General features: G+C 48.5%; 3 protein-coding genes across 26 annotated transcripts in view; all 3 read right to left on the reverse strand.

Annotated features, from left to right (window-relative positions):
- Positions 1-5,085: 5,085 nt before the first annotated feature.
- Positions 5,086-25,129, reverse strand: PGD (phosphogluconate dehydrogenase). Of its 2 annotated transcripts, none has more exons than XM_002716147.6 (13): positions 25,019-25,129; positions 24,654-24,729; positions 24,189-24,368; positions 20,775-20,840; positions 20,036-20,154; positions 17,531-17,600; positions 12,502-12,636; positions 11,051-11,240; positions 7,154-7,284; positions 6,877-7,010; positions 5,909-6,008; positions 5,637-5,759; positions 5,086-5,541 (listed from the first exon to the last, which is right to left on the reverse strand). In XM_002716147.6, exons 1-13 carry the CDS (start codon positions 25,024-25,026, stop codon positions 5,422-5,424), a joined length of 1,452 nt encoding a protein of 483 aa, XP_002716193.6. In that variant the 5' UTR covers positions 25,027-25,129; the 3' UTR covers positions 5,086-5,421. The 2 variants fall into 2 exon arrangements, with proteins under 2 accessions (XP_002716193.6, XP_089157612.1); XM_089301486.1 differs by having other exon boundaries at positions 17,428-17,600.
- Positions 25,130-45,385: 20,256 nt separating this feature from the next.
- Positions 45,386-220,142, reverse strand: KIF1B (kinesin family member 1B). 22 transcript variants are annotated; one of them, XM_070079304.2, is made up of 49 exons: positions 219,775-220,120; positions 200,190-200,372; positions 177,197-177,273; positions 175,879-176,058; positions 173,628-173,693; positions 167,452-167,630; positions 166,749-166,860; positions 161,516-161,593; positions 160,744-160,809; positions 159,308-159,325; positions 154,746-154,821; positions 153,607-153,685; positions 151,783-151,925; positions 150,526-150,576; positions 147,636-147,769; positions 133,971-134,050; positions 132,830-132,905; positions 129,157-129,236; positions 128,555-128,661; positions 127,701-127,784; positions 127,294-127,474; positions 126,103-126,175; positions 104,784-104,877; positions 102,625-102,773; positions 101,524-101,702; positions 100,754-100,891; positions 98,328-98,576; positions 92,646-92,764; positions 91,758-91,843; positions 91,282-91,411; positions 90,959-91,121; positions 88,972-89,062; positions 87,210-87,328; positions 85,608-85,663; positions 81,749-81,857; positions 79,802-79,868; positions 78,667-78,751; positions 72,654-72,759; positions 65,182-65,296; positions 64,416-64,549; positions 63,557-63,618; positions 60,538-60,683; positions 60,144-60,383; positions 54,763-54,834; positions 52,561-52,682; positions 51,192-51,341; positions 50,339-50,531; positions 50,039-50,157; positions 45,386-49,392 (listed from the first exon to the last, which is right to left on the reverse strand). In XM_070079304.2, the coding sequence occupies exons 2-49, from the start codon at positions 200,293-200,295 to the stop codon at positions 49,350-49,352; spliced, it is 5,382 nt and encodes a 1,793-aa protein (XP_069935405.2). In that variant the 5' UTR covers positions 200,296-200,372; positions 219,775-220,120; the 3' UTR covers positions 45,386-49,349. The 22 variants fall into 22 exon arrangements, with proteins under 22 accessions (XP_069935405.2, XP_089157613.1, XP_089157614.1 ...); XM_089301487.1 differs by having other exon boundaries at positions 147,636-147,847; XM_089301488.1 differs by having other exon boundaries at positions 147,636-147,847; positions 219,864-220,002.
- A 26,315-nt stretch (positions 220,143-246,457) lies between these two features.
- UBE4B (ubiquitination factor E4B) overlaps positions 246,458-287,291 on the reverse strand; it is a 129,141-nt gene continuing 88,307 nt past the window's right edge. For both annotated transcript variants that reach the window (XM_017346595.4, XM_008265943.5), the window contains 18 exons: positions 286,523-286,606; positions 283,625-283,681; positions 283,057-283,173; positions 282,863-282,961; positions 281,532-281,645; positions 279,953-280,151; positions 277,101-277,239; positions 272,708-272,807; positions 271,436-271,563; positions 270,556-270,654; positions 268,466-268,701; positions 257,682-257,808; positions 256,033-256,177; positions 253,068-253,202; positions 250,936-251,127; positions 248,685-248,859; positions 248,230-248,376; positions 246,458-247,549 (listed from right to left, as the gene is read on the reverse strand). In XM_017346595.4, coding sequence (XP_017202084.1) covers positions 247,488-247,549; positions 248,230-248,376; positions 248,685-248,859; positions 250,936-251,127; positions 253,068-253,202; positions 256,033-256,177; positions 257,682-257,808; positions 268,466-268,701; positions 270,556-270,654; positions 271,436-271,563; positions 272,708-272,807; positions 277,101-277,239; positions 279,953-280,151; positions 281,532-281,645; positions 282,863-282,961; positions 283,057-283,173; positions 283,625-283,681; positions 286,523-286,606 — 2,355 coding nt within the window. In that variant the 3' untranslated portion in view covers positions 246,458-247,487. The remainder of the gene's footprint in view (positions 247,550-248,229; positions 248,377-248,684; positions 248,860-250,935; positions 251,128-253,067; positions 253,203-256,032; positions 256,178-257,681; positions 257,809-268,465; positions 268,702-270,555; positions 270,655-271,435; positions 271,564-272,707; positions 272,808-277,100; positions 277,240-279,952; positions 280,152-281,531; positions 281,646-282,862; positions 282,962-283,056; positions 283,174-283,624; positions 283,682-286,522; positions 286,607-287,291) is intronic.

The raw sequence follows: 287,291 nt of genomic DNA on the forward strand, positions 1-287,291 counted from the left end.
CTTCTGATCCAGCTCTCTGCTATGGCCTGGGAAAGCAGTAGAAGATGGTCTAAGACTTTGGACCCCTGCACCCACTTGGGAGACCCAAAAGCTCCTGGCTTCAGTCTGGCTCAGCCCTCACTGTTGCAGCCATTTGGGGAATGAATCTGGATGGTGGATGTGTGTGTGTCTGTCTGTCTGTCTCTCTCTGACATTGTGTCTTTCCAAAAAATAAAAAGAAAATGGAGGGGCCAGCGCTGTGGCACAGTGGGTTAAAGCCCTGGCCTGCAGCACTGGCATCCCATATGGGCACCAGTTCGAGACCCAGCTTCTTCACTTCTGATCCAGCTCTCTGCTGTGGCCTGGGAGAGCAGTAGAGGATGGCCCAAGTCCCTGGGCCCCTGCACCCACGTGGGAGACGGGGAAGAAGCTCCTGGCTCCTGGCTTTGGATCGGCTCAGCTCCGGCCATTGCGGCCATTTGGGGAGTGAACCAGAGGATGGAAGACCTCTCACTCTCCCTCCATCTCCATCTCTCTGTCTCTCTCTCCCCTCCTTCCTCCCAACTCTCTCTGTAAGTCTTTCAAATAAATAAAATAAATATTAAGAAAGAAAGAAAGAAAGAAAGAAAGAAAGAAAGAAAGAAAGAAAGAAAGAAAGAGGAAGGAAGGAAGGAAGGAAGGAAGGAAGGAAGGAAGGAAGGAAGGAAGGAAGGAAGGAAGGAAGGAAGGAAGGAAGGAAGGAAGGAAGGAAGGAAGGAAGGAAGGAAGGAAGGAAGGAAGGAAGGAAGGAAGGAAGGAAGGAAGGAAGGAAGGAAGGAAGGAAGAAGAGAAAATGAATGTTCCTGGCTGCAACTACCTGGACTCAGTGCAGAGGCAGAGCTGTAAGATGGCCACTAGGTGGCAGCACTGCCCCACGCCAGGGAACAAGGTTCCCAGGCACACTTCGCACCTGCAGCGCTTCCCAGGCGCTCATTTTATGTCCCACCTGCCCTAAGAGGTAGACACTGTCAGCCTCGCGTTTCTGAGGAAGCACGGCCTCCAAGTAGAGAGAACTGCGTGGGGGAAGCCCCTGCAAGGGGTACGGCCCAGATGTGGTTCTGGGCAACTGGCTTTGAGGCCACGCTCTCACCCCTCTGCCTTCACCACAGGTAAGACGAGGACTTGTGCCGAATCCCCGAATCCTTTTCAGTTGCCTGCAATGGGGTGTCATGGATATTTTTGGTCAGCAGAACACATCACTTTCTCCTTAAAGTTGCACTGTGAAATGCCAATTCAAAAGTCAGCCTCTTATACATGTTCTTTAAGTGTGTGAGGTCAGCACCTTCAACCTCTCCCAGCACCGGACCAACGGCACATGGAGAGGCACACGTGGCAGGTGTACAGCAGATACACGGAGGATGGGTGGAGGCATGCAGATCCTGGGCGACGTGTGTGCGACACGATGGCCTCAGGATCCTTACGTGGACTCTAGCCTCAGATCACTGTTCAGCAGCCGAGTGACCTTGGGTAAGCCACTTGCCAGGGGCTTCATCCGTGTTAATGAGCTAACATATACAGCACCCAGAACAGTACCTGACACACTCTGCTACATTTTTAAAATATTATTTACTTGAGTGGTAGAGTTACAGACAGGGAGAAGGAGGGACAGACAGATCTTCCATCCTCTGGTTCACTCCCCAAATGGCCGCAGTGGCCGGAGCTGGGCTGATCTGAAGCCAGGAGCCAGGAGCTTCTTCTGGGCCTCCCAGGTGGGGTGAATGTAGGGGCCCAAGCACTTAGGTCATCTTATGCTTTCCCAAGCTATAGCAGAGAGCTGGATCAGAAATGGAGCAGCCAGGATTTGAACTGGTGCCCATATGGGATGCCAGCACTGCAGGTGCTTAGCCCACTAGGCCACAGGCTGGCCCCACTTGCTACATTCTTATACAAGGATACTTCAAAAGGTTCATGGAAAAGTGGAATTAAAATATCAGATTACTTTGGTGTTTTCCTCAAATACCTGCCAACAGCCAGGGCTGGGCTGGGCCACAGCCAGGAACCTGGAACTCAATCCAGGTCATCCACATGGGTGATGGGGACTCCAGTACTTGGGTCATTATCTGCTGTCTCCCACAATGCACATCAGCAGGGGGCTGGACACAAACCAGGCACCCCAACCTGGGGAGCAGGTGCCCAGGCGGCAGCTTAGCCCACTGCCCCAGGACACCCAGCCTTCTTTTTTCTTTCTAAAATTTATTTTCTTAGAGACCAGTGCTGTGGTGTAGCAGGTAAAGCCTCTGCTTGGGATGCTGGCATCCCATATGGGCGCCTGTGCGAGTCCCAGCTGCTCCAATTCTGATCCAGCTCCCTGCTAATACACCCGGGAAAGCAGCCTGAGATGACCCAAGTCCTTGGGCCCCTGCGCCACATGGGAGACCAGGAAGCAGCTTCTGGCTCCTGGCTTTGGATCCGTCCAGCTCCAGCCATTGCAGCCATCTAGGGAACGAACCAGTGGATGGGAGATCTCTCTGTCTCTGTCTCTCTCTAACTCTGCCTTTCAGATCAATAAATAAATCTTTAAAAAACTGATTTATTGCCGGCGCCGTGGCTCACTAGGCTAATCCTCCGCCTTGCGGCGCCGGCACCCCAGGTTCTAGTCCCGGTCGGGGCGCCGGATTCTGTCCTGGTTGCCCCTCTTCCAGGCCAGCTCTCTACTGTGGCCCAGGAGTGCAGTGGAGGATGGCCCAAGTCCTTGGGCCCTGCACCCCATGGGAGACCAGGAGAAGTACCTGGCTCCTGCCATCGGATCAGCGCAGTGCGCTGGCCGCAGCGCGCCGGCTGCGGTGGCCATTGGAGGGTGAACCAACGGCAAAGGAAGACCTTTCTCTCTGTCTCTCTCTCTCACTGTCCACTCTGCCTGTCAAAAAAAATAAATAAAACAAAACAAAACAAAACAAAACAAAACAAAAAAACTGATTTATCAGGGAGACAGAGAGCTTCTGTTGGCTGGTTCATTCCCCAGGTGCCAACCGTCCCTGGGGCTGCGCCAAGCCAAAGCTGGGAGCTGGGAATGCAGTCCAGATTGTCCACGTGGGTGGCAGGAGCCCAGCTCCCTGAGCCACCCCCTGCTGTGTGGGGGTCTGGAGCCCGGGCTCGGCGTGAACCCCGTATTCTGACTCGGAATGTGGGCACCTCAACTGCTGCCTGAATGCCCAGGCCTGATCCGTGTCCTCATCTCTTTAATCCCGAAGCAGACGGAAGTGGCTGAAGTCACCGCAGGCCTGCGGTTCCTGCCGAGGGGAGCCCTGACTGTCCCCGGGAGCTAGACGTGGTGGGGCCTCTGCTTCCAGCTCCTTCCACGCCCAGAGCTGTCTGGCAAGGCTGCGGCATAGCCAGAGTCCTCGGGGAAACATAAAATGCAGGGAGAAGAAAAGCCTTCCTGTCAAGGACTTGGGCTCCCGCTCCCCGTGTCCGTCCACGCAGGGGGCTTCCTGCCGCCGGACTTCACGGGTGCCGAGGGTTGCAAGCACTTGTCCCAGTGGACACAGCTAGGTAAACAGCGGGAGCGGGACTTGACCTCAGCTCGGCCGCCCGTTGCACGCGAGCCCCAGCACGTCACCGTGGTGCACCGACCACAGCGCGGACATCCCGACAGCCTGCTGGAAATGCAGCCCACCCCGACCTGCCCACCGAATCTGCACCTCTTCCTCGAATCCCAGGAAGGGGCGGGGTCTGGGTGGCAGTTTGAAGCGCCAGTCAGACCTCACCCTACACAGGGACCGTGCGGCGCCCCGGGGCCCACGGGAGCCTCGGCGGCTGCGGGTGCGAGGTGAATTCACCTGTGGACCAGGAGGCGGCTCTGGTGCCTCCGGAGGGCTCGCCCTGAGCAGGAGCCGCTGCCTCCTACGCGAGTGATCTCCCCCAGGACAGCCTCTTGGAGACAGGATCCCATGGACGACTGCCCCCATCTGAGAGAACGGAGCAGCGCCACACAGCTGGTCAGAGGGGCTGGGCGGAGCGGCTGGCTGATTCCCTGCTGAGGGTCAGGGTCATAGACGCAGGGCAAGCCAGCCAGGCCCTCGTCCTGCTGCGTCAGCGTCCCTCTCCCTCTCGTCTCCTCTCAGAATGCTCCCCTTCCTGCCGCCTCAGAGCAAGGTCAACAGCCCACCTGTGAGAAAGGCCCTTTCAGGGCCCGGCGCTGTGGCATAGACGGTTAGACCACTGTCTACAGTGCCAGCATCCCGTTTGGGCACCGGTTCGAGTCCCGGCTGCTCCACTTCCAATACAGCTCCCTGCTAAATGCACTTGGGAAAACATTGGAAGATGGCCCAAGTGCTTGGGCCCCTGCACCCACCTGGGAGACCCAGAAGAAGCTTCTGGCTCCTGGCTTCAGCCTAACCCAGCCCCAGCCTTTGTAGCCACTTGGGGTGAACCAGTGGATGGAAGATCTCTGTTTTCTCTCTGTATTTCTGCCTTTCAAATAAATCAATCTTTATAAAAGGAAGGCCTTTCATAACCTTCAAGAATCCCACACACAAGCAGCTTCTCAGGTTTGCTGGTGGGGTGGGAGGGAGCCACAGGGGCCGGTCCCACCCGAGTCAGCTATGCCCGCCCCACACCCTGCAGACAGAGGCCTGGGGTCATAGGAGCACCAGCTGCAAAAACATGGAGGCTGTTTGCTCTCACCAGGAGTAGGCCACCCTCCCAGCTTCCTGGAGCATTCTAGAAAAATCAGAGTGAAGCCCAGGACCCAGGCCACATGAGGCCACAGTGGCACTAGCGCTGGCGGCCTGCTCCGGCCTCAGTACAAGCGGCCGAGTGAGGCCTGGGCGAGGAGCGGGCTGAGGTTGCTAAGGCGCCCACAGCAAACTGAGACCAACAGACAGGGACGGGCGTGGGCGAGGAAACAAGTCAGCCCGGCCAGGCCCAGGATTCACTGTCACCCTCGAGGGACCACTCCACAGCCAAGGTCCACGGCAGGAGGTGAGACGTGAACGGTGAGAGCCCTTGAATGCCGCCTGCTCCAGCCTTGCCAACAAACTGACTCACAAACCCATCGCCAGGTCTTTGTGGCAGTGGGGCCAGGGCTCCGTGGAGCCAAGGTGACCAGGAGTCGCAGAAAAGGCATAAACGTAGAGAAGCTTTTATTGGGTGTGGGAAAGGGGGGAATCAGCGTGACCCCGAGTTCCACCTGATCGACCCCACGTCCCCTCCCCTCTGTGTACTCAGAGCTGCAGCGTTCTCAGGACAGACGCATGGCCTTGCTGATCCGTGGGGCCGGGCCCCTGGCCGCTGCTGTCCCGCACACGGTCAAAGGCAAGGGTGGAGGGCAGGTGGCTCTCCCGGAGCCGCCTCCAAGTAAGTGGACTGTTTCAGGAGCCTCTCGCAACGTCGGACTTGCAAAGACCTGAGCAGAAGTGGGACAGGGGGCCGAGGAAGGAGTGTGTGTGGCACACGGGCCGCTTAGGCATTGTACGAGGAGGAGGACACGCTGCCGCCGTGGCCTGTCCAGTTAGTGTGGATGAACCGTCCTGGTTCGGCTAAGAGTTCGTACGTGTGAGCCCCGAAGTAATCCCGCTGAGCCTGGGAAACAGGAAGTGGAGCAGCTGAGGCCACCGCCCAGCCGCAGGCCCCCTGGCTCCCAGCAGGGGCCGTCCGGCACGGCTCCGCACGCTCACCTGGATAAGGTTGGCCGGCAGCAGCTCGTGTCTGTATCCGTCATAGAAGGCCAGCGCGGTGCTGAAGCAGGGCATGGGGATGCCCGCCTGGACCCCGGTGCTCACTGCCCGCCGCCAGGAGGCCTGGGCAGGGAGGGCAAAGCCGGCCGTGAGCGGTCCGCTCTGCCTGAGACACGCTACCCGCTTCCACGCACACCCACGCCCCCAGGTGACAGGGGCCCCGGGGCAGAACCCACCCAGAAGGCCGCCGCCCCCAGCCACGGGCCACGCACCTGGCAGGTCTCGACAGCTGACTTGAAGAAGTCGTCCAGCAGCAGATTCTGAAGTTCTGGGTTCCGATCAAATGCGTCTTTTATCTTTCCCAGGAATACACTGAAATGATCAAGAGGAAAGAAGGCAGTGAAATCTTTTTTTTTTTTTTAAGATTGAAGCCAGAAGCCAGGGGCTTCATCCAAGACTCCCGCTTGGGTGGCAGGGGTCCAAACCCTTGGGCCATCTTCCACAGCTTTCCCAGGCCATTGGCAGGGAACTGGGTGACAAGTGGAGCCGCCGGGACAAGAGCCAGTGCCTACACGGGATGCTGGTGCTGCAAGTGGCAGCTTTATTTGCTAGGTCACAATGCTGCCCCCCTCCCCCCTTTTTTGTTTTAAAGATTTACTTATTTATTCAAAAGGCAGAGCCAGAGAAACCTTTCATCCGCTGGTTCACTGCCTGTATGGCCACAACAGTGAGGTCTGGGCCAGGCTGATGTTAGGAGCCAGAAACTCTACCCAGGTCTCCCGGAGGGTGGCAGAGGCCCAAGCACCTGGGTTCTCACTCACTGCCTCCCCAGGCGCGCGGCGGCCGGAAGCTGGGTCACAGCAGCAGAGCAGGGCTCCGGCACGGGATGCCGGTGCCAACCACCTGCCCCTCCTCCTGTACACTTTAATAATCAGTCAGTTGTAGGTGACGCAGGGTACCTAACACCATGTAAATGCTATAAGCAGTGGTTAAACTGCACTACTTAGGGCTTAATAAAAGCAAAACTGCATGTCCAGCACAGATACATTTTTTTTCCCCAAATAATTTCAACCGGTTGATGAGATCCACAGATGTGACGGGCGGCTGGGCAGGCCAGGTGCGCTGTGGAGCCCTCCACTGCCCTGTGGCCGGTGCTCTGAGGGAGGGCCACCGCGTCACTTCTGGGCAGCCCCGGAGCCAGTGACCTGAGCCCCCGTGCCCCGGGGCTGCCCCCACTCACCTGCGGATGATGCAGCCGCCCCGCCACATCAGGGCGATGCCGCCGTAGTTGAGGGTCCAGCCGAACTCAGTGGCCGCCTGTCGCAGCAGCATGAAGCCTTGGGCGTAAGAGATGATCTTGGAAGCATAGAGTGCCTAGGGAGTGACGGGGAGACAGCAGAGTGGCTGCCCCCACCTGCCGCCTGCCCCATGTGGCAGGGGGGCTCCCCAGAGGGACAGAGGGACAGGGAGAGGTGGCCGGGCTCAGGCCCCCGCCACCGCCTCCTCCCAGGCCCCACCTTACGAATGTCCTCCAGGAACGACCTCTTGTCGCCTTGGAACGCAGCCTTCGGGGGCCCCCGCAGCAGCTTGCTGGCTTGAACCCTCTCGTCCTTCAGAGATGACAGGCAGCGCGCGAAGACGGCCTCTCCTGCGGGCAGCCATTGAGGGCAGGGGGAAGACGGGGCCATGGCGGGGGCCAGGCCAGGGAGCCCAGTCCATGACCGCTCAGGCCACAGAATTCCACCCGACCGGAAAAATCGCCTGGGAACAGCTCTGAACAGCTCCGCTGATGACGAACCTCTGGACCAGTCCTCCACTGGACTCTGGAGTCCAGAGGGAAAACAGAGCTAAAAGCGCTAGGATCCAGAATTACTCAGACTGGGCCATGAATAAAATTTCAATTCCAACTTGGAGGACTTCAGTCGGAGATGTCCACCCAGGACAGGGAAGCACCGTGTGCCCGCCCCGCCCCAGCACCTGCCACATCTCGCGGTTCTCGGTGTGCCCCTGGTCCAGGATCACAGCTCTACTTCATCTGAATAAGTCATTCCAACCTGGCACCTTAATTTAAAGCACTTCACATCTTCAAAAAAAGAGTCCCCGTAAAAGACTGCTTGTTTGACTCAGAACTAGAATAACTTCCTCTCAAGCCACGTCCTCCTGCAGACAAAATGAAGTGGGGTCTCTGGGGAGCGACGTCTCGAGGGAAGGGTGCAGCACACGCACGGCTGCCTGGGCCCAGGCGTCGCCCTCTCGCCCACGGGGGCACCCACAGGGACTGAGCAGGCGCACAAGGATGCTTTCAGAGACAGCTGCGGCCGAGGTGGGCGGGGGGAGCAGAGAGGCCTCCCTGCCCCGGGGTCCCTGCCGGCCTGGCAGAAGGGGAGAGAGGGCTCTGCAGTGCAGGAGAGGAGGCCTCCTCCTGACCTGACTCACAGACTGCATCAGGCAGGGACGGCCCCGCTCCCGGCCTCCCTCTGTGTACTCAGCGTGGGACTAACAAACCCTGCCCTCCTCACTGCGCCTCCCACGGCACGTTCTTGACCAGGGAGCGGCAACGGGGATCAGGAGATCAGGGTGGGGAAGGCGCCGGTGTGGGGACAGCAGCGGGAAAGTGTTTTCTCAGGGGGAGCCACACCGCCAGCCATGCCACCAGTCAGCCACACCGCCAGCCACACCGCCAGCCACGCCACCAGTCAGCCACACCACCAGCCATGCCACCAGTCAGCCACACCACCAGTCACGCCACCAGTCAGCCACACCACCAGCCACACTGCCAGCCACGCCACCAGTCACGCCACCAGCCACGCCACCAGTCAGCCACACCGGCCCTGCCTTTGGCTCTGGGCCTGAGCTCCATCTCTTCATTTTAAAGGGCCAGCTTCTGGTTTTGTTCATCAGCTCTTACTAATTTTTTCTATTTATTTCTGGTTTTTATTACTTCCCTTCATTGTTCTGAGTTTGACACTTAGCTCACTGACATAAGATAAAAACATGGTTGGGGCCAGCACTGTGGTGTAGCAGGTAAAGCCGTCGCCTGCAGTGCCGGCATCCCATATGGGCACTGGTTCGAGACCTGGCTGCTCCACTTTTGATCCAGCTCTCTGCTATGGCCTGGGAAAGCAGTGGAGGATGGCCCAAGTCCTTGGGCCCCTGTGCCCACGTGGGAGACCCAGAAGAGGCTCCTGGCTTTGGATTGGCACAGCTCTGGCCATTGCAGCCATCTGTGGAGTGAACCAGTGTATGGAAGACCTTTCTCTCTGTCTCTCTGCCTCTTTGTAACTCTGCCTTTCAAATAAATAAATATTAAAAAAAAAAAAAAGATAAAAGCATGGCTGGGAAGGTGACAAAGCAACTTCAGGAGAGTGGGTATCTTGTTTTTAAAGTTATTTGAAAGAGTGACTGAGAAAGAGAGGGAGAGAGAGAATGAATCATCCATCCACTGGTTCATTTCCCAAATGCTCACAACAGCTAGGGCTGAGTTAGGAGACCTCATCCTGGTCTCCCACGTGGGTGGCAGGCACCCAAGCACTTGAGCTTCTGCTGCCTCCCCGGTGCCTTGGAGGGAGCTGGAGGGGAAGCAGGGGGCACGCATCCAGGCGCTGACGCAGCACGCAGGCATCTGTTTAATCTCTGCACCACAACGCCACCTTCTTTTTACCTTATTTAGTATTTTAATTAAGTTTAATTAAGTTAAAAGGCAGACAGATTTTCCATCCACTGGTTTACTCCCCAAACACTTGAAATAGCCAGGGCTGGGTAGCTGGAGCCAGGAGCCCAGAACTCAGTCCAGGTCTCCCCTGTGGGTGCCAGGGCCCCACGGACTTGACCCATCACCTGCTGCCTCTCAGAATATGCCTCAGCAGGAACCGAAGACTGGGAGTGGGGCGAGGGCTTGTGGGACGTGAATGTGATCAGCACTGCACTGCGGGAACCAGTGGGGCCGTGGCTGGCCCAGGCACTCTGGTAGGGCATGCGGGTGTCCTGAGCGGCAGCATTCCGCCACGTGTGTCCGTGTGGCTTCCTTCTAAAAGAGCACACGGAAGGAACGCAGGGAAAGACCACTCAAGGACTTCAAATGTACAGCGAATCAGAAAAAACTTACAGGATGAAAAACTCTGAAGACACCAAGAAGTTCTGGTACATGAGCATATGTTATTCTGTGAAGTTTTCTACCAAAAATTCCATTACGGTTTCCGCCCCATTAAAAAGATCCTAAGTCAAGGAGTACAGTTAAGTCACTAATGCTAAAATAGTCCAAAGGTAAAACTGGAAAGGACAGTAACTTCCAAATTTACCTCCAAGCTCCCACGAATGAGAGAAGCATTATAAAGAGATTCAAGGGGTGGGCACGGTGGCTGCCTCTCACGAGATGTAGTCCATACAGGAGTGCCTGGGACCAAGTCCCACCTCCGCTTGTAATTCAGCTTCTTGCTAACTCACCTGGAGGCAGCAAATGACAGCCAAGCACTCGGGTTTCTGCCACCCATGTGGTAGACCCGGACGAAGTTCCTGACTCCTGGCTTTAGCCTGGTCTAGTCCCCACTGTTGTGGCCATTTGGGGAGTGAACCAGAGGACAGAAGGTCTCTCTTCTCTGTCTCTTCCTCTTTCTCTGTCACTCTGCCTTTCAAATAATAAAAGTAAAACATGTGGGGGGACAGCATCGTGGCACAGGGGTAAAGCTGTGGCCTGCAATGCCGGTGTCCCACATTACAGCCCTGACTGTTCCACTTCCAATCTAGGTTCCTGCTAATTTGCCTGGGAAGGTGGCAGAAGGTGACCCCAGTACTTGTACCCCTGCCACTCAAGGGGGACATCTGGATGCAGCTCCTGGCTCCTGGCTCCAGCTCGGCCACTGGGGAGTGAACCAGCAGATGGAAGGTGGATCTCTCTCCCCTGTCTCCTCCTCTCTCTGTCACTCTGCCTTTAATAGATATTTGAAAGCAGAGTCAGCCTCTCTCACGCTGTGTTTCTTCATACGCAAAAGGGCAAAAGCATCTGAAAGCTGTCCAGGGCTGCACACTCTCCAGGAGACCAGGCGAGGGGCAGGTAATTGGTGCAGTGGGTAAATGGCCACTTGGGGACCCATATCCCATGTCAGAGCACTGGATCCAGTCCCAGCTGCTCCACGTCTGCTCCAGCTCCCTGCTAATGCACCTGGAAAACAGCAGATCACAGCTCAAATATGAGTCCCTGCCTCTCACAAAGGGAGACTTGGATGTAGTTCCTGGCTCCTGGCTCCTGGCTCCAGGCTGGCCGAGCCCCAGCTGCTGTGGCCGTTTGGGGAGAGTCAGAGGATGGAAGACACCTCTCTCTCTGCATTTCAAGTCAATCAATCAATCTTTAAACAACAGCAGGCGAGATCAGTATTCAGACAGACACCCGGGTCAGGCCGCGGGGACGTGGCACGTACCAATGAGGGTGACCGGAACGCCGTATTCCAGGGCCGAGATGGCCGTCCACTTCCCGGTGCCCTTCTGCCCCGCGCTGTCCCTGATCTTTGGCAGCAGCTGCTTGCCGTCAGCATCTTTGAACTTGAGGATGTTGGCTGTGATTTCAATCAGGAAAGAGTCCAGCTCAGTCTTATTCCACTCTTCAAAGGCCTACATGCGGGATGGGAGAGAGGAGGCTGTGCAAGGGCTGCTCCCTGCCCCTCCCCCCGATTCCTCTTGGCCTTGGTTCACCCGCCCGGCATTCCTGGTGCTGTAGGCCTGACTCACCACACTCGGCCCGAGGAGGCTGGTGGACTCCCGCTCCCCCAGACTGGTTCTGTGCTAACCGAGTCGCAGCTGTGTTTGCTGTTGACCCGGTTATGCCGATCTGCTCAGCACCAGAACCACCCCTTCCCAAGTCTCGGGCCCCTCACTTCTCCTGGGGCTACCCTGTCACCTCCCCGGACCTGCCGTGCTCACCTGCTCTGTGACCCACCTCTCACCCCCTCTCACCCCCGTCGGCCTCTCTTCATGGTCACTAGCACCAGCTACTCTTCTATTAGATATTGAATGGTGAGGGGCTGCCTCCCCGGGTCTGGGGGCAGGGGCTCTGTCGTCTTCCCTGCTCTATCCCCGGCACCTACAACTGGGACTCACACATAGGGAGGCCCTCACTTAGGTTTGTTGAGTGAATACATTAAATGTCAGAAAACCAACTAAACATGAACACAGAAAAGCAAAACTCTGCTTCCATGACAACTAAGTCCAGCGTCCTGGGAAACCAAGCAGGGCAAGCCAGGGACAGTGCAGGCCACCAGACGAGGGTGACGCAGGCTAACACAGGGAAGAACCTGCGAGAAGCCTGCACGGCGTGCGCCGACGGCTCTTTCAGTGGCGCTCCACTCGCAGTAACTACGGTGGTATCTGGACACTCTGCGTGGCAGGGAGGACGCCTGGACTGCTGGTCAGCAGCACCACACTGTGGTAATGGCCTTGGCTCTGCAGGACGCTGAGTGAATGAACGCGTGGCCCTTCCTCTGCTTGCAGGGAGCAGACACGTCTGCCTGGAGACGCTGAAGCACTCGGCACTGAATCCTGCACTGACTTGGAAAGGAACCCAGAAAGAAGGTGAAACTGACAGACGGAGCCCGGGACAGCGCAGTGACTGGCAGCCTGCAGGTGGAGTGCGCACGGTGCCCACCGTGCCTTCCGCTGTCCTGTGTGTGCAAATTCTCACAGCTGATCCAGAGTGAGCAGGCAGTGCCACCTCCTGCACGGGACGGCAGCGTTCACTGAGCTAGAGTCCACGCAGTGCCGCAGTCCTGTAACGGCAGCTCCCCGAGCGGCCGGGGCCCGGGGAGCCTCCAGCCTCGTGACCACCTCCTGTACCTCACAGCCTGCTGCGGAGCGCCTCCCCCCGGCGGGGACTCACCTGCGCCATGTCGTCGTGACCCATGCCCAGCACGTCCTTCATCAGGTGGTAGGCCTCACAGATGAGCTGCATGTCTCCGTACTCTATGCCGTTGTGCACCATCTTCACGAAGTGCCCGGCCCCCTCCTCGCCCACCTGGCAGGCACAGGCACCGCGAGGCCGTCAGAGGGGCGCCCGGGCTCGACGCCCCTCCCCACACGAGACGCCACAAACACCCAGTCAACAGGTGTCTCTGAGACAAGTCATGCAGCAATCCAATGCAAGCCCAGTCCCACGCTGTTTAAATAATTCCAGCACATTCCTCCAAAGACTTTTTTCAAAATCCCCAAATTCCCCAGAAGGACCTACAGTTCGTTCATTCTTTCAAAGATTTACTTATTTATTTGAAAGGCAATGTTACAGAAAGAGAGAGAGAGATAGAGGAAGACAGAGAGAGATCCTCTAAGCACTGGTTCACTCCCCAAATGGCTGCAACAGCTGGAGCTGGGCCAGGCCAAAGCCAGGAGCCAGGAGCTTCCTCCGGGTCTCCCATGTGGGTGCAGGGGCCCAAGCACTTGGGCCATCTTCCACTGCTTTCCCAGGACATAGCAGAGAGCTGGGTTGCAAATGGAGTAGCCAGGTCTTGAACCAGCATCCATGTGGGATGCTGGCACTGCACATGGTGGCTTAATCTGCTGAGACGTAGTGCTGGCCCCAGGGCCTAATAGTCCTTTAGCCTCCCTCTACTTTCACTCTGTTGCTGAACCAGTCCCCTACGCTCCAGCCCTCACCCATGAACAGTCTTCTTTGTCCTGAAATTGCCACTTTTCTACAAACTGGAGGTTAAAATAAAAATGGTTAATTAAGTCACATACATTTTTTTCCAAAACACAACTGTATTGCGGTTGGTTCTGTGGTTACTGTGGGCCAAGGAAAAGGACCCGAGAGCCAACATCTAGCCCTCACTCAACCCAGGAAGCCAGAGACGGGTGCCCCCCAGGTCCCCTCACGGACCAGGTCCTGGCACTGCTCTGGCAAGATGTAAACACCTGCATTGCAGGTACTGGGTTAAGGGTGAGACTTTTCATGGTGGATCTTCATGGCTGCAGGTGTTACTCTGATCAGCATGTTCTGTCTCTACAGACAAGATACCCGAGATGCCAAATTAGTGGAAAGCTGTTGAGTGGCAAGGAGTCAGAAGGAAGGGCGTGGCACGTGTGCACCCATCACACACACCCATCTCTGTGACTGCGACGCACCTGTCCTGCAGACCGGGTGCTGGTGGCCTGGGCAGCCTCTGTGCGGATCAGCCCACCGCATGTCAGGGACCGCCCTGTTGGTTCCAGCCGCTGGCCTACCTCTGCTCTTACCGCCCTGCTCATGCAGTCCTGTGACTAATGACATCCTCACCTCTGCCTTCCGGCTACTCCGACAGTGGACTAAGGTGCACCTGCATTTAGATTTTCTCAGTGACCTGAGATGAAGTCTTGAGGCTGCACGAAACCAACACCTAAGCTGATTAAGACACCCAAGGGAGGGCCGGCGCCATGGCTCACTTGGTTAATCCTCTGCCTGCAGCACTGGCATCCCATATGGGCGCCAGGTTCTAGTCCTGGTTGCCCCTCTTCCAGTCCAGCTCTCTGCTGTGGCCCAGAAGGGCACTGGAAGATGGCCCAAGTGCTTGGGCCCCTGCACCCGCATGGGAGACTGGGAAGAAGCACCTGGTTCCTGGCTTCGGATTGGCATAGCACCGGCCATGGCAGCCATTTGGGGAGTGAACCAACGGAAGGAAGACCTTTCTCTCTCTCTCTCTCAGAAAGAAATCAACCTCAACATCTGGCACGCCAACATGACTGAGAAAGAGACAGCGTGTCGGAATTGGCGAGGTCCCCCCTGGATTTCGGCAGATTAGGCCCCTCGATGTTTTGTGCGCTGTTCGGTTCTGTGAGAGTGAGCACAGAACCCCCTCCTACGCCCCTTTCCTTGTCCTTGTCCTCGGTCTAAGTGACCCCAGGTTAGGCACACACCCCCCAGAAGCATAACACCGCTTCTCGGCTCCTCCTTTTACTTTCGATTCACGCAGCGAATTCACATAAGGGACTGATCATCCCAGAATTCGGAACCAAGTCATCTTTCCTCCCTCGAGAGAGGTGACGCTCCAGAGACACCGTGTGGGCATACGGCCTTGACCTAACGAATCAAGGAAGTCCCCCACTAAGCACAGGACATACGTACGATCTGACACACCACTGTCTGTCTGTCTAACGAAGGGAACCCCTGCAGAATGCCATCAACACCTGAGGTGCTAGGAATTTGCATTGCTACAGCAGCAGTGCTGTGCGTGTCTTTCCTTTGGCTAGAGTTGGCGTGGTGCGCCGCCCTTAAACACTCAAACATGGGAAAGATACCCCCTCTCAGAATCCCATGCAGATGACCAAACATAGTGAATCTGAGAGTGATAAGAGCCTAACACTCCAGGTCCCTGTCTCACAGACAACAGTTGATGACTTAGGGAGAGACAGCTCTGATAGTGAAAAGGACAATGTAGCAAACAAGGTAGCAAACAACGTAGCAAACAATGTAGCAAACAACGTAGCAATGCCTGGTCAGCCACCCCCACATACCCCAGGCATGAACTTAGAGGACCTCAAAGCAGTAACTCATGCGAGGTCATCCCATCTGCACCCAGTGAGGATCCCACATTTGTGGCAGTACTCAGGCACCCCAGGCTCTCAGGGCAGCTGCTAGACCCCATCCCACCTACATGTTTGCCATTAATATAGGAATGGACACAAAATTCAGGCCCTGGATTCCTACGCCCTTAGAAAGGCTGCTGCTAACCAAGGGCCGAGGATATGCTTGTGTCTTTCCAGAGAATGCGGGACAGCCCATTTGGGTACAGCCAGAAACATCAAGCCTGCAACTGACAGCCAACCAGAACCAGCTGAACAAGACAGAGTCCACCTTATTAGCAGACACACCTGCCCTATCGTCCTACCCTGAGAAACTGCCCATAGGCACATCTGCTACTGCTTTATACCCCACTAGCTCTGGTCAGCCACTCCAATGGCCCACAGCCTGTGTGCGGTCACGCCATTCCTGATTAACACTGTTCCTCATTCCCACCCCCATCTGAGAAAGCACTCCTGTGGTCTCTCGTTTTGAGCGCTGGTTAGTCAATGACGGGTAAGATCCCCTGTGGGACAACCTAAGAAAGGCACAGTCGCGTACGGAGACCACATGGAAACGGGGTCAACAATGGTATGGCCAAGAATCATGCCTCCTGTTGCTCAAAATACACGAAAAGGGGGAAATGTGGTGAAATGAGAAGGTGAGAAGGTCATGCCAAGATGGCCGCTGACAACAGAAACTGTCTGGCAACAGGCTGTGATTGGATGGTTTCAGAAACCACATGATAACAGAGCCTGACTGGCAACTGGCTGTGATTGGATGGCTTTGGAAACTGCCTGGCAACAGGTTGTGATTGGTTAGGGCATAGACCGCCCCTTGACCGGATTGGCTGCCTTGGCTATATAAGCAGCTGTAGCAACTGAAATAAACGAGTCTTCCAGCTGCTCGCCTCTGGCCCGCTTTCACCCGACTCCCGGGGGCTGTGTGGTGACTCCGCGCCTCTTGCCCCCACCATGCTCCTCTCAGAAATGAATCCTCTCAGAAGAAATCAACCTCAACAACTGTCTATAACTACCTGTCCAAAAAAAAAAAAAAAAAAAAGACACCCAAGGGCAAGGGCTGCTCCTCCTTCATCACTTCGTCCCGCGTGTGTGCAAAAAGAGCCCCTTAGCGCTGCACTCGCCGGGCAGTGATCTGATGCCGAGGAGGCGAAGTCCCTTCCCAAGCCTTCAGACTGACCCCTGAGCTCACGGCTCCAGCCTGGCCGCCCCCAGCAGACTCTCGCTGAGCTCAGCGGCGCCCCCTGGCGAGAAGGGGACGATCCGCACCTAGCACCCCTCCCACCTGCCTCGCGTGCAAGTGAACAGCAACATTAGCGTCCAAATTGCTGATAGAAAATTAAAGGGGAGGAGGGGCGCAAGCAAGACATCCCAGAGGTCAGCAGGTCCGATCCTCATGTCCACGAGGGGGAAGTGGCTTGCTGATGTCTCCCAGGTTTACCAGCCGTCTCCCACCTGGCGCATGAGGGCTGAGCTACAACACGGGAGAGAATTCTTTCTGCGGCAGCACAAAAAGCAGGAAGGGGAGGCACTGAATTGGCCGTGCTGCCTTCACATTCGGGGAGGGCCTGCGGCTTCCTGGGTTCAAGCACGGAGCACCTACATCCCAAGCCACGGGAGAGGATTTCTCCAGACTCGTGCGCCAAGGCGACAGCCGCTCAGTCCTCTTCCTCCCACGCAGGCTGCACACTCCACTTCTGATTGTGACACTGTCTCGGGCTATGTGGTAAGATCGTTACGAAACACCTTAGGTCCCTGGGCCTTCCTGTTTCTTTCGGAGGGTTTGAGGAAGGCTGCCTTAGTGTCGACCTCTCGGCTGTGCAGAGCACAGGTGCTCGGGGCACGACGGGGTCTGTCCCCCACAGGTTCCTGCGTTGGAAGCGTGGGCCCCATGTTTACTTTGGGAGCTGAGGCAGCCTTTGAAAGCCTGCTGGGAGGCCCCTGCTCACTGGCTGCTTGCCGTCGAAGGACTAAGGCAGTTCACGGGACCCAGAGTGAGTCCTCATGAGGGCGAGGGGCACCTGGCTTCCCCCTTGCTGTGTGATCCTTCCCTCAGCCACCGTGGGGTCATCCACCAGGAGGTCCTATCAGGGCCGTGGCCTTGAAGCCCCGGAACTGTGAGCTAACTAAACCTCTTTTCCGCATGAAGTTACCCAGCTCGGGTATTATGTTATAGTCAGGAAAAGCAGGAACGTGAACGTGACAGGCATGCGTTTCAGACAGCAGCGATGCTAGCAGCATAAGACCAGGACCTTACCTCACAGAGCCAGCCACCGACCCAGGTGGCCTCTGTTCTGTGCACTCCGTCACTCGCACACCCCCATACTGCACCCGGCCTTAAAGGGAGCCCCAGAACTTGCCCAGTCACAGCAGGGTTCTCCAGTTCCGACTTTCGCAGCGATGCTTTGGAAGATGGTCTTGATGTGCGGCCTGCGGGAGGGAGTGGTGAGGTCAGAGCGCTGGGCTGAGACGGCCGTCACCCACTCCAGACCGCCTCCCCCCCCCCCCCCGGCTCTGTCTAGGGGAGGAGGGTGTGCCGCACCGAGGGATGAACGTGCCCCTGCCCCACGCTGGCTGACACGACCCGGGAAAGGCCGGGCGGAAGCGGCACCCACCCACCAGAAGCCCCTTCCCTTGCAGCACCAGGAGCGGCTGTGACTGCCGACGGCGAGCACCGGGAGCTGTTTAGAGACCCTCTGACCCTCTGTTCTCGCGTCGGATGGCAGGCGGTAGCAGGTGCAGCACAATTCCGAGAGGGCAGGCGGGCGACTTGCTGCAGAGATCCGTTACCTCAGAGCAAGAGCAGCTCCTCCAGGAAGCTGTGCGCACCCCGAGCTTTCCTGACTGTCCTGCTCATGGTCTTAGATGTATCTTACTTGTTTGAATAGCAGAGTGATAGAAAGAGAGGCAGAGAGAGAGAGAGAGAGAGAGAGATCCTCCATCCGCTGATTCACTCCCCAGATGGCTGCAACGGCCGGGCTGGGCCAGGAGCCTAGAACTCCACCAGGGTCTGGCACGTGGGTGTAGGCCATCTTCAGTTGCTTTTCCAGGTGTATTAGCAAGGAGCCAAGACCGGAAGCAGAGTAGCCAGGACTCCACCCGGTGCTCTGATACGGGTGCTGGTGTCACAGGCAGTGACTGAACCAGCTGTGCCCCGACGCCTGCCCCGACTCCCTAGTGAACACCGTGCACACGCGGCTGCCAAGTTAACTTTCACAACAGCTCTGAGTGCTCAGCACGCAGTCAGGACGCCGTCGGGGGCCCTGCCACCCACGTCAGAGTGCCTCAGTTTCAGTCCTGGCTCCACTTCGGATCCAGCTCCCTGCCTACGTAAACCCACAGAGGCCGCAGTGGATGGCTCAAGTACTTGGGTCCCTGCCACCCATGTGGGAGGCCTCTGTTAAGTTCCTGGTTCCTGGTTCCGGCCTGGCCCAGCCCTGGTTGCTGGGGACATTGAGGAAGTAAAGTGAAATGGCCAGCACTTAACCACTGGGACACGGGCGTCACAAGCGGCAGCTGAACCCACTGCCCACGATGCCCCTGCCCCCCAGGATAAGCATTTTTAATCCTGCGAGAAGCAGGATTCTTCTTGTACACTTTACACGCTTAAGAGAATCCCCAGGCTTCTCAGCAGAGAGGTAATTTAGGGAGAATTTAAAAATAAACCCGTCACCCTTCAGGGTCAGGCTTGGTCACTCGGGCGCTTTATTCCTGACGTAATTCTAGAACAAGTGGCAATCAGACTCACTCAGGAAAGAACGCCCCCTCTCCACGTCTCCCTCAAAAGGTTCCTCCCTTTGGCTCACTGCGTCCCTTTGCTCCACCTCTCTCCCCATCCGGCTTTCTCCTCTGCCCGCCCCCCACCCCCGCCCCGCGGAGCCGGCGAGGAATCCATCGGCGGGCAGACACCGCGACCCGCGGAGGTGCCTACAGCCCTGACTCACGTCAGCAGCGCACGTGCCCTCCCGTGGCCGACCCCGCCTCTGCCGCACGTACCCTCCCGTGGCCGACCCTGCCTCTGAGCAGAGCACAGCAGGTGACCCAAAGTTTGTTTTCCCAAGAGAAGGGCAAATTCTCTGCCTCGATCTCAGGCCGGATTTTCCATTACTCACAACTGTTAGTTATCTGTGGGCCACACACCAGCGGGGAAGAGGCAAACCTTACTCCTAAGTGCGGTCAGTGCACGGGCATGGTCCCAGCTGCTTCCTCCCAGCCTACTTAGAACCCCCAGTGCCAGTCTCGCAGAGGGTGAGGGAGGAAGAGACAGAGAAGAGTAGGCACGCATGAGGGCCCTTCAAACGGCTCCTGGAAACGCGGACTATGAAAAAGCTGTGCGTGGAGTTCCATTTTTTACACCAAAATAAATTGAACTTTCTTAAATTCCATTTTTCTGTGAACTATTTTTCTTTAACGTTTATATTTGAGAGGCAGAGAGAGAGAGAGAGAGAGACATTTCCCACCTGCTGGTTCACCCCCCAAACCCCTGCAACGGCCAGGCTGGGCCGGGTGACGCTGGGAGCTGGAAACACAGCTCAGGTCTCCCACGTGAGAGGCAGAGACCCAGTCACTTGAGCCATCGCCACTGCTGCCCAGGGTCCGCACCGTCCCGAGGCGGCGTCAGGTGCAGAGCCGGGTACTGGCCCAGGCACTCGGATGTGGGCTCTGGGCACCCAGCTGCTGGGCCAAACGCTGCCGCTCCAGACTTCCGGAAGAACCCTCGTGTATTCTGTCACAGCAACCAAAGGTCTGGAGGACGAAGTCCCTCCAGCATCTCCCAGCACTGGCGCCCAGGGCGACGTGGGGGTCCCTGGCTCACTCCTCCAGGCAGGCCCCCTGCACTGAGACAGGGGGGCGCCCAGACTCACCAAGCCTCTTTGTTCCCTCCTGGCATGAGTGACGGCCCGTACCGGGCCCCTTCCTCTCCACCGCTCACTCCGCTCCCCACAAACAAGATCCCCTTGGCCTTGAGGTCTCGACATCGTCTCTAAAGGAAAGAAAAAGAATTCTATGAAGGGCCCACAAAGTAAGTTTCCCCCCGGGAGAGAAAGGTGAGACAGGGACGGAGATCCACCTGGAAGATGTCTCGGGGGTCTGGGAGCAGCCGTCACCCCAGGCCGTGAATCCCCCCCCGCCCCCCGTGTGGGAGTTGATAAAGAGCGACAAGAAGCCCCGGATGCTTGAGACAGCAACCCTGTTGCTGAAGGCGATAACAAAGTCACACTCGCGCTCTCGTTCGGCTGGCGGCGGCCTTGTGCGACACTGTTCACCGGCGGTTGGTTCAGCGCAGTAGGACGGACTGGGGTCAGCACTCTCCCGGCATCCGAGACCCTCAGAGCTGCGGTTCCCAGCCCCCGCCCGTTGACACGCCGTGGATCAGTGGGCAGTGGGCAGGGAAAAGCACTGCCGGTCGGGCTCCCGGCCGCCTGCTCCAAGCAGCAGCCTCTCTTCTGAGTCAGGCGTGCGACTGAGACCCTCATCCGCCGTGCATCCCAGCAGTCCCCGCCGCTTCCTCGAGACGGCCCCACAGGACGGCGCCTCTGTCACAGGTGGAATCTGCTGCCTTTTTCTGGAGCGTTCTCAGAGCCTGGACTGAAGAGCACTTACCGTGGTGTCCCTATATTCCGAGTTTCCCCCATCAATGATGATGTCACCAGCGTCCAGCAGTGGAACCTGTAACCAGACGTCAGCATTAAGTGGGCCAAAGACAGGGAACAAGAGCCCTGGCCGACCGACACAGGCAAGAACGTGCCCAGAGTAAACACAGCCTAGCAAAGCGTGGGTCATTCGCCTCGGATCCAACAGGATGTGGCTCCCCAAACTCATGTTTGAACCCCAACAGTTAACAGTTAATGGATTCGTGGATGACATTGGAGGCTTGATCCAATTCTGGCGTCTGAAGGTGGAGACTTGGGAGTGACTGGTTTGGACCGGGTTGCTAGGGGGAGCCCCGAGATCGCCTTGCCCATCCCTCTCTGCTTCCCTGTCCGCCCTGAGACCGGCCACCAGAGCCAGACCACGGGGCAGCCTGGCCTCAGCCGGTGACTTCCCAGACTGCAAGTGGAGCCCCTTCTTCCCCGAGCGCCCGAGTTAAAGTCGTGCCAGGCTGACCAATCACTTGCTCTGCCGCCACCATCCCTCTTCAGTGATCCCGCCCACCAAATCCAGAACTGTCCACAAACGGCGCCACCCCCTGAACTACTCCAAGTACTTTAAAAATGACTTACTGGAGAGTCAGAGAGGGACAGAGCGACAGCGGCTGGCTCTCTCAGTGCCAACAACAGCTGGGGCTGGGCCAGGCCAAAGCCAGGAGCCAGAAACTCTATCCAGGTCCCCACAGGGTGGCAGGGACCAAATACTTGAGCCATCACCTGCCCTCTCCCAGGGTGCACAGTAGCAGGAAGCTGGAACCGGGAGTTGAGCCAGGGCTCAGGTATTCTGATACAGGATACAGCGTCCCAACTCATCCTGACCAATAGGCCAAATGCCCAACAGTGAGTAATCTCAGATTTTTATAAGGATTTTTCAAAAAATTAACAGGAAATGCATATTGTAAAAAAACTAGGCAGGGGCCGGCGCCGCGGCTCAATAGGCTAATCCTCCACCTAGCGGCGCCAGCACACCGGGTTCTAGTCCTGGTCGGGGCGCCAGATTCTGTCCCGGTTGCCCCTCTTCCAGGCCAGCTCTCTGCTGTGGCCAGGGAGTGCAGTGCAGGATGGCCCAAGTGCTTGGGCCCTGCACCCCATGGGAGACCAGGAGAAGCACCTGGCTCCTGCCTTTGGGTCAGCGCGGTGCGCAGGCAGCAGCGCGCCGGCCACGGCGGCCATTGGAGGGTGAACCAACGGAAAAGGAAGACCTTTCTCTCTCTCTCTCTCTCTCTCACTGTCCACTCTGTCCAAAAAAAAAAAAAAAAAAAAAAACAAAAAAAAAAAAAACTAGGCAGGGCTTCCAGAGTTTTTGCACTAAAATAAACTTACCTTTTAATTCTACTTTCCATGAACTTTCTGAAGTGCTTTAGTGAAACAAACAACTTGGAAAGCTTATACTTCCATAGTGTGCCTCCCGCCTAGTGAATAGCCCCAGGGCTAGGACCAGCTCCCAGGATCTAAAACACTTGCTATAGAGGCTCTTTCTGGAACACAGCAGGCCACACGATGTCATGTGTGAATGAATGATCTCATCGTCACGGTTTGGAAGTGGTAGGAAGAGGCTGGGGATGGCCTTGTGGCAGAGTGGGTAAAGCCACCACACCGGCATCCCCTGTGGGCGCTGCTTCTAGTCCCGGCTGCTTCACTTCTGATCCAGCTCCCTGCTAATGGCCTGGGAAAGCAGGGGAAGATGACCCAAGTGCTGGGGCCCCTGCATCTACATGGGTGACCAGGACGAAGCTCCTGGCTCCTGGCTTTGGCCTGGCTCAGCCCTGGCCACTGCCATCATCTGGGGAGTGAACCAGTGAATGGGAGACCCCCCCCCCCCACCTCTCTAACTCTGCCTTCCAAATAAATGAAAAAATCTTTAAGAAAAATGTAAAAAAGGAAGAGGCTGACCCCCTAAAGAGAACTTCCCCTGGCACACCCCTCGGCGGGCTCTGTTACGATTGCTCCACTTCCCCCGGAAGGCTCCCAGTCAGCGTGACAACGTTCTCTGTGCTGGAGGAGAACCTGCCTCTCTCAGCCCACTCGGTCTGAAGCTAATCGCAGCAGCTTGGTTCACAAGATCCTTTCTACTTTAAAAAACAGTAGCACAATTACAAATTCTCCTCGCTGGGGAGACAGCCCAGTGTTAACGCCTGTCCTCACTGCATTTCTTACCAAACATTTCTTCCAAACAGGGAGTCTCTTGTTTTTCAGAGTTATGACTCTAGAATAGTTGTTACGGTATCTAAATAAACCCCTTCCACAGGCTCCCCTTCATTCGTGTGCACGTCTGTGCTTCCATGTAAGTACACTTCCCAGGGCCAGCAAACTGTCTGGAACAAAAATAGGTGCCCAGCATGTAGTTCCCAGAATTCCCTAGGGGGACCTGGTGGTGCCGCTACCAAGTTACGCGGCCTTTTGAGAACCACCGCTGTGTACGAATACGAGAACATGCAATCTATTCGTCCATTTAGACCCGGAGGTTTACTAGTGAACAGCACTAAAAACCCATCAGTGTTGCACACTCAACTCTGAAAGACCCTTTTGAACATCAGGGACAGAGAGCCCATGAAGACTGCCGCTGTTCTGAGTCTTTCATGTCTGTGTGTCTATTTATCTGGGGGCAGAGAGCTCCCACCTGCTGGTTCACTGCTCGCACGTCTGTGACGGCCCAGGCTGTGCCAGGCCAAAGCTAGGAGTCTAGACCTCAATCCAGGGGCTGGCGCTGTGGCGAGTGGGTAAAGCCAGCACCTGCAGTGCCGGCGTCCCATATGGGCGCCAGTTCAAGTCCTGGGTGTTCCACTTCCGATCCAGCTCTGCTATGGCCTGGGAAAGCAGTGGAAGATGGCCTGAGTCCTTGGGCCCCTGCACCTGCTAGGGAGACCCGGAAGAAGCTCCTGGCTTCAGATCAGCCCAGCTCCAGCTGCAGCAGCCATCTGGGGAGAGAACCAGCAGATGGAGGACCCCACCCCACCCCGCCTCGGTCTCTCTGTAACTCTGCCTTTCAAATAATAAGTAAATAAATCTTAAAAAAGACCTTAATCCAGGTCGGCTGCCTCCCGCGGTGCACCTCAGCAGGAAGCCAGAATCCAGAGCGAGGCCGCAGACGCAGGCCCTGTGCCACGGGATGCAGGGTCCCAGGCGGTGTCTCAACCACGGCACCCAGTGCCCACTGCTGCTCTCCCCTTTCTACTGAGATGTGTCTTAGTGTCGTGAGAACTGCATGGATAACTAGGACCCCTCCAGGATACACTGTTACTTAATTGGTTCCGGCCCAGTAAGCAATCATTGTGTGGGAACTGGGCAGGCCACATCTAAACACTGAAGGACAAAGTGGGAAGGAAGCAGCATCAGGCAGCCAGCCGGGCAGCTGCGCGGGCCTCACCAGTTTCTCGATGAAGTCGTCCACGGCCTGGCCGGCCTTGACCAGCAACACGATCCGCCGCGGCTGCTTCAGCCTGGACACCATCTCCTCCAAGGACCGGGCGCCCACCACCTTGGTTCCCTTCGCCTCGTTGGCCAAGAAGTCATCCACCTTGGAGACCGTCCTATTGAAAGCACAGACCTAGGGGGGCGGAAGGCCTGGTGAGGCGATGAACGCCCCCCAGCGCGGGCTGCGGCCGGTCAGCCCCTGCTGGGACGCAGCCCCCACCCTGGCCTCCGTGGCGGCGACTGCACCCCGCCCCCGGGTCTCCAGGGCAGTAAGCAGAGCTCTGTCCAGGGCCGCGGGCACCTGGGGTCTCGGGCAGGGCCCCCCGGGGTCGGCCCTGACACCCCCCCCCCCCACTCCAAGGAGGCGGGAGCCGCGGGGTCCCGCAAGGGCGCAGGGCCAGCCCCGCCCGCCACTCACCACGAAGCCGTGGTCATTCATGTTCAGGATCAAGTTCTGACCCATGACCGCCAGGCCAATCAGCGCGATGTCGGCTCTGAGAGGAAGAACGAGAAGCCCGCGTCAGCCTCCGCGAGCCGCCCGCACGCGCCGGGACTGCCCCGGGTCCGGCCCGCAGCCGGACCTGGCCAGGCCCTCGGCCCGCGTCCCCGCCCGGGCCCAGGCCGCCGGAGGCCAGGGGCGGGGACGCCGGGATGCGGAGGCTGCGGGGCTGGCTCGCGACGCGGGCTTCCTCAGGCGACCCCCGGGGCTGGGGAGCCCGGCAGATCCTGGCCCCGGGAAGTTCCGCGCAGGCAAGGCCCGCTCCCCGCGGGCGTGCCACTCACTGGGCCATGGCGGCGGCTGCGCGGCGGGCTGAGGAGATCCGAGGAGCAGAGAAGCGCCGAGAGGTCGGGGCTCCGGGGCTCGGACGGCTCAGTCGGGCTCCTGCTGGCCTCCCGGGCGGCAGCCGCTTACAGCCCTGCTTTCCGGCGCCGACCAATCGGCGGGTAGGGGGCGGAGCTGTGCCGCCACGCCATTGGCTGTCTCCGGCGCCTGTTAGACCACCTGAGGGCAAGTGGGCCCGCCCACTCCCGGGGGCCGGATCAGTGGAGCGCCGAGCAGATCGATGGTACCGAGGGTTCGTGGGTTCCGAGCGCTGGGCCGGGGTCGGTCGCACGGGGCTTGTCGTCGGGCCCCAGGCTCTGCTCCTTGCGGATGCGCGCAGCCACAACGGCGGTAACCCACTCGGTCGGCCCGTTAGGCTTGACTGCCGCGCACTGGGGCGCCCCCGGCGAGGGCCAGGGTCTGGCCTGTTGGTCCTGCCCCGAGGGCGCATGGGGCGGGACGTGGGCCCCCAGTGTCTGCGGCAGACGCGCCGAGCGAGGGAGCTATTGCATTTTCGTTTACGGTTCGTCAGAGGCTCGCTCCCCGCCTGGCTGAAGCTTCCTCTGGGTCTCCCACGTGGGTGGCGATGACTCCGGGGGCTTGGCCATCGCCTGCTGCCCTCCAGGAGGGAGCTGGCGTCCAGGCCGGGCCCTGACCCACTGCACCCCGCAATGAAATGCCCACCTGGGGGCTCCCAGGATTCCGCGGGTCATGGGGACAACCCACAAGACCCCTGCTCCCCAGCTGCCACCGCTGCGTTGAGCCAGGGGCTTGGACTCCTGTCCTTAGTTTTAGTTGTTAACATGGGTCAGTGCTGATGGGTCTCGCATACGGAAAAGGAAAAAGCTCTTTGGGGCCTCAATATATTTATTTGTTAACGTTTATTTTATTTGAAAGGCAGAGAGTCTCCATCTGCTGGTTCACTCCCCAAATGCTGGCCAATAGCCAAGGCGGGGCCAGGCGGAAGCCAGGAACCCAGAACTCAACCTGGGTCTCCCACGTGGGTGGAGGGACCCAGCCATTAGAGCTGTCACCGGCCGCTGTCCAGGGTGCACTACAGCAGGAAGCTGCAACCGGAAACACAGCCGTTTCTTGAACCCAGGCGCTGCACGAGGGATGCGGGCACCCGGTCCAGTGGCTTCAGCCCAGGCCAGGCACCCACCCCCTCAATCATTTTTCTAGGAGCGTGAAGGCGATGGACCTGAGACTTTCAGAAACACTGACTGAGCCCAACTCAGACTTTTTTTTTTTTTTTTTAAAGTAAATGCAGCCTGGATACATTTTTAAAAAGATTTATTTATTTGGGCAGGTGCCGCGGCTCAATAGGCTAATCCTCCACCTGTGGCGCTGGCACCCCCGGGTTCTAGTCCCGGTCGGGGCGCCGGATTCTGTCCCGGTTGCTCCTCTTCCATGCCAGCTCTCTGCTGTGGCCAGGGAGTGCAGTGGAGGATGGCCCAAGTCCTTGGGCCCTGCACCCCATGGGAGACCAGGAGAAGCACCTGGCTCCTGCCTTCGGATCAGCACGGTGCGCCGGTCGCAGCAGCCATTGGGGGGTGAACCAACGGAAAAAGAAGACCTTTCTCTCTGTCTCTCTCTCTCACTGTCCACTCTGCCTGTCAAAAAAAAAAAAAAAAAAAAAGATTTATTTATTTGAAAGAGAGAGAGGTCCTCCGACAATGGCCGGAGTTGTGCCAATCCAAAGCCAGGAGCCAGGAGCTTCTTCCGGGTCTCCCATGCAGGTGCAGGGGCCCAAGGACTTGGGCCATCCTCCACTACTATCCCAGGCCATAGCAGAGAGCTGGACTGGAAGAGGAGCAGCTGGGACTAGAACCGGCACCAATATGGGATGCCAGCACTTCAGGCCAGGGCTTTAACCTGCTGTGCCACAGCACCAGCCCCACATTTTTTAATTTTATTAAACTGACATGTCTTTTTTTTTTTTTTTTTTTTTTTTAAGATTATTTATTTGAAAGGTAGAGTTACAGAGAGGCAGAAGGAGAGACAGAGAGGTATTCTACCTGCTGGTTCACTCCCCAAATGACCATAATGTCGAGAGCTGCACTGATCCAAAGCTAGGAGCCAGGAGCTTCTTCCAGGTCTCCCATGCAGGTGCAGGGGCCCAAGGACTTGGGCCGTTTTCTGCTGCTTTCCCAGGCCATAGCAGAGAGCTGGATCGGAAGTGGAGCAGCCAGGTCTCGAACTGCTGCCCCTATGGGATGCCGGCACTGCAGGCGGCAGCTTTACCACAGCGCTGGGCCCCCAACTCATACTTGAGAGATGAGGATCCTGGGGTGTGGCGAGACCTGCTGAGTCCCGTGGTGACAGAACCAACTCCAGAAGTGCCTCTCAGGAGATGCGATGTCCTCCGGGTCCCTCTCAGTCTGGGCTGGGAGACCGGGGGCTTCTCACGGGATCTGAGCTCTTCTTGGAGTCTGCTTGGTGATGGGCAGGAGGGTTTGGGCGTCACCCTGCCCCCAGCTCGCTGTGCTTCTGGGGGCAGTTATTGAGTCAGTTTCCACTTCTGTAAAACAGAAATGATGAATTTCACAGCGTAGCTCTCAGGTTAAATAAAACAAAGGAAACTAGCGGCAGGTACCAGTGTCTGTCCCTGGGCTCAGCTCAGTCTCCCGGGCACCCCGCTGTGGCCAGCTGAGGGCTTGGACCTGACGGATACTGACGACACCGCAGAAGGAAGGGCCCTCTGCCCCCCTTCTGCCCCCCTTTTCTCCTCCAAAGTGAGTTAAAGTAACCAGAATTCCCCCTCCCCTAGATGGGTCATAAAATGTAGAGCCAGGCTGTGGGCATTTGGCCTCGTGGTGAAGACCCTGTGATGCCTGCATCCCACATCAGTGGCCTGGGTTGAGTCCTTGCTCAGCTCCTGATTCGAATTTCCTGCTAATGGGCGCCCTGGGAGGTAGCAGGTGATGGTGACTCACGTGCGTGGTTCCTGCGACCCACATGGGAGACCCAGACTGAGCTCTTGGCCCAGCCCCAGCTGCTGCAGACATCGGGGAAATGGACCAGTGGCTGAATGATCGCTCACTCTCTGTCCCTGCCCTTCCAAAAGATAGAATCGCCTTCCCGGAGGGGAGCTATAAACCCTAGAACTGTAACTGACTTGCCCCCACCGTTCTCTGTAGGAACTGACCAGGAAGGAATTCTTTGGCCTACCCTATTTGGTAGAGGGCTCAAAGACCCTCATTCCTGAGAGGCCAGGAGGCATGTGAACAGACCGGCCCCACAGGCTCCCCCCTCCACGGCCGCCCAGCCCTCCCCCAACCGGAGCCACACACACAGTTCTCCCTGGGTCTTCCTGAGGACCCTCAGGAGAAACTTGGATGAAATAACTTTGCAAAATGCTTTTCTCTTGTTTCCTCCAAGTGGGGAGTGCTGGGGTTCGGGCCTTTCTGCTGCTACCTCTTGTAGCACTCAGTGAGGAGAGACAGAAATTGTTTTGGAAAAATAAAACCGAACCAGAAGATTTCCCCTGGGGAGAAGGAGGTGAGAGAGGCAGGGGTGCCCCTGGGTGGCTCCCATAGACTCGTCCAGCAGTGGTAACGCTGGCCCAGCGCTCAAAGGGTTTGCTATGGAAAAATTCCCATTTGACAACACACCCGTGCCTGGGGCATCGTCCACCTCCAGGCCCTTTCCCACAGTCCTGACCTGACCTCTCGTCTGCGTTCCTTTGCATCATGGGAATATCCTGGTACAACTAGTTTTGAAATTTTTTAAAAAATATTTATTTATCTGGTGGGGTGTGTGTGTGTGGAGGAGGGAGGGAGAGAGAGAGAGAGAGAGAGAGAGAGAGAGAGAGAGAGAGAATCGCCCTTCTATCTGCTGGTTCATTCCCCAAATGCCCACCACTGCTGGGGCTGGGTCAGGCCAAAGCGAGGAGCCAGGAGCTCCATCTGGGCCTCCCACAGGGGTGCAGGGACCAATTCCCTGGGCCAGGACCTGCTGCTTTCCCAGGTGCGTGAGCAGGAGGCTGGATGTCGCAGGCCACTGCACCACAATGCTCGTGTTTCCAGAGCATCCCAGGGCAGTGTCTGGAACGTGGGCCGCAGTGTGAGCGTGGATCCGTGGATCTGCGGGTCGCCCCATGAGACAGGGCCAGGAAGATTCCTGTCTCTGCTGGATCCCCAGCCCTGGTGACAGACAAGCTCCGCGAGGCAGACACGCCTCCCTGCCCTGGCCGCACACATTCCAGACAGCAGGAATGCCTGGCTGGTGCCAGAAGCAGCCCTGGGTGAGGGTTCGCTTGCTCTTCGCTCACTGGATCCTCCCAGCCCAGGGTCCTGGCTCCCGGCAGGCGTCTCCGCTTATCCACACGGAGTGCCCGTCTCCCGCCTGTGTCCCTGGCAAGCTGCTTCTGCCTCCTTCGCCAGCACGAGACCTCGGAGCCTGAGCCCGGCCGCTGTGTGTGCCTTGCTCACGAGTGTGTCTCTGGCACTTTCCACGTACCACACACCCGACAAGCACTTGGTGTTGCTGGTGAGTGCCGGCTTTATGGGGGTGTCTAAGGGGGGAGCTGTTCACTGTGGTCCTTCTCGAACAGTCTTGCCCATGCCCATCCTCTGGCAGCTATGAACCTGAAATTGAAGGGAAGACTGTACTGGCACCCTGCTTCAGGATGACCTGCCACAGCTTCAGAACAGTCATTTAAAATATAGAGCCGGCGCCGTGGCTCAATAGGCTAATCCTCCACCTTGCGGCGCCGGCACACCGGGTTCTAGTCCCGGTTGGGGCGCCGGATTCTGTCCCGGTTGCCCCTCTTCCAGGCCAGCTCTCTGCTATGGCCAGGGAGTGCAGTGGAGGATGGCCCAGGTGCTTGGGCCCTGCACCCCATGGGAGACCAGGAAAAGCACCTGGCTCCTGGCTCCTGCCAGGATCAGCGCGGTGCGCCGGCTGCAGCGGCGGCCATTGGAGGGTGAACCAACGGCAAAGGAAGACCTTTCTCTCTCTGTCTCTCTCTCTCACTGTCCACTCTGCCTGTCAAAAAAAAAAAAAAATATGTATATATACACACACACACACACACACATACTGATTTATGGAGATATAATTCATATGGGGCCAGCACTGGGGCATAGTGAGATTTCTCTCCTTCTCTGTTGCTCTCCTTTCAAGTAGGTGAAAAGAAACATTTTTAAAAAGATTTATTTATTTGAAAGGCAGAGTTAGAGACAGAGAAAGAGATCTTCCATCGGCTGGTTCACTCCCTCAAATGGCTGCAATGGCCATGGCTGGGCCAGGGCGAAGCCAGGAGCCAGGAGTTCCTTCCAGGTTCCCACGTGAGTGCAGGGGACCAAGCACTTGGGCCATTTTTTTGCAGCTTTCCCAGGCACATTAGCAGGGAGCTGAATTATAAGTGGAGCAGCCGGGAATAGAACTGGCATATGGGAGGCTGGGGCTGCAGACCGTGCCTTAACCCCCTGTACCACAGCACTGCCTCAAGAAACACTTTTTTAAGTTATTTATTTTAAATAGAAGTTCTGTATCCCATATACAATTTGCAAATATTTTCTCCCAGGTTGTGACTTGTCTTTATTTTCTGAATGTCTTAATGAAGAGCACAGGTTTGTCATTTGGAGTCCAATTTATGTTTTTGGTGACACATCTAGAAAATCTTTGTTTAGGCCGGGGCTGCGGCTCACTTGGCTAATCCTCCGCCTAGCGGTGCCGGCACACCAGGTTCTAGTCCCGGTCGGGGCGCCGGATTCTGTCCTGGTTGCCCCTCTTCCAGTCCAGCTCTCTGCTGTGGCCTGGGAGTGCAGTGGAGGATGGCCCAGGTGCTTGGGCCCTGCACCCGCATGGGAGACCAGGAGGAAGTACCTGGCTCCTGGCTTCGGATCAGTGCGGCACAGGCCGTAGTGGGCATTAGGGGGGTGAACCAACAGAAGGAAGACCTTTCCCTCTGTCTCTGTCTCTGTTTCTCTCTCTCTCTAACTCTGCCTGTCACAAAAATAAATAAATAAATTAATTAAATAAATAAATAAATAAATAAAAAATAGGCCGGCGCCGTGGCTCAAGAGGCTAATCCTCCACCTAGCGGCGCCGGCACACCGGGTTCTAGTCCCGGTCGGGGCGCTGGATTCTGTCCCGGTTGCCCCTCTTCCAGGCCAGCTGTCTGCTATGGCCAGGGAGTGCAGTGGAGGATGGCCCAAGTGCTTGGGTCCTGCACCCCATGGGAGACCAGGAGAAGCACCTGGCTCCTGCCTTCAGATCAGCGTGGTGCGCCGGCTGCAGCGTGCCGGCCATGGCGGCCATTGGAGGGTGAACCAACGGCAAAAGGAAGACCTTTCTCTCTGTCTCTCTCTCTCTCACTATCCACTCTGCCTGTCAAAAAATAAATAAATAAATAAATAAAAAATAAATAAAATAAAAATTTAAAAAAGAAAATCTTTGTTTAACCTGAAATTATGAAGATGTTTTGCTATGTTTTCTTCTAGGTATGTTTTAGATCTTAACATGTACATCTGTGATCATCTTGAGTGAATTTTTTTTTTGACAGCAGAGTGGACAGTGAGAGAGAGAGACAGAGAGAAAGGTCTTCCTTTTGCTGTTGGTTCACCCTCCAATGGCCGCTGCGTCCGCGCATCACACTGATCCAAAGGCAGGAGCCAGGTACTTCTCCTGGTCTCCCATGGGGTGCAGGGCCCAAGCACCTGGGCCATCCTCCACTGCACTCCCGGACATAGCAGAGAGCTGGCCTGGAAGAGGGGCAACTGGGACAGAATCCGGCGCCCCGACTGGGACTAGAACCTGGTGTGCCGGCGCTGCTAGGTGGAGGATTAGCCTATTGAGCCATGGTGCCAGCCTTGAGTGAATTTTTGTACAAGTTAAAGGCCTAAGTTCATAGTTTTGTATGTAGAGATCCAATTGTTCAAGCAACATCTGTTGAAAAGGCCCCACTGCATTGCCTTGACACCACTGTCAAAAATCATGACCTCCACACAGCGGACTCCTAGAATGACAATCACTTTAAGTAGCACTAGGACCTCAGAATCAGCTCTTGAGGCATTCTGGTCTGGCTGAAAAGCCCACAAGAGCATTTCAGGCATGGAAAGCCAGGACACAGGTAAAAAATGTCCTACATGAAGGATCATGGTGGGAGAGACCCCAGTGGAAAGAAGCGGTCATCAAAGAAGGATGCACTTCTCTCTGAAGCGGGGAGAGAGCTAATTTGCTTATGGCCTTGTCCAAATACTGACAGAGTTTGTGGATCCAAAAGTCTTCCATAGCCTAGGCAGCTCGTATCAAGAGCCTTGGGTGATCACTGACGTCATACGTTAGTGTTAATTGTAAAATTAACAACAGGGGTCACTGTGCACTTACTCCCCATGCAAGACCTCTGTCCTCAAAGAGTTGGATTATGAGAGTTAACTGTAAAACTAGTGCTCAAAGATTTATCTCGTTTTGGTGTATTTAGTGGAGGATATTCTCATGTCTCATAAGTTTTAGTTATGCCTAAGAATCCAACTCTATTGCTGTTTTCTTAGGTGCTTCCTTAATTAATGATAAAACTCATTCTCAAGGACTTACTTTCTTTTAATGTATTAAGTGGAAGATATTCTTACATCTCATAGTTAATGTCTAAGTGCTCAAAAATATGTATCATTCTTGGGTGCTTCTTTAAAGTTAATTAAGTTTCTTTTTAAAAAAGTAAAATTAACTTTTAGATGTAATGACTTTCAACAGCCCTTGTCTCACTGTTGAGGAACATTTTTTTGTGCGAATTGTTGAACTCTTTACTTAATATAGAGTTGGTCTTCTATGTATAAAGTTAACTGAAAATGGATCTTATTGGAGAATGAGACTGGGAATGGGAGAGGGAGGAGGAGGAGGGGTGGGAGTGTGGGTGGAAGGGCAGGTATAGTGGGGAAAGTTTGTATTCTTTAAATAAAACATTTCTTTGCGGGAAAAATTCAGATGACCACAAATGGGACTATTTCTGGATTTTCAAAAAAATTTTATTTAGGAGCCAGCACTGTGGCATAGCAGGTAAGCTGCTGCCTGTGATGCCAGCATCTCATATGGGCACCAGTTTGTGTCCCAGCTGCTCCACTTCTGATCCAGCTCCCTGCTGATGTGCATCCTGGGAAAGCAGCATGTGATGGCCCAAGTCCTCCGGTTCCTGCCACCCATATAGGAGAACTGGAACGAAGCTCTGGGCTCCTGGCTTCAGCCTAGGTCAGCCCTGCCTGTTGCGGCCATCTGGAGAATGAGCCAGCATACAGAAGATCTCACTCTCTGTGTCTCTCTCCTTAACTCTTTCAAGTAAAATAAAATTAAAAGTTTTATTTATTTATTTGAAAGAATGACAGAGGGAGAGACAGAATTTCCATCTGCTGGTTCCCTGGATGCCCACAACAGCCAGGGTGGGCCAGGTCAGAGCCAGGTGTCAGGAATTCCATCTGGGTGTCCCACATGGATGGCAGGAACCCAAGGACTTGGCCATCACATGCTGCCCACCATATGCATTGGCAGGGAGCTGGATGGAAAGTGGAGGCAGAATTCAGCCCCAAGGATGCAGGTGTCCGAAGCAGGGGCTTAACCTGCCATGCCGCAATGCGCCCCCACGTTTCCGGTTTTCTATGCTATTCCATTTATCTTCGGCCAGTAGTACACTGTCTTGATTGCTGATGCTTTGTAGTAAGTTGTGAAATCAGGTAAGGTCACGTTTTCTAAAATTCTTCTTCCCCAAAACTATTTTGACTATTTTAGGTCTTCTTCCATTTCCATATAAATTTCAGGAACAGGTTTTTTCAATTTCCACAAAAAAGCCTCCTGTAATTTTATAGGAAGCGCGTTGAAGTTGGAGCGCAAGGTGGGCAGAGCTGTCATCAGTGTCACTGAGCCTCCCAAGTCCAGCACACGTTACAGAGTCTGGTTTCCCCCTTCAGTGTATACGCTTTGCCCTTCTTTCATTAAACGTATTCCAAATATTTTGTTCGAGTTATTTTCTTTGTGCTTATCTAGGGACTGCAATGTATATTTTTACCTATTATATGTATTTCAGCTTAGTACTGACAATTCTGATAAAATGTGGTAACTACTACACTGTGACCCCATCTTGTCAGTGCTCCTTTGTGCTATTACTGTCACATGTACCTTTATGGACTGTAAGCCTGTGTTTACAGAATTATTATTTTATTTGACAGACTTAGACAGTGAGAGAGACAGAGAGAGAAAGGTCTTCCTTCCATTGGTTCACCTCCCAAATGGCCGCTACGGCTAGAGCTATGCTGATCCCAAGCCAGGAGCCAGGCGCTTCTTCTCGGTCTCCCATGCAGGTACAAGGGCCCAAACACCTGGGCCATCCTCTACTGCCCTCCCGAGCCACAGCAGAGAGCTAGGCTGGAAGAGGAGCAACCGGGACTAGAACCTGGCACCCACATGGGATGCCGGCGCCGCAGGTGGAGGATTAACCAAGTGAGCCACGGTGCTGGCCCAAGAATTATTTTTTTAATGCAATCCCCCTTTTCTTTCTTTTGTTTGTTTATTTGAAAGGCATAGTTACAGAGAGGCAGAGAGAGAAAGAGAGGTCTCCTATCCACTGCTTCACTCCCAAGATGGCTGCAATGGCTGGAGCTGGGCTGATGAGAAGCCAGGAGCCAGGAGCTTCTTCCAGGTCTCCCACGCAGGTGCAGGGGCCCAAGAACTTGGGCTATCTTCTACTGCTTTCCCAGGCCATTAGTAGGGAGCTGGATTGGAAGTGGAGCAGCCGGGTCTTGAACCAGTGTCCATATGGGATACTGGTGCTGCAGGCGGAGGCTTCATCTACTACACCATAGCACTGGCCCCCCAGTTTTTATTAACTTATTTGAGAGAGCGCCCCTGCACTGGTTTACTCCCCAGATGCCTGGGTGGCCAGGGCTGAAGCCAGGAGCTCCCATGTGGGTGCAAAAAGTCAATTACTTCAGCCATCACCACTTCTTTCCAGGGTCTACAGTGGCAGGAAGCTGGTGTCCTGAGCTGCAGTGGGTGTCGAACTCAGGCAATTCAATATGAGATGTGGCCACCTGAACCTGCATCTTGACTGCTAAGTCAACTCCTGAGACAACATCTTTAAAAAAAAAATTAAGAGAAAAAAAAACCCAAGGGTGACGTTGTGACACGGAGGGTTGAGCTACTGTTGGCGTGCATCCCAAGCTCCTCCACTTCCTGCTAATGGCCTGGAAAAGCAGTGCAAGATGGCCCAAGTGCTTGGGCCCCTGCACCCACACAGGAAACTCTGATGGGAAGTCCAAGCTCCTGGTGGCCTGGCCAGGTCCTGGCTGTTGCAGGCATTTGGGGAGAGAACCAAGGGGTGGATGCTGCCCCTCTCTCTCTTCCTGTCACTCTGCCTTTCAAATAAATACGTCATTTTTAAAAACAAAATATAGTAAGTTTTATATTTAATTATGCATTTATTATTCATCCCAGTGCTGTTCATTCCTTCTGGTAAGTTTAAGATATTGTCTGGTGTCATTTTGAGCTTGAAGGGACTTCCTTTAGTGTTTCTTTTAGGACAGCTCTGCTAGGAAGAAGTTTTTAGGAAAACAAAAATTCTGGGAATGCCTCTATTTCACCTTCCTTTTTTTTTTTTTGCAGGATCGTTTGCTGGACAGAAAACTCTGAGGTGATAGGTCTTTCCTTTCAGCAATCTGAATAACTCATTTCTATGGCTTTGGCCTTCAGCCCCAATCCCCCCCCCTTTTTTTTTTGTTTTGAAGCTGAAAGGCAGAGAGGGAGGGAAAGATCTCAGCGGCACTGCTGCACTCCCCTGATGCCCACAGCAGCTAGAACCAGCCCAGGCCACCAAAGCCAGGAGCCCAGAACTCCATCCAGGTCTCCCACACGGGTGTCAGGGAGCCACGTACTTGAGGCGTCAGCTGCTCCCTCCCAGGAAGCCGGAGTCAGGAGCCTGAGCTGAGTTCTGGACCCAGGCACTCGATGTGGGACACCTCAGCTGCTGCCCTCCCCAGCAGGCCGACCGCGGGCCTGCTCTGCTGTGGCAAAGCTGACGTTCCCAGCCACCCAGTGGCAGAACTGAACTGTGACCCAAGTCCATGGGGCCAAGCCCAGGGCTCTTTCGTAATGAGATTAGCAGGACATAAGCATGCACACCCAGCCTGTGTTTTCCCAGTGAAGCTGGCGTGTCTGTACACGAGTGGTGTCTAAGGTGATTTTAAATGGAAAGCTGAATTGAAATGAACTTTCAAAGACCAGTTTTGGGGCTCCAACAGGTAAAACTTTACACAACGGCTCCCTAAGAGAATCTGGGTGACCTTTCAACTTCCTTGCAACTGCTTCCTCGTTCTGTGGGCTCAGTTACAAAGGAAGCTGCCATCTGCAGAAGGAACAAATTGATTGCTCTGGCCTGAGATTTAGCAAGAGAGAAATTATGCTGAGTCAATGTGACTACACATCTGTATCTGGATTTACCCTAGTTAGTACTGTATAGGCACTGCTTTATGCAAACATGGTTCGATATCTAATCAAATAGCCCTTTTCCCCCTCTTTAATGCTACACCCTGCACACTTTCCATTTCTGTTAAGGCACTAACAAGCAGGAAAATACGGCTTCCCGCAAGTGCCGGGAGGCGGCGGCCAAGTGGCCTTAGGAGGGCAAGGCTGGGACACGGGCCAGGCCCCACCAGGGTGGAGAAATGGTGCTGGAGCCGAAGTTTCACACTGAGCTTGTTTTTATAAAAATTCTCCAATGTGTGCCTTCCGATATGTAAGAAAGACGACCCACTCTACTAAGCATCTTAAGGCTTTGCGGCTTAACCCCCCAGATCCTCACTCAAAGCAGGAGCGTGAACCGCACAGAAGCCTCTCCCAGGGCGGAGCCCCGTCTGACTCCGGTCCAGGGTGTGCAGAGGGGTGGGTCTGCACAGCTCAGCTCTGCGGCTGGCTGAGGGCAGTTCCTGGAGCTGAACCCAAATGGCTGGAACACGTGCTACAGAGAAAGAGCAATTATGAAAAAAAAAAAAAAAAACACACACACACAACAACAACAAAAACCCTGACACCATATATTCGACAGCCAGTGGAGCGGGCATGTGAAGTATGAAGAGATGGCCCGTGCAGGCATGAGGAGTTTCTATGGGAGTGGGGAATACCTGAGCAAAAGTAGAATGACCAGAAAAATCTGACGCAGAATTAACATGCAAACGTGCACGGTGGCACGGGGCACCTGACTTCCCATGCCATTAACTTTGGAGAACATGACAGAGTGTGACCCAGACGGGGTCCAGTTACGGGGAACAGCTGGCTTTGTGAGGACGGATTCAGGGATGATCATCCCAAAGCAGATGTGCTGTGACGTAACGAGGAGAGCTCACATAAGGTTTCAGACTGGGCCGGGCCAGCGCCATGGCTCACTCTTGACGAATCCTCTGCCTGCGGCACCGGCACCCTGGTTCTAGTCCTGGTTGGGGTGCGGGTTCTAGTCCTGGTTGCCCCTCTTCCAGTCCAGATTTCTGCTGTGGCCTGGGAGGACAGTGGAGGATGGCCCAAGTGCTTGGGTCCCTGCACCCGCATGGGAGACCGGGAGGAAGTACCCGGCTCCTCGATTCAGCCCTGGCCATAGCGGCTATTAGGGGAGTGAACCAACGGAAGGAAGACCTTTCTCTCTCTCTCTCTCTGTCTATAACTGTCTCTAACTCTGCCTGGCAAAAAAAAAAAAAAAAAAAAAAAAAAAGAGTGTGCTGGTTCCTAATCCTTGGGCCCACTCTGGCAGCCCCACCCACTCTTCCCCTTTGCCAGGTCTTCCCCTCTGGTTCATTCACTCTAATTCACACACAAACACGATGTTTCATTTCCTTTCTTTAAAATAAAACCCTTTTGGGGGCCGGCACCGTGGCGCAGTGCCAGCACTGGTTCTGGTCCCAGCTGTCCCTCTTCCAGTCCAGCTCTCTGCTGTGGCCTGGGAAAGCAGTAAAAGATGGCTCAAGTCCTTGGGCCCCTGCACCCACGTGGGAGACTAGGAAGAAGCGCCTGGCTCCTGGCTTCAGATCGGCGCAGCTCCGGCTGTTGCGGCCATTTGGGGAGTGAACCAGTGGAAGGAAGACCTACCTTCCTACCTTCCTACCTACCTACCTACCTACCTTCCTTCCTTCCTTTCTCTCTCTCTCTAACTCTCTCAAATAAAATAAATCTTTTAAAATAAGATAAAATAAAACCCTTTTGGGGCCTACGTTGTGGTGCAGTGACACCAACATGCTTTATGAGTGCTGCTGGTTCAAGCCTTGGCTGCTCTGCTTCTGATCCAGCTCCCTGCTAGTGCGCCTGGGAAAGCAGCAGCAGATGGCCCCAGTGCTTGGGCCCTGCACCCACCTGGGAGACCTGGATGGAGCTCTTGTCTCCTGGCTTCAGACTGGTCCAGCCCTGGCCATGGGAGAGTAAAGCAGCAGATCGAAGATCTCTCTCTAAGTCTGCCTTTCAAATAAAGAAGTTAAATCTTTTAAATAAATAAGCCCTTCAACCCCTTTCTTTGACTCCCGTATCCCCTTCCAGGTACCCCGTTTCTCTTCTTTCACAATAAAAGCTCTCAAAGAATGGTCTGTCCTCACTCTTCCCACTTCCTGTCTTCCCATTTCCTCTTGAGTTGACTCCAAACAGGCTTTCTTTGGCAGCACTCACAAAAACACTCTGCTCGCTAATGACCTTGCTAGGGCAGAGGTACCCCTGATGCCTCTGTCCGTGGGAAGCATGTTCTGTTTCCAGAACCTTCCTGCGACTTCGGGAGGAACCTGTAGGCAAGGATAGTCCGGTCCCTTCCACCTTGTCTCCCAGAACCTCGGCTGCCTTCAGGGAACACACACTCTGCTGAGTTCCTCTAGCCTTTTGCTATTCAAAGACTGGTCCCACCGCAGAGGCACTGACATCACTGGGAAGCTTACCAGACGTGCAAAGTCTTGGGCCCCAGACCAGTTCTGTCAGTGTCTGTGCTGCAGTGTGACCGCCTGAGTCTGGTGCAGAAGTGGGTGGGCGTTTAAGCCTAGTGCTTGACACCTGTGTCCTGTATCAGAGCACCCGGGTTCTGCACCTGGCTCTGCCTCGACTCCAGCTTCCTGCTAATGCAGACCCCAGGAAACTCAAGGGATTGAGTTCTTGCTGGTGACTTTGGCATGGCCCGGCCCTGGCCATTGTGGGCATTTAGGGCGTGGACTCAACAGATGGGAACTATTTGTCAAATAAAAAACATTCCGTGTGAGAAGTGCCCCATGAGGTTCAGTATTAGAAAATCCATTTCCTGCAGATGAACCCGCATCCTTTAGTAGCAGTTTTACCAGCGATAAAGGTGATTGTTTTGGTCTCCCATTCGCTTTATTCTGGGTTCTCAACTGGCTCTGACATTAGGCAACAGTACTAGTATTCACTGGCTCCCTGCTGCTTCCTATTGCCAAAACCTGTGGTCACTGCCTAGTCCATGGGCTGTGCTGAACACAGCGATCACGTCCTCCGTCTCTAAGACTCTTCCTCAACTTGGCTGCCAAGTGTCACTCTCCCCACGGGCCACTCCTCTTCCTCTTTGCTGAGCAGACCTTGCTATCCTGACTGCTCCGTGGTGGCACCCCGAAGACAGCACCTCACTCCCCAGGCCTGCTCACCCATCTCGAGCCTTCTTCACCTTACTGGAGGACCTTCCTTGTCTTCCTGCTGACCACTCCAGCCCCAGCTACTCCCCTTCGACTCTGGTTTGCCCAGCTGTTTTGCTGACTACACACTCAGCTGGAAATGTTGGCATCTCAGTCAACATGACCAAAGTCAAATTTTGGCTCAGCCCTAGTTTAGCTGGTCTTCCACCATCTTCTTCCCTCAGCAAACTGCAGCATCGTCCTGTCACTCACACACGTCCTCAGTTACTTTCTCCTTGTCCTCCGACTCCACGTGCTGTCTCTCAGCACTGTGCTAGTTTGTTTTTGTTTTTTTTTTTCTTTTTTTGACCGGCAGAGTGGACAGTGAGAGACAGAGAGAAAGGTCTTCCTTTGCTGTTGGTTCACCCTCCAATGGCCGCCGCGTCCGGCGTGCTGCGTCCGGCGCACCGCACTGATCCAAAGGCAGGAGCCAGGTGCTTCTCCTGGTCTCCCATGGGGTGCAGGGCCCAAGCACTTGGGCCATCCTCCACTGCCTTCCCGGGCCACAGCAGAGAGCTGGCCTGGAAGAGGGGCAACCAGGACAGAATCCGGCACCCCGACCAGGTTCCCGGTGTGCCGGCGCCGCAGGCGGAAGATTAGCCAAGTGAGCCGCGGCGCCAGCCCCCAAACTACCCCCAACCCTTTTTTTTTTTTGGACAGGCAAAGTGGACAGTGAGAGAGAGAAAGGTCTTCCTTTTGCCGTTGGTTCACCCACCAATGGCTGCCGCGGCCGGCGTGCTGCATCCGGCACACCGCACTGATCCGAAGGCAGGAGCCAGGTACTTATCCTGGTCTCCCATGGGTGCAGGGCCCAAGCACTTGGGCCATCCTCCACTGCACTCCCGGGCCACAGCAGAGAGCTGGCCTGGAAGAGGGGCAATGGGACAGAATCCGGTGCCCCGACCGGGACTAGAACCTGGTGTGCCGGCGCCACAGGCAGAGGATTAGCCTAGTGAGCCATGGCACCGGCCAGTGTTAGTTCTAACTTCAAAACATATCCTGGGGCTGGTGTTGTGGCACAGCAGGAAAAGTTGCCGCCTGCAGTGCTGGCATCCCTGTTGGTGTCCAGGCCGCTCTACTTCCAATTTAGCTCCCTGCTAGTGCACCTGGGAAAGCTGTGGAGGATGGTCCTAGTGCTTGGGCCCCTGTACCCATGCAGGAGACCTGGATGAGGTTTCTGGCTCCTGGCTTTAGCGTGGCCCAGCCCTGGCCATTGTGACATTTAGGGAGTGAATTAGCAGATGGATGATCTCTCTGCCTCTCTGTAACTCTTCTTTTCAAATAAACCTTTAAACAATTTCTATATATGTATATGTATGCACACACACACACACACACATATATATATCTCCATATCCTGAATCTGGCTATATCTCCCAGCCTATACTATCCCTGCCTTAGACTAAGCACCATCATTTCTCCTAGGGGCTTCTATTTTGTCTCCCTTCTTCACTCCTATCCCCCACCACCTCCCTAGTTGTTTCCTACTCAGAAATCAGAATTTTTTAAAATTTATTTTGAGAGGCAAAGAGATGAGAGAGACAGACAGAGAGCTACCATCCACTGGCTCATTCCCTAACTACCTCTAACAACCAGGGCTGGGCCAGGCAGAAGCTGGAAGCTGGGACCTCAGTCCAGATCTCCCACATGGCAGGCAGGACCCCAAATACCTGAGCCATGACCTGCTGCCTCCCAGGGTTTACAACAGGAAACTGAGACCGGGAGTGCGGCTGGGCCTCCCTCCCCGGCGTTCTGACATGGAAGGTGGGGTTCCCGACTGAAGCCTTCATCACTAGGCCCAAGGCAGGGCTTCCTCTGTTTGCTGCAGAATCATCAGCACCCAAGAAGCACAAAGTGCACGGGGTGGAGATGGCAGGTGAAAGGAGGCTGACATCGGCCTGGGGGGTCGCGCCTCCCCAGGTACCCAGCACACAGGCCCCTGTCCTGCTCTGCTCACAACAGGAGCTGGCAAACGAAGCTGGCACACTGAGCTCTTCAAATTCTATCACTACCCCTAAAACAAGACACTACACACGGTATCACAGGCTTCGAGGGAGACACGACACATCTTCCAGCTAAAATGGCCACTACCATACTCGGGAGGAAAGCACTTTCAAAGAAACAACATCAGCCCAGCTTTCTTGAGCATAAAAAAAAATCTCTGTTTTGACACAAACACAGTCCAAAGATAAAAGCTACCACAGCAAAAAAAAAAAAAAAAAAAAAAAAAAAAAAAAAAAAAAAAAAAAAGAAATCAATGAGTATCTCCACACATGCCGAATAATCAACACACCAATTCAAGAAACGAGAATGAGGAAGACAACATGACACCCCCAAACTGCCCAACACAACACAATACTAGATTGTGAAGATGAGACTGAAGAAACACCAGAAATGGAATTCAAAAAATTGATCATAGGATTCCTTAGAAGTAATCAGAAGCAAGTGCATGAACTAATTAAATCTGTATGTGACATGAAAGAAAATTTCCCCCACGAAATTGAGATCTTAAAGAGAAAGCAAAATGACATCTTGGAAATGAAGAATTCAATGGAACAAATAAAAAAATGCAACAGAAAGTCTTAACAACAGAATTGGTGAAGCAGAAGAAAGAATATCTGACTTAGAAGACAAACTGCAGGAGATTGCAGTCAGACAAAAAACAAGAATAAATTAGGGCCGGCGCCGCGGCTCACTAGGCTAATCCTCCGCCTAGCGGCGCCGGCACACCGGGTTCTAGTCCTGGTCGGGGCGCCGGATTCTGTCCCGGTTGCCCCTCTTCCAGGCCAGCCCTCTGCTGTGGCCAGGGAGTGCAGTGGAGGATGGCCCAGGTGCTTGGGCCCTGCACCCCATGGGAGACCAGGAAAAGCACCTGGCTCCTGGCTCCTGCCATCGGATCAGCGCGGTGCGCCGGCCGCGGCGGCCATTGGAGGGTAAACCAACGGCAAAGGAAGACCTTTCTCTCTGTCTCTCTCTCTCACTGTCCACTCTGCCTGTAAAAAAAAAAAAAAAAAAGAATAAATTAGAAAACTAAAAAACACTGTTGGGAATCTACAGGATACTATCAAATGAGCCAACATATGGGTTCTAGGAGCTCCTGAAAGTGTGGAAAGAGAGAAAGGATTAGAAGGCCTTTTTAGTGAAATAATAACAGAAAAAGTTCACTAATTTGGAGAAAGAAAGGGACATCCAAGTAAAGAAAGCACATAGAACTCCTTACAGACATGACCAGAAAAGATTTTCACCACGACACATTGTAATCAAACTCTCCACAGAAAAACATAAAGATTCTAAAATGTGCATGAGAGAAATGTCAGATTACTTTCAGAGGATCTCCAATTAGACTCACAGCTGACTTCTCATCAGAAACCCTACAGGCTAGGAGAGAATGGTGTGACATATTCCAAGTCTTTTTTTTTTTTTTTTCCAAAGAATTATTTTATTTGAAAGACAGTTACAGAGAGAGGCAGATCCAGAGAGCAAAAGGTCTTCCATCCACTGGTTCACTGCCCAAATGACCACAATGTCCAGAGCTGAGCTGATCTTAAGCCAGGAACCAGGAGCTTCTTCCAGGTCTCCCACTTGAGTGCAGGGGTCCAAGGAGTTGGGCCATCTTCTACTGCTTTCCCAGGCCACAGCAGAGAGCTGGATCGGAAGTGGAGCAGCCGGGACTTGAACAGGTGCCTATATGGGATGCTGGTGCTGCAGGCTGGGGTATTAACCCGCTGTGCCACAGAGCCGGCACTTCCAAGTCTTAAGAGACAAAAACTGTCAACTCAGAATACTGTACCCTGCAAAGCTCTCATTATGGATGAAGGTGAAATAAAGACCTTTCATAACAAACAGACATTGAAAGAATTTGTCACCACCTGTCTAGGCTTACAACAAATGCTTAAGGATATGCTGCACACAGAAACACAGAAACATGGTCATCACTAAAAAAGAAGGTAAAGGAAGAAAATCTCTCGGTAAAAGTTCAAAGGAAATTCAAAGTAAAAAATAGGAATATTTTTGGAAAAATGGCAGGGCAAAGTCATTACTTATCAATAGTCACCTTGAATGTAAATGGCCTCAACTCTCCATTTAAAAGACACAGACTGGCTGAGTGGATTAAAAAACAAAACCCATCTATTTGCTGCCTACAAGAAACACATCTCACCAACAAAGATGCATGCAGACTGAAAGTGAAAGGATAGAAAGATATTCCATGCTAACAGAAACCAAAAAAGAGCTGGTATAGCCATCCTAATGTCAGACAAATTAGACTTTATCACTAAAATTGTTAAAAGATACAAAGAAGGATACTATGTAATGATTAAGGGATTCAAAAGGAAGATGTGACTATTATAAATGCATATACATCTAATTACAGGGCACCTGGCTATTTAAAAGAAATGTTAAGGAATCTTAGGGAGACACAAACTCCAATACAATAGTAATGGGAGACTTCAATATCCCACTTTCAGCAATGGACCTATCAACCAGACAGAAAATCAGCAAGCAAACCACAGAGTTAATTGACACTACAGACCAAATGGACCTAACAGGTATCTACAGAACTTTTCATGTACGGTTGCAGAATATACATTCTTCTCACCAGTGTGGAACTTTCTCTGGGACTGACCACATGCTAGGCCATAAAGCAAGTCTCAGCAAATTCAAAAAAACTGAAATCATACCACGCATCTTCTCGGACCACAATGGAATGAAGATGGAAATCAGCAACTCAGGAATCTCTAGAGCATATGCAAACATGGAGACTGAACATCACGCTCCGGAATGAGCAGTGGGTCACAGAAAAAATCTAAAGAAAAATTTAAAAATTTCTGGAAACAAATGAACATCACAGTACAACATATCACAACTTATGGGATACAGCAAAAGCAGTATTAAGAGGAAAGTTTATAGCAATTGGTGCTTACATCAAGAAATTGGAAAGGCACCAAATAAATGAGCTATCAGTGCATCTCAAGGATCTAGAAAAACAACAGCAAACCAAACCTAAAACTAGTAGGAGAAAAGAAAGAACTAAAACTAGGGAAATTAAAACAGAAAGCAGAGAAACAAAGCAGTTGCATCTTCTGATCCCTGAGCTGGTCAGAGTATGGGAGACCTGAATTCCTGTGGGGAAACGTGGCCCAGGCCACACTGAGACAAGCGCCAGGGTCGCAGTGTGAGTCCAGAGATGGGTTCAGGGCTGCTGGGGCACGAACGCTGGCTGAGCACAATCATTACCACTCACACATTGTGGTCACTGATTTTCAATGCGGTGCCAAAACAATGGAATGGGAGCAAAGAACAGTTTTTTCAACAGAGGGTGTTGGGATACCTGGGTATCTCCATGAGCAGTAACAGACTTGGTCTTCTACCTCACACAGGACATAAAAAATTTATTCAAAATGGATAGAAGACCTAAATGTAAAATATAAAGTCCTCCAACTCTTAGAAGGAAGCATTGATGTACCTCCACGACCTTGTATGAGACAAAGGTTTCTTAGCTCCAATATCAGACACATAAATAACCAACAAATAAATAGGTTGAATTTCATTTAAAAAATCTGTTTTGAATATCCTAACAATAACAATGTGTAGGTCACAACATCATGACTTTGGAAAAGAAAGCACTATCTTTGCAAATCAAGAAAAAATGTGTAATCATTTTGCAGAGGGTGTAGGAATAAATGCACACGAAGAGCCTTCTGATGCACTGGTTGTACCTTTATTATTTTTACCTCGTTCACTAACAGTTCTGTGGTGCAAGGTTACCATACACAGTTAGATAATGTCTGCATTGCACAGCTAGGCTATACAGCAAAAGAACCCGAATTAGTACAAATACAAGAACTATATTTACATTCTGTATACTCAAGCTCCAAACATCAGATAGTATTTACAAAATAAAACATGAAAATGAAAATCCAAAATTAATAATGTACATTGTTGCTAATGTGCTCAACTCCTTCACTGGGGGAGATCGGTTTGTAAAGTCTTGGTTCAAAAAGGCCACTTATGCTTCACGGGCTTGTGGGAGTGCACAAGGATGGTGACGAGAGACTTGCATCTCGACAGACAAGGACGTTAGAGCCACAGAGTCTAAGACGATGCGTACACACGAGAAGGCTGGTGGATTCCTCAGGGGAGCTGATGCCAGAATACACGGCATGAAAACAATGAACTCAAGACATGAGAAACCACACACAACAGCCAGGGTCTGGCGAGAGACCAGCCTCAGCTCGGACTTCCCATCTGAGTGCCTTTTGTCTGTGCGTTAACATGAATTTTGTATTAGCTCTAATTTCTTCCTTTAAATGGGGGCTTGCTTAAGATTTCAGTGTGCTCAAACTGTAACTTCATAAATGGCCTTTTGAACAGTGGCAGCAGCTGATCTCTCGGCCGATGCGTCAGTTTGCTGAGGAAGCACGGTGAACGCGTGCGTGCTCTACCCAGGCCACTGCGGCCCTCTCGCCCAGGAGAATGCTTTGGCCATGTGGCACGGATGCAGGGCACACACGTTAGAGCCTCTGCGAGCAGCGGCCGGCTAGTCTGTTCTCAGGAGCAGGTTAACAATCACATTTTAGAAAGGAAACCCAGAGGAAAACTGAAAGACCCAAGTCCAACCCACAGATGAAGCAGACCCGTCCCAGGGAGCCCGAGAGGCGCAGCGGGGAGCGCCGTGGCCCAGTTTGCAGTGCCCAAGCTGCATCCACCCGCACGTCCTCACACACGTTAGTAGCTCTGGAAGTCTTTGCTTTGAAACATGCGCCAGAAGTCCTCTTGTTTTTAGATCCCCAGATCAGAATGATTTAATTTGTCCCTTTATTTGATACAAGCCAAAAACACACAAAAAACGAGTAGCCGCAGAAGTTTTAGTTGCTGGAGGGAGTATATCCAGTAACGGGTTTGCAGGTGGGAGAAAGCAGCTTCCCTTGCCTTCGCCTCATCTGACGTGGGCCGGGGTTCAGGGGCCCTCGGCCGCCCGGCAGCAGCGCTGGCCTGCGCTCCCTGTGCAGGGCTTGCCGGCCCGCAGGCACCTGAGAGCTGACTGACTCCCAGGCAGGGGCAGACGCAGGCCAGGCGGAGCTCCAGTGTGGGCACTGCTTGTGAGGCCTCGGTTCACTCTGGCAGGGAAAGGCGGGGGCAGTGGGAGGAGGAGATGTTTTCATTAGCATTCATTTCTATGTGATTTGTCTAAGTTTTCTTTCAGGCATTTTTTGCTTGTATAAAGGAGTGCTTTTTAAAAACTAAAAATCCCCTAACAGGCGGTTTCCGTAAGCTTAGGCTCTTGGCCTTTTTGTCACTGTGGCCTCCTCAGCAGTTCCTGCCACACAGCCTGTCCCAGAGCAGCACCGTGGTGGTGGCCTTTTCCGGAACCTGCTTCAGCTGCAACTTGGAAATGTGCCTCTAGAGAAGTGGGGTCCAAGAGGGCAGTCTGCCCAGCAGCCACAGCAGGGTCCTCACACGGTGCGTGCACATCTGCCTGGGGTCCCTAGTCTTTCCCTCGGGCACACTGCAACTAGACGGTACAGTCTGGCTGTTCTAGCATCTAAAGCTTCCAAAGCAAAGACTTTTCAAACCAATGTGGAGTTAGAAGAAAAAACCAAAGTCAGCGTCATGCATGTCAAGCCCTCAGTACCCCACCCCCCGCTGTGGCTCCTCTGTCCAACTTCTTAGCAGCAGCAACAGCAGTGATCAATTCTAACAGTGACCTTCCAATCCCATTTTCATTTCCCTGAAATCAGATTTAATTCCAGCCAGGAAGCTGTCTCTAAGCATGAACAGATCCTGCTGGATTTGAGGAATACACCAGAAGGGCTTACTACATCCATTCGACAGTGAAGAAACTTCCAACTACATTAAAAACTCAACATACACTTAGAAAAATAACATTACCGTTAGTGACTCATGTTTAAGGAGAGGAGAGAACTGTCTAAAAAGCCACCTCTGAATCACCGACACCTTCCAGAGGAGGGCGCTGCCTGGGCCTCTGACCTTTGGGCCTTCAGCGCTGGGACGCACTGTTCTCCTTTTTGAGAAGCAATTTCAAGGAGTGCAGCTGCAGCCTGTTCTTCAGAGATGAGCCCACCCAGCGAGTCGGAAGCAGGGGTCTGGTGATGGTGAGGCTCCAGCACGCTCTGGGCAGCACGATGCAGAAAGCAACCCAGCTGCCCACAGCCCTGAGACACCATCAGTGCTCCCAAGCGGGGGTGAGCAGATTCTTTCCTGGATGCTGGGGCGATGGTGAAGCTACTGGCACAGGGAAGTCAAGGGCGGCACAGAACCACTCCAGGTAACTGGCAAAGCAGCTGAGTGATGTGCGGCTTTCCCCATGCCCGCCTGTAACAGTACTGACAGCAAAGAAAAGAATTACGCTCTACGGTGGTCTCCCGCAGCTGGCCGGCCTGGGCTGTCGGGCAGGGGAGACTGTCAGGGGTGCGCTTCCTCCCTCCTGCATGGGTGATGCTTCTACACAGGCAGGGAGGGGGAGACAGGCAGGGTACAGGCAACAGCGTGGCAGGTGTACCTGCTTTTGTTTGCAGTCAGGATGGGGGGATAGTTTTAATCCAGGGATCCAGAAAGCAGAATTTGCCAAGACTGCATACTCACGAGTGCAGGGTGAGAAGCACCAAGGAAAACCGCCGTGGGTTGAGGCGGCTTCCCGGTGCACACTGAAAGCTACAGTTCTTTGATTCAGGGAAGCAACAACAAACTCAAAGCCGCCACCCAGCATGATCATAGTTGTAAGGTCAACAAGGACCATCAAGCAAGACTCCCCCTTGTGGGACACTTGTGTATTACAGCGCACTAGTTCTAAACCACACCAGCACCAGCACGACAGCCAAGGGCAGCATGGGAAGCTGCCTGAGAGAAACGCAAGGGGCAGGGACCCTGCTGTGAGAGCACAGGCTTCCCACTGGCCGCTGCCCTCACGACCACTGTGAGACACGTGGGCCTCTGACAACCTCGTCCCTCTCAAGGGGTCACAGCAGCCCCGGTCCCAGGTCTACAGAGGTTTCCCTTCTCTCTCCCACCGCATGAAAACCACACAGCTACGCTCTGAAGAAGCCCGATTTTGACCCAGAGGATGCAGCTGTCCCCTTTCCAAGATCACCACAGCCTTGTCCCTGAATGGAAGTGCAGGAATCGGCCACGGCAAAGAGACAGCGGGAGAACATTACGTTCTTGTCCTCTCAGGCCCTAAAAAGGCCAGACGTCTCCTTCCTGAGTCTCTAAGCCACCCAAGAAAAGGAAAGTGACATCACATTCAGAAAAGACAACACCAAAGTGGTATGCTGCCTTGAGACACAAAGGTATCCAGACAGCGGTACAGACATCAGAGCGGCTGTGAGGGGACCCAGCACACAAGAGGACGCCAGAATACACCAGATAATAACAGGGAAAGTCATCGGGTCCCCTCTGGGGCATCGTGTGTGTGTGTTAATCTTTTTCCTTTTGTTAGGCCACATGCTACTAACAAGATTCTCAGCACAGAGAAAAAAAGAGTACTGGGCAATGGTGATGGGGACGGGAGAGCCAGGGAAAGTGCTGATGAGGAGGGAAGCAGTGAAGCCACAGACCACACACAGGAGAACCATCAAGTCACAAACAGAATGGGAGGTAACACTTTCTTTATCGCCCGAGGTGAGAGAGGGCTCTCAGCAGTCACTCAGTATTTCGGCTGGCTCGGGCATCTGCGAGACAGCTTGGACCTAGAGGACAAATGAGGGGCAGCATTAGCAAGCCGGTGCAGGTGTTCCTCTCCTCACAGCTCCCTCCCTTGCACGGCAGGCCCAGGTCTCCAGGCGCAATGGCTCGGGGAGTAAGTCTTACTCACTCTGGCAACCCTGCCCTAACAAGGCCCTTGAAGCACAGGGTGAATGGTGGGAGCCCATTTAGGCTCTCCCAATCTTCCCTCTACTCAGACCCCTTGAGCCCATCTGCAGGCCTATGAAGAGGATAGATGGAGGGGGAGATTCACCCATGCAACGCAGCTGGAGTCTCCCTAGGCTCAGGACAGATGTCGGTGTGTGCTGCCAGAGGATGAGCCTCCTTCCCGATGTCCCCCTCACACACCCCGTGAGCCACGAAGACACTCCTCGTGGCCAGGACAGCCCTGGGGTCTGACAGGCTGACTCCCCGGAGCCAGGTGAGGCCAGACCCGTCTTCGGGAGGCACTTCAGGCTCTGAGATTCCAGAAAGCAGGGGCTCATTAGCACCCTACCACTGCACTTCCTTCCGCTTCCGTCTCTCCTCCCTCTACTTTCAAACTATTTACAACACTTTGTTTCCTATTTGTGCTGATAGCCCCGGAGCCAAAGCCAAGCAGAGAAACAAAACACAAAGACAATTTCTTACCTTATTGTGCCAGCAAGAAGTGGGTTGAAGGCATATAACCAGTCATTCATGTCTTTGTCATTGAGCGCCTGCAGAAGGACCCCACGGTGCTTTGTGCACACAGCAAAGGTGTTGGGTGTCTGAAAGAAACACAGGCAGACAAGCAAGTTACTGCAGGGACAATCCCGCCACATTCACAGGACGCACCGCACTTCACACTGATATTCAAGGTCATCCGACAGAAAGGAGAGTCCACACCACAGTTGGGACTCAGGGAAGGGTTTGTGTGGCAGTGAAAGGCTGGGACTGGGAAGGACTGACCTTCACCATGGCCTGCTGGTCCTCACTGTACTCCACCTGCGCTGTGGACAGGTTAATGATGCCACGCTCCACTGGGTCTTTATCACTGTTATAGATGAAGACGTAAGGGCGACGGACCACGACAAAATGCTTGGCCCAGTTGCTGGACAGTGGCTCTTTGAAGTGCAGGTATCCTTTCTTCGAGACAACAGAGCTGAAAAGAACAGTATAAAAGAAGCTAGCTTCTCACAAAAAGGCAATAATCATGTGCCAAGGCCCCAGGTTCAACAAAACAGGCAAATGATCTACTTGGCCTGGAACCTCATCTGCCAAAGTAGTGCAGCCAAAGAGCAGCAAGTGCCAGAACCTGCTGCCCAGGAGAAGCAGGAGGAGGAGGCACAACGGAGCAGGCGCCAGGGCCAGCCTGTGCCTCAGGTTCAGTGCACACTGGACTGTGGCAGGTGTTGTGGCAGGGCAGTCCCAAACTAGAGTGCCAGCTCAAGTCCTGGCTTCTCCACTTCTGACACAGTTTCCTGCTAACGTGCTCAGGAGACAGTGGATGATGACACAAAGACATGTGTCCCTGCCACCAGTGTGGGAGTCCTGGATGGAGGTCCCATGGCAGCTGGCTCCAGCCTGGACCAGCCCTAGCTGTTGCAGGCATTTGGGAAGGGAGCCAGCAGTTGCAGGATCTCTCTCTCCCCATCACTCTGCCTTTCAAATAAATAAATAAATGAATACTTGAAAAAAGAAAAACCCAATAATTTTTTAAAAAGTGCATTAGACTACATACAAAACAGATTTTAGAAGAGCTCAAAGTGAGTTATTCATGTTGATTCTTTATACCTGCATTCCTGGTCAACACAGTACTCACCCTGGTCTGATTTCTTCAATATCTGGAACAAGATTGAGAAATTCATTTTTTCCTGCTCGGGCCAAATAGGGCGTTTCCACCACGGGGATAATCTGAAACTGCTCAAACTCGGGGCATGGACTAGAGGCCCGTGAATTGGCTTCTGGGGTCCTTGAAAGGAGAGAAGTTAGGGAGAAAGAGGTCGTGAGAGTTTCAGGTAAGGCCTTGGCGTGCCGTTTCTCCAGCAGGAACCATGCCTCGTCCTGAACACCAGCTGTAAGCTGAGTGCCCGGCAGAGAGGACAAGCTGGTGGCACAGAGTTCATTCTGAATCCCACTGGTCCTCCTTCAAGAGTTGTAAGGGAGCCAACCACCGATGAGCACTGAGTCAGTCCCTCTTCCTGTTCCAAAGCTCTCTGAACCTTGGTGTAGGCAACAGGGACTCTCCTGCCTTCTGGGTTTTGGTGGTTCTCTAAGTGTGGTCCCTGGCAGCAGCTCCACCTGGGAAACTTCTAAAAACTCTCAGATTCCAAGCCAGACTGCAGGAATCAGCAGCTCTGGGCGAGTTCATCCATCTGTGCCTGGCCCTGGGGCTCTGAATGGCTGCACAGAGCAGAGCTGCGCCACCAACCCGGCCCAGTCCTCAGGACTATGACATGAACAACAAACTCCTATGCATTGTAAGGTATCTTTGTGGAGCAGCTTTGCTTAATTAACTATCTCCCTGATTCTAAAAGGCCTGTTTCTTCCTACTTTAGTATCTCTTGAATTGGGCCGTATCTTGGAATCAATGGCATGTTGAATTCAGTTGGTTGTCTTTCCCAGTAGCACGTAAAATAACCTCTTACAGTTGCTACCTCTGAAATGCGATGTGATAACCTGGTGTGTTATTGCCTGTAGCCACATTCAACCGCATCAGTGTTGGTACAGAAGACAGACAGGTGGGTGACACCCAGGTCATTCTGACAGATGTGTACAATGAATGGAGATGGGCGAGAGTTTGAGGGTGCATTGACAGGAGGTGACTATGACAGTGAATCATGGAACCTGGGCTAAATTTTATTGATTTTTTTACTTATATATTTTGTTGTGGCATCAAACCAATTTTTCCATAGTTTCAAAATGTTTTTCCCAGGATGGGATTTCTTATGTCCCATAATATGACTGGGGAGACAAGCGAGCGTAGGATCAGGAGGACAGAAAGAGTAGAACAGGATTACAAGGAGAAGTTACTAAGCAATGACTGCTGTCGGGAGCCTCTCCAGCCACTGGGCGTCCTGTATGAATGCCGCCTGGGAAGTGCTGCCCTGCGTCGAGAGCTGCGGAGGTGAGGAGGGCAGCACTTCCCTCGGAGCTCAGGTCGGCTTCCTGGGAGGAACATGAGTACTTACTTCTGATCCAAGGAGTTGCTCCTAGCGTCCACCAGGGAGGGGCAGGTGGAAGAAGGAGTGAGGGTAGCGCTGCTGAAACTGGACACGGAGGGGTCCCTTCCGATCGGAGAGATGTCCGACAACTGGAAGCAAACACCAGCATCAGTGGGCCTGAGCTGCAGCAAGCTGCCTCTGCACTGGGACCTTTTGCGACCAGCGCCCCACTTCCCCACTCTCCTGCTGCAGAGCGTGCAAGAAAACAAGCCTATGTATCCAACGAAGAAATAAAATAAAAATGGAAGAAAACCTCTAGATATATATTTTTTTGTTAAAGATTTATTTATTTGAAAGGCAGAATTACAGAGAAAGAGAAGGAGAGATCGAGAGATCTTCCATCTGCTGGTTCACTCTCCAGATGGCCACAACAGCCAGGGCTGGGCCAGGCCGAAGCCAGGAGCCTGGAGCTTCTTCCAGGTCTCTTATGTGAGTGTGCAGGGGCCCAAGCACTTAGGCCATTTCCACTGATTTCCCAGGTGCATCATCAGCGAGTTGGATCAGAGATGGAACAGCTAGGACTCAGACAGACACCCATATGGGATGCCAGTGCTGCAGGCCACGGCTCTAACCTGCTGTGCCACAGCACTGGCCCCAGTCTCTAGATATTTTATAGCCTGAGTGTCACATCAGGAATCCAGATATGAGAGGCAAGGCTAACTCTTCGTGTTGCCACTGCCCTGCCTCCCGCTCTGCACGAGTTAAATCATCTCACATATACGTCTGAGCACCTTCCAGAGGGCAGCCATGAGTGTCTTAAGAAGATGGCCTAGGCCCTGCCCACTCGGAGAAGGCAGAAAACAAACCCCTCAACCAGCATTGACAGGGGTTGGGCAGTGAGGGTGTGGGAAGTTTCAGGAGCCATCAGCCTTCTTTCTGGGGGGAATGGACAGCCACTCCAAGGACACAATATGGAGCAGAAAAATCAAAGTCAAAAGGGAACCAATATGAGGGAGGGAGGGAGGAAGGGAGAGAGAGAGAGAGAAAGGGAGAAACCCAAATGAACAAAAAAGGGAGCCAATCATGACAGAATCTGGGAGAAGGCTATTCCAAGGGCCAGCATTTTGGGGTGGTAGGTAAAGCCACCACCTGTGGCGCCAGCATCTAATGGGTGCCAGTTTGAGACCTGGCTGCTCCACTTCCAATTCAGCTCCCTGTTAATGTGCCTGGAAAAGTAGCAGAGGGTGGCCCAAGCGCTTGGACTCCTACACCCATGTGGGAGATCTGGAAGAAGCTCGATTCCTGGCTTCAGCCTGGCCCAATCCCGGCCATTGTAACCATCTGGGGAGTGAACTGGCAGATGGAAGCTTGCTCTTTCTCTGTCTCTTCCTCTTTCTGTTGTAACTGAATTTCAGGTAAATAATTACATCTTAAAAAAAAAAAAAAAAAGGAAGACTACTCCAGGGGCAGGTTTTGGGGCAGCCTGAATTTCATATTGGAATGCTGGTTCAAGTCCTGGCTGCTAGGCTTCCAATCCAGCTCTCTGCTAATGTGCCTGGAAAGCAGTGGAAGATGGCCCAATTATCTGTGTCTCTGCCACCCACATGGCAGACCAGGATGGAGCTCCTGGCTCCTGGCTTTGGCTTGTGCCAGCCCTGGTCATTGCAGCCACGTCAAGGGGTGAACCAGTGGATGGGAGATCTCTCTCCCCCACGCCCCACCCTCCTTCTGCCTTTCAAATAAATAGATAAACATCTTAAAGAAAAAAATGTGAAAAAAAGAAGGCAACTCCAGGCAAAGGAACCGTCATCTGAGGCAAGGATGGGTGGCCAAGGAACAGCGAAAAACGTCAAGCTGAGAGAGCGAATGAGACTACAGTTCCCTGAAGAGCTCACTGGGCTCATCACTGGAGGCAACAAAACGTTTTGCCACCAAGAACCTCAGGACTTCCTCGAGCCCTGCCACACAGAACCACACCACCTTCCTGCAGAGTGCTCTCCTCCAAGGGACTCAGGGAAAGCCGAAGCACTTCCCATCACTCACTCAGTCTTCTGACTCTGAAAAATCCCAACAAATATCACGGGTGCATCCATCAATTCTCAAACGCAACGCAATGCCCATCTCACGCCACCTAAAAGCAGCATCACCTTGGGACCGAAGTCTGAGCTGCTGCGGAGAAACCCATCACCCATGCATGGGCTAAAATGACAGCTATGTCGAAATGCTTACCTTACAGTCACTGATGCTGCCATGCACCTGGGTGAATTCTCGGTTGAACGTGTGGGTGAGAAGTCGCAGGCACTGGAGGAGAGAGAAGCGTAAGTCACACACAGAATCACACAGAGCCTGGGATGGGGGCAGAAAGGAGCTGACACGCTCAAAACCCACAGTGGAGCACACACGTTGCCCAGAAACCACTAGGAATCCAGCAAAGGGAGTCTTGTACACGTCAAGAGAGGAAGCAGGGGCCAGTGCTGCGGTGCAGCGGGTAAGGCTGCTCCTGCGATGCCAGCAGCCCAAATGGGCACCGGTTCATGTCACGGGTGCTCCACTTCCAATCCAGCTTCCTGCCAACTGCCTGGGAAAGCAGCAGCAGATGGCCCAAGTGTTTGGGCCTCTGCCCACGTGGGAGACCTGGAAGAAGCTCCTGGCTCCAGGCTTTGGCCTGGCCCTGCACTGAAGAGTCAACCAGCAGATGGAAGATGTCTCTCTGTCTCTCTCTCTGTGCCTCTTTCAAATTAAATAAAGACAATAAATGCTAAATGACTTCTTTTAAAGATTTATTTATTTTGAAAGTCAAGGACGGCGCCGCGGCTCACTAGGCTAATCCTCCGCCTAGCGGCGCCGGCACACCGGGTTCTAGTCCCGGTTGGGGCGCCGGATTCTGTCCCGGTTGCCCCTCTTCCAGGCCAGCTCTCTGCTGTGGCCAGGGAGTGCAGTGGAGGATGGCCCAAGTGCTTGGGCCCTGCACCCCATGGGAGACCAGGAGAAGCACCTGGCTCCTGGCTCCTGCCATCGGATCAGCGCGGTGCGCCGGCCGCAGCGCGCCGGCCGCGGCGGCCATTGGAGGGTGAACCAACGGCAAAGGAAGCCCTTTCTCTGTCTCTCTCTCACACTGTCCACTCTGCCTGTCAAAAAAAAAAAAAAAAAAAAAAAAGAAAGTCAAAGAGAAGGAGACAGAAAAAGAAGTTTTTGTTTTTAAAGATTTATTTTATTTCAAAGGCAGATATATATATATATATATATATATATAGAGAGAGAGAGAGAGAGAGAGAGAGAGAGAGAGAGAGAAGTAAAGAGAGAAAGAAAGAGAGAGAGAATCTTTACTTGTTGGTTCACTCCCCAAGTGGCCGCACTGGCTGGGACTGGGCCAGACTGAAGCCAGGAGCCAGGAGCTTCTTCTGGATCTCCAATGTGGGTGCAGGTGTGGGGAGCAACCGAGACTAGACTAAATTACTGGAACTGCTAAGATTAATTCTATGCATCTGATCTCCCATCATATGGCGCTGAGAGAGTAAACAACTTCTACACAGCTGCCTCACCAATTCAACTAATAAGCTGCAGGAGCTGATCCTGCTCCTGATTGGAGGAAAGCAGCGTGCTCGGTGTGTGGGCAGCAGAGTTGGGATTGGTGGAAGAGGACTATAAAGGAGGAGAGAGACAACATGCACCAGGAACATCTGAGGAACCCCTGAGAGACCCCTGAGAGACCCCTGAGAGCTGGCCGGCAGTGTGCCGCTCCTCCATGGAAGTGGGGAAAGCGGTGGGGGTGCTGCCCCTCTGCGGAGGCGGGGGGGGGGGGGAGTGGCAGCAAACCCGGGAAGGGCCGGGCAAAGAGAACAGCGCAGGGTCCGGTGTCGTTCCTCTGTGAGTGGGGGAGCAACATGCAGGGACCTGAGAACTTGGGCCATCTTCCAGGCACATCAGCAGGGAGCTGGATCAGAAGTGGAGCAGCCAGGACTTCAATGGGTACCCATATGGGATGCTGGCACTGCAGGTGGTGGCTTGACAAAGTGCCAGGCCCCAAGAGGTGTTTTTTTTTTTTAAGATTTATTTACTGGGGCCATAGCTGTGGCATAGCAGGTAAAGCTGCTCTCTGCAGTGCCAGCATCCCATTTGGGGGCTGGATCAAGTCCTGGCTGCTCCACTTCTGATCCAGCTCTCTGCTACGGCCTGGGAAAGCAACAGAAGATGGCCCAAATCCTTGGGCCCCTCCACCCACGTGGGAGGCCTGGAAGAAGCTCCAGGCTTCTGGCTTAGGATCACCCCAGCTCTGGCTGTTGCAGCCGTTTTGGGAGTGAACCAGCGCATGGAAGATCTCTCTCTCCCCCCTGCCTCTTTGCCTTTTCCTCTGTAACTCTGCCTTTCAAAAAAAAAAAAAAAAAGAAAGAAAGAAACACAAATAATTTATTTTACTTGAAGGTCACAGTTACATAAAAGAGAGAGGGAGAGACAGATCTTCCTACTGCTGGTTCACTCCCCAGATGGCTGTTATGACCAGGACTGGGCCAGCTGGAAGCCAGGAACCAGGAGCTTCTTCCAGGTCTCCCATGTGAGTGGCAGGGACCATTAGAAGGAGCTGGATAGGAAGTGGAGTAGCTTGGACACGAACCAGTCCTATATGTGAAGCTGGCATCGCAGGTGGCGGTTTTACTTGCTTTGCCACAATGTTGGCTCCAATTAAATGGATTTAAAAAGCCATTCTCAAGACTACAATAGTGAATAATTCCAAGCACCAGCATACAGAAGTGCTTAAGAGTGCCAAAGCATCTCTTTCAATTCACTCTGTACTAAAAACCAAGGGAGCCGGCGCCGCGGCTCACTAGGCTAATCCTCCCCCTTGTGGCGCCGGCACCCCGGGTTCTAGTCCCGGTCGGGGCACCAGATTCTGTCCCGGTTGCCCCTCTTCCAGGCCAGCTCTCTGCTATGGCCTGGGAGTGCAGTGGAGGATGGCCCAAGTGCTTGGGCCCTGCACCCCATGGGAGACCAGGAGAAGCACCTGGCTCCTGGCTTCGGATCAGTGTGATGTGCTGGCCATAGTGCGCTGGCCGCGGCGGCTACTGGAGGGTGAACCAACGGCAAAGGAAGACCTTTCTCTCTGTCTCTCTCTCACTGTCCACTCTGCCTGTCCCAAACAACAACAACAACAACAACAACAAGGGAGACTTCTGGATGGATATATTTTCTAAACTAAACCAGATCGTCATTGAATTATTCCAACAGAATAGGAGAGCCAGTGTAGTGACGCAGCGTTAAACTGCATTTTGTGACTCCACCAACCTGATCAGTCTGAGCCTTGGCTGCTTTGCTTCCAGTCCAGCTCCCAGGGAAGGCAGCTGGGAGGCAGCAGATGATGGCTCAATTAATGGGCAGTGCCACCCATGTGAGAAACCCTGATGGAGTTCTGGGCTCTTGGCTTCAGCCTGGCCCAGCCATGGCTACAGTGGGTATCTGGGAAGTGAACCACCAGACGGAAGATCTATTTCTGTCACTCTTTCAAATAAACACATTGTGTTCTGGTGACGAGCTGGAGCTGTGGTGCAGCTCTTTCTGCAGCCTGTGATGCTGGCATCCCATGCTAGAACACCGGTTCAAGCCCCAGCTGCTCTGATCCCCTGCTACCCACGCAAGGGGTCCAGATGGAGTTCCAGCTCCCGGTTGTGGCCTGGTTCAGTCCTGCTGCTACGGGCACTTCAAGAGGGAATCAGCTGATGGAAGATCCCTTTCTTTGTCTCTCCTTCTGTCTTTGTCATTCTGACTTTAGAATAAATCTTGAAAAACAAACAAAACAGGGTAGGCATTTGGTGTAGCAGTTACGACGCGTGCGTGCCATAATGGAGTACCTGGGCTCAAGTCCTGGCTCCAGGCTCCATTTCCAATTCCTGCTTCCTGGCAGCAGCAGGTGATGGCTCAAGTACATCATCCCTGCCACCCATGCGGGAGACCCAGATTGAATTCCAAGCTCCTGACTTTAGTGGCCTGGCCTGCTCTAGCTGTTGTGGGCATTTGGGGAGTGAACCAGTAGTGGGAGCTCTTTGTCTCTTTCAAGTAAATAAAAACTAGAAAACAAACATAAACCTCTCTTCATTTTTCCTTTTTAGCCAGTCGCCTGGGAATTACCTGGGATTCATCCTCAACAAGCCTGTGCCTTCCTCTGCCAGATCCCCTTTCTTCTTTGTCCTGTGTTAAAGTCGTTTACCCAGGCCAGCACTGTGGTGTAGGTTAAACCACCACCTGCAGTGCCAGCATCCCACATGGGCGCCCGCTGGGTCCTGGCAGCCCCACTTCCAATCCAGCTCCCTGCTAATGTACCTGGGAAAGCAGCAGAGGATGGCCCGAGTCCTTGGGCTCCCATACTCATGTGGGAGACCTGGATGAAGCTCCTGGCTCTGGCCTGGCCCAGCCCTGGCCATTGTGGACATTTGGGGAATGAACCAGTTGGTGAAGACCTCTCTCTGTGTGTGTCTCTCTCTCTCCCTCCTTCCTTCTCCTTTCCTATCTCTGCCTTTCAAATAAATAAGTAGACCTTAACAACACCAAGCCTTACCATTTCTCATGGGAGTACTGCCCTGAAAACATCTCCCTTCTCCAGCACATCCCTTTACCACAAATCCATCCTCTTGCTACTAGAGAAACCTTTCTTTCTCATTTATGTATTTGAGAGGCAGAGTTACAAAGACAGAAAGGAAGAGACAGAGAGAAAAGTCTTTCATCTGCTGGTTCACTTTTCAAAATGGCCACAACGGCTGGAGCTGAGCTGATCCAAAGCCAGGAGCCAGAAGCTTCTTTTGGGTCTCCCATGTGGGTGCAGGGGCCCAAGACTTGGGGGCTGGATTGGAAGAGGAGCAGCCAGGACACAAACTGGCATCCATATGGGGTGCCAGTGCCACAGGTAGAGGCTTAGCCTATTATGCACAGCACCGGCCCATTTTCCTTTAAAAAGACTTATTTATAAGGCAGAGTTACAGAGGGAGTGGGAGAAAGACAGGGAGACAGGGAGACAGGGAGACAGGGAGACAGGGAGACAGGGAGAGAGAGAGAGAGAGGGAGAGGGAGGGAGGAGGGAGAGGGAGGGAGGAGGGAGAGGGAGGGAGGGAGGAAGGGAGAGGGGGACAGGGAGAGGGGGAGAGGGAGAGGGAGAGAGGGAGGGAGAGGGGGACGGGGAGAGGGGGAGAGGGAGAGGGAGGGAGGGAGATAGGGAGAGAGATACGCCTTCCATCTGCTGGATCACTCCCCAGATGGCTGCAGCAGCTGGAGCTGGTGTGATCTGGAGCCAGAGGCCAGGAGCTTCTTCCAGGTCTCCCATGTGGGTAGAAGGACCCAAGCACTTGGGCTATTTTCCACTGCTTTTCCAGGCCATAGCAGAGAGATGGATCAGAAGTGGAGCAGCCGGGACTTGAACCAGCGCCGATATGGGAATGCCAGCAGAGCAGGTGGCAGCTTTACCCTCTACGCCACAGCATTGGCCCCCGTCTTCCTAATTGCTATATTTACAGTATTATCACAGGCTTGAAACGGAGGCATCATAGACAGGCATTGAAAAGGCAGCATCAGAGAGCTCAATAAGCCATGCTGTGCAGTGGGAGACGTTGGGCAGGAGGGGCTCCCACCTTGGTAGCCAGCTCTTTCTCTCGATCCACCAGGCTCTCGATGTCCGCCGAGTCATAGCCACTGCTCTCACTGGGTGTGACGGCGCTTTCAAAGGTGGTGGTTGAGATCTGAGAGGAGATGCTGGTGGAGGTGCTCAGAGTGCCGCTGCTGAGGCTGGGGGACAGTGAGTCGCTCAGGGATTTGGGGATGCTGTCACCAAGTCTCTCCCGCAGCAGCAGGAAGTGCCGGGTTTTCTCCACCTGAGAGGATCAATATCATCACCTCAGCAAACACAAAGCTCATTAAGATCTCAAAAGCAAAACTGTAGCCTCCGTCAGTACGGAGAGTGGAAAGCCCGAGTGCGGGAGCGGGCGGCCGAGGCAGGTGATGGACCCCGTTCTGGCCTCCCAGTACCTCGTGCAGCAGCTCCAGCTTTTCCAGCTCCCACTGGTGCTCCAGGATGAGGCTGTCCCCACGGGGCCGCCAGCCGGCCAAGTTCTCCTCGCCCCGCACGTAGGCCACTGACGTGTCCAGCACCTTCCTTCTCCTCCTCTGCATGCCTGAGAGAAAAAAAACATTCTTTTCTCAGAGAGGAACTCAGTTCTAATGCTGGGTTACAGTGAATTCTTAATTCTTATGAAACACAGTAAACTAAGTGAATCTGGCCTCAACCACATGGGATTCTGTTTATTAAGGTAATGACTTTCCCCCAAAGCAGCCCTCTGAATTTGATTAAAAATTGAGTTTTAAATAGTCTATACATTATGATTCCAAATACATTCATATGAAAAAAGTGGGAAGGGACCCAACACACACACACACACACACACTAACAGAGTAGCTCAGAGGTTGCTAGGTGTCAGATGGTTGAGCTACCATCACTCTACCATTTTTTTTTTCTTTCTTTGAAGTCCTTCTGCACTTGGGCCTAACCCTAATTATTTGCTACTTGGTCTGGACTTCTTTTTCTTTTTTCTTTCCAAAGTCCCCCTTCAGGGAGCGATTGAAGGTCCTGGGTTGCCCTTTTTTTTTTTTTTTTTTTTTTTTTTTGACAGGCAGAGGGGACAGTGTGAGAGAGAGAGAGAGAGAGAGAGAAAGGTCTTCCATTGCCATTGGTTCACCCTCCAATGGCCGCCGCGGCCAGCGCACCGCGCTGATCTGAAGGCATGAGCCAGGTGCTTTGGTCTCCCATGGGGTGCAGGGCCCAAGCACTTGGACCATCCTCCACTGCACTCCCTGGCCACAGCAGAGAGCTGGCCTGGAAGAGGGGCAACCGGGACAGAACCGGCCCCCCGACCGGGACTAGAACCCGGTGTGCCGGTGCTGCAAGGTGGAGGATTAGCCTAGTGAGCCGCGGCGCCGGCCCGTTTTGTTATTTTTTAAGATTTATTTGAAAGACAGAGACAGAGATGATTCATCCATTTGCTGGTTTACTCTTCAAATGACTCAATGGCCAGGCCAAGGCCAGAGTCTGGAACTCCACCTGGGTCTCCCACATGCATGGTAGGAGCTCATGCACTTGAACCATCCTCTGCTGCTTCCCCAGGCACATTACCAAGGAGCTGGATCAGAAGTGAGCAGCTGGGACTTGAACCCAAGCTCATATGGGATGCCAGTGTTGCAGGAGGAGGCTTAATGCACTGGTTTTACATAGGAAATACATGAATTTATGCTGACTTAAAAATTCTTCAAGGGGCCTGGCACTGTGGCATAGTGGGTAAAGACACCACTTGCAGTATCAGCATCCCATATGGGCAGTGGTTCAAGTTCCAGTTGCTCCACTCCTGACCCAGCTCCCTGCTAGTGCACCTGGGAAACCAGCCAAAGATGGCCCAAGTCCTTGGGCTCCTGCACCCACGTGGGGGACCCAGAGGAAGCTCCTGGCTCCTGGCTTTGGATCAGCCCAACTCTGACTGATTTGGGAAATGGTTCACGTCATCTGGGGAATGAATCAGCAGATGGAAGACCTCTCTCTCCTGCCTCTGCCTCTCTGTAACTCTATCTTTCAAATAAATAAATAAATCTTTTTTTTTTTTTTGAAAGTCAGAGTTACAGAGAGAGAAGGAGAGGCAGAGAGAGAGAGAGAGAGGTCTTCTGTCCGATGGTTCACTTCCCAGTTGGCCACAACAGCCGGAGCTGCACCGATCCAAAGAAAGGAGCCTCTTCCAGGTCTCCCACGCAGGGGCAGGGGCCCAAGGACTTGCGCCATCTTCTATGGCTTTCCCAGGCCATTAGCAGGGAACTGGATCAGAAGTGGAGCAGCCGGGTCTTGAACCAGTGCCCATACGGGATGCCAGAGCTTCAGGCCAGGACATTAACCTGCTGCGCCACAGTGCCGGCCCCTAAATAAATAAATCTTTTTTTTTTTTTTGACAGGCAGAGTGGACAGTGAGAGAGGTCTTCCTTTTGCCGTTGGTTCACCCTCCAATGGCCGCCGCGGCCGGCGCACCGCGCTGATCCAATGGCAGGAGCCAGGTGCTTCTCCTAGTCTCCCATGGGGTGCAGGGCCCAAGCACTTGGGCCATCCTCCACTGCACTCCCTGGCCACAGCAGAGTGCTGGCCTGGAAGAGGGGCAACCGGGACTAGAACCCGGTGTGCCGGCACCGCAAGGCGGAGGATTAGCCTGTTGAGCCGCGGGGCCGGCTCAAACTCTTTAAAGAATCCTGACTTCTGTTCACGTTCCTGTTGACAAACATAAAATAAACTGTTTCTCCAGCCCACCCATTTGGAGGAACAGCAGTGGTCCAAAGGGATCTTAAAAGAAAGAACCAACCTGACTTGCTGATGAATTTCTAGAGTACAAGATTCAAATTCTAGTTTGGAAGCATCTGTGCAGTTTATTGCCAAAGTCATTCTAATTGACTTGTGTATAATATTTCACAGTCCAGTAACGTTTTGCTTTTTTTCCTTATGGTTTTTATAAGCATATTCTTCTTAAAAAATTTGTTTATTTGGGGGATCCGTGTTGTGGTGTAGTAGGTTAAGCCACTCCCTGCAGCGCCAGCATCCCATATGGGTGCCAGTTCAAGTCCTGGCTGCTCCACTTCTGATCCAGCTCCCTGCTAATGGCCTGGGAAAGCAGTGGAAGATGCCCCAAGTGCTAGGGCCCCTGCCACACATGTGGAGACCCAGTTCAAGTTCCTGGGTCCTGGCTTCAGCCTGGCCCAGCCCAGGTCATTGTGGCCATTGCAGGAGTGAACCAGTGGATAAAAGATTTCTCTCTCTCTCTCTTTCTGTCTTTTGCTCTCTTTCTATAACTCTGCCTTTCAAAGAAATAAATCTTAAAAAAAAAAAACCCGACTTGTAAAATATACATAGTTCCTAAAAGATCTGAAATCTATCCTACATGAGTAGACTCTCTGATCTTTTATGTGATATACTTCAAACATATGCAGAGGTAAATACCTACCTTCTCATTCTACAAGAACTTACCTGGACTACCTGTGTCTGCTATTTTACATAAGCTGAGTTCATAAATTCCAGTGACTCGATTGCTGTTGAAAATAAAACAACTGCTCAATTTCTCACAGAATAAAAATAGACAATCTCAATTCTCTCTACTAAAAATACTGTCTCCTCTGTAGGGACTGCAACTCACCATCAAAGATAATTGCAGACATTTCTTATTAGTCACTGTTCTTAGCCTATTCTAAACTTAAGTAGCTTTTTTTTTTCCTACAAGGAGCCTATTTTCATCTCAATCTTTGACCACTGTTATTTCAACAGGATGAATAAAATAGAAGACAAACTAGAAAATTTATAACACAAATGTAAAAATGAAAGACAAAACAAATTTGCTTTTTCTTACCATAAAGAGAGAGGAGACGAGGGGAAGAGCCTGACCAGAATGAAATGACAACAAACTCTGGGGATTCCAAGTAGGAAGAGGGACTGGGCCTTCCTTCAGTTGTATCACTAATGTTTACTTTTAACGCTCTGTGGCAGTGCACAAGTATTCACTGTAATATGCTTGATATACTTTATACATCTTAAATATGCAGAATAAATCTTAGAAAGAAATTCCAATAGTGACCTGTTGCAAACAGTAATGACGCCATTAAAAGCACACTACGTCCCTGCAGAACTGTTTGGAAGCGTTCACATGTGATATCCTTCATTCCCTCCTCATCCACCTACCACACTGCAGGAATGCCAGCGTGAGTCACTGCATTCCCGTGTCAGTGACCAAGATGGCTTCACGGTGAAACAGCAAGCTGGGGATATCCAAGGACAGCTGATTCTGTTGTATGGAGCAAACTAACTGAAAGCTAAACTTGTCTCAAAAACTTACGAGTCTGGTGACTTTGAGTAGCCACTGCCAAAGAGGCTGCGCAGCGAGCGTGGCGGTGAGATCCTGGCATCTCGCGAGTAGAAGACCATGCACACGTCCTTGGTGATGACAGCCGGCTGGATGCAATGATCCAACTGGAAGCAGACAGGTGTGGGTGCCGACTTAATGCAGAGAAGACCTGGGGCCGGAGCCTGTGCCCCAGTGTACTGGGAAAGCTCGTCCCAGGAGTGGAATTTCAGCTCCACCAATTATTTCAACATCAACTCAATGGATACCACGTGCAGGGTTAGGCCATATTCCTTAGAGATGCATTTATTTTCTCTGAGGCAAGCGCTATTATCACCCCTGCATGACAGATGAGCAAACTAAGCACACAGAGCTTGTCCAGAGAGGTGCAGGCAGTGAGCGTTAGTAGAGATCTGACCCCAGGCTGCCTGCAGGGGCTGGGCTGTTAACCACCCTAAGTTCTGTCCACAACTTCAGAAACAAGGGGTGAAGATTTCTTAAAATCACACATTCTTTGAAGAATGGTGATTAGGCTACTAATTCGGAAGCTTCAGTGAAAGTCAAGTGACTGAAAAAACAGAGAACGGAACAGAACCTAATAGAATCTGAACAATAAGTAAAGTATAACAAAATAAAACAATGTAAGGATGTCGTGGCAGAGAGGGGAATCAAAGTGAAATCTTTGTGACTAGGTCCTCTGTCACCTGCCCACTGCTCAGGGCTGGCTGCTCACAGCACCTGAAGTTCCCAGTGTCCTCACCTCCAGGTAGGCCGACAAGGTCATGTAGATCTTCTCTCCATAGGGGGTCACTCGATTCAAAAGAAGGGAGTTATGCAAGGAGCTGTCCCACACAGCTTCAAAACGGTAAAAGGTCCTATGGTCAGAAAGACATGAGAGAGTCATCCAAAAGAAGCTCAATTTACCAAAGTCCAAGCACTGCCACTAAGTCACCCTAAAGAACCCCACCAACCACTGGCGCTGCAATTTACCACAACCTAAAACCAGAAGGGACCACTGTCTCCTGGGAGAAGGAGGAAGGTCTCCATCCTCTTGCTCCACCATTAAACTGCATTTAGATGAACTATTTTTTTTTATTATTTTTGACAAGCTTCTCTCTATCTATAAACATAAAAACAGTGATCTCCAGCGAAGGGACTAAGAAGAAAAGGTAAGTGAGTACAGACATAAGCCCTAAGAAGAAAGAATACGACGATGTCAGTCAACAATGAGAGCAAGAAGCAAACGGTAACTTCTAAGCTTCAGCCTTTCGATCACCGGACACCTGGACATCACCACCCAGTTCTGCCTCAGAAACGTCAGATCGCAGGGAGATCAACGGTGGCGACAGCAGCAGAACTGAAGCACACAGAGCCGCGATTCAGATAAGGAACACGATTAAGACGACACTCCTAGTTGATGTTTCAGGAAAAAAGAATGAATTTTTAATACCAGAATCTGACAACTATCATTTGATAATCACCAAGAATAGCTTTTTGAAAGCCAATCTTATATTTAAATCACCACCAGAAGCTTATTTTAATAGAGACAAACTCATTGTTTTGAATTGTTCTGATCATTTTGTTCTGGTTTTGCCACTGGCAAAGACCTCAGACCCGAACTGACACTAAACACCCAACTCGGCAGTGTCATCTGAAACACTGCGGTGAGTTCAACAGTGGTGTTACAGATTACCTCGGAACGCTACCCACATCTCCCTTCGCAGATCCCCAAGCCGCTAGTCAGGGAAGATGCTCGTCTACGCCATCACCACCTGCCAGCTGCAGACGGACAGTCTACGCCATCACCACCTGCCAGGTGCAGACGGACAGTCTACGCCATCACCACCTGCCAGCTGCAGACAGTCTACTCCATCACCACCTGCCAGCTGCAGACAGTCTACGCCATCACTACCTGCCAAATACAGACAGACAGTCTACGCCATCACCACCTGCCAGCTGCAGATGGACAGGATCAGATCACCTGGGAAGAGCTCCCTGCACAACACACTCTTCCTAACACCTTCCCAAACAGAGACCTCACCAGTGATGCCTTCTCTAGCATTCCCATGGCAGAGAGCTGGCAGATCCTCTCTCTCAACACATTCCCATGCTGCTTCCTCATTTCAGAAAGTGAACTCCTTGACCACACCTCACCTTCAAGTGCCAGTGTGTAGGTCTGATCATTTCATTACTTTCTCAAATGGCTAGCTCTGAGGCAGTGAGTGTGAGTCAAGAAAGTTCCCCACAAAGATATCCAAGGAATGCAGGGAGAACTGCATCTTCTAGGAAGCTACAAATGAAATCATACCCACATGAGAAAACTCCAGGCACAAAGAAGTGTGTTAGGTACAGACTGAGGTCTTGCTCCAGGTACAGCTTATGTTTACGGGGGGTGTGCGTGGGAGGAGGGTTAGGGGTAGGTAGGGGTAGGAGGGGTATAACAATGGGAAACTAAAGCAATCAAAGCATAAACAAAAGGCATAAAGCATTCTGATAAATCAGAATCTTTATGTGCAAAACAGCAAACAAAATACCTAGGAATATCCTTATCAAGAAAGAGCCTGTAAAAACATAGAAAAGGCTTTTGTTAGTACAATAGAAAAGAAAAAAGAAAAAAAAGGGAAGAGGGATGAGGGGAAGAGAGAGAAGAGAAAAAATACTTAAAAGAGACAAATTTGCTAATAAGCCACATGAATTCAAATGGACACTGAACAAAAGGAGAACTCCATGGGACACAACTTGATAGAGGGCTCACAATGACATGGGATCCCTCTCCCGAGACTTTTAGTTAAAGAAAATGCTGGCCGAGAAGGCAGTGTGGACGGGCCAGCGTTATGGTGTAGGGCTAAGCCACTGTCCGTGATGCCAGATTCCATATGGATACTGGTTCAGGTCCTGGCTGCTCCGCTTCTGATCTAGCTCCCTGCTAGTGCAACCAGGAAAGCAGCAGAAACTGGACCACATAATCTGGCCCTTGGACCCACACAGAGATCTAAGGGAGCTCCTGCCTCCTGTCTTGGGTCTGGCCCAGCCCTGGCTGTTGGGGCCATTTGGGGAGTAAAGCAGTGGATGGAAGACCTTTCTCTCTCTCTCTTTCTCTTTCTTTGTAATTCTGCCTTTCAAATAAATAAATAAACCAATCTTAAAAAAAAAAAAGCAGGGGGCTGGTGCTGTAGCATAGTAGGCTAAGCCTCTGCCTGCAGCGCCAGCATCCCACATGGGTGCCACTTTGTGACCCAGCTGCTTCACTTCTGATCGGGCTCTCTGCTGTGGCCTGGGAAAGCAAGAGAAGATGGCCCAAGTGCTTGGGCCCCTGCACCCACATGGGAGACCTGGAAGAAGCTCCTGGCTCCTGGCTTTGGATCAGCTCAGTTCCAGCTGTTGTGGCCATTTGGAGAGTGAATCAGCAGATGGAAGACTTTATCTCTGTCTCTCCCTCTGTCTGTAACTCTACCTCTCAAATAAATTAAAATAAAAAACTTAAAATAAAAAGCAATGTGGAGACAACTTCTACCAATATTCAGAGTATCAGGAATTGTTAGAAGCTGCTATGGAGTTAAGGGGAAACCAAGTTAATTAGTTAACATAAATGTGGTACTGGGGAGAAAAGATATAATGGTCCTTGTCAATTATACTCTACCATCAGTACTTTAGAAAAGCCCTCTAAGGCAGACATGTAAGATAATTAAAATTAAACTGAAGTTCTGTAAGTTCAACTTTAAACATCAGAACAAAAGCTCTTCATCAGACTCCGTTTAACAACTCACCATATGAAGCTATGTACCCTAAAATACAAAGACTGATGTCTTTTTTTAAAATTATTTATTTATTTGAAATGCAGAGTTACAGAGAGAGAGGTCTTCCATCTGCTGGTTCACTCCCCAAATGGCTCCAAAAGCCAGAGCTGGACCAATCTGAAGCTAGGAGCTTCCTCTGGGTCTCCCACATGGGTGCAGGGGCCTACGCACTTGCACCATCTTCTACTACTTTCCAATATACTACTTTCCCAGGCCATAGCAGAGAGCTGGATTGGAAGTAGAGCAGCTGGGACTCTAACCAGCTCCCATATGGGACGCCTGCACTGCAGGCAGCACCTTCACCCACTATGCCACAGCTCCAGCCCTTGATATCCACTTTTCATTGAACATTCTAAACTACAGAGATAGTTCACATGCCCAGTTTTCTCTAAAGGTTTGAGCTGTGTGCATTTACCCAGTGTCAGTAATATCTGGTTCCAAACCTGTTTATGTTAGCTGTACTTATTATTATCTAATTTAATTAAATATTAGGCAAACCTATTAAAAATGAAAGCAAAAAAGAATTTCTATCAAAACTAAGTGAAATATTTTCAAAAGATTTGATAACTTCACATTGTTCAAAAATGTTGCTGGAGGTCGTGGGCAGCCCATATCGGTGCTGGTTCTAATCCTGCTCCCTGCTAATGCACCTAGAAAAGCAGCAGAGGATGGCCCAAGTACTTGGGCCCTTGCACCCACATGGGAGACTCAGAAGTAGCTCCTGGCTCTGGCCTGGTCCACCCCTGGCCATTGTGGCCACTTGGGGAGTGGAGGAGCAGATGAAGATCTTTCTCTGTCCTTTCCTCTAACTCTTTCAAATGAATAAAAATACAATAAATCTTCAAAAGAAAACGTTGTTAAGGAGTGAGTGTTTAGCCTAATAGATGATTGGGTCCCACACTGGGTTCCATGCCCAGCTCTGGTTCCTGACTCCAGCTTCCCATCATGTAGTCCCGGGAGGCGGCAGTGATGGCTGGAGTAACTGGGTTCTTCCACCCACCTGGACTACATTCTTGCTTCCTGGTTCTGGTCCTGTTCCAGCCCTGGCCAATGCAGGCATGTAAGGGTGAACCAGCAGACAGAAACACAGAAACATTCTCTCTCTCAAATAAAAAAAAAATTTTTTTTTTTTACAGGCAGAGTGGACAGTGAGAGAGAGAGAGAAAGGTCTTCCTTTTGCCGTTGGTTCACCCTCCAATGGCCGCCGCAGCTGGCGCGCTGCGGCCAGCGCACTGTGCTGATCTGAAGGTAGGAGCCAGGAGCCAGGTGCTTTTCCTGGTCTCCCATGGGGTGCAGGGCCCAAGCACCTGGGCCATCCTCCACTGCACTCCCTGGCCACAGCAGAGAGCTGGCCTGGAAGAGGGGCAACCAGGACAGAATCCGGTGCCCCGACCGGGACTAGAACCAGGTGTGCCGGTGCCGCTAGGCAGAGGATTAGCCTATTGAGCTGCGGCGCCGGCCTCAAATAAATTTTTAAAAATTCATATAGCTGGGGCCGGCACAGTGGCTCACTTGGTTAATCCTCTGCCTGTGGCGCTGGCATCCCATATGGGTGCCAGTTCTAGTCCCGGTTGCTCCTCTTCCAGTCCAGCTCTCTGCTGTGGCCCGGGAGGGCAGTGGAGGATGGCACAAGTGCTTGGGCCCTGCACCTGCATGGGAGACCAGGAAGAAGCACCTGGCCCCTGGCTTTGGATCGGCATAGCACCAGCAGTAGCAGCCATTTGGGGAGTGAACCAAGGGAAGGAAGACCTTTCTATCTGTCTCTCTCTGTCTATAATTCTACCTGTCAAATAAAAAAAATTCATACAGCTGTTAAGTTTGGGTAAGATAAAAAAGCAGGAAATGAGAGGGCAGTTACTTAGCACAGCAGTTTTTTTTTTTTTTTTTTTTTTTTTGACAGGCAGAGTGGACAGTGAGAGAGAGAGACAGAGAGAAAGGTCTTCCTTTTGCCGTTGGTTCACCCTCCAATGGCCGCCGCTGCAGCCGGCGCACCGCGCTGATCCTGGCAGGAGCCAGGAGCCAGGTGCTTTTCCTGGTCTCCCATGGGGTGCAGGGCCCAAGCACCTGGGCCATCCTCCACTGCACTCCCTGGCCATAGCAGAGAGCTGGCCTGGAAGAGGGGCGACCGGGACAGAATCCGGCGCCCCAACCGGGACTAGAACCCGGTGTGCCGGCGCCGCAAGGTGGAGGATTAGCCTATTGAGCCACGGCGCCGGCTTGCACAGCAGTTAAGATGCCAGCTAAGCTGGCCGGGGCCGCGGTTCACTAGGCTAATCCTCCGCCTAGCGGCACCGGCACACCGGGTTCTAGTCCCGGTTGGGGCGCCGGATTCTGTCCCGGTTGCCCCTCTTCCAGGCCAGCCCTCTGCTGTGGCCAGGGAGTGCAGTGGAGGATGGCCCAGGTGCTTGGGCCCTGCACCCCATGGGAGACCAGGAAAAGCACCTGGCTCCTGGCTCCTGGCTCCTGCCATCGGATCAGCGCGGTGCGCTGGCCGCAGCGCACCAGCCACGGCGGCCATTGGAGGGTGAACCAACGGCAAAGGAAGACCTTTCTCTCTGTCTCTCTCTCTCACTGTCCACTCTGCCTGTCAAAAAATAATAATAATAATAATAATAATAATAATAATAATAAAAAAAAGATGCCAGCTAAGACTCTGGCTTGACATGGCGGCACCCGTATCACAGAATCTGGGTTTGACTAGCTCTGTTCTAATTCCAGCCTCCTGCTAATGCACATTATGGGAGGCAGCAGGTGACGGCTCCGGTACTTGGATCGCTGCCACTCACGTGGGAGACCTGGACTGAGTGGACTTCAGCATGGTCCAACCTCAGCTGGTGCAGGCATTTGGGGAGTGAACCAGCAAATGGGAGATTGGTGACTTTCTCTGCCTTTTAAATAAGATAAATAAGTAAATGATTTTAAAAAGAGAAAAATGATAAAATGTTTATGATAAATGATCAAAAGTTCAAAAGATTTTCTTCATAGGTCTATAATTCTTGGCCCACCAAACTGAAAATTAGATGATGAATTATGGGTGTGGTTTTGCAAGAAATATGATCAGAATTCCTTACAATTATAGAAAAGGCCTTGGCCCCAGAGCAAGAGCTTAATAAATATGCATGCATACAGTTTAAGTTAAAACACAAATGTTTAAGGTGTCTCTATTTTATTATTTTTTACTTCAATCAACTTTTTGGATTAACTGACCGTAAGCTTCTACTAAACCGGATAAGCTGCTCTAACAGAGCCTAATTCATTTCCTGCAGCACCTGACCTGCTGCTGAGCACAAACCAAAGGATTTTTCAAGGTCACTTGAGGCAGGCAAACAGCATAACCAGCACTGTAACCAAATACCATCTTTCCTCATGTATTTTCTTAACTACTCTAATAGGAAACTGATGATGTATTTTTCATAGTTGCGAGGAAAATGTGGTGGTGAATGCCAGCTGAACTCTGGTTCCAAATGTCTGGCAGGAGACAGAAAGTTAGGTGGAGTTGCTGCTGAGCCCAGAGAAACAGCATGGGCCTGACTTTGCCCAGGGATCCAGGGATGGCCCATGGCTCCCTCTAGATCTCTACCACACAGCTCCCCAGACTGCACACCCTTTCACACTCCTACAGCCACTGCCAGCTCCTCTCAACCACGCAAAAAAGAAAAGGCACGAAGTGGTTTCTTTTTTCCTCTTTCCTATGCAAAACTATAATACAAGGGAAGAAACTGATCCTTGCCAGGACGCTTCATCCTGTTTCTATCTTCTCCAGACGGAGCAAGTTTCTCAGGGACAGACCGAAGCAGAGAAGTCCTGTTTCCCAGCCTCAGGACCGAGTGGAGTCCCCTACAGAGATGGAGATGGACTCTCCCATCCAAACTCCTGGGTGAGGTGCCAGCCCAACATGGGACAGCAGAATGGCTGTCTTTATGCATTATTTATCATCGTGTGATAATAAAACAGCATTTTAAGAGAAACCAGTTTAAAATCAAAAGTAAAATTAAAATCATTATTTACAGCAGCCAGTCCTGGTCCCCTTTATTTACAAATGAGAATGCAAGCAAACACTGAGAGGCCGAGCCCAGACCAGCAGGCAAGGACTGAACCCGAGACGTCGGGAGGGCGCGTTCCATGACCACAAGGAAGGCAAAGCCTTCCTCCACAGCAACCGCTGCACGCAACAGTTCACCTTAGCAACAGTGAACGTGTCCTTTCAGGCCCTAGGCAGCCTGTTGGGTTTATTTTTCTGATTTTCCTTTACAAAACTCCAACTCCACACGGGAGCTTGATGGTCACAAACATCTGTCTCCAGTTCTCTTTTGTGTTGTTGGAGAGTGAGCGGGGGAAGGGGGGGAGAGGGACCTGCTTCTGCAGGGGCACCGGGAGTCACTAACGAGTGAGGAACACAGGGGCATCTGTCTCCCCGCTCCCCGGAGCACACCACCTGCTAGAGTTGTGGGAAGACTTCAGGTACTTGGCGGAGATGATGTTTAGGGAGAGGATGGCATCCACTGCAGCTTCGTCCACCTCAGGCTTATTCCTAATCCGGCCTGAAAGAAAGGAGAAAGAAATCAGGTATGGTCAACTGGAAAACAAAACAGAGATTCGTCAACCCATTACGTCCCCTGTCCTATATATGATACCCATCAAGATTTAAACTGAGTAATAAATAGACCACTTATGGTAAGTGAATATTATGCACTGAAATATTCACAGCACTGAGAATTTGGGACTCAGTGGGTTAAATTTCTGGGTAACTTCAGGCCTGGAGGCGTCTGCTTAGCCTGGGGCCCTGCTTTCTTCCCCTTTACTTCCCACTTTTTCCCACGAGTACCTATAGTGCTCCCCTCACCGCTGTGAGACCTGGGCACAGATGTGTACCTACAGTGCGCCCTCACTGCTGTGAGACCTGGGCACAGACGTGTCCCTACAGTGTCCCCTCACTGCTGTGAGACCTGGGCACAGACGTGTACCTACAGTGCTCCCTCACTACAGTGAGACCTGGGCACAGACGTGTACCTACAGTGTCCCCTCACTACAGTGAGACCTGGGCACAGACGTGTCCCTACAGTGTCCCCTCACTACAGTGAGACCTGGGCACAGATGTGTACCTACAGTGCCCCCTCACTACAGTGAGACCTGGGCACAGACGTGTACCTACAGTGTCCCCTCACTACAGTGAGACCTGGGCACAGACGTGTACCTACAGTGCCCCCTCACTACAGTGAGACCTGGGCACAGACGTGTACCTACAGTGCCCCCTCACTACAGTGAGACCTGGGCACAGACGTGTACCTACAGTGCTCCCTCACTACAGTGAGACCTGGGCACAGACGTGTACCTACAGTGTCCCCTCACTACAGTGAGACCTGGGCACAGACGTGTACCTACAGTGCCCCCTCACTACAGTGAGACCTGGGCACAGACGTATACCTACAGTGCTCCCTCACTGTTGTGAGACCTGGGCACAGACGTGTCCCTACAGTGTCCCCTCACTACAGTGAGACCTGGGCACAGACGTGTACCTACAGTGTCCCCTCACTACAGTGAGACCTGGGCACAGACGTGTACCTACAGTGCTCCCCTCACTACAGTGAGACCTGGGCACAGACGTGTACCTACAGTGCTCCCTCACTACAGTGAGACCTGGGCACAGACGTGTACCTACAGTGCTCCCTCACTGCTGTGAGACCTGGGCACAGACGTGTACCTACAGTGCTCCCTCACTACAGTGAGACCTGGGCACAGACGTGTCCCTACAGTGTCCCCTCACTACAGTGAGACCTGGGCACAGACGTGTACCTACAGTGCTCCCTCACTACAGTGAGACCTGGGCACAGACGTGTACCTACAGTGCTCCCCTCACTGCTGTGAGACCTGGGCACAGACGTGTACCTACAGTGTCCCCTCACTACAGTGAGACCTGGGCACAGACGTGTCCCTACAGTGTCCCCTCACTACAGTGAGACCTGGGCACAGATGTGTACCTACAGTGCCCCCTCACTACAGTGAGACCTGGGCACAGACGTGTACCTACAGTGTCCCCTCACTACAGTGAGACCTGGGCACAGACGTGTACCTACAGTGCCCCCTCACTACAGTGAGACCTGGGCACAGACGTGTACCTACAGTGCCCCCTCACTACAGTGAGACCTGGGCACAGACGTGTACCTACAGTGCTCCCTCACTACAGTGAGACCTGGGCACAGACGTGTACCTACAGTGTCCCCTCACTACAGTGAGACCTGGGCACAGACGTGTACCTACAGTGCCCCCTCACTACAGTGAGACCTGGGCACAGACGTATACCTACAGTGCTCCCTCACTGTTGTGAGACCTGGGCACAGACGTGTCCCTACAGTGTCCCCTCACTACAGTGAGACCTGGGCACAGACGTGTACCTACAGTGTCCCCTCACTACAGTGAGACCTGGGCACAGACGTGTACCTACAGTGCTCCCCTCACTACAGTGAGACCTGGGCACAGACGTGTACCTACAGTGCTCCCTCACTACAGTGAGACCTGGGCACAGACGTGTACCTACAGTGTCCCCTCACTACAGTGAGACCTGGGCACAGACGTGTACCTACAGTGCTCCCTCACTACAGTGAGACCTGGGCACAGACGTGTACCTACAGTGTCCCCTCACTACAGTGAGACCTGGGCACAGACGTGTACCTACAGTGCTCCCCTCACTACAGTGAGACCTGGGCACAGACGTGTACCTACAGTGCCCCCTCACTACAGTGAGACCTGGGCACAGACGTGTACCTACAGTGCCCCCTCACTACAGTGAGACCTGGGCACAGACGTGTACCTACAGTGCTCCCTCACTACAGTGAGACCTGGGCACAGACGTGTACCTACAGTGCTCCCCTCACTACAGTGAGACCTGGGCACAGACGTGTACCTACAGTGCTCCCTCACTACAGTGAGACCTGGGCACAGACGTGTACCTACAGTGCTCCCTCACTGCTGTGAGACCTGGGCACAGACGTGTACCTACAGTGCTCCCTCACTACAGTGAGACCTGGGCACAGACGTGTACCTACAGTGTCCCCTCACTACAGTGAGACCTGGGCACAGACGTGTCCCTACAGTGTCCCCTCACTACAGTGAGACCTGGGCACAGACGTGTACCTACAGTGCCCCCTCACTACAGTGAGACCTGGGCACAGACGTGTACCTACAGTGCTCCCTCACTGTTGTGAGACCTGGGCACAGACGTGTCCCTACAGTGTCCCCTCACTACAGTGAGACCTGGGCACAGACGTGTACCTACAGTGCCCCCTCACTACAGTGAGACCTGGGCACAGATGTGTACCTACAGTGTCCCCTCACTACAGTGAGACCTGGGCACAGACGTGTACCTACAGTGCCCCCTCACTACAGTGAGACCTGGGCACAGATGTGTACCTACAGTGTCCCCTCACTACAGTGAGACCTGGGCACAGACGTGTACCTACAGTGCCCCCTCACTGCTGTGAGACCTGGGCACAGATGTGTACCTACAGTGCCCCCTCACTACAGTGAGACCTGGGCACAGATGTGTACCTACAGTGTCCCCTCACTACAGTGAGACCTGGGCACAGACGTGTACCTACAGTGCTCCCTCACTGCTGTGAGACCTGGGCACAGACGTGTACCTACAGTGCTCCCTCACTACAGTGAGACCTGGGCACAGACGTGTCCCTACAGTGCCCCCTCACTGCTGTGAGACCTGGGCACAGACGTGTCCCTACAGTGCTCCCTCACTGCTGTGAGACCTGGGCACAGACGTGTACCTACAGTGCTCCCTCACTACAGTGAGACCTGGGCACAGACGTGTACCTACAGTGCCCCCTCACTGCTGTGAGACCTGGGCACAGATGTGTACCTACAGTGCCCCCTCACTGCTGTGAGACCTGGGCACAGACGTGTACCTACAGTGTCCCCTCACTACAGTGAGACCTGGGCACAGACGTGTCCCTACAGTGTCCCCTCACTACAGTGAGACCTGGGCACAGACGTGTACCTACAGTGTCCCCTCACTACAGTGAGACCTGGGCACAGACGTGTACCTACAGTGTCCCCTCACTACAGTGAGACCTGGGCACAGATGTGTACCTACAGTGTCCCCTCACTACGGTGAGATGCTGGGCACAGACGTGTACCTACAGTGTCCCCTCACTACAGTGAGACCTGGGCACAGACGTGTACCTACAGTGTCCCCTCACTACAGTGAGACCTGGGCACAGACGTGTACCTACAGTGCTCCCTCACTGCTGTGAGACCTGGGCACAGACGTGTACCTACAGTGTCCCCTCACTACAGTGAGACCTGGGCACAGACGTGTACCTACAGTGCTCCCTCACTACAGTGAGACCTGGGCACAGACGTGTACCTACAGTGTCCCCTCACTACAGTGAGACCTGGGCACAGACGTGTACCTACAGTGCCCCCTCACTGCTGTGAGACCTGGGCACAGACGTGTACCTACAGTGTCCCCTCACTACGGTGAGATGCTGGGCATGCCGCTCATCCTCTCTGAACCTCAGTGACAATAACAATTCTTCCCTTATATGACTGCTGTGAGGATTAAACAAACCAGTATTTTTAGAGCATTCAGAAAAGTCCCTGGCAATGGTAAACATCATCTGACAGTGTGTTAAGTAAAATAAACAAACGTGGGGTTCTTCAGACAAGCCTAGCAACTGCTGCCCCGCACCCCCTCAGCATTTCTGTTGGAAAAGCGTTTCATTTACTTTGTAGATTAGTGCTCCATCTAAAAAATCAACTTTGAAAGGGCTGAAAACCACTGCCCACACAGGCAGGAGTGATCTCCCTCCCTGGGGTTAGTTTTGTCCACTGAATCACAAGAACTCTGTGCAGAGGCCTCAAGGGGTCTGTCAGCTTATGGGGGAAAAATTACATCTTTGTTTTCACAAACTCTAACTGAAGTCTAACATTTCCATTATTGTGAGGGAACACAATAAACCATCAGAGAATTAATGTTACCTGTGTGCTGTGCCTGGCAGAAAGCTATTACACTCATGTAAAATCTTTCTTATTTATCCCTACTTTGAAATTATGGTAATCAGACATACTGCTAGATCTTGTTACTTAATGCATCAATAAAGCAGAACTTACATTGCACATTCACTTAGTATTTTAGCAGCTGAATTTCAATATTATTAGTTTCCTTTGCCGTCCTACTTTATTTTCCACACTTAAAATATAATTGAGGGGGGCAGTGTTGTGTAGAGGGTAAAACCACTGCCCGCAACACTGACATCCCATGTGGGTCCGAGTCCTGGCTGCTCCACTTCCCATCTAGCTCCCTGCTAATCACCTGAGAAAGAAGCAGCAGGTGGCCCAAGGCCTTGAGTCCCTGCCACCCACATGGGAGACCGGGAAGCAGCTGTGGCTCCTGGTTTTGGTCTGGCTCAGCCCTGGCTGTTGCAGCCATTTGGGGAATGAACTGGCAGACAGAATATCTTTCTTTTCTCTTTCTCCCTGTCTTTCAAAATAAAATAAGTCTTAAAAAACAAAAATAAGGCCGGCACCGCAGCTCACTAGGCTAATCCTCTGCCTTGTGGCGCCGGCACACCGGGTTCTAGTCCCGGTCGGGGCGCCGGATTCTGTCCCCGTTGCCCCTCTTCCAGGCCAGCTCTCTGCTGTGGCCCGGGAGGGCAGTGGAGGATGGCCCAAGTGCTTGGGCCCTGCACCCCATGGGAGACCAGGATAAGTACCTGGCTCCTGCCATCGGATCAGCGCGGTGCGCCGGCGCAGTGTGCCAGCCGCGGCAGCCATTGGAGGGTGAACCAACAGCAAAGGAAGACCTTTCTCTCTCTCACTGTCCACTCTGCCTGTCAATAAATAAATAAATAAAAACATAATTCTGAGGCTTCACCACTCCCAAAGGGGTCTATGGCAATAAAAGGGTCTGACCCCGGCCCCAGACTCTCATTCTAAGGCTCACACAATGTAGCCAATATGCTGGCCAGGGGTTCCTGGCTACCTGTATGTTAGATTCTCTTACACAGAAAGTTTGTGTGACAAAAAACACAAAAACTAAGCTTTCTAGTTTATCTTGAATCCATTCAGATCCTTTCCCATAAAGTTAATCTGGTCCCCACAGATCACTCTTGTCAGTCAAGTCCTCTTCCCTTGCCATCACTTTGGTACTTATTCCTCCAATTATTCTGCACATATCTGCCATCTGTGTCTCTGCAACTAAACACCAAACTCATCATGAGCAGAGGCCTGCTTGATGACTGCTCACAGTCTCCAGCACAGACCTGGCCCCACGGTTGTGAGGGCCCGTAACTGCTGGGGACAACACCACCAACAGGGGGAGCTGAGACACAAGAGGAGCTTCAAACTCAAGGCCTCCTTACACCCCGGCCCAGCCTCCCCTGTGGCCTCCCTGCACCTCGGAAGAGCCCGGCTCCTCCTCAGCAGAGGGATGGACTCACCCACCACCAGCTCCCGAACATCCTTCCAGTGCAGCTCACTCCCCTTCTCATGGATGATGGTCACTGTGATCCTCCTCTGGATGCCCTGGGTAATGGAGCAGGATTGCAGTTCAGTGGGACAACCCATTACTTCCTCTTGCTGGCTGTTTTCTGGATTGCTTGGTGTGGGGATGAGCAGGAAGGAAGGTACAGGGGGAGGTGTTGCCCACACCTTAATTCTAAACAAAAGGGCTGAGGAATAACTGGAGTCTGGTACAGTTTCAAGACAGATCCCATGATTGAATATTCCCAAGTACAGGATCCCCAGCTCCATGTCCACTGGGACAGAAGCCTTTTTGAGCAATGACGGAATCTACTTTTGATTTACCCAACAGGGGACCTACACTTACTTCAAAATCGGATTTTTAGCCCAGTGAGCAATCATCCTCTACTCTCATTAACAATTTTTGTCTGTGAAAGCAAGGAAGTTCCAAAAACCAGGAAAAATGTAAAAATAACAGTAATTAAATGAAATAAATCCTTTTAATATAGTTATTCTAAAATATTTTTAAATACAAAAGCAAGGGTAGACCTAAGCCAAGGTCTGAGGAAGAAACATTAAAAAACAAACATACAGGGGCAGCTGTTGTGGCACAGTGGGTTAAACTACCGCTTGGGATGTCCACGTCCCGGATCCGAGTGCCTGGTTGAGTCTGGACTACTACATGCTTCTGATCCAGCTCCTTGCTTATATACCCGGGAGGCAGCAGATAACTCCCTAAGTGCTTGGGCTTGGGTTTCTGCCCATGTGGAAGACTCTGATGGGGAAGTTCCTGGATCCAGGCTTCAACCTGGACTAGCCCTGGCTATTGCAGATATTTATGGAGTGAACCAGCAGATAGGAGCTTTCTCTCTCTCTCTCTCTCTCTCTCTTTCTCCATGTCCTCCCCTTCTCTCTCCATCACTTTGTCTTTCAAATAAATAAATAAGCTAAAAGCAAACAAAAGCCTGAACATATAAAGGAAGGGGGGCAAGACCATGCCCCTGGCCTCCCGCCCCCATCCCTGAAACAGAGCTGAAAAGCAGAGTTATTTTTCTTATTCTAAACTCTTATTGGTGCTCCCTCCTATGCCCTACTTTGTTCCCAAATCAGTACCTGGTGAAGCAAAAATGTCCCCTGGCAGGGCAAGCCTGCGGTGTGGTCAACCACAGCTGGGATGTACCTATAAAAACAGAGATGCAAAAGAAAGAAGTAAGTGCTCCTTTATCAGCAAGGTCATTCCTGGCTCTGCAGTCCAGTGCTCTGTTTCTCTGAACTCCGACCTCATGCCTTCCTCTTGCAGGCTGGCGTTTAACCGTAGTTATTTGCCTTCTCCACAAGTCCACACCCATCATCCTTACTAGACTGACACACTCAGAACAGGTAACATCTTTCAGTTTCACCCTAGCTCCTGCTGTAAATATTACTCAATAAGTAACATTTAACTACAGTGGCAATTAAAAGGAGATAAAAACAGATAATTTCAGATTCTAGACATTTTTTAAAGATCCAGAAAGCAATTAATTCAGCAGAAACCTGCTGCTCCCCTGTAATAGAAGTTATAATCTTATTATAGATTTGTCAAATTCCTAAAAGCAATGTCACTACTGACAACTACACATGTACACAGGGGACACACAGATCCACCCTCTAGCAAGGCAGGCCCTTAGTAACGGCTCTGATGGGGGCTCACAGTGTTGCACACAGAGGAACCTTGGGATGACATTTATCTCCTAGCCTTTACATAACTGATGCAGCGCCTTGCTTGTTTCAGGAATAGAATCTCTTTTATTTTTCTCCAAAAGCATTTTAAAGATGACTACAAACAATATCCCTATTATTCATTACTATAATAACAGAACTTATAGACAGGAAGTAAGCTGATGTTGATTACTCTGATCTAGAACAGTGTTCTTGACTGGTGGTGATTCTGACCCCTAGAGGACATCTGGCAATGTCTGGAGGCATCTGTGGTTGTCGCATCTGGAGGTACTACTGGCATCCTGTGAGCAAAACAGCCTACAAAGCACACAACAGCCTCCACCAGCCCAACAAAGAATTATCTGGCTCAAGATAGGGGACTGTTCTGCCTCCCACCTCCTCCCTGAGATTAGTAGTGAAGTCTGGACTCTGTTCTGTGCAATAGTTTCCCTCTGCTCTGCTTCTGATAAAACCCACCACACAGGTCGTCTTCCCTTGGGATGAAATACAGTATGATCTTACTGTTGCTAACAAGAGAACAAATTATTACACTGGCTAGTCTGTTCTTTGACAAACATCTAATTTAAAGAAAAATACGAAGCTCACCACAATTGAATTTAAAACTGGAATATGACATTGAAATGATTCATGAAACCAAAATACAAGAAGAGAGACTCAATATTATATTCTCTAATGTGAATCACCTTGGCTTATTTAAAAATTTGGAGAGGCCGGCAATGGTGCCACAGTGGGTTCAGTGCTGCCGCGATGCCAGTTTCCCAGATCATATCAGAGTGCCAGTTTGGATCCCAGTTGTTCCACTTCCAATCCAGCCCGGTAAATGAGCCTGGGAAAGCAGCAGCAGATGGTCCAAGTGCTCGAGCCCCTATCACCCATGTGGGAGACCAGGATGGAGTTCCTTGGCTTCTGGCTTCAGCCTGGCCCAGTCCCAGTTATCGTGGCCTTTTGGGAATGACCCAATGGATGGAAGATTGATGGATCTCTCTTTCTCTTTCTCTCTGTCACAGGCAGAGTGACAGAGGAGAGACAGATCTTTCATCTGCCGGTTCACCTCCCAAATGGCTGCAATGGCTGGGACAAGGCCACGCCGAAGCCAGGAGCCAGGAGCTTCTTCCGGGTCTCCCACATGGGTGACAGGGCCCCAAGGACTTGGGCTCTCCTGTGCTGCTTTCTCAGGCACATTAGTAGGGAGCTGGATCAGAAGTGGAGCAGCCAGGACTTGAACCGGCTCTCATATGGGATGCTAGGACTGCAGGCCATGGTTGTAACCAGCTGTGCCATGGTGTCAGCCCCAATAAATCTTTTTAAAAAATAAATAAAAATTTAGAAAGTTGGACTTACTCTCCTGTAGGCTCCAGTTCACTGATCTCGAACCAAACCAGAAGATCATACTTGCTCATGCTCTGGCCAAGGCTGGTTTTGCTCATGGTGTTTAACTTGGTAGCTGGAACTTTTAAAGTTTGTAGAAAATGTCAAAATCTGGTCCAAAAATATTCAGCAAAAGCTTAAGTTTTCTAATGTCAATATTCAAGAACACATTTTAGAAAAATAGCAAGAGTCAGGGGATGGCTTTCAATGCAAGAGACACAGAGAAACTTCAGTATCAACTTCACTAGTACCTCTGAATTCAGAAAAAAGAAAAATTGACAGTAAGTTGCTTTTTCCCTCTCAACAAACTGTGTCCAAAGATGAGAACACAGGATGTGCTCACAAAACCATTAAAAAAACTGTCCCATCCTAGAATCTTAGTCTGTGGCACAGAATCACATCCTAGTGATAAGGAAGAGGCCACACGGTCACAGCTCAAAGTAGGGCGGTCCATGGAGACTTGTCTTTCACCCCTGGAGTTCCCAGACTTCCTTGCACGTAACAGTCACCTGGGGGTCTTAAAGATGGCAAAGTCCAGGCCATATTCCAGGTAATGAAATCACAAACTCAAGTGGTGGGGCACAGTTCTTCCTCTGTGAGGTTTGAAGCTTCCCAGGGGATTCCAAAATACAGACAACTTTGGGAACCAGTTGTCAAATTTATAAGCCCAAGATTCTGTAAATGATTTTATGGTACACACATTCTTCAGATTCAATGTATTAACTGCACTGATGCTATGGAAGCTTGCCTCCTCATTTACAAAATGCGAATCGTAACAGCCTGCTACCTTGAGGATCCACTAATACCACGTATATGATGGGCTGGTAAACATCTTCAAAATTAAAAATACTACTGCAAAGACTACAGGCAAATACACGAAGCCCCTCACCCTTAGGCTGATGTGAAAGAGGTCCAAGTAGAGGAATCTCTCTGAAGGAAATGCGATACAATCTTGACAGTGTGCTAAACTCTACATTCAGCTCAAGGAGCAAAAAGGTATGTTGGTGCTTCACACACAGTGAGCCAGGCCTTAGCACAAGCCCTGAGGCTGGTTCTACATCTAAGGCAGAGCTAATTTAGCTACTAACCATCTCGTTTGGGTACCCTCTCGCTGTGGCAGCTGGGAACTGGCAGAAAGAGAAAAGGCGGCAATGGGTCAGCCTCATTCTGGAAGGCGGCCACGGCGGAGGATGCAAGCACGCTGGCGTGCTCGGAAAATGTGTCCAACACATGCACATTCACATAGCCAGACATGAGAAACCGAATCAGCTCAATCTTTCTTTCATGGTCTGAAGGCAGATGAGGTGAGGAATCAGAGGGTGGAAAACGAGCACAGGGTGGGGTAGGAATTTGGCAAGTGGGCCACGAGGAAAAGGGGTAGAAATAAACAAAGAGAAATCAAAACAAGATAATTGAGGAGGAACAAGTCTGGTGTTCTACTGTACAGCAGTGTGATTATAGTCAACAGCAGTAATGTGTTATGTCCATCAAAGTAGCTGGAAGAGAGTATTCTGAATGTTCTCTCCACAAAGAAATGGTAACTGTTCAAGGTGAAGGATACGCTGGTCCCTTCATATAGACATACATGTATTACCCAGTGTACACAGGTATAAAAACACCATACTCTATCTCATAAATATGTACAACTGTGATGTGTTCATCACAAAAAAAGCAAAACAAAACAAAACAAAAACAAACTTGGGCCAGTGTTGTGGCGTAGCAGGTTAAGCCATCAACCTGTGATGTTGGCATCCTACACTGGAGCACTGGTTCAAAGTCCTGGCTACTCTGCTTCCAATCTAGCCCTCCGTTAATGTACTGGGAAAGCAGTGTAAGACGGCCCAAGTACTCGGGCTCCTGCCACCCATGTGGCAGAGCCAGATGGAGTTCCAAGCTCCTGGCTTTGGCCTGGCCCAGCCCAGCCATTGTGTCCATTTAGGGAGTGAGCCAATGGATGGAGGTTCATTCGTTTTCTCTCTCTCTCTCTCTCTCTCTCACTATGCCTTTCAAGTAAATAAATAAATCTTAAAAAAAGAAATTAAGAAAAACAAAATAAAATTTAAAGATAATTGAACATGCTGAATAAATACAATATGCAAAGAAATGCCTTGTCACCTAACAGCTACAGGGAGTTAAACACAAAGCAGAGATTTTGTAACCCAGAGATTATCAAAATCTGCAATTAGAAGACCAGAGAACTGGCAGACAGAGCCCTATTGTTTCTTACTTAATTTAAACCAGGAATTGAGACTTCTAGTTTCATCTGATATATTCAATAGGTACAGGAATATAAGGAGTCTTCAAAAAGTTTGTGGAAATATGTACTAGAAGAGAACTGCATGGATTTCAAAATTTCTGGTACCAAAGTAAATATATTTATTAAATTATGAATTTTTTTTCACTTTTATTTATTTGAAAGGCAGAAACAGACAAAAAGAGACAAACAAAGAGAGATCTTCCATCTGCTGACTGAGTTCCAGTTGGGCAAAGCCAAAGCCGAGAGACCAGAAGTCCTCTACGTGGGTGGAAGGGACCAGAGCACTTGAGTCAACACTGCTGCTGTCCAGGATATGCACTAGCAGGAACTGGAGTTAGAAGTGGAGCCTGGGGCTGGCGCCGTGGCTTACTTGGCTAATCCTCTGCCTGCGGCGCTGGCATCCCATATGGGCATCAGGTCTAGTCCCGGTTGCTCTTCTTCCAGTCCAGCTCTCTGCTGTGGCCCGGGAGCGCAGTGGAGGATGGCCCAGGTGCTTGGGTCCCTGAACCCCCATGGGAAACCAGGAAGAAGCACCTGGGTCCTGGCTTCGGATCGGCACAACGCCAGCCATAGCGGCCATTTAGGGAGTGAACCAAGGGAAGGAAGACCTTTCTCTCTGTCTCTCTCTCTCTCTCTCTCACTGTCTATAACTCTACCTGGCAAATAAAAAAAAAAAGAAAAAGAAAAAGAAAAAATAAGTGGAGCCAGGATTTAAACCCAGAAGTACTCCAACCATGGTGCCAAACACTAACACCTTTTAGAATCTCAGTCTTGGGCCTATATTGTGGTGTAGTGGGTTAAGCCTCTCATTCCATGTAGGCACTGATTCGTGTCCCAGATGCCCCACTTTTGATCCAGCTTCTGCTAATGGCCGGGAAAAGCAGTGGAAGATGGCCCAAGTGGGCCTCTGTCTCCCACATGGGAGAATCAGAGGAAGCTCCCAGCTCCTGGCTTTGGCTTGGCCCAGCGCTGGCCAGGGAAGACATCTTGGGAGTGAACCACTGGATGGAATATTTCTCTGTCTTTCCTTCTCTCTGACTTTCAAAACAAATAAATTAATCTTTAAAAAAAAACCCTCAGTGTTATTGGCATTTATTTTTTATTTATTTATTTACTTCTTTGAGAACCAGAGGGACAGAAACAGAGACAGGGAGAGAACACTCCCATCTGCTGATTTACTCCCCAAATGCCTGCAATAGCCCTTGGCTGGGGAAGGAAGGCAGGAGCCCAAGGAACTCAATCCAGGTATCTCACGTCCGTGTTGGAACACAACACCTGATGCATCACCACTGCCTCCCTGCCCTGCACCAGCAGGAAGCTGAAGTCAAGGGCTGGAGGCAGAATTCAAACCCAGGCACGCCAACATGGGATGCAGGCACCTTAACCTCTAGGCCAAATGATTACCCCGAACCTGATCTTTTTATTCCATTTTCCACGAACTTTCTGAAGCACCCCATACATAGGCTATACAGAAAAGGAGTAGGAGTTCAAATATGATTTTTATCTGAAAGTCACTCATAGTTAGAGATGTGACAACACAGAGAATATCGTGCAAAGGATGCAGTTAGTGCTTACCTGGCTTGGAGAGTGGCATTGGCGGAGGGAAGAATCGTCGCGATGGCTGAGGAGGGCTACAGAAAAAGGAAGAGAATTTTCTCAGCACACAAAAGTCAGATGTTGATGTGAAAGGGAAGCTTAAACTGCCTTTAAGGAGGGAGATTTTATGCATTTTTAACTCGTGAATAATATCAGACACTAAACACAATCCCACAAAATTAAACAGGCTCAAATATTTTGATATAACTCCCCTTATAAATTTTAACTAATAAGGAAATTCTTTTTTTTAAAGATTTATTTTATTTATTTGAAAGGCAAAGTTATAGAGAGAGGTAGAGAGAGAGGGAGAGAGGGAGAGAGGGAGAGGGGGAGAGAGAGAAGGGGAGAGAGAGAGAGAGAGAGAGAGAGATGTCTTCCATTCGCTGGTTCACTCCCCAAATGGCTGCAAAGGCTGGAGCTGAGCGAATCTGAAACTGGGAGCCAGCAGCTTCTTCCAGGTCTCCCATGTGGGTGCAGGGGCCAAAAGACCTGGCTGTCCTCTGCTGCTTTCCAGGTGCATTAACAGGGAGCTAGATCAGAACTGGAGCAGCTGGGACTCTAACTGGCACCCATATGGGATGCTGGCACTGTAGGCCAGGGCTTTAACCTGCTTTGTCACAATGCTGGCCCATAAAATTTTTATTAACCCTTCCATCGTCAAAAAGTCTCCGGGGCCAGTGTTGTGGTGTAGCAGGTAAAGCTGCTACCTGCTACACTGGCATCCCATATGGGCGCAGGTTCAACTCCCAGCCTCTCTACTTCTGATCCAGCTGTGCCTGGGAATGCAGAGGAAGATGGCTCAAGTCTCTAGGCCCCTGCCATTCACATGTGACACCTGAAGAAGATCCTGGTTCCTGGCTTCTGCCTGGCCCTGTTCTGACCATTAAGGCCATCTGGGGAGTGAACGAGCAGATGGAAGATCTCTCTGTCTCTCCTCTTTCTCTGCACCTCTTTCAAATAAATAAATAAATAAATAAATCTCTTTTTAAAAAGTCTCCATTGTTGTACTTGTTTATTTATTTATATTTTATAATTTATTTAAAAGGCACAGAGATGGAAAGAGAGATTTTCCGTCCACTGGTTCACTTCCCAAATGCTCACAACAGCTGGGCCAGGGCCAGGCTGAAGCCAGGAACCTGAACTCCATCTGCATTTCCCAAGTACTCCCGGGCTGCACATAGCAGGAAGCTGGAGCCAGGAGCAGAGCAGCACAGGATGTGGGTTGCCAAGCGGCATCTTGATCACTATGCCAAACGCCCAGCCATCCTCCTCAGTGTCGATGACTCCACTTGGAGCTTCTCAACCTTGTGGGTCGTTAGCAACAACTACACAAATTTCCACGGTATATCCATATGACCTCAACTTTCTACCCTAGTCAGTCTCTTCCTACGAAAAGATGGCCTTAAAGGTCACTTGGTTAGGTGGCTAGGAAAAGGTGATGAAGTTTCTAAAGAGGAAATAGAGGGTAAGACATAAAACTGTCACTAAGTTCTATTAATCCTCAAAGACTCTTCCTTTCCAGAAATTGAGGAGTTAAAAATCAACAGCAACAACACAAATCTTTGCTCATCTGGTCCAAACCTGTTAAGGTCCTGTCCTTGCAGATGAAGTGGGTGCTGCTGATAATGCCCAAAGACTTCAAATACAATAGGCTTGGTTTTGATATAGTCCACAAACGATTCGGTGACCTCCACTGCAATCTAAGGGGAAAGCCAAACAAGACTAATAGAAGACTTCCAGGAGAACATACACATCTTTGTTTCCGCCATAACTTGAGCACTACTGACTGCCAATCTGTGCTGGGCATTTCCCACGCAGACCTCCTGCACCGCAAGGCCGAGGCTCCCCTCTGGAGCCCTTTTAGAGGAACTCCGCCTGACCGCGAGCCTGTAAGACCCTCCACCACTGGCCCCAGCGACCTAGGCCTCTGCTACCCTTCACTTTCTGTTTTCACTCAGCACACCTGCTGCTCCTTCCACCTGCTCTTTCTTTTGTTTGGCCTGAGGACTGCCCCAGGCTGTAGTCCAGCCTGGAAGGCCCTTCCAGGATTCCGTCTGTGCATCTAAGTCGTCCCTATACTTCAGGCCCAGCTCAGATTGGCACAGCAGTAAGGAAAGCAGGTACTGACTGTGGACTATGTGCCAGGCACAATGCCAGGTGCAATCCACCTCTTCTTACCAACACCACATCCTTCAGAGAGCTCCCACCTCCTCTACCCCCGCAGAACAATTGACTTAACAATCTCTTTCCATGTGGAGGTAACTTTCTCTCTCCACTCCCTCCCACTGAGTCCAATGAGTCCTCATGTCTCTCTCCTGTGCTATGTTGTTTACACTTGGATTTTATTTCCCCGTCATAATTCTAAGCTCCTTGGGGGCATCTGTGAGTCACTGGTATTCCCCATGTGTCAAAGCAGTTGGTGAGCATTTACCAGGGAGGTGCAAGCTCATATCATCCACCATAAAAAATGCCAAGAGTGTATTTTGTGTCTGTCTGTCCTTTCATCTCTTACTTTTTGCAGGAAGCATGGACAGCAGACAATGAGCGACAGTTTCACAGAGTAATGAAATCCTGGACAGCAGAGCCCTCTCTCTCCGGGTTCTAATCCCATCTCTGCCTCTTTCTTAGCTCTGTAACTTGGGGGTAACTTTAACTGCACCATGCCTCAGTTATCTCAGCTGTAACACAGTGATTAGCATGGTCTATAGTATAAAGTTAAGCAATAAATTACATACAAAATACTCAGAACAATGACCGACACAAAATAAACTCTCAAGGAATGTTAGCTACTGTGATAAGAATGATGACTTCTGAATCGAGTTTGAGTGAAATGCCATGTGAGATAGAAGGTCTGTTTTCTTACTCCAGGGATGAGGACAATTGGAAGGGGCATTAATAAGCTAATTACAACATCACCTGTTAGAAAACAGACTCCATTGCCACAGAAGGTATTTACTATCTTACACATTATTTGCAAACTGACACTTAAATATTTGAGGGCTTAAAAGACAGTGCATTAATTTGATAAAGCTCATATCAAACATACTTATTTTAAACAGAAACATTAAAACCAGTCACTACACTTAAGCTGATGAAAGGTTTTATTGGCAGACCCACAGGGACACCACTCACTGGGCCACTGTCATTCAGATGAGAAGGCTGGCGGCTCCACTCACCAAGGATTACCTCACTGCTCTGGCCACTCCCTCTATTGTCCATTCTTGCCCTGAGCTCCCCCAGCACAGCAAGTGTCGGGCCCTCACAGTATCTAACCTCCTTACTCACACTGAGAGCTGTCACCACAGACCCTGACAGGTTTGGCGAAAACGTCCATGTCACTTACATTCTGCACGTGATAAAAGCCCAAGGGACTTCCTCTGCCATTGTTTTTGAGGGGTTCAGTGGAGAACGCTTCATCATGACGATGTAAAAAGCTTTATAAAAAAAACAGACATGAGAACAACATTAAATGGTTTCATCAGATCTCTGCTTTCAGATCCCAACGTGGTTCCTATGGAAACGGGCATCCTCCTCAAGCTTCAAGCAGATTCATCCACTGAGCTGTTACCTACATGTCCTTGTCAAGAACATTTTCGATGAACTTTTGAAGACCTTTCCTATCCATTAGAAGGACCCTCCCCTCAAAGACATAAGGGAAAAAGAACGAAACCACCAGCAGCATGAACTCTGTCTTCCAAGTGAGTTCACGCAGTCTAGAACAGTGCAAACTTGCACCAAACACCAAATCTCTGATGCCACGCACCGCTGGTGCTGCGGAACTCGGCACCACATGTGTTCTGTTCCATTTTCTTTCTTCTCACTTCTCCTTGTCAGTGACTCTCCCTTCCTCACACACCTGCCTCCTTTCTACTCTGCCACTGGGGTGACACAGCAACTCGGGCACATTGCTCCTACAGTCGTATTTTCCCTACACAGGCTAGATGCGGAGTTACGCAAATCTAAGAGGAAGATGTTTAAAGTCTATTGAGAGAGAGCGAGGGAGAGAGAAAGAGCTCCCGTCTGCTGGTTTACTCTCCAGATGCCCCCACTGGCCAGCACTGGGCTGTGCTGAAGCCAGAAACTGGGAACTCGGTCCAGGTGTATCACATGGGGGACAAGAACCCAATTGCTGGAGCCATCACCACTGTCTTCCACAGTGTACATCAGCAGGAGCTGGAGGTAACGAACTTGGGCACTGTGATACGGGATGTGGGTGTCTTAACCAGCGTCACAGCTGCTAGGCCAAATACCTGCTCCCCTTCTGAAGATTCTGAGTGTTTGTGTAACTTAGGTCCACACATGCCCTTTCCTTCAAGTCTAACACCAGGTGGGGATGTTGTTTCCAGGAGATTTTAGAATAAAGGTCAACTTATTGTTGTTAGACATCAGTTAGGCAAATAGGACTTTTTAATAATTAAATGCCTGAGTACAATGGAGAAAATTCCAAAAAAGGAATTTACTTAGCCAACTCCATCCTGTCCTAAATTTTAGGTTGCTAGCAAAAACACACTAAATAGAGGAATCACTACTGACAGGTAATATTTCAACAAGCACGAGTTATAACAAATGGGATTAGTGCTGTACTGTGTAGAGATCACATTTAATTCAGGACTTGGCTAAAAGTTGATTCAAAGCAATCTTTGTAAACCACATTAGGATCCCCAGGAAGGCCAAGGCACAGGAAGAGACAGGGAAGGCAGGACGCCTGTGGGTGGCTCCAGGGGTAAACTGCAGGCTTTAGCATTGAAAAAAACATTCTGAGATGTGAGGATATTCAACCTAAAGACCCCACAGAAAGCCATTCCTGGGAGGCTTCAGAAGAAAGCACCCAGATGAGAGGACTCACAGGGGTCAGAGCAGCAGCAGCTTCAGAGGGGGCATGAGAAATGAGACCGGCCACACCTTCTCTACACCAGCTTTCTTTAGCTGGTACAGAACTTACTCTTTAGACTCACCTTTTCCCAAGTATGAAATAGAGCTAACTGATGTCAAGTAATTCATTGCTTTTAGACTTATTTATTAGTAAGACACTTCCACATGTCTTTCTTTTAGAGCACTAAAAAAGACGACTACACAGGCTTATCAGGCTGAGACCCCTGTTCCTGCAGAAAGGGCAAGTCCATAGCACAGCCCCTAGCAGGATGCCTGCACGCTCCCCCTAGGACCCTCTTTCACCCCAGTGTCGTTTCTGGTTCTTACTCCAGCCACGAGAGAAGAAAGCATTTTCCACCGGGAATGGGAGGCCACCATCCCCAGGAGCACTAGGATCTCGCTGTACAAAGCACTGGGTAGCAGCTGGCTGGGCGGGGCAGAGCACGGGAGTAACTCACTTGAACTGACAGAAGATGTCTGCATACTCTGGGAGGATCCCACTGGCCTGCAGCACAGTCACTCGGAAAGTGAAGGCACTGCCCGGTTTCAGGTGGTTGCCTATTTCTTCCGAAAATCCTTCCATTACCATCTTACCATCCAGCAAAGTGCCTGACTTCAAATCTAAACAGGGGCAAACGACACACAAATGGTTCAAGTAATGCAAACAGGAGAGGTGAGCATTCTTTCCACTCCCAGCTGATAAAACCACCACGTCCCCTGACAATGGTCACTATTTCCCCATTTGAAGGTACCCTGATCACAGTGAACTCTGTCTACACACCCAAGTCATTCATTCGATTGATTTCTTCTGGAGGAGTGATGACCTCAGAGCTCTGACCTTGCCCTTCCACAATCCTCAGCTCCTCCAAGGACAGACCTGAACGAGTCATTGCCACAGAAGAAAAGTCACTCTGAAAACAAGGCAGGGTAGGCACGTGAGAAAACAGAGCACAGACGTCGTTCCCCCAGCTTCCTTACTGCTGTGTATTTGTCCAAGAGATAATAGTGACTGGAAAATTATGCAAAATAAGAGCTGTCTGGGAAAAGGCAGTACAGTAAGACATAAAGGCTGGGTCTTCACCATTGTAACTGGTAGGCCTGCCTCTACTCTACTCTAAACTGGTACTGTGGTTACCAGTTTCCTGTATTTTTAAAAATTCTAGGCCAGAGAACTGGTCTTCAGTGCTGAATACATTCCTTATAAACCCAAATGCTACTCTTTGCATAAAGTTTTCTTTCCTCCTGAATATCTCTCACCTGATTAAAGTCCTCGTTATCGAAAGATATCTTAGCAGTTCCCGACTGTCGGATTCCCGAGCCATAATCAGGAGCTTCTTCATCCGCTAAGCAGAAAAAAAACACAAGAACCAAATGAGACCACATGATTCTTACTGGGTTACAAAATTCACACAAAAGTATTTTTGCCTAAGAAAAAAATGGCAACTCAAGTGGCTTTACCAACCTCCTTAGCTCAAATGAGAATTACTCGTGAGGTTATTTAGACGTCATACCAAGATATACTGACCCACTCGCCCCTTCCTTGGCAAGATTACATTCAATAACACACAACAAATATTTGAACATATTGTACTGGACTTGTGGAAGAGACCTCCATAAACTCAAGTGTAGTGACTGTCACAGGTTTCCATGGAAAAAGGCCAAAACAGTCACTCAATGTACAGCACAGTGTTTGAAAGGAGAGGAAAATCATAGCAAATGGCCACATTTTTTGATCCTCGGAAGAAAGGCTGGATCATGCAAAAGTAGAAAATACCAGAATTTTTATCTATGCATTACAAAATAGTAGTTTAAAAAAAAGTGAAAAAGTAGGCAGGAAAAGGTCCTGAAAAATCTCTTTTTTACTTCCAAAGCAGTTAAAATGCCAATGTCAATGCCAAGTCAATCCAAGAGTTTTCTTCATCTGCAAGGCAGTCTCTTTACCCACTAGTCCAAAATGGCAGAAGCCAAACTAAACAGACTGTCTACGATCACTGGGAAGAACAGCTGCACCAGAAGCATTAATGGCCTCCCTCACGCCAGATGAACCTGCCACCAAGTGTAGTCTACTGAGGTATGGCTGACACAGAACAGACCTGCTTGGCTCTAGGCAAGAACCCACGACTCTCATTTCAGAAGGTGACCTACCTGCAATGGCCTGTACAGCCACGCGCAGAAACCCCCGAACTTCACCCTTCTCACTGACGATGGCCACCCTATGAATCAGCGGCACAGGATACAGCAGATTGCTCAGGTACACAAACGCCCTGGGGACAGAAACCAGGAGACCACCATCAGAGCTTCCAGAGAGAAGCTGGCTTTCAGTTGCACTAAGAACATTCTGAAACTGAGCTGACTTCTGGGCCCTGAGATCACTCTTGGTTCTGTCCTCAAACTGTCTCCAGCTGCTTTTGTAGCACAGGTAATAGATAAACACAAATCTTTGGCAAAGTAGTTGACAAAGACCAACTTACACCAAATGACTCTATATGAACTACTACTGTAGGTAGAAGAGTAACAATTGGAAGTAGACTCTCAAGGTAATGTGCTATGACAACTGCTGCTGCTGCTGTTGGGGAGCCCATTATAAATGGGCTATAAAAGCCTATAAATGTAGATTTTATAAAGAAGTTCTGTTTTGTTTTTCCCAACAGAGAAAACAGAAATCAGGAGACAAAGGCAGGGAATGTGACTGACATACAATTAATAATTCTAAAGTGGATTTCGCATCACAGCATTGTAGGTCTTTATTTTTACTCACAAGAAAGGACTATCATCTTCTGCTGTGGTGGCTAACAAGGTGAGGAGGGCAGAGGCTGTGCAGCCAGAATCTCTGAGTTGTGAGCTTAAAGGAGACTGGATGGTATCAAGATAAACAAGGGGGAGATGCCAGCTGATCCCTAAAGGGTTTGTTTTTGTTCTTAGAGTCTAAACCCTAATTCAGAAATGGATAAATGAAAGGTTAGGTCACAGATCTACCACAGAGTATTCTCATCAAACTAGCAAAGTCCTACTACATTAGCACTCTTTTATTTTCTTCTTTCATTATGTTGTAGCTACTGATTTTTTTAATCAACAAAAATTGGTGATCACTAAGCTTAAGAAGGTTCATTTTAACTGGTAAAAGGGAAATGGAATCTAGTTCCCACTGTTACTCCTGTCTTCCCACTTGGTATACGCTGATCTTTGAACGTAAGACAAAAGACAAAGAATAAACACTTGCATCAAGAAATCAAACATAGCTAACTGTGACACACACGCCTGCTGCTACTTTTCTTGCTCTGAAATCTACTTTAAAGCAAAGGCAGAAGAAAGATGGAGTGGATATAGGGATTTCAACTCAAAGAAATGAAAACAGTTCTGGTAACAGAGAAAACACATCACAGAAAAACAAATGTTAATAAAGCTTTTAGAGAATAAATGAACTATGAATGAAAATTACAATGAAAATAATTGCAAGCAAACATTAAATCAGATCAGGATGCCTACTTCCCTTTCAGTCTGCTCCAAAGCAGGCTAGGAGGCAATGCTAAGAAATGGAGGGTAATAGCTTTGTTGCACAAAAATTTTATAATGAAAATTCTTCCAAAAAGGATTGCAAACAAGACCATCAGACACCAACTAGCATACGGAGTTTAAAAGGCTAAGACTTTGGTGTAAGCCCGCACAGATGACCACTTTCCCCTTTTAACGGCATTCCAGCCCAATCTGCCCACCTTCAATGCCTGGGCCAGTAAAAGCCAGCACACATGTTCCCTGACCGCAATCCTCTCTGCACTCAATGGCCACCTCATGGCTTTGATTTTATGTCTTCAGGTCTTGTCTTAAATACCACCATCTCATGACAGACCCCCCCCCCCCCCGCCCCGCCGGTGACACAGGGATTTCAGCAGCTCATACAATCCTTTCATCATTGCTGTAATATGTTCTTATTCATTTGATTATTTATTTCTGTGTCACCCACCAGTCTGTAGGCAGGAACTGAGTCTGGTTTTGCTCACCAGTTTGCAGAGGACTTGGCATACTGTAACATACGCTGAATGAATATCCACGTACACAAGAAAACAAGGAAGTGATGTGTTCTCTATCTTTACACAGAAGTGGAAGACATTCCAGAAAAAACTGGGTTCTATCAGAGGCAACCAATAGTGAAGCCATACAGCTTTATGCTGACTTTTTCAAAGCCATACTCATGGTGGGTATTAACTACATGGAACAAGTTTAGATTCCTTAACTACACTTAATCTGTTATCTTAAAAGTAGCTTTTCAAAAGCAGAAGTATTGTTTTGGAAGGAAGCTTAGCATATTCACACACACTACAATGAGGTACCCTCTGAGCACAGGAAAAAAGAGAATTCCCTCTCTGTCTATGGCAAGGGTTGCTCCACCGTGGAAGCACTAAAGGTGTTACTGCAGATATCTCCTTCTGAGAGAAGAAAATTCTACAATTCTACAGCAGGACCACAGGCATTCACTCTGTGACTACACGATTACACCCTCACTGGACAGCTCCTTGTCATGTTATCAGAACAGAGTCCAGCCCCAAATCAAAGCTGTGTAAACGTTCTCTTTTAAAGCTTTTTAAACTGGCATTTTCCTAATGTGCACTTGTGAGTCCTGACACTCTGACCTAGCAGACTGAAGGAGAACAGGGATGAGGGGGAACATGTAAGGATGTATTAGCAGGAAAGTTCCGTGAAGTTACATCAAAAAGAGAAACAAACTTGTCAACATAAAGGTAAGAAAAATCAGCACAGTTATGGTGAGACTTACAGAAAGAACATCGGTTCAGATACTTAGGTCACAGAACAACCACCTTTTGCCCCCTTCAACCCAGAAGACTAGTTTAAATATTTTACATTTCATCCAAATTATGGTGGATGGTTCATAACATCCCAGCATGCCATGAAGAGAACAGCTAAAGGGACAAGCTCTTTTAAAGTTCATGTAAAGATTCACCGGAGGCAGCCACAGCCAAGAAGCCTAAAATGGAATTTCCTAAGAAACCAGACATTTTTATAGGCAAATTATATGTGCCAATAGGGGAAACCCAATCCACTGAATCACAAAAGCAGGAAAGAAGGTATTCCTCTTATACATACACTGACTAGTACAACTGGATAATGCTGCATTCTTTTGAATTTTCTTTGTGGAGAAGAAACATGGCCAAGGGCAAAAACGGAATACTATCCTTCATTTTACTGACTGCTATGGATTTCACTTCCTCCCCAGTCTTTCTTGCAAGGCAGAGTCCATTCTAGAACCTGGAAACTCAAATAAATGGAAAGACCAGTTCCTGAAGCAGCTCCCTGAAGTAGACTTAGTTTAATATAGCTCTTAGGACCTAAGAGCAGTTATGATTAAAATGAATAAGATTAGAATATATTTTTTTTTCTAAAAAATATTTATTTATTTATTTGAAAGGCAGAGTTACAGAGAGGCAGAGGCACAGAGAGAAAAGTCTTCCAATTGGGGGTTCACTTCCTGAAATGGCCACAACAGCCGGAGCTGGGCCAATCTGAAGCCAGGAGCCAGGAGCTTCTTCCAGGTCTCCCACACACGTAAAGGGGCCCAAGGACTTGGGCCTCTTCCACTGCTTTCCCAGGCCATAACAGAGAGCCAGATCAGAAGTGGAACTGCTGGGACTCGAACTGGCACCCATATGGGATGCCAGTACTGCAGGCGGCAGCTTTACATGCTACACCACAGAGTCGGCCTTGAATATATATATCTAAAGCCAGGTTATATTTCCATACTGAGGAGGATTTTGACTGCAGTGTTCCATACAACTGACTCAAAATATAAATGCTTCTGGGGCCAGCACTGTGGCATAGCAAATATGACTGAGGAGCCAGCATCCCATATGGGCACCAGTTCAAGCCCTGGCTGCTCCACTTCCCATCCAGCTCCCAGCTAATGTGCTTGGGAAGGCAGCAAATGATGGCCCAAGTGTTCAGACCCTGCACCCTTGTGGGAGACCCAGAGGAGGCTCCTGGTTTCAGCCTGCTATTATGGCCATTTGGGGAGTGAACCAGTGGATGGAAGATCTCTCTCTATCTCTCCTTCTAACTTTGACTTTCAAATAAATAAATAAATCTTAAACATCTATCTCTATCTATCGATAGATATCAATGCTTCTAAGCAGAAGTCCTAACTAGGATCTTCATTTTGCTAGTGTTGATGACAGATTCTTTTTCTCTCTAACTCTTCCTTTTACACTTGGGAACCCAAACAGGCCTCAGTTTAAGTTGCCTGTGCTAAGTGTCACAGCCGGCCCAGGATCCAAGGCTCTTCCCAACAATGAGGTCGGGGTGCTCTTTGTCGTCCTAAGCAAGAGAAGGCTGCCTGTTACTCTCTGGGCGACGGTGTAGAACATACTCCATTCGCTTTAGGAGCTGCTTGATGGGCACAAGAAACAAGTTTATGGTCAGAAACTTGCATAACTTCCAACCTCCTGAGAACAGGCTGGAAATGTGCCGAAGGACACAAACAGCCATAAATAAAGCGCTGTTTATTGTCCATTGTGTGTGTGTGTGTGTGTCTCAATTTTTAATAGAAACCAGTTTCTCTGAAATTCTAAACCTTTACTCCTGGCGATACACCTGTCGAAAACAATATCCATAGCTACATACTCATTTTATTCACAGAAACATCAAATTCTGAATGTCTTTTGCCATTATAAAACTCAGTCTGTACAGTATTATAACAAACAGTTATAACTGAGGCCTTAATTTCTACCAAAAAAACATTTTTCTCCCCCTTTCCATAAATGTGATCTTCTTTCACATTATTTATGAAGTTTCCCTTACCAGGTGACCAACACTATATTATGAGAATCTATGCCCCTACTGGGTCAGGGGACTTGGGGCACTTTAATTTTTAGATAACTGGTGCTCATCCAGGGAACACTGATATAATTCCTTTACTTTAAAAAGACAACAATATGTGGTTTCTAATGCACAATTAAATTTAATACTGTAAAACCCGGACATACTTTTTGGTTAATCCAGCAATCGCTCTACTGTTGAACTTGTAATTAAAATTACTTCAGCATGAAGACTGGATGCGGACAAAGACACCAGTATTTGGAACAGGGGCATGCAGAGTTCTGCTCACTGACAGATGGACACACAACTGAGAGCCAGACAATGCCTCAGTTTGGTGAACTAAGCTTAACACAAAGCAGTTCCATGGAGTGCTGAACAAGTATTCATTGTGGAGGAAATCAGCAGACGATTTTCTGAGATTCATTGTTATGAAGCCTATACGTAAAATTTCAGCAGAAGCCAAAGACTTACAGACATGCTTCGTGGGACCTGCCAGAGAAAGGCAGCCAGTTAAGACAAAGGGAGGCCTGGCTTTCCAGATTTTTCTTAGGTCTCAGCAGACTAAGCAAAATATAAACCCAACACTACTCCTGAGTCTTCTGTTGCCTGATTCAGGTAGTGTCACACACTCTGTAGCTAAACTTGGGCTTACTCTGCTTTCTCTCTCACGTTACCCCCACGTCTTTCTCGATCACATTCCTTTGGAGAGGAAACATCTAGACCACAGTACCATCACTGGACGCACTATGCTCAACTCTTAGCTTTAATTTCTCCTTTGGAGTTTCCACCTTTAGAACAAAATTACAGGGCAATTTAGGACACAGGGTCTTCCATGCAGTCTTCATTTATTGCTGGATGTTGTACTGAACGGACTGGGTGCCTCACACCAATGCCAGGTCAGCATTCACAAAGAGCTGAAACAAGATTATCGAAAATTGCATAAAGAGGCCTTTAGAGCAAGAGCTGGTCCCTTTTTGCCTTTCTCACAATAACCTCACCAACCTTCCCACTAATATGAACCAAGGGGACCGGTCGTAAAACGGGTCATGCCCATCACTGAAGAGATCTGAGCCCTCTTCCGTCCCTGCGTCAGAGCCGGTGTCATCCACGAATGCCTCATCATCAAAATCCTCCATCTCATCTTGCTGCTCGTCAGCCAGCTCAGTGATGTCGGAATCGGCCGTGGAAAAAGTAGGGGAGGGTGTGCGGTCGGCAAGGCGCTCATTCACACAGCCGTGGAAAATGGGGGAGCTAGACACCAGGTAAGACGCCGATTAACACAGCCAGGGAGAGAGGAATAGTTGGTTAAACAGGAAGCTACAGGTGCCAACAGGACAGAATTCACTGGGGAATCAACACAATAAAAGCAATTGGAAAAGCAAAAAGATAAAATAAGCATAATCATCTGAATCAGGTGAAAGGAATGAGGGCAGGCTGGAAAAAGTTATACAATAAGGGATCCTTCAAATAAGAGAAGTAGAGGAAACCCATGAGTAGACCATCCCAGGTAAATCTTACTCTATAAAACATTCAAATTCTCCAGCTCACACAAGAGGTCAGCATCCAGACCTCAAAGGGGAAATTCTCAACATTAATGCAAAAATAATAATGGTTTAAATCTTTATCCAAATTCTTCCATTATCTCAGAGAAGGAAAGAAAATCTAAGGGGGCTGCCATTGCGGCATAGCTTAAAAGCCGCTGCCTGCAACACTGGCATCCCTTATGGGTGCCAGTTTGAATTCTGGCTGCTCCACTTCTGATCCAGCTCCTTGCTAATGGCCTGGGAAAAGCAGCAGAGGATGACCCAAGTGTTTGGGCCCCTGGAACTCATGTGAGAGACCTGGATGGAGTTCCTGTCTTCAGCCTGGCCCAGCCCTGGCTGTTGTAAGCCATCTAAGGAGTGAACCAGCAGATGGAAGATCAATCTTCCTGTCTCTAACTCTGCCTTTCAAATAAATAAATAAATCATTTAAAAAAAAAAAGAACAGAAAAAGAAATGGATGAAATGGTGTATGCCAGAGCAGCATGTGCTTTGCTTGGATAAGACGTGGTTGGCCAATTCATCTTTTTAAAAAGATTAATCTGGGGCAGCACTGTGGCACAGCGGGTTAAGACGCTGCTTGGGACGTCCTCATCCCGTATCAGAATGCAGGTTAAGTCTCAGCTATTCTGCTTCCAACCCAGTTCCCTGTTGATGCACTTGGGAAGCAACAGATGATGGTTCAAGTGCTTGGGCCCTGCCACCAGTATGGGAAACAAGGATGGAGCTTTTGGCTCCAGGCTTTGGCCTGTCCTAGCCCTGGCTGTTGCAACCATTCAGGGAGTGAACTAGTGGATCAAAGATCTCTCTCTCTCTCTCTGAATCTTCATCTCTGTCACTCTGCCTTCCAAATACGTAAAAATCTTACCAAATAAATAATGAGCTGGTGTTGTGGCACAGCAGGTTAAGTTGCCACATGCAGTATCAGCATCCCATAATAGAAGGCTTGTTGGATCTCAAATGCTCCACTTCCAATCCAGCTCCCTGCTTACATGCCTGGGAAAGCAGCAGATCACGGCCCAAGTACCAGGGCCCCTGCCACCCACATGGGAGACAAGGATGGAGTTTCACGCTCCTGGCTTTGGACTGGCCTAGCCCCAGCCATTGGTGCTGTTTGGGAAGTGGACCAGTGGATGGAAGATTCTCTATCTGAATGGCATGAAAGACAGACTACATTTTCAACTATGACTTGGCAGCTTTTTTTTTTTTTCCAGTGAGCAGAATTAGATTTATAGAACATACTGCGAAAGAGCAGCTGACTCCTACTGCTGACTTCAGCAACTTCTTATTCACCCCCTTTAAAAAGGTTTTTGCAACTGAAATTTCCCTGAAATTGAGACTTTGGAAAAGTCTAAACCTCTGAGAACTTGACTCAATATAGACTCACAGAAACATTATTTGTTTTCACTCAATATTGAAAAACATTAAGTACATAAAACTGGCTCAAAAGGGTACCAACGTGATAATTAATTCACCCTTGGCAAGGATTAATGTGGCATAAATTGCCTTAAAAAATGGACAAATCAGATTACGGAAAGGTTGCAGTCTGGTAAGGCATGCTATCATTTTAATTTGCAAGACACAGACACAGGTTTTCTTTTTCTTCTAAATCTGTTTTGCACTCAACTACAAACCTTTTGTTTACGAATAAGGTCAGAGCCAGGGACACTGGTGGATACTCTGAAAGTCCGCGTCTCAGAACAAAATGCGTGTGGAGTGACATTAAAGGAAACTATGCCATATACAACACAATTTCGTGTATGTGGATTACACAGGAGATTCTTCACACTTTTTCTTATAACTTCCTATAATATCTGAGGTGTAAAATAATTAAAATAAAAGCATTCATTATTTAAAAGGAAGACCATCAACAAAATCATCACATACCTTCCCACAAGTTTGAACCAGTGGAACCGATCATAGAAAGGATCGCTGCCAGTCATAGCGGTTTCATTTTCGTCCTGGGCGTTAGAGGCCATCTCACCCGCCCTGTCATACATCTCTCGCATCAAATCCAGCCTCTGCCTATTCAGTAAGCACACAGCGCAACTGGTCAATATCAAGAAATTGCAATAAAATTTTGCTTTAGAGGTGTTTTCCATGCCCCCATCATTTAACATTGTGAGAAAAGAATGAAGGCCAGAAGTACAGCCTCCAAACACCCAGTACTGAGAGTATTTGGGTCTACAGAGAAGCCACTGAAAGCCAAGAATGGCCACCTAACCTCTCCTGAGTGGGCAGTCACAGGGCAGACGCAGTTCAATGGTGTGTGACATCTCAAAGACACCAACACGGTGGGAATTACCTCATCCAACTAAACGTACAGGAAGACAGAGTATAACTTCCTCCTCTATGGGGTCCAGGACAGAAAAGATGAATAATTTCTAGATCTGAGATAAAAATAAACATCACGGAATTGGAACATTTAAAATTAAAGAGGGTCTATGGAGGGTAAATTTAAATATCTACAAATGTCAAAGGGGCTTGAGGAAGGAGATACGTTCACTAAAACGCATGGATGAATGGCACGATCACTGGCCAGCAACAGTGATGTAGAAAGCAACAGCGTTCTCAGAGAGGAGAGCTCAAAGGAACCCACTTGAGCAATTCAGTATTATTTTCCCAATAAAACAGTCAGCTTTTACACATTTTCATACTTGAGTTTCTCCAAAGACCAATAGTGTGTTGCTCCGTTCTTCAGATCCTGGACTTCCACGGCCACCACTGTACGAGGGAAAGGCCTGTCCTCGTGAGTTTTTTCCATCTCAGTGGGCAGCAGCTCAGGAGGCAAAGGGGAGTACAGTGTGTCAGTCAGCAGGACAAACTGGAACTGCACCTGAGCCAAAGAATGAACCATCAGCGAACGGTGTCCAGCACGTGAGCTTGAGACAGACAAGGCAACAGAATCACACCCAATGGGAAAGACATCAAAACTGCGTTAGGTGCTCAACAGTCTGTGATGAACTGGGGAAAAAAGCCATCTATATATTCATCATAGGGAATAATCCTGATTTCGAATGAATCTGTTTACAGACTTTGTTGTCCTAGCCTGGCAAAGTGTTTCAGCATGAACTAAAATCTCAATAAGCATACTTTAGCTGTCTAAATGAAGACCTTTGTAGAAGTCACAGAAGAGACTAGAAGGTGCACCAAGAATGGCTCGCTAGTCTCTCACCAACGAGGGGATGAAAACGCTCTGCGTTTCCCATCTGGAATCCCACGATTACCAGCACTGCTCTGAAGAGTGTCTCCTATCTACGAAATGCTTTCCAGTGTCCTGTCATTTACTTCTCACTACTGCCCTATAGTTTCACCAACAAATATTAATAAAACACCCGGCACAGTGGCAAGAAAATGAGAGTATAAATGAATGCTGGTCCACTACTTGATAGGGCTTCTCAGTCCCTAGAAGAGGAGCTAATCAGTAGCAAAGGTGAACAGGACTTACAGGACAGACTTACTGGTAGAAAACTAAGGAAAATCGAGATTTTTTTTTTAACAGAAACCCAAGGAAAGCATTTTTTCTGCTATATGTTTCTCTAGCTTTTGTCAGAAATAAAAACAGAAAACATCTATTTTCAAATAACTATTATGTAATAAAAATTAAATCAGCACTACCTATGTTCTAGGCACACATATTTTACAAGGCAAATATAAAGCTCCTTCATGGCATAAAGCAGCCAAGTACTCCCAAGGGAAATACCGGTTCAAGGTAAGAGCTCTACCTCCAGACCACCATGCCTCTCCACCTTCCGTACCTTCTTCTTCAGTTCCACGCTGATGGCATTGGCCTCCTTCAGGTACACGGCATTGCCCCAGAGTGAGTCCCTTAGTGACGTAAACTGATGAGACTTCCACTTCCGGAAGGCCCACTGGGCCAACTCGAACTCATGCTGTGTCCACGCAACTGAAAGCACACGGAGCGTATTCAGTCAGGACCTCACATAGCCCTCCTGCACCTTAATGCTTTAGAAGTTAAGGTATTTTCCAGATTTATCTTTCAAGATTTTATCTATTTATTTGAAAGTCAGAGTTGCAGAGAAGGATGGAGAGAGAAAGAAATCTTCCATCAGATGATAAAATCATGAAAGATGGGGGTGGGGTTGATGGTGTGCCTTAGAAATTCCCAAGGTTTCTGAATACAGTCTTCTTCAGATGGCTGCTACGGCCAACCAGGCCAGGCTCAAGCCAGGGGCCAGGAGCTCCACACAGGTGTCTCACCTGGGTGGCACAGGCCTCTAACCACTTGGGCCATTCTCTGCTGCTTTTCCCAGGACGCTAGCAGTGAACTGGATCCAAAGTGGAGCAGCCAGGACATGAACTGACATCCATACGGGATGCCAGCATCACAGGCAGCATCTTAACCTGTTATACCACAATACTGACCTGCTTTTCTTCTCTTTAAAGGTTCACTGTATTCTGCTGACCTTATGAAGGTAGTATACACATTTCAGAAAACCTACAAAAGTCCTACTTATTTAAAACAGTGCATCAAAGAAATAGATTTCCTCTTCCTTTTCTGTTAAAGCTGTACTTCTAATGAGTGGTTATAATTAAAGAAAAGTAACCTCATTCCTTGATATGTTGTCCAACTTGATATATTTCTGTTTTTCTTTCTAGTATGGGGGGAAGGTCATGGTTCAATCAGATATTTAAAAATAAAGAATTTAAGAGGCAGGCATTGTGGTGTAGCAGGTTAGCTACCACTTGGTACACCTGTACCCTGTATCCCATATAGGCATGTTGGTTCGAGTCCTATCTACTGCACTTTTAATCTTCCTGCTCACGCATCTTGGGAGGCAGCAGATGATGGCTCAAATGCCTGGGCCCCTGCCACCCACGTGGGAGACCCAGATGGAGTTCCTGGCTCCTGGCTTTGGCCTGGCCCAGCTTTCACTGTTGTGGGCATTTGGAGAGTGAACAAGTGGATGCTGCTCTGCCTTTCGAATAGATTAAAGAAAACAAATCAACGTTTAAAAATAAAGGAAAACGGGGCTGGTGCTGTAGATAGGATAAAGCTGCCGCTTGTAGTGCTGGCATCCCATATGGGTGCCGGTTCAAGTCCCGGCTGCTCCTCTTCCAATCCAGCTCTCTGCTGTGGCCTGGGAAAGCAGCAGAAGATGGCCCAAGGCCTTAGGTCCCTGCACTCACATGGGAGACCTGGAAGAGGCTCCTATCATCGGATCAGCACAGCTCCAGCCATTGCAGCCAACTGGGGAGTGAACCAGCGGATGGAAGACTTCTCTCTCTCTCTCTCTGTCTCTCCTCTCTCTGTCTCTCCTTCTCTCTCTGTGTAACTCTTTCAAATAGATAAATCTTAAAAAAAAAAAAAAAGGAAAATTTAGTACATAAATTAAGAGTTCTTTCAGAGTTGATTTGAAGCCCACTGACTACAGAAATGAAATATGGTGAGTGTTTACTGTATCATAAGGTATTAACAATGAAAGCCCTACTTCAGCTAAGAAACTCCGGAGAATTTAAGAGAGGAGAGTAGAACTAAGTCATATGATCAGAAACCTGCCAGAAAGCACACTGGGGGTACATTTCAAAGTGCTCATACGTGAGAGAAATCTCTGATATACACTAGCAACCTGAACTGACCAGCTCAACGATTAAGCTCTTCATCTACTTGAAACACATATGAACTTCCTACTACAGTAACAGGACGCTGTATATGGAAACGTCCACAAGATCTACATGAAGAAGACTGTGCTCAGAAACCTTGCGAATTTCTAAGGCACACCATCAGCCTACTCCCACCTCCTTGGCTGCAACCTGGATTCCGAGTACTGAGTGCCTTTCAAATCAATTTCCATTGGCTACGGACAAGAAAGGACCAGCTCTGCTCACAGATAAAGAACTGATTTGGAAACAGGACTGGAAAGGTTGAAAGGGAGTTTCCATCTCTAGATTTCACCTTCTTCCTCCTCCTCTTCCTCCTCGGTTGTTTCTGCAGTCAGGGATCGGGTCTCCACCTGCTTCTGCAAGGCCTGCAGCTTACTTTCATAGTCCTGAGGGAAGAGAGAGGAGGTGACATGTAGGACAGAAAGGAACTAGCGCGAGGAGACGGAGATGAGAGAACCACTGGAGGAAGGAGGGGAAAAACAGGAAGAGGAGAGGAGAGGCGGGAAAACAGAAAAGGACAGGACGCAGAGCAGCGCTCGGAAACCACAACAGCACACGCCGGCACGTAATGGGGGAATGTCGCGGAAATCTGCTCCCAGCAGCAGCCTTGCTGTTTATATTCCCTCAAAGACCCAAGAGTTTTTAGTTGGCATTGCGGAAGGAGAAAGGGGGATTTTGAAGAGGAAAACAATGTGTCCCTAAGTGTTAAAAACGTTTAAGTGATACTGTACACATCAGAGAGTTCCGAGAATCACAACAATGGAGGCTGAATTCACCAGTACTGCAAAAAGTCCCGGTTATCTACCTGTTCGGGAGGGGACAATGAGGAATGTAGACTCTGGAGCTCCGCATGGGAATGAGGATCTCCGCAGCAGCACGGGAGGCGGGCCTTCGGGTGATGGAAAGCCTCACTGTGCTATCAGGATTGAAGTACTTTCCAGATCCCATGTGTTTAGGTCAGCAGAGATGGTTGGGATACTAACTTCCTATCTCACAGAAGGACCAACAGATGAACTACCTTTTATTTTTTTTTCCTGACAGGCAGAGTTAGACAGTGAGAGAGAGAGAGAAAGAGAGAAAGGTCTTCCTTCCGTTGGCTCACCCCCTACATGGCTGCTAGGGCCAGCACTGCGCCGATCCGAAGCCAGGAGCTAGGTGCTTCCTCCTGGTCTCCCATGTGGGTGCAGGGCCCAAGCACTTGGCCCATCCTCCACTGCCTTCCCGGGCCACAGCAGAGAGCTGGCCTGGAAGAGGAGCAACCGGGACAAAACCGGCACCCCAACCGGGACTAGAACCTGGAGTACCAGCGCCGCAGGCAGAGGATTAGCCTAGTGAGCCACAGCGGCGCCAGCCAGATGAACTACTTTAAAAACATGTGAAAGTCTTCTTAAATTATAACACACTATCAAAAATACAGGTAACATTTTAAGTTTATTTTGTAAGCATACCTAGCACCCAGATTTTGGTATCTTAATATCATTAGCCACTAAAAGGACCCAGGGATCCTTGGAAAAGAAGCTAATACCCCAGTTTCGAGTATGAAAAGTATAAGGTAAGCACAGAATATCTTGTGCCAGAAATGATGGCAGAACTCAAAGATCACTGTGGCCATTTCTAAAGGTCACAGGGTCCCATTGGTCAACAGATCAGAACATCAGAAAAAGCACATAGCACAATTCAGTAAAGAAAGGATCCAGGCGTCCACAGTGAACTGAAAGAAGACACACACAAAAAAGTTCATCTCTTCTGAACCAGTTAATAAAAGCAAAAGGACAACCATTGGAAAGCTAGCATACTACAACCCCAGATGTAGAAACTGAATCAAGCAAGGATCATTAATAAATACTCAAATAATCAAGCGAAAGGTAGATGCAAAACAGAATATTCACACAATCCAAAGTCCACTCCTGAGATCTACTAATAAGGACGGCAGTATATTTACAAGCATGAGAGTGGCAAACATCACATCAACCAAACTGAAACTTTAACACTGTCAATAGGACAAATTGGTATTTCTTATATATTGATGTGATACAATGGGAAGTACAAGTCACCTTTCTAGCATTCTTACCAAAACCTTTACCTTAATCTAAAATTGAGGAAACAAGGACACAAGAATATGTGCCTACAGTCTTCAAAAATATCAATGTAATAAAAGATTTAAAAAATCATAGGGGCAGGACCAGCATTGTGGCATAGCGGGTAAAGCTGATGCCTGGGACACTAGTATCCCATATGAGCACCAGTTCAAGACCTGCTAGTCTGCTTCCAATCTGATTCCGTGCTAACGTGCCTGGGAGGGCAGCAGAGGATGGCCCAAAAGTACCTGGGCCCCTCACTCATGTGGGAAACTCGGATGAAGCTTCAGGCTCCTTGCTTCGAACCTGGCACAGCCCTGACTATTTTGTCCATTTGGGGAGTGAACCAGTAGATGAAAGATATCTCCCCCCACCCCACCCCCTGTAACTTTGCATTTCAAGTAAGATGTCAGTTAGTACACCAAAGTGTATCTCCCATGGGAGTGCCTGGGTTTAGATTCCCAGCTCTGGATCTTAACTCCACCTTCTGGGAGGTAGCAGTGACGGCTCAAGTAGTTGGTTTCCTGCCACCAATGTGTTAGACCTGGCTCAGCTTCCAAGCTCCTGGCTTCACCTCCTCCCCACTCCCCGACCCTATAAGCCGTTCTGGGCATTTGGGGAGTGTACCAGTGGATGGGAATTCTTCTCCTCTCTCTTGAGTAAAACTTTAAAAAATGCTTTTAATACAATAATAACTAAATACAATGTATAAACCTCAAAGTGATCTTGGATTAAACTCACGCTTTTTTTTTTTTTTTTTTTTTTTTTTTTTTTTTTAAGATTAATCTATGGGGCTGGCACTGTGGTGCAGAAGGTTAAAGCCCCAGCCTGCAGTGCTGGCATCCCATATGGGCACTGGTTCGAGTCCCAGCTGCTCCTTTTCCGATTCAGCTCTCTGCTGTGGCCTGGGAAAGCAGCTGAAGATGGCCCAACTTCTTGGGCCCCTGTACCAGAGTGGGAGACCTGGAGGAGGCTCCTGGCTCCTGGCTTCGGATTGGCTCAGCTCTGGCCATTGTAGTCATTTGGGGAGTGAACCAACAGAATGGAAGACCTCTCTCTCTGGCTCTACCTCTCTCTCTGTAACTCTACTCTGCCTTTCAAGTTACAGAGAGAGAGGGGGAAAAGGAGAGAGAAAGAGGTCATCCATTTACTGATTCACTCCCCAAATGGCCTCAGTCGGGGCAAGGTCAGTCTGAAGCCAGGAACCAGAACCCCATCCAGGTCTCTTACATGGGTGGTGGGGTCCAAGTACTTGGACCATCTTCTGCTGCCTTCCCAGGAGCATTAGCAGGGAGCTAAACGGATATTCAGATACTATTGTTCTGTTCATTTTGTGGTGAAAACCAAGATAATTTGCAAAGTACACTAAAAAATCATGTATTTTTTTCAGTAGTCATTTATGTTTTTAAAAAGTCCTAACTAAGTATACCCCATATTTATAAAGGCACTGTACTAACTTCCCTCATCTGGAATGTTCTCTCCTTCCCACTCATTCTTGTTTTTAAATTTATTTTGTGTCAATATCTGTTCTTAATGTCAACATGGATTATCCCAATATTACCAATAACTCCATAAAGGTGGTACTATCATTAGGTTCCTGTTAAAGAGGAAGAAAAAGGCTTCAGCAAATTGTATAACTTTCCGGGGGTGGCAGAGTTAGCAAGTGGTGGAAATGGCATATGAACCCAGGCATACCAGAGTATACCTTTAAATCTATTATCCATCCATCCATGCATCCACCCACCTATCCAACAAATATCTTTTGGGCCCCTACTATGTATTTATGCTAGCAATATAGGCCACTAAGACAAGGTCCCACTGGCAAGGGAGGGAAAGATGACAAAGTATACATATGGTTTCAACACAGAGAACTCTGCAAAAAGACGGAGGAAGGTAAGCACTAGTGGCTAACGGAGAGGAGAGGAACAGGAGGAAGACAGATTAGGTGTTGAGAGAACATGTACGTAACTGAGGTCTTGGGGGAAATAGGGTTATTCTAACCAAAGTAACATCAGCAGCAAGCACAAAGATCCTGAGGTCAAAGGAGCCTCTGAGGGTTTACAAAAAAGCAAGAAAGCCTGTGGTGGTGCTGGTGGTGGTGGCGGCGATGGCGGTGGCGATGGTGATAGTGATGGTGGTGATGATAGTGATGGTGGTGGTGATGGTGGTGGCGGTGGTGATGGTGATAGTGATGGTGATGGTGGTGGTGGTGGTGATGGCGGTGGAGAGGGTGGAGATGGTGGTGGTGGTGATGGCGGTGGTGATAGTGATGGTGATGGTGGTGGTGGTGATAGTGATGGTGGTGATGGCGGTGGCAATGGTGGTGGTGGTGGTGGCGGTGATGGTGGTAGTGATGGTGGTGATGGCGGTGGTGGTGATGGTGATGGTGATAGGGATGGTGGTGGTGGTGATGGTGGTGATGGCGGTGGCGATGGTGGTGATGGTGATGGTGGTGATGATGGTGATGGTGATGGTAATGGTGGTGATAGTGATGGTGGTGGTGGTGGCGGTGGTGGTGATGGCGGCGGTGGTGGTGATGGTAATGGTGGTGATAGTGATGGTGGTGGTGGTGGCGGTGGTGGTGATGGCGGTGGCGATGGTGGTGGTGATAGTGATGGTGATGGTGGTGATGGTGGTGGCGGTGGTGGTGGTGGTACAGAGGAGTGGCAGAGCAACACAGGGAAGACATACAGTTGAGGCAGTCAGGAAGGGATACTGTAGGTTTTATTCTGAGGGAAGCCCCTGGGTAGCTTAGAGCTGGGAAGTGATATGGTCTACAGTATGTTTCACAAACACTATTCTTTGTGGGGATTAGGAGGAACTGTGGAAGCAGGGAGAGCCACCATAAGGCTGTCACAGTGGTGTCTAAGGGACATGGTGCTGCCTGGTCCAGGGAGTCAGCACCAAAGACAGCAAACACAAAATGGAGTTGCCACACCCTTCACAGCAGAGGAAAGGTATCTTTCAACGATGTGGCTGTGGGGCGTGAGGAAAGAAAGGGAGACACTGAGGAGGATTTGGACCGTTGGCCTGAGTTAATCGCTCTGGTTTAGAGAACTCGGCTGTTTGATGCCTCTTAGCTATTGGGGTACCGGATCGTAGTTACATGTCAGAGGCCAGGCTGGAGAGAGAACATTTAGAGTTAGTAGAGAAGCAAGGCAGGCCAGTGGTCTGCAGACAGACAAATTCCCTGAGACTGGACATGGCTCCCACTTCATAACCGAGTGACCCTGGGAAAGTCTGTAAGACAGGGTAACAGTATGTGCTATGAGGATACAGTGAGTTAATACATGTAAAAGGTTGATGTGTATAATATTTGTAATACATGTACAACATACAAGTTCTCATTATCTTCTTCTTCATCATCATCAGTGTGAAAATGAAAGATAAAACACAAAGGGACTAACTTTGTGGCACAGGGGGTATGCACAGCGGCCTGCAATGCCAGCATACTCTATGGGCACCGGTTCACATCCCAGTTGCTCCACTTCCGATCCAGCTTCCTGCTAATGGCCCGAGAAAAGCAGCAGAAGATAGGCCAAGTATTTGGGCCCCTGCCACCCACGTGAGAGACAGGAAGAAGCTGCTGGCTCCCAGCTTTGACCTGGTCCAGTGCTGGCTGTTGTGGTCATCTGGAGAGTGAACCAGCAGATGGAAGATTTCTCTATCTCTCCCTCTAACTCTGACTTTCAAAATACATACATATATATATCTAAAAAAAAAAAAATAAGATAAAGCCACAGAAAATGGGTAGATACAGAAGGACCCCAGAGACCATGATGGGGCAGCTGGTGAGGTGAAAGGAAAGGAAGTAGTCGAGAGAAGAGTCCCAAGAGGTTCCGAGAAGGCAACTAGGTCAAATGCTAGAGAAACGAGGAGTGAGAAATCACCACTGGACTTGCTGTCACGGAGCTCGGGTAAGCATGGCTTCTGTGCTGAGGTGGGAACAAGAGCACCACTAAGTGAGTTCAAGCAAGAATTAGGGTAGAAAAAAAAAAGAAAAGAAAAGAAAAGGAAGAATGGGAGGTGGACAAGAGGGAAGTCAAAAAGTACCGAGAACACTCTCAAGGAACAGTGCTACAAAAAGGAAGGAGAAAACGGAGTGGGAGTTCACAGGGCACACGGGACCTCTTTGAAATGGATGAAGACATGCGTGTAACACATATGTATGCTGGCAGCAATGATCCAGAGGAAGGAAGGAAACGGATGCTGTCAAAGAAAGGAGGGTAAATGTCCAGTAAGTTTTTGAGAAGGTATGGAGTGCAGGGAGCCAGGGTTGGGCCACGGATAGCTCGCCCGCTACAGGAACGGTGGATAAGGGTGTGTGCAGAATAGAACTGGGAAGGAACAGAGGCACCTGCTGTGACCTCTCAGGGCCTCCTGTATTTCCCGCCTCCGTGGCGTGCTTGTCAAAAACTTACTGAATGATGTGATGATTACCTGTGTTAACAGCTTTCCCCTCCCATAGCTCTGTGGCCTTCGGGAAGCCAGGGACAGTGTATCTGTCATTCACCACAGGTCGCCAGCAGCCACCACGTCTCTGTCTTCCAGACCAGATTCTCAACCATGTACTGATCGTCTACAGCAACAACTTTCAGAAGTGACTACTTCTGGGGCTGGCGTTGTGGTGCAGACAGGTAAGCTGCCATCTGCGTGCTGGCATCCCATGAGTGCTGGTTCACGTCCAGGCTGCTCCACTTCCAATCCGGCTCTCTGCTATGGCCTGGGGAAGCAGTGGAGGATGGCCCAAGTCCTTGGGCCCCTCCACCCTTGTGGGAGACCCAGAAGAAGCTCCTGGCTCATGGCTTCAGAATGGCTGGCTCCAGCTGTTGTGGCCATTTGGGGAGTGAACCAGTGGATGGAAGATCTCTCTTACACTTTCAAATAAATGAATTCTTTTTTAAATGACTACTTCCACCTACTAGATTAGGGGTCGGCAATCTACTGCCTGCAGACTGGATCCAGCCACCACCTGGTTTTGTAAATATAGTTGACTGGAACACAGCCAATAACGGTGGAGTTGAATGGTTGTAACAGAAATCACGTGGCCTGCAAAGCCTAGTATTTACTTTCTAGCCTTTTACAGAAAACTGTCAACCCCAGGTCCTGACCAATGGTTCTCAAGGGTGGCTGCTGGGCCAACAGCATCAGTGTCACTTGGGAACTTACCAGAGATAAAATTATTAGGTCTCACCCCAGATCTAGTGAATCAGAAACTCCGGGGGTGGCCCCAACAGTCTGATTTCTCACAAGACCTCTAGGGGATTCCAATGCAAATTGCAATTTGAGAACCACTTTTCTGGGTTCTATGCAGGTAGGTGAATGGTGAAAGGGAACAAGACAGATAAGGTATTATTCCAGGTAAGTTTACATTCTCACAGGGGAACCAACCAAGTGTATACGTAAGATAATTACAAGTTATGATTATTAAAACAACGAGAGGAGCACAGGAGCTCAGCTCTGGAAGAGGAATTAAGCATGATGGGAAAGAATTCCAGTCTTCAGGAAGTAGAAGAGCCCTGCTGTGGAAATGACCTTCGCAGTTTCTAGGCACAAAGGTCAGGGTGTCTACAGTGTGAGTGTTAACATACAGTCGGAGATGTAGGCAAGCAGCCAAAGCAGGGCAGCCTTGCAGTCTACCCCAAGATCCAGGCTTATAAGTTAGTGGGAGGCCCTTGAGGCCCTTGATAGGATATGATTCATGTTTTTAAAAGACGATGCTGGTTGCTAGGCAGATAACAGATGACAGGGTTAAGGACAGAAGCAAAGAGATAAATGAGGCTACTGCAGCACTGCAGTTGAGATGATGGGGGCAGAATCAGGGCATGGTGAGGTGGTGACATGAAAGGCAAAGTCAATGTCACTCTTCTGGGTTTTCTGGGGAGGCTGTTTTTGACATTAGAGTCTTGGCTCTTAATGGCAGATTATAATCAGCAAGCCAACAGGTGGGAAGGAGATATCCACATTCAAGATGACAAAGAGTTCTTCTCAACACCCAAAGGGGCTCCTCACCACCAGCAGCAGACTGTGTGGTCCCACAGCACTCACTCTAAGATCCCTGAATCAAGACCTGTGGTCTTGTTTACTTCATTTTCCAGCCAGGACCCAAGCAAGAACCTTCCCTGTATACATCCAGCCTGTCCCACCCACAAATTCATTGACTCCGCCTCCCAACAGTCTATCAGGGTCATTCCCTCTTCTCATTTCTCCCCATCCTCGTTTGGAAAAGCAGTGTTTCTCGTTAGTTTCCTAGAGGAACCTTCCAACTGGCACACCTGGCTCTGAATTTGCCTCTGTGCAACCCAGCCTCTGTACTTACTCTGGGCAAGTGAACTTTCTACAAGGTGAACGTCACAATGCCACCTCCCCATTGAAAATCTTTCGGCAGCTTCGTATCACACTCAAGATAAAGTCCCAACTCCGTAGTGTGTCACGATCAGGTCTTTGTTCTTCCAACTCATCTCTTACTGCCCCCTTCCCAACCATCTGAGGTTCCAACCACGCGCCCCAAGTTACTCAGAGCCCCCTGGTCCCGGCAGGCTGCCCTCCTCCCCCTGCTATTCTTCACTTGGATGCATTCCCAATTGGACTTTGGAATTCCGGTGTTGGCTCCCGGTTTCCTCTTTCAAAAACTTTCTCCCACTCTCCCTCCCTCAGATGTGTGGGACTCTCACCTCGTACATGCTGCCATCCCTGCACAAACTGCGCTGCATTAGGACGGTCTCTATCGCCCTGTAAGTGGCAGGGCCTTGGCAACTTTTCACTAGTGTCTCTAATGGCAGAGAAACACAAGTACCTGAGGGGAAAGGTTATGAAACCTCACAAGGAGAAAATCAAGCACAGTTTTCTCTAAAGTCCCACATTCATATTTTTTTTTTTCCAGGCAGAGTTAGACAGTGAGAGAGAGAGACAGAGAGAGAATTATAGACAGTGAGAGAGAGAGACAGAGAGAAAGGTCTTCCTTCCGCTGGTTCACTCCCCACATGGCCGCTACGGCCGGCACTGCACCGATCCGAAGCCAGGAGCCAGGTGCTTCCTCCCGGTCTCTTGTGCGGGTGCAAGGACCCAAGCACTTGGGCCATCCTCCACTGCCTTCCCGGGCCACAGCAGAGAGCTGGACTGGAAGAGGAGCAACCGGGACTAGTACCCGGGGTGCTGGCAAAGGATTAGCCAAGTGAGCCACAGCGCCGGCCCCAAATTCATATTAAAGATTCATGCAGATTTTGTATTCTACTATTACGATGTATGACTGTACTGTTTTCCAATATAAAAAATTATGTCCAGGCCAGCATTGTGGTGTAGCAGGCCAAAGCCAACCTGTGACACCAGCATCCCATATGGGAGCCAGTTTGAGTCCCGGCTGCCCCACTGCTCATCCAGCTCCCTGCTAATGTGCCTGAGAAAGTAACAGAGGATGGACCAAGTGCTTGGGCCTCTGGATATGGGAGACTCAGAAGAAGCCCCTGGCTTTGGCCTGGCCCAGCCAGCCCTGGCCATTTTGGCTATTTGGGGAGTGAACGAACAGACGAAAGACCTCTCTCTCTGTCTCTGTCTCTTCCTCTCTGTAACTATTTCAAACAAATAAATAAATATTTAAAAGAAAGAAAAAATGATGTCAGGCCCAAATTTTCAATGAGACTAAGAGTCTACTCTACTTCCTCTGTTTCCTCCCCAAGGTACCGCCAGTACTGTGGGTGGAGAAAAGAAGAGCTTATAAGGGAGAAAAGAGAAGACTATACAGAGTTACTCAAAGCTTTTAGAAACGCAGTTTTGGCACTGGCACCATGGCACAGCGAGCTGAGCCGCCACTTGAGACGCTGGCACCCCTCACTGGAGCACAAGTTCAAGCTCCAGCTCCACTGCTTCCGGTCTGGCTTCCTGCCAATGTGCCCTGGAGGGCAGCGAACGATGGCCCAGGTCCTTGGGTCCTTGCCACCCAGGCTGGAGACCAGGGTGGAGTCCCCAGTTCCTGGTTTTGGCCTGGCTCAGATGTGACTGTGGTGGCCACGAACCAGCAGATGGAAGATTCCTCTGTGTGTGTGTGTGTGTGTGTGTGTGTGTCTCCCTCTCTGCCATTCTGCCTTTCAAATAAATAAATAAATCTTAAAAGAAAAAGATTTAGTTTATATCCATGTAACAAGACCATACAACAATAAAAAACGCAGTTTAAGGTAAACTCAAAGAAATCAGAAGGTGATAGCCTTATTTATTTTATGAGAAAAGGTTTTATTTAAGTGAAATGTAGCACAAAGTAGAGCTTAAAGATTCCATTTAAGATAGGATTTAAAGAGGGCAGCAAAAGTCTTAATAAAGTTCATGTGGAAGTGTACTTTTAAAAACTTTGACTTGCGATCATCTGGTGAAGAGCAGCAAATGCAGGCCAGGGTGAGTGGCATCGCTTTGTTTCTCCCTTCCCTCCTCCCACATACTGAGAGAAATCACACTCTTAAAGATGACTTCGACTTTTATTGAAAGAGGACTTTATTCTTTAACATTATAAACTAACTCGCACTTTCTGAAAAGGCAGATCTTATATCCAAAGACAATCTCTAAGCATTCTGTTTAAGAATTTGAGGAAAGAATCCACAGTTCATTATCAAGAGTCACAACTTCTTTTACAGTAATTGTGGGAAGAAAACCAACATATTTCACAACCTAAAATGTTCAAACGAAGCACACCTGGAGCATTTATTAAAACCTGGGAAACAGGACATGAGCGGGACAATTATGAAGATCGCCCACAACAATTGGGGTTCTAACAAATGCATGGCTTGCACTGCTCCTAAGGAGGCTTATTTAAAGTACACCAGGACACAGCAGCTTCCCCTCCTCCCAGTCTTTTGCACAAATCACTAAGGCAAGTCTATAAAGGACCAGTAAGGCACAGGGGTACAGCAGCTGACCCTTGGAAGTCTATGAAACTTCCTGTAGTCTGATGGCCTTTAATACGGACATCAATGTGACAAACTCAGGGTTTTGTTTTTTCCGATATCAACCTGCATCGAAAGCACAAAAGGTCACTTCAAGTCACTTCAGTGTAATAAACAATTCCCATTTATTGCATTACCAGTGAAAGGAGAAACAATTCACTGTGTTACAAAGAATTAGAAGCAAGAATAAACAAAAAGCCCTTTGGTTTAGACTAATTAGATAAACAGAACTGTCTTTAACTCTCCAAGGATTACCATTTGGTTTGTGAAACTACATCAACTGATTAGGACTTTTTCAATAGCATAAATGTTTTTTCTTTCCCTTTTCACTATAATAACAGTGAATAATAGCTAGGAATACCTAAACAATGTGATAATGGTTTAATGATGACCATTTCTCTCTGGTCTTGTAGTATTTAAGATTAGGGAGAGTTATCATCAAATTAAAAAAAAAGCAGCAGCAATCTGGGCTAGATACCAGGAGCTCACAAAAGCATGAACTAGTTACCGAGAGAGTCAGTGAGGCAACGTCATTTTCCAAGATAAAGCACCTTGCTCTGAAATGCATGAAAGGAACCTCCACGGCAGTAGTCAGTTAAACCTGGTTCACTTCTTCCTTGTCATCTATGAAATTAAGATCATCTATGAAAGTGGGGGACCTGGAATAGCGGATGAAGCACAACACAAACCTAATTCTCTGGAATATCACCGAGGGCATCGTCCTTCCCACAGCCTGCGTCTGTAAATGACAATAGTTATAAGCTTTCCTTCTACAGTGTCACCTGATCATCACTAGTGTAGAGTAATTCACTGCCACGTGTAGTGGGAAAGGGAGGTACCTGTCCATACAAGATTAAAAGACCACCACAAACATGACATATATAGGCCTAGCTGTCTCTATCTCAAGTCAGGGAAATGACAGATCACGTGAGCTATGGAGCTGAAAGCTCAGGAACTGTTAGCTTTAATATTAGAAAATGAATTCTTTTTTGGCAAGAGGGAACTTCCAGTTAGCACAGTTATGTCTAAAGAGGAAAAAAGAAGGGCAGCAGAGTTTCACACAAGACGCACTGAAGTGACGAATCTGAAGTAGCTTCCGTGTACACTCACCCCGCACAAGCAACGCTCACTCAGTCCACAGTGCCAGAAAACCTCAGCTGCACAATGGAGCTGTTCTGGCTGAGGAAGCAAACTAACCCTTCCCTCCCTCCCCCACCAAGCTTCTCTCTTTTTAAGGGGAAAAAAGTTAATAGGAAGCAATTTTCTGTGCATTAAGAAAGCATTTTCTTAAAAGCAAAGAAAAAATACTATGATTAAAAATAACGTGTTCTATTAAAGCATAGTGCCCACACACAAAGGGAAAAAAAACACCACATAAGGCTTCCTTGAACGCTGTTTTTGCTATCTTGGCTGCATTATTTCACACCATCTGGAAGACAAGTGTTTGACAGATGACTTCGTGTCATTTAGGAATCTCTTCAACAACATGAAGTCAGGCAATCTCAGACACCTCTGGCTCTTCACACTGTCGCCCAGAGAAAGCTTCTGACAAGTTCAAGAGATGAAGAAGGGTGTAGAAAACTATTCTTTGCTTCCCATTATAATCCGTCTCTTTTTAGTGGAATCTCCAGTGAGGCGAACTGAGACCATAACACAGCAAAATGAGGTAACGAAAAAATGAATGTTCATCAGGACTTCTCTCTCCTGCTTGAGTATCTGCAAGCACGACTACTGTTAACCAGGCAATAGTTTATTAGACATCATCTTCTTCATTCCAAACCCAAAGTTAACGTTTATTATTTCATTATTCCATCCACTACTGCAAAAACAGCACAGAGCCATACACTCTTCTCTTCGTGCCTCTCCTCTTCCTTCACCACCAAATACACTCCATATAAACTGACACACACTGCTCCACACACAAGGCTTTTGCTGGTATTTCTGTTGGCATGATTTTGGCAAATAGTTCGCGTGTGTGTGTGTGTGTGTGTGTGTGTGTCAAATGATACATTAAACTTCAAAATGAAAACCACAGAAACCTTGACACAGTGCCAATTTAAAGACTTCGGTATTATGACAAATTTCATATATATTCCGATACATTCAAAAGAAAAAAAAAACTGTTGGTTCAGTTCAAAGCAAAATATCATGTAAAAAGGTGTGGAAGTTCTGTGGAAGATGCAAAGCTACGCAGTACAAAATATGTCCAAAGACGTCCAATTTTGGCTTCTGAAAAGTCCCATCATATTAAAGAGAGGAACAGACATGGATGAGAAATCCAACGCTGTCTCCACACAGCTGTATGTTACTATTTTTAAACCAATTTTTAAAATTTGTGGGGAATAATAGACTTTTACTTCTACATTTCAACTTCCCCTTTTAAGTGTCTGCATAAACTAACAGGGCAGGTCTTTCTGGATGTAAGATCGGAGTTTACAGAACTATAAAACATAACCAACTTACACCAAAACAAGACAAGTCAGTGTAAGTGAGTATATTCATTATCTTGGCACCCAAAGAGGAGGAAGTTCTCAGAAAAATATTAAAGGAGGTCTCAATGTTTTCTCCAAAATTCCAGAAACTGCCCATTTATACAAGCAAAAGGGAGGCGTTGAACCATTTACCAGTGTTTTATGCTTTAACAATATAAAACCAGTTAATATCTGCAGAAAGACAACATTAAAACCATAATGCAAATAGTAAGAACTAAAGGTCAAGGGTAGAACCAACTCCAATCATAAACTAACATCGCCTGTTTCTACCACCATGATTTCAAGTGTGTCCAGTAACTTATTCATACTGTGGTTTCTCGGCCAGCCTTGAGATTGGGTGCTGAGAACTGTCTCCTCATCCGTGGAGGGGTCACAAACTGGCTACAGTGGTTGGGTCTGTCAGTCTGCTTCGGGCTGGAGTTGGCCGCGCTGCCCTCCAGCTGCCCGCCAGCGTTGTAACTGCAGTAAGACTGGCGGTGCTGATGGATGTGACGCTTTGCCTGGAAAGTCTGCAGATCGGCGCTGGGGTGACTGTGGGAGTCTGGGGATTCTGCCGAGGCTGCTGCCTGGCAGCCTGTGCTTTTCGACTGGCCGTTGTTGAGAGAATTGCTTCTGCAGCGTAACTGAGGTGGCTGCTGGTTACTGATGCGCTGCTTGCTAACCTGGATGTGGCCCGGAGAGCCCCCTGGTAACTGGAGATCCTTAGAAACCGCTCTACCCCCTTTTTCTTGGCTCTCTTCTTTGTTTCCTTTCCTTCCGTCTTCCTCTTTCGGAATTCTAAGTTCTATAACCTCATCTTCTGTTATGATGATGTGTGTCCCAGGACTCCAAGAGTTTCTGTGTTTAGGGTTGCTCTTAAAGGGGAAGCGGGGTTTCCGGTTCTCAGGAGGGATGAACCTGTGAGGTACATTCTGCCGACGAAGCTGCTTCGTGATCTCCTGCTGTTGCAGGTTCTTAAACCGAATCTGCTCCTGCCTCATCCAACGCAGACGTCCACGTCTAAACGCTGGATCCCCATTCATCAGCTGGGAAACACGTTCTTCTTTCCCGAGCTCCCCGCTGTCTCGACTTGCGCCATTCTCGGAGGCGCTGCCACCACCAGCACCCGATGGCTCCTTGGCTTTGTGGTTTCCTTGGCTTTTCTGTTCTTGAGATCCAATCAGTGGCAAGACTTTCTCCATTTTCAGCATTTTGTTCCTTAAGACTTTTATCTCTTCGTCTTTCATGTTATTTTGTTTCTTGACTTCCTGCAAAATATCTTCCAGCTTGTCTATGTGCACCTTGAGGTCATCTACATCAGTCCCACCTTTACCGCTGGCCATCATGTCTTCAATCTTCTCATCCCCAACACCGACGGTGTCCCACACATCCCTGGCCACGGCCCTCCAGGAGTCCCGCTCATTGGGGTCTTTCTTCCCATACATGGCACACAGCTCTTTCATCTTCACAATGGCCAGTGCTTCAATCTCCTGCCGACTGTGCCTAAAGTCATTGAGCGCTACCTCATAACAAATCTCTTTCACGGCCTGAATCTTAAGATCTGAGATTGTGACCCACTTGGAATCTTTACTCAGGCGCCTTCTCTGGGGGATCTGATACATTTTAATTGGCTCCCGTTTCTTCCCACTGCTGGGGAGGCCACACTTTTTAACAATGGTCTGCAGCTTGCTGGGAGGTAGCTTTTCTCTCAGAGAAGTAATCAGTTTCCAGCTCTCTTCACAGGACCTCTTGTCAGAATCATCCCCGCTATCAGAATCCGCGTCCTTTGGAAAAACAAAATCAAAAAATGGCCCCAAAATAACCAAAATTAAAATGCAAAAAAGGAAAATCAAATTGAAGAAAAAGCAAGCAAAAAAGTTTAACCAAATTTAAAAACAAAACAAAAAACTAAAAGCAAAGCAAAAAAACAAAGGCAAAAACCCTAAATGATGTGGAAGTCTACTAAGACATATGTATGTAACTACAACTGATTACTGTTTATATAAAGATTTGTTCATTTGGTATCTCTAATTCCAATTTCCACTTTCTAGCTTAAGTGATGAAATCTGCAACCAAATTTCTTGAGGACTGACACAGGGAATGATTTCTCACTCCTGGGTCACAGAAAATTAACAAGATGGTATGGCACAGTATCTCCACTATCTCAAGGAAAAGCAAGTAAAACCCACGACCCACACATGCTAAGGACCCATGCAGCCACTTCCCCACATTTGCCTTGGTTATTGCTGTTGCTTCCTCCAGAATTCCTTTCCCCCATGAGTGAGCACAGATGCCATACAAGAGGTGACGAGCAGGCAGGTTAACAAAGGTTAGTGAGGCTGTAGGACGCCAAGTTTGGTTTAGCTTTACTAAAAAGAGCAGCCCTAGAAAAAGTTAGATAAGAAAGTAGAAAAAGAAGCAGTCAAACAGGGATGACGTTAAAAGTGCTAAGAATCCCTATTAAAGACCATGTGAGGTTCTTATCACCCAAATTTGTTTCTTATAAGACAAGTGGGTTTTCAAACTAGTCTTTCCATGAGCAGACACTGAATTTGTTAGTTTCTTCTGTCATGTTAAGGCACTCCATTTCACTTGCACAATGAAAAGTTTGTTACCCCAGAGAAAATGAAAGCACAAAAAAGGGATCGTTATATGAGTCTGGTTTACTTTTTATTTTTTCAAACACTTAAACCAATAAATACCTCACCTCCAAATTTTTGAGAAATAAATTACCAGAACAAAATTAATCTAGGCAAATACACTTCCATTAAGTATAATTTAAAATGTCCCAAGTAATACCATATTTTAATAAATATACCTTAGAGAGGTTTTCTATTTAGAAAATCTATGGCATTTCTGGCAAGTAAAGAATAGCACTTCTAAGTGATATCTCTTCCAACAAACACATAAAACACAAACATTATATAAGTATTTTGCTTGTGTAAAATGGATCCACCTAAATGTATCTGTGCCCAGTTGTCTGTCTTTGCACCATTACTTCAGCCTCAACTGCAGCCTGACTTCACTAAAGTGTTGTTTCAAAGGGTACCTGGGTAATAACCAATTGCTCTTAACTAACACAGGCAAAGCTACATGAAAACAAAGTGGGTTTAAATTCCATATAATAGGACTAGGCAGAGTTTCCATTCAGGAAATAAAAGTTGCTGGGAAAAGAAAATAACTGATTGGATGAGCAGTTCAAGATAGCCTAATAAAAGACAACACTGCTATTTGTAGTTTTGGTTGCAATTACCAAAAATATCTCCTGTAAAGGGTTTTTTTTTCCCCTATCTTTTTTAAAGGAATTGAAACTGATAACTAGTATTTTGCTTTCTATGTTGACTGTATACATAGCTATTTTCTAGGGAACCATAAAACAAAAAAACTTTAACAATACTGATACTACTATGGCCTCTGAATTTCAACATGTTGCTACATGGGTAAAGCTGCTGCCTACAATTCCGGGACCTCGCACAGGTGCAGGTTCACGTCCCAGCTCTTCCACTTCCAATCTAGCTCCCTGCTATGGCTGGGAAAAGCAGTGGAAGATGGCCCAAATATCTGGGCCCTTGCTAACCACGTGGGAGACCAGGATGCAGCTACTGGCTCCAGGCTTCTGCCTGGCCATTAGAGCCATCTGAAGAGTGAGCCAGCGGATGGAAGATATCTAGAAGATGTCTCTCTGTCTCTCTCTCTCTCTTTGTAACTCAGACTTTCAAATAAATAAATCTTTTAAAAAGAAATGTTATTTTTTTTTTTTTGACAGGCAGAGTGGACAGTGAGAGAGAGAGACAGAGAGAAAGGTCTTCCTTTACCGTTGGTTCACCCCCCAATGGCCGCTGTGGCCGGCATGATGATCCAAAGCCAGGAGCCAGGTGCTTCTCCTGGTCTCCCATGGGGTGCAGGGCCCAAGCACTTGAGCCATCCTCCACTGCACTCCAGGGCCACAGCAGAGAGCTGGCCTCGAAGAAGGGCAACGGGGACAGAATCAGGCGCCCCGACCGCGACTAGAACCCGGGTGCCGGCGCCGCAGGCAGAGGATTAGCCTATTGAGCCGCGGCGCCGGCCAAGATGTTATTATCGATATATATTATTTTTAATGGCCTTAAAATAAATGAGTACTAAGCCCATTTATAACCTCTGCTGATTTAAAAACTTGGCAACAAGGGCTGGCACTGTGGCGATGCGGGTAAAGCCACCGCCTGCAGTGTTGGCATCTCATATGGGCTCTGGCTTGAGACCTGGCTGCTCCACTCCCGATCCAGCTCCCTGCTATGGCCTAGGAAAGTAGCAGATGGACCTTGGGCCCCTGCACCCATGTGGGAAGACCTGGAAGAAGCTTCTAGATACTGGCTTCGGATCAGTGCAGCTCTGGCCATTGCAGCCATTTGGGGAGTGAACCAACAGATGGAAGACTTCTCTGTCTCTCTAACTCTCCTTCTCTCTCTGTGTAACTCTTTCAAATAAATCTTTAAAAAGAAAAAGCTGAATGTACATACTATACTATTTTTCTTTTCAGTTCTTTTAGTTTTAAAAACTGGAATGGCTAATTTTAAGTGATACAAGATGACATTAATAAACACTAGAGAAAAAGTATGTCTGACTCCTGAAAAAGTTTTTTTGGCAAACATGTTTAAGCTGAGTCTTTGGAAGAGTAACAGAAAACCTGTCTGATTCTTGCCACATAACTGACAACTATCATTTCTTCTCCCCTTAAAATTGCTTATGGATCAAACTAATATTGCTTAATTTAGGAAATGGTATTCTAGTCATTGTCTGAGTATCATGCTTGAAAGACTAAAGTTACAGATTTAAACATAAAAAAGAGAATAAAAATAAAGCCAAAGGAATTCGAATAAACTCAAGTAGCCATATCTTTCTTTCTTTCTAAAATACTGCTATAGTCACTCTGCAGAAAATGTCCTCTTTACAGTTCAAGTGCTACCACCCTATCGCATACTGACGAAACTATAACTCTGTATACAAAGTTTATGTGCCAAGATGTACACATCACCTCATACCAAAGTATTTTTAGAAATATTTATATTCATTTATCACAAGGTCAGAAAGCCTACTTAGTTCTGGCCAATTCACATGGCACTAAATGATATTTCTGTTTTCATTGAACACCAGATGCAAAATGGGCTTCCTGAAAGGACTCTGCAAGAGCTATGCAAGGGACAGAAGATTCCAGACCCAGCGCAGAAGGTGAGCACAAGACGGGTCAGGCACCCAACAGGGCACTAGCGAGGAGAACGGTGCTCAGCAACGTAAAAACGTGACGCATTTGAGGAACTATCGCAACAGAGGATGTGTTCCCCTGAACGCCATTGTGATTACGTCAACCATGCATAAAGATTATGTACAGAAAGTATCAAATATCCTTAAATGACTTTGTATCTTCTCAGTGCTTACTCGCTTTGCATTACAAGTATCTCTGTTGGTTGACAGATATAGGGTCATAAAAATACACTTTCCATTCTATACTGTTACTGGTAGATATCCTCTAAGCCAAAGTGTTAGAAATCAGTTCCTCTTAAGATCAAGAAAGTTAAAAAGAACAGAAACCCGGACTCTGGGGAGGAAAGCAACTTCCTGGCTTTAAAGAGCTAGTTTGGGGGCAGGTGCTTTGACATAACAAGCAGGTTAAGCCTCCTGCCTGCAACGGTGGCATCCCATATAGGCACCAGGTTGAGTCCTGGCTGTCCCACTCCCCCCCCCCGTTTTTTTTTTTTTTTTAATATTTATTTATTTGAAAGGCAGTTACAGAGGGAGGGAGAGGGAGGAAGAGATAGTCTTCCACCCGCTAGTTCACTCCCCAGATGGCCACAATGACTGCAGCTTCACAGATGCCAAGTCAGGAACTTCCTCAGGGTCTGCTAGGAGGGTGCAGGGGCCCAAGGACTTGGGCCATCTTCTACTGGGAGTGGCGGCTTTACCTGCAGTGCCACCGGCTATCTCACTTCTGATCCAGCTCCCTGCAAAGGCACCTCAGAAAGCAGCAGAGGGTGGCCCAAGCACTTGGGCTCCTGCACCCACAGGAAACCTGGAAGAAGCTTCAGCCTCCTGCCTTTGGCATAGCACAGTCCCAGCCATTGTGGCCACTTGAGGGAGTGAACCAGCAGATGGAAGATTCTGATTCATTCTCATGCATGCGCGCTCTCCTTCTCTCTCTTCCTCTCTCCCTCCCTCCCTCCCTCTCTCCTCTCTCCCCTCTCTGTAACCCTTTCAAATAAAAAAAAAAATCTTTAAAAATAAAGAACTAGCTTGTTTTCAGACACACAGAGCAGTGACAATCAGAACCTGATTACTGCAGACTGTGTGAGTCCCCTAGACACCATATCTGACTTGGAGACATTTACTTGTCCTTTATTTAATGGTCAGCATCTTTTTCTAGGCATTACTATTCTTCCATTTCTAGTTATTCAACGTGTGGTCTCAAGACCAGCAGTACTGGCATCACCTGGGAACTTTCTAGAAACACAGAATCTCAGGTCCCACCACAGACCTCCAGAGGCATGGGCAGTTAAAAAGCAGTGCTCTGATGGGCAGAACATCAAACCCACTCAGAAGACCTGAGTTTAAATCTCTGATCTGTGATCTGTCACATGTTTACCAGTGGGCAAAGACAGCATTTTTTCAGTGTTGGTTTCTTCTATGGTGAACTGGAGGGAATATTACACATTTTACTCACATACACACCTACCCAAGAGGACTGTTCAGAAGATCAAATAAAGTGATGGATGTTAAAGCTCTTTGTAAATTATAAAGTACCATACAAATACCAGGCACTATTGTTAATAATAAATAGAGCTTAATTACACCTGTCCTCGTTTGATCTTTCACAGACCAAGAGAGGCATGTTATTAGGTTATACGGCATTACTAAGATAAAAAGGCTCCTTCATGTGTCACAAACCTTTAATGTGCCTAATCACATGGCAGCTAAATCTTTGTTTTCATTAAAAGTTAAATGCTGAGTGGGTGTTCCGAGGAGTCCCTCTGTGAAACATGACCATTATCCTGCCCCAAACACTTGATTTACTCTTACAGTCCATACCTTCTGAGGCTTTACTGTAATTTCCAAGATAACAAACTAACTGGTTTAATTCACTGACAAGCCTGAGAACTGTGGGTCCTGAAAGAGGCGGCTTTGGCCCAAGCGCTTGGCTTTTCTGGCCCATTTAGCAAAAGCCCCTTCTCCAAAGCACAGAGCACAGCTGTGAGGCTGTGGTGTACACGCTGGATTTTCCGATAAAGGAAGAAGCCAGTGCCCTAGCTTTCTCTGATGTCCCCTCATCTCAGAAGACCATAAATCTCTACTGCATGCACAGCGTCCCAGAGGTTGCACATTTTTCTTTTGAATTACAGGAAGGCAGAGCTACTTCTTATGACCAGGCTTTACCAACCAAAATCGGTTGGCTGTAAAAATCCAACTGATGGATCAATCTATTCATGAGATTCAGTTTTAGCAAACCTGGGAAATCAACTAGCACCCCCATCCTTTCTCCGTCCAGAGAAAGCCGCTTTCCCTCTTCTGTCTGAGCACACAACCCCCACTCCCATGGTTACCACACATGCCAAGGAGAACCTCATTGAGAATTCAGACTCCATGCAGGGGGACAGAAAAGGATTAACATGCAACTGTGCAGCAACACTTTTAGACACAGTTTAACTTTAACAAAAAAAAAAAAATCTGCCCAGCACAGGAACAATCCCCAAGTCAGCCCAAGAGCAGAGAATTAGTACTATCAGGTGATCAGAAACAAAACCAAGGCAAACTTCCACCAAATTCAATATTCAGCGTAATTATCATTGAAAGAATCACCACTGATGCAAATTCAAAAACCACCATCAGGAGGCAAAGGCTACCAAAAGAACTTTTGCTATTTCCTCAAAAAGCACCTGGCTATGATAGAAATAGAAGGTTTGACTTTAAGACATAAAAGGCACAAAATAGTGCCTCTATGGACAGCTGTTCAGATTGAGGCTACCTGGAGACTTAAATTCATTCTCCATTAAGAAATAAAAGGATAGTGTGTGGTATCAATCACAGCCAATCAGCTGGGTGAAGCTACTGGAGTATCTACCCTTTTCCTAACCCTAGGTAGCAGACTCAGGAAGGATTCCTACCAGTCTTTGCTGTTCCAAGAGGAGATCTGCTTCTTCCTTCTCCTTTTTGTATAGGATCTCCATTTCCTGTAGCCTAGAAGGGAAAAAAAGGAAATGATAAACTTTGAAACCACTGTATTGTTTCATGATGCTACTATGTATTTGATAATTTTTAAGGTTTATTTATTTTATTTGAAAGGAAGAGTTAAGGAGAAACAGAAGAGAAAGAGACAGAGATCTCCCGTCCACTTCCCTAATGGCCATAACTGCCAGGGCTGGGCCAGTTCAAAGCCAAAACCCAGACACCTCCTCCAGGTCTCCCGTATGGGTGGCAGGAGCTCAAGTACGTGGGCCATCTTCCATTGCTTTTCTAGGTGCATTAGCAGGGAGCTGCACCAGAAACTGAGCAGCCAAGACTTGAACTGGTGCCCATATGGGATGCTGGCAGTTCAGGCAGTGGCTTAACCAGCTGTGTCACAATGCCAGCCCCAATACTACAGGTTTAAAAGAAGAGATGCGGAGCCAACGTTGTGGCGCAGCAGGTTAAGCTGCCACTTGCAGCACCAGCATCCCATATGAGTCCTGGTTGAGTCCCAGCTGCCCCACTTCTGATCCAGCTCCCTGCTAATGTGCCTGGGAAAGCAGAAGAGAATGGCCCAAGTCCTTGGCCCCTGCCACCCACATGGGAGACCTGGAAGGAGCACCTGGCTCTTGGCTTCAGCCTGGCCCAGCCCTGGTTGTTGAGGCCATCTGGGGAGTGAAGTAGCAGATGGAAGATCTCTCTTTCTCTCCTTCTATCTCTGTAACTCTTTCAAACAAATAAACAAACACATCTTAAAGGAAAAGCAAAGAGGAGACAGGAGAGGGCCTTTGGCCTAGTGGTTAAGGTGCTTGTGACCGCTGTCCATCCTCATGCCTGGGTCTGATACTCAGCTCCAGGTCCTGACTTCAGCTTCCAAAAACGAAGACCCTAAGAGGCAGCAGCATTAGCTCAAATATTTGGGTCCTTGCCACCCACACGGGAGACCTGGATTGAGTTCCTGGCTGCTAGTTTCAGCCTGGCCCAGTCTTGGCAATGGAGGGGACTAAACCAGTGGATAGGGGGACGCTCTTGCTCTTTCTCATTCACACATGCTCATTCTCTCTGTGTCTCAAATAAAAAATTAATAAACAGAAGAGATAGCTGTGAGCCACACAATACTTGTGCGTTACCTTTTCTCCATCTCCTGTTTCATATCAATTCCTTGTTTTTCCAGAAGTTCTCTCTGGGCAAATGTCCAGTCCACAGGCTCAGAGGGGGTCTCAGCAGAAGGAGTCTTCTCCCGTTCAGCCCGTGCTTGCTCCGGGTGGTTGAAACGAAAAACATGATTTTTACCCATGATGATACGGTTTCCTAGCACAAAACAGAAATAGGGTTAAAAAAAAAACAAACTTTTTAAATGCATAATATCTACTTTAATAACACCCCTTCCCTCATATAGAAGACAGCTTTTGGAATTTTACAAGAATAAATTCTAATGCTGATTACCATTTCAGCCTTTAAACAGAATCAAAAATTAGAGCAGCTCACACAGGCCGGGTATGCACTGCTGAAGACTTCAAACTTCGCCCCATCTCACCTGAGCGCAGCTGGACAGGCTGGGCCACCCTCTTGCCATTTACGTAGGTTTCTGAGCGCTCACAGGGCTCCAAAGTCACGATAACTAAGAGGAACACAGACTGACATTATCCTCACAAGCCATAGCAGCTCACTCAGAATTCACAGTAATTATACAGACTTTTGCAACCCATCCAGTGACTGAAGAATCCATAAAGGAATTCATTTTAGCATATCAAAATCAGTTCCAGTATAAGAAGTTATCTGGGACTGTGGCTAACAGAGAGTTTGATAAACCTCAGAAGAAAATATATAGGAAATATTAATTCCAGTAATATTTAACAGTTCAATGAAACTGAAAATCATCAGAAATCTTTATTAATAGATACAGATAATAACTGAAACTGAAGATTAAAGTTAATATTTTGATTAAGATAGGCGTGAACTACAAAGCACTAAAACGCCATTCAATTATTGCTGTTTTGTTAATAACCTGGGCAAAAATAAGATTGATTTCTTCTTCGCTTTCAGATTAAAGTAAATTCTACTAGATTAAGACTTGAAGTCCTTTATAAACCTCCCACTAAACAGGATATTTGTTCCTTCCTTACTTTTCTATTAAAATAATTAACATTCAAGACACGCCTAATTGCCTGTGTCTCGGCAGTTCTCGGCAGTAACAAAGGGCTCCTTTTGTCCAGGCTATTCTCATGGAAAGCAGCTTTGTTAGTGGCTGCATTTGTAAGCAGCCCAGGTTTTCCCCATTTTTCAATATCAGAATGTACAAGAAAGTGCCACTGGCAGGACCGGGCACACGAAAGCTTCAGGATCTCTCCTAACACAGAACGGAAAAGCTGGAGAGGCTCAAACCCGCACCTTCGCCACTGTTGTTCCTCTCGCTCCGGAAGATACAGTGCTCTTCTTTAATGTGGGCCCCACTCAGCACTATGTCCTGGCGCCGCTCGGCATCTGCCTGGCCAACTCTGCACACAAGAGAAAGTGTTTCCCAGGGAAATTCAGACACAAAAAGCACTACTAACAATGAGCCTCTTTCTCCAAAAGAATATCCTTCGTCTGTACAAAAAAGGTGTCTTTTTTATCAGAAGCTTTCAGCTGCAAATTCTATTCTTAAACATGATCAACCCCCCACCCCCATCACAATAAGAGACCAAGGAGCAGTGATGCATCAGTGTAACTCACACAGCAGCATAAAAACACAGGAGCACACGAAACTCCTAATGAATTCATGCTGAGCTGTTAAAGGGAAAACCTCTATAGAGTCTTCTAGAGAAAAAGTACATGTGAACTGTTTCTAGTGACCAAAACAATTTGGAAAGGGAGGACAGTCTGCAATTATTTCAGACAGAAGAAACAGCAAATCACTACAAAAAATTTATCAACAAAAAAAATTTCCTTTTAGTTATTCCAACGATCTGAGAAAAGAAACATTAAGCGACCAATACGAGAAACAAATATACCTGGTAATTCCATCTTTGATGTAATAAAGCAGGCATTCGGACATTAATGGGTCTTCATTGAGGTTAACAAGATGCGGGGTCTGAAAGAGGGTTACAGATGATCAGTTCCAAGTAAGGCACCCTGAGTAGGACTGTGGCAGTAACAGGGGCCTGCAGAAGCCAAGCTTCTCGCCTTCCCCATCGTGCCTGAAGACAGATTCTTCATTCCTAGTTACAATTCCATAATTAAGAGAAAGCAGGCCTCCCCAGCATGTTCCATCACACTCTAAGTAAAAACATGAATTCTGGGATAAAGAACGAGGCCCAGTTCTTGATAAGGGCAAAGTACAGCAAGCAAAAGGGAAAATGGGGACAGGCTGACTCTCAGGGTGAGTTGATTATAATCTTTGTAAATGTTTTGGCAAAATTCTCAAAAAAGATTTAATTTTTCATTTACTTTTATTAAAATGTCTCCACACTCCCTGCCACTGCCGCTATAATTTTCATCAGTTCTTCCACAGTCCCAGTTACTGCCTTTAGTGCATTAGTCTTTAAGGAAAAAATTATAAATACTGACATTCAATACGATAAACATCTTTTAAAGAACCTCTTCATCTAACTCTAATATTTCGAAAATCTTTTAAAAACCAACCTTCTTTGGTGAAAATACCCCACTGGAATCCAAAAATAAGTCACATGGTCTCGGGCCCAAAATCTACTCAAGGCCGCGCCAGCAGATGTGGAGAAATGAAAGCAGAGTCAGAGGAAGGGGGTTAGAAGGAGGACTACACAAGAGGGTTCAACAGCAATTGGAACCTGCGCCTCTTCTCACCAGCATCTACCGTTGTAGGCATAAGAAAGTCAAAGGCTCGCTGGGCTCCTCATGTCACTAAGACAGAGATCTCAGAACACAGGTTCTCACACTGTCTGGCTATGATCCCCTCCTTTCCTGAAGAAGTCGACAAAGCTAAAGCGAGATGGGTAAAATTAAAGCAAGAAAAAACCTTTGGAAGCAGAGATCCCAATTTGGAATTCTGTGCTGTTTCTAACACAACACTTGTTCAAGTTATTTAGGATTTGTGTTACAACAATGTTACAAACATTGTTACAACAATGTTTCCCACAGTTTTTTTTTTTAACATCAAAAGATTTTCTGAAATGCCTTCAGATACAAGCAAAGGCACAATCTAGATTTCACCAACCTACAACCACTGAGACAAGCACTGCGGCACAGTGGGTTAAGCAGCCACTTGGGATGCCGGCATTCCATACAGGCACACCTGGTTCAAGGCCTGCCTACTCCATACTTTGGATCCAGCTTCCTGCTAATGTTCCTAGGAGTCAGCAGATGATGTCTCAAGTACTTGGGTCTCTGCCACCCCCGTGGGAGTCCCTGGCTCCTGGCTTCAGCCTGGCCCAGCCCTAGCTGTTGCAGTCACTTTGGGGAGTGAAACAGTGTCCGTCTCTCCCTCTCTGTCATTCTTTCAAATAAATAAGTAAACTTTTTTTTTTTTTTGACAGGCAGAGTGGACAGTGAGAGAGAGAGACAGAGAGAAAGGTCTTCCTTTGCCGTTGGTTCACCCTCCAATGGCCGCCGCGGCCGGTGCACCGTGCTGATTGGATGGCAGGAGCCAGGTACTTATCCTGGTCTCCCACGGGGTGCAGGGCCCAAGTACTTGGGCCATCCTCCACTGCACTCCCTGGCCACAGCAGAGAGCTGGTCTGGAAGAGGGGCAACCGGGACAGAATCCAGCGCCCTGACCAGAACTAGAACCCGGTGTGCCGGCGCCGCATGGTGGAGGATTAGCCTAGTGAGCCACGGTGCTGGCCTCAAATAAATAAGTAAACCTTTAAAACAAATAAACTGCAAATGTTAAAGTTTATATAGCCATGGGTAATATATCTGATTAAATACAAATCCTACCAAAGGAAATATATTAAAACTATGAAAGCCAATGACCTTTTAGAATATAAACATATAAAGTACTTAGTTCTGATTCTAAAATACGTATCTAAAATGTCATTAAATCAATCTTTTCTATTGAAAACACATTGAAATTTATAAAAAAGTTATGTGACCATGATAGAGAAAAACCTAACCAAATTAAATAGCAAAAACCACACAAGTGGCCTGCATTGTCACATAGCAAGTAAAGCTGCCTAAGACATTCATATCCCATGTGGGTGCTAATTCAGGTCTCAGCTGCTCCACTTCTGATCCAGCTCCCTGCTAATGGCCTAGGAAAAGTGTTTGGGCTCCTGACACCTATGTGGGAGACCCGGAAGAAGCTCCTGGCTCCTGGCTTCAGGTTGGCTCAGCTCCAGCTGTTGCAGCCATTTGGGGAGTGAACGGTGGATGAAGGATCTAACTCCGCCTTTCATATAAGTAAATAAATCTTTAAAAAAAAAAACCCACATGAATATTTCATATTGTATCACATAAAACAAAAGTATCAATTCATACTCCCAAGTCTGCTATCCTAAATTGGAGAATCACTACCAGCACCTAACGCATGAAACATTTAAGTCTCCAATGGACCATCTGAAGCGATTTAAAAGGAAGGCCCATTACTAGAGGTATGAGAAACAGGCTCTGCACACTGATACATGGTCTACTGTTATTACATAAGTAAGCACAAAAATAATCATCTGATAACAGTTTTCTAGTATCTAACAATGACTAAATAGCAACTAAGTTTTTTTTTTTAAAAAAACATACTATTCTAATTACCTAAAAGGTACTTAGGTACTCTACAACTATGATTATGTAAGTAAGACAATAACTACTGGAGTCGTTAAAGAAAAACAAAAAGCAGGAAGCTACAGAGGAGGCTGGAAGGGTGAGGAACGGAACTGCTTTACTCAGGAGTGTTCAGCTAGTAAACACACTGCAGAAGCAAGCGGAAGCGATAGTTTTCTACACAAACCTGAACAGCTGAAATTGGTTCCATAGAATTAGAAAGCAGAGTTGATGACTTCTGTGGAAAACTCTACACAGAAAGAGTAGCCAAGGGGCCAGCATGGTGGCGTAGCTGGTAAAGTTGTCGCCTGCCATGCTGGCACCCCATGTGGGCATCGGTTTGAGTCCCGGCTGCTCCACTTCCAATCCAGCTCTCTGCTATGGCCTGGAAAAGTAGTAGAAGATGGCCCAAGTCTTGGGGCCCCTGCACCCTTGTGGGAAGACCCAGAGGGAGCTCCTGGCTTCATACTGGAGCAACACAGGCCATTGTGGCCAACTGGGGAATGAACCAGAAGATGGAAGACCAACCTCTCTCTCTGCCTCTCCTCTGTCTGTGTAACTCTGCCTTTCAAGTAAATATATAACTCTTAAGGAAAAAAAAACAATCTCACAACAAAATTTAAAAAAAAAAAGAAAAAGAAAAAAGAGAGTAGCCAAAATTGAAGCCAGGAATATGGTAAGGCCAGTTCAGGAAGATGGCCAAACATATTGAATCACAACCAAAAGTCAGATTTATTGCTTTTAAGTTTTTCCTATTGTAAACCTAATGGGTGTTTTAGAAATAAGCTGGCCTTGGACTCTGAATCCACTGTCATAAGAAATCAAACTATCTGAAATGTTGTCAAGTATCAAGGTAAAAAAGGGGGGGAGAGGCCAGCCCTGAAAGACGTGAAATGCCAGGTGACTAAGACAAACAAAAAATGTTTTGTTGAGTTTCATAACATTGTTTCCTACCTTTTTAGGTGAAAAAACGCCCAGTGTTCCTCCATCTTCCCGAATGGCAACACCCATCTCAGCCAACAAGGCCTCTCTGGAACAAAGTACAGTAATCAGGAAAGTAACACCCAAACGTCAACTCCTGCAGTCTAACATGAACTGGAAAGCAAAGCATGAAATCAAGAACAGCTGTCCACATTTAAAGTTGGGAATGCCAATTTAAAATAATGTGCTTATCTCATTAATGAGAAATGATTTTTAATGAGAAAGACTACAGTCAAATTAAATTATGCTTATGTTACAGATACATTCATTCAGATATAAGCTTTGTTTCATTAGAGTGTAGAAATACATAATAATTCCTAAATAACATGTCAATTAATATAAAAAGGAGAGCAAGCCATGTTCCTTAAGGCTATATATCAAACTGTAGGAACCATTTCTTCAGAATCTAAGAAAAAGAATCAGTTACTTGGTTATATGCAGTATGATCTATAAATGTGATTTTCTCAAATGTTATATTCTATGCCCACCATTATTTTGGTTCAGTAATTATAGCTTTAAAGTCTATATAAGAAATAAGAAAATTTCTGGTTTTTTTTTTTTGTTACATCTGACATTTCAGTACATTAGAACTCACTCTGCCTCTTCTTACCTGAAAGGGGAAGACAGGAAGTGACACTTTGTAAATGTATATTTAGTTCAGTAACAAAAACTATCATCTTGGGGTATGCACCTTCAAGGCAGAAAACTGACAGAGGTTAAGACAGAACAGGGATTCACCCTCTTGTCAAACAGGGTCTAGAAAAGGATGCCCTGAAACACAACCACAGCAGCTATCTGGATTTGGGCCTTTAATCAAAGAAGGTCTACATTTTGTAAATGAAAAACCCTATCCCTTGATACGTTCCATGTTTTATGGATCCCTACCAAACTGTAGAATGCTGACCTTAACTACATGACTCCCTAGAGAACAGTTACATTTGTGGATTTCACTTCAAAGAATAAATTCAATTGGCCCTAAGTCCATGGCCAGGTTATTTTCTGTTTTAGGAGGGGAGGTTTATTGTTTTAACTTCTATTTCATCTTTTCCCACTATAAAAGTGTTTGAAATTCCTGAGAAAACTTAGGTACATTCCAAGATTTTAACCTCCTGACCTCTCCATTCTGATGGCCTCTGTTTTCCGAAGCTTCTCTTCCCAAGTTTCGTTCAGCTCAGCGATGATCTTCTCCGATTCCTAAGGAAGGAAGTGCACAAAGTAGAAGACGGTCTTACAGTTTAACATGAAACTAAGGCAAGCCTACAGTGCAAAAGCAGGACCCAGCCTCTTGTCTGTCTCCCTTAGCCCAAGCCTGTCTATCAAAAGCAATTCACTGAATTAGAGTTGTACGCTGTCCAGAAGGGTTTGTTTAGAGAAATTCCCGGTCTGGGCAGAAGGTGACTGCCACTTACACGAACACCCCCAGGCTAACTGCAGCCCACCTGGACAGCATAAATTTCTTTGGGGAAAGAGCATGGCATCGCCAACCAAAGAAAGGTCCCAAGTACCACTGACCAACCAGGAATGGGAACATGAGCTGCTCACACACCTCGCAGCCCCAGTTTCAGTTTTGAAGAACCTTCACCTCAACTCCTCAGGGAACCCAGGAATCAGACAACAGCCGTCAAGCTACTCTTGCTCTGTGCTTTGCAATGAATGCTTTCTTCCAGCACGTCGGCACCAGTGACTGGCTTTCTGCACGTGAGCTGAGCAGGTCTATAGCACACCTCCAACTAGTCTGGGGTGCTGTCCAACAACAAACATACCACATTTGGGAAGGAAAGCAGAAAGCAGATTACAACCTTTCCAGATAGGAGGCAGAATCTAATGACATCAGGGTTTTTTTCTCCTCCTTTTTCAATGTGTAAGGTAGAATTATACAGACCTAGGCCTGAAACTCAATCAACCCCAGCCATAAAAATCTTCTCTGGCCGGCGCCGCGGCTCACTAGGCTAATCCTCCGCCTAGCGGCGCCGGCACACCGGGTTCTAGTCCCAGTCAGGGCGCCGGATTCTGTCCCGGTTGCCCCTCTTCCAGGCCAGCTCTCTGCTGTGGCCTGGGAGTGCAGTGGAGGATGGCCCAGGTGCTTGGGCCCTGCACCCCACGGGAGACCAGGAAAAGCACCTGGCTCCTGGCTCCTGCCATCAGATCAGCGCAGTGCGCCGGCCGCAGCGTGCCGGCCACGGCGGCCATTGGAGGGTGAACCAATGGCAAAAGGAAGACCTTTCTCTCTGTCTCTCTCTCTCACTGTCCACTCTGCCTGTCCAAAAAAAAAAAAAAAAAAAAAAAAAAATCTTCTCTGTACTAATGAACACACCTTAAGAGTGAGTCAGTGCAATCTTACCAAGGAGGCAGGCACCAATGCCAGCGCACTTGGTAAAGTGATAAGTGTAAATACACAACCCATCAAAAACATAGGTATGTGTTGATGAGATTTCACAAATAAGACCAGTGTAAGCAACTAATGAAGGACAGAATTAAAAGGGAGAGAATGATCCTGCGGGGGAAGCAGGACACACAGCAGACTCATAGAATGGCAGCACTCCTGCCTCAGAATCAACCCTTGGGACATTCGGATCTGGCTAAAATGTCCATGAGAGTCTCACAGGCATGGAAAGCCATGACATGGTGGCAAAAGCCAATCTAAATGAAAGATCCTGGTGAACAAGACCCCAGCAGAAGGATCAGGCCATCAAGGAGAGAGGCGCCTTTCTCTGAAGGGAGGAAGGAACCTACACTGTGATACGGCCTTGACTAAACAAATTCAGAGTCAGTGAACTCAAGGGCCTTCCATAGCCTAGACAGCTCATAGCAAGTGTCTCGGGTGATTGCTGACGTCATAAATAAGAGTGCCAATTGTTAAATCAACAACAGGAGTCACTGGGTACATGCTCCCCACGTAGGATCTCTGTCCTTAATGTGTTTAACTATGAAACTCAAAAACAACACTACTAGTCGAACAATACCCTGTACCTTGTGCAGTTGTGTGAGTGCAGCCTGTTGAAATCCCTGCTTAGTATATACTAAGTTGATCTTCAGTATATGAAGGTAATTGAAAATGAAACTCGATGAAGGGCGGGATGGGAGAGGGAGTAGGAGAGGGGAGGGCCATGGGAGGGAGGGAGGTTGGGGGGGAAGCCACAACAATACAAAAGCTGCACTTTGTAAATTCACATTTATTAAATAAAAAAATAACTATATAACAAACAAAAAAAAAAAAAGAAAAAGAAAAAAAAGAACTTAATACTTTACCCTTTTAGTATTTTTTATGTTCTACTTAACAACTATTGGTTGAACTCTGTAATTAATACACAATTACTCTTAAGTGTTTAATTAATGCTATAACTAGTACTCAAATAGTATTTTACACTTTGTGTTTCTGTGTGGGTGCAAACTGCTGAAATCTTTACTTAATATATGCTAAATTGATCTTCTGCATATAAAGATAATTGAAAATTAATCTTGATGTGAGTGGAAGGGGAGAGGGGAGTGTTGTGGGTGGGAGGGAAGTTATGGGGGGGGGAAGCTATTGTAATCCATAAGCTGTACTTTGGAAATTTATGTTCATTAATTAAAATATATATAAAAAAGAGTGAGTCGGTGCAGGAGAGGGAAGGGTAACAGTGTTCTGTCAGGTAGGAAGATAGAGATTAGACATGGGTGTGTGAGGGGCCCAAGGAAAACGAAGCACCCGTGGAAAGAACGTGGCAGCCTCTCAAGCACACTTTGGAAGCAGCCCCGTATTTTGCACTACAAAGTCCTGCCATACCCCAATAACTTTACAGGTGGTCCCAGCCTTCCCTCCGAGGAAGGCGCCACAGGAGAATCCTCTCTGCCCAGGTCAAATGGGCTGCCCAGCCTGATTACATTGGGTAATAAAACTTTCACATAGGAGAATCCTCTCTTTGCCTAGTGCCAGTTGGACTACCCAGTATGACAAACCTGAGTATTAAACCTTAGAAGGAATTTTACCTATTTTGCACCCAGCAAGCTCTTTGCCTAGAAGAGGGTGAGCAGGAATAAGGAGAAACGGCCAGAAGAACTGGATCCCATTCCCTTGTAAGTCCCAGTTGGAACACAGACTGTGCTCAGCCCTTTCCAGAGACGCCTGCCTGCTCCTTCGGGTATATTCCAGCCCTCAGCTCTCTGCGAAGATGCCCACCTGGCCTGTTGGGTGTACTCCCTCCATCATACTATGTATCCTTGCTTACCCTGTCTCAACGTAAACTAGGCTCTCCCAGATTCGTCTGCAGAGGTGTCCGCCCACTCTGAAGGATGCCCTACCCCATTAAACCTCGCTACCTCGCTCACCACTCCTTTCTGTCTCCCATCTGAATCTTCTCTTGCAAAGCCGGGAACCTCTAGCTCCTCCCATCTCTGATGACAGTATTAGCATCCCACAAGGCAAGACACCTTTGCTGACAACCACTTCTGTTTATAAATAAAGTCTCCAAAGGCACTCACGCTTTTGTTTAAAACTTCACTATAACATCCGGAGAATAACCCAACAGCCACCAAAAGCTAAAACTGACCCATCACTTGTGAGTGCTTACACTGTATAAACGTAGGGACTGTGGCATGCTTTCTCTTCTCCAGAAGCTACTTTATACCAGGGAAAGAGAAGTAATTGATGATTTGTTAATTCAATAATTATATCATTCCCAGTATTCGACAAGCTTGGTTCTAGAAAACTGGGGAAAAGCAGGGAACAAAAATCCCTGCCTTCTTATATATTTTAATTAAATTAATTTATGGGGGGGGGTGTGTGTGGAGAAATATCCCAAATGCTGGTCCATTCTCCAAATGTCCCGGGCTGAGCCAAGGTGCAAGCTGGGACTGTAATTCAGGTCTCCCATTTACTGGAGCCATCACTGCTGCTTCCCAGGGCCTGGATTAGCAGGAAGCCAAGTCAAGAGCTGGAGCCAGGAATTTAAACCAAGCACTGTGATGTGGGAGTGGATGTCTTAAGTCCCACACTAAATGCCCGCTCCTTGGATTTACATACTAGTAAGGAGACTGAGATGATTTTAATTAGTGTCAGTCCATGATGAACACTCTAGACAAAATAAAGCAAGACGCTGGCGCTGCGGCTCACTTGGCTAATCCTCCTCCTGCAGCGCCGGTACTCCAGGTTCTAGTCCCAGTCGGGGCGCAGGTTCTGTCCCAGTTGCTCCTCTTCCAGTCCAACTATCTGCTGTGGCCCAGGAAGGCAGTAAGGATGGCCCAAGTGCTTGGGCCCTGCACCCGCATGGGGGACCAGGAGGAAGTACCTGGCTCTTGGCTTCGGATTGGCGCAGCGCGCCAGCAATAACAGCCATTTGAGGGGTGAACCAACGGAAGGAAGACCTTTCTCTCTGTCTCTCACTATCTAACTCTGCCTGTCAAAAAAAAAAAATTAAAAAATAAAGCAAGGGAGGGAAAGCATGCAGGGAAAACGACAGGAGAGGGAGAAATTTAAAGCAAGGCTGGTTGCAGCCAATTGGGGAGTGAACCAGTGGATGGAAGATCTCTCTCGCTCTCTCTGCTTCTGTCTCTCTGTAACTCTGCCTCTCAAACAAATAAATAAAACTTAAAAAAAAAAAAAAAAACAGAGCAAGGCTGTGAGGAGAGGCTTCATAGATTAGGTTATATGTGAGCAGAGAACAAGGGATAGAAGGAGTTGCCGTGTGGGCGTCTGGGTGGAGGAACAGGTAGGAAAGTACCTGGAGTTCTCTAGGACAAGCCTGTGGCTAGCAGTATGAATGAGGCCTGAGAATGGGGGTGGCAGCAAATTACAACAAAAGCCTGAGGTAAACGTCAGAGCCCAAGTGCTCACAGGTGTCTCATGGTGAGTGAATGGGGTAAGTGATGAGCGCACAGAGGAATGAAGGACTGTGCAAAGGGAGGAGGCGGCAATGCTAGTCATGGAGACCAAACCAGGCCGTCAGCCGATGCATGACGGTGATGTCAGCACTGTGGTTCGTGAGAAGTCTGAGAGCTCACAGGGTGGTTCACTGCCTGATTCACTACTACATGACTCTGGGATCCCCACACTTCATTACCGACACAGAAGAAAGGTGTAAATACGTCTAGAACAGCAAAAATCCTGGGATGTCAGCATTCTGTTTTCTGGAACCCTTGGGCTTCCAGAATAATGCTATAATTGAATGTCAATTCAAAATAAAAAATACGTCAAAGGCAAGAGAAAATGTGAAAACCTCAAGAGTAAAGAATCAAGGCAGATCTTACTAAAGTGATCAGTTTAATTCATAGCTGATCATAAAGATAGGATTAAGTGTCAAAAGGATTACATAAATAAGACCAAATGTCTGCTAATAAATAGATAGAATTAAAAAGGAGAGAATGATCCAACAAGGGAAGCGGACCACACAGCAGGCTCATAGAATGACAAATGCCCTAAACAGCACTCTGGCCTCAGAATCAGCCCTTAAGGCATTCGGAGCTGGCTAAAAAGCCCATGAGAGCATTTCAGGCATGGAAAGCCAAGACACTGTGGCAAAAAATGACTTACATGAAAAGATCTTTGTGAGTGAGACCTTGGTGGAAAGAAGGGGCCATCAAAGAAGGAGGTACCTTTCTCTGAAGGGAGTAGAAAACTTCCAATTTGATTATGGCTCAGTCTAAATAATGTCGGAGTTTGTGGACCCAAGAGGCTTCCATAGCCTTGGAAGTTCATGACAACAGCCTCGGGTGATTACTGATGTCATAAATAACAATGTCAATTGTTAAATCAACAACAGGAGTCACCGTGCACTTGCTCCCCATGTAGGACCTCTGTCCTTAATGAGTCGTACTATGAGAATAAAGGGTAAAACTTGTCTTCAAACAGTATTTTATACTCCGTGTGTCTGTGTGGGTGCAAATGGTTGAAATCTTTACCTAGCATAAAGTTGATCTTCTGTATATAAAGATAATTAAAAATGAACCTTAATGAAGAATGGGATGGGAGAGAGTAGGAGGTAAAATGGTTTGGGGGTGGGAGGGCAGGTATGGGGGAAGAACTGCTATAATCCAAAAGTTGTACTTATGAAATTTATATTTATTAAATAAAAGCTTTCTACAAAAAAAGAATCAAGGCAGAAGCTGCAAAAGTAAAGAAGTACAGGAGTCAGAGGAACAGCATGATTTAAAAATAAAAAATTAAAGAACAACTAGCGAAGCTAGGCACAGAGCAACCCTGACAAAGGTTAGAATAGCAATGTAGGAGGTACTTTTCAGAAAAGAAAAGAGCCTGATCAAAGTGGAGCAGCTAGGACAAGTCTGTAGTGGAGGTGGGAGGGTGAGAAGACCGACCTGAGTTGGTTCTCATTCGCTCTCAGACTATACAGAGGCTGAAAGGCTACAACAGCTACCTGACGGCATCTTGATACAGTCCCCACGTGAGAATGATTACCACACAGTGCACACACCACCACAAAGCCAAGGAGGAACCAACATGTGCCATGCTAGAGGGCCAGCAACCAAGACAAACCCATCCAAATCCAGCAAAGAGAAGACCTGTTGATCACATGATCACAGTGCAGCTATACAGCACCACAAAAGTTATTCAAACAGCAGCCTCAGAGTTAAATGTTCTGCATCTGATGTTACATGGGCACACAGAAGACAAGCACTGAAACTATAACCTACGTGATTTTAAAGTTTACTAAGGGTACCTGGAAGGCAGTGTTGTGGCACAGCCAGTACTGTTTGCAACACCAGCATCCAATACTGGAATGCCAGTTCAAGTCCCAGCTGCTCCCTGCTAATGTGCCTAGGAAAGTAGTGAAAGATGGCCCAAGTACTTAAGCCCCTACCACCCACATGGAAAATCCAGATGGAGTTCCAGGTTCCTGGCTTCAGCTGGGTCCAGCCTCAGTTATTGCAACCATTTGGGAAGTGAACCAGAAGAGTAAAAATTCTCTTTCTGTTGCTCTTTCAAATAAATAAATGGATTTTTCTTTTTCAAAAGACACCTGAGTAAAAACCTTTACAATCTCAAAGAGAAGACTTTGGAAACAAAGGAACAAGGCAATTGGATACATCTGACCAAATGAGAGCACCTAGACTAGAACTTCTCATAGTGCGGTCCACAAACCACCTACTGTGGTTATGGAATACAAACTGAGCCCTGAGATATTTTTAAAAATATCTTTTCCCTGGCTGGTTACCTTCAAAAAGGATCACTTCTGAACTGAGGTTTCTGACCACATCCTGTTTTAGGGCAGCTGTAAACCTCACCCTAGGAAAGCAAAGTCACTGTCTCAGAATCCTCTCACCATCTTGCTGCCAACTCGAGTGTGACCTCGAGTTTCACTTAACACCTAGAGGGTGAGTCAGAACATGACCTCTTTGTAGACGAGAGACTCAGAGTGACCTGAGAAAGGCCTGACTTCTCTTCTCCGTTTTTTTCCCTTTTGTGAAGAAGCATGTATTTAGGATCTGCCAGCTGAACGCAGTCTAGATGGTCCTCATCAGGAGCCAGACGACACAGGCCTTCTGTCGGGTCTGATCGGGTGCTGACCTTGGCCCCGTCATTGTCACAGAGTTTCTGCACAGCTTGTTGGATCTGGTGGACACAAGTGTTGTTGTCTTCTATCTTCTGCAGCCTCAGTGGTCAGGGGGAACTTGATGATGGCAGAGTGGTCACGCTTGTTCCTCCTAGGGCCGCTCTTCCAATGGTATTTGGGCTGCCATCAGTGGGTAGTGCCTTGGCTGCTGGAACGTGGGTGATGGATGGATCTTCTTTCATTTGGGTGTGGCTGTGGTGACTTTTCAGTGCTGCCTTCTTGGCATTCAAAGCCTTTCTTCGGCTTTGGCTTTGGGAGGGGCAGGAGCTTCCTTCTTCACCTTCGGCGCCATCTTGGTGAAAAAGACAACTTCTATTTTTCATGACAGATTCTGGCTACAATTTTTATGTTGTCTAGAAAGTTACTTTATAAAACTTTGAGGAAAGTTTAGAAAAAAATGATAACTGAGTGGCTTACTATCAAAATCTTAGTTCTGGAAAAAGCCTGAGAAACAATTTATTCCAGAACTGCCCTAGAGATCAGGAAACTGAGGGCCAGAGAGGCCATGCAACTCCTAAGCCAGGTCCAGAGCTAGGTTCCTGACTATGCTGATCTTTTTTAAATTAAGGCAGAATCAACCAATTTCAAGTTGAGTTGTCTACAAAACAGATTCCATCAATTGAGCAAAAATGAAGGAATTCTGTCTTCAAGCCAAATAACAGACTTAATATTAAAAAAAAAAAAAAGAAAGAAAGAAAAAGAAAAGGAGAGGGAGACAGAAAGAGAAAGAGGTGATGGTAGCCTAGCATCTAAGACACTGATTCAGATGCCTGTGTGTTGGGGCCAGCACTGTGGCATAGGCGGGTAAAGCTGCCCCTATGTTCGTGTCCTGGCTGCTCCACTTCTGATCCAGCTCTCTGCTGTGGCCTGGGAAAGCAGTGGAAGAGGCCCAAGTCCTTGGGCCCTGCACCTGTGCAAGAGACCCATAAGAAGCTTCAGGCTCCAGGGCCGGCAGAGTGGCTCACTTGGTTAATCTTCCACCTGCAGCGCCGGCACCCCAAGTTCTAGTCCCGGTTGGGGCGCTGGTTCTCTCCCGGTTGCTCCTCTTCCGGGCCAGCTCTCTGCTGTGGCCCGGGAGTGCAGTGGAGGATGGCTCAAGTGCTTGGGCCCTGCACCCACATGGGAGACCAGGAGGAAGCACCTGGCTTCAGATCAGCACAGCTTCAGCTGCTGCAGCTGGAGAATGAACCAGCGGATAGGAGACCTCTCTCTCTCTGCCTCTCAGTGGAACTCTGACTTTCAAATAAACAAATAAATCTTAAAAAAAAAAAAAAATAATGCCAGTATCTGAGGCCAGCGTTGTGGCACAGCAGTTAAAACAACCACCTGCGACACCAGCATCCTACACGACTGCTAGTTCACATCCCAGCATGGCTTGGGAAAAGCTTCGGAGGAAGGCCCAACTGTTTGAGGCCCTACAACCCAGGTGGGAGGCCTGGATGAGGCTCCTGGCTTCAGCCTGGCTCAGCCACAGTTGATTCAGCCATCTGGTGAGTGAAACAGCCTACAGATGCTATCTTCTTTCTCTGTAGCTCTGACTTTCAGATATATAAATACACAGAAAGAAGGCAGGCAGGCAGCCAGCCCATTTCCCACATCAGACCTGGGCTCATCTGCTCCAGCTCCTGACCCCACCTTCCTGCTAATGCAGACTCTGAGAAGCAGTGGCGATGGCTCACGCAACTGGGTTCCTGCCACTCACAAGAGCGACCTGGATTGAGTTCCCAGCTCTGGTCACATCCAGCCCAGGCCATTAGGGCATCAGAGACATGAACTAGCAAATGGGATCTCTCGCTATCTCTCAAATAAATAAAATCTCATCAAAAAATAGAGAAGCCAACAGGAAGACAACATTTAGTCTCGGAGTTATCAATGCATTCCGCAGGGAGCACCATCAATGCACTTCAGGGCTGCTCATGACCCACTCTAAGGACTGAAGACGAAACTGAAATGGGGATTCATGGTTCAGAAAGGAGTTGAAGAGACGGTCTTTAATCTTCCTGCAGGTACTACCCTTTAAAATAAATTCCAGAAAGCAGAGGGACATCAAGAGCATTTTTTAAAAAACAAATATTTTTAAAAAGATTTATTTATTTGAAAGGCAGAGTTATAGAGAAAGCGAGAAGAGATAGAGGGAGAGATCTTCCCATCTGCTGATTCATTCCCCAAATGGCCATAATGGCCGGGGCTGGGTCAGGCAAAAGCCAGGAGCCTGGAGCTTCTTCTGGGTCTCCCACACAGATACATGGGCCCAAGCACTTGGGCCATCTTCTGCTGCTTTCCCAAGCACATTAACAGGGAGCTGGATCAGAAGTGGAGAAGTCAGGACTTGAACTGGTGCCCATATTGAATGCTGGTGCTGCAGGCCACAGCATAACCTGCTATGCCCACAGTGCTGCCCTCAGGAACGTTGCTATAAACTCCAAAGACTGCCTGGCCATGGTGTCATTCACTTTTGGTTTCACGTCATGTCTGTCTGTACCACTAGTTATCTGTACAGCACTGGTTGATAAATTATGTTTGTATAGCTAACCAATTTCATCTCCTCTTGATGATTCAGTTAAGGAGGTAGAGAAATCCACAGAATGGGGGCCAGCACTGTGGTGTAATAGGTTAAGCCACTGTCTGCCACGCCAGCATCCTAAAAGGGTGCTGGTTCAAGTCCCGGCTGTTCCACTTCTAATACAGCTCCCTGCGTATGTGCTTGGAAAAGCAGCAGAAGATGGCCCAAGTCCTCGGGCTCCTGCCCTATGTGGAAGACCTGTGGGAAGCTCCTGGCTCCTAGCTTTGATGTGGCCCAGCCCTGGCCATTGCAGCCATTTGGGGAGTGAAACAGTGGATGGAAGATCTCTCCCTCTCTCTCTCTGCAATTCTGCCTTTCAAATAAATAAAAAATAAATCTTTAAAAAAAAAGAAATGCAGAGAATGAGTAAAAAATCTGACAGCATTTTATAAAGTTCCTAGGGAAATGGAATTTAAAGATAAGTTTATTTGGGTACAAGAGGGGACTGGTGTTGTGGCACAGCAAATTTAGCTGCCATCAGTGACACCAGCATCCCATATGGGTGCCAGTTCGAGTCTCAGCTGCTCCACTTCCGATCCAGCTTCCTACTGGTGTGCCTAGAAAAGCAGTGGAGGGTGGCCCAGGCACTTGGGCCCCCGTACCCACCTGGGAGACCTGGAGGTAGCTCCTGTCTCCAGCCTGGCCCTGCCCTGGCTGTTGGGGCCATTTGGGGACTGAACCAGCAGATGGAGGATTTCTCTCTCTAGCTTTCAAATAAACAAATAAATCTTAAAAAAAAAAGAAATTTTTGAAATCTATGCCATTTTTTCATAATATGAATTTTCCATAGAACTTTGTCAAGACTCCTCATATTTCCATGAAAATTAGTTTAAGTTGCGATACTTAAAAAGTTAGACACTTACTACATGGAACATTCCCCAAAGCCATCAGATGATAAAGGTTTTACTGTACTGAACATGCACACTTCACATGTGCATTCCAAGTGTGGGGCCTTGGGCTGCTTAGCACGCATTTGCTCTCGCTTGCTTTTGCAGTGGATATTTGTGGATATTTATAGACTAAGCCTAAGCAATGGCACTCACAGTACTGACTCGGATGCCAGACTCCTGCACACAGTGCCGAGATCTGCATGTTTAAAATCTTATTGAACAGGAACACAAATAAGGATACAGACATTGCAACTCAGTTTGAGTTGTGACTTAAAACTGAAAGCGATTATATATCACTCTTTTACCATATCAAGACATTTATGAATCTCTTGCATATGCAATTGGCCTTTCAATGAGCAATAACATCCTGTGTAAAAGCAACAGTCTACCAACTAATCTTTTCTTAAATCAAAATTAAAAAGCAGCAAAGGGAAATAAATGTTAAGAAGATGAATTATCTTTATTGCCTTTTTTTGTAATAGCTTTCCCTGCAGTATCTTTAAGGAACCCACCTCCTGGCATTTTCAAGCATTTCTACTGTACAGCCACTACCCTGTACTGTGGATACAAGTTGTTACCTTCCTGCAGCATTAAAACCAAGGTCTGCCTGAATGTAATTCCCACCATACACAAGGTTGCTCTGAACACAAACAGTAAAGAAGCTACTTTCTTTCTAGACTAAAGCTAGGGAAAATGGAAGGTTTCATTTATGCAGGCTTAAGGAGAACTAAAGCAGAGGAATTTATTTTCTGACTGAAGTAATTCATTTTGGGAGCACACACGGGCAGGTTAAGTTGCTGCTGGAGACAACGTGCATCCCGTATCAAATGCCTGGTTTGAGGCCCAGCTACTCTGCTTCTGATCTAGCTCCTTGCTAGATCTCCTGAGAGACAGCAGAAGATGGCTCAAGTACTTGGATTCTTGTCACCCACATGGGAGACCCAAAATGCTTTCAAGGCTCCTGGCTTTGGCCTGGCCCAGCCCTGAGTGTTGGAGGCATTTGGAGAATGAACCAGCAGATGAAGAAACTCTCTCTTCCCCATTCCCCTTTCCGTGTCTCTCTGCATTTCAAATAAAAATGAACTAAAAATTAAAAAAAAAAAGTAACTTTGTTTTGCTTTAATGTGAAACAGGGAGTTTAGGGAGGAATTCCCTGAGTAAAGACAGTGTACGCCTAGAAATGATCTGGAAGGCACTGGGTGACTTAAGTCTTGAAAACAGTTCATGGTTAATGTCTTGACTCCTGATACTCAATATTGTTTTCAGTTGGCCCAACTTGGCTATTCGGGAGAAATTCCTCCTTTATGCCCAGATGAATGTCAAAGGAAGGGGTAATCTCCTTTGTGCACTGAGCCTTTAAATAAGCAAATAGTAAGATTCAAAATCCTCAAAGGTGGAGGACATTTTATACTAGGTTCTCAGTAAGCTGGAGGTTTTACTTCCCATTCTCACTCTGGCTCCAAGGAGAGCCCTGCTTGCCCAATCACACAGCCCTGACACTGTGCATGAGAGAGCGTGGATGAGGCTGTCCTTCTCCCACTTCAAAGTCAGTTTTGTCCAGCAGAAAGTCACCCTGCAACCTGCAACATTTACCAGATTCCTCACGCCCTCCCCCACTGCCCCAGGTTTCAGAACTTCACCCACTTTCCATGAACATGTTCTGCAGGAAGAAATAGATTATTTTTATTTTTGAAGTGAGTAAAATGCTAGAGGAAAAGGTAGGATAATTTCTTTCTTTTTCTTTAAAAGGTAGGATAATTAATGAAGGAAAAGCAGAAGTCCATTTACATAACATCTTTTTCAGCCTCACCTGAAAATCAAAGCGAAAGCATCTGCTATCTCCAGCTCCCAGCCTTAATTAACTTTTAGTGCTGTCGAGGTTCAGCAAGTCCTTCCACCCCGGTCAGCGTGGCGCAGCTCTCAGCCGCCCTCAGCAGTGGTCACAGGGACACTGGCTGAGCGAGTGCGAAGGGCACTGCCGGCCGGCAGCATGGCTGCGGCTTCCTGCTCCTGAGAAACCTTCTCTGCCCTCCTTGCCCCCCCTGCCCCCGCACTCCAGAATACAAAAGCCGGACACTGTGCACTGAACTACCTCCTGGAGGGGACGAGTAGAGAAAGAAAAATATTTTCTTCAAAGCAGATGCTGCTGCCACTGTCATCAGGACCCCTGGCAGCCTGTCTCAGAACTGCAGGTGACAACTGTCTGCTCTCACTGCCGTCACTGAGAAGGGAGGAGGCTGAGTGAAGACTTCGCTGCTCCCCTCATGCTCATGGAGCGAGACAAGCAAGATCCTGACAGAGCCTGACACAGGCTAGCAAAATCCTTTAGCTGCAAGCCGGGTGTCCTGGGGGGCATCCACGAGAAACTCAGGCCCCGAGAGCCCGTGGGCACCAGCACAGGAGGGGAAAGCCTTCCTCCACAGCACATCTTCCGAAGATGTACTTTTATGTCTATCTGAATAAACTACTCAAATGTTCAAATTGTCTTTCGATTACTTATAAAGTTTACTAACAGAAAAATTGTTCTATACAAAATTCTACCTTCAAATGAAACCAAATGTTCCTAATTTGGTAAAGTATTTCATTTCCAACTAAATTTCTAACTTAATAATTTCATTGTGACTTAATTAAATTGCAAAGCAGACAATTCTGCTTTCAGGACATTTTAAGAGTTGGAAATTTCTCTAGATGCTAAGTCAAAATTTCAGTGGCTTTTCGTCCTAGCTCTGTCTTGTGCAGATACACACAACACCTTGCATTCAGTTTGGACGACTACTTACCTTTAGACGCTCAATGGCTTCCTCTCCTCCAGGTGTAGACATGATCCTCTCCTGAATACTGGTCACAGATGCTAAGCCCACCTGACTATTGAGTGAGCAGGAAGATGGAGATGAAGTAAGGGACCCCATGGATGCTGTGGAGAAATTGCCAGGACGTTGATTCTCAGAGGCTAGCAAGTACCTATGCTTATTGTTCTGAAAATCTTTGAGATCTGGGAGATAGAAAGAAGGGAAGGCAGAGAAAGCGGAAAAGAGGGAAGGGAGCAGAGGAAGGAAAAAAAGACAGGAAGGACACCAGTGTAAGAAAGGAGAGCATCAAAGCGCCAAGACACAGACGTTATAATACGAAGACAAGTTATAATATTCTAGATGGCAGTTCTGAAACGTGTCTCTCTTTAGGACTGGCATCCTAGAGGTTAAGAACCACTTCTGAATTTAGCAACTAAAAAATTCCAGTGTAGGTTAACACTGTATTTGGTAGAGAGTAGCAAGAGCCTCAAAAGATACTGCTCAGGAACTCTCCCTCCACAGCCAGACTACATTCCTTCCACTCTTGGTACTGTTCCGGGTCTACAATGCCTTAAATTCCAGTAGTTTGTTGTCACAGAAAGAGGGAGATGATGATCATTTCTATAACAACTATCAACAATAATACAGGTTGTCCTGGTCTAGTGCTTTATGGAATTTAACAAAAATTCCCAAAAAAAGTTACAGTTAAAACAGAAATATGAGTACATAGTTATGTCCTTTGTAAAGCAACATTTCAATGTGCAAAATGGATTCCTAAAATACACTTTAAATAAAAGGAGAGGTAATGGTAGAAATGATAGGAATTTTGTGTAAGACCTGGTAAAGAACTCAGGATTGAGTTATCACCTCAACAGGGAAGAACAATTAGTGAATTAACCAGTTTTGGGGTAGTTTCCATTCATGTACTACAGGAAAAAAAAAAAAAAGGCTGATTATTTACTAACTTAAATAAGTCCTTATTGTTGCCTAACAGTACAATCAGGAGTCACTGGTAAGTCTGCTTCCCAGTATGATATCCAAGTTTTATGAGCGGATCTTCATTTAGTAAAGTCTCTTACAGAGCTGTAAAATTCTGCTTTTAAACTTATTTTTGGTAACAAACAGAAAGTCACCACCACCAAAATTCACTAATTGCTACTTGTACTTTCCATTCGTTATTCTTCTCAAATGAGAAAAACCATAGATATTGGTGCATTCCTATTTTAAAATTATTTCATTCTTAAATCTGAGAAAATCTCTATTGCTTAAATTCATATCAATACTAAATATTCCTTAAAGGATATAAAATGAGCTACTACAAATAGCTGGGAAAAAATTAGCTTTCTTGGGGTCTACTAATCTTTATTATTTAATCAAAGCCAGTTCTTAAAGCCCCTGACAGCCAGTGGTTGTTTCAAGACAGTTTGAAAACCACCATCTGCAAATATAAAACACAGGAAACAAGCAAAGTGGCAAGTTTTACACGGGGAGAAGGAACGGGAACAAAAAAGTTAGCCACCAGGTGACGGCAGCAAGGGGAAGACCGGGAAGAATGCGATTCAGAAGGTCCGACGGACACATGCAAGCCCTGAAAGGAATGAAGATCTGTGGCTGCCTTCCTTCATGGATACGGAAGTGTAACTCAGTCATGCATGGTCTTTCAGGAGATGCAAAGCTGCTCAGAACAGTGTATGCAGCAAGCTGGCAGCAGCAATGCCTGGAGCACAAAAGCCAAAAAGGGGGCATCTTTTCCACCCCAGCATCATCAGCTTTGGAAATCTCAGACAGAGCCTTCCAGTGCAACAGCCACCTGCGTATCTGGACGTCATGGCACCTCCAAGACCCAGCCTCATCCCAACATGGCGTAACATTTGGAATCCTCACTGCCACGCCTGGTTACATGGCTTATTGTAGACAGAAAACAGATCACTAAGAATCTAAAAATCAACCCCCAACTCAAGATTCATTTATTCTAAGATAACAATTCTTTGATGGATTATCTTAAAAGGGTAAAAACATTTCCTCACCAACTTGATATGTATGGAGAGAAGAGCAAATTGTGATCCTTTTTAAAATGATTTCATTTTAGACATTTGTTCTTAAAAATTTAATATGTAATTTATGAAAAGGGAAAAAATGCTCATCTAACCATCAAATAACTCAAGGCCCAAGATGTGGAGAAAACTAAATTAGCATAAGCACAGTGTGCTGAGTGAACATTTACCGAGCTCTTCATCAGAGAGGGTTTGGTCAACGGAAATGCTTGTTTTTAATTATATATAAGAAGGCACAGATTTGCAGTATTAATTAAAAAGGGTTTTTGAATTAAATAATCAGACCCTAAGGGAGCAACTTAAGAGGCTTAAAAAAAGAAAAAAAGCCGTTAGTACAATAACGGCTACGAGCAAGGGCTGCAGGTTAACACTACCCAGTGGGGCCTTAGCGTGTAATTCAGGCAAACCAACCACTACAGGCCATCAGGAAAATGGACACAACAGATCTGTTTCAGTCACGGATAGAATTCAGAGATAATATATTCATATTTACAGTGCCTAGAACAGGGCCTGACAATTACAGGCACTCCGTAATAGGGAGCTGCTATCCCCACCATCTATGATTTTGGATTTGATTTTATCACACAGGAGGTAAAGACTGGAGTAGAAGCAGGAAGAGATTCTCAAGCCTCCCCAGCTCACTCAGTAAAGCCTGCTCCGGTAAGTGACGAAGCCACAACACAGGCTCACTGCTGACCCTGCAGCGTGCTCTGTCTGGGGTTTCCCAGTCAGGACTGCTGGCATGCAAAGCTCATTTTCAGGCTGATCCAGCAGAGGCAGATTAGCAAGTCAGGGTACTGGAAATAACCAACACGTGAAATACACACATTTGCCTCCACTTCCAGAGTAATCATCGATCAATGGATCAACTGAATCAACTGATCAGGTAAGCAGGAGGGAAAATACGAGAAGGGTCAAAGTTCAGATTCAGCAGTGACATAGTAAGGGAAGAGAGCAGCATTTGGCATTTGGGAAAATAAAAAGGTTAACATGTAGAACATATTATTATTTTTATAAACCACATTCATCTAAACTCAGGCTGTAATCTGAAGAACTACAGGAGGCCTTGAAAATATTAGAATTTCAAGGAACATAATATTAATTTTACACAAAAAATAAAAATATGCTTTATTAAAGAAGCTCATATACTACCATATTACATTCTATCTGAACAACCTACCTCATTTAGGAAACCTCTGATTAGACTTGACACAGGCAGATCATGGAGTCTTTTTTAAAAATGTGTTATAAGGGGCCAGCGCTGTGGCACAGCGGGTTAATGCCCCAGCCTGCAGGGCCGGCATCCAATTTAGGTGCTGGTTTGTGTCACAGCTGCTCCACTTCCGATCCAGCTCTCTGCTATGGCCTGGGAAAGCAGAAGACAGCCCAAGCCCTTGGCCCCTGCGCCCACATGGGAGACCTGGAGGAGGCTCCTGGCTCCAGATCAGCGCAGCTCTGGCCATTGTGGCCATCTGGAGTGAACCAGTGGATGGAAGATTCTCCGTCTCTCTCTCTCTCTCTCTCTCTCTCTCTGGCTCTACCTCTCTCTAACTCTTTCAAATAAATAAATTTTTTTTTTAATTTGTAAGTGTTATAAAATTTGGTAAAATAATACTTTCTGGAAGACTAATTCTTCAAATTGATAGGAATTAGAATTTGCCTCTGCATATGTTCACACAACGGCATTCATAGGTTAGTCTTGTTTGAATACAGTCTCACATGGGGGCTTTCCATAGAATATTGCCACTACACTAATCCACAGAAACACATGAAACAAAAACAATTTCACAAAACATTTTTAAACTTCACTGCTGATCTAAAACAGAAATGTAATAAAAATATAGGTAGTGATATCTGTGTTCAAAGACTAGCTTCATGAGTTCAGATGGATAGTCCAGTACATACTGTAAGTATGTACATACTTGTACATAAAGGGAGCCTGAGATACTTTTCACTGGGTTTTTTAAAAAGAAAAAATAATCTTACTTCCAAATAGTTTCATCAAGTTCTTTAAATCCAAGTTTGTTTTAAATACAAGAACACTGAAAAGGATTAGATTTTACGTTGATTCTTAATTTACTTACTGTCAATAATATCTCCTAGTCCCTGAGCACGAAGAAGGTCTTTTAGCCGTGTAACTTCTTCTTTTAATTCACGAACCAGTTTGGCATTGGGGTCCTCATTGATAACAGCATTGCATTTAATTTGTTTTGCACGATCTGCATACCTAGATACAAAAAGAAAATTCACTCTTGCCATTTCTCAGATACTCTACTTCTCATAAGTCACATACCATATTTTCTAAACCAAACACGTTGAGTATTTATACATTGTATAAGCCTTGATAATATTGTATAAAGCTTTACAGTATGTTTTCTCAAATGTACACCCACCCTTGACAGCAATTGGGGCTTTCAGGTGAATTTAAGTGATCTCCCCAAGACTACACCAGAAACAAATACCAGAGAGAGAGGACTCAAACCCAAATTATCAGCCTATACAGTGTTCCACCCATTTACATGAAAAGCATCTTTAATGAGAAAAGCATACAGAGTTCCAGATTAATGTGATAGACCCTATTAACTCAAAAACTATTCTAGGAGTGAATATTCTGTTAGCAATTTTTTATGGAGATTTAAAGGGCCCACACTGTGGCATAGTGGGTAAAGCTGCCATCTGCAGTGCCAGCATCCTATATGGGAGCTGATTTGAGTCCCAGCTGCTCCACTTTTTTTTTTTTTTTTTTTTTTTTTTTTAAGATTTATTTTACTTGAAAGTCACAGTTACACAGAAAGAGAAGAAGAGGCAGGGCCGGCGCCGCGGCTCACTAGGCTAATCCTCCGCCTTGCGGCGCCGGCACACCGGGTTCTAGTCCCGGTTGCCCCTCTTCCAGGTCAGCTCTCTGCTGTGGCCAGGGAGTGCAGTGGAGGATGGCCCAGGTACTTGGGCCCTGCACCCCATGGGAGACCAGGATAAGTACCTGGCTCCTGCCATCGGGTCAGCGCGGTGCGCCGGCCACGGCGGCCATTGGAGGGTGAACCAACGGCAAAGGAAGACCTTTCTTTCTGTCTCTCTCTCTCACTGTCCACTCTGCCTGTCAAAAAATAAAAAATAAATAAATAAAATAAAATAAAAAAGAAGAGGCAGAAAGAGAGAGGAGTCTTCCATCTGCTGGTTCACTCTCCAACTGGCCGCAACGGCTGGAGCTGCATTGATTCAAAGCAAGGAGCCAAAAGCTTCTCCTGGGTCTCCCACGTGGGTGGAGGGGCTCAAGGACTTGGGCCACCCTCTACTGCTTTCCCAGGCCATAGCAGAGAGCTGGATCAGAAGTGGAGCAGCTGGGTCTCAAACCAACACCCATACAGATGCTGGCACTCCAGGCTAGGGCATTAACAGAATCCAGCGCCCCGACCGGGACTAGAACCCAGTGTGCCGGCGCCGCTAGGTGGAGGATTAGCCTAGTGAACTGCGGCGCCGGCCAACCTGTGCTTCTCTGTAACTCTGCCTTTCAAATAAGTAAATCTTTTTTTTTTATGGTATATATAATTATGTACTTCTTTTAACAACTTTTAACAACATTTCTATATATTTCTACAGTGACAAAAACCCTAAACTTTTATAGAAATGAATATTATAAAAGTCCACCATTATCTAAGTTATCCAAACATCTCACTTGAGTAATTCTAACTTCTTCCCAATGAAAAAGTTCCTGTCTTTCCCAATGAAAAACCACAAACCATAAATATATAAACTCCACTATAATAAAAATACTTTCTCTCCATGCATTACCTGTTGTAAGGAGGGGTTATTATTTATGTAAACAAATATACACAGCGAACAGTTTGGTCTAACAAAAGGATGTATGACGGCAGTGTGTTCTACTCAGCTATGAGATCAGACGAGAGTACCTCAGAGTGCTCAAAGTTTCATCATAATTGATATCTGCAGGGCTCAGCGCAGCAACCATCGCAGTCCGAGAATTGCCACCTAAGACGAAGCACAAACATCCCAGATCACTCATTTTAGAACAAGAATTTGACTGAGTGTGTCAAATCTGATGGCATAATCTCAGATCCTAAGATTTAATCAAAAGTTAAACAGTTTTCTTGAATGGCCCCAAGCAAGGCAGTTATTCTCAAATTGGGTTCCATTCAGGTCCTCCCCCTCACTCTTGAACTCACTCCAGTCTAGAGTTCAGACACGCCACCAAAACTGCCCTTAGCAACGTGAAAATCAACTGGCCCGGGGATAAGCCCGGAAGTCCATTCTCAGCATGTTCCTCTGTCACCAGCATCCGATACAGCTATCACTGCTTCCCTGCCACGCAACAGTGAACAAAGGCACAAGGACATGAAGTCCAAACGCATGACTAACATCTGATTATGTGCGCCTCAGATAAGCATGAGTTTATGAAAACACTTCAAAGGAGCAACAGTTGGCACCAGGTATGAGAAGTCACGAAGACAACTGTTCCACGGTTCATGCCCCAAAGTAAATGCAATATTTAAAAGTGAGCAAATCGGGGGCTGGCACTTTGGTAAGTGGACTCAGCTGCCACCTGCAGCACCAGCATTCCACATGGGCACCAGCTTCAGTCCTGCTGCTCTTTCCCTGCTGCTGAGCCTGGGAAAGCAGTGAAAGATGGCTCAAGTACTTGGGCCCCTGCACACACAGGAAGACACAGAAGTTCCTGGCCTCTGCCTTTGGTTTGGTCTGGATCTGGCCAGTTGCGGCCATTTGGGGAATGAACCAGCAGATGAAAGACTTCTCTCTCTCTCTCTCTCTCTCTCTCTCTGCCTCTCTGTAACGCTGCCTTTCAAATAAATCAAGCCATCTTAAAAAAAAAAAAAAAAAAAAAAAAGCAAATCCAACCAATTGAAATCAGAGGGAAAAATGGAAACAATTATGGGATACCTCAAGTTAGTAATATCAAAACAACTAGAGATTATTCTTCTCCAAAACAGACACCAGACAACTACAAAAGATAACCCATAAATAGCTTTAAAAAGACAACTACAAAGTGAATTTTCACCAGTGGTCAACAAACCTAGATTTTCTCGGAGAAGCCAAGTAAGTACAGAATCTCTGTAGGGAATAAAATCAGTTTTCTTCTTCTTTTTACTCTGTTAAAAAGAAAAGAATGGCCTTAGTGCTGTTGGGATGGGGGTGGCGGTGGAATTCACAGGAAAACCAGTCTAAAATTACAACAGAACCCCATCACTGTGGACATTTATCATTAGTTTCAATCCTTCATAACAACTAAAGCCCATGCAATGATTTTTCTTTTAACATTTTCTTTTGAAAAATGCATAACACATGCAAAAGTCAAGTGGGAATAGGAGAGGGAAGAGGAAGAACTGTGGGAGCATGGGTGGGAGAGGGTAGGGTGGAAGAATCACTATGTTCCTAAATCTGTATGTATGAAATACATGAAGCTCGTATAACTTAAATGAAATTAAAAAAAGAGACTAGTACATTGAGCTGGGTATAAGCCCATCAAGCAGCCTCAGCTGTTATCAGTTTTTGCCAATCACCTTTCAATTATTCCCCAAATACATCTATTTACCCCCTAAACACCTCAATGGATAAGGATATTCTCTAACGCAGAGTACCATGACCAAATTTAGGAAAAGCCAAAGCAATGTAACACTATTATCTAATACCCTATTCATATATCTTTTATACCTGTCAGTATTTTAAAGCAAGTCTACCATTTCATGTATAAATACTTTAAATACATATATCTAACAGAGAAAGACTTCTAAAAAAAACTCCAAAAAAAAAGTTAAGACCATTATCACACTTAACAAATTAAGAATAACTGCTTCATGCAAAAGAATCCTTGCAATCCAGGTTGGATATACAGAAGCAAGTCATTTAAATTAATAGATTTCCTTGGCCAAAATTGAATCATCATGTAGGTTATAGCATATGGAGCAACTCTTATAAAGTAATACATATTTGGTTTCTTTGAAAGAAAATTATGTCAACCATCAGACTGAGGGCTAAAAGCGAAAAGGCCTAAGAAAGTGATATCATTTGCTGATGTTGGAGATTTGCAAAAATGCTAAGATGGATTTTCTATAAGTAAATGTTAAGGGTCTCCTTGTAATGCTCTCTCCATGACCCTCTCACAAAGCACCAATAAAAGGGCAGTGATAAAATGAAAGAAATTATATTCTCTAAAGTAGAAATTAACATAAATATCTGGAGTAACTACTCAAGTACTTGCTGACTGTGTATGTGTTGTGATGTTTCAAGAATACTGTAAGTGTACACAGGCATTTGGCTAGCAGTCAAGTCGCCTGCTGGGTTGTCCACAGCACATACTGGAGTCCTAGGGGGGTTCGGGTCCCTGCTCCGCTGTGGATTCGGATTCCAGCTTCCTCCTAATGCACAGTTGGAGGCACCATGTGATGGGTCGAGTAGGGCACACCTACACTGACATAGAGACTCCCCGCTTCGGCCTGTTGCAGGTATCACCAGTGGATGGGAGCTAGCATATGAAAATAAATAAATCTAATTTTAAAAAGAAGCAAAACAGAAGCTACTGAAGAGAAGGCCAGGGTTTACTGATAAACACTGTTCCAGCCAAGGGCAGTTTTCAAAATCCATTCCTGGTATAATTTGACATTAAACATAAGACAGTCCACTTTTTGCAACAGTATAGCTATTCAGAAAAAAAGTAGTAAGTGGCTGACCTCTGGTTTATGGAGGGAAGGAAGTACCCACATGGTACTTTAATTGCATCTCTTTTCAAAAACATCCATGCCCCCTAACAAACTCTACTCACAGGTGCACATTCTACCAATTACAAAATTATTTCTAACAGTGGGTTCAATTTTAAATTGCACAGAACTCAAAAGAGAATTAAGCCTCTCAGTCATTCACAGATCAGTGGGACAAACTTTTATTCCACTTGAGGCCCAAGCCCTCAGTTTACCCTTTTACAATTCCTGAACACACCTGAACACCCTACTCTGCCCACTGTTAATTCTGAAAATACTGTAAAATTTAAAGTGTGTCAATTAAATGACCACAAATGGTATAAAAATAAGTAGGAACGGTTTGCTAAAAATGTTCTATTTGCATTTTTGTCAATTAGACTAAATTAAATCAATCTGTGACTTGCAACACCAGCATTTCACACAGGCACCATTTCCTGTCCTGGCTGCTCCACTTCATATCCAGTTCCCTAGCCATGGCCTGAAAAACCAGCGCAAGATGGCCCAAATGTTTGGGTCCCTGCCACCCACATGGGAGACCTGGATGAAGCTCCTGGTTTTGGCAGGGTTCAGCCCTGGCCACTGAGGCCATCTGAGGAGTGAACCAGCAGATGGAAGATCTTTCCCTCTCTGTAACTCTGTCTTTCAAATAAAGAAATAAGTATTTTTAAAAAAATAAAAAACAAGCCGGCGCCACGGCTCACTAGGCTAATCCTCTGCCTGCGACGCCAGCACTCCGGGTTCTAGTCCCGGTTGGGGCGCCGGATTCTGTCCTGGTTGCCCCTCTTCCTGTCCAGCTCTCTGCTGTGGCCCGCGAGTGCAGTGGAGGATGGCCCAAGTCCTTGGGTCCTGCACCCGCATGGGAGACCAGGAGAAGCACCTGGCTCCTGGCTTCAGATCAGTGCGGTGCGCCGGCTGCAGCCACTGGGGGGTGAACCAACAGAAAAGGAAGACCTTTCTCTTTGTCTCTCTCTCTCACTGTCCACTCTGCCTGTCAAAATAAATAAAAAAATAAATAAAAATAAAAAACAAATAACATATCCCTTATTCAAAATGCTTGATTGGCATCAGAAGTGTTTTGGGTTTCAATTTTTTCTCAGATTTTGGAATATTTGCAGACACTTTGTGAGATGGCCTGGGGATGGGACTCAAGTCTTAAACACAAATTCACTTATGTTTCACGTAGAACTTATACACACAGCCTGTAGTTTTATACAGTATTTTTAGTGTCATGCATTTTAACTGTGATCTATAACATGAGGTCAGTGTGGAATTTTCTACTTGTGGCATCATGTTAGTGCTCAAAGAGCTTAGGATTCTGGATTTCAGATTTTCAAATTAGGGATGTTCAACCCACTGTTAAGTGTGGGGGCTAATAAGCCTGTTTTTCTCTCCAGTGGAAATAACATCTTAATTCATCATAAATTATGTCTGTTACATACAAACAAGCATGGATACAAAGTTTTACAAAACTGATTATCAACAATCGTTTGCAAATGAATGCGGCATACAGCAATGTGACACATAAACAAATAAATACATCCTAAATCTTCCTCTGGTTGATAAGGACGTTAAAAGATGAGCAAATGTACAGGGTAAGTTGGAATTAAATTTTCATATTCTTGGTTCTGGGACCCAGATAAGATATTCAGATTAGATAGATCTTCACCCGCAAATAATACCAAATAGCAGGTAGATTTCTGAGTCTAAGGTACTCTTTTCTGATAAGCAAACAAAAGCAGAAAAAAAGGCATTACTTTTTATTATTTTTGTAGACACACAACAAATATAAATATTTGAAAATATGGGGGCCAGTGCTGTAGCATAGCGGGTAAAGCCGCCACCTGCAGTGCCAGCATCCCATATGGGTGCTGGTTCGAGTCCCAGCTGCTCCACTTCCGATCCAGTTCTCTGCTATGGCCTGGGAAAGCAGCAGAAGATGGCTCAAGCCCTTGGGCCCCTGCACCTACATGGGAGACCAGAGGAAGCTCCTGACTTCAGATTGGCGCAGCTCTAGCCGTTGCAGCCAATTGGGGAGTGAACCAGCGATGGAAGACCTCTCTCTCTCTCTCCCTCCCTCTCTCTCTGTCTCTCTGCTTCTCCTTCTCGCTCTGTGTAACTCTTTCAAGTAAAATAAATAAATATTTTAAAAAATTTGAAAATATGAACATAAAATATTTTAACATAAACACTGCCTGTATCCCCAATTTCTCATGTAATTCCCAACAGTTACATGTTCTAAATATTATTTGTACAAAAGAATACTAACAAATTTTAGATTATCGGTAAATAAGGAAAGAAAATGAGGAGGAGAAAAATCTATAATATTTGGGTAAAAGAGGATGCAAATACTATGTTTCCTAGATGCAGGCAAAAGTTTAACTTGATTCTACACTCTTCTCTTTGTCCATGTATAACCAAAGAACAGACCAAAAAAATTCAATGTTTTAAATTATCCATGACCTTAGGAAACAAGATATAAAAATGGGTTTAATAAAATATATAATGATCACAGTTGTTTTGGAATGCTGCCCTCAACAAATTTACTGCCCTTTCACGTGATTTATGGAACTGTCAAAGGACAGTCCTGTAGGTCACTAGCAGAAACATGGTAACACCATGTAAAGCTTCCTCAGATTTCTCTCTTGTTCCTTTATTCTTAATTCCTTCTCCAAAGCACATCATCTTCCTAAATTAGTTGTGTGTGAAGCCTCATCATTCACGGTCACCATAAACAGGTATTCTAAATTCCAGAGCCAGAAAACAAATCACGGGCTTTTTAAAGTTTCATTTGCATTTATGCATCCATACACCCTGCTCAGGATTTAAAATCATAACAGTCAATTCATAACAGCAAGTTCATGTCTATCAATATCCACTGTACCTTGCTGGTGCAGTTATCCTACGGATGAAAGCATTTAAAAGAGAACAAGAACATAGAATAAGCCTCCAATTAAAAAGCAATGTTGTGCTTAAATTTTAAGTCACAGATTATGACTTCCAAGAGACAATCAAGAAAGGATTTAATTGTTACAGCAAATTAAACAAGGTATTAAACTAAATTAGAACATACAGTGACTAGAGCTTCCTCAGTTCTATAAGTGATGAAGCCACTTACAGAAAAACTGTTCTAGCTTTAGTATTCCACTGTGAAGAAACAAGACAGGATAAAACTACAGTGAAGCACTGGACGATAATATCTGGCTATGTGATGAATCACACTTACAAGGGGATCCCAAAAGATCATAATGGAGCTGACAACTTCCTGCAGCCCAGTGACACTGCAGCCATCACAATGCCCTAGCACAACGCATTGCACAGGCACCTGCAGTGATGCCTGTGTAAACAAACCTACTGCTCTGCACAGCACAATTACGTAGAGTACACGACACCTGATAATCAGTGACTGCATTTCTGATTTGTAATTCCTATAATTTTTACTGTTATTTTAGAGTATTCTCCCTCTATTTATAAAAAAAAAAAGAGTTGAAACAGGATGCCAGGTTTTACTGGCAGCTGCCTCCCGCTCAGGCCTGTGTGACATCGGCTGACAGACCTACACCCAGCTTGGCTGTAGAAGTCCACTCTGCCGTTTCCACATGAGGAAATAGCTCAGTGATGCATTTCTCAAAACACATCCTGCCGTCAAGTGCCACACAACTATATTTTTAAAATATTACTGGCACCCAAATTAACAGCATTTACCACAGCCAAACTGCTCAAAATACTCCAAGGAGTACTACATCCTACTTAGAAAAGACTGCACAAGAAAAGAACATGTAACAAATACAGTTGGTTTTTGTGAGCTATGCAGTACAGAAGGGCACTGGGAACAGCAGGTCAAGCTGCAGTTTGGGGACACCAGCTCAGGTCCTGGCTACTCTGCGCTAGCCCTGCCTGCTGTTAATGCACCTGGGAAAACAGCAGGTGATGGCTCAAGTATGCGCGCGCGCGCGCGCGTGTGTGTGTGTGTGCACGTGTGTGTGTTTCCCCTCACCTCCTCCCTCCCTTCCTCTGTCACTCTGCCTTTCAAATAAAGGCAAATCTTTTTTTTTTTTTAAAGTAAGGCTCAATTAATTAGTCAAACCTTGGGTTTTTCCTCTAGTTTTAAACAACTATATTTTTATTTTCATTCTCCTTAATCTCTTCTACTTTCAGTTACAAGGTTAAACTGTGTTATGCTTAGTGTTTTATCTGAAAAGCACTAAAAGTAGAAAGGAAAGATTGTATAAAAGGGCTGAAAAAGGACAGCTTTCATAAAATATCATCAAGTATATCTGCTTGAATAAATTTCCCCTTAATGATGAAGTATCAACTTACCACCTCTGCCAGAGCGGAAATGACTTTGCCCAAAGTTGTAAGAGACTTATTAATATTTGCTCCTTCCTAAAATAAACACCAAACATGAAAGCATTATGATGAAGAATTCCTACAACTGCCACATCATACAGAACACAAAATACAGTTTGCAAGATGCTGACATTTGTTTATTTATGACAAGTTCCTCTTTTGGTCCTCAAACTTTCCTCCTCTCTACCTCTAACATGCTGGAGTGATACACTAACTCGCAGTCCTAACGCATCTTCATGATGTTTGTGCTTCAAAACCTCTCGGATGCAGCCTTCTTCCCACAGCTCTTGCTTAGCAGTACCTCCATCAAAGTCTGTGCCTGCTGTCACATATGGATTTTGGACAGACTGTTCCCATTACTATCTCTTACTTCCATCCCCTCAAATCCTGCCTATTTCTCATAATGCAATTCAACTCTCACCTTGACCATCAAGTCCTTCCTAACCATTCTGTTACATTAGATATTTTTTGCTGAAGTTACAGATCAGAAGTTTTCAAATTTTTTTCCATAAAGGGCCAGACAAAAATGTCTGGGGGCTATACAGTCTCTGTCACAACTCTGTCAATGCGGTATCAAAGTAGCCACAGGCAATACGTAAATAGATGGATGGATGTAGTTGTGTTTCAATAAAATTTTATATACACAGGCAGGCAGTGGGTTAGATCTGAACCACTGGCCATCCCTGCTGATCCATGTTCCAGGACATTCACTGACGAGGCTACTGACTGGTAATATAAATACCTTTAATCGAGTTCCTTTGGCACCAGTTGAATCCGCACGCTCACTTCCTGCTAGGTCTACCAGGCTGATCTTACTGACCTGGTGAAGAACAACAACAGGGATAAGTGAAAAACATGCACAGGAGAGGCAGACTTTGAGAGAGGAAATTTTTTTAAAAGACTAAGAAATGGAGAAGATTAAACGTACTATAGTTTAAAGAGCATTCACAAGACTCGTAGCAATTACCTTCACTCAAAACAAGTAACTTCAACATAAACATAACAGAATCACAATTTATTATACAATATCATAAAAATATATAAAACTCATCAACCCATTAAATGGCATACTGAAAATGAAGCTTTGAGGGGCAGGCATTCTGGCACAGCCCTGGCTATTGTGGGCACATGGGGAATGGAACCAGATGAAAGATCTCTCTCCCTCTCCTTGAAGTCACTCTTTCAAAGTTTTGATCAACTGGACCTCTAACACACTGCTGATGAAATGCAAAATGATACAATCACTTTGGAAAACAGTTTGGCAGTTTCTTTTTTTCTTTTCTTTTTTAATATTTATTTATTTATTTGACAGACAGAGTTAGGGACAGAGAGAAATCTTCCATATTCTGGTTCACTCTCCAAATGGCCACAAAGGCCCAAGCTGGGCTGGTTCAAAACCAGGAGCCAGGAAATTCTTCTGAGTCTCCCACATGAGTGCAGAGGCCCAAGCACTTCAGCTACCTTCCGCTGCTTTCCCAGGCACATTAGCAGGGAGCTAGATCAGAAGTGGAGCAGCCAGGACTTGAACCAGTGTCCATATGGGATGTCAGCATCACAGGCAGCGGCTTTACCTGCTATGCCACAATGCTGGCCCCAGCAGTTTCTTAAGAAGGTAAATATACACCTACCATGAGATTCAGTTATCTCACTCCTAGGTATTTACCAAGAGAAACAAATTCAAATGTCCACACAAATATCAGTACATAAATATTTATATTTATAGTAGCTTCATTTCTAATAATCAAAAATTGGAAATAATTTAAATGTTCATCAACATATAAATTAAAAAACTATAGAGTATCTACCAATGCAATATTTGGCATCAATGAAAAGGAATGAGCTATTGATATACACAGCATAGATGAATTTCTTTTTCTTTTTTTAATTAATTTATTTGACAGGTAGAGTTATAGACAGTGAGAGAGAAAGAAAGAGACAGACAGCGAGAAAGGTCTTCCTTCCGTTGGTTCACCCCCAAATGGCCACTATGGCCAGCGCTGCGCCAATACAAAGCCAGGAGCCAGGAGCTTCTTCCTGGTCCCCCCATGTGGGTACAGGGCCCAAGCACTTGGGCCATCCTCTACTGCCCTCCCAGGCCACAGCAGAGAGCTGGACTGGAAGAGGAGCAACCTGGACTAGAACCCGGCACCCATATCGGATGCTGGCGCCGCAGGCGGAGGATTAACCAAGTGAGCCACAGCGCCGGCCCCAACGAAGATGAATTTCAAAATCATTTTGTAGGGCTGGCATTGTGGCACACTGGCATCCCATATGGGCACTGGTTCGAGTCACAGCCATTCCACTTCTGATCCAGCTCTCGCTAATGTGCCTGGGAAAGCCGCAGATGATGGTCTGAGTGCCTGAGTCCCTACCACACACGGGAGACATGGATGAAGCTCCTGGCTCCTAACATCAGCCATCTGGGGCACGAACCACTGGATGGAAGATACCTCTCTCTCTCACTCTCATTCTAACTCTGCCTTTCAAATAAACCAATAACTCTTTAAAGAGAAAATCATTTTGGTATAGGAAAGAAGCCAGGAGGAAAAAAAAAGTACATATTATATGATTCCATTTATATAAAATTCTAAAAAACGAAAAATAATATGTAGTGACAAAAACCGTATCAGTAATTTTCTTTGGTGGGGATGGAAGACAAGACAGACAAAAATGACAAAGGACCAAGAGGCAACTGTTGGGAGTGAGACATTCTCAGTACTGGACTGTGGCGCTGGTTTCACAGGTGCATGTACATAGACAACACAACTGGTCCAAAATGTTATATTTTAATTATGTTTAGTTTATTGCACAATATACCTCAATAAAGTTGTTTAAAAATAAAGTTTTAGGAGAGTTTAAACAAAAGTATTCAAAATGGATCACGAAAAAAGCTAGGGTTATGGGATTAACACCATCAATTTTGTAGATCTGACGTTACGGGAAAAGAGCAAAATATTCTTTCATATAGAACGCTCCTTAGTGCCATTCAGAAAAATACTCACTACCAAATAACATTCACATATAACCTCTGGATAAGCAAGTTATTTGATCATCCATATAAGGAGCACATTTTTAAAACAAGTTCCTAAAAATGAACAAATAGTTCACCAAGTAAAAAGTGATTCTAGTTTCTGGTTACAATGGTATCATAAAATTCTCACTCTATAAGGCAATGAATCTTCTGTAACTGCCAGTACAATAAACCTAATCTCAGATGTGAAAACCTAGTTGCATGCACTTAGTAAGGTATGCAGAAGAAATGTGATATAAATTTTTATCATTGAGCCGGTGCCTTGGCTCACTTGGCTAATCCTCCGCTTGTGGCACCGGAATCCCATATGGGTGCCGGATTCTAGTCCCGGTTGCTCCTCTTCCAGTCCAGCTCTCTGCTGTGGCCCGGGAGGGCAGTGGAGGATGGCCCAACTGCTTGGGTGCCTGTACCCATGTGGGAGACCAGGAGGGGGCACCTGGCTCCTGGCTTCGGATTGGCATAGCTCCAGCCGTAGCGGCCATTTAGGGGGTGAACCAATGGAAGGAAGACCTTTCTCTCTGTCTCTCTCTCTCACTGCCTAACTCTGTCAAATAAATAAATTTAAATAAATAAATAAAATAATTTTTATCATTAAGAATGTAATTTTTTTTTATTTATTTTTTTTTTTTGACAGGCAGAGTGGACAGTGAGAGAGAGAGACAGAGAGAAAGGTCTTCCTTTGCCATTGGTTCACCCTCCAATGGCCGCCCCGGCCAGCGCGCTGCGGCCGGCACACCCCGCTGATCCGATGGCAGGAGCCAGGAGCCAGGTGCTTCTCCTGGTCTCCCATGGGGTGCAGGGCCCAAGCACCTGGGCCATCCTCCACTGCACTCCCTGGCCACAGCAGAGAGCTGGCCTGGAAGAGGGGCAACCGGGACAGAATCCGGCGCCCCGACCGGGACTAGAACCCGGTGTGCCAGCGCCGCTAGGCGGAGGATTAGCCTAGTGAGCCGCGGCGCCGGCCATTAAGAATGTAATAATAAAATTAAATTTACTGAGTGGTTACTTGGTACCGGACACTATTATATGCACTTAGAGTATACTAACACTTCTCTTTTTAAAAAAGATTTATTTATTTATTTATTTATTCGAAAGGCAGAGTTACAGAGAGGCAGAGGCAGAGAGAGAGAGATCTTCCATCTGCTGGTTTACTCCCCAAATGGCTGTAACATCTGGAGCTGTGCTAATCCAAAGCCAGGAGCCAGGAGCTTCTTCTGGGTCTCTCACACAGTGGCAGGGGCCCAAGGACTTGGGCCATCTTCTGCTGCTTTCCCAGGCCATAACAGAGAGCTGGACTGGAAGTGGAACAGCTGGGTTTCGAACCAGTGCCCATATGGGATACTGGCACTGCAGGCAGCAGTTTTACCTGCTGTGCCACAATCCTGTGAGGTTATTACAGATGGAGAAACTGAGGCACAAAGAAGTCTAGTAATCTCATGGTAACAGTTGAAAAGTAGCAGAGCTGGGGCTGGCATTGTGGCACAGCAGGTAAAGCTGCCACCTTTGACACCAGCATGCCATATGGGCGCAGATTCTAGTACCAGCTGCTCCACTTCCAATCCAGCTCCATGTTAATGTGCCTGGGAAAGCAGTGGAGGATGGCACAATGGCTTGCGCCCCTGCACCCATGTGGGAGACCCAGATGAAACTCCTGGCTACTGGCTTCAGCCTGGCTCAGCCCTGGCTATTGTGGTTATTTGGGAAATGAACCAGTGGAAGGAAGACCTCTCCTCTCTCACTGTAACTCTTTCAAATAAATAAATAAATCTGAAAACAATTTTAAAAAAAACTAGCAGGGCCACGATTCAAAATAAGTAGCCTAAGGATCGGCATTATGCTAAAGCAGATTAGCCCACTAGCTGCAACACCAGCATTCCATATGGGTGCTGGTTCAAGTCCCAGCTGCTCACTTCTGACCCAGTTTCCTGCTAATGTTCCTAGGAAAGCAGCAGAGGATGGCCCAAGTGCTTGGCCCCTGCCACCCACTTGGGAGACCCAGAAGAAGCTTCTGGCTCCTGGCTCTGGCCTGGCCCAGCCCTGGCTGTTGCAGTCATTTGGGGAGGGAACCAGCAGATGGAAGATCTCTTTCATTTTCTCCCTTCCTCTTTCTGCCTTTCAAATAAATCAATCTTTAAAAAAAAAAAAAAAAGAGGAAGAAAATCAGAAAATAAAAGCAAAGATATTTAAACATCAGAACTGTTGTGCAATTATTTTCCTGGAATACAGCAAATTCTGACTGTTTGCTTAAATATTTTATCTCAGAGCAACACTTTCAAAGTTTAAAAAAAAAAAAAAAGGAGCAACTCCGTACCAAAGGCAGCTAATAAGGTAACAATTTAAAAGCTCCAGTGAAGAAGAGAAGGGTTTTCTCCCCCACAGAACTGTTTAACTGTCTTGCACAAAGTGAGACTCACGGTCTGAGACTCCTTTTTCTTAGCTGTATTTTCTACCTTGCAGCTTCAATTCAGAACGCATACTGAAAATGTGTACAGAGCGGAATAAAACTGGTAAGCGCAGGCTACAAAGCAGCTTCCAGTGGACAAAAGAGCAATTCGCCTCCTTCCATTCAATGCAGACGGCAGCAGAAGGGACTTCTCAAAATCTCCACCCTGGGGCACGCAGGTGCTGTGGTGCAGCAGCTAAGTTGCTGCTGGGAACACCTGCACCCCATACTGCAGTGCCAGTGTGCGTCTCAGCTCTGTTGCTTCTCATCCAAATTCCTGCTAATGCACTTGGCAAGCAGTAGTACGTGGGTTCCTGCCATCCACATGGGAGACTGGGATGAAATTCCTAGCTCCCAGCTTCCACTTGGCCCAGCCCTGGACCATTTAGGGAGTAAACCAGTGGATCAAAGATTTCTCTCTCTTTCCCTTTCAAATTAATATTTATTTAAAAAAACAATCCCATCGTCTCAATTCAAGCCCAGAGACTGTAGTTTTCCTACCTTCTCTGTGGAAAGGTTGGTCTCAGAATCTTGCTTCTTCTGGGTGAAAACAATGGTAAACACAGCATGGGAACGGCTACTTGTTTCATTCATGTTGGTAGCTGCCACTGTCCTAAATAAACATAAAGGTGACCATGTGACAAAGCAATTCTTAGATGAGAGTTAAAATGGACAGCAGTCTCCATATTACAACCATAACAATCACCGCCAGCAGGCTTACTCTTACTCAGAGTGCAAGACTGTCACAGACACAACTGCTCTCAGCACTGCCTTATTTGTGAGCCCATCAAGTCACCATGCACTCTACAGATACTCCCATTGGAATCATTTTCCAAACTCCAGCAATCCCTTTAGAAACCACGGAAGCACTTAACTGTTAGTATTTATTAGGTGCTCCTTTGTCCCAGAACCAGTTACTATGATAGCCGCACAGACATGAACTAACATCTCACCACGATTCGATCAAGACCTAAGAGTAAAACTTAAGCAAAGTTCTAACATGTTTTGGCAGTACATTGTTTTGATGAAAAGCAAGATACTTAATATGCTAAAGCTCTTGGCTCTCTAGCAGAGCCAAAGGATCAGAGGATTCCACAACTAAAGAAAGTCTCTTAGCTATAAATGTGGCCTCAAACCCTTAACCAATAATAAAAGCCTCAGGACGTGCCAAAGACCTCAGTTATGAATTTACTTCCTGCCTTACCTTGCCTTGTTCCCGGCATCCATGAGGTCAGCAATGTCTGTGTAGGAGGTGACTGCCAACTTCGACAGGTCCTCTACATAGGGTCCAAGAAGTGGGTGTTCACGCACACGCAAATTACCCTTGTTTTTTGGATTCAGCAAATCTCGTACTCTCTCACAGTAAATTTCCATGTAGCTCACCTAGGAACATATTAAAGTCAATTGGAGGACTTGGAAAAAGAAATCATACACTATGCAAAGACTTTAAATCATTATTAAAAGTCCTGTAATTAAGGCTGCTGACCAGCCATCATCCCTTCTGGTGATGGCTTTACAAATTCAACGTTCTAGGCCCTTTTACCCTATTAACACAGATATCCCACTGTACAGATAAGACCCAGCCATCTGAGGATGATGTTGTGGCATAGCAGGTGAAGCTGTCCATATGGGCTCTAGTTCATGTCCTGGCTGCCCCACTTCTAATCCAGCTCCCTGCTAATGGCTTGAGAAAAGCAGCAGCAGGTGCTTGAGGTCCTGCCACCCATGTGGGAGACTCAGAAAAAGCTCCTGGCTTCAGCCTGACTCAGCCCTGGCCGTTGCAGCTACTTGAGTAGTGAACTAGCAGATTGAAGACTCAGTAAGACTCTCCCTCTCTCTAACTCTTTCAAATAAATAAATCCTAAAAAAACAAAAACAAACAAAAACCTAGCTTTCTGACTTTCTTAGGAAATTCTGGCACATAGTAGCTATTACTTCACTTAGACAGAAAAGATATTTTAGTAGAAATCTAACAGTTATCAAAGTTTTTTCTCAAACACACATGTTTGTCAGTAACTGGGGTTTACAAATAGGTGACTCCAAGAGTTTAGAAATAAGACTTTTACCAGAGTTAAAATTAAGAAATATCAACATTTCAAAGCATGGAGGACAGGACAGACTGGTGACTATGCTTCTCTAACCACACTGTTTCTAACTAGGAGCAATGCACCCATCAGAAGGGGTGATGGCTGGTCACTAATAGTGGCAGGAACAATCCAGCGTTTGTCGGGAAGAGGAAGCCTCAAACAACAAATTCTTGTCCAGTGAGCAGGACCATTCCTATCACTGTGATGAGCTGCATTAGGCTACCATTTCTTTTTTAACTATTTATTTATTTTATTTGAGAGGCAAACACACACACACACACACACACACACATACACACAGACTGAGAGCTCCCATCTGCTGGTTCATACCCCAAATGCCTACAACTGGGGCTGGGCCAGGCCATCTCATCTGCTGCTTCATACCCCAGATGCCTACAACTGGGGCTGGGCCAGGCCAAAGCCAAGAGCTGGGAACCTATGTAAGGTCTCCCACTTGGGTGGCACGGAAAACTATCTGAGTCATCATCTGCCGCTGCCCATAGGAAGCATCAGCAGGAGCAGAGCCAGGCCTCAGACCCAAGCACTCGGACATGGCATGTGGGCATCCCAAGTAGCATCTTAACCCAACTTAACCATCAGGCCAAATGCCTACCCCAGGCTATCATTTCCTAACCTGAAGCAATTAAACATTTAATTTATCTAATCAACTGCCACCCTTTGAATTCCATGATCACCAAATCAACAACAAGGTTCCACTAGAAGTCAATCCACAGAAAAACAATATACTACTCTTGCAAATGCGAATGTTCTGGTCTGGATGATGGCTATTCCTCACGAGTAAGTAATAAACTAACATGCTGGTTTCTAAACATGAGTTACATGAGCGTCACTCAAGAATGTGACTTTGCAGGATGGCTCCACTCCTTATGTATTTTCAAAGTCAGACTTCTAAGCAAACAAGCCTCCGAAACAGGGTAAACCTCGCAGGGCAGGGCACCTCACACTGCTTCTCTCAGGAACTGGACCCTTCTGAATCAAACACACAATATACATTTTTCACCGTTCAATTTCTACAGACACATTTTCAGAGTATCTACAATGGAAACACATCTCCATTTCTATTGCCTTCTCCTTTCAGTCTGACTTCACTGTGTCATTATACTGTACTTAAAAATCAGTTTACAAAATTGAGAACCCTGAAAGATAAAGTCACTAATCCATCATGAAAGTAAAACAACAAGACTAAAAATACCATTTTGAACAAATCATCTGGGAAAGTGAGATGGCACTTAATTAATCTTGCATTCCTAAATTTATACATATAATCTGCAACCCCAGTAAGACAGTATATCATCTTGGAGACCAAGAGGCCCCAAATAACTGGGTAAAGGTTAGCATGCTCTACTACGTGAATCCATCCAAAGTCATCACTAGTTCTTTGACTTCTAAACCATTACAGGCCCCCACCTGGCAGATCCAATTCGCTGCAAAGTATTATCTTCTAGGCGCTTGGCAGACATCAGTAACTAAAACCAAAATCCCTGCCCTGGCTTGCTTATGAGTCTGGCAAGGGAGACAGACAATAAACAGCAAACATAAAAATTAGGTATCTCACAAAGAATGTTAGAACATGATGAGTACAATAGAAAAAAGAAAATACAACAGGACAAGGAGTACTGGGGTAGAAGAAAGCCACAACATTCAGTAAGGTGTTCAGGAAAGCCTCACTGAGAAGTGAGAAACCAGTAGTCGGAAAGATACCCAGGGAACACTGAAGACAGAATGGAAATCTGCAAATGCCCAGATGCAGGAATTACCTCATGTGTCTTGGAAACAGCAAAAAGCAGAATAAGTAGAAAAGAGAATGAGGGAGCCAGTGCTGTGGCATAGCCTGTAAAGCCACCGTCTGCAGTGCTGGCATCTCATATGGGAGCCGGGTCAAGTTCTGGCTGCTCCACTTGCCATCCAGTTCTCTGCTATGGCCTGGGAAAGCAGTGGAGGATGGCCCAAGTCCCTGGGCCCCTGCGCCTACATGGGAGACTTGGAGGAGGCTCCTAATCGGCACAGCTCCGGCAGTTGTGGCCAACTGGGGGACAAGAGGATGGAAGACCTCTTTCTTTCTCTCTGCCTCTCCTTCTCTTCTCTGTGTAACTCTAACTTTCAAATAAATTTTTAAGAAAAAAAAAGGGGGAATAGGGGAGGTCCCACAAATATGATAAAAATCAAAGTATCAATGAGGAACCTATGCTGAACTCCAAATAAGCCTGTGCACTCTGACTAATGTGAAGGAAAACGGTGTCCTCTTACACTACTTATAATCAGAATCTATATCTGACTCAAAACAAGTTACAGGATGAGACAGGCTATTCAGAATTTTTTTTTTTTTTTTTTTTTTTTTTTTTTTTTTTTTTACAGGCAGAGTGGACAGTGAGAGAGAGAGACAGAGAGAAAGGTCTTCCTTTTGCCGTTGGTTCACCCTTCAATGGCCACCGCGGCCGCCGCGCTGATCCGATGGCAGGAGCCAGGAGCCAGGTGCTTTTCCTGGTCTCCCATGAAGTGCAGGGCCCAAGCACCTGGGCCATCCTCCACTGCACTCCCTGGCCACAGCAGAGAGCTGGCCTGGAAGAGGGGCAACCGGGACAGAATCCGGCGCCCCGACCGGGACTAGAACCCGGTGTGCCAGCGCCGCTAGGCGGAGGATTAGCCTAGTGAGCCGCGGCGCCAGCCAAAAAATTCTTTTTTTTTAAAGACATATTTGCTTGAAAAGCAGAGTTACAGAGAGGCAGAGGCAGAGGCAGAGGCAGAGGCAGAGGCAGAGAGGTCCTCCATCCACTAGCTCACTCCCCAGATGGCCACAACAGCTGCAGCTACACTGCTCCGAAGCCAGGAGATTCCTCTGGGTCTCCCATGCGGGTGCAGGGGCCCAAGGACTTGGCCATCTTCCACTGCTTTCCGAGGCCACAGCAGAGAGATGGATTGGAAGTGAAGCAGCCGTGACTTGAACCAGCACCCATATAGGATGCCAGCACCACAGGCGGCAGCTTTATCTGCTATGCCACAGCGCTGGCCCCTCAGAAAATGCACTTTAGCACAAATATTCTTAGAGTAACACATTCCCTTTTGCAGTATGATAGTCATAAGGTAGAATTCTTAACAACTTATAAATTTATGTAATATATTACAGGTCAAAAAAAATCAAAGAAATTAAGTGAATCAATTAGGAATTGTGTGAGTCTTACAAAAAATCAAGCACATACCAAGAAAAAAAAAACCTCCACAGTTTGCTCGAATGGCAGCTTAATTTCTCGAAACAACAGGCCCATATTGGTAGAACACTTTAACAATTTTTAAAAATTATTTATGAGGCCGGCGCCATGGCTCAATAGGCTAATCCTCCACCTTGCGACGCCAGCACACCAGGTTCTAGTCCCGGTCGGGGCACCGGATTCTGTCCTGGTTGCCCCTCTTCCAGGCCAGCTCTCTGCTGTGGCCAGGGAGTGCAGTGGAGGATGGCCCAAGTGCTTGGGCCCTGCACCCCATGGGAGACCAGGAGAAGCACCTGGCTCCTGCCTTCGGATCAGTGCGGTGCGCCGGCCACAGCGGCCACTGGAGGGTGAACCAACGGCAAAGGAAGACCTTTCTCTCTCTCTCTCTCTCTCACTGTCCACTCTGCCTGTCCAAAAAAAAAAAAATTATTTATGAGACACGAAGAGAGATAAAACAGAGAGTGTTCCCATCTGCTGGTTCACTTCCAAAATGCAATGGCGAGGGTCCAAAGCTGGGAGCTGGAAATTCAATTCAGACCTCCCACACAGTTGGACGAACCCGATTACTCAAGTCATCACTGCTGCCTACCAGGATCTGCGTTAGCAGGAAGCTAGAGTCAGGAGCAGAGCCAGGTATTGAACCCAGGCAATCTGGTAAGGGTTACAGCATCTTAACTGGTAGTCAAATACCCACCCAATAATTTCAGTTATGTGAAACTGAATAACAAAGGGTATGTGTATGTGTAACACCAGCCTCATGAAGCACACACACGAGAGGAAGTTTTGTTAAACATAATGAGTATAAAGTAAGCCACAGACCTCTTCTTTTTTTTTTTTTTTTTTTTTTTTTTTTTTGACAGGCAGAGTGGACAGTGAGAGAGAGAGACAGAGAGAAAGGTCTTCCTTTGCCGTTGGTTCACCCTCCAATGGCCGCCGCGGCCGGCGCGCTGCGGCCGGCGCACCGCGCTGATCCGATGGCAGGAGCCAGGAGCCAGGTGCTTTTCCTGGTCTCCCATGGGGTGCAGGGCCCAAGCACCTGGGCCATCCTCCACTGCACTCCCTGGCCACAGCAGAGGGCTGGCCTGGAAGAGGGGCAACCGGGACAGAATCCGGCGCCCCGACCGGGACTAGAACCCGGTGTGCCGGCGCCGCTAGGCGGAGGATTAGCCTAGTGAGCCGCGGCGCCGGCCCACAGACCTCTTCTTGAAAGGGCCAATGTGAACACCAGCTGGAGAGTAACTTTCCAAGCTCATACACAATTATAACAGGGGCAAGAGATTTGATCATATATATTTTAAAAACCTATGCCTCAGGCTGGCTCTGTGGCACAGCAGGTAAAGCTGTTGCCTGCAGTGCCGGATCCCATATGGGCGCAGGTTCAAGTCCCAGCTGCTCCACTTCTGATCCAGCTCTCTGCTATGGCCTGGGAAAGCAGTGGAGGATGGTCCAAGTCCTTGGGCCCCTGCACACACATGGGAGAACAGGAAGCTCCTGGCTCCTGGCTTCAGATCAGTGCAGCTCTGGCCATTGCAGCCAACTGGGGAGTGAACTAGCAGATGGAAGCCCTCTCTCTGCCTCTCCTTCTCTCTGTGTAACTCTGACTTTCAAATAAATAAAAATATTTTAAAAAATAACAAAAACCTATGCCTCTAAAAAATCATTATTAACAATATTAAAGGGGAAGAGTTCACACAGATGAATAAAAAAAGTAAACAGACAAATGCATAATTTATAAGATAGTCAACCACACAAATAAAGAAATTCAAATTTACGTAAAAGGAATCTTGCTTTATCTAATTAGCAAAGAACCTTACAAAAAGGCCATTTGGCAATTCAGAAGCATTAGCAACCAAGATACATACAAAGGTAGAAACTGAAAATAAAGGCACAAACTTACAAAGACTTAATCACAACAATATTCACTATAATCCAAGCTTAGTCCAACAGTACAAAATTGAGGGAACAGTTAAGTGATGTGTAGCAGTCATAACCTGGAGCCATCTAAAAGTAGTATGTGAGGGAAGGGAATAGAGAGGCCTCTGGTTTCAACCCAGGCCTGCACTCACCTCTACAGAGTAAGACATTTCTTCATTACAGTTGTCGTTGATTTTCTCAAACAGTTCTTCACATAACTAGGGAAGCAAACAAGAGAGGCATGAAGAGCACAAATTAAGGAATTTCCACATATCCACGCGTGCTAAATGAATTAGCAAGACCCCTTTCCTCCTCCTCCCCTCTCAAATTATAAAAGCCATAAACTCCAAGGCATAATTAATATTTCGGATGAAATTTGAAAAAATGGGGCTGGTGCTGTGGTGCAGCTGGTTAATGCCTTGGCCTGAAGCACCGGCATCCCATATGGGCGCCAGTTCTAGTACCGGCTGCTCCTCTTCCTTTCCCACTCTCTGCTATGGCCTGGGAAAGCAGTAGAAGATGACCCAAGTCCTTGGGCCCCTGAGTACTATATAATCTCTTCTCTGATTAGTATAATAATTATTGCTACTACTATATACAAAGACATTTCCATCTTTTTTTTTTTTTTTTTTTTTTTGACAGGAAGAGTGGACAGTGAGAGAGAGAGACAGAGAGAAAGGTCTTCCCTTGCCGTTGGTTCACCCTCCAATGGCCACCATGGCTGGCGAGCTGCGGCCGGCGCACCGCACTGATCCGATGGCAGGAGCCAGGCGCTTCTCCTGGTCTCCCATGGGGTGCAGGGCCCAAGCACTTGGGCCATCCTCCACTGCACTCCCAGGCCACAGCAGAGAGCTGGCCTGGAAGAGGGCAACCGGGACAGAATCCGGTGCCCCGACCGGGACTAGAACCTGGTGTGCCGGCGTCGCAAGATGGAGGATTAGCCTATGACATTTCCATCTTAATACATATTTTTAGGGGCCGGTGCTGTGGCGCAGTGGGTTAACGCTCTGGCCCGAAGCACTGGCATCCCATATGGGTGCTGGTTCTAGTCCCGGCTGCTCCTCTTCCAGTCCAGCTCTCTGCTGTGGCCTGGGAAAGCAGTAGAAGATGGCCCAAGTGCCCAAGTCCTTGGGCCCCTGCACCAGCGTGGGAGACCAGGAGGAAGCTCCTGGCTCCTGGCTTCAGATCAGCGCAGCTCCAGCCATTGTGGCCATTTGGGGAGTGAACAGCGGATGGAAGACCTCTCTCTCTATCTCTACCTTTCTCTATAATTCTTTCAATTCAATAAAATAAATCTTTATAAAATTTTTAATAAAAGAAAAATACATATATTCAATTTTTTTCTCAAAAATTCCTAATCTTTATTATTAATTGAGCATTTTTACTAATAGCTGAATTTACAATTATAATCCTTATATTTTCAGAATACAGAAATGTCATTAGGTATATCATAAAATAACACTTGAAAATTAACCCCAAATATCATTAATAAAAGCAAACCCCAGTCCTTTTATTTTAAAAAGGAGTCATTTCTAAATATCAGAACTCTTCTCCATTCCCAAACAATAAAAGATTTAAAGAAGCAATACTAATTTATTTCAGAAAAAGAAATCTCAGACGACTGAAAGTTTAAAGTGATAGTATTTAATGAAATAAAGAATAAATTAAAGGGCCAACATTACAGCAGTGGGTTACGCTGCAGCCGGCAACACTGGCATCTCATACTGGAATGCAGGTTCAAGACCTGGCTACTCAGCTTCCAATCCAGTTTCTTGCTAATGCTCCTGGGAAGGGGGCAGAAGTTAGCCCCAGCACTTGGGCCCCTGCCACCCATGTGGGAGACCAGTATGGAGTTCCTTGCTCCTGCCTTTTCCTGGCCCAGCCATGACTGGTGCAGCCATTTAGGGAGTGAACCAGTAGATGGAAGATATGTCTGTCTCTAGATCTCCCTCTCTCCCTGTCACTCTATTCTGCCTTTCAAATAAATATATATATAAATTTCTTCAAAAAAAAAAAAAAACAAAAATAATTATATAATTCTTTAGAGGTGATCTATAAATGGGACTTGAAGAAAACCAAATCACCAACACTTAGTGAGTGTCCCCCAGATTCAGAACAGAGCTTTGAGAAGCTGGAACCACTTCTCCAAATATGAAACATAATGGCACTGGGTACACAGCAGAATCTTCACAAAGCACTAAGCTTCCCACCTTCAAAGGCACGGGCAGACATGTCTACTCTTCCACTCAACTCTAAGTTCCTCTAAGGGAAAGGAACAACAGGTTGTTTATCTTCGTTCCTTGCATATGATGGTCCCTAAATAAATGTTTGTCAAAATAAATTGTTAAAACAAGTTAAGATTCGGAGTAATGATGCACACATGTCCTGCTGTTTTATTCTTACCTGTGGAATGATGCCAGCTTGGCTTTCTTCTTGTTTACCCATCATTGTATAAGATTTCCCAGCACCAGTCTGTCCATAGGCAAAAATACAGACATTGTAGCCCTCAAAGGCATGTAAGAGCATTTCCTTCCCAATGTCATTGTACACACGATTCTGAGATGCAAAACAGGGGTCCTCAGGCTGTCAAGATTAAAAAGAGAAATAAATCACATCTTATTCATATTCTTTCCTATACTGTTATTACTTTCATAATAAACAAGTGTTTAGAATAAGAACAGTCACTTCAAATACACTATACGTTTTTAAAGTTCCCCCTATACCTAGTTTCTTCCTCTCATTAAACACACACACTATTTGAATTATCCAGGTCAGCCATATATAGAAATATCCACACTAATTTATCTGGCAAAACTACATTTTAGCTTCCATGGCCTTAATGTATCTCTCCTTCCATTCACAGGGAACTCCAAGATTTTCTTAAGTGAAAAATGAGAAAAACAGATCAAAGATCAAGTCACATACAAAAACGTTTTGCTGAACTCACTCCAGCGAGTGTGGCTACCTCCCGACAAACATAGCTTGCAGGTTCTTTCCTTGACAGTACGACTTCGTTGTTTAAAACATCCCTCATCTAGGGACATGGGTCTAGAAAGAACATCTCCCTATTCAGAAATGTAATATATGCAAACCAGAAACAGAAGCCCACGGAACAGACATGGCTGCTAACAGAAGCAAGTCCTTGCTGAGAAACAACGGCGGGCGTCAGAGAGGCTTTCTTCTCTGTGGTCCCAGCCTGCCCCACTCTCCATCTTCCTAGATGCTTGGGCATCTTTTGTTTGTGTTGTGGGCTTACAGGTCCCTTCAAAATGTTCAAAACCTGTGTGGTCCTACTTTAATTTAGAAAAAAAAAGTTTTTCATATGGCCACTCCAATTTTGTAGCCAGTTACTCAAAATTTAATTCAAAATTAATAACACACTTAGCCATCTTTATTTTGGCACAATAATATACATAATGAGAATCCTAAGATACTAACAAATACATCCTCAAGGGATGTCCAAATCAGTATAAATCTAGCAAAAACTATATCAGTTTTATATCTGTGTATGCATTATTCATAAACTTTCTATCAGCCAAAATACTATATTAAGGAAAATACCTTCTTCTTCAGATAGTATTCACTCTATAAAAAATACACTCATGCCAGACCATACTCATAAAACAAGACCTGGGCCTGCTCTGGCTTGGAGAAAAGACAAATGGAGAAACATAATGGCACTGGGTATACAGCCAGCACACTCCAACGCTAGGGCACTCACCGAGGTGTGAGACCAGTAGGAGTAGTCGAAGCTGAAGGATTTTGGAGCTTCCTTTGGGTTCTTTGGGTTAATAATACCTAGAAGATGAAAATGTTTAGTTATTTAACTCAAGTTCCTTCTATTTCTTTAATTCAACATTATAGACTATTACACACTCAAAACATCTAAATCAGCAAATTCTTACTGCTAAATATGAATAAAGCAATCAAAAAGCAAAAACTGCATTCTTAAGACTTGAAAAAAAAATCAAACCAGAAACATTCACTGGGTATTACCAGCGGCAGATGGTATGTACCTAGTAATACTCCGTTTACACAGCCAAAAACTTCGAAATGGGCCGTATTACTATTTTCTTTTAAAGATTTATTTCTAATTTATTTGAAAGGCAGAGTTACAGAGAAAGAGAGATGGGGGGGGAGAGACAGAGAGAGACAGAGACAGAGACAGAGACAGAGAGAGAGAATCTTTCATCCACTGATTCACTCCCCAAATAGCCATAACAGCCAGAACTGTGCCAGGGCAAAACCAGGAGCCTGGAGCTTCTTCCCATTCTCCCACGTAGGTGTGAGGGCCCAAGCACTTGGCCATCTTCCACTGCTCCACATCCTCCACTCCTTTCCCAGGGAGCTGGATGAGAAGTGGAGCAACCGGGAGCTTAACCTGCTATGCCACAATACCAGCCCCATATTACGTTTTTAAAGCATCTCATCAGGTTTAAACTACCTCAATACATCAGAAATAAAAGAGAATCACTGAATTAATCTAATCACTACTTGAAACAAGTCTTTTTAAAGGTCTTACTATCTACTTTAGAAAAACATTTAGTAATGAAGCATTCATTGCAAAGATAGTCTTATTTCTGAAATCCACAGACCAAGTAACAAATATGTAAGTTATTACACATATATGTATATGTGTGTGTATATATATATATAATATACATGAATGTACTTTACTGCTGAATGGGATCACCAACTGCAAAATCATCTGTAGACTGTTAGAAACAGCAAAAATTACTTTTTGACTAAAAAGCATGAAGCCTCTCTGGCTGCCCAACTTAAAAGTGATTTCTTGCATCATTAATCCAGTCACACTGCACACTTCAGGTCCCGACTGTGAGTGCCAAAGCTTAATCGCCTCCTTTCTCACACACACAGAGCTTTAGCTCCTCACATTTCACATGGAACAGAATCTTTGTAACATGTGGTCCTGAAATCTCAAAGCCTGGCCGTCTCAACCAATCCACTTCTCAACAGCAGAGCCACATCCCAGGCTATCAGTGAGATCAGGATTAAAAAATAAATCTGTCCCGGGCAACTGCTGCTCAGGACACAAATAGCAACCGTTGCTATGGTGCTTAGTTCTTTCTCTTGCTGGATTCCACTGGGTACGGCTACACACTTATGTTCCAACCTCAAATGCTGACAGGGTATTAATAAGGCTCACACGGCATATAGCCACGTGACCAGGAGACATGGCTCTAGAAGGAACATCTCCCTATTCAGAAATGTAATATAAGCAAAGAAACATACTTCTATCCAAAAGCCAGCAAATACGAGATTTTAATAATAGCAAACATTCATGGAGCACTTACTCGTGGCCTTAAGTACTCTCTAATTTTTAATGCTCTCAGCCACTTAATGAGGCAGATGTTTCCTTATCGTCATAGATAAGAAAACCATCACAGGGAGGTTAAATAACTTATCCGAGACTGCAGAGCCAGCTAGCTAGTAGAAGATCCAGGATTCAACTTGGCTCTGGTTTCAGGGCTTATAATCTCAGCCAAGATACCATCATTTAAATATGTATTCCTTACATGCAGTGATTGTCAAGTCAAAGGCAGTAAGGCATTTTTATGCACATTTGTATGTACTTGTACATCTATATGACTATCCCCCCAATACATTATTTCAAAGACATTGTTTAAAACTCTGCATCAATTTAAAATTGGGAACTATGAGGATTAAAATTCCTAGAAGATATAAAACCCCACAAACTCTACCAAAAAACAAACAAACAAACAAAAACAGACCCAAGAGTCATATTACATGAGCCGGATTCCCCATGGCAGTGGCTCAGCAGTAACAAGGAGAGGCAGGGCATGCCTCCAAAACCAAGGTAAAGTACCCTTCCCACCTCTGGACATGTGTTGCTGCAGAACTTTGCAGCCATATTCCACGCAGTCTTTCAGCTACCAATTCTGCCCAGAATAATTTAAGAAAGGGCTAGTTCTCAGATCCTCTTTGTTCCTTTTTCCATAATGAAAAACTACAATGAGTTTGCTTCCTGGATTCACATGAAATCCTTTTCCTCTTCTTCAATATTTCCTTCTCAAAAACTAACACATTTTTCTAATTTAAAAATTCAAAACGAAATGGCTTTTAGTAATTCCTATATCAACAAAAGCCTTTTATTTTATCCAAAGTAAATCAAAATATAATTTTCAAGAACTATTTATATAACAATTTCTCCAAGCAAGATAAGATTTAGGGGCTGGTGCTGTGGCGCAGTAGGTTAATCCTCTGCCTGCAGCGCAGGCATCCCATATGGGTGCTGGTTCTAGTCCCAGCTGTTCCTCTTCAGCCCAGCTCTCTGCTGTGGCCTGGGAAAGCAGCGGAGGATGGCCCAGCTCTTTGGGCCTCTGCCCCCACGTGGGAAACCAGGAAGAAGCTCCTGGCTCCTGACTTCAGATAGGCTCAGCTCCAATGGATGCAGCCACTGGGGCATGAACCAACAGACGGAAGACCTTTCTTTCTGTTTCTCCCTCTCACTGTCTGTAACTGTACTTCTCAAAAAAAAAAAAAAAAAAATGAGATTTAGCCACAATATTTAAAAGATTTCAATTCCCAAAGGAAAGACATGAGCGTTAAGATCCTTTAAAATAATATAAAAATTTAATATCCTCACTACCTTTTTGGGGGTGGAGGGTGGGATGAGTGAAATCTTTAGAAGTCCCTGGAAATTTCTCTAACTTTATCTATAGAGTAGTTTATTTTATTCTGTTTATATACATATTGTATTACTCTGAATGTATGAATTATTTCCTAATAAATAATTTTAAAATCCTAGAATTTACAAATGACAAAAGAGTCATATACAGATAAATGTTAGAGGCCAGTACTGAGGCGTAGTGGGTAAAGCTGACACCTGTGACACTGGCATCCCATATGAGGGATGGTTCGAGTCCCAGATGCTCTATTTCCAATACAATTCCTTGCTAATAACCTAGGAAAAGCAGAAGATGGCCCAAGTACTTGGGCCCTGCTACCCATGTGGGAGACCCAGATGAAGCTCTGGCTCCTGGCTTCAGCATGGCCCAACCCTGGCCATTGCGGCCATCTATGAAGCAAACCAGCAGATGGAAGATCAATTGATTAATCTCTCCCTCTTACTCTCACTCTGTAACTCTTTCAAGTAAAGAAAAAAAATTTGTTTTAAAAAAGATAAATGTTAATGACAGCATTTGAGCTTGTCAGAACTCTCTGGAGTCTATAAAATCCACTGTTATTCCAAGGACAATGAGTCAACGTTTTCACATATGTCAAAGGATTTTTTCTTCTGAATTAATAATGGTTGAGACCTAATTTGTTTCCTTTAACCCAAGAAACAACATATTTCCAATCACTGGAAAAGGGGAGGGGGGTGGAGGGAGAAGGTGTAGTGTATGTAATAGAGTGCAGGATTTAGAACAAAGGGCCAGCACCAGTATCTCCATATCAATGTCTTTTAATACACTAAACATTAAGAATTAAGAAATATGTTTAAGAGTGGTGGTTTGGTTTAGAGGTTAACGTGCCCAAATCCCACTGGATACCTGGGTTCAATCCCATCTACAACTCCTGACTCCAGCTTCTTAAATAATGCAGACCCCAGGACACAGCAACATGTTTCAGGTGATCGGTTTCCTGCCACACTCTGGGAGACCGAGACTGCACTCCCAGCTCCTGGCTCTGCCCCTGTCCAGCCTCATCCATTGTGGGCATTTGGTGAATGAATCAGCAGATTGGAGCTCACTTGCTACCTGGTTCACTGCCTCTCAAATAAATAAATAAAATAAAACATAAAAATATTATAGTTTTTTGCATGATCTTGGATATTACTGCATTTTGTATCCTCTTTAAAATTAAGATAACATCTATTTCAGAGAATTAAATGAGCACTACAAAAACATTAATTTTCCCCCAAAAATGTATTTTTACAATTTATTTGAGAGAGACAGACAGATGGACAGAGAATACTCCCATCTGTTGATTCACTCCCCAAATGCTTGCAATGGCTGACGCTGGGCCACAATGAAACTGGGAGCCAGGAACTCAATCAACCTCTCATATGGGTGGCAGAGACCTACTTGATCAATTACCTCCTGTCTCCCAGGGTTCACATTAACAGGAAGCTGAAGCCTGGAGCAGAGGTGAGACTCAAGCCCAGGCACTCACCATGTGGTACAGACACAGCAAACTGCTAGGCCGAATGCCCATCTCTCAGAAAAGTAATCAATTCTGTCATAAACTCTCTCAATATTTGGTTGGTATGATAATATTTTAGGGTCTTAAAACTGACAAGAAAAGTTCACTAACTCATGAAATAAGCTACAGCATAAGGCAACAATTCTATTTCTTGGCAAGTGTCAACATACCACATGCAAGTCCTTTCTCAGTTGTGCCCTAAAGTCTGTGGTGCTCTTACTACTTCATAAATCCCACGATTATTCTCTGCACTGTCCTTCACCAAATAAGTGTCAGCTGAATGTCCTCCATAGGTCACGGACAACTTGAATTTTATTTTTCAAGAACACAAGAAGAAAAACCAAAACAGTACAGACCTGCATGACATACATATAAAATACCAGATTTTCTTGATTTTCACAGAAAAAGAGGGAGAGAATTGTACAAGGGAACTTCAGAAAGTTCATGGAGGAGGCAGGTACAGGGGTTGAGCCATGCTTGGAATGCCTACACTATGTTGGAGAGGCAGGGGTCACGTTGCACCTCAGTTTCCAATCTAGTGTCCTGCTTATGTGCACCCTGGAGAGAGCAGCTGATAGCATGTGCTTGTATCCCTGCCACTCCATGGGAGACCCAGATGGAGTTCCAGGCTTCTGGCTCCAGCCTACCTCAGCACTGTTGCAGGCAGTCGAGATCAGATGGAAGCTCACTCGCTCTCTCTCCCTCTCTCTCTCACAGAGTTCTATTTATTTATTTGAAAGGCAGAATGACAGAAAGAGAGGGAGAGACAGAGAGAAAGAAATCTTCCATCCTGGTTGTCTCTCCAAATGGCTACAAGGGTTGGGCCAGGTCAAAGCCAAGAGCCTGGAACTCCATTTGGGTCTCCTAGGTGGGTGGCAGCAGGCCAGGCATTTAGGCCATCTTCTGCTACCTTCCCAGGCAGATTAGCAGGTAGCTGGATCAGAAGTGGAGCAGCCAGGACTTGAACCTGCACTCTGATATGGGATGTCAGCATTGCAGGTGGTGGCTTAACCTGATGAACCAGCCTCTGTTCTACTTTTCAAATATAATTAAAATATATATATATTTTTAACTTGTGGAAATGGAATTAAAAGGTAACTTATGGGAGCCTGTGTTTAGCCTAGCAATTGACACACTATGGACTACATCAGAGCACCTGAGTTCAATTCTCACCTCCAGCTCCTAACTCCACTTTCCTGGCAATGCTGACCCTAGGAGGTCACAGCGATAGCTCAAGTAACTGGGTTCATATCACCCATGCGGAAAACCAAGATTGCATAGCCAACTCCTGGTTTTGGCCCCAGCCCAACCTTCACTGTTGCAGACATCTGGGGAGTGAACTAGCAGATGGGAGCTAGCTCACTGTAAGAAAAAAATTATATAAAAAATATATATCATATATATTTAAATGATAAGCTTATTTTGATGCAAAAAAAAACCTCTGAAATCCACATATATAAGGCATCTCCAAAAAGGTCACGAGAAATGTGAATTATGAAAAACCTATGCACGGATTTCAAGCTTTTTTGAGATTTATTTTATTTGAAAGAGTTACAGAGAGAGAGGGAGAGACAAAGTGTGGGGGGGGGGGGATCTTCCATCTACTGGTTCACTCCCCAGATGGCCACAACAGCTAAGACTGGGCCAGGCTGAAGCCAGAACCAGGAGCTTTTTCTAGGTCTCTGACATGGGTGGCAGGGGCCCACACACTTGGGCCATCTTCTGCTGCTTTTCTCAGGCCATTAGCAGGGAGCTGGACTGGAAATGGAGTAGCCAGGACATGAACCAGAGCCATAAGGGATGCCAACATCACAGGCAGCAGCTTTATCTGCTATGTCACAACACTGGCTCCATGGCTTCCAAACATTTTTTACAGCTGGAAACTGTGGCACAGTGGGTTAAGCTGCTGCCTACGATGTCAGAATCCCATACTGGAGCCCCAGTTTGACTCCCAGCTACTTCACTTCCAATTCAGCTCCCTGCTGATATGCCCTGGGAGCAGCAGGAGATGGTTCAAGTGCTTGGTGCCCTGTCACCCATGCAGGAGACTCAGATGGAGTTCTAGACTCCCTCATGGGCCTGGGCCAGCCCCAGTCGTTGCAGCCATTTGGGGAGTAAACCAGCAGAGGGAACGTCGCCTTCCGTCTTTGTCTATCCCTTTCTATCACTCTGCTTTTCAACTAAATAAGGAAATTTTTTTGAAAATTTTATACTAAAATAAACTTAGCTAATTTAAGTTTCCACAAACTTTTTGAAGTATTCTCTCATTACTGAAAGACAGTAATTCACACAGTGGTTCTTGTATCAAGGTCAACTGAGCTGAAATGCAGTGTGTAGGACTTCTAATTTGCTTCTCAAAGTATGTACACAAGAATGAAATTATAGTAATTAGTGAATTCATTCAACAGCTAAACCATATTTTCACCAACATAAAAGCTGTTACAAACATAGCACCCACCCCTAGGTCATAAGTCATTAGCTTGCAGGCTCTGTCTGGGACAAATCACCACTTGTCTTGCAAAGAATGGACTCCAGGCATATTTCTGAGGACTAGAGTCAGAACATAGTCTACACTAAGCATCGTAGATTCACACTGCTTTATTTCCTTTAATAACACCTTTCAAGGCCCCTGTTCCACGTCCTACACCTGAGGGCTTCTCTCTGTTAGGGTTACTCTGGATACCCAGTGGACTCCAGACTTGCACCATGCACACAAGCGATTCCTCACAGATGATCTGGGAGTCATCTTTGACTCTCTTCTCTTACACTGCACATCCGATCTGCCCTGTGAATTCTACTTTCAAAATATATCCAGGACCCCATGGCTTCCCACCACCACCATTACCACTCAGGTCCACACCACCGTCTATCATCTGACTGCAATGCCTCCCACCTGGAGCATGGAGGCTAGACTGGAGCAAAGTGTGAGTGGATGTGGAAAGACAAATTACCTAGAACACATCAACCAGTGCAGAATGTCTCAGACCCTTACTTGCTGTTTGTACAATATAATGACTCCTTGAGAACTGTGTCTGGCATCAGAAACCCATAAGTTGCAGCATGTGGTTTGTGGGAGCAGGGCAGAAAGAAGGGTCCATTCCTACATCAAAAGTATTGTGTCTCTTGATCCAATACTGAAGTTTGTCTTATAATTCAATCTAATACTCAATCTTCAAAAGGTGAACTGACCTAAAAAATATTTCTACCGTTTTCAAGAATTTTATCAGTGAAGGAAGCAGAATATTGCAGAGGCGTCAACCTGACCCCACTCTAAGTATCCAATGCTATCTCAGGTCCATCTACAATATGGGCACATAAACTCCGCAAACCTCAATTTTCTTATTGTCATGGGCACAATAATAATAGTGCCTAACTTTATGGGATTGCTTTAAGAATTAATGACTGACTCATGTGAAGTTTTAATCCAGGGCCTCGCACAAAGTAAATGGTTGAAATACTGTATCATTTAACAAATATCTGAGTGTCTACCATACTCAAGACCTGAAGATCTACCGAAACAAAGTCCCTGTCCTCTTGGAGCTCATATTCTAATGACAGTCATATAATTAACTCATAGAGAATGTATATACAATGTTGGAAAGAAAAATAAAGCAGGCTTAGGAGAGAAAAGGTGACACAGGAACTAGCAGAGGGGGCTATTTTAGATAAAAGTGTGTGGGGCTGCTCTCTTCCTGCAGGTGATATCTGAGTGAGGACCTGAATGAAGTTTAAGGAACAGCAAGAGCACCAGTCTAGCCAGACAGGTAAATGATGATGAGACAGTCAGCTGAGGGACAAATTCTGTGAGGCCTTGTGGCCAAGATGAGAATTTTTAGGGTTGTTTTTTTTTGTTTTTTTGTTTTTTTTTTTTTGTTTTTTGTTTTTTGTTTTTTTTGTTTGTTTGTTTGTTTTTGACAGGCAGAGTGGACAGTGAGAGAGAGAGACAGAGAGAAAGGTCTTCCTTTGCCGTTGGTTCACCCTCCAATGGCCACCGCGGCCGGCACACCGTGCTGATCCAATGGCAGGAGCCAGGTACTTCTCCTGGTCTCCCATGGGGTGCAGGGCCCAAGCACTTGGGCCATCCTCCACTGCACTCCCGGGCCACAGCAGAGAGCTGGCCTGGAAGAGGGGCAACCGGGACAGAATCTGGCACCCCGACCGGGACTAGAACCTGGTGTGCCGGCACTGCAAGGTGGAGGATTAGCCTAGTGAGCCGCGGCGCCGGCCAGAGAATTTTTATTCTAAAATTTACAGGAAGCCGGTGGAGGATTTTTAGGCTGAGGCATGACATGATCTGACTACATTTCCAAACTATGGCTACTGTGCTGTGTAGTTTGAATATGGCTTGTCCCCACCAAAGCTCATGTTTAATCCTATTCCCCAGCAGCTGTATGGGGAAGTAAAGTCTAACAGGATCTGCTTGTGTTGTCACAGAACCCTCACTAACAGACCACTTCCATCTCTCCCAGGAGTGAGCTCTCGCTCTCAGCAGACTGTTAGTCACTACAAGAGCAGGCTGCTACAAAGGAAGAGAAGCCCTCCTGCTGGTCTTCCATGGGATCCTGCTTGCCCTTCTGCTTTCCGCCATGAGTGGAAACAATGTAAGGCCCTCACCAGAAGCCAGGATGCAGCTGCCCAGTCCTGGCCTTCCAGCCTCCAGAACTGCAAAATAAGCCTATTTTCTTTATAAATTACCCAATCTCAGGTGTCATGTTACAGCACTGCGATATACTGCATGGGAACATGGACAGAGCACAGAGACCAGCAGTTACAGTGGTACTGACACACAGACTAGAGTAAAAATGGGGGGAAAAAAAAAACTAGATGCAAGATACAGAATTTACCGATACAGCCTGTGAGAAAAGGGGCCAGCGTGACTCCCCTAGTTTAGGTTTGAACAACAAAAAGAATGGGTAAGAATGAAGGAAGGGCGGGCCACTTTGGACAGAGAGGGAAAAACAACAGCTCTGCTTATGACAAACTGAGTTTGCTTCTTAGGCCTTCAGGCAGGATTAGGCTGCCAGCAAGGAGGACAGGTCTAGAGATGTTGGTCCATGTTGGAGAGATGACTCTCTTTGAAATGGAATTAAATCACCTAGGGAGTCTGCCTTCTAAGGAAACAGAGAAGAGATCTGAGGACAAAGTCCTGGTGTAATTTTTTTTTTTTTTAAGATGCATTTGTTTTTATTTGAAAGAGCTACAGAGAGAAAGGGAGAGACAGAGAGCGAGCGAGCTTCCATCCGCTGGTTCACTCCCTAGATAGCCTCAAAAGCCACGGCTAGGCCAGGCCGAAGCCAGGAGCTTCTTGCAAGTCTCCCACATGGGTGGCAGGGGCCCAAACCCTGGGTCATCTTCCACTGCTTTTTCCAAGCCATTAGCAGGAAGCTGAATTGGAAGTGGAGCAGCTGGGACTCGAACCAGCACCCAGATGGGATGCCAGCGTTGTAGGCAGCAGCTTTACCTGCTATGCCACTCGAACCTAATGAGGTGAGGAAGAAGAAAGAATGGCCTGGGAGAAAAGAAGCCAATCCAGAAAGCCAAAGAAGAGTGTCTCGTGTCTCGCAGTAGCACTGAAGCTATGTTCCTACCACCGCAACAATGATTAGTATCACAGCCTTCCTCAGGACTCTCGGCCTTTGATCAGGCCATGTGCTGGTCTTCACCATCATCTCTGATCCCCTGACTGTGCACTCAGTCCTGTCGCCATCCAATTCCACTCTGGTTCTGAGGCTGTCTTCCTGACTCCTGCAGAGGCTGACAGGCAGCCTCAGCAAAGATCTGAACACAGCTTTTTCCCAAGTCCACAGGGAAGATGGTTCTTCATTTATCCTCCTCCATGTGACGTTCACACCGTTCTCCTTTCCTCTTCAAATTTCTTATTCCTCATGCAGCAGATGACATTTGTTACCAGAGCCTGAGGAGGACAAAATCCTTCCCAGAAAGGATGACTTGAAAACCCTAATCCAAGATAACGTAAATGCCTATAAAATAATCACAGAATGTTGCAAAGGTCTCAGTTTATTGAAGAACCACAACTGGCCATCTTCTCTTTCTTGGTATGGCTTCAAGTTAAAATTAGCCTAACAAAGTCTGTTAAATTCCTCAATTTTAGTGGCCTGTCATTGTGGCGTAGCAGGTAAAGCTGCCATCTGCAGTGCCAGCATCCCACATGGGCACCAGTTCCTGTCCTGGCTGCTCCACTTCCAATCCAGCTCCCTGCTAATGGCCTGGGAAAAGCAGAATTAGATGGCCCAGGTGCTTAGGCCCCTGCTACTCATATGGGAGACCTGGAAGAAGCTCCTGGATCCTGACTTTGGCCTGGCCCAGCCCAGCCACATGGGGAGTGAACCAACTGATGAAGATTTCTCACCCTCTCTCTCCCTCCTTCTCACTCTGTAACTCTTTCAAATAAATAAATAAAATTTTAATACATTCCTTGGGGCTGGCACTGTGGCACAGCAGGTAAAGCCAGCACTGCCTGCAATGCCGGCATCGCATATGGGCGCTGGTTCTAGTCCCAGCTGCTCTACTTCCTGTCTAGCTCTCTGCTATGGCCTGGGAAAGCAGTGGAAGATGAAGTCCTTAGGCCCCTGCACCCACGTGGGAGACCTGGAGGAAGCTCCTGGCTCCTGGCTTCGGATCGGCTCAGCTCCAGCTGTTGCAGCCACTTGGGGAGTGAACTAGTGATGGAATACCTCTCTCTCTCTCTCTCTCTTTCTCTCTGCCTCCTCCTCTCTGTAACTCGGCCTTTCAAACAAATCTTTTTTTAAAAAAATACATTCCTCAACTTTATCCCTGTTTCTCTCTGCCTTCTTTCTCATTTTACTTTGGCATAAAGATGCAGGAATAATGTTTTAATTAGTCCTAGAAAAGAAGGCAGTCAAAACAAGATTTATACTTAAGTGTTTTTATTCTACAAAATAAATTTGTTTATCTAATATATCAGAGTCTCTATGTAGCAATTATACTGTTGTTGGCAAACTACTAAAGATTTTGCCTGCAACTATAATTAACACATCAGTGTAGCAACTGTAAGTTTATATTAACTTTTCTAACAAAGCATGTTTTGGGTTTGTTAAAAATCCTAGCGACATCTTCAGTCAACCACCTTCTTCCCAAAGCCTCCTATACCAAAATTTAAGAAAAACAGCACACAATAAAAATATTTTGTATACAATTTATTTTCAAAGCCACAGAAATCAAAATCCACAGGCAGTGCCCTCCCTTCCTCACAAGAACATATTTCTGGAAATAAATTAAGTAGCATAAAATATACTGCCATAAGGCATATTTGAGCAAAAGATCTATATCATAAAGTTCTCCAATCATTTAAAATCATAATCCGAGATTTCTAATCTCATAAAACATAATCTCATAAAATATTTCTTTTTATAAAATACTCACCAGAGTTAACCCCAGAGTATTTTATAAAAAGAAATATAACAGAAAGGAAGCCCTACAACTCTGTCACTTTGATATACAATAAGCTTTAAATAAACCCTCAATTAACACCACCACCACTCTTCTTAAGCAAATTTTGAATGATTTTAAAAGGAAGGAACTTAGAAGGCTTGGATCACTTTCCATCAAGGTGGCCCAAAGGTGGCTACGCTGGTGAGTACAGCCACCATTAGCTTCGTAATTTTCCCCCATCAAGAAGAGACAGCAAAACAAAGTTTAATCTAACAGCTAAATTCAAACCAGTCTCAGACATACAGCACGACTACACAGCACAGTAAAACTTAAATGCTCTGTGGAGCACACAGGTGAAGGGCCAGGGCTCTGCAGCAGTGAGCCCACTTTCTAATGATCTCCTCTCCTGGGTCTGTGGGCCAGGCCATTCAGCCAACACCTCCCTGCCTCAATTCCTCATCTGTGGAATGGGAAAACTCCCACAGGCTTGCCAGGAGGATTCAGTGAGCTAAATCCTACAGGGCCCAGCTGGGCCTGGCTCGTAAGGGTCTGCTGTTATTCTTGCTGTTAATTACTAACCATGGTTTTGTTTTCCTTTTTTTTTCTCTTTACCCATTTTCCTCTCCTAGTTCATTCACAGGTAAAGGAACTCCCTGGTATCAACCAGAACGATGTGGAAGGGGAACAGTAAGCCCAGCTAAATAGCGTCCTCCACACCTGCTCTGGCCAACTCTGGCCCTACGGTCCTGCCGCCACAGGACAGTATCCCCTGCTTTCCCACCCCATTACTCATTATTTAGGTGCTCCTCCTCAGTCTTTCCTAACAGTCATCACAGTTTTTATTATTGTTCTCTGTTTAAGACAAGCTTGCAAACTCTGAAAGCATGGTGACCTGGCAGCCTGTGCTTGCTGTATAAACAAAACAAACCTAATTTCACTTCTTACTCCTGCCCCCTATAGACAGCCTTCATTTCTAGACAATACAACTAAGAATAGTTTACTGTAATGCACACTTCTTGATACATTACCAAAGAGTAAATTTATGAATGCCTACTTTGCCTAATGAAACACTGGAGGTAGCAGTCCCTTCACAGTCCAGCTAACCGGCTCTGGACTTCACTAACTCCCATTACAACATTTCACACTTCACTGGGCAACTAACAAAAGCAATCAGCACTGTGTTACTGGCACGGACTTTTACAGATGGACTCCAGAACATCTCGAGAGTGGCAAAGAAGGCATTCAAAAAAGAAAACTGGGCACAGCTGCCTTCTATGAGGAGCCAACAAAGCACACAGAAAGGCAGCATGAAGTATGGTTTGGACAGAACAGCATGATGCAAAAGAGCAAAGAAAAAAAAAGGCCAAGTTTCCCATAAGAAAATTTATTACATACTGTTTACTCATTTATTCTTATTTATTTCCAAGATAGAGAAACACAGACAGACAACTAGAGATTTTCCATCTGCTGGTTCACTCCCCAAATGCTCACGAGAGCTGAGATTGGCACAGGCCAAAGGCAGGAGCCAGGAACCCAACCCAGGTCCTCCACGTAGGTGGCAGGGACCTAAGTGTGCAAGCCCTCACCTGCTACTTCCCAGGCTACAATCAGCAGGAAGCTGGAATCTGAAGTACAGCCAGGACTCAAACCCAGGCACTCCAACATGGAATGCAGGCATCCCAAGCAGGCGCCTTACCCACTAGGCCAGATGTCCACCAGTTTCATCTAAGATTTTATCCAGTCGTCTCTCTTAGCTGTTCTGATGTGAAAACAATTTATTTAGGTAGTTGAAGTTTAAATTATCTAATGTAATAAAAAGTCAGTTCCAAATACACAATAGCAAACTCCTCACTTAGTGACAGACTCAGTTATTTCTGCCTTTAAACTTAAGTTCCCGTGGAAAAGAACCACGCAGCACGCACAGACACCAGCTCTGTTTTCTGAATGCCATCCCACGCAGCACGCAGGACTTCACTGGACCCTCACACCGTGGTGCAGCAGCTGAGCTGACATCAGCAACAACTCCATTCATAAGTGAAGACCCTAAAGGCTCAATGTGCCATAACCACTCACCAAGTAGAAAGGGGAGAAATTATTTGTCCTGTGCTTTTTGTATTTTCCAACCTTCAATTTGCTTACGTTTTCAGAATAAAAAATATTACATGTTATTTTTCAATTTTAGGATTGTTTCATATTATCTATGAGTAGACTAATAGGTTCAATAGGTTTTTCTGAAACAGGGGCCAAGGATATGTAGAGGCCATTCTATGACAAATTACCTTCCTTTAGTGTTTCCTTACTAAATAAAAGTACTACACTATGAAGATCAATGGAGTAAAACTGCTACCAAGGGAAATATAAGAGATAACTCTTCAGCAAGAGTCAGAGAAGTTGTATCTTGGAAGAATGATAATATGCTACTATTTGCTACAAAACAATGCGACTCCTCAAACAAGAGCCTGAGACACCAAGCATCGCTTTCCTCTATTTCAAAGCACTAAAATAAATACTCACCCTGCAGATGTTTGAAAAAGTAGACACTGACTCAGAAGAAAAAACTCTGTATACAGCAAACGACAGACAAATTACGAAAAGCAAATTCAATTTACCGAACACCTATTATGTGCCAAGAACTGTTTAGGAAGGTGTAAGAGATATGAGGCACCATCTCAAAATTATTCCTTTCCCCATCAAGGTGGCTCCCTTATGAGAAACATTTTGCAAAGTAGATAACTTCTTTTCAGAACTTTGCCCAACCATCCATTCCTAAAGTAAGCAGTGAGAAGGACACTATTGGTCAGAAAGAATTGCTCAAGGAGAAATAAATATGATACGTATTTGATATATTTTTCTGAAGATTTATTTATTTATTTGAAAGGCAGAGTTACAGAGAGAGAGATGGACAGAGACCGATCTTCCATCTCCTGGCTCACACCCAAATGGACACAATGGTCAGGCAAGAGCCAGACAGAGGCCAGGAGCCTAGAATTCCATCTGGGTCTCCCACGTGGGTGCAGGGGTCCAAGCACTTGGGCCATCTTCTGCTGCTCTTCCAGGCACATAAGCAGGGAGCTGGATCAGAAGTGGAGCAGCCGGGGCTCAAAGTTACGCTCTTTTGATATGCTGACTTTGCAGGCAGCAGCTTAACCTGTAGCACCTTAAGGCTGGTCCAGATGCTTACTCTAATTTGCTGAGAAATGAATAAATATTCAAGATAATTATAGAATATTCTTTCCCCTGAACTCCATCTCCAGTATTTTTCAAACAAAGGAAACAATGATGAGACATGGGAGCAACAATGGCTGCAAAAAGTAGTTAGAGTCAAAAGGATCCTCTTGTTCTCAAAGCACCAGGAGACGTATCCTTCACGGTGCTCTCTGGCTGAATGTCACAGGAGCGAGCATTTAACATGGCAGCTAGGATGCCCACTGTCCTGGGGCCAGGGTTGTTGTGTAACCGGTTAAGCTGCCACCTGCAACATAGGCATCCCATACAGATGCTGGTTCAAGTGATGAATCTGGCTGCTCCACTTCCAATCCAGCACCCTGATAATGCGCCTGGGAAAGCATGGAAGATGGCCCAAGTCCTTGGGCCCCTGCACCCACATGGGAGACCCAAATGAACCCTTGACTTCAGTCTGGCTTAGCCGTGGCTGCTGTGCCATTTGGGGAGTGAACCAAGGAATGGAAGATCGCTCTCTCTCTTTCTCCCTCTCTCTGAAACTCTGCCTTTCAAATAAAAATAAAATAAATCTTTAAAAAGACACCCACGTCCCATATCAGAGTACCTGGGTTCAACACTTGGCTCTGGTTCTTAACTCCTGCTTCCTGCTAGTGAAGAGCCTGGGAGGCAGCAGGACTGCTCAGGTAATTAAGTTCCTGCCACTCACATGAGAGATCATGGAACTCCCAGCTCCTAGCTTTGGGTCAGCCTGGCCCAGCCATTACATGTACTGGGGGAGTAAACCAATGAATAGGAGCTTACTCTATCTGCCTGTGTCTTTGTATCTCTGCCTCTCAAAAAAGTAAATAAATATTGTAATATGTTGCCTTTGTTGCTAGGAATTTAAAAAATACAGATATAGTGCTATAAATACATGCTCCATAGCAGGTATTTGTAAAACAAAACAAAACAACAACAAAAAAACTGCAAGACATGCATGGTTTTAATAGCAACATAGGAGGGAGGATGGGAGGAAAAGAAGTAACCTTATGTTCTTAGAATGGTATCTTTGAAATATATTAAATCTGTTCTTTACATTAATAACAACTTTTATTTTTTTAGATTTATTCATTTATTTGAAAGTCGGAGTTACACAGATAGAGGAGAGGAAGAGGCAGAGAGAGAGAGAGAGAGGTCTTCCTTCCATTGGTTCACTCCCCAATTGGCCGCAACGTCCAGAGCTGCACTGATCTGAAGCCAGGAGACAGGAGCTCCATCCTCTCCTTGTCTCTCTGTGTAACTCTGACTTTCAAGTAAAATAAATAAATCTTCAAAAAAGAAAAAAAAAAAACCTGGAAATTCTAAAATTACAGCATAGGCTGTGGAGGTGGAGAAGCAGTACCTGAACAGCCGGCCTTATCCTGCTCTGGCCACACTGGGAATGCCTTGGATGTGATGCTATGGAGTTTAACCTCCATCTGATTTAACAAATTATGGGAGCTGGCACTGTAGCATAGTGGGTAAAGCCACTGCCTGCAGGGCAGGCATTCCATGTGGGCACCGGTTTGAGCCCTGGCTGTTCCACTTCTGATCCAGCTCTCTGCTATGGCCTGGGAAAGCAGTAGAAGATGGCCCAAGTCCTTGGGCCCCTGCATTCACATGGGAGACCTGGAAGAAGCTCCTGGCTCCTGGCTTCAGATCAGCACAGCTCTAGCCATTATGGCCATTTGGGGAATGACCCAGAGGGTGGAAGCCCTCTCTCTCTCTTTCTCTCTGCCTCTCATTCTCTTTGTGTAACTCTTTCAAATAAATACATAAATCTTAAAAAAAAATTATGTCCTGGCTTACCCTGGAAAAACCTTGAAAAACAAAACCTAGTTCTGCTTCTGAGGTAGTGATTCTCTACCTTTTTGGGGGAGACACAGATCCCTTTTTAAGGCGTACCAAAGGAGCTGGCACTGTGGCATAGTAGGTTAAAGCACCCCATATGGGTGCCACCTTGCATACTGGCTGCTCCTCTTCTGATCCAGCTCTCTGCTGTGGCCTGGGAAAGCAGTAGAAGATGGCCCAGGTCCTTGTGCCCCTGCACCCACATGGGCGAACCAGAGGAGCTCCTGGCTCCTGGCTTTGGATTAGCCCAGCTCTGGTGTTGCTGCCATTTGGGGGTGAACCAGCAGATGGAAGACCTTTCTCTCTGCTTCTCACTCTCTAACTCTGCCCCTCAAATAAATAAATACATAAATAAATCTTAAAAAAAAAAAAAAGATGATTACCCTCTCTCTTGGAAAACTCACACATTTTCACTGAAAACTGAAGAGGTTCTCACCTCAACAGAGATAGAAGTATAATTATTGGTCCTGAGAAAAGAAAATTCAGACTAAAATATAAGTGAGAACTAGCTAATACTAATGAGAAAAAAAAAAGACTAGAAAACAAAATTATGCAAACACTGCATGCACTTAACCAAAATGGAACAAAACCCATGAAAATGCAACAGCAGGTTGTGTTAAGGAGGTGAGAGAAGATCTGTCTTCATCCAGAATGTTCACAAGGACATCTGTGTACAGTCACACTTATTTCATGTGGTTACACTAACTCATGTTAGAAAAGCATACAAATCTAAAACCATTCCTCCCTAAGCCTTCATTTACAAACCCCATTCTGTCCTTCCTTTAACCCATCCCACATTTTCAGAAATGAAATAATTTTTGTATCAGTTGTGGCATGCAGCATTTGGTTTAGAAATACACATGTGTGAATGAAAAAGCCTTAAAAACATACAATATTAGCAATACAATAAATGATTATTTCTATTGAGTATTGAAAGAATAAAAGTTCCTAGGCAAAGGAATTTTGATAAATACATTAAAAAGATCTACCAAAGAACAAGAGATAGAATGTGGCTACAGACAAAGCAAAATATCTTAAGTGAAAACCAGTTCTATACATTTCCTGTTTTTCAGAGGATATTTATGAAGGTTGAATGATTCCACATTTACACACATAACTTAACCATAAATGTGAACATTAAGATCATTAACTTTGCCCCACTTTTCCTTTTTACAAAATAACCAGACAACAAAGCATGCTTCCAAAGGGATGGGTGTTTGGCCTGGTGGTAAAACAACTACATCCCATATCAGATTCCTGGGTTTCAGTCCTGGCTCCCACTCCTGACTCCAACTTCCTGCTAATGCAGACCTGGGGGCAGCAGCAGTAGCTCAGTAACTGGGCTCCTACCACCCACATGGGAAACCTGGGTTGAGTTCCAGGGTCTCCGCTTCAGCCCAGCCCAGCCTGGAGCCACTGTGGGCATTTGGAGAGAAAACCAGCAGACAGGCGCTCTCTCACTCTGTCTCTGCAGGTCCTGTGTGTCTGCCTGTGTGTCTGTCTCCTCTCTCTGCCTTTCAAATAAATAAATCTTTTTTTAAAAATCTTCCAAAGTAGAAGAAACTCAGAATATAATGGGATATTACTGAACAAAGCCATTCGTATGTGCTTTGGACTCCAAAATGTCAAAGTAGCAACATTTATCTGTGCTGTGGAAAATATTTCCTCCAAGACCAGAGAGTACTTAAATAAAATGTCCAGCACTCAGTTTTCAGATCTGGCACATTCCTGAAAGTTCTCTTTAACTCCTGCCCTTTTTTCACAGGAGACCTTATGGCAGGAACATTCCACTGCATTCCATCTGCAATCAGCTATAGCCCCCGTGAGCAGCAGCCCCAGCCAGCTTGCCAGCACAGCAGCCTTTTTAATGCAGCTAACACATGTGGCTATGGCATATTCATTTCATTTCTTTTCTTTCTTTTTTTTTTTTTTTTTTTTTTTGCCACTATGCTATGTTCACAATGCATGTACTCTCAATCTAAGCCCAATGGCTTTTTTTAAAACAAGCCATGAATACTTTCTAAACATAGCATCTTCTATACAAATGCCTGTCTCAAAATCTCTCACTTAAAAATTATTTGGATTACATATCAAATTACTAAGAAACTGCCATATAAAAATTGAAAACAGAAAGTAGAAAAATTTCTAGAGGAAAAGTTTCTCATACAATAAACATGATAGTTCTCTTACAGCTAGTTGCTTTCTGAGACAACAACCTTCAAAAGGAACAAAATTATCCCAAACCCCAGGAGCCACAACAAAGTATTAAGCTAGAAAATGCACCCTAATTTTTTCAAGGCTTATTCATCTAATGAGGAATTTTGTTTCAGTAGACAAATGCTAACTTAGCTGAAATTTCACATGCAAGGAGGCACCGTGTCAGAGCAGATGAGTGTGAGGAGTGTCATAATCCACTCCCAGCACCACCACTAAAAAGCTTTAATGAGCTCCAGCTCAGAAATCATTCCCAAAAGTAAAGGTACTTCAAAACGTTTGCGGAAAATGAAATTTAAAAATAAGTCTGTTTTGGTGCAAAAAAAAAAAGCTGAAGTCTATGCACAGTTTTCTTATATTTTTGTGTCCTCCATGAGCTTTCTGAAGCCTTCTTGTCTACTGAATATCTAATCTAAATCATACTCACTCAAGGTCCAGCTTAAATCCTTTCTCACTGATGAATCCTTACATTTGCCCTTCACCAAACTCACATCTGCATTTCTTTAAAAGTCCTTTTTGTGCAACTATTGCTTTGATCACTTTTACTATGGATGGAAGTTATTTTAGTATGGCTTGTCTCCTCCACCACAAACTTATAAACTCCTTCAGGGCCGGGTCCCATGGTGATCTCACAAACTCACATATGGCAGACTCACAAAAGAACAAGGGGGAAAGAAAGGACAAGCAGGGCCAACCACAGCTGCCCAGCCTGTCCTTTTCAAAGGTTTTGGATAAAATATGGAGGTAAAACCATTAGTAATTCAGCACTGTGCTTTAAGTGGTCCACAGACTGGTGTTAAGGGCACTAGTACAAGCCCATTCTAACCAAATTACTGTTAATAAAAACTAGGCAGTTCTGTGCTATTTCATCCAAAAATCCATTTTTAATCATTCTAGAGATTTTGTAGGAGATAATGTACATTCCATAAACTCCATTTTTGTGACCCTATTCCCAAAAGAATTCCATCATTTTTTAGCATCATTTTTTGTTGTTGTTTAAAAATTTATTTGAGAGGCAGAGTAACAGAGAAAGGGGGAAACAGCAAGAGAATAAGAAAATCTTCCAGAACATTCCATCCACTGGTTCACTCCCCAAATAGCCACAACAGCCAGGGCTTGGCTGCTCTGCCTCTGATTCAGCTTCCTACTAAGGCAGTGGATGATGGCCCAATGACTTGGACCTCTTCCATCTCAGTAGGAGGCCCAGATGGAGTTCCAGGCTCCTGGCTTTAACCTGCTTAGCCCAACCATTGCAGCCACAGGGGGAGTGAACCAGCAGATGGAAGATCTCATTCTGTCTGTTTCTCCCTCTCTGTGTCTCTAACTCTACCTTACAAATAATTAAAAAAATAAATAAAATAAAAAAGAAATCAAGCAGTCCAAGGTCTACTCTTTATAACTACCCTAAATTATAGAAACCCAGAACTACAGCAAGGCTTTTAAGTTTACCACATATTCTAATAATCTTATCTTCCTGGATCATGGATGGACTACTTTTTCACTCTTCTTAGTACTCAGCATACTATTACACATATACTAGATATCTGTGCTGCATAATCTCTTAGTATTTCCTAAATCACTGGCCTGTTTAGACTCCTGTTTTCTAATCTTGAAAAAAAATTAAAAAAAAATTGTTATAAGCCCTCTCAATGAAAATCAGAGCAGAGCACAAACAACAGAAAGTTCAAAGCTATCTGCGAATTACCCTGAAATGTGGGCTAAACATACAGCCGACTTTCTCTGAAACAAACATTTCCCTCCGGCAGACTCCTCTATAAAGAACATTGGCAAATGGCACATAAGCAGATGAGGACAAAATGGTTACTTCAGCAGTAACCTGTCTAAAGCAACAACAATTCTGATTCATCGAAAAGTTAGATTAACAGGTTGATATTGTGGCACAGTGGGTTGGCATCAACATCTCCTGTTGGAACACTGGTTTGAGTCCCTACTGCTCCGCTTCTGATTCAGTTCCCTGTTAACGTGTCTGCGAAGGCACTGGAAGATGCCCAAGTGCCTGGATCCCTGCCACCCACGTGCAAGACCTGGATAGAGTTCCAAGCTCCTGGCTTTGGCCTGGCCCAGTCCAAGTCATTAAGGCAATTTGGGGAGTGAACAAGTGGACTGAAGATCTGCTCTGTCTTTCAAATAAATAAATAAATCTATATTTTTTTAAAAAGTTGAAGATTTCAGAGACACTGTCCACTGGTTCACTGTCCAAATGCAAGGCTGGGCCAGGGCAAAGTCAGGGCCAAGAACTTCATCTGGATCTCCCACATGGGCGGTAGGCAGGAACCTAAGCACTTGCTGAAGCTTGCACATCAGCAAGAAATAAAAATAAACAAATTTTTTTAAATGCAGAAAGAAAAATAGCAAATCTTGGGGCCTTAATAAGTACACTTTATGTCAAGACCTTTATAAAAAAAAATAGGTTGGTGTCGCTCCCCTTCTTCGTGGAGGAACAACACAGGACCCTGCGCTGTTCTTTTGTCTGCTCGGCCCTTCCTGGGTTTGCTGCTGGTCCTTCCTGGGTTGGCTACCGACCTTCCACCTCCGTGGAAGGGCGGTTCCCCCTGCCACTTTCCCCACTTCCGCGGGGGAGCGAGCGGCACACCACCGGCCGGCTCTCTCGGGGGCTGCTCAGGTGTTCCTTCAGATAGATGTTCCTGGTGCATGTTGTCTCTCTCCTCCTTTATAGTCCTCTTCCACCAATCCCAACTCTGCTACCCACACGCCGAGCACGCTGCTCTCCAATCAGGAGCAGGATCAGCTCCTGCAGGTCATTGGTCGAACTGGAGGCAGCTGTGTAAAAGTTATTTACTCCTCTCCCAGCGCCATATTGTGGGAGAGCAGATGCATAGAATAAGTCTTAATTTCAGTAACTTAGTCTAGTCCGAGTTGCTCCCCACAGGTTGGGGCCAGCACTGTGGCACAGCAGGTAAAGCCGCCACCTGCAGTGCCCGCATCCCATATGGGTGCCGGTTCGAGACCCGCTGCTCCACTTCCTATGCAGCTCTCTGTGATGGCCTGGGAAAGCAGTGGAGGATGGCCCAAGGACTTTGGGCTGTTGGGCCCCTGCACCCACTTGGGAGACCCGGAAGAGGCTCCTGGCTCCTGGCTTTGGATTGGCATAGCCCTGGCCATTGTGGCCAGTTGGGGAGTGAACCAGTGGATGAAGACCTCTCTCTCTCTTTCTCTCTCTGTGTAACTCTGACTTTCAAATAAATAAATTTAAAAAAAAAAGGTTATTTATTTATTTATCTGAAAGGCAAAGACAGAAAGGGAGAGGAGGGGCAGAGAGAGAGACAGAGAGAGTGAGTGAGGGTGAACACAGAGATCGCTTCCACCTACTTCCACATGGTCACAAAGGCCAGGGCCAGGGCAGGCTGAAGACAGGAGCCACAAACTCCATCCTTGTCTTGTACATGGGTGGCAGGGGCCCAAGTACTTTAGCCATCATCTGCTGCCTTCTCAAGTACATTAGCAAGGAAGTGGATGGGAAGTCACAATGCTGGCAACATCAGGATTTAATAAAAACCACTGCTTACAACATTATTATCATTAGTATTTCAACTAAACACACATTATCACCAAATTAATTCAGTTATTCAGAGTTTCTCAACTGTAAAGAGCGAAGAACCCAGAATTAAGTACACTGCAGCAAACACCCGGGGGGAAGACACTCAGCGGGTCATTCAGAGTGGCAGAGTTCAAAGTGCTACACAAATATTCACAAATACACAAATATTCACTCAGATCCATCACGGCAAGAAGAGAAGGGAAGGAGAAACTGGTGAGAAGCACGGGTGGTAAGATAACAACAGCAATAATAATGACGATGCACTCACTGGTCGAGTTGCCTTGCATCTGAATGATGCACTTGGATTCCTTGCTGGTCTCGCGAGAATTGAAGGGCCTCACCCGCACTGCCACCTTCACCGAGGCTCCCGACATCCTGACGGCCTCGGCAGATAAATATGCAGTCCAGAAATAAAGAATCGAAGTTTCTGTTGAAGTTATGTTCAAGTTTCCTTTAAAAAGAAAAAATCCATGTAAGATACTCAGAATTAAAACATGGGCTAACCTAAGCGTAACAGCTACTACCTTAGTTCATTCCTGTTTCCATTTCTAGAAAGCCTCCTCCCTGTCCTCCCCTGCAAACCGTATATTCCCAACACTACAATGATCAAAAGAATTACAGGCCAATTGTTTTCCAATCCCATTATCTCTTTCCCATAACTAAAAGTCCCTAAACTTATTAATAGAAAATATAACTATAAAATAACAAGCATCTATTTTATTCTGTGTTACCATATCAATCTTCAGTAATAAATGAAAACATGTTTATATATTGTAGTTATTCAAACAGGTAACTTTCCATCTGCAAACCACCTGCCTTTTTTTTTTTTTTTTTTTTTTTAAGAAATGTACTAGGGGGCTGGCGCTGTGGCGTAGGGGCTGAGCCTCCGCCTGCAGCACCAGCATTCCATATGAGCACCAGTGTGAATCCTGGCTGCTCCTCTTCCGATCCAGCTCTCTGCTATGGACTAGGAAAACAGAAGATGGCCCAAGTGCTTGGGCTCCTACACCCATGTGGAAGACCTGGAGGAAGCTCCTGGCTTCATAGGATCAGCTCCAGCCACTGCTTCCACTTGGGGAGTGAAGCAATGGATGCAAGACCTTTCTTTCTGTCTTTCCCTCTCTCTGTAACTCTACCTCTCACACAAATAAATAAAATCTTTTAAAAAATCCCTAATGATTAAAAAGAGAGAAATGCACTAAACTTTCTATATTAAAGTCTGAAACATTTAGTTACATGATACCAGTGTACAGCCAACAGCAATGAACAAAGAGAAGCTCTAGCAAGCTCCTCTAACTGGGCAACGATTTCCTTTAACTCAGAAGATAGCTGGCAGTTGCAACACCCTGCAGGATGCCCAGAGAAGGTTCAAAGACCTGAGCCCTCTCAGATATGCCAGTGACTCACGGCAGAATCAAATCACTGCATTTCACTGCTGAATTAAGCCACATTTTCCAGAGGAATGGTTTCCCTCCCAACAAAACAAAACCAACACTATTCTGTGAAAAGAACACACATAAGTAATTTCCACCAGAAACAAATGATCTCTCTAGTCAGGAAGAAATCTAAACAATGCCCATTATATAAACACCTTCAGGAGGAGCCAAACAGAAAAAGCTTTAAAAAGTCTTTCAGTTAAATTATCTGGGAACCCAAAAGAACCTAAATCTGACTGATCTCTTCCTGTGTAATTCGGTGAAGATTAGTAATGCTAACCTATAGCTGTACAATATTACCAATGCTTTGCCCAAGAAAAGGCAAAAATAAATAAATAAACCAAAATCTCACTCTACACCTATCATTTTTTTATTGGTTTATTTGAAACGCACAGTGACAGAGAGAGGGGGAAAGACAGAGAAAGAGGTCTTCCGTCCACTGGTTTACTCCTCAATTCCAGCAACAGCCAGGGCTAGGTCTGGCAGAAGCCAGGAACCAGGACTTCATCATGGCCTCGCACGTGGTTGGCACAGGCCCTCTGCTGCCTTCCCATGCAAATTAGCAAGAAGCTGGACCAGAGCAAAGGAGCTGGGACTGGAACTGGCACTCCAATGTGAGAAGCCAGCATCACAGAGAGCAGCTTAACCTGCTGAGCCACAGCGCCAGTCCCCTTCTTCTTTCTTAATGCAGTATCACCACTTGAAAGTCTTAAGTTTTAGAACATGTCTACCACTCATCCCTCACATCACCAGACACTGTCTTGTTTGCTAGTACTTAGGCAGTACATGATGCAGGAACTCAGGCAATATTTCCTGAAGGAATGAATTGATCAGTTGTTCCCCAGTTGTGAGAATTCTGTGTTTAATTCTATTGCCTGGGGAGCCAGCGTTGGGGCACAGCAGGTTAAGCCACAGCCGGCAATGCCAGCAACCCTTATTAAGTGTCAGTTTGAGTACCAGCTTCTCTGCTTCTGATCCAGCTTCCTGTTAATGTGCTTGGGAAAGCAGCAGATGATTCAAGTCCTTGGGCCCCTGCCACCTGCACAGGAGACCTGGATGGAGTTCTGGGCTCCTGGCTTCAGCCTGGCCCCGCCCTGGCCATTGCGGTCATTTGGGGAGTGAGCCAGCGGATGGAGGATATCCTTCTCTCTGACTCTCTCCTCCCCTCTCTTGGACTCCGCCTTACAAATAAACAAATCGTTTTTTAAAAATGCTGTTGCCTGGTTTGCTGATTTTTGTTTCAAATGATTGTATTTTGATGCTAATATTTTTGTTTGTTGCAATGTTTTTCCAGCCTGTTTTCCCTTTTTACATTATTTAATATACCAAATATTTTGTGATAACATTAATCAAATGAAAACTGGGGGCTACTGACGCTCCCAATCAATGAAGCCTGACATACTCACAACTCACTAGTTCAGTGCTTTCGCAAAAAAGAATGAAGCACTCAGAAAAAGCAAGACATAAAACATATTTCAACCACCCAGAGTTCCCTTTGACATATAGCTAGCCTCCCAACACTCATCATGTCCAGAACGCCATGATCTTTTCCCCTAAAATAGCAGAATATGCCAGTCTTCCCCTTTCTATCAGCACCATTCTCCCAAGCTCCCAAATCATAAATCATGGGCATCATCTTTGTTTCCCCTCTTTGAATCCTTGAATTAGTAGTAACACTGTTTGCAAAGTATCCTATGAAAACTTTTAAGATATAAATTTGCATTATTCTATCCCTCTCTTCTTTTCAGTCCCATGTCCTTACTACTACACGCCCAGAATACTGGTAATAAATGAACAGCTGTTTTTGGTCTTTGATCCAAGAGTCCTTTAGCAGAGGTGTACACAACAGCATCCCCTGTGGGTCTTTTGAAAAGCAAATGAGCCTAGACTTCCCACAGTTTTCAGACAGGACCCAGATACGAGTCTGTTAATTTCTCAAAGATATGCTGCAAATCCCTAGCCAAGAATCCCTGCTTTAAAAAAATCATAATCTCAAAAATAATAAATAAAACATTAAGCTGGGGGGGGTGGAGAACTCCTGCTCTAAACCAGTGTTTAGCTCTGACGAAAAATCAACCTTTCTGAACCATGACTGTCAAGTCAATCCCAAACACAAGAGTTTACAACAAGAAAGTCAAGGTGCTCTGTGTTCTGAACAGCCTCCTTCACTCTCCCACGCACGTTCTTGCACACCTCCTCCTTATTTCTCCCCTACTAAGGGCTTCTGAGTTTTCATCTTCTTTCAGTGACTGCCCAGTTCCAGCCTTACCTCTTCCAAAATGCCTGACCCAAACATCTCAGACATCAGTGGTATTCCCACAGCGCTGAAAGCCCCAAACACACGGTAACAACATGCCTATCATTTTACACGGCTGCTTTCTGTCCAGCACTGCTCTTTAACAGCTTCTCAACGTGAAAATTATTCCTTCAAAAATCTCTTTGAACTTGATCTCACTGGGGAAAAAATGACAAATTTCAAGTCTGGGCAACAAATTTCAAGATAATCAGAGGACATTTTAGTGTCTTCCAAAGCAAGAAATCTATTAAAGATAAAAGGGGTTTAGTCAAGGGGACACAGATGCCAATTTAAAGGAGCTCCTACTGGTCAAAGACAGGAAAATCAGATTATTTTGGTGAGGGGCTGGTGCTGTGGCACAGCGGTTTAAACCACCACCTGCAGTGCCAGCATCCTATATGGGCGCTGGTTTGAGTGCTAGCTGCTCTACTTCTGATCCAGCTCCCTGATAATATGCCTAGGAAAGCAGTGGAAGATGACCCAAGTCCTTGGGCCCTGCACCCACGTGGGAGACCCAGAAGAAACTCGGGGCTCCTGGCTTTGGCCTTGCCCAGCCTTGGCCACTGCAGCCATTCTGGGGTGTGAACCAGCATATGGAGGATCTCTTTCTCTCTCTGTAACTGCCTTTCAAATCAATCAATAAATATCTTTTAAAACCTTTGGTGAAAACTAGCAAATGAAACAACTGACCGTACAGCTAGTCTACATATCTTGAATAAAGTATTTTGGACAATCAAAAAGATGAAGGGGACTGGCATTGTGGAGCAGCAGTATAGCTGCTACTGTGAGCCAACCTCACATCTCAGAGGCACCAGTTCAAGTCCCGGCTGCTCCACTTCCAATCCAGCTTCCTGCTCATGCACCTGCAAAGGCAGCAGAATATGGCCCAAGTTCTTGGGCCCCTGCACCCACATAGGAGAGGAGACCAGATGGACTTCTAGACTCCTGGCTTAGGCCTGGACCAACCCCAAACATTATGGCCATTTGGGGAGTGAATCAGTGAATAGAATAGCTCTCTCTTTCCCCCTTTCTCTCTCTCTGTCACTCTGCTTTTCAAATAATTAAACTTTTTTAAAAAAATTTCTGGGGTTGACCTTGTGGCATAGTGGATAAAGTTGCCATCTGCAAAACAGGCATCCCATATGGGCACTGGTCCATGTCCCGGCTGCTCCACTTCTGATCCAGCTCCCTGCTAATGGCCTGGGAAAAGCACCAGAAGATGGCCCAGGTCTTTGGGGCCCTGACACTCACATGGAGGACCTGGAAGAAGCTCCTGGCTCCTGGCTTTGGCCTGGCCCAGCCCTGGCTGCTGCAAGCCATCAGCAGAGTAACCTAGCGGATAGAAGATCTTTCTGTCTCTCCCTCCCTCTCCAACTCTTTCAAAAAAATAAATTTTTTAAAGAAATTGTCAATAAAAAATTCCAGCTAATAAATGCAAAAGCAATTTAAAAACTACAATGTCACTTTTCCCAACACAACTGCTAGAAAGACATTCCACCACAATCATCACTAGCCACTAAAAAGCATTAGACTAAAGGCTGGTTGATGAGAGAATGTTATGGATTAAGCTGAGAATACCTAAATCAAACAATCAATCTTAACATCACTAGAAACAGAACACCAAAGTGGTATATGCCTCCTGATGTGCAGCAGTAAGAAATCCACAGGACTGGGGCAGGTGTTGTGGGTACAGGGCAAGCTGCCACTTAGGAGGCCCATATCCCATAACCAAGTTCCTGGCTGATCCACTTCCCGTCCAGCTCCCTGCTTATGCACCTGGGAAAGCAACAGAAGATGGCCCAAGTGCTTGGACCCCTGCCACTCATATGGGAGATCCAGAAGAAGCTCCTAGCTTCTGGCTCCAGCCTGGCCCAGCCCTGGCTGTGGTCATCTGGGGAGTGAAGCAGCAGATGGGAATATCCCCCCCGCCCCAATCTCTCTCTCTGTGTCTGTCTGTCTGCCTGTGTGTGTGTGTGTGTGTGTGTGTAATTCTGACTTTCAAATAAATAAATCTCAGAAAAAAAAAAAAAGTTGGGGCAGGTGTGTGGCATAACAGGTTGGCTGGTGCCGGCAATGTCAGCATCCCATGTGGGCACCAATTCGAGTCCCAGGTGTTCCATTCCAATCCAGCTTCCTGCTAATGTGCCTGGGAAAGCAGCAGAAGATGGCCCAAGTCCTTGGGCCCCTGCACCCACGTGGGAGACCTGGATGGGGCTCCTGGCTTCTATCTGGCCCAGCCCCAACTGTTGCGGCCATTTGGGTAGTGAACTGGCAGATGGAAGATCTCTCTGTATCTCTCTCTCTCTCTTTCAAATACATAAATAAATAAATCTTGGGGGTGGGGGAGTTAAAACAATCCTGAGATCTATCTACCAGTTTACAGGATATACAGATAAGAGCAAAGACGCAATTCAGATGACACTTCAAAGATGTAACCAGTCAAATCTAGAATGTGGAAACATCTACAGCACAAGACACCGGATTTCTTTGAGTAAACAACATACTTGCAGTAGAGAGGATTAGAGAAAAGACTTGTGTTATCTGTCAATCAAATACAATGATTTCTCAATCAAGAAAATGTGTAAAAATACACTTTCTAGATTATCAGGGATGTCTGATCATAGACTGGGTATTAGATGACACTAAGGAATTTGTTAAGGGATGACAGAAGAAACAAAATTGCTGAAATGTCGATGATCACTTAATACTATAGGTATTTAAGCAACAATGAAAAAATTTTTTTTCCTTTTTATCTTCTACCCGAAGCCTACCAAATTGTTGAACCCTACTGACTGATTACAAACAAAACAAGGGAGACTGAAGCCTCCTTGCTGGCCTTCAGATACAAACGACCACACACCTGTGACTGTGAGCTAGGATGCTCCTAGCTGCTGTTCAACGGAGCTCACCTGACTCCTCCACCCGGCTACCACGCCAGCATTTCATAACCCAGCTCAACCAAAGCCAAAATGTGCCTCCCACAAACACCACCAGCTCCTCTGCCTCTTTTCTACTTATTTTATGTTTTTATTCATTTGAGAGAGCAAGACATATAAAATAGAGAGAAAATATGAATATCTGCTAGGTCATTTCCCAAATGCCCACAACAGCCATGGAGGGCAGAAGATGAAAACCAGGAACTCAATCCAGGTTCTCCATATGGGTGGCAAGAACCCAATCACACGAACCACTGACTGCTGCCTTCCAGGGTCTGCATCAGGAGGAAATCGGAATCAGGGGCGAGGGCAAGCATCAAACTCAGGCAATCCATCATGAGACACAGGTGTTCTAACCAAAGGCTTATCCAGTTAAGTCCACCCTATTTCATTTAACCATCCTCCTGTTCTCACACAGGCTAAAAAGTCTGCTTCCTCTATCCAACTAATCACTTGCAAATAATAGCTTCTACCTTAAAAGAAAAATCTCTGGGGCCAGTGCCATGGCTCACTTGGCTAATCCTCCACCTACTGTGCAGGTATCCCATATGGGCGCTGGTTCTAGTCCCGGTTGCTCCTCTTCCAGTCCAGCTCTCTGCTGTGGCCTGGGAAGGCAGGTGCTTGGGCACCTGCACCCGCGTGGGAGACAAGGAAGAACCACCTGGCTCCTGGCTTTGGACTGGCGTAGCTCCGGCTGTAGCGGCCATTTGGGTGGTGAACCAACGGAAGGAATACCTTTCTCTCTGTCTCTCCCTCTCACTGTCTGTAACTCTACCTCTCAAATAAATAAATAAATAAATAATCTCTTTCCACTTCTACCACCATCTTTTCAAAATTTTTGTTTTAGGTTTTATTTTGTTTACTTGAAAGGCAGAGGGACAGAGAGAGAGGGAGAGAGACAAAGATCTTCCATCTGCTGGTTTACTCCCCAAATGGCTACAACAGCCAAGTCTGGGTCAGGCTGAAGCCGGAATCAGAATTCCATCCTGGTGTCCTGAACTGGTGGCAGGGGCTCCAGCATTTGGGCCATCTTCTGTCGCCTTCCCAGGCTCATTAGCTGTCCAGTTCTTTCCAAATTCCACTTTGTTCTTCCCCTTCCAGGACCGTCTCACATGCTACTTCTCTCTAAAACCTTCATCCTCCAAATTAAATGCATCTGCTTTTCTGTTTAATGCTTCTCCACTCATGGACCTTACACAAGACAAAATTTACTTACTTTGTTTATCCATACTGTAGATCATAACTTCTTTGAGGACAAAAAACACAATCTTGGTCTACTTTCTAATCCCCTACAACACAAGGATTTAAATACACCAATTGGGCTGCTCCACTTCTGATCCAATTCCCTCCTAATGCTCCTAGTCCCTGGGCCTCTGCACCCACGTGGAACAACCAGAGGAGGCTCCTGGCTCCTGGCTTTGACTTGGCACAGCTCTGGCCATTGCAGCCATTTGGGAAGTGAAAAAAGTGGCCATGGCTTGGGACACCCACATCCCATGTGAGTGTCTGGTTATTCAACATTTCCAACTCCTAATATACTGTGGAGGCAGCAGATGATGGCCCAAGTACTTGAGTTTCTGCAACCCATGTAAGAGATCTAAGTTCCTGGGGCTGATGCTGTGGCATAGTGGGCAAGGCCACCACCGCCTGCAGTGCTGGCATCTCATATGGGCTCTGGCTTGAGACCTGGCTGCTACACTTCCAATTTAACTCTGGGAAAGCAGTAGAAGATGGCTCAAGTTCTTGGGCCCCTGCACCTGTGTGAGAGACTGGGAAGAAGCTCTAGGCTCCTGGCTTCAGATTGGCCCAGCTCCAGCTTTTGTGGCCATTTGGGGGAATGAACCAGCAGATGGAAGATTTCTCTCTCTCTCTCTCTCTGCCTCTCTAACTCTGCCTTTCAAATAAAAATAAATAAATCTTTAAAAAATAAAAATAAAAAACTATTGGGAGTTCCTGGTTCCTGACTTCAGACAGACCCAGTGCCAGCTGTTGCAGACATCTGGAAAGTAAACCAGCGAATGGAAGCAAGTGCACACACGCTCCCTCTCTTTCTCTCCCTATTTCTGTCACTGCCTTTCAAATAAAGAAATAATATATCTTTATAAAGTTACAGGAGGGGCCGGCACTGTGATGTAGCAGGTAAAGCCGTCGCCTGCAGTGCCAGCATCCCATATGGGCACCGGTTCAAGTCCCGGCTGCTCCACTTCCAATCCAGCTCTCTGCTATGGCCTGGGAAAGCAGTGGAAGATGGCCCAAGTCCTTGGGCCCCTGCACCCACGTGGGAGACCTGGAAGAAGTTCCTGGCTCTTGGCTTCAAACTGGTGCAGCTCCGGCCTTTGCAGCCAATCGGAGAGTGAACCTGTGGATGGAAGACACCCCCGCCCCCCAGCTCTCCTCTCTCTGTGTAACTCTTTCAAATAAATAAATCTTAAAAAAAAAAAAAAAAAAAAAAAAAAAAAAAAAAAAAAAAGCTACAGGAAAGCAATACTTCTTAATAATTAGCATAAACATACATTCTCCAAGTTTTTAAGAGCCAGGGAAGAAAGTCAGAAAAGGTAACCATACCCACAGTAACTCATTTACACAGCCTCAGTTCTAGACTCTGAACAGCTTATGACACAAAAGTAGAAGCATCAGGAAATGGAATGGAGCTAACATTCCAGAAGCATTTACTTAAAGGAACAATGAATTATTTAAGTCCAACTCATTTGAATTTTTCTCAATAAATTTTGATCTTGCAGAATTTCCACTGACCTTCAGAGGCATGCTGGATTATTAGGCGTCTAAGCAGAAGACTCAAATCAATTTTGTAGCAAAGTAAATAAACAAGAATGAAATACTACTAGTGTGGGAGAGTGTGTGTGTGTGTGTGTGTGTTTTCAATATTTGTTTCCTTGAAAAACAGAATGGGGAAGATAGGGAATGAGAGGTCTTCCATCTGCTGGTTCACTCCCCAAATGGCCATAACAGCCAGGCGTGGGCAAGGCCAAAGCCAGGAATTCCATCCTGCCTCCCACATGGGCGGCAAGCTACACAACTGTTTACATCAAGTTCTCTATGTAGAAGACAGCCGTACAATACATTTACATCGACAGGCATTCTATGTAGAAGACAATCTTGGGACAGACATAGTGGGGCAGCTGGTGAAGCCATCACTTGGGATACCCACATCCCACAAAGGAGTGCCTGGAACCCAATCCCACCTCCACTTCCAATCCAGCTTCCTGTTAAAGTGCCTGGGAGCAGCAGACCGTGGCCCAAATATTTGAGTTCCTGCCATCCACGTGGGAGACCCAGATGGAGTTCCTGGCTGCTGGCGTCAGGCTAGCCCAGCCCAGGCTTTTGAGGGCATTTGGGAAGTGAACCAGCAGATAGACGGATATCCTTTTCTTTCTGTTATTTTGCTTTTTAAATAAGTTTATTTTAAAACTATATTTTTTTAGGCCGGCGCCGCGGCTCACTAGGCTAATCCTCCGCCTAGCGGCGCCGGCACACCGGGTTCTAGTCCCGGTTGGGGCGCCGGATTCTGTCCCGGTTGCCCCTCTTCCAGGCCAGCTCTCTGCTGTGGCCAGGGAGTACAGTGGAGGATGGCCCAGGTGCTTGGGCCCTGCACCCCATGGGAGACCAGGAAAAGCACCTGGCTCCTGGCTCCTGCCATCGGATCAGCGCGGTGCGCCAGCCGCAGCGCGCCGGCCGCGGCGGCCATTGGAGGGTGAACCAACGGCAAAAGGAAGACCTTTCTCTCTGTCTCTCTCTCTCACTGTCCACTCTGCCTGTCAAAAAAAAAAAAAAAACAAAACTATATTTTTTTAAAAATATTTATTTATTTAAAAGGCAGAATGATGAGAACAGTATCTGCCATCCACTGGTTCACTCCCCCAGATGGCCAGGACTACACCAAAAAGCCACCTTGCTCGGCTGACACTGTGGAGTCAGAGATCAAGAACAGAGAGGTACTTCACATGCAATTTTGACATTTGGGGTGGCCATTTTATCAGTATGGTCATGGTCAGTGACACAGTGTTGGGATCTAAAACCTGCTTGGTCTTTGTGGAAAGTATTAAATTAAGAAATCCAAAAATGTTATACAAGCAATAATGTTTCATACCACTTCAAAATAAGCTCTCTAGCTAAAGAAATTTACTTTGGGTACCCATTCATCCTTTAAATTGTAATTCATTCGGGGCCAGCACCATGGCTCACTTGGCTAATCCTCCGCCTGCGGCGCCGGCATCCCATAAGGGCGCCGGGTTCTAGTCCCGGTTGCTCCTTTTCCAGTCCAGCTCTCTGCTGTGGCCCAGGAAGGCAGTGGAGGATGGCCCAAGTGCTTAGGCCCTGCACCCGCATGGGAGACCAGGAAGAAGCACCTGGCTTCTGGCTTCGGATCGGCATAGCTCCAGTCATGGCAGCCATTTGTGGGGTGAACCAACAGAAGGAAGACCTTTCTCTCTGTCTCTCTCTCTCACAGTCTAACTCTGTCAAATAAATTTTTAAAAAATTATAATTCATTCTTTAAAATGTAATTCAGCAGAAAAGATTATCTTCTTTTTAAATTTTATTTATTGGGGTTGGCATAGTGACACAGTGGGTTAAGCCACCACTTGGGATTCCAGCATCCCACATCACAGTACCTGGGTTCAAGTCCCAGTTCAGCTACTAATTCTAACTTCCTTTTTTTTTTTATTAAGATTTATTTATTTGGCCGGCACCGCAGCCCACTAGGCTAATCCTCCACCTTGCGGCGCCGGCACACCGGGTTCTAGTCCCGGTCGGGGCACCGGATTCTGTCCCGGTTGCCCCTCTTCCAGGCCAGCTCTCTGCTATGGCCTGGGAGTGCAGTGGAGGATGGCCCAAGTGCTTGGGCCCTGCACCCCATGGGAGACCAGGAAAAGCACCTGGCTCCTGCCATCGGATCAGCGCAGTGCGCCGGCCGCGGCGGCCATTGGAGGGTGAACCAACGGCAAAGGAAGACCTTTCTCTCTGTCTCTCTCTCTCACTGTCCACTCTGCCTGTCAAAAAAGAAAAAAAAAAGATTTATTTATTTATGTGAAAGTCAGAGTTACACACAGAGAGAAGGAGAGGCAGAGAGAGAGATCTTCCATCCACTGGTTCACTCCCCAACTGGCCACAATAGCCGGAACTGCGCTGATTCGAAGCCAAAAGCCAGGAGCTTCTTCTGTGTCTCCCACAAGGGTGCAGGGGCCCAAGGACTTGGGCCATCTTCCACTGCTTTACCAGGCCATAGCAGAGAGCTGGATCAGAAGTGGAGCAGCTGGGACTCGAACCAGTGCCCATATGGGATGCTGGCATGGCAGGCAGCAGCCTTACCTGCTACACCACAGTGCCCGTCCCCTAACTTCCTATCAATGCCCACCCTTGGAGGCAGGTGATGGCTCAAGTCCTTAGGATGGTGCCACTCACATGGGAGACCTAAACTAAATTTCTGGCTCTTGGCTTTGCCCTGACTAAACCCTGGTTGTTTCAAGCATTTGGGGAATAAACCAGCAGACAGGCGAGCTATCTCTTTCTCTCCCTTTTTCATTGCCTTTCAAATAAATAAATAGGTAAACATGCAAAGAAAAAACCAGCCATGGGCCACACTATGAAAGTTCAAAAGGAAATGCAAGTCAGAGTGACTTTTTTCTGGGGGCAGGTGGTGAGGTACAGTGGGTTAAGTTTCTGCTTAGGACACCCACATACCATATCAGAGTGCCTGGTTCAAGTTCCAACTACTCCATGCTTCTGATCTCTTGATCCAACTTTCAGGAAGATCTCTATCACTCTATCAAATAAAAAAAAATGCTTCATTCTGCATTCTGACCCAATACCGGGAGTCACACCGCACAGGAACAGCCTCCTTGTAGAACAGATTTTCAGTTTCCAATGTGGCCAAACAGACTTAGGCTCTCCAACTGTGTTAGGCACTACCTAAAATGACACAATTTTTAGATTTATTTGACACATGTCCTTTTGCCACTGCAATTAAGAAACCAAGTATCCTTTTCACTGGTAATCTTATTCTCAAAAACTAAGAAGTATATCAAGAAACAACAGCTCCTACAGCCCCCAGTTTAAAATAAATTCTAAATGAAAATGATTTTTTCTCGTTTTTTTCTTTATTAAAGGCAGGGCCAAATCCAAAGTTTGGGTAGTTTATTCTAAATTCTATATAGTAAGTGAATTAATTCTAATATCTGAAGTTACCTCCTATACAAAGATTTACTGGGAACTCTGCCACACAAATCCCAATCCCAACATTCGACTGAAGCTCTTCTATCAAAATGAGTGACAACATCTACTTTTAGAATTGTCCAGCCTAAAAACAAACAGCCCAGCTATGGCACAGAAATACTAAGTTTCAATCCGAAGTGTATTCATGTTTGGTATCAGTCAAGACTCCCTCTTCCTGCAATCTGCCCCTGACCACACCTGTGCAGCCACATGCCTGACAAGCAGCTCACCACCTGCACAGGAATGCAGGCCAGTCTCTTCTACGTGCCGACAACGTGTCAGTCCGGCCACTTGATGAATCAGTACTCGAAGTTTAATAGGCTTGTTTTCTTTTCGATGAGGACACAGAACACAAGTACTGCAGGCTCTTGCGAGGGCTGAATAATGAGTTTCCTGCTGGGTACTCAGATTCGTTTCTACATACAGTTATATACCCAAATCCTATCAGTCAAATCCTTCATAAAAAAAAGAGTTTAGCTATATTCTAATGTTGTATTTTCAGTCTGGAAAGCAGGTAGATATCTGTAACACCTTTCTCTTAGAATTTTTTTTTAGAATTTAATACCAGGAAAGTTTCTCTGAATGAACCTTTAGCCTTTCTTCCACCAGAATGAAAATTCTGTATTTATTTTTTTCTTTTTGTTTTGACTTCCAAAAACTAAATTACAATAACCAGAGCAAGCATTTAGTCTCGAAGTTAAGATTCCTGATTCCTGGGGCCAGAGCTGTGGCATAGCAGGTGAAGCTGCCGTTTGCAGTGCCAGCATCCCCTGTGGGTCCCTGTTCAAGTCTCAACTGCTTCACTTCTGATCCAGCTCTCTGCTGTGGCCTGGGAAAGCAGTAGAAGATGGCCCAAAGCCTTGGGCCCCTGCATCCACGTGGGAGACCTGGAAGAAGCACCTGGCTCCTGGCTTCGGATAGGCCCAGCTCCTGCAGTTGCAACAATCTGGGGAGTGAACCAGCAGTAACTTTCTCTCTACCTCTGCCTCTCTGTAACTCTGCCTTTCAAATAAGTAAATACATATTAAAAAAAAAAAAGATTCCCGATTCCTAGCTGTGGCTTCTGATTCAGCTTCCTGGTAATGCAGACCCTGGGAGGTAGCAGCAGCGATGGTTCAGGTAGCTGGGTTCCTACTATCCACGTGGGCGACCTGGACTATATTCCTGCTTTGGTCCCAGCCCAGCCTGTATGAGCATATGGAGAGTGAATCAGCAAATAAGAGTCTCTCTCTCCACCTCTCAAATAAATAAATAATTGAATTTTTAACAGTAACCACATTAGGCAATGTGTGTATTTATTTTTTCTTCTTGCTACACAGATTTTTGTTTCTTATATTTTAACAATCTTACTATATATGTGGTATTTTTTGCTAAGCTATTCAAATGCTTTCTAGAAGTAGTAAATGGTATACATTATAAATAAATTAAAAACCTCCTGTAATAGCCTATTTTTTTAAGATGGGAAATGTTATTTAAGTCTCTAAAAACAAAACCAAACATCACAAGCAAGCCTTTCAAAGTTAGACAAAAATTTGTGTTCAATGAATCTGACAGCTGTGTGAATGGAGAAAAGCAAGAGGCCCAGGGGACTGAAATCACAAAATAAGGAGCCCAAGCTCAGGGCAGGAGGCACCACCCTGGAAACCACGGCAAGAGCACTGTCGTGAAGTGGAGGACCCTGAAGTCGGGATATGGTGAGCGCCACGGGAGGAGGAACCCAAGTATTCACCATTCCGCCTCTGACCAGCAGGAGCAAGGAAATGGGAATGAAGAAGGGATTTTCCGCCCCCATTTCTCTACTTCATTTAACAGTTACGTACTGGGAACCTACAATGTCACAGGCAGTTTCTGGGAAAATCAATGAACAAAACAGATAAACATCCCTGTTAGGACAGCACTTACATTCTAGCATGGGGAGAAGGGACATTAAAAATAATAAAAGAGCTACAGAGACCATAATAAGCATAATGGGGTAGGAGTACAGCAACACCAGGGGGACCAGGGGAGTGGTGAGGAGGAATACTGAGATGTAAGCAAAGACTGCAAGATGTGAAAGATCAGCCAGGCCCATTTCAGAGGCAAAGGGAGTCAGAGCACGTGGTGGGACTGTGGGACGGTGGCTGCCATTGAAGGAATGGTAGGGAAAGGGGAAAGACGCACAACCCACACGGCAAACCCCTGAAGACTGGAAGGCAGTGGTATCCAGAACAAAGGCCAAGGGATTAGCTGAGGTCAGAGAGAGTAACCTCTCTCTGGAAGAGAGAGCAGACAAGTCTGTTAAGTAGAGGAAAGAGAAGTTCAAGGAATTCAACCTTTTCCTTCACCCAAGACACGCTCTGGGGAGACTTCAGACTCCATATTAATGGTGGCACTAACCCCCAGCATTGTGAGAGGTCTCCTATGACACCGTAGGAGTAGTACGGACGGCAGGAGTATGCGGGCTGGCATCTGCAGAGGGGGTCCAGCAGATAATAAGGAAGAAAAGAACTATGATGCCAGTTGAGAAAAGATGTTAGAAACATCTAGAAGAGGACGATGGATTAGCAGGCTTGAGATGGGAGAACACAGGGGGAGATTGAAAGTGAGAGCTGTAAAATTACCAGAGTTTAGTATCCAAGGGCGAATTTAGACCTCAAAGTGATGTCATATTAGAAGATGTGGCCCTGCAGCCCACGTCATGGTGTAACAAGTTAAGCCACTGTCTCCCAGAAGGGCACCGTTTTGTGTCCAGGCTGCTCCACTTCAATCCAGCTCCCAGCTGAAATACCTGGGAAGGCAGTGGAGGATGGGCCAAGTGCTTGGGCCCTGCCATCCACGTGGAGGAAACTCCTGGTGTCAGCCTGGCTCAGCCCTGGCCAGTGAAGCCATCTGAGGAGTAAACCAGCAGACAGATTTCTCTCTCTGTCTTTATGGCTTTCAAATAAAATAGTTGAATGTTAAAAAAAAAAAAAAAAAAAAAAGGAGGAAGAAGCCAATGTTTACATGGTTTACATGAGCTGAAATCAAAGAATTTTAAGTCTCTTCATCTGTAAAGTGGAGATTAAATCCATTTTGTATAGTTACCTTATTTTGTAAAGATTAAAATTAATTGATAAATGTAAAGTGCTTAAAGCTCCTGGCACACAGAAAGTGCTCAATATGAGTAAACATTTCAACACTAACTGCTGTTATCATTTATCCATACGGTCACTGATATCTGTCAATATAATGTCAAAACTCTTTTGGGAGAACTGAGATAAGGATCAGTCATTAAAGAGGGCAATGATGCAGGATGGTAGAGTTGAATGTTTTGGTATAAACAATGTGGTATCATATCAAATATTCAAAAACATTAGGGCAGGTGTTGGCTTAGTGGGTAAGTAATGGTTTGGGATACCCAAATCCCCTATCAGAATGCCCAGGATCTAGTTCAAACCTCCTGTTAATGTGCAACCTGGGAGGCAACAGGTGATGGCTCAAGTAGTTGGGTCCCTGCCACCCACATGGGAAGCCTGGATTGAGTTCTCTGCTCCCAGCCATCATCCTGGCCCAGCCCAAGCCCTGACCACTGCCAGCTTTTGGGAAGTGAACCAGCATCTCCCTCCTCTGCCATGCCACTCAAACAAATAAAATTTTAAAAATCAGAAATTCACAACCTGTCACTTAAAACACATATCCAAACAACCACAAAACCACCATAAAATTATCATTGGCCATTAGATGGTGGCCAATGGCCAACAACATCACAAGGAGGAAAAGGGCTCTAAATGAAAACCATAGAAACCACAAAGCAGCTCACTAGCTGTACGAGATGGAAAAGGGCGCAGCTCACTTTATCTCCCACACCCACACGAGGGGTAAAGTGTTCCCTCCCTGGAGGGAAAGGACTAAATGTCTAGATGCACTCTTCACTGGTAACAGCTGTGGCAAAGGCACAAACCAGTCCCTGAGATGAATCACAAAAAAGGCCAACCTGCTAGTACAGGCACCTTTTGCAGTTACATGCATTCAATTTCTTTTCTGTCCTGATGAGTTCCACATAAACAAAGAGTTTTAGAAATATGCATACGTATCCACACTCGTCTATGGATCCAGATTCATCAGTATGTGTTCAAAGCTATCTTTTTTTTTTTTTTTTTTTTTTTGGACAGGCAGAGTGGACAGTGAGAGAGAGAGACAGAGAGAAAGGTCTTCCTTTTGCCGTTGGTTCACCCTCCAATGGCCGCCGCGGCTGGTGCGCTGTGGCCAGCGCACCGCACTGATCCGATGGCAGGAGCCAGGAGCCAGGTGCTTTTCCTGGTCTCCCATGGGGTGCAGGGCCCAAGGAATTGGGCCATCCTCCACTGCACTCCCTGGCCACAGCAGAGAGCTGGCCTGGAAGAGGGGCAACCGGGACAGAATCCAGCACCCCAACCGGGACCAGAACCCGGTGTGCCGGCGCCGCTAGGCGGAGGATTAGCCTAGTGAGCCGCGGCACCGGCCCCAAAGCCATCTTTCATGACAGACTTTCAGCTTCAGAGCCTTGGACGTTATGTCAGCTTACAAGAGCAAAGGGATACGTGGGCATATACTCGGAAAACGCTCCCCTGACCAGCAGCTGGGCTCTTGCTGTTCTTCATACCCAGGTCAAGACCACCACGGGGATGCGGGCTGGAAAGCTCCGGCCTTGGGGTGACTGTGGGCAGACCTTAGCCATCTATTCCCTGCTTAAATTCAAAACGGAAAAGAGGAAAGAGAGAAAAAGGAAAACTGAATTCATAGCTCATCTTGAAAAGGAAAAACAGTCTGTTTAGAATTAGTAGTTAATTGGATAAATTTTGGAAAAACTTTCATCAGAGCAGAGAGCCCTGCAACAGTCTGATTTTACCAAATGCTGAAATTACATTTAGTCATAGTTCTTGGGATTTTTTTTAAACGTTTATTTTATTTATTTTCATCTACTTGAAAGGCAGTAGGAGAGAGAGAGACACAGAGACAGAGAGACAGAGACACTATCTGCTGGTCTACTGCCCAAATGCTCTCAACAGCCTGAATACCAGAACAGCGTCCAGATCTCCCACGTGGGTGGCAGGGGCTCAGGGCCTCGCCTCCAGGATGCGCCAGCAGGATGCCGGGTAGGAAGCAGAGCAGCAGGACTTGAAGAGGCACTCCAATACGGATGGCAGGCACCCCAGACAGCAGCTGAACCTGCTGCACTACACACCTGCCCCCAAATCTTGTATACTAAGAAAATTAACTCTAAGAATTAACAACTCAGAACACTTTTTCCTTGGGGAATGAAATTTTAGAAGACATTCTATATTTCTCTCAGCTTAATGTCACACAAAAAACACTGGTTTTTATTAAAGCCACATTTGATTCAACCAAGTCTAAAAGGCCGCGCTCAATAATAATAAAAAACAGAATGTACTAAGACTTTTCTTAGAAAAACCTATCTAAAAGAATTGTTTCACGTTGCTCTAAGTTAGAAGAATGCTTGCATGAACAAGACTGAAGAACAGAAAGGGCACCGGGAGGGCAGGCCTGTCCCTCGCTCCTGTCCCTCGCAGGGTGTGGGGGAAACACGGATGCACAGGCTCCCGCAGAAGCCAGCCGCTGGGGCTTCCAGATCAACGTCAACACGCGTGCCATCTCCACATCCCGGCACACGGCACACGAGCACCCTACCTGCTTCACAGCCCAGCAGCCACTCCGACTCAGAGAGCACGCGCCGGGATCCTGTTATGACTAAGCTCCGTGCACAAAATGCCAGCCTCTAAATAAGCATCATTTCTTAACAGTTATGCAGACCCAGCCGCCGCACCTCCGCTGGCCTGGGACCCATCATGACACAGGCAGCCTGCTCGGAGCAGCTGCCTGGGGCGGTGAGAGAGATGAGCAAGGCATCTGGTGACAATCTAATTTCAGCCTCTCCGAGATTCCACAAAGATGACAACCTGCATCCTCAGAAACACCGTTGCAAGCCGCCCCCCCCGCCCCGAATCTTCTGGTTGACTTATTCGCTGCGTGCTGAGCCACTCTGAAAATCGATCCGTGCAGCCAACGCAGTAAGCGGAGGCCTCCATCCTGGCGAAGTGGCCCTCGCAGTGCTCGGATCCACAAGCCGTCTACACCCAGGCGCTGGCCGAACACAAAAGCGCACAAAATCCACCCCAGCGAGAATGCAATCCAGAAGGCAGCCCATGCTGGCGGCTCATTTAGCAGAAGGGGCAAAAAAATAAAATAAAAAAAAAAATAAAATAAAGAAGTGGCCGGGGGCTCAGTGCCGGCTCCGGGGCCCGGTGTTTTGTGTGGCATGAACAATGACGAGCTCGCCCCGGCGGCTCCCAGCCCCCACAGCTCGGCTGCTGGCGCGGCCCGTCGCCCTGAGAGCTGCCAGGGCTGTCACTCGGTGCCTTCCAGCAACCGGACTTGGCTCCTAAAGGATTTGTCGGCTCATCCTCCCAATATGGCTGCCCGGGCAATCCTGGTCCGCCGAACGCGAGACCACACCAGCCTTCCTCCAGCTGGCCAGCAGCCAACAAGCCCCCCGCCCCGGCCCTCGGCCACCCCCGGAGCGCAGCCAAGCCCTGCAGACCCTCCGCCGGGGACGGCGCAATCCCAGCCCGAGCCGCGACGCCGGCCACAATAGGGGCCAGCGCAGATAAAGGATGGCTTCAGACCGAGCGGCAGGGCGCGCACCGGGCCGGGAGCGCGGCCAGCCGACCGCTGGGCAGAGCCGGACCCGGCGGCCCAGGGGGCACCAGTCCGGCGCGGGCCACTGCGGGGGACCCAGGAGGCCGCCGGACGCACGCCGGGGGGGGCCTCGCCGCTGGCCCGGGGAGGGGTCCCCTCCCTCAAGAGGGAGCCTCGCCGACCCGCACCCTGGCGCCCGCCCCAGCCCCTCGGACCCCACCCTGACCCCGGCCCTGGCCGCTCCTCCCTCGGGGGCGGCCCCGCCCGCGGTGCCAACCGCCGCCAGCCCCGCCGTCTTACCTCAGCCGCGCTGCGGACCGACGAGCAAGCAGGGCGGGTCAGCAGGCGCCGCGGCGCGCGGGGGCGCGGAGGACCCGGCACCGACGCACCTCAGCGCGAGCAGCGGCGACCGCGAGCCGCAGGGCGCCGCTCCGCAGCCCCATCACGCAACGACCCGGCCCGGCATGGAGGGCGACGGCGGGCGGGAGGCAGGAGCGCGGCGACGGGCCGGCGGTGGCGCCTGCGGCGGACAAGCAGCTCCTCGGCCGCGCGCGGGCACCTCCCTGGAGCGCTGCCGTCAGACTGCCCCGCGTCGCTCTTCACGAAACTCCTCCCGCAGCCGCCGGCGCCGGACACCGCCCCGAGCGCGGGGCCGCGGCGCGTCACCTGGGCCCACCCCGGCGCCTGCGACTGACGCGGCCAGCCACCAATCAGAACGCAGATCTTGGCTGGCCGGCCAATCGCAGGGTGCAGCAGAGGGGGAAAAGGGGGGGCAATGCGCCAAAGGCTGCGAAGACGCGCGGGCGCCCCCTGGTGGCCCCGGGGCCGGTGCGGACGCGGGGGTGCGGGCTGGGCGAGGCGGCGCCCGAGTTCCCTCCTGGGCGTGAGTCGGCGGCCGGCGCGGGTAGCCGGCCGGGTGCTCCGCCCTGGACGGGGCAGCAGCCTTGCCGACGGGCGGGGCGGGAGTGTGCGGGGTCCGGCCGCCCGCGGAGGAGCGGGGCTGAATCCGGGTGCGGAGTCATTGTCCGCTCCCGGCGGCGGCGGCGGCGGCGCCGAACGTGGCGCGGTGGGAACCGGCACACGCCAGCGGCTGAGCGCACCCCGCAGAAGGCTTCCGGGCCTATTCCTGTCGAGCCGGAGCGCAACGCCTCCCACGCGCCACCCTGGGAGGAAAGGCGGGATGAGTAATGGAAACGCGTGCGTCGGTGCGGGGCGCCCCCGTGGGAGCCGCGCTGGCAGCGACTTAGGAAGTGTCGATGAAAAAGAAAAGGAAAAAAAAAATCCGAATACAGACCGCGTGTGTGTCGTTGGAAGTCGGCCTCCCCTCGGGATGTGGCGCACCTGTGTGTGAGGCTCACGCCGGCTTCCAGAAACTTCTGCCGATGACGACCAGTGACGGCCAAGCCCGCACCCCTTGTAGGGTTGGGGAGTGCCTGTTGATGGGCTACCAGAAATTCCAGTGAAAGCAGGTTTTCACCCTGACTTCAGGGCAGGACTGCAAAAGGCCAGTCCTACAGTATATGCGCTAATCTATCGAAATTGATTGTATACGATAATGAATTTTTTTTAAATCTCCATCGCCTGGGCGGGCGTTGTGGCACAGCAGGTAAAGCCACAGCCTGCGAAGCAGGAAAAGCGAGTCCCAGCTGCTCCGTTCCTAATCCAGCTCCCTGCTATGGCCTGGGAAAGCAGTAGAAGATGGCCCAAGTGCTTGGGCCCCGGCACCCCAGTGGGAGACCCAGAGGAAGCTCCTGGCTGCTGACTTTGGCTTGGCCCAGCCCCAGCCGTTGCAGCCATCTGGGGAGACATCCAGCGGATGGAAGACTCTCTCTCTCTCTCTCTCTTCTCTCTCTCTCTAACTAACTCTACCTTTCAAATAAATAAAATAAATCTTAAAAAAAAAAATCACTGCTAAGGTCCTCAAATTCCATCCAACCCACATTGATTTAGCATGTCTTCCTTTATTTAGAATTTTTTTTAAAATGGGGCGGTGGGGAGGTAGAGACACACAGAGTGACACAGAGAACTGGCTCCCAGCACGGGGCGCACTCCCCACCTGCTCAAGAGAGAATGGGCTGGGTCAGGCAGGAGTTGGGAGCCAGGAACTCAATTAAAAAAAAAAAAAAAAAAAGTTGTTTGCCGTGGGTATTTAGCCTCGCAGTTAAAACACCCACTTCCAAGTAGCCAGGCTCATTACCAGCCCCGGCTCCTGACTCACTGCCAGCGCATCCCGGGAGGCCGAGGTGACCGCTCAAGGGACTGGGTCCCAGCCACTCCGTGGGAAACCACATTCCGCGATCCAGGCTTCCAGCCCTGCCCACCATGGGACTTCGGGGAGTAACCCAGCGCACTGGCGTGCTCACTCTTTCCCTCTGCTTTCTGAAATGAATGAATGAATGAATGAATGAATAGATACATAAAGGCTGAATGGGTGGAGTGTGTAGAAAGAAAAATATTTTTAAAAATACAAAAGTGAAACGGCAGTGGGTTAACAAACAACTCATCAATTTTTCTTAAAGACTTGTTTTTATTTATTTGAAACAGAGAGGTAGAAAGGTCTTCCATCTGCTGGTTCATTCCCCAAGTGGCTGCAAGGGTTGGAGCTGAGCTGATCAGGAGCCAGGAGTTTCTTTGGGTCTCCCACATGGGTGCAGGGGCCCAAGCACTTGGGCCATCCTCCGCTGTTTTCCCAGGTGCGCTAGCAGGGAGCTGGATCGGAAGTGGAGCAGCCAGCACAAAGCAGCGCCTCTATGGGATGCCAGCACTGCAGCTGGGGCTTTAACCCGCTGTGCCACAGTACTGGCCCCGCAGCACATCAGACAACACTTTAGTCTAGGTTGGAACTCTTTGCATAATAGTACTATGGTAAGCACCATGGAGAGTTACAAAAAACAAACAAGCAAACAAACCTGAACGGGTGGGTATTTAACACAGCGATTAACACCTTCCATCTGATACCAGAGTGCCCGGGTTCAAGTCCCAGCCCTTATTCCAACGCCAGCTTCCTGCTAATCAGCACTCTGGGAGGGCTGGCTCAAGTAGTTAAGTCCCTGCCATCTACACGGGAGACCTGCATTGAGTTCCTGCTCCTGGCTTCAGCCTTGCCAAGCCCAAGCTGTAGGCATTTGGGGACGTGAAGCACTCTCTCTCACTCACTTGCTCGTTTTCTCTCCCTGCCACTCAAATTAAAAAAAAAAATCTTAAACTGGTGGCAGTCACTACTGTTTGAGCTCTCTATACAGCCGGTGTAAACATCGTCTCAAAGGAGAAGGGAGCGTGGGGGACTCTGCAGGCGCCCACCGAACACAGCACACAGAGCAGAGGGGGCTGCTCCGGCGCCAGGGCCCCCTCCACAGAGCCTTTCGCGCTGGACAGAAGTCTCTGGGCACAGCCATTCAACTGTCAGCTTACAAATGTTGTACCGAAGCACCCGTTAGGGATGGTAAACAAGTGACCTGGACATTGAACTTAGCCGTGGTCCGCTAGGGCTCTCCCTGGGGTGCAGGGAGACGACACCAGGAGGTCCATTAGTGTGCTGCTCATGGCACGTGCTTCCTGGATACAAAAATCCAAAGTCTTCATTTTCATCAGAAAGAGCGAACTGGAAAATGTGACTTTAAAAATATTCCACTATAAATAGCCATCACAACTATTAAATATTTAAGAGTTACTGAGCAAGATCTGCACTGGAAAAACTATATAACTGTATTGCAACATTAAAGAATATCTAAATAAATGGAGAAGAATTCTTTATTTTTGGAAATGAATAACAATGCTGACTCTATCCGTTAATATATAAATTTAATATCATTCCAATCAAAATTTCAATAGGATTTTTCATAGAATTTGACAAGGTGATATAGTAAAACTTATATATGATAAATCTACTCCATGTTCGTGTTCTACCTTAGGATAGAAGAAGGTCACTCGTATCAATTTTGAAGAATAAGGTGTGGGGAACTTCCCATGGATGGCAGGATACTCTGTAACATTATACCATGTAGAACTCTGTTATGTAAACATGAGAATATACAAATAGAGAAGTGGAACAGAATAGAGCCCATAAAGCAACCATATGGGTATGGGAATATAATATGTGACAGCACCAGTGCTACGAATCAGTGGGGAAATAATGTTATAAATGATAACTGGTGCTGGGATAACTGCTTAACTACAAGGATGTGATCAATAAATATATAATCTAAATATATATATATATGTATCCTTACCTCACATTATAAAAAGTTAAATTCAGCCAGATTTAAAACTAAATTGGAAAAGTGAAGCTGTAAACATTTTATTAGAGAATATAAACTATCTTTATGATCTTGAGATAAACATTTCCTTTTTAAAAAGATTTACTTCACTTACTTGGAAGGCAGAGTGACAGAGAAAGAGGAAGAGCCACACACAGAGAAGTATCTTCCATCTGCTGATTCACTCCCCAAATGGCTGGAACAGCCAGGGCTGGGCCAGGCCAAAGCCAGGAGCCTGGAGCTCCATCTGGGTCTCCCACGTGGGTGCAGGGACCCAAGTACCTGGGCCGTCCTCCACTGCCTTCCAGGCACATTCAGAGGAAGCTGGATCAGAAGTGGAGCAGCCAGGGCCTGAACCAGCGCTCCAATATTGGATGCCACCATTGCAAGCAGAGACTCAATCTGATGGGACACAATGCTGGCCCTGGGATAAATATTTCTTTAAAGAAGAGATAAAGGGGCCAGCTTTGTGACGTAGCAGGTAAAGCCACCACCTGAAGTGCCAGCATCTATATGGGTACCAGTTCGAGTCCCAGCTGCTTCTCTTCTGATCCAGCTCTCTGCTATGTCCTGGGAAAGCAGTAGAACCAAGTCCTTGGGCCCCTGCACCCACGTGGGAGACCCAGAAGAAACTCCTGCCTGGCTCCTGGCCTCAGGTCGGCTCAGCTCTGGCCATTGCGGCCAACTAGGGAGTGAAGCAGCAGACAGAAGACCTCTCCCTCTCTCTCTGCCTCTCTGTAATTCTGCCTTTCAAATAAATAAATAAAGCTTAGAAGAAGAAAAAAGAAGAGATAAAAAGCACTATCCAGAAAGGACTGATTAATTTGACTATACTCATAATAATAATAATAATAATAATAAAAAGAATCTCCTAGACAAGATATCATAAACAGAGCAAATAAGTCATAGATGAACAAATGTATTTGCAACACATTTAACCAGCAAAGTATTCAGCATATATAAAGAAATGCACGTAGCACAAATCAATAGGGAAGACAGAAACACTCTGAAAGGGATATGACTAGGCAATCCAGAGGAGGTCCGAAAAGGCACCTGACTCATGGAAATGCGATACTGCGCCACAACAACGCTCTGGCAACAGCAGGTAAGGACGGGCGAGGAAGGGGAAGTCTTCTATGTATGTACTCTAGAGAAAGCCTTGCCTAAGGAGGTGAGGCAACAAGTCCAAGAATGGCCTTTCCAGCATTACCTGTGATAGGGAAACTTGCAGAGTCCACCCACGAGAGACGGGATGGATGAATTATGATGCGGCCACAGAATGAGGCACGACGCAGTAATTGAAAGGGAATGAGAGCCGGCGCCGTGGCTCAATAGGCTAATCCTCCACCTTGCGGCGCCGGCACACCGGGTTCTAGTCCCGGTCGGGGCGCCGGATTCTGTCCCGGTTGCCCCTCTTCCAGGCCAGCTCTCTGCTATGGCCAGGGAGTGCAGTGGAGGATGGCCCAGGTGCTTGGGCCCTGCACCCCATGGGAGACCAGGAAAAGCACCTGAATCCTGGCTCCTGCCATCAGATCAGCGCGGTGCGCCGGCTGCAGCGGCGGCCATTGGAGGGTGAACCAACGGCAAAGGAAGACCTTTCTCTCTCTGTCTCTCTCTCTCACTGTCCACTCTGCCTGTCAAAAAAAAAAAAAAAAAAAAAAAAAAAAAAGAAAGGGAATGAGCGAGAACCCATTTAACAGCGTGTCTACAGCGGCCAGGACCCAGCCAGAAAGTGGTAGCTACAGCCAGTGTTCCGGACACAGCAGGTGAATAAAGGAACTGACAGGCCTCCAAGAAGGAAAAGGAGGAGGAGGAGGAGGAGGAGGAGGAGGAGGAGGAGGAGGAGGAGGAGGATGGTGTCTCAGAAACCAGTAACTGCAGGGAGACAGCGCATCCCTAGGGCTGGGAGACCAGGAGCGGCTGTCACTGGGAGGAATGGTGCAGGCGCTGCCCCAGGTCTGCAGGCGGGACCGGAAGGGAGGCTGCTGCGGGAGGAGAATCCCAGGAGAAGGAGAACAGAGTGCAAGTGAAAGAGGAACTGAGACTTCCCTCAGTTCTCGGCTCCTCCCACAGGCAGGGGCCCTGGTGGCGAGATCGACTGACAAAGGAGCCTGAGAAGTGTGGGTTCTAGAAGGGTGGGGACCGGGCCGAGAAACAGCAGGGAAGCAGCCAGATGACAGCTAAGTCTCAAAACCATCATGCTTCGCAAAACAATGACGATGACGTCAGCCACACTGACAGGTGGTGCATAATGCATGCAGGATACTGCCATGCACAGGAGTACTGACCAGGTAAGGCCTCCTTCCACCCACAATCAAGTATGGAATCACCGACTTCAGGACAGGGGGTACCCCAGGAGAGGGAGAAAAACAAACCAGGGAGCGGAACCCAGAAAACTGCCGCTATTGCTGTCTTCTTTAATTTTTTGGAAAACAAAATGACAGGAGGATGGGAGAGTTGATAGAGACGGGGGAGGGGTCCCTGGGGTGGGTACCATTGTGATAGGCCCTGTACTTTATCGTTTGTTAAAAAACATCTCACCGTTTCAAAGTGATACTTGCGCGGAGGCAGCCCAGCTGTGGTACCACAGGAATTCTCTGCAGATTGGATCCACAGCTGGACTGGAAGGGACGGAGGCCCATCCACGGGAGCTGAGCTGCGCACTGGGGGCCAGGTGGCAGAAGCCGTAATCCTCCCTCTGGCCTGGGCTTTAGATGCAGTAGGGACCGTGTGGCACAGTGGGGTAAGTTGCTGCTTGCCAAGCTGGCGTCCTGTATCAGAGTGCCATTGCAAGTCCCTACTGCCCTGCCTCAGTAATGTTCCTGAGAAGGTGGACCAAGTGCTTGAACCCTCTGCAACCCACGCAGGAGACCTGGGTGGAGTGCCTGGCCCAGCCCTGGCTGTCATAACTACTTGGAAAGTGAACCAGTGGAAGGTTTTATATCGGGGTGTGGGAGGCACTGCCATTCAAATAAATAAATAAATCTTTTAAACACACACACACACAACCAGACACGCTAGTGTCCCAGGCTGCACTGTAAAAGGTCGCCATATCTTGGGAAAACATTTGGTTCCATGGGTGACCGAAACCCCTTCCTGACTCGGCTTCCAGACTCACTCGAAAGTGTCACAGGCTGACACATGCGCTGACAAAAATATAGGAAAGGCTCCTTTTTGTTTCTGGGAGAATTGAGACTGCACTCCTCTGCAGCCCTCGCCTGCCTACAAAGAGAATTATTTTCCTGTTATTTCCACCAAGGTCAGGTAACACGTGTACTTAGGTCCCGGATCATGTTGCAGGATTAAAATAGGAACTGCCTGTTATTTTTGGACCTAGGAGCCTAGGAGTCTCTCCACCCTGTTAAGTCTAGAAAAGATCTATTTTCCTATAAAGTCTTGGCAAATTTACATCCATTAACGTCTATTTTATATAAGAATGTGTCTATAGATTGTATTAAACCTTGCATTAAATAATGACAATAAGGAGCTTGAGACAAATCCATATTCTGGCGTTTCCAGTGAATTCTTTAACAAACAGGGTGCAATTTAACTCATGAATATTAACATACAGCGTCACCACTTATGCCGCGGTGCTTGCAACCAGAGAAAACAAAACTGAAAGATCCTTTGGAACAGGTTGGTCCACCTCATCAGCAAATGATAAGCACAGCAAGTTTCTATTTTTGCTGAGGAATAATTTTTATTCGTTGTCTTCAACTACCCAGAATCCAAAAGGAAGGAAGAGATAGACTTTTGCAACACTCACCTCCCTTCTAACTCACTGGGAAGTTCCTTCCTGCCTATGTTCAATGCCTGTGTTCAATGACTGATATTTCACCGCTAGTTCTAACACAGTCCATCGCCTGAAACTTCAGCTAACAAGATTGGTAAGAGCAAATTGGCAAGCGGCGAGTGCGATGCCCGAAGAAGCTAAGCTTATTCCAACAAGGATCCCAGCTTAAAAGTCATGTGTAAGATCCCCAAACACATAGCTATCCCAGGACATGTGGATCCAAAGGGCTTTTGGCTATTTTCGAAGATCAAATTAAGACAAAATGTGCATGTCTGATATTGATTAAAATAGTCAAAACCATGCTGCAGGAGGTAAACACAATACTAGAAAAGTAATTTCAAAAACACATGGAAGGGGTGGGTGGCCCCGTGGTTAAGACGCCGGTTAGCTCACCAGCATCCCAGGTCACCTAGGTTCAGCAGCTGCCCTGGCTACCGAGCCTGGCTCTCTGCTAACGCAGAAGCTGAGAGGCAGTGATGCTGGCTCAAGCAGCTGCGTCCCTGCCACCCACTTGGGAGACCTGGAGTGAGTTCCCAGCTCCTGGTTCAGGCTCACCCATGCAGGCATTTGGGGAATGAAGCAATAGGTGGGAAGGTGAGAATGGAATCTTTTTCTCTCTCTCTCCCTTCCGGCCACCTCTCACGTAAATAAGTATATAAATTTTTAAAAACATGCTGGCCAGCATCGCGGCTCACTAGGCTAATCCTCCACCTTGCGGCGCCGGCACACCGGGTTCTAGTCCCGGTCGGGGTGCCGGATTCTGTCCCGGTTGCCCCTCTTTCAGTCCAGCTCTCTGCTGTGGCCCGGGAGTGCAGTGGAGGATGGCCCAAGTCCTTGGGCCCTGCACCCCATGGGAGACCAGGATAAGTACCTGGCTCCTGCCTTCGGATCAGTGCAGTGCGCCAGCCGCAGCGCACTGGCTGCAGCGGCCATTGGAGGGTGAACCAACGGCAAAGGAAGACCTTTCTCTCTGTCTCTCTCTCTCACTGTCCACTCTGCCTGTCCAAAATAAAATAAAATAAAATAAAAACATGCTGAGTAAATGGCAAAGGTGATTCTTGAAAATAAGTTTCTTTTCCTTTTTTTTTTTTTTTTAAGCTTTATTGATGTATTTGGATGTCAGAGTTACAGAGAGAGAAGGAGAGACAAAGAGAGTTCTTCCATCAGCTGGTTTACTCCCCAGATGGCTGCCACAGCCAGGGCTGGGCCAGGTTGAAGCCAGGAGCCAGGGGCTTTGCCCAGGCCTCCTATATGGCAGGGGTCCAAACATTTGGGCCATCTTTGGCTGCCTTCCTGGACCATTAGCGTGGAGCTGGATCAGAAGTGGAACAGCTGGGACATGAACCAGCACCCATTTGGGATGCTGGCATCCCATACAACACTGACCCCTGAAAATAAGTTTCTTGTCTTTTTTTTTTTTTAATTATTTATTTATTTATTTATTTGAAAGGTAGAGTTACAGAGAGGCAGAGGCAGAGAGAGAGAGAGAGAGAGGTCTTCCATCCACTGGTTTGCTCCCCAAATAGCTGCAACAGCCAGAGCTGGGCCCATCTGAAGCCAGGATCCAGGAGCTTCTTCTGGGTCTCCCAATGGGTGTAGGGGCCCAAGGACTTGGGCCATCTTCTACTGCTTTCCCAGGCCATAGCAGAGAACTGGGTCGGATGTGGAGCAGCCAGGACTTGAACCTGCACCCATATGGGTTGCTGGCACTGTAGGCAGTGGCTTTACGGGCTATGCCACAGTGCCGGGCCCCAAGTTTCTTGTCTTCTAGACTTGAAAAGAAAAAAGACTGCCCGCCCACATATTCTCAAGTCCCTAAGGGCAGTAGCAAAATGAGCCGGTGTCATTTTTCCCTGTTTTTCCTCCAAGGCTCAGTTACATGTAAATGAGTGTCAGTGAATCAAGTTGTCTACACAGCACACTGCAGGTTGGCAGCAGCACAGGGTCCACGTGGCTCGCAGCCCCACAGAGGAAATACCAGGGACTCCAGACACAAGGAGAGAACCAAGAGCCAAACGCTGATAATTGTGTAGAGTTGAGAAAGAACGAGGAATTCTGATTTGGTGCCTTTTAGTTCCTAGTGATTCGTGCAAGATTTTGCTTTTGTCGTCTATGGCACTTTGTGCACACGGCCGGCCCTGAAACCCTCTCATCTCACTGGCTTCCCTGGCCTTCCTTGGCTCCCTCGTCTCCACCGGTAAGAACATCCCCGCAGAGCTCCCTCTTTGGAATCGCAGTGTGTGTGTTATTTTTCTCTAACAGGCATTTTTACTAACTAGGAGCAGGCTTGTCTCAATTACCTTCAGCCTTAGAGCCATCATTCCAGAAACCAAATTGTTGTTTACCGGGAATTTGTTGTGCCAGCGACAGATGGCCGGGAACACATGCGCAGGAGGCGGGGCCTGAAACGGGCTCCCTACAGCATCAGAGAGCCCAGCTGCCAGGCCAGGTCTCTGGGACGCAGGAACAGTGACATCCCAGCAGAACGGAGCGTTCAGAGCCCAGTGCCCAGAGCAACGGGGTGCGCGAGCGAGTCGCGATGCCTCAGGTGACCCCAGCATCTCCACCGTCCCCATCACCCACCCAGGGCAGGGACCAGAAGGCGCCGCTCACTGCAGGGCACAGGCAGGACCTCACGGCAGTGAACTTGATGCTACTGTTGCTCGGAGCACCATCTCCTGATTCTCAGCAGAGAGGGGCCAGCAGGCGTGAGACCCAGGCCCGTCCAGCAGGCCGCCTGGAAGCTGCCCTGCTGCCTGTGTGGGCCTCTGAGCAGGCTGGGTGACACGCACAGCCCTCAGCCTCTGCATCTCCAGACTCCGGAGTGTAAGCCGCAGGTCTGGTGCACGGGCGTGGTGATAACGACAAAGCCCTGGGCAAGGCTTGCGACACAGAGGAAAGCCCTAGCGTGAGACTTCCCTGCATCCAGTCCCGGTGCTCTGCTTCTGATCTAGCTTCCTGCTCGCTGGCTGCAAAGCAGTAGACGATGTCGCAAGTGCTTCAGTCCTGCCATCCATGTAGAAGAGGGGCTGGAGCTCCTGGCTCCTGGCTTCTGCCTGGCCCAGTGCCAGCTGCTGCAGCCATTCGGGGACTGAGTCAGGGAATGGAAAATCTCTCTCTCTCTCTCTCTTTCAAATCAGTCTCTAAAAATAATAACAATAAATCCACGGTCTAGCTCAAGTTGAGACTACAGCCCAGTGAAGGATCCCCCCTCTTCTCTCCCTGTAAGTGATCCCTTATCGCTCCTTTCCTACCTACAGATTATAGACACAGTATCTAAACTGCTAGGATGAAATGGATCTGCTACATCCTGGCTGTGGGATCATGGCCACCCAATGTCTCTAGGCTGCAGATTTCCAGCTATAAAACAAGGCAGTTGGAGTAGACGGATTGAATGTTAACGCTCTTCAGGTTCTAATATCCTTGCATTCTGTACTTACTGAGTTTTTTCCTCCCCCTCCAGAGACAGGAAGAACTTAAATAGATAATGATGGTAACGATTCCTCCTGGTACCTGTTGACCGTTTACCATAGGTGAAGAACTCTATCAAGCCCTTCATGTTAAATATCTTATTGAATCTTCACACAGTCCGATAAAATAGGTCCTCCTACTGTTGCAAGTTCACGTAAAAGGGAGCTCAGGAGAGATCGTGGTGGCAGAAAAACACCCCTCTGAAAGACACCAGGTCCCAGGGCCGGCCTTGTGTAATGGCAGGTAAAGCTGCCACCTGCAACACTGGCACCCATATGGGCACCGGCTCAAGTTCCAGCTGCTCCCTGCTGATGCGCCTGGGAAGGCAGTGGAGGAGGGCCAGTGCTGGGCCCTGCACCCAGGTGGGCGACTGGGAAGACGCTCCTGCTCCTGCTCCTGCCTTCCACCTGGCCCATCCCAGGTTGTTGCAGCCATCTGGGGAGTGAACCAGCAGATGGAAGACCTCTTTCTGTCTCTGTCTCCTCTCTCTCCCTCTAACTCTGCTGTTCAAACAAATAAAATAATTTTTTTTAAAGATACCAGGTCCTAGTGTCTGGTCTTTGTACAGATTACTTTATATGGAAATGTGTCTTGGTAGACCTGAGTCTATGGGGAGAATATCTTGGATTAACACAATCACAGGTACCCTGGAGGAGGGAGGCAGAGGGCGACTTGACTACACATGCAGAGTGGAGAAAGCAGTGCGACTGAGAGGCGGAGAGTAGAGACCGGGTCCTAAGCCAAGGAATGCAGGCAGGCACGAGACGCTGCAGTGCCCGTGGAGGGAGTCTCGTCCGGCCAACACTCTGATGTCAGCCCAGGGGCACCAGTGTTAGATTTCTGGCCTCTAGAACTAGGAGAGAACAAGATGCTATTTTTTAAAATGATTTTATTTATTTATTTGAGAGGCAGAGTTACAGACAGAGAGGGAGAGACAGAGAGGTCTTCCATTTGCTGGTTCACTCCCCAAATGGCTGCAACAGCTGCAGCTGGGCCAGTCTGAAACTAGGAGTCAGGAGCTGCTTCTGCATCTCCCAAGCAGGTACAGAGGCCCAAGCACTTGGGCCATTTTCCGCTGCTTTCCCAGGCCATTAGCAGGGAGCTGGGTCAGAAGAGGAGCAGCCAGGACACGAACTGGTGCCCATATGGGATGTCCACGTTGCAGGTGGAGGCTTAGCCTACTACACCACAGTGCCAGCCCTGGTGCTGTTGTTTTAGGTCCCTGTTGTGGAAGTTTGTTTTGCCAGCTATGGAGAACTAACAGAGAGGCGGCTACTGTCTTCACGGTCACAGTCAGTGAGCGGGGGGCGGGGTGGGGGGACGGGGGTGTTCAATCCCAGAATCCTTGGCTTCACAGCCCATGTTCTTAGGTGTGGCGCTGGAATCCTTTTATAACTCCCAAAACAAACACACAGACACTGACTACTAACTAACAAAAAAAGAAGGCAGAAAAACATCTGAAATTCCATCCATAGCAAGGTAACCTTCTAAGGGGCTGAGTCAACCACATCCATTCTAGCTGCGAAACTCCCAGTTCTGGGAAGGTTCCTTCCAGCGTCCGTTCTCCCACACACTTTGCATCAACATTAGGTCACATCTGCATCATGGTCAAGAATGTGTGCGCTTGCACGGAAGATGCGACTTGTGCAAAAGGAAAAAGCTGATCCATTTGGATAATAGCTCACAAGGTTACCTGGCGGCCGCTTCCTGCTCCCAGACATCTATCTGGCCATCAGAGAAAGAGGCTGTTATCTTTTGAGTGAGGCTGGCTTCCCCTTTCAGCTCCAGCTTTTCTGGAGGAAAATGAGTAAGAACCAAGAAACGGGATTTTCTTTTCTTTTTTTTAAGATTTATTTATTTGAAAGGCAGAGTTACAGAGAGGCAGAGAGACAGATAGAGGTCTTCCATCTGCTGGGTCACTCAGCAGATGGCTGCAACGGCCAGAGCTGCACTGATCCAAAGCCAGGAGCTTCTTCTGGGTCTCCCAATGGGTGCAGGGGCCCAAGGACTTGGGCCATCTTCTACTGCTCTCCCAGGCCATAGCAGAAAGCCAGATCAGAAGTGGAGCAGCTGGGACCCGAACCGGCGCCCATATGGGATGCCGGCACTGCAGGCAGCGGCTTTACCTGCTACGCCACAGCACCAGCCCCAGAAACAGGATTTTCATTCCCTTTACCTGCTACCCTCCTGGCCATCTGAGTTTTCACAGAAGTCAACAAATGGGACAGTAGGGGTGTGAACTTCAATTTAACCCTAATCTACAAATGAACCCATATCTTTGTCCATAGGAAGGGATTTTTAGTTCATACTCTTAACACTTGCTAGATTTTCAGTTAATGATTATTATTATTTGTTAATTTGAGAGACAGAGAGTAAGATGTTCCTACTGTTGCTTCAACTTCCAAATGCTTGCAACGGCCAAGGCTGGACCAAACCAGTCAGGAGCTGGAAACCCAATCCAGGTCTCCCATGTGGGTGGCAGAGGCCCAGTCTGGAAACACCTGCTGACTCTCCGGGTGTGCGTTAGCAGGAAGCCGGAACTGGCAGCAGAGCCACAATTCAAACCCAGGCCCTGAGACCTGGGCTGCTGTGTTCCAAGCAGCATTTGAACCCCTGCACCAAACGTCCATTGCTTGCGCGATGCTTTCAATTTTAGTGATTTTCACCCTAAGCTTTTTTTTTTTTTTTTTTTGCCATTTAAATGGATATATGCAAAGTTTCCAGGTAAAGAGTCATAACAATGTTGCTCAGTGGAGGAATGCTCTAAATTAAACACTGAGGTCAGCCCATGTTGGCGGGGCACAGAGAGACTCGCAGACGAGGGTCCCAAGGGCCCCGGGGCTGCCTCGGGTTTTCCTCAACCAGCCTAAAGAAATCAGCAGGAAGAGGAAAGCGGTTTCCCATCCCAATGGCCTCGGTGAGCCGCGGTCCGTGAGCGCCGTGCAGCACACCTTCTGAGACGGACGTCATCAAGGAAGGAGCTAAGTGGTTAGATCTACATTATTTATGAAAAAGGCTAAAAATTAACATTATTTACTTATAATGTGTTTCTCGTTACAATAACTGTTTTTTTTCAAAAAGCAGATATCACATCAGTAATTTCCTTCTATTCCTCTCATTTTTTAATAAAAGAATATTTATTTATTTGAAAGGTAGAGTTATATATAAAGAGATTTCCCACGCACTGGTTCATTCCCCAAATGTCCACAATGGTTGGGGCTGGGCCAGGCAAAAACCAGGAGCCGGGAATTCCATCTGGATCTCCCACATGGGTGCAGGGGCCCAAGTACTCGGGCCTGATTCCACTGCTTTCCCAGGCCATTAGCAGGGAGCTGGATCAGAAGTCGAGCAGCCGGGACTTGAACTGGCACTCATTTGTGATGCCGGCATCGCAGGCGGCAGCTTAACCCACTACACCGCAATGCCAGCCCCTACTCCTGTAATATTAACAGGTAATGGGCTCAGTTTATGAAGAGACTGTAGGACTGGAGGGGCGAAAATAATCTCCAAAGACGAAAACCCAGCAGTGAAATGCACACGGGCCAAAGATCCAATGGCCAGACCTTCCCAGCCTGTCAATCTCCTTGTGCACACGGCGTCTCTCTCTCTCTCTCTCTCTCTCTCTCTCTCTCTCACACGCACACACACACACCCTACACCAGCAGGGTTGCGGGCGTCACAGGCTGGCAGACCACGTTTTACCACAATGCCGTTGCCTCTCTGCTGTCCACCTTCCTGTTAGTCGCAGTTTCTCCAAGGAGCTTAGCTCTCCACACAGCAGCATTCCTAATTCAAACACCGTAAAACGTGACCCATGATACAAAAGGACCAGAAATTCAGAGTCTGCCAACGACTAGCATCAGCGCGATTCCTTTGTCCACCCTGAGGTCTCCCGGGTTTGGAAATCAGTAAAGCAAAGCTCTTGCTCCCTCCTTTAAAAAAAATGTTTATTTTTTTATTAACTCCATCTATCGGAAACACAGAGCGACAGAAAGAGCGGCGACAGAGAAATTGATTTTCCATCTGCTGATTTACTTGCCAAATGCTGCAACAACCAGGGCTGGGCCAGGCTGAGGCGGGGGAGCCTGGGGCTCCAGCTGGGTCTCCCTCCCGGGTGCAGGGGCTCAAGCAGTTGGGACACCCCCTCCCCTCGCCCGCTGCCTTCCCAGGCACAGTAGCTGGGAGCTGGATGGGAAGCCGAGCAGCCAGGAACTGCCACCGGCCCCCAGTGTGCGGATAAGGGAACGGGGTGTCGCAGTTGTGGCTTGAGGGGCTGGGCCACCACGCCGGCCCCTTGTCCATGCTCCGAGCGCGGCTGCTTCCGTCCCCAGCTGCTTGGTCGCGGGCAAGCGACGCCCGCTCTGGCTCTCAGCCTCTCGGTGTGGACAGGGAGCAGGGGGAGGGCGCCTCGCACGCCGCTCTGGGGAGGAGGCGACCCCGGAGAGGCCGGAACGGAGAGGGCGAGGGAGCGGAGACACCGAGGAAGCCCGGGGGCAGACAGAACGCGGTGGAGGGGGCGAGTGCGAAGCAGGTGCAGGGGCCGCGGGGGCGCTGAAGAGCCGCCCGCCCGGCTTGGGTTCCCTGTGGCCACGCTTCCCTGCCGAGCCACGCGGGGCGAGCGGCCGGCGGCGGACAAGTAGCCCCCGAGCGTTCCACGCCACGCCGCGGGGACCGGGGAATCACCGCCGACGCCCAAGGAGCCAGAGAGGAGATCCGGGAAGGCTTCCCAGGGTGGCAAATGGGGACTCAGCAGGTCTGCGATGTGATGCCGCCCACTCTGCCCCTCGGACGCACACCACACCAGGAGGGCGCAAGCCACGGCCTGGGCTTGGGTCTTGCTCACTACACACTGCCACTGCCATCTGACTAGCAGGAATATGAGCCAAGGAGCCAGCAGTCAGGAATCGGAGAGCAAACTGAGCAGCTTATGGCTGGCGAGGGCGGTGGAATGCACCAGACGCAACACATCAGCAGAGCAAATGTTTTCAGAGACAGGAGGGCTGGGCTGGCCTAGAGGTTAAGCCCCGGGGCGGGGGTGGGGGAGGGTGGGATGCCTGGGACAATGCAGCCGGATCCCAGACCCTCAGCTCTCTGCCCAGCCCTACCCTGAATTCTAACTCCCTGCCAGTGCACACGCTGAGAGGCAGCAGGTGCTAGCTGAAGTGATGGGGCTCCTGCCACCCACATGGGGGGCTGGGGTCGCGCCCCTGGCTCCAAGCTTGAGCCCAGCTCAGCCAGGGCCTGCTGTGGCCATTTGAGGAGTGGACCAGCGGCTGGAAGACCTCTCTTTCTATCTTTCCCTTCCTCTCTCTATGATGCTCTGACTTTCAAATAAATAATTAAAAAAAAAAAAAGGCATTCACAGAGATTTAATCCTAGATCAATAGAGAATCAGTGTTTGGAGATACACAGAACAGTGATGACACCTAGTCACGCACAGCCTCAGGGAAGCCGTGGCAGGACCCGGAAGCCATCACCACCCTGTGAGTTATTCTCCGTGCACACGCAGGAAAATTAGCAATCAGTTTTAAGCAGATAATTCCTTAACTGTGTATGTGCTGCAGAAAATTTAAAAATGCAAAATAATACTTCAAAATAGAAGTAAAAGGCAGACAGGAATAGCAAGATAAATATGTCAAAAATGGCAGAATTCAGCCGGCACCGCGGCTCACTAGGCTAATCCTCCGCCTAGCGGCGCCGGCACACCAGGTTCTAGTCCCGGTCGGGGCGCCAGATTCTGTCCCGGTTGCCTCTCTTCCAGGCCAGCCCTCTGCTGTGGCCAGGGAGTGCAGTGGAGGATGGCCCAGGTGCTTGGGCCCTGCACCCCATGGGAGACCAGGAAAAGCACCTGGTTCCTGGCTCCTGCCATCGGATCAGCGCGGTGCGCTGGCCGCGGCGGCCATTGGAGGGTGAACCAACGGCAAAGGAAGACCTTTCTCTCTGTCTCTCTCTCTCACTGTCCACTCTGCCTGTCAAAAAAAAAAAAAATGGCAGAATTCAGCTGAAATAATACTATAGGAACATTTATAACTTTAAATACACTTACCAGAAAATATTCATGGGTGGGGCTGGCGTGCGGCGTAGCAGGTAAAGCTGCTGCCTGCCGTCCCATCTGGGCACAGGTTTGGGTCCCAGCTGCTTCACTTTTGATCCAGCTCCCTGCTTACACACCTGGGAAAGCAGCAGGTGATGGCCCAAGTGCTTGAGTCCCTGTATCCACGTGGGAGACATGGGAGAAGCTCCTGGCTCCTGGCTTCGGTCTGGTCCAGCCCCAGCCGTTGCGGCCATTTGGGAGTGAACCAGCAGATGGAAGATCTCTCTCTCTCTCTCTCTCTCTATCTCTCTTCTCTGTAACTCTGCCTTTCAAATATGGGAGACCCAGATGGAGTTCCTGGCCCAGCCTCAGCCATTGCCACCATCCGGGAGTGAACCAGTGCAGTGGGTAGAAATCCCTTTCTCTTTCTCTCTAATTTGAAAGGCAGAGTGCCAGAGGAGGTGACAGAGACCTTTCCATCAGGTCTCCCGTGGGGGTGACAGGACTCTGAGCACTTGGCTCGCTTCTGCTGTTCCCAGGCGCATTACGTGGGAGCTGGACCGGGAGCAGAGTGGCCGAGGGTCATCCCCCGCTCCAGTGTGGGATGCCGGCTGTGGAGGCGGAGGCTTAACCCCCTGTGCCACAGGGCCTGCCCAAAATTATTTTTTTAAAGTTGGTTCTTTTTTTTAAAAAAGATTTATTTATTTATTTGAGAGTCAGAGTTACACAGAGAGAGGAGAGGCATAGAGAGAGAGAGAGAAGTCTTCCATTTGATGGTTCACTCCCCAATTGGTTGCAACGGCGAGAGCTGTGCTGATCCGAAGCCAGGAGCCAGGAGCCTCCTCTGGGTCTCCCACGCAGGTGCAGGGGCCCAAGGACCTGGGCCATCCTCCACTACTTTCCCAGGCCATAGTAGAGAGCTGTAACGGAAGTGGAGCAGCCGGGTCTCGAACCGGCGCCCATATGGGATGCCAGCACTTCAGGCCAGGGCGTTAACCCCACTGCGCCACAGCGTCAGCCCCTAAAGTTGGTTCTTGTTAGGGCAGCGGCTACTCTCGGGTCTTGAGGGCAGTGGTGCTTGAGGAGGACAGGGGAGGCTTCTGGGGGCCAAAGGCGCTTCCTGAGCCGGAGCCGAGGGCACAGCTGACTCCATGGATGTTACCAAGGCCTGCCTTCAGGGCCACGCGCTTCTGTGTGTGCCTGCGAGACAGGAAGGTAAACTGGGTGAAATGCCACTCGGGATGCCCACATCAGCACCTGTGTGAGACCTCGTTCCTCGTCATCCACTCCAGCGCTCTGCTCCTGTCCCTGGGGAGGCAGCAGACGACGGTCCAAGGGCTTGAGTTCCTGCCACGCACATGGGAGACCAGGGTGGAGCTCCTGGCTCTTGGTTTCGGCCTGGCCCAGCCCTGGCTGTTGCAGCCATTTGGTGCGTGAACCAGTGGATGAAAGATTCTCTCTGGGCTGGCGCCGCGGCTCACTAGGCTAATCCTCCACCTTGCGGCGCCAGCACACCGGGTTCTAGTCCCAGTTGGGGCGCCGGATTCTGTCCCGGTTGCCCCTCTTCCAGGCCAGCTCTCTGCTGTGGCCAGGGAGTGCAGTGGAGGATGGCCCAAGTCCTTGGGCCCTGCACCCCATGGGAGACCAGGAGAAGCACCTGGCTCCTGCCTTCAGATCAGCGTGATGCGCCGGCTGCAGCACGCTGGCAGCGGTGGCCATTGGAGGGTGAACCAACAGCAAAGGAAGACCTTTCTCTCTGTCTCTCTCACTGTCCACTCTGTCAAAAAAAAAAAAAAAAAAAAAAAAAAAAAAAAAAAAAGATTCTCTCTGTCTCTGCTACTCTGCCTTTCAAATAGTAAAAATGAAAATAATTTTTTAAAGATTTATTTATTTGAAAGTCAGAGTTACAGAGAGAAAGAGAAATCTTTTATCTACTGGCTGACTCCCCAGATGGCCTGCCAGGCCAAAACCAGGAGCCAAGAGCTCCATCCTGGTCTCCCATGTGGGAGGCAGTGAAGTGGGCAGGCATACAGGTTAAAATAGATTAGGCTTGTGAGCTGGAAGACACGTCTTCGCTATGCCCCTGTGTGACCTTATACCCTACCTGATACCTTTACCACGTCCCTGTGTGACCTCATCCCCCTACCTGGCCACACCTGGGTGCCCACCAGCCAATCAGGTTAATTAACCTCTCCCCTTTGGAAGTGGGTTAAAAGCCTGGAACACAGTGTGTCCGGCCCCGCTCTTCTTCCCTGGCCTCTTGCCGGGAGGGGGCTTGCTGTAGCCCTGCACCTCCAGGGCACTTGGCCTTCGGGCCACCCGCGCTAGGCTTCCTGGCCTAGATGCTCCTCCACGGCTGGTTCCTGGTGCTCAGTATGAACTCGGATTCACCTCTCTCTCTTAATAAAGCTCTCACTCTCCTATGCATCTTTCGCACTAAATAAATGCCTAAAATGTGCCATGCTGCCTCGTTTATCTGCGCCGGTATTTAGAATTCTTCTCTAAATACTAGGCAAGAGGCCAGCGCCACGGCTCACTAGGCTAATCCTCCGCCTGCGGCGCCGGCACCCCAGGTTCTAGTCCTGGTCGGGGTGCTGGATTCTGACCCGGTTGCCCCTCTTCCAGGCCAGCTCTCTGCTGTGGCCCGGGGAGTGCAGTGGAGGATGGCCCAAGTGCTTGGGCCCTGCACCCCATGGGAGACCAGGAGAAGCACCTGGCTCCTGCCATTGGATCAGCGCGGTGCGCCGGCCACAGCAGCCACTGGGGGTGGGTGGGTGAACCAACGGAAAAAGGAAGACCTTTGTCTGTCTGTCTGTCTCTCTGTCCACTCTGCCTGTCCAAAAAACAACAACAAAAAAAAGAGGTGGCGCCTAGGTCAAGGTGGGGAGTGCCCTCAGAGGGAGAAGGGGATGCCTAAGGCCCTGCTGACTTTGGCAAGGGGCTGAAAGTGTTTGCTTTATCTGAGAGGTGAGGGACAGAGCCAGGGGTCTCCCATCTCTCTCTGGTTCCTTCCGCAAATGGCCGTGATGGCCAAGGCTGACCACTGGCCCCCAGGATGGCAGTCAGCAGGGAGCTGGAGTTAGGAGCCGAGGTGGGCGTCGTCCCAGTGAGGCTGGACCTTGCTCCTTGTGACCAGGCTGTGATGGAGGCCGCAGCCTGCCCCCGGCCCGTCTCTCTGGCCTCCTGTACGAGCTGTGGAACCTTCTCCCCAGACATGCGCTCCCGCCATCTGTCAGGGCCCTGGCCAGAGCATGCACCGTGCCTGGGGACTCGCAGCCTCCCAACCTTCAGCCAAACACAGCTCTTCGGAACGTCAGTCCGCCTCGGGGAGCGCGTCGCTGGCTCACGCACAGGACAGCCACACTGCAGCTTCTGTTTGAAACTGAAAGGGCTCTTCCAATCCAGCTCTCTGCTATGGCCTGGGAAAGCAGTAGAAGATGGCCCAAGTCCTCGGGACCCTGCACCCATGTGGGAGACCCGGAAGAAGCTCCTGGCTCCTGGCTTCGGATCGGCGCAGCTCCGGCCGATGCAGCCAATTGGGGAGTGAACCAACAGATGGAAGACTTCTTCCTCTCTGTGCCTCTCTGCCTCTCTGTAACTCTGCCTTTCAAATAAAATAAGTAAATTTTTAAAAATGGCTTCCTGCATTTGTTCGTTCGCCTCATACTTCGTGGTGGCCAGAGCAAGGTCCCGGGGTTTGTATCAGCGGTAACAAACCCGCTAAACCGGGGAGATCTGCTGAATAGCAAGATCTCCATCCCCGGCAGGGCGTGCTGTTGTGACAAAGCGAGACACGGGTGGCACTGGTTTGGGGACTGGGTGGCAGGCAGAAGACACAAGGGCACGAGGTGATGGTTGGAGAGGCCTTAAGGACAGTGGGTCCATGCCTCTGGCCTCCGCAGGAAGGGGACCCGCGTTGTGTGGTGGGGGTCCCACGATGCTGTCGGTCACCCTTGTCATCCACGGGCCTCCACGTGGGGAGATTTCAAGGCACACGAACGCAAGGACCACGCAGTTTCCTCTCATGGCTTGTGGAAAAATGTGAGAGGAGCTGGCAGATGATTCAGCAATTAAGAAACGGCTCCGGGCAGGAACCAAACGCAGAGCGCTGTCAGGAAAGCATCCGGAGCCGGGGCCAAGAACACGACTGTGAAACTCTGTTAGCGCCTCAGGAAGATCTGAGAGTCTCAGAGGAGGCCCCGCTGGGGAGGAGTTTCCCTGGAAGGGACTCCTGCTCATGGCTTTCGTCTGATGAACTCCAAGAAGATTCGCAGAAAGCCCATGACCTCTTAAGAAAATGGGTCTGGTGAGGGGCCGGCGGCTGCGGGGCCAGCGTCGTGTCCCAGCCCTCATCCAGCTCCCTGCTAATGCGCCCGGGAAGGCAGCAAAGGATGGTCCAAGTGCTTGGGCCCCGGCCACCCATGTGGGAGACCTGGATGGAGTTCCGGGCTCCTGGCTTCAGCCTGGCCCAGCTCCGGCTGTTGTGGCCATTTGGGGAGTGAACCAGCAGATGGAAGATCTCTCTCTCCCTCAGCCCTCTGACACTCTACCTTTCAACTAAATAAATATTTTTAAAAATTTTTTATTTTTTTAAAGATCTATTGATTTACTTGAAAGAGTTACACAAAGAGAGGAGAGGCAGAGAGAGAGAGAGAGAGAGAGAGAGAGAGAGGTCTTCCATCTGCTGGTTCACTCCCCAGTTGGCTGCATCGGCCAGAGCTGTGCTGATCCGAAGCCAGGAGCCAGGAGCTTCTTCCGGGTCTCCCACATGGGTGCAGGGGTCCAAGGACTTGGGCCATCTTCTACTGCTTTCCCAGGCCACAGCAGAGAGTTGGATCGGAAGTGGAGCAGCCGGGACTAGAACCGGCGCCCATATGGGATGCCTGCGCTTCAGGCCAGGGCGTTAACCCACTGCGCCACAGCACCGGCCCCAATATATTTTTTTTTTTTTTAAAGGAAAAGCACCTTCAGTTTAAATGAAAAGGGACAGAGAGAGAGTTTAACATGGAAGATTTTTGAATCCTAACTTATTTTTTATGAGCAGGAAACAAATTGAAAAGACTACCTAGGTGCAAACTCAGTTTTTTTATGCAAAGAGGCAGAGGCAGGAAAACCCAAGAAGCCAGGTGGGGGTGGGGGGGTGGAGGAGAGGCCGCTGTGGCGCAGGGGCAGCCTCTGAGCCGGTCCGGACGCCGCTTCCCCACACCGGGGGCGCCGGCTTCGGCCTGGCTGCTCTGCTTCCAGTCCGGCCTCCGGCCGACGCACCGACGCTGGGGCCCTGTCGTCGTCCACACCGGGGAAGCGGGTGAAGTTCCGAGCTTCTGGCTGTGGCTTGGCCCAGCCCGGCTGCTGTGGGCATTTGGGGATTGAACAGCAGGTGGCGCTCTCTCCGTCTTTCTCTTTCTCCCTCCGTGTTACTCTGCCTTTCAAATAAATAAATCTTTCTTAAAAATCAAGAGGCTAGAGCGTGTGGCTGTGGGGCGGAACGAACCTGGACCTGGCGACAGGTGCGTGGCTGGGTCAGAGCTCCTCCGGGCTCAGGCCTGCTCTGTGCTCTTGGTCCACGGTGGTTCCCTGGTGCCCATCCCATCGCCACGTGGTGCGCGTGAGGAGAGCCGTCACAGACGGTGGCAGCTCTGCCGCATCTTCCTGGACACTCGCTCTTGGGATCTCTAGAACCATGGAAGATAAAATCTCTGATTTTTTTTTACTGAGTTATTGAATTTGCAAGTGATTTTTTTCATGCTGTATATTTAAAAATATTTATTTATTTGAAAGGCAGTTATAGAGAGAGAGAAGGGGAGAGAGAGAGAGGTCTTCCTTTTGTTTGTTCACAAATGGCTGCGACGGCTGGAGCTGGACCGATCCGAAGCCACACAACCAGGAGCTTCTTCTGGGTCTCTCATGTGGGTGCAGGGGCCCAAGGACTTGGGTCACTTCCACTGCTTTCCCAGGTGCACTAGCAGGGAGCTGGGTCGGAAGTGGAGCAGCCGAGATTCTAACCGGCGCCCGTATGGGATGCCAGAGCCACAGGCAGCGGCTTTACCTGCTATGCCAGAGGACTGCCCCCCACCCCCAAAGGTTTTATTTATTTGAGAAGTAAAGTTACAGAGAGAGGGGACTCAGCCAGTGTTCTGGAGGGGATTTTGGCCCTGGGGTCGGCTCGCGTCTTACGTGGTTGGGTGATTCTAATGTCACAGCCTTGATTCACAACCAGGCACTCGCTGTTGACCCTCAAGGAAACCTCTGGTGCAGGCCTCTTTCCTGCTGTAGACACTGGACCTTACATCTCAAAGGCCTTCAAGGGGGCTGGCGATGTGGCACAGCCGGTAAAGCCGCCGCCTGCAATGCTGGTGTCCCATATGGGCGCCGGCTCCAGCCCCGGCTGTTCCTCTTCTGATCCGGCTCCCTGCTAATGGGCCTGGGAAAGCAGAGGGAGATGGCCCAAGTCCTTGGGTCCCTGCAACCCAAGTGGGATACCTGGACGAAGCTCCTGGCTCTTGGCTCCTGGCTTCAGATCAGCCCAACCAGGGCCATTGCGGCCATCTGGGGAGTGAACCAGTGGCTGGAAGATCTTTCTCTGTCTCACCTTCCCTCTCTCTGTAAAATCTGCCTTTCAAATAAATAATTTATTTTTTTTTAAAGAAAAAGGCCTTCAGACCTCACATGTGCAACCCTGACTTCCTTAGATGTCGCCCCAAACCTGCTCCTCTTGTGCCCCCCGTTGCTGTCAATGACGCCGGCCTCGAGGGCGCTCAGACCAAGCACCCTGGAGTCCTCGGCCCTGTCGGGTCTCCCCCACATTCAGCCCAGCCACTGACCTCTCAGCCCCACCTTCCAAGTGCACCCCAGCCTCCACCCTGCTCCCCAGGCCTGCTGCCGTTTGCTCTGAGTCTGGTCTTGCTGGCGGTCTCCCAGTGGTTCCACTGGCACCACAGCGGCTCTCTGCTTCTCCCGTCCTCCTTTCTCAAAACAGCAGCTGGAATGACGCTAGAACTGGCTGGGGCAGGTGCTCAGCCCCCACGTGAACACACCCACATCCCACATCACGGTGCCCCGCTTCCAGCCCTGGCCCCGGCCTCCGATTGCAGCTCCTGCAAATGCAGACCCCAGGTGGCGACAGTGCCTGAGCGTGACTGGGTCCCTGCCACCCCACGGGAGATCCAGAGGGAGTTCCCGGCTCTCCCAGCCTTTGCAGCTGCTTGGGGAGTGAACCAGCGATGCGAGCTTATTCGCTGTTTGCCTGTCTCTCTTCCTCTTTCGTTCATTCATCGGGGAGGGGGGAGAACCTGTCACTTCTGTGCTCAGAATCCCCCAATGATTGCCATTCCTGCAGAACAAAAGAAGCCCAGCCCACACCAGCCCTGACCTCAGCTGCCCGTCTCCCCTCACCCCTTCCAGACTGTGCTGCTGCTCTGACTCCCCTTGACCATTCTGAAGAATTCTGGACTTGGAAAATTCTGGAACGCCCCCACATTAGGAGCCGTGGCAGGACCAGACCCCCCGTGCCGCCACCCTATCTCCTTCATCCTTTGTATTAAGTGACCTTATGTGTCTTGCTCACAGGACATCCACAAGACACAAAGCAGCCTCTGTCAGCCCTGGATGGCTTCCTTCCCCCAGATGAATGGAGACCCCAACACCAGTCACGTGCCGAACGCCACGCTTACAGAAGGGGAACAAGGCGACGTGTTCACCTTTTTCCTAAAGATGCTCTCTCGACTCCTTTTAGAGAGCCGCATCTCGGCGAGGCTCAGAGCGAGGTCACCTTCCTCTCCCGTCACTTCTCTGCCGGCCATCCAAGCTCTCTTCCTGCTTGACCCTTTAGCCTAGACCTTTTAGAATGTTCTGGAATTTAATATACATATATATATATATATATATATATATATAAAGAAAAACAAAACAGATGGAAGGCAAACACAAGTTTCTACCAAACAGCAAATGAAACTCCAAAAACAAAACTTGCGAACACTTTGCCCCTGCAGAGGGAGGAGACTTGAGCTCACCCCCACCCTGCCCTACACCGGTGCTCCTAGCGACCTCTGAATTCTGAATATTCCGAGCGCCCAGTGCGTGCGGAGACACAGAACAGCATCTTACCCCACGGGGGACGGCGGCGGAACTCAACAGGACAGAATCGGAGCCTCCCAGGAGTTTGCAGTGTGGGTGGAGGGCAGACGGGCTACACACACTCCCGAGATAAATAAATGGACCGGATTAGGCAAGATGCCAGCAAACACCGTTAACTTTCCAGGCCCACACATATGGAAGCTTAGTAAAAAGTAAACTAAGCTATGCTCATGGTGGGATTTTTTTTTTTTTTAAGATTTTATTATTGATTTGAAAGTCAGGGCTACAGAGAGATTCTTCCATCTGCTGGTTCACTCCCCAGATGGCCACAATGGCTAGAGTTGGGCCAGCCTGAGGCCAGGAGCCAAGAGCTTCTTTGGGGTCTCCCACGTGGGTGCAGGGGCCCAGGGACTTGGGCCATCTTCTGCTGCTTCCCCAGGCGCATTAGCAGGGAGCTGCATCGGAAGCGGAGCGGCAGGGACAGGAACCGGCACCCACATGGGATGCTGGCATCACAGCCAGTGCTTTTACTGGCTACACCACAGCACCAGGCCAGAGAATTTTCTACCCACAGGTTCTCTCCTCAAATGCCCTCAAGTAGGTTCGAGGCTGAAGCTAGGAGCCAGGAGCCCATCCTGGTCTATGTAGTCAGCAGGGACACAAATGCTTGAGCCATCACCGGTTGCCTTCCCGCTGCCGGGTCAGAAGTGGCGTCGCTGGGGTTTGAACCTGGCACTGATATGGGATGGGGGTGTCCGAAACTGTGGCTTAACCCCCTGTGCCTGTCCGCGGGTGATTTTCATTCTCTTCACTTGCTTACTTCCATCGCTATAATGAGTATGTCGTATAAGGAATACATTTTGGAGGGAAAGAAGCGATTTAATCCAAACGTGCTCAAGAGCAGGACACGACACAGAGGCAGAGCAGAGGCGCTGGCTCCTGGGCACCTGCTCCCAACTACCCAGCCAGCGGCCCTGGACAAGTCGGGGAGCCTCTCCCCACCCCACATCCTGGCCTACTTCCAAGTCTTCCTGGAGGGTGGAACCCAACCACCACCATGGCCTGGGCATGAGGAAAAAGCCTCTGTAAGTGCTGTTAGCATTGGTTTTGTGACCCAGAGCTCCGAAGAAATGCTACTGAGATGGGCGGGACCTCACTAAGACCTAGGACGGAGTGAGGACTGGGCAGAGGCAGACGACCGAAGCCAGTGTGGCGCGAGAGCTGGACGTGACGCTGTGGAATGACCCGGGTGCCAGAGTGCACTGTGAGAAACGGCCGCTCCTCACTGGCTGCCGCAGGTGCTCCCCTCACCGCCCGCCCCTGCGCGCCCCCCGAAGAACAGACTCAGGAGCGTGCTTCCGGGCGTGTATCACCATTTATTGTAGTCAGCGTCAGGGACTGAACAGAGGACATTGTCTGTGGGGGGAGAAAAGGAAAAGAAAATGGAAAGAATGTTTTCGTGGACTTAATTCTCCAGAACACTTTACGGTTTCAAATCCTCTTGTACCCCGGAGGAGTTCCAGGGATTCAAGTATGTTGAGTCGGGAGCGGTAATACAAAAAGTCTTCGGCTCGTGTGTGTGTGTGTGTGTGTGTGTGTGTCTGTGACTCTGGCACCTGTTTCGCTTTGGTAAGGCCAAACCCCAAAAGGAACCCTGCTTGAACTCACGCCAGCGGTGAGGAGCTTATCAGAAGAGGCTTCCAGCTCTCAAACCAACCCTTGTCCCTCCCCCCAAAAAACCCTAAGTCCTGCGCGGCCGCCCCGCACTGCCACGGGGTCCCCGCCTTCCCAGACAGGGCCCACGCCAAGGACCAGAGCGCCAGGATTCTCTCCATTTTGCTGAGCGTAAAAAACAAAAACAAAAACAAAAAAAACGAAAATGAAAAACAAACCCAAAAGGGACATTTCCAAAGGAAAAAAAAACCTGAAATTCAAATTCTGAAAATATCTTGCCTCTTTTTTATTAATCACGTCATCTAACACCAATTAAAAAAACAAGTATGTGACTGTGATATAAAAATACGGCCCAGGACGAACACTCTGACGCAGGCACAGTTCTCTCCCAGGGACGTGCGTGGCGGGCGGGGCAGGAGCGGGGGTCGAGCCGCGGCCGTGCGCCGAGGCTAGCAGCAGCGTGTCCAGGGTCATCGAATCACAATCAAATCAATGGACAGGACGAGGAGGAAGGGGCGCCGCCCACGCCTCTGCACGGAGGCTCGGCGGAGGGCCCGGCTTTCCGACGACGCGGCCGCTCCGTCCCTTAAATATATGTACAGGAACCGGCTCCTCTTCCCATCCGCGGCCCTCGCCTTCGCCGCCGCTTGGTCACTGGGGGCGCGAGGGCGCGAGGGCGCGGCCGCTCTGCAGAGGGTGGGCGCGGGCCGCCTCAGTGGTCGCTGTTCTGCTTCTCGCGCATCCACGCTTGGATCTGCTCCTTCAGCTCGGGCACTGCGGAGGAAGGCGGGCAGGGTCAGCGCGCAGCGAGTGCGGGGCGGCCGGCCGGGGCGGCAGGGTGCCCGGGCCTCTCCCACAAGAAGCGCTCTACGCTGGCTAGTTTCCAGATGTGGTAATTTCTCGAGTCATCTCTCCTTTTACAGATTTTAAAAAATATTTTCATTAAATCGAAGTTTTATTTACTTATTGATTTGAAAGCTAAAGCGAGACAGTGACTCACTCCCCCGGCGCATCAGCTGGGACTGGGCCAGGAGCTCCAAGCAGTGACCACTGCGGCCTCCCAGGCCCGTCAGCAGGAGGCCAGATGCCAGGGGAGGTGGGCTCGACCCCACGCCCTGCGACATGGGGTGCAGTGTCCCAGTGCCCACCCAGTGCACTGCGTCTGGAAGGCAGAGAGGCAGAGAAAGAGATCGCCTGGCTGCAGGTTCTCTCCCCAACACCCTCAAACAGTCGGGGCAGGGCCAGACGGAAGCCAGCAGCCTGGAACTGAGTCTGAACCTCTCACGTGGGTGGCAGGACCAAGTTCTTGAGCCATCACCTGCTGCCCCCCCAGGGGTGCGACAGCAGGAGGCTGGGATCCTGAGTAATGAACCCAGGCACTCTGCTCAACGGCCATCCCGTTAGCCCTGGAAGCATGACCGTGCCGGCTTCCTCCTGGCCGCACCCTCCCCTACCTGGCTCCAGCATGCTCTCGGTCAGCGGCTGCCGGTTGAAGGGGTCGGTGGGGGAGTTGAGCAGGTGCCGCAGGATGATGGAGCGGTCCATGATGGTGCCAGAGGGCAGCCTCACGGGGTCAGTCATCAGGGTGTCCATCAGAGGGTCTGCAGAGACACAGCGCGCAGACGTCACCTACGAATACAGCCTGCAACCGGCCACGCCCTCCTCCCAGCAAGGAGCAATCCAAGGGCCCCTGAGTGGGAGGAAACCGGCACCAGATGAGGGCGCGTTCGCTGCCGCGTGCGCCCCTCGGGAGGGAGGAGCGCTTTTCTGCTGCCGTCCAAACCTCCAGGGCTGCGAGCTACAACCAGGCCAGTGTCAGACCCAGCTCTCAGAGAGCAGCTCCAGCGTGTGCCAACACCACCGACGGCACGGCCGGGAGGGAGGGCCGGGAGGCAGGGGGTCTCCTCGCCTCTGAACTCATCCGGGGCGTCGCTGTAGTCGATCTCCGCGCGGGCGTTCTTGGCGACGATCTCCTCCACCTTCTCGGCCAGGAGCTTGAACTTCTCGATGGCGATCGTGGACTTGATCCCCGCCTTCCGCATCTTGGAGATCACCTCCTCGAACAGTTCTTTGCTGTAGGACCTCTGCGGACGAGCAAAGGCGACGTGAGAGGGGGATGTATCCCAGGTGGCAGGCACAAGCAGCGGGAACAGCCGAAGAGCGAGCCATCTGTGGTCTCCCCCGCCCCCACAGCCTTAAAATGCGTAAGATCCTGTATAAAATCACCTAACAGATGGCTGCATGGTCAGGGCTGGGCCAGGCCGAGCTCAGGAGCTTCGCCTGCGTCTCCTGCGTGAGTGGCCAGGAGTTCAAACACTAGGGCCGCCCTCTGCTGTTCTGCTAGGCCATCAGCAGGGAGCCGGACTGGAAGCGGAGCAGCTGGGACTCGACCTGGCAGCCAGACGCGAGCCCGTGGAGCAGGCAGTGGCTTTACCCGTGACACCACCACACAAGCCCCCAAGGTTTTTATTTTTAACTTCAGTTTCTAAGTGCACATGCTCCATCTGCCCCTCCACACCCCCAGGCCCTTACTAACCACGCAACTGAGGGGCAAGGGCCGCTGGGGCTGGGCTGGCAGTAACTCTAAAGGCCCTCTCTTGGATCCCTAGGAGAGTTTCTGAAAGCTAAATCGCTAGAGTAATTCAATAAATACTTCAGAAAAATTCCATTTACTACGGACCAGGTAAGCCAGGTCAAAGATTAAAGTGTGGGGTGGGCAAAAACACACGGGGATCACAGAGGGAGCTGGGGGGGGGCGCTGCCAACGCCACGGCCGAGACCACCTCACCACGACCTCCTCGCGGTAACAAGCACTTAGCCTCGGAAAACGTCAGCCATTCCATTCCCCAAAAGATGCGACTGTAACCAGTGAGCTGGCTCGTAAGTCCGCATCTGAGATACAGCAGTGTAGTAAGCATTAGCAGAAACCAAAGGGCAGTTTTTTTCTTAGAAAAAAGTACCCTCACTCTTCTACCCAACAGTACTCCTCTGGGTGAGATACGAGTGAGGCAGCCTCTACAGCGCTTCCTGATGAGTAGCCTGAGGCTTAAGTAACACTCGGATAAGCAGTGGGATGAACGTGGAGACCCAGAAACAGGCGCAAGACTTTCTGGGCATGCCAGGTAGGGAGTGGGGAGGCCGGGAGGACAGGTAAGGCCACACTAACGCTGTACCCGTCCCGGGCTACCTGCCGTGACCGTGAGCAATCTCGCAGCCTCTGTGTGCCCTGGCTCCTCACTCTCAAGGGAAGCTTCCTGCTCGTGCTTCCTGGGAGGCGGCAGATGATGGCCAAGTGCTTGCGCCCCGCTACAGACCTGGGGGACCTGAATGGAGGTCTGGGCTCCTCGCTTTTGGCCTGGGCATTTGGGGAGTGAACCAGAGGATGAATGATCTCTCTCTCTGTCTGTCGCTCTGCCTTTCAAGTCAATGAATACAAATTTAAAACAAACAAAACCCTACAGGTGCCGTTACAGGAGACTATAAAAATAAAGGCAGCACTAACAGGCGCCTTGAGGAGGTCTGGACTCCCTGGGAATAGGCTCTCTGGGAATGGAATGGATTTGTTGAATAAGGTGCTTAGCAAGATGTGGAGGGACTGGTATTTGGTGTGGGGCTAAGATGCCACCTGGGCTGCCCACACCCACACCAGTGCCTGGATTCTTGTCCTGGCACCCCGAGCTCCAGCCTCCTGGTAACGCAGGCCCTGGGAGGCAGCCGTGGCGGCGCGAGGACTTGCGGCCCTTCCACGCTGCGGGAGAAGCGGACTGAGCTCCCGGCTCCTGGCTTTGGCCTGGCCCAGTCCTGGCTGTTGTGGTCATCTGGGCAGCAAACTAGATCTATTTGTTCCTTTCTGCCTTTCAAATAAATAAAAATTAATAAAATAAAAATAAAAAACCCAGTAACTCAGTGGAGAGCTTGGGGAGCCCGATCTGCTCCTCGGCCTCAAAGGGAAGTGACCGACCGTCTCCGTTCACCGCGGGCGAGCCCCCGGCCCCCGCGGTCACCACTGCCATTTACGAAGGGCAAATGCAAACCACAATGGCAGGCGGGAAAGCGCAGGCCCGGGCGCAGACGCACGCGCACAGGGTCTGAGACACAAACTGCGCAGTCCGGCGCCTGAACCCCGCCCGCTCTGACGGGGCTGCGACCCCGGCGCTGACCTGGTCGTCGGCAATGGCCTTAGCGAATCGCGCACAGTCCAGCTGTAGGTAAATGTCCGTCAGTTGGTCCAGCAGCTTCTTTGGCTCGAAGCCGTACTTCTCAGGGTTCTCAACCTTCAGGTCGCGGCACTTGGGGCCACAGAGCTGCTGAAGATTGAAGTTCAGCATCGCAGCCAGGCGGGGGCCGAGCTCCTAGGAAAGGACAGGACAACGAGACGAGTCATGCTGCCCAGACCCCCGCTCCCATCCCATGAACGACAGGAAGAAACCCGGCGCACGCGCTCCGCGGCACGGCCCAGGAAGGACGGCAGGGCAGGCAAGTGCTCGCCCCTTCACCCCAGCCCTCGAGGCAGTGTGGCAGCTGGCAATGTTTATAAGTAGCAACAAAAGGCCGGCCGTTTCTCACTCTGATGCTTTTCATTATAAAACTCCAAATGCACTGAGAAACAGGTAGAAATGGGAAAATGTGAATAATCCTACTGTCATAAAAATGTCTGCGTCTGTTCCTGGGTCACCAGTGTGTGTATCATTTTACCAGGGTGTCCCTGATACGTGTGTGGTACAAAGAGAGGACAGAAGCAAAGAAGAGAAAATGGATGTTGAGTAGTTGTAAATCTTGCCAGCAAGACAGCTAGAAAGTCAGAGTAACGGACCCACAGCAACTCCAGGCGACACGGGGCCCAGGCAGTGCGCTAAGCAAACCCCAAACAGGTAGCCTGGCTCAGAGCAGAAAAGTGAACACGGCAGGAACAGGTTTTCATGAAATGCAATGACTGGGGGCACACGAACTTTAGCTTAGGCTCAGCTTTTCAAGAATGTAGGTTTGCACAAAGCACTCCTTCCTGTCTCTGGCTGTCGACGAGTGTGACACACAGGACTCGGGATGGGACACACGCTGAGGTTTCTGAAGCCGCAGAGTTTTGAGCAAGGTGGTAAGGAAGGTGAAGACAGGGCAGGGCAGGACACAGCAGCATCGCAGCAGAGGTGGGAGCAGGACTGGGGGCCACGGAGCATGGCCGGGGTGCTTGGGCGTGGCTCGAGTCTACAAGCAGGCCTTGAAAAAAGTTTATTTTAACTGAAGTGAAGATACCAAGTTCTCAATCATTTCCTTTACAAAATGAAGAACTCAGAGCTAAAAACCCGCTTTCTGGTAATCCTGCTTCCGGCTGCTACAGTTTGCTTTCTTCCACTAGCACTGTCACCAGGAAGCCGGGTCCAGAGTCAGGGTTGGTAGGACACTGCCTGCGCCAGCTGCGGCCTCCACCGAGGGCTTCAGTCGTCGAGGTGAGAGGCCGCGGGAGACCGCGCCTCTGAGCTGCCCTTCACGGAGAGCCGCGAGGCGGACCCTTGGGCAAGCCTCCTCCGAGGCAGCCAGCGAGTTCGGGGGTCAGGCCTCCCTCCGCTCTGGCCGAGGGGGTGGGAGGTGGAAGGGGAAGGAGAGGAGGAGCCCCTCCCTCGAGCGCACACAGCTCAGCCGTGGATGGAGAGAAGTGGGAACACAGAAAGTCAGCGGACACCAGCCCCCTGGTAACAGAAACCCCTCTCCACACAGCAGACGGTTCCGACGCCGGGTGCGTCCCTCGCTGCCGTGTGGCCGGGGGACTGAGGCAGCCGCGGCAGTTATGTCACTCAGCTTCGCTTTCAGAAACAGGGCCTGCGCCACCTTAATCGTGTCAAGGTCGAACACTGACCACCCCTGATCTACCATGAACCCTGACGGCTCTCGTTGATCTCTGGCTTCCTAAGCTTAACAAACCTACATCTAAGAGAACTGCTCCAGTCCACGTCCTCCAGTTTCCAACCACGTCACCTGATCCTTCTCCTATAAACACATGGGAGGGAAGCAGTGCTGGTAAATACGTCCTACTTCTGCATTAACGATCCAGGGTGCTGCTTAAGCACACCGTGCACGAAGTCATCTTGGGAGCGACTGCACACACTGTGGAGTGACATTAGAGAGGCTGTCCCTTCGTCTACCAACAGAGAACCTTGGGCGTCGATCAGCCTAACTGGGAAGCGGATCAGTACAGGACACCTTGCACCTGTGACCGTGACACTGAACTCCCAGGTTTCAACACTGAGCTGGGCAGTGGCTGCCGGCAGACAGGACAGACGCCCCAGGGGCTACTCACGGGTCTGAGGAACGGCTTCTGGACCTGCTTGGTGAGGATGTGGAACATGTCCACGGTTTCGGTGGCCAGGGCAAGGTAAGAGCGGGACACACGCTCGTCCTGGGCCAGCTGGGACTGCCGGGCTTGCTGCTGGTCCTAGGAAACACGAACAGAGCCAAGTGAATCTCAGCACCGGCCACCTGCCCGCCGAATGCCACACGGGAGGGCAAACCACAGCCGGCTCCGACTGGGAAAGTGTGCGATCAGAGTCCACGCCCCACGAACGAGGCCACAGCCCAGCACGGCAAATCTCGCAGATCGCGAGGCTACCTCTTTTTTTTTAAGATTTACTTATTTATTTTATCTGAAAGACAGAGTTAGAGAGAGAGAAGGAGAGACAGAGAGATATATCTTTCATCTGCTGGTTCACTCCCCAGATATCTGCAATGACCAGGGCTGGGCTAGGCTACCGCCAGGAGCTTCCTCTGGGTCTCCCACGTGGGTGGCAGGGACCCAGGGACCTGGGTCACCTTCCTCTGCCTTCCCAGGCTCATCAGCAGAGAGCTAGATCGAAGTGGAGCAACCAGGACTCGAACCAACACTCATATGGGATGCCGGCGCACAGGCCGCAACTTAACCTGCTGTGCCACAGCACCGGCCAAGAGGCGACTGTGCTGCACGCTGCACCAGAACTCTAGGAGTTGGAGGCATGTGCCTTTGGCTCATCATTTAACACCCACGAGGCCCAGTTTCCTCGTGCTAAGGTGCCATCAACTTCCATGCAGAATGCAGGACGTGAACTGCACAGAGGACGTCCCTGCCACACTCTGGTGCTAGAGAAGGGACGCTCATTTCCCCCGAGAAACCTGACTCAGCCCTCATCATTTTATTCTATTTGAAAGGCCGTGAGAGAGAGAGCAAGAGCGAGCACTGTTTTCCGTCTGCTTGTTCTTTGCCTAAACACCTGCAGCAGCCAAGACTGGACCAGACTGACTCCAGGAGCCCAGAACTCCACCCGGCCTCCCCGCGGGTAGCAGTGACCCAGACCTGAGCCGTCCCCTGCTGCCCAGGAAGTGCAGCAGGTAGTGGAGGAGCCGGGACGTGACCCAGGCCCTCCGACTTGGGGATGTGGCAACCCAAGTGATGACTGGAGCCACCGTGCAGTTCTCAAACCCAGGTCACCCTGGACACCAGCGCTGGGGCTCTGTGACCTCTGCCTCATGTGCCTCCCAGCATGACGGGAAGGGGCCAGGAGACCAGGGCTGGCACTGCTGACTCGGCCCAGGAGGCAGCTCTGGGAGCCTCAGGGCTGTGATGGGGAGGCGGGGGTGCTCGGCCAGTCTGTCCCCGCCTAAGGAGCCAGGAGCTTCAGGGGAAAGCTAGGGCACAGTGGCAGGCGGCAGAAGAGGTGGATACAGGGGGGGGCAGGATGGATGCTGGTGGGTACGGCACAGTGTTGAGAAAAAAGATGCTCGCTAGAGAACCTCAGTGTTGCAACCAGGGGCTCCAGGAGCGTGGGGGTGTGGGTCTGGGGAAGCCAGCCCTCCCACACCTGGTCGAAGCCCCAAAGCCCTACGTGAGCTCTGTGTGGCCACACGAGGTGTCAAACTCTCATGAACACGGCACACGTAGGTGAGAGCTTTCCACTAATGTCTCCATGACGTCAGAACTCCCGCTACTGTGGCTGCAAGAACGCTCCCGGGAAACAGTCCTCCCCATTCGGCAGGAGAACCCCTCTTGGAGAGCAGTTCTGATTCTGAGTCTGGTAACACCAGGAAGGAGTGAACCAATCTATCAAGTCCCCAGTAGCTGTCAAGGTCCCAAAACTGCCTGAGGAAGCAGCCAGACTGCTGCACCTTGTGCTGGGCACGGGCTACTTGTCCCACACACAGCCCGAGTGTCCCTGGAGCCTGGCCAAGCAGGCCGCCTCTCTGCTCACACAACTGAATAGAAACACCAAGGTCAATCCAGGGGCCAATGTCGTGGCGCAGCAGGTTAAGTCACCGCCCGAGACGTCAGCATCCCACGTGAGTGCCAGCTGCAGCCTGGCTGCTCTGTTCCGGTCCAGCTCCCTGCTAATGTGCCTGGGAAAGTGGAAGATGGCTGAGGTGCTCAGGACACTGCCAACCACGTGGGAGACCTAGATGGGGCTCCAGGCTCCTGGCTCTGCCTGGCCAAGCTCCGGCTGTTACGGCCATTTGGGAAGTGGACCAGAAGGTGGAAAGCTCGCTCTCTCCCCTCCCTCACTCTAACTCTGCCTTTCAAATAAATAAATAAATAAATGAAATCTTAAAAATAAAACAAACCAAAAACCCCAAGACCAACTGAAAGGAAAACGCGCCATCAGAACCCCGAGTGGTTTCCACAGCAGAGTGCAGACGACCGCATCGTCAAATTCTTGTCCAGCAGCCAGATTTCAACAGATTATGTCCTAGCTGCTTTCACAAATCTTATACATTCAGAAAATAAAAGTTCTTCTCCAAAAACACTCTTTGAAAGGCAGAGCTAGAGAGAGAGAAGGTGGGGGAGCTGGAGGGTGGAGGGGGAGAGAGGGAGCGAGAGATAGAGAGATAGAGATATCCTTCATCCTCTGGTTTACTCCCCAAATGGCTGCAACAGCTGGGGCTGGGCCAGGCCGAAGCCAGGAGCCAGGAGCTTCTTCCAGCTCTCCCACGTGGGTGCAGGGGCCCAAGCACTTGGGCCATCCTCTGCTGCTTTCCCAGGCTCATCAGCAGGGAGCTGGATTGGAAGTGGCACCCGGAGGCCCAGCCCTGACACCACAGCACTGGCCCCTCGGTCTAATTCTTAACCTCAGGTAAAATGCTGTCTTTTCTCCCTGCCGCACTGGGTAGCCCGTAGGCAGGGCAATCCTGGTGATGCTGCCGAGCCACAGGTGGAGTGCCAGGTGCGGCCCACGCAGCAGCCGGCCCCGGCCCCGGCCCCGGCCCCGGCCCCAGCCCTGGCCCCGCCCCGGCCCCGTGCTCACCCGGGGCAGCTGCTCCCACTGCTCCTTGTTCCTCATCTCTTCCTGCACTTCGTGGATCCGCTTCAGGGACTCCAGACTCTCATCAAGCAGGAACGTCGTGTCGTTGATCAGCATGTTGATGTAGCGGACAAACTGCTTCCCGGAGCTGGAGAGGCAATCGCAGGGCACGTGGTCAAGCGTCCGCAGGCTCCAGAGACCCCAGCCTCCTCCCGAGGACCACCATCGCCCTCCTCGGCACGGGCCAGCTGGAGATGAGTTCCAGGACCACCACAGCTCTCTCCAGGTTTTGATCTCCTTCTAATGAACTGTGACAACAAGCTCACGCAAGTGGCGCATTGGAGCCACCCTGCACCGTTCACGAGAGCCAACTGCTAAGACGTCCAGAATGCTGTGAGCTGACTCCCTTAGCGGCTTACGTCTGGCAAGAGCAGGAGTCACACTGTGAAAACCAGCAAACGATGACTTCCTCCGGCCTGGGGAGCAGGCTCCCTGGCCCCTCCGCTGGCCGCCTCAGTGTTCTAAGCAGAGAGGATGTCACTGCAGACCCCCACCCTGCCCCGCGGCCGCACAAAGAAAGCACAGGTCAGATAAATCAGCTGACAGAGCCGCTCCTCGTCACAAGGAAGACACTGGAGGAAAACTGGAACCGCAATACTGAGAAGGCAGGGTGTGAGCTGGGACTTGGTGGTGACGTGCACAGCTTGGCCCTACGTCTGCCACACTCTCTGCCAGGGTAGTGGGGGAGAAAGCAGCTCACTGCAGGACCTACAACTGTGCAGCCAGGAACTCTGGTGAACGAGGCTGGGGGCCTCCAGGAGCCCATAGGCCTCCCAGGCAGCCTCCCAGTCTGCACCACGCAGACCACGCCATGGGCCCGCTTGGTCTCCTAATGTGGCGTCAGGCTTGTGGTGGAACATAATCCTGCCTCGAAGAGCAGTTCATGGAAACAAAGAATTAACTTAAAGACTTTACTCTGCTGGAAATGCAATGGACGTGTGACTGATAAGGAACTCAGTTCCTGAGTGACAGCTTAAACTAGACCAAAGGCCTAACCCGGCTGCAGGGGGTGCGGGTGGATGGGTAAAGCGTCCTCTGAAGGACAAGCAGGCGTCCAGCCCTGGCACCTGTCTCCCTTTCGGGGGCACTGACAGACAACTGGGATGGAAGGACTGACACCCAGGTTAGGCAGTCACTGAAATTTCAAGTCCTCAGTTAAAGTTTAGGGCCGCACTACAAAGACAGACACTTCAAATGACAATTCTAAATTGTCTAAATGAAACTTCTAAATCTGAAGTTCTCCACGCATTTCTGCGTCTGAAGCTTGATTACCATACAAGAGGGCTGTAACATCTCATTTCTGTCACTCTGACAGCTTAACGCTGTGATCATCAGAAACACTGAAACACACTCAGCGCATCCTCTCGGTGTATCCGAGAGCATTTATCTACGCCCTCCCCAAGTGTCCTGACAAATCCACAGCTCCAAAACACGTCGCAGGCATGGACATTCCGTACCCCTGCCCACACTCAGCGCTCAGGTGAGCATCAGGGAGGCTGAAACCCAGCACCGAAGAAGAACTGAGCAGTGACGGCTCGACGGCTCTCCCGTGCCATCTGCAGCAAGCGGGACGGCAGGGGCCCCGTACTCACTTGAACTCCTCCATGAAGGTGCCGTGGTGAGCTATGTTTTGCCAGAGGCTTTTAAATATGGTGCTGATGTGGTAGCGAATTGTGAACTTGTCATAGAACTCGCTGGTGGCTCCGGTGTGCTCCACATCTGAAGAGAACAGACACAAGACTGAGGGCCTTTCCAGACAATGACCACCACAGCAATCGTGTCCACAACACGAATGTATCTGCAAATCCAAAGACCTGATAAAACTGGCCTGTGTCTTTCAAGTAACAGGCAAGAAAGAAAGCCAGTTTGGAAGACAACTGTGAGCAGTGCAGGTCTGGCAATGAGACACGATCAAATGAAGCTAAGCTGGGAGAATTGTTTGACATCATTAGGATGGCATCAACTCACCAAGGGTGGGAAGGCTGAATAATCGTATTTCCCTCAATCTTTTTTTTTTTTTTTTTTTTTTTTTTTTTGACAGGCAGAGTGGACAGTGAGAGAGAGAGACAGAGAGAGAAAGGTCTTCCTTTGCCGTTGGTTCACCCTCCAATGGCCGCCGCTGCAGCCGGCGCACCGCGCTGATCCTGGCAGGAGCCAGGAGCCAGGTGCTTTTCCTGGTCTCCCATGGGGTGCAGGGCCCAAGCACCTGGGCCATCCTCCACTGCACTCCCTGGCCATAGCAGAGAGCTGGCCTGGAAGAGGGGCAACCGGGACAGAATCCGGCGCCCCAACCGGGACTAGAACCCGGTGTGCCGGCGCCGCAAGGTGGAGGATTAGCCTATTGAGCCACGGCGCCGGCTATTTCCCTCAATCTTAAATGATTAATTTATAGAAGTTTTTTTTTGTTTGTTTGTTTTAAAGAAGATTTATTTATTTGGAAGGCAGAGTTATAGAGGCAGACGCAGAGAGACAGAGAGAGAGATTTTCTATCTGCTGGTTCACTTCTCAATTGGCTGCAATGGTGCAGCTGGGCTGATCTGAAGCTAGGAGCTCGGAGATTCTTCTGGGTCTCCCATGTAGGTGCAGGGTTCAAGTACCTGGGCCATTTTCTACTGCTCTCCCAGGCCATAGCTGGATCAAAGCGGAGCAGCCGGGACTTGAACCAGCGCCCATATGGAATGCCGGCACTGCAGGCAGCGGATTTACCCCCTAAGCCACAGCACTGCCCCCTAGAAGTTTTAGAGTACTTCAAGATGGGCATCTCTGAATGGAATAATGACTGGGTTAAATTTTATTGAATGTGGGGCCAGCGCTGTAGCATACCAGGTAAAGCCACTGCCTGCAGTGCTGGCATCCCATATGGGTGCAAGCTCGAGTCCCGGCTGTTCCACTTCTGATCCAGCTCTCTGCTATGGCCTGGGAAAGCAGAAGATGGTCCAGGTCCTGGGCCCCTGCACCCACGTGGGAGACCTGGAAGAAGTCCCTGGCTCCTGGTTTCAGATTGGCGCAGCTCCAGCTGTTGTAGCCAGTTGGGGAGTGAACTGGTGGATAGAAAACCATTCTCTCTCTCTCTCTTTCTCTGCCTCTCCTTCTCTCTGTGTAACTCTTTCAAATAAATAAATAAATCTTTAAAACAAATTTTACTGAATGTGTCCACTATTTTAAACAGTTTTGTGTTACACACACGTTCCAACATGTTCTAAGGTACAGGAAAGCACATGAACACAGGGATCATTTACAGGACCAAAATCCCTGTACCCGTAAAATGGAAAAAAGTCAAACTCAGTTATCCAAATTATAAGCATCCTAAGCATAAAAAATTCTGAAATCCATGAGAAATTAAAAAACAAAAGCCAAAAAACCAACAACCCGTAACATAAGAACTGTGAGGCTTGAGAGACAAGGAACTAAAGGAAGCAACCACTCTGAGTGACCATACCGCAGGCATGGTAAGAATGACAACACTGGGCAGAGCTGAGCACTGCGGAGACGGGCGTGCTGCACATGCTGATGGGAATCTGAGGCAATCCCTCCAAAGGGAATCTGGCAAACTGCAGCACAAGTCACGGATAAGCACATGCCTCTGTCCTACCAAATCCACTCAAGAACACGCATCGGGCATGATTCAAGACAGACCTCCAAGGATGTGCACTAAAGCACCATTTCTTAATAAAGATTTATTTGAATGGCAGAGTGACAGGAAGAAAAGGAGAGACACTCTCTCTCGCTGTCTGTAACTCTACCTGTCAAATAAATAAATAAAATCTCAAAAAATAAAAGAAAGAAAGAAAAGGAGAGACAAAGATCTTCCATCCACTTGTTTACTCCCTAGATGGCTGCAACAGGCAAGGTGGGGACACGCCAAAGCCAGGAGCCAGGAGCTCCATCCGGGTCTCCCACACAGGTGGCAGCAGCCCAAGTATTTGGGCCATCACTCGCTGCTTTTGCAGGTGCATTAGCAGGGAGCTGGACCGGAAGAACAGCCAGGACTTGATCCGGTACTGCGGTAGGGGATGCTGGTGTTGCAAGTAATAGTGTGACTCACTGTGCAGTGAGGGCCCCCAAACTATTCTTCTTATTAGAGAAAACATATAAATAACCCAAATGCCCAAGAGAAGACATGCAAAAGTGGGGCTAGCACTGTGGTGCAGCAGGTTAAAGCCCCGGCCTGGAAAGCCAGCATCCCATATGGGCGCTGGTTCAAGTCTCGGCTGCTCTACTTCCAATCCAGCTCCCTGGTGTGCCTGGGGAAGCAGCGGAAGATGGTCCAACTCCTTGGGCCCCAAAAGCCCACATAGGAGACCCAGATGAAGCTCCTGGCTCCTGCCTTCGGATCGGCTCAGCTGCAGCCGCTGCAGCCATTTGGGGAGTGAACCAGCAGATGGAAGACCTCTTTCTCTCTGTCTCTACCTCTCTGTAACTCTTTCAAAATATAAATCTTTTTTTTTTTAAGACATGCAAAAGTTTTATGCTATATTAAGTGAAAATCACAGATTGCCACTCAAAACTTAGTTTGGGTCCAATCACATTAAAAATAGAATGGGAAAATACACAGCAGAGCACTAACCATTCACAGTGGTTTTTATTTTTTTTTATTTATTTTTTATTTTTTTGACAGGCAGAGTGGACAGTGAGAGAGAGACAGAGAGAAAGGTCTTCCTTTTGCCGTTGGTTCACCCTCCAATGGCCACCGCGGCCGGCGCACCGCGCTGATCCGATGGCAGGAGCCAGGAGCCAGGTGCTTTTCCTGGTCTCCCATGGGGTGCAGGGCCCAAGCACCTGGGCCATCCTCCACTGCACTCCCAGGCCACAGCAGAGAGCTGGCCTGGAAGAAGGGCAACCAGGACAGAATCTGGCGCCCCAACCGGGACTAGAACCCGGTGTGCAGGTGCCGCTAGGTGGAGGATTAGCCTAGTGAGCCGCGGCGCCGGCCGGTTTTTATTTTCTTCTTCGTATCTTCTGTATTCCCCCAACCTTTTTTTTGGGTGCTTAAGAAGAAAATGGTTGTTTAACAAGAAAGAAACATGGGGATGAACACCCATCACGCTAACATGTGAAAGTATTTTATGTACAGCCATTCAGTGAATCCTTCTTCCCAGTGAGCCCAGTGTCGTCGACTGGCTGCATAAACAAGTGAGCTAACGTGTTGGGGGCTGATTTTAGCAGAGCCTGCAAAGGAAGATGCGGGGGCACACGGGCACCCAAGGCTGCCCGGAACACCTCCCTTCGTATTCTTTTTTTTTTTTTTTGACAGGCAGAGTGGACAGTGAGAGAGAGAGAGAGACAGAGAGAAAGGTCTTCCCTTGCCATTGGTTCACCCTCCAATGGCTGCCGCAGCCGGCGCGCTGCGGCCTGCGCACCGTGCTGATCCGATGGCAGGAGCCAGGAGCCAGGTGCTTTTCCTGGTCTCCCATGGGGTGCAGGGCCCAAGCACCTGGGCCATCCTCCACTGCACTCCCTGGCCACGGCAGAGAGCTGGCCTGGAAGAGGGGCAACCGGGACAGAATCCGGTGCCCCGACTGGGACTAGAACCCGGTGTGCCGGCGCCGCAAGGTGGAGGATTAGCCTAGTGAGCTGTGGCGCCGGCCCTCCCTTCGTATTCTGAATCCAGCAGAGGCCACAACACCCATCTCTCCCGACACTTGTTTCTTATTTGCTCCTGATGGTTCCTGTAACTGACACGAGCACGAGCTCTAATTCCCATGTCTTGCGTAGAGGACCTTACGTCACCGTGAGCCCTGCTGCCCGCACCCCACCCCCTGCACTGTCTTCCTGCTGCCCTCGTTCCTGATTCACACTCTGTTCCCCTCGCCTGCTTTGTGGTGGCTGGATCTTCTCACAGGCCACACTCACCTCATTTTCAAGCTCACTCCAAAGTCCTCTCCCGAGCCCTGACTGCCTGTCCTCTCGTGGCCCCACGCCTCCTCCCTCACCCACTGCCTCAGTTTCCTTGTTGTCCAGCGTCTGTCTCCCAGCTGGGAGGCGTGGACCACAGAGGCAGCGATTCCGCCCAGGAGGAGCCGTGACAGCCCTGGCAGCAGCAGTGACTCCGCTGACTGAGGCCAGCTCTGGTGGACTTGAACCCTGAAATAAGTCTCGGGGATCGGTGCTCTTCCAGTTCTCAGGGCTGTTCCTCTAGGAACTGACTGCTATGATAAGACAAAAACACAAAAAACCCAAGCCCCCAATTTTGAAAATTTTTTGAATCAAAATTTGAGCAGGCTGGGCTGGTGGCTCTGGGGCCCCAGGGGAGCTTGCTCTCTGTGCTGGTTCTTATGTTCAGAGTCGGGGCCTTGGTCAGCAGGTCTTCACAGGTGGCTGATGGACAGGTCTGTGCACCCTACTGCACAGTGCTCTTGTCACCAGGGCCTGGCCGCGGCAGGAAGAGCAGCACAGTGGTCAGGTGCACCGTGCTGAAGTCCAGCGCAGAGGCTGCTACTGCTTGCTGACCTTGAGCAGGCTGCTTTGCCTTCCAGAGCTTCGGTTTCCCCTTTGCAGAACGGAGATATTTATAGCCCCTCCTTCCCAGGGCTGTTGGGGAAAGTGAGAGGAGGGGCTGGTCTGGCAGGCGGGGCTATTTTTAGGACAGGTATTATCTATCCAGAACACCAGCAGGGGTCCAGGCCGGAGGGCACGCTGCTGTGTGGATCCAGCTCCTGGAACACCCCCAGCCGGCTGCACCGCCCAGCACGGCCGACACCCTTCACCCTGAGGCCACGCTGCCGGGCTCAGCTGCTCCGTACCAGACACTTGTGACTGAACTTTTTGTTCTTACTAACGATACCTGTTTACTATAGAAAAAATGTTCAGATAATTAAAAAAATAAAAAATAGAAACTATTCGTAACAGTACCATTCAAAAATAACCAACTCACTGCATGTCCTGCCCTAAATTTTTAAACTGTACATACGTATACCAAAATGTGAACATATTATTAGCATTTCTTTTACTTCTTGTTACTTATCCACTTAATGTAAAGAACACATTATTTTTCATGAGTCATACACAGGTCCACTGTATACATAAACCATAATTTACTTAATCTAGATAAAAAAAAGTCTTTTATTTGAAAGGCAGAGTTAGAGAGAGAGAGAACGCTTCTATCCTCTAGTTCACTCCTCAAATGGTTGCAACAGCCAGGGGTGGGCCAGGCTAAAGCCTGGAGCCTAAAACTCCATCCAGGGAGCTGGTTGCAGTGGCGTAGTGGGTAAGGCCACCGCCTACAGTGCTGGCATCCCATATGGGTGCAGTCCAAGTCCCGGCTGCTCCACTTCCAATCCAGCTCTCTGCTGTGGCCTGGGAAAGCAGTAAAAGTTGGCCCAAGTTCTTGGGGCCCTGCACCTGTGTGGGAAACCTGGAAGAACCTCCTGGCTCCTAGCTTCAGATTGGCTCAGCTCCAGCTGTTGTGGCCATCTGGGGAGTGAACCAGTGGATGGAAGCCCTCTCTCTCTCTGACTCTCCTTCTCTCTCTGGTAACTCGGTCAAATAAATTTAAAAATCTTAAAGAAGAAACAAAACACCTCCATCTGGGTCTCCCATGTGGGCGGCAGGGTCCCAAGCACTCGCACCACCTTCTGTCGCTTTTCTAGGAGCATCAGCAGGGAGCTGTGTTGCAAGTGGAACAGCCAGGTCTCAAACTGGCACCCATACGGGATGCCAGCTTAACCTACTGCGTTACAAGGCCCTAAATAGTTGAGTCTTTTTTTTTTTTTTTTTTTTTTGACAGGCAGAGTGGACAGTGAGAGAGAGAGACAGAGAGAAAGGTCTTCCTTTGCCGTTGGTTCACCCTCCAATGGCCGCCGCGGCCAGCGCACCGCGCTGACCCGATGGCAGGAGCCAGGTGCTTCTCCTGGTCTCCCATGGGGTGCAGGGCCCAAGCACCTGGGCCATCCTCCACTGCACTCCCAGGCCACAGCAGAGAGCTGGCCTGGAAGAGGGGCAACCAGGACAGAATCCGGCGCCCTGACCGGGACTAGAACCCGGTGTGCCGGCGCCGCAAGGCGGAGGATTAGCCTAGTGAGCCGCGGCGCCGGCCTAAGATCTTCCTTTTCCATTGGTTCACCCCACAATGGTCTCTGCAGCTGGTGCGCTGCAGCCGGCGCATCGCGCTGATCTGAAGCCAGGAGCCAGGTGCTTCTCCTGGTCTCCCATGTGGGTGCAGGGCCCAAGGAGCTGGGCCATCCTCCACTGTACTCCCGGGCCACAGCAGAGAGCTGGACTGGAAGAGGAGCAACCAGGACAGAATCCGGCGCCCTGACCGGGACCAGAACCCAGGTGCCGGTGCCATAGGCGGAGGATTAGCCTAGTGAGCCATGGCGCTGGCCAATAGTTGAGTCTTTTAAAATTATTTATTTATTTATTTATTTAGAGAGGCATGCAGGCAGCTATCTTCCATCTGCTGGTTTGCTCCACAAATGCAAGTCAAGGCTGGGCCAGGGAGATTCCAGGAGCTCAGAACGCAGTCTGGGTTTCCATGGAGGTGGCCTGAGTCCCACGACTTGAGCCCTCACCACTGCCTCCCAGGATCTGCATCAGCAGGAAGCTGGAGTCAGGAGCAGAGCCAGATACTGACCCCAGACATCAGATATGGGCTGCAGGCACCTTTACCATTAGGCCAAATACACACTCCGAGGTTGCTGTTGATATTTTCACTACACTGCTTTATACATAATGTCTTGGTCAGTAGAGACATAAGCACACACAATCATTTCCATGGAATAAACTACTACAAATTAAGCTTACATGTAAGAGGGCTGCTGATACTTCAGTTGTCTCTCAGCTCTGGGCTGGGGCCGCAGAACTTGTCTGCGCCAGCTGTCCGTCAGCCTCTCCAGCAGCGGGTGCGGCAGGATGCGGGGACTGGGTCCTTCTGCGGTTCTGCCAGCAAGTTTTCCCTCTCAACAGCAGCAGCTGGTCCCAATTTCCAGCTCTGGTAGCCCCAGAACTAGCACTCAGACCCCAGTACAGGGTGGCCAGTGTCCTTCCTCAGAGGCCAGGGTCCTAGCTCTGCGCCACCCTCATTCAACAGCTGGGTTCTAACACCCCATGCCCACGGGCAGGGCAGGGCCCACCTTGAGTCTCTGTTTCTGCAGTCTGTCTTCAGGTAACTATTCGACCAATTCCTTCTATTAAATTCTCTCTATTAAAGTAAAGAGCTGGATCAGAAGAGGAGGTGCCGGGACTAGAACAGGTGCCCATATGGGATGCTGGCACCACAGAGGATTAACCTACTGCGTCACAGCGCGGGCCCCTCCTGACTGGATCTTGACTTGATACAAAAGACAGCAAGTATTTAAAGCTTTCTGTGTGGGCTGCCAAATGGATTCTGGAAAAATTTTCACATCTACATGCTCACGAGAGTGTCACAGCACTATAGATTAAGTAGCCTTTTGCACAACCATGTTTGTACCGGGTATTTTCAGCTTAAAAAGTAAACTTGGTTGGCCGGCGCCGCGGCTCACTAGGCTAATCCTCCACCTGCAGTGCCGGCACACCGGGTTCTAGTCCCGGTCAGGGCACCAGTTCTGCCCCAGTTGCTCCTCCTCCAGTCCAGCTCTCTGCTGTGGCCCGGGAGTGCAGTGGAGGATGGCCCAAGTGCTTGGGCCCTGCACCCCATGGGAGACCAGGAGGAAACACCTGCTCCTGGCTTCGGATTGGCGTAGTTCCGGCTGTAGCGGCCATTTGTGGGGTGAACCAATGGAAGGAAGACCTTTCTCTCTCTCTCTCACTGTCTATAAGTCTCTCTCTGTCTCTTTCTCTCCCACTGTTTAACTCTGCCTGGCAAAAAATAAACAAACAAACTTGGCAGGTGAAAAGTAACATCTCCTTATTATTTTAATGAAAGTTGAATTCTCCTCCGTTGCACCTGTCAGCAACGTGCACACACCTGTGACCTGACCGCCCTGTGTGCCTCCCCTACCGGGCCTTTGAGTACTCTTCGCCATTGCCAAAGAAAGGATGCTAACAAAACGTGCAGGGTCTTGTGAGCTTGCCTGGTTTAAGAGGATGTGAGCAGTCTGAGATAGGTGAGAAACTCTCATTAGATGCCACAAAATAAGGACGACAAGGGAAAGGCAGGAGGATGCTCGGACCCTCACAAATAATGAGCATGAGGGCGGCCTGGGCCTCCAAAAAGGCAGAAGCCGGTCCTGGTTCACAGGAAGGACCCTGCGAACACTTGAGGGGTCCTCAAACTGGCCAGTGCTGCTGTGGACAGCGGAGGGCAGCGTTTCGGGTGGCCAGGGTCCCTCCTAAGAACACAGAGTACAGGCCGGCGCCACGGCTCACTAGGCTAATCCTCCGCCTTGCGGCGCCGGCACACCGGGTTCTAGTCCCGGTTGCCCCTCTTCCAGGCCAGCTCTCTGCTGTGGCCTGGGAGTGCAGTGGAGTATGGCCCAAGTGCTTGGGCCCTGCACCCCATGGGAGACCAGGAGAAGCACCTGGCTCCTGCCTTCGGATCAGTGTGGTGCGCCGGCCGCAAGCGCGCTGGCCGCGGCGGCCACTGGAGGGTGAACGAACGGCAAAGGAAGACCTTTCTCTCTGTCTCTCTCTCTCACTGTCCACTCTGCCTGTCAAAAAAAAAAAAAAAAAAAAAAAAGAACACAGAGTACAGACACTTCCCTGAAGGTGCACCTTGTGCTAGTTCAGCAGACGAGCAGACTTGCTTTCCGAGAAATACCCAACCTGCCAGGAAGTGTTCCATCAGTCCCGGCCGATGCCTCTGCTAGTAGGTCCCAGGGTGACAGTTCACATGAAAATGGGACCCAAAACTTGGGGGCCTGTGACGTGGAGCAGATTACGCCGCTGCTTGTGCTGCCAGCATCCGATCAGAGTGCCAGCTGGAGCTGCCGCTGCTCTGCTTCTGACGTGGCTCCCTGCTGATGCGTCTGGGAAGCAGCAGCAGACGGCCCAATGGAAGTGTGAGACCGGAATGAATTTCTGGCTCCTGGCTCTGCCCTGGCCTAACCCAGGCAGTCCTGGCCGAATGGGGAGTGAACCAGTGCATGGAAGATCTCTTTTCCCTGTCCCTCCCTCCCTCTCTCTCTCTGCCACTCTGCCTTTCAAATAAATAAATGTTAAAATATAACTAAAATTTGGAATAAATTCAGCCCGGGGAAGAGGATCTCCCTGCAGAGTGTCCCACGTGCTCTTTTTCCCCAGCACAACCCGACAGCTGGAACAGTGCCTGGCAAACAGCAGGTGCTCAATGAACGTGCACAGAATTAACGAGTGAGTGAAGATTCCCAGGGCCCCAGAAGTCCTGATTCCATTGTTTTTTTTTATTTTTTTTATTTTTTTATTTTTTTTATTTTTTGACAGGCAGAGTGGACAGTGAGAGAGAGAGACAGAGAGAAAGGTCTTCCTTTGCCGTTGGTTCACCCTCCAATGGCCGCCTTGGCCAGCGCGCTGCGGCCGGCACACCGCGCCGATCCGATGGCAGGAGCCAGGAGCCAGGTGCTTTTTTTTCCTGGTCTCCCATGGGGTGCAGGGCCCAAGCACCTGGGCCATCCTCCACTGCACTCCCTGGCCACAGCAGAGAGCTGGCCTGGAAGAGGGGCAACCGGGACAGAATCCGGCGCCCCAACTGGGACTAGAACCCGGTGTGCCGGCGCTGCTAGGCGGAGGATTAGCCTAGTGAGCCGCGGCGCCGGCTCGATTCCATTGGTTTTAATGGGACCAACGAAAAAACATTTTTTAAAACTTAAAATTTTTAAATTTATTTTTATGAACTTGGAAGGCAGAGTGATAAACCACAGGGAACGATCTCCCATCCACTGGTTACTCTCCAAATGTCTGCGACAGTTACAGCTGACGATCAGGTCACAGCAAGGAACCCAAATTCAGCTCAGATCTCCCACAGGGGTGGCAGGGATCCAACACCTTGCGCCAGCGCTGCTAGCTCACAGGCTGCACATTAGCAGGAAGCTGGGCTAGAACTCAGGCACTCTGATAAGGAATGTGGGTATCCCAAGTGCTTCGACTGCTATGCCAAGAGCCTACCCCAAGAACAAGCATTTTCAACAAGCCTCCTACTTTACCCACCCTCTGGAAACTCGGGTATAGATCAGTGTTACAAAGCTAACGCTGTATGTTCAAAGCTAGAACAAATCAGGAAATTTCACTGGGGAAAACACTCTAACTTGTGCTGCTGACGCCTACTGGACCTCAATGCCAATCACCGATGAACAGGTCCTGCCGAATCATCAGGGAATATAGTCCGTAGAACAGTCTACGCAGTATGTCAAAACTCGGGGGGGAGTAACCGGTAGCGCCTGCTCTGTCAGCAGTGGGATAGATTACACTTCCGTGAGTGGACATCAGGATTTTAGGCAGCAGGTTTTGAGCACCTTGGCCACACTGCAGACCAGGAACCTACCTGTGTAAAACTTCATCAGGGAAGGGACCAGCAGTTTGGTGGAGAGAGGGTGGTTTTCAATCATTTCAAAAAACTTCTGGGTTCGTGGTTGAACGGACGGGTTGGTCATGAACATGACCTCCACCAGTTTGGCCACCAGGTAGGGGTTCCGGATGTAGTTCTGGTTGCACAGCATCACCACGAGGAACATCACAATGTCCTGAGTGCAGGGCTCGTACAGCACCTGAGGAGAGTATCTGGATGGAGGCAAGGGGGGGCGAGAAACGATCGCTGAGAAACTCGACTCGGGGAGGCGGTGTCACTAGGGGGGAGGGGACACAGGAGACACGGGCTTGGGGTTCCCCTTGAGTTGTTCCTGGAGTTCCCTGTAGCTTGCTGATCTTCAAGCAATTATATTATCCATCACATGCTGCTGGGGCACATTTACTTATTATGCTATATAAGTAAACCAAAAGGACATGATTAAATCAGATAGAATTTTAGAAAAGCAGCATCTTCATTAACCAAAAAGTCTTTAAATTTTTTTGATGAAGATTAAAAATTAAAAACAAAACTCCATAGCTCTTCCAAAAACAGAATAAATACACAAGAAAATTTTCAAATAGGTGTTTTTTTATTACTGAGCTTTAAATAAATTTTTAAATGTGACTTAAGTTGCTTAAATTCCAAGACTGGTTTCCATCAACAAATAAAGCCTGTCAGTCACCTCTTATATTTCTCATCATTCAAAACTCACGTGTTGCCTCTAATTTTGTTTTCTTTCTGTTAATTTTAAATTTTTATTTATTTATTTGCGAGGCAAAAAGAGCATATAGGCACCCATCTGCTGTCTCTCTCTCAAACGTCCACAAAGGCTACTAGCACGAGGCTAGGTCAAGGTCTGCAGCCAGGATCGCACTCCTGATCTCCCACCTGGGTGGCAGGAACCCAGTTATCTGAGCTGTCACCGCCACCTCCCAGGGTCTGCAATGGTGGGGAGCTGGAGTCAGAAGCCAGAGCCGGGGATGGCACTGTGGTGTAGCGGCTAAAGCTGCTGCCTGTGATGCCAGCATCCCACGGGCTGGTTTGAATGTTGGCTGCTCCACTTCCAACCCAGCTCCCTGCTAAGCACCTGGGAAAGCAGCGGAAGATGGCTTGAGTGCTTGGGCCCCTGCGGCCACATGGGAAATCTGGAAAAAGTTCTTGGCTCTGGCCTGGCACAGCCCTGGTCAATGTGGCGTTTGGGGAGGGAACCTACAGATGGAAGACCTCTCTGTCTCTAATTCTACTTTTAAACAAGTAAAATAAATCTTTAAAAAAGCAGCAGCAGCAGCAACAGCAGCCGCCAGCGCCCGGAATCAAACCCAGGCGCTCTGATGCGGGACGCAAGATTACGAACCAAAAGCCAAACGCCAGCTCCCTACTTGGATCCTCTTTAAAGACATCAAGAAAGCTTGCTCTGCCTCATTCTGGCTCTTTCTGGTTTTTAGGAAACTTTCATAATTTGTACTCTGCGATTGTGACCCTGTACCACTTTTACTTTTCAAAACCTGTTCACAGTTTTCTTGCCTAGCCACGATGACACTGCAACCATGGTGCAATTGTGCCTCTTCTAACCTGCGTGTCTTAAAAATAAAATGAGTTTTATAAACCAAATGAGGATTTGAAGAACATTTAAAAACTCCCAGTATCAGTTATACACTCATGCCACTTCTTTGTGAGCTTTCTTCATTTTCACACTTGAGACAAATTTTGGTAGAAATATAAGTGTGGGTATTTCTGGGTTTTGGATGTTCACCAGATTATTTATAAACTGTTTGCTCCTTCTGTTTCTCAGAAACACATTCTCAGCCATTAGAGGAATTCAACCCAATTTTCACAGAATACGTTATTATCTGCATTGTTAATCCTGACTCTGTCTTTGAGATATTACTGGAACTGGACTGGTGCCACACTTGCATCCACTTCTCCAGTCTCTAGGCAGCATTCAGTTAAAATAGTTACATAAAATTCCAGACACAAAATGGAGGCTTACAACACAGTGCATGATACCATGCACAAGCAGTGAACAAAAACATATTAGAACCATATAGAATGGCAAAGGCACTTACTGTACAATAAAAAATAAAAATTCCGCAACATCTTCTACATAAAACTCAGGCAACGCTGCAAATACCTTGGGGACATCTGAATTTAAAGGCAGTGTTATGCTGTCAAAGAAAAAAAGCAGTTTATAAAACCACAATTCACAGTATGTCAAACTACAAGGCTTATTACACTCACTAAATAAGAGCTCTGTTTGGGAAAAGTAATATAATACAGCTATGTAAAAAGTATGAAGGCAAAGAAAACATGCAGAAATGAACAAAGAATAACAAAGACAATGGATATGCTAGCATGCTGCAAAATGTGTTTCCTTTTCTCGATTTCTTGTTAACCAATAAACCAAATAGGAAGGGAATGAAAAGATCCTATTTGGTCACTGCATGCAGGTCAAACTGTTTGAGACAACAGAGTTACACATGTATTTTAAATAGCATTTTCCACACCTCCAGGGGCTATGGCCAATCTCAGCTACACTGGTAACCCAGAGACGTCTTATTAAGAAGTAAACTGAAAGTGACTGCATGGAGGTGACATCCCATTGGTGACAAGATGATGGTCAACGTTCTTAGCTCACTCTGAACTAGCTGGGTGTCCCCTGGACCCAGCGCCTCGTGGGGCCTGACCCCCCCACACGCAGCACTTCTGCTTCCCCTTGCTAGATCTCCTTTTCCATGAAAGGCTTCCCACAAGTTAAAAAAGTATCCGATGTTGAAATGAAATAACAGGTGCTGACACTCAGCTCTTTCTGCGACCATCCACAAGGAGACACCTACGAAGCTAACCTACAGTCCACGTAAATCCAAGCCGGAAGTCGGGAAGTGCAATCCCGAGCAGGGCCTGGCGCTAGCTCCTGGCTCTAAAGGAGAGAGGGGAGGGCCGACTCACTCGGGGTACGCGGGGTCCAGGACGCGCAGCAGCAGCTGGATGAGAAGGCCGTAGAAGTTCAGACAACGTCTCAGGAAGCTCTCGTCCAGCAAGCCCGCGTCAGCACAGGCCTTGCACCGCACCAGTTTCTGCGGAAGGAGGTTTACCCCCACCAGTGAGTCAGAGGTCAGGCCCCTGGGTGACCAGGCAGGGAAGGGTGCGGGGGCCTGGGCAAGCCTGGGCTCTGGAGCGCAAGGGGGCTGGCTCTTAGCTAAGCGGCTATGGACAGTGGCTTCGTCTCAAGAGCCTCCCTTATGCTGAGAACAAAGGTACACTGAGCAAACCCGGGACACAGAGGCCACAGCTGGTGCTCGGGAAGGTGAGCGGCTACTGTCACACGTCAGGTATTGAACTGGCTGGGGAGGACGCCAGGGAGGCCCTTTGGGTGTGAAAGCCGTTAGCGGGAAAAAGCCAACCAAACATCTGCGAGAGCGCCAGCACCACCACCGACAAGCTGTCCACGCTGGGGACTCCTGTGAGGACTGACCCTGTGCGTGCACTTGTACAGCCCACAGACCCCTGGGAACCCATCAGGGGACTCGTGGGGTGAGGAGGGGCCTACAGACCCCAGGTAAAAGCCCCTGGTTTATTTTGCATCCTGAGTAGGTTTAGTCTGCTAGCAGATAAAACTGAAGTCTTAATTTGTACCAGGAATCCAAGTCAGGTAAGAGCTCCCCATAGCATCCTACTAGAAAGCTTGATCACTTAGCACCCAGCGGTGTAGCTGAAACTTCAACGGGGAAGAGCAAGGCACAGACTTCTCGCAGATTCAGCTTGTTGCTGGGGATGTTTCCATCCCAGAATGGGCCTGGGCAGCAGATTGCTTTCCACCACACACGACTTGCGGGCAGAGGAAAGCCAGCTTTCCACCAGCACAGACCTGCTGTCAAGTGTCAGCAAAGTGCACGGCTGGATGTGTGTGTGTGTATTTTGAGGAGGGGGCTGTCAGGTGGGGAAGATCTTGCCCAAAACAGAGCAAAGGGGGTGATGTTAAACTGAGAAAGATAAAACTCATTAGGAATCCACATTGTCACCACTGGTGTAGGCATGTTTTGTCCCATGATTTCAATAACTTTATGCAGATACATGCAAGGTATCAACAAGGTTTAAAATGTACTGATTTTTCTTGGAAAGAACAATTAAGAAAACACGACGCTGACTCCCACTCAAGGCCACAGTCTGGGGAAGAGGCGGCGTGAGGCTGCAGCGGGAATGCCCGATGGCCACACAGACCTTGAGCTGAGTCTTGCAGCGCTTCAGCATCTCGCGGTGTCTGGTCGCCAGGGGCGAGTCTTTCCATTGGCTCTCGTTATTTTTCAAATCTTCCACGGTTCTGAAATCAAAGACTAACAGTCAAGGAAAGCCCCGGGACCCACTGACCCGTGCATCTGGATCGTTTTGTTGGCAATCAGGAACAGCTCCCCACTTGCCCCATTCACGCGTCTGCAAAGTCAGAGAACATCTCAGCAGCAAATGACATTTAATTAGCAGCACTTTGCTTCCCCGCTGGTTCCTAAAATAATGAAGTCTTAAATGCCAGCACTTTAGGTTTCAGGAGTACAGTCCGCTTTCTGGGAGGAACGTACACAGCTCCCTCATTTCTGGGACAGTTTCTGCAGTGACAACTCAAGGTCGCTTCACTGACTCCATGACCCGAAGCAGAGGCTCCTTCCCCCTTCTTCCACGATTGCTGCGGCCTCAGCTCGGGATGCTCTGCTCTCTGAGTCATCTCCTGCGCCTGCATGTCCTTCAGATTCACGCGCAGACAGCACCTGTCCGCGAGGCGGTCTTCCCCACTGCTGCCCACGCGGCAGGCCTTACCGCCTGCCCGCTACACTGCTCCAACCACTGTCCACTGGGCGCAGTGCTACAAGTCACCACGTCTTTAGAAACTACACTTCCTAGACTGCCTTGTTGATGGCGTTTCTGCAATCCCTAGATTCCACAACAGATGGGAGCAAACACTGTGAGGTGGGAGTCGCGAGATTCTCCTAAGGTCCCGGCTGTGCCCAGGGCAGAGGCGGCGCTGTTAGGCTGAACCCTGAAGCAGCTTCCCTGGCAGTCCAGGCTCACAGCACAGCTCTGGAGGCTTTTCAGTCCTTCAAAGAATTTAATAAATCAAATAGTACCTTAGAATAATCCTTCCCTTTTAAAGATTTATAAGAGCAAGAAAGAGAAACAGAAAGATCTTCCATTTGCTGGTTTAAAAGGCAGAGTGACCGAGATTCAGAGAGAGAAGAGACAAAAAGACAGGCAGAGAGAGACTGTTCACCCACCAGGTCACTTCCCAAATGCCCACGATAGCCAGGCCTGAGCCAGGCCTGAGCCAGGCCAGAGCCAGGCCAGAGCCAGGCGCCCAGAATTCAATGTAGGTCTTCCATGTGGGTGGCAGGGACCCGAGTACTTGAGCCAACACTGCTGCCCCCTAGTGAGCGTTAGCAGGAGGCTGGAATCACAAGTGGGGTGGGAGGGTCTCAAACTAGGCACTCCAATATGGGATGCAGGGTTCCAAGGGGCAACTTCACTGCTGCGCTAAACACCCACTCAAAAAGAAGATATTTTTAAATAACCAGAGGTCAAACAAGAATAAATAAAAGCAAAATTCTAGAGCTCAGCAGTAAGATGGGACATGCCAAAAGTGAGGGATGCAGTTAAAGCCCTGCTTAGCAGGAAACAAAATCATCTTGAGTAGTCAGAAGTACGAAAACAAAAACTTTAAGTAACCGTTAAAGGACAAGAGAAACCAAAACAGGCAAACTAAAACTAAAAGAATGCAGAGTAATAAGGTAGCAAAGATCCTACAGACACTAAAATGATAAAGGGCATTATGAACAACGTTCTGTCTAAATGTTTGGAAACTTTAGCTATCATGAAAATACTGACACAAGATACCACAAAGCAGACGACGTTGCGGCACAGCTGGTTAGGCTCCTGCTAGGTATGCCGACACCCCACACTGGAGTTCTCTGCTTCTGATCCAGCTCCCTGCTAACGTGCAGGGAGGCAGCAGAGGATGGCTCAGGTACTGAGTCTCTGCCACCCATGTGGAAGATCTGGAGTTCCAGGCCTGGCTATTGCAGCCATCTGGGGCCATCTGGGGACTAGTGGGTAGATGATCTTTCTTTTTCTCTTTCCCTCTGTCTCTTCCTCTGTCTCTGTTTCATTGCCTTTCAAATAAATGCAACTTAAAAAAAAAAAAAAAAAAAAAGCAAAGAAAATCCAAATAGTCCCATATGTATTAAAATGAATAAAACCAATAATTAAAACCTTTCCTGGGGCAGGCATTGGCCTAGTAGTTAAGACCCTCGTAAGGATGCCTGCGTCTGACAGTGGAGACCTGGGTTTGATTCCCAGCTCAACCCTGTGAGGCAGTGGTAATGGCTTCGGTAGGTGGGTCCCTGCCACCCATGTAGGAGACTGCCACCCATGTAGGAGACTGGATTGAGTGCCAGGCTCCAGGCCCGAGTCCCTGGTCACTGCAGGCATTTGGGCCATGAATCAATGGATGGAAGCTCTCCAAAGTGTGTCTGTCTCTGTCTCTCTACTTTTAAAAGCTTCCCACAAAGAAGACTCTAAGCCCTGATGACTTTATCACTGTCTTTTAGTAATTCAACCTCATTACCAGAATAAAGGAGACAAAACCATCCAATATCCATAACAGGTATAGTAAAAGCATTTAGTGGCCGGAGCTGCGGCTCACTAGGCTAATCCTCCGCCTAGCGGCGCCGGCACACCGGGTTCTAGTCCCGGTTGGGGCACCGGATTCTGTCCCGGTTGCCCCTCTTCCAGGCCAGCTCTCTGCTGTGGCCAGGGAGTGCAGTGGAGGATGGCCCAAGTGCTTGGGCCCTGCACCCCATGGGAGACCAGGAGAAGCACCTGGCTCCTGCCTTCGGATCAGTACAGTACACCAGCCGTGGCGGCCATTGGAGGGTGAACCAACGGCAAAGGAAGACCTTTCTCTCTGTCTCTCTCTCTCACTGTCCACTCTGCCTTTCAAAAAAAAAAAAAAAAAAAGCATTTAGTAAAACTCAACTCTTGCTAAGCATGAAAAACTTGTGGCAAACTAGAAATAAAAGCAAATTATTAATGTGGCACACAGGATATTATATAAAGCATTCTCTTACTGCAACAAGACAGAAATTTCAAGAAAGTTGTTTTTATTCATATTAGAAATTATAGTTAGTCCATAAAAGCATGAGAAAAAAGTACATGAAAGAAAAGTTTATTATTTATAGACGAGATTATCTGTGGAACAGAAAATCGGGAGGAACCTATAGAGTGACCTCTGGAATCAGTGAGAGATGTTAGCAAGGTTCAGTTACAGGCACACAGTCTCTCACAGCTGCTTCACAGAGTCTGGACCAAAAGGTTTAATAATAATAAGTTATTATTATTATTATATTATTGGCCTTATTATTATTATTATTCCAGATAACTTGTCCAAAAAGTTTTTGTTTCCCTGACCCTCTTCTGGAAGTTCTGTTAGATGGGGACAAAGCTTAGCTTAAGAAACGCTAGAGGCCAGCACTGTGGTGCAGCGAGCTAAGCCTCCGCCTGCAGCACCAGCATCCTATGTGGGCACCAGTTTGTGTCCTGGCTGCTCCTCTTCCGATCCAGCTCCCTGCTATGGCCTGGGAAGCAGTGGAAGATGGTCTAAGTGTTTGGACCGCTGCACCCACATGGGAGACCTGAGGAGGCTCCTGGCTCCAGATTTGCCCAGCTCTGGCCATTGTGGCCATTTAGGGAGTGAACCAATGGATGAAGATCTCTTTCTCCATCTCTTCCTCTCTCTGTCTACAATTCTGCCTCTCAAATAATGAAAATCAGGGCTGGCGCCATGGCACAGCAGGTAAAAGCTGCTGCCTACAGTGCTGGCATCTCATACGGACACCCGTTCAAGTCCCGGCTGCTCCACTTCCCATCCAGCTCTCTGCTGTGGCCTGGGAAAGCAGTGGAAGATGGCCTGAGTGCTTGGGCCCCTGCACCCATGCAGGAGACCCAGAAGCTCCTGGCTCCTGGCTCTGGATCGTCACCGCTCTGGCCATTGTGGCCAACTGGGGAGTGAACCAGTGGATGGAAGACCTTTCTCTCTCTCTGCCTCTGTAACTCTACCTTTCAAGTAAATAAATAAATATTTTAAAAATAAATGAATAAAATCTTAAAAAAAAAAACCAACTATACTGAACTGGAACAAACACTGCTCTGTGGTCATTCTAGAATCCACATGCCACAGGACAATAGGCAAGGGGGTTACACGTTGTGGGAAGAAGGTGATCTTGCCTACCAGAGGAAACCATGGTCACCACTTTCACAGTCAAGGGAGGGAGGCAGGCTCTTTTTCTGGCACCAGGGGATCCTCAGCAGGCCTCCTGGTGAGGTTGTGTCCAGAGAGTTAGTGGAGTCTACAGTAACCTCAAACAGCCGGGGCTGTCACGGTTCAGACTCTCAGAAATGAACATCTGGATCCGGTACCAGGTAAAGGTCCCTGAACAACTGAGGAACACGGACGCGGGGTTGGAGGCAGGCAGGACGTGGTAACACACGTGCTACCCCACAACAGAGCTGGCGGTGCGTGAGAACACTGGAGACTCAGGCAACCATCCCACACGTGGCACCACGCACTTACCTGTTGAGCTCCCTGATGGCTCGGAGCCTGCGGATGTAGCGACGGCAACTAGGAAGAATGGAGAGGTGGTGGGCGTGCAGGGTGAGAAAGAAGCACTCAGTGGGGAATTTCGGCTCAGAAAATGGAGGCTGATCACCGTCTAGGAGAAAAAACACCATTCCTTGAGTAAAACGCATTGCGTATCTAAATCGGGGGCAGGAAGCTCTATGTAGGAGAGAAAAGCAATACCTTCGTTTTCAGGAAGTTTAGGGACACTTGTTAAAATTAAACACTATGTCCTAAGAGCAGCAGTGCATTTAATGACCGGGTCCTCTGTCCCGTGATTCAGCGTCTACACAGATGGCCATCATTTGTGATGTGTCTTCCTGATGCATTTCACAAAGCCATTTGTATCATTCAATACAAGTCTCATTTAAGTCTCTAAATGGCACTAAATTATGTTCATCAGCTGCAGATACCACAGCTATTTCCTTGCACGTTTGTTGTTTCTGGTTTTTGGTTTATAAACAATAGGCTTCGGATCAGCGCGATGTGCCGGCCGCGGCGGCCACTGGAGGGTGAACCAACGGCAAAGGAAGACCTTTCTTTCGGTCCCTCTCTCTCTCACTGTCCACTCTTTCAGGAAAAAAAAAAAAAGTATACTACTGACCGTTACTGACCACTGCTATCTCCTGGTTCATCATGTCAGGAGTTATTCCTCCTGTCCACCTGCACCCAGCGTTAAGAATTTTTGCTATGAACCTCCAGAATCCACTTGACACACTGTGAATAATATTGATTAAATGTCACCCATTTCCTCGCAAGCTTACATTCTATGTCAGCCCGCAGGTTTTGGTTAATTTGTAGACATGATGGCAACCTGATTTTCCCTCAGTTTGTATCTTGCACTTTGTTTCCCCAAGTGTGTCTGATTCCCAATGACACACACAGTACTGTTCACGGTTTCTCCGAAGTAAAAGAAAACTATCTCCTGGGAGGATGCACTTCTGTCTTTACACATTCACAAGTTCTATTACATCGAGTAGAATGTTCTTAGTCAATCTTTCATTTCACACATTCATTCTGTCTCATTCTATGAAAGTTATGCTGACATATCAAGAAACATACTTATTATCTCTGATGATATGCTTCAGTTCATAAATTTCTTTCTGCTTCACAGCTGGGTCAAATTCTTTGCTCAATTTTCTAAATTTTTTAAATTGGATTTTAAAAAATAAATGTTTAACCCTTTGACTCTTTTAGAATTTATTAGTCTATGAGGTGTGATTCTGATATTCTACCAACAGCCATTAGTATACATGATAATCAGAAACTGACTTTATTGCTCACTGGGTACTTAGCTCTCACCAGCAAGTTTAAACATCTTTCTAGGGGCCGTGCTGTGGCACCAACATCCCATATGGGCACCGGTTCAAGTCCCAGCTACTCCTCTTCCAATCCAGCTCTCTGCTATTGCCTGGGAAAGCAGCAGAGGATGGCCTACGTTTTTGGGCCCTGCACCTGTGTGGGAGATCTGGAAGAAATTCCTGGTTCCTGGCTTCAGATCAGCTCAGCTCCGGCTGTTGTGGCCATTTGGGAAGTCAACCAGTGGACAGAAGACCTTTCTCTGTCTCTCCTTCTGTCTGTAACTCTACCTCTCAAATAAATAAAACAAAATCTTAAAAACAAAAACAAAAACACCCAACACCTCTTTCTGTAATGGGTACATCTGTCCAGGATCCCATCACTGCCAGGTAACTAGGGACTTGCAGGGATTCATCCTAGTCTATGAATCACTTTGTATTATTATTATTTAAAAAAAAAAGTTTATTTATCTGAGAGGCAGAGTTAGAGGCGGGGGGGGGGGGGGTCCTTCCATCCACTGATTCACTCCCCAAATGGCTGAAATGGCCGAGCTGGGCTGATCCAAAGCCAGGAGCTTCTTCTGGGTCTCCCACCAGGGTGCAGGGGCCCAAGCACTTGAGCCATCTTCCTTGGCTTTCCCAGGCCATTAGCAGGGAGCTGGATCAGAAGTGGAGCAGCTGCGACTTGAATTAGCACCCATATAGGATGCTGGTGCTACAGGCAGAGGCTTAACCTACTATGCCACAGTGCCAGTCCCACTTTATATTATTTTAGAAAGTCAGTGTCACAGGGCTTTGGTGTGTCTCATTAAGTCACATGCCTTATTAACAAGAAGAAATCAATGGATTTTCAAACCATCAACCTGTCAACATCTGTGAAATATTTCATGAGGATTTTAATGGTATATATAAAATCTAGAGACCTGAGTTGTTCTACTGCTTTTATTATATATTTTTTTACCCCTTACTCAGAACAATACATTTCCTTTCATTTGTTCTATTTTTTTTTTTTTTTTTTTTTTTTTGACAGGCAGAGTGGACAGTGAGAGAGAGAGAGAGACAGAGAGAAAGGTCTTCCTTTGCCGTTGGTTCACCCTCCAATGGCCGCCGCGGCCAGCGCGCTGCGGCCGGCACACCGTGCTGATCCGATGGCAGGAGCCAGGAGCCAGGTACTTCTCCTGGTCTCCCATGGGGTGCAGGGCCCAAGGACTTGGGCCATCCTCCACTGCACTCCCGGGCCACAGCAGAGAGCTGGCCTGGAAGAGGGGCAACCGGGACAGAATCCGGCGCCCCGACCGGGACTAGAACCCGGTGTGCCGGCGCCGCTAGGCGGAGGATTAGCCTAGTGAGCCGCGGCGCCGGCCCGTTCTATTTATGTTGGCTGGTTCGAAGTAAGAATTTTTTAGTGTGTTTATGTTTATTGTGTATCTCCGTCTTACAAATTCACATTAGTAAGAGGTGAGAACAACCCGTGAGGATGCACAGACAGGGCTCAAGGACAGCACTCACAGAGCTCAGCCCGCCAGCTGCTCATGTCCTCCATCGTGGCGTTCACGCGCGTCTCATCATTGGGGAGAGTAATCCGGCATCTTGGGTGGAAGATATACGTTGGATCAACTGTTTCTAACTTGATTTTTGTACTTAGCTGCTGTAGTACCCAAAGGAAATTCAGCATAAATCCGTCTGTAGATACTAATCTATCATCTGTCTGTGAAGCATGAAAAAAAAAAAAAAAAGAATTCAAAGTAACACTTGGAATGGAAATTTTGCCCAATTTATATGAAAGCAGACTGAACATTCAAAAACAGCATCCTCAAGACAAAGAGGGGTCACACACGCCCTCACTGCCGGCCCTCTAGCAGCACGTGTCCACGAATCACCGCACACAACCTCGCCGGGGTCTCCACACTGAGTCAGGGGTCAGCGATGCTGCTGCTCACTTATCAGAGGACGAAACAAGGACTCAGGGACTGAACTGGTTTGCCCAAGAGCCTTAAAATTAGTATTCTAGTAGAAGCACAACAAATGCTCCTTTCTTTCTCTTCATTTCCCCTCAACAGCATGAGAGCAACTGGCTCCACTTGTCACCACCCGACAGGTTCTCTACCAACGGCAGCAACACAGTCCGGCATCAGTGACCTACGATCACCAGGGTGGCAGTTAACACTGGACCAGGCACGATGCTGACAGCTAAATATCAAACAGATCCACTAGCAGTTAGGCACTACTATTATCCCCTTTGAGCAGACAAGGGAAACTGAGGCACAGAGAAGCAACTAGATAGGTTCCTACTCCAGTAAAGGGTAGAGCCAAGGACAGAGGTCACTTTTGCTTTTGAATGTAAGTGCTGAATCACTCATTTATCGTTTACTAATACTCTGGGAAGAACGCACTTTGACCTCTTCTACTCTGCCAAGTAGCCTCAGCAGCCAGCCTCTCTCACCAGGACGGACAGCTGGGTTCATGACCTTGTACCCGGCCTCTCAGGTCTGCCCCAACCCCCGCTCCTGCTGCGTCATTTCTCCACACAGCAGATCCTGCAGATGCAACGCTACAAACCTTCCCACCGGTTCTTGCCGTGCAAGCCGCGACTCCTCCTCCCTCACCCCCCAGCCCCCGTGACGCAGCCTGGTGCGCCCACTCCCCAGGGCCTGCCTTTTTCTTTCCTGTTCATCATCCTGTAGGCACAAAGGCCTGCGTGCTGGGCCTGCTCCAAAGCTGGCTCATTTCCACCTGGCGCCTGCCGTGGGTGTCCAAAGCCCTCTCTGCAGCCTTGCAGGGGCTGGCTCTTTTCTCAGTACCGCCTCAGAGAGGCCTTCCCTACCCCCAGAAAACACAGCCACTCGGCCCTGCCTCTGAGCCCTCCACAGCTGCTTTCAAGGCCTTGCGTCTGCTTCATCTGAACACAGATTCTGGAACACGTTCATGTGCCTCCGCACTGACCCCAGGAGCTCACGCTCCACAAAGCAGGCAGCCTATCTGTTGTGCTCACTGCTACAGCCCCGACTCTGAGAACAACGCCCAGAAACAAATCTGGGTGTGAAGAAGGATTCCACGCAAACAGAAGAGGAGCCTCTGGGAGTCCTACCTGCATCTGCGCTTTCTTCATATTGGCGTTGACGACGGCTGCCATGTAACCCAGAGCGGCCTCACGGGTTTCGCCGTTTAACAAAATACTATGCAGAATCTTGAAAAGCTCTTGCTGAAATTTATTGTAAAAAAGGAGAAGAATATTAAAACTTTATTTTAAAGATAATTCCTTTCTGACTTCAAGAACAGCTGGCCATGCTGTGGGTTAAACCACCACTTGCAGCACTGGCATTCCAAGTCAGGACACTGGTTCGAGTCCCGGCTGCAGTGCTTCCTAGCCAGATCTCCGCCAATGAGCCTGGAAAGCAGTGCAAGATGGCCTAAGTACTTGAGCCCCTGCCACCAACGTGGGAGACCACTCCCCCCAAGAGTTCAGAACTCCAGGCTTTGGCCTGGAGAGCAAGTGAATGGAAGATCCCTTTCTTTCTCTGCCTCTCCTCCTCCCTCCATCACTCTGCCTTTCAAACAAATATTTTTTTTTAAAGGGAGGGGATGGCATTGTGGTGGCACAGATTAAGAACAGCTGTCTAGGGTGGGTGTTGCAACACAGTTTAAACGCCTGCATCCTATATTGGAGCGCTAGCTTGAATCTCAGCTCGTCTGCTTAGATTCAGCTCCCCAATAATACCCATGGGAAAGCACCAGATGATGGCTCAAGTACTGGAGTTCCTGCCACCCACATGGAAGACCCAGACCGAGGTCCTGGGCTCCTGGCTTCAGTTTGGCTCAGCCCTGGATGTTGTGGGCATTTGGGGAGTAAACCAGCAGATGGAAGAAGACTTCCTTTCAAATAAATAAAATCAATCAATCGTAAAAAAATAAAAAGAATCGCTAGCCCAATTTCCACCTTCTCTCCTCTCCAACTCCACTCATTTTAGGAAAGTCTTACTACAAGTAGGACACACGAAGTGGAACTGTGTCAAGGCACTGGAGTGGAGAAGTAAGTAAGTACAAGCTTAATAACATGGCCTTTCTTACTTGATTTCCATGATCAAAATTAGTTTACTGGCGGGCAGTGCTGTGGCACAGTAAGGCTCTGCCTCCACCTATGGCACCAGCATCCCACAGGGGCGCCGGTTCATGCCCTGTTTACTCCTCTTCTGATCTGCCAACAGCCTGGGAAAGCAGAAGATGAACCAAGTCCTTGGGCCCCTGAACACGTAGAGGAGACCCAGAAGAAGCTCCTGGCTTCGGGTAAGTCCAGCTCTGGCTGTTGTAGCCATTTGGGGAGTGAACCAGAAGATGGAAGACCTCTCTTTGTTTCTCCCTCTCTGTCTGTAACTCTACCTCTCAAATAAATAAATAAAATCTTTAAAAAAAATTACCTACCCTTCCCAACTCCAAGTAATGCTGTAGTGATTGGCTAACAACACGAGTGTTTTCCAGGGTAATGGCAGGCCCTGAGAAATACTTTTCAACCACTTTAACCTGGAAAGAGAAGGAAAACAACTCAATCAACGTAAGGAACCTTAGGGATGGAGCTCGAACACAGTGCAGCAAAGCACAGTCGGCCCCGTACTTACATCGTCCTCGGCGAAGACAGAGAAGCTGAAGAAGGCCCCCAGGTAAGAGAGTCTCTGCAGCTCCCGCCCAGAGCCTGGGCTTAAGGGTTTCGGCAACCACAATGGCAAGGAGGCAACCTGGGAGAGAAGTGGAAGAGGCCGCTAAGGCCGCTACGAAGGCAGTGAGGCAAACGACGTCTCACACAGCGCTCGCCAGCAGCTGCCTGCTCCGAGGTTCTCGGGCAGCAAAACGATGGCTGACGCGTCACATCCTCAAACACGGTGCACACACGGTAGGGCCCTGTGGGCATTGTCTCACCTCAAGCAGGTGAGACAAAGGACAGTCTTGGGATTTTTATGTTTCAAGAGACTCTGGTGGAGTCCCAACGAACCACTCGGGAGTCCCTGAAGCACCAGCAGCAGCTATCCCCACAGGGCTCACTCTGGGTGCCCGACACTCAGCCCCCCGAGCCGCGGGAGAAAACAAACAACTTCCTTGCAGGAAATGCTACGTCCTCGGAGAAAAGCCGAGGCCTCTGAGTCATGACACAGTCAGGACAGCATGCAAGTCCGCCCCAGAGGCACTTACCAAATTGCACACAGGGTGCGTCTTCCCAAACTTGGTTTCACAGAGTTCACCTAATGCCTGGAAGAAAGATCAAAGAGAGTATTTCAGTGTCTGTCACCTTGACTTGACAGCCACGTGTACATCAGGGAGCGGCTGTTACCAAAGGGGGAGATGGCAGCAGCTTCACTACTTCTCCTGATTCATAAACTAGTACACGCTCATCACCGAAAACTTCAAATAAAACAAGACACATACAATGGGACCAAAGTCACCCGTGACCCTCACACATCAGGGCTATTGATATTTTCATTAACAGCTTTCCAGACATGCTTTTGTGCATGTCCACACAGAAATATATTTATACACACACACACAGAAGACATTTTCACCTTCTATCTTTCCATGGTAAAAAGACTTGCTTCATAAACTTAACACGGCGAGGCTTGCCAGTGATAAACCTATCAATAATTCTAACTTAAGAAGCGATCTCACTCAGAGCAGGCCAGGTTACTTGGTCATTCTAGAACTCCCCCTTCCTCGGGTGCTCTAGTCACTCTCACCTTAGAGAAACGTGGAGGACAGTTTTTAGGGACACCGACACAGCTGGGACAGGGCTACGGTAAGTCTATCAAACACTATTTGCTGGATGGTGGATTTAGTTTCCCTGCGAGTTAGACACAGCTACTGCAGTTGCTAAAGCAGCTGCCGGAAGGAAGCTTCTGGATGATGCATTTAGGCTCTGGCTCGTCTGGAGAAGCTGCCTGTCTAGCCAGGAGCGCCCGAACTGTGCTGCACGGGCGGGTTCCAGGGAAGCCCTGGACAACCCCACAGCCACGCCACACCCCGAGGAGGCAGCACAGCATCTAAGGCTGAGAGTGCGGCATCAGCACTCCTCCAAGGTCCCCAGCTGGCTCCAGCACAGTGGGCACCACTGACCTACAGAATCATCACAGTTATTTCTGACTTCAGCCCAACAGCCTTCCTCTTCCTGCCCGTCATTACTGCATCCGCGCTCACTGCCCAATTTTCATTACACAAGCATCAGCAATGGTTCAAAATAAAGTGATTCAGCTACCACAATGGCAAGCATGTGTCCTCTGACCAAGGACATCTTGCTGCCAGCTGACACTAACAGCTCCTCACCGAAATGTAAGCTATTTCAAACCACAACTGAAAATTCAACAATCCCATAAGGAATACTGACGCAATAATTTGGGCTCACTAAAATATTCCACCACTGAACTCAATCAGATTATTCTACTTGCTTTTCTGTCTGCCACAGACAGAACAATGTGTACGGATTAACAGAACTTATTAGGGACCGGCGCCGCAGCTCACTAGGCTAATCCTCCACCTTGCGGCACCGGCACACCGGGTTCTAGTCCCGGTTGGGGCACCGGATTCTGTCCCGGTTGCCCCTCTTCCAGGCCAGCTCTCTGCTGTGGCCCGGGAGTGCAGTGGAGGATAGCCCAAGTCCTTGGGCCCTGCACCGCATGGGAGACCAGGAGAAGCACCTGGCACCTGCCTTCGGATCAGTGCGGTGCGCCAGCCGCGGCGGCCATTGGAGGGTGAACCAACAGCAAAGGAAGACCTTTCTCTCTGTCTCTCTCTCTCACTGTCCACTCTGCCTGTCAAAAAAAAAAAAAAAAAAAAAAAAAAAAAAAAAAAAAGTGGAATCACGCCACTGTTTCGCTGTGCTTTGATTTCTCAGTAGAGAGTGACCATGCCTCGCTAGCTCCTGTGCTCCCAGTGCTGGCCTGGAACAGGTCTTCAGGAAGTAATGAATTTATGGTACAACAGAATCAAATCACCAGAATGAATAAGAGGAATAGAGTGAAAATTTATGGTAATAAAAATTGAACCACAGCTTCAATCTACACAAGATTCTGTTTATGTAAGGAGTAAACTAATTTTATGTTTTGGTATTTGTTTTTTCCCTTACACGTCTTGAATGAAAAATATTCTATAATAAGTCAAAATATTTTTTTCCAGCCGGCGCCGTGGCTCAATAGGCTAATCCTCCACCTTGCGGCGCCGGCACACCGGGTTCTAGTCCCGGTTGGGGCGCCGGATTCTGTCCCGGTTGCCCCTCTTCCAGGCCAGCTCTCTGCTGTGGCCAGGGAGTGCAGTGGAGGATGGCCCAGGTGCTTGGGCCCTGCACCCCATGGGAGACCAGGAAAAGCACCTGGCTCCTGGCTCCTGCCATCGGATCAGCGCGGTGCGCCGGCTGCAGCGGCGGCCATTGGAGGGTGAACCAACGGCAAAGGAAGACCTTTCTCTCTCTGTCTCTCTCTCTCACTGTCCACTCTATCAAAAAAAAAAAAAAAAAAAATTTTTTTTTCCTCAAATTTCAAAAGAACAGAAAAGAGCCTCATCATTCCACACCAGGGTTTTCCCAGCAGTCAAGCCCCACCCCGAGAAGCTGGCCCAAGGTCCCGTCTACACTGATACTTGCTCTACATGCCTCACAGAGCTAAGCAGATTCCCAAGGCTGCAGGCTTTCCTTGGGAAACAGGGAGTGACTCTGAGATTCTGTGTACAATGAAAGTACATTATTTTTCTCAGTAAAACTTTAGCTTATAGTTGCATTTCTAATATTTTTTAATAACACAATTCCATCCCACATAACAGTCCGCTCACTGTTGGGAGCGGTGGAGGAACTCCACTGATCATCTTCCCAGAGCCGCACCGCGGTGAAGCCCGTTTCAATGATGTGGAGTGCCGGGGACGTGAACTAGCTGTGCTAACGCTGCTTTCTCTGAGACCAGACCGCACACCCTCCCTGCACGGCCAACACAGCGATTTCATGTTTAATTTGAATATGAGGTTGATCACGGACCTGAAAGAAAAGCGTATGTTAAAATAATCTGAAAGAAAAACATTTACTGAATAGGTTATAGAAAAAGAACAAAGATTTACCATGAGGGGGTATTTAAAGTAGTCGTTATCGAGGGAGCACTCTTTGGCAGCAAGAGCCAGGCCTTGCAAAATGGGGATAAAGATCTATAAGAAAAAAAAAAATCAGAAAGTTAAGTTTAAGAAAAATTCAAGAGTGGGAATCATTGTTAATGAAGGCGCTACAGCTGAATGTCCAGACACTTTTGCCCTCTCCCTAGGAACAGCTCTCTTGCACTAGAATTCAACTGTGGTTTTGCCCTGTCCTTTCACAGAATTCTACCCATAAGGTAATGCAGCCGCTTCCCAGACGTGAGGACACACAGGTGAATCCTGGTGCTCTGGCACTCCTTCCAGAGAGTCGGCAGAAATGCACGTATGTGGAGCGGCTGAAGGATGCACCGGGGTCTTGGCTCTAGTCACCTCAACCCTGCACATCCCTGCAACTAACACACTCTTGATTACCAGGAAAGAAGCTACATTAAATACCCCAACACTTTCTCATCTCTATCAATACTTTTAAAAAGTCTGTCTCTGTTCATTTTGACAAAAATAAGGACAAATAATGGACATTATCGCTATTAAGTTTAATTTCGAACAAAAAACACAACAGGAAATTGCTGAGGTTGAAAAAGAAGGATTTAGTTGGAACACCGTACCTCCACACATAATGTGTGCAGTCAACAAGTCATTAGTTGGATACTAGAGCTTTAGGGCGCTCAAATTTACTTGTGCAAGTTGACCATTAATACCAGGTAACACTGCAAGAGCTGCTCAGCACAGCTCCCACTCC

Source organism: Oryctolagus cuniculus, chromosome 7 (genome assembly GCF_051225735.1).
Source record: "Oryctolagus cuniculus isolate XC-2025 breed Fujian yellow rabbit chromosome 7, ASM5122573v1, whole genome shotgun sequence".
Lineage (NCBI taxonomy): Eukaryota > Metazoa > Chordata > Mammalia > Lagomorpha > Leporidae > Oryctolagus > Oryctolagus cuniculus.

Excerpts from the sequence above, each read along its gene's own strand:
- PGD (XM_002716147.6), bottom strand. Across the intron at positions 12,637-17,530 it reads GAGAACCCTGCTGTGACTGG|GTGGGCGAGGAGGGGGCCGG; the intron begins GCAAGTTCTGGG and ends TGTGCCTGCCAG. Across the intron at positions 6,009-6,876 it reads GGCGGCTGCATCATCCGCAG|TGTATTCCTGGGAAAGATAA; the intron begins GTGAGTGGGGGC and ends TGATCATTTCAG.
- KIF1B (XM_089301487.1), bottom strand. The coding sequence starts at position 200,295 with ATGTCGGGAGCCTCGGTGAAGGTGGCAGTGCGGGTGAGGCCCTTCAAT. Across the intron at positions 126,176-127,293 it reads AAACAGGAGATGGAGAAAAG|GCTACAGGAAATGGAGATCC; the intron begins GTAACGCACAAG and ends TTTCCCTTCTAG. Across the intron at positions 78,752-79,801 it reads GGACATTTTTGCTTCACCAG|GGCATCCAGAGGAGGATCAC; the intron begins GTACTGATTTGG and ends TCCATTACCCAG.